Source organism: Lepisosteus platostomus, chromosome 24 (genome assembly GCF_059453375.1).
Source record: "Lepisosteus platostomus isolate fLepPlt1 chromosome 24, fLepPlt1.hap1, whole genome shotgun sequence".
NCBI lineage: Eukaryota > Metazoa > Chordata > Actinopteri > Semionotiformes > Lepisosteidae > Lepisosteus > Lepisosteus platostomus.
In genome coordinates this window covers 7729713-7960311 of record NC_142634.1, presented here as the reverse complement: position 1 = coordinate 7960311, position 230599 = coordinate 7729713, and the positions used below count along the sequence as shown (strand labels likewise).

The following is a 230599-nucleotide window of genomic DNA, read 5'->3' as shown; positions in this document are numbered from 1 at the left end:
TTTTTTGTTCATAAATACACAGCTGAAGTTCATTTTACAACTGAGAGCATTGAGATATGGGTGAAAGGCTGTATTTATGAAAACAGGGAGTGTAGGGTGAAAAAGAGAAAGAAGGAAGAAATGTAGAGATGGCAAACATTACACGCAGCAGTCTTATTACAAAGACTGTTTTACAAAATTTAAAATGTTAGTCATTTCACTGTCATCACCTCCTTCTCGTGCTTTTTCTTCAGGTTTTCCATTGTCAGTGTTTAAGGAGTTATTTTTTTTATTCGGTGAACAAAAATATGATGTTCATAGTTTATTATTTTGCAATTCTTGGAAAATCCCTAGAAAAAGCCTATATTATTCTACAGGGAATTAAATAGCACCACCATGGACAAAAACTGTGATTTTCTTTCAATTGACCCTCATGTGGAAAGGTCACCTTATAACCTCAACAAATGACATTCCCTTCTGCAAGCTTGTGCAATGGGGAGAGGGAGGGGGCATTACATTTAAATAACAGAAAGAAGAGCATTGCTTAGTTTGAAAAGCCTGAAGTACTAGTACTGTATGTACATTATGAGTGCAAATACTTTACTTTTCCATTGTTACATACAGGTAATTTAGAATAACACCAAATGCTCTATCTGGAAGAGCATGAGTGACCTGTGTTTAATGTCTGATCAAAAGTCTTGGGTTTATTTAATCTGGAGTGCAAAATGTACACTTCAGTAGTCTGGTCAAATTCTAATTATGGCAGAATGAGCTGAAAAATGTAATAGGATAGGATACTTAATACTTTGGTGTTAATTTGCTTGGCTAAGGAAATGCTAGTGCCGACTTAAGATCAGTGCTCACCCCTTCACTTACGAGGAATGAGCCAGGGAGGCAGTACGAAGGGTGCAGCTGAGGTGGAGGGAGGGGTGCTAGAAAAGATGTGTGCAGAGTTGTGGGCGGCCAGAGTAGGAGTACATAGGAGTATGTACTGTATGAGAGCGGAAGTGAAAAACTGTAGTTTGACTTTTCTTGTCCGTGTAGTGAGCTTGCATTATATTTCTCTCTAGGCCTTTAAAAAAGTCCAGCATGAATTCTTGAATAATATTCTGTTTCTCTCCGTTTTGCAATGCTACATTAGTGTTTTCCAAGGGTGTTTTTCTTAATTCAAGGAAACATTCATTATTGTAAATATTGTATCTTTGATGTGTGCTTCTAAGAAGTGTGCATTGTTTGGGGAGGGTTCCACAGAGGAAAACTGCCTCCACCTGCTTCCACGACATAACCTTCTGCTCCGTGCCTACGTCCTTCCTCAGTTAGTTTTAAAACTTTCATTGGTTATTTCTGCACAGCCTGAGCAGCATATTTAATCAACTATAGATCACCAGCTCCATTAACATACTGTATATGGCAAAGCAGAGATGCACAGAAGTAATTGAAGATTTTAAACAAGTGCAATATTTGTATTTGTGTCTGTACCAGGTAAAAAGTAGATGTGGAGTTATGTGTGGGTCTGTTTGAGACATTAACTGCACTGATGCTTGCACTTCGAGTGCAAAAGCCTTTTGTCCACTAAAAGCCTGAGGAAATAATTCCAGATGATGTATTTTACTGTATCAGTCATGGACAGCCTGCTGTTGTTGAGTTTTAACAGCATGCTAAATAACATGCCAATAAACCTCAATTTTCAATCATATCTTTTGTGCCCTACCATGTCGAAGATTTTGAATATATTATGTCTTTAATATATTTACATAATAGAAAGATTGAGATATCAAACTTTTGACTATAAAGCATCAATACAGTAACCAAGATGAATTTTGCTCATCCAAAGTCATCCAAATTTTAGAAAAACACTATTTGAATGACTGCTGTTTAACATTATTTACTGCAGTTATAAAGTACTGAAAAGATAATAAGACTGAAACATAATACAGTATAACCAATTAATGGTTATCATATTGCAAATCAGTGTATTGCGTAAACCAAAGGAACAGACATAATATGAAAGTCTCCCCAAATTTTGAATTAGTATACACCAGATTGTTTATAAATAGAAACTAAAGGTAAAAATCCTGGAGGTTATGATACTAAATTATGCATTTTTTCAATCATATTATGAATAGAGATTAACACGTTTTTGATACTGTTCATTGCGTAGACACTGAAAAAATGCTCTGGTTATGCACATAAGTCTCATATTTGGAAAAGAATAGGCTAAATTATTCTTATAGGAGATGACAGGGAAGTGGAACCAATTTTTCAAATGAGATCAATTTCTAGGCTTGATGTAGATGTATGAGCACTGTCAAATATAGTGGCCAGGAAAATCTTATTTGCAAAGGGACTTATTTAGTTTTAGCAAATAATGATGTAGGCTTCATTGCTACTTCCAAGGGAAACATACAGACTTTGATGGACTGCAGAAGCCCTGAATTATCCCAGAGCCCCATCCAGAAGAGCAGAGTCTTATGAATACACACTCCAGTCAGTTGCCAGGACAGAAACCCTAAAGCGAAATTAAGATTTTTGAAAAGAATTTAGGGAAGCTTAATGTTAAAACACCAAAATACATCTATCATATCTCATAATCAATGTGATTTCATTTTCATGCTCATTGTTGTAGCACTATCTGAAAAGCAATTATATCTTAAGATAAAGGGGATGCTTTTTGTCTAATCATGCTTATTTTGCTCCGTATTCTTCATTATTTGTTTATCACAATCTCATTTATGACTTCCTGCATACAAGTATGAGATTACATACAGTCTAGTCTAGCTATTTCTTCACTCAGTCACAGCAAATACTCTATCCAGTCAACAGGTTTTCTGCATTTTTCAATCTGCCTTCTTTCTTGTACTGTAGGTGACCCACCTGGTCCTTTGGTAAAGATTTTCATTTACAGACAAGCATAATCCTTGACTTCAGGTGGAAGTGTGATACTGTATACTTTTTACATTACTGTAATACTGCCTTGAATTTATCTAAGAGGGGGGAGAGGTGTAAATAATTAAATATACACTGAAAAAGATTAAAAAAAATAAATTAATGATGGTACCATTTTATAGCTGACAATGTGAATTTTTCAATCCAAATTGGCATTACAGTTTATACAGTATTTCAGTTTTAAATACTACACAGATTCACAAATGTGCTTAAATAATTCTAGGGGCAGTAAGAGTTAACAGGAAATTCACAAATGTATATGTATATCCATTAAAGAGTGATGGCTTAATAACATACCAGCCATTTGTGATTCTTTAAAGACGTGAATTGTAAGGAGTATTGCATTTACAAGGGACAAGTTATTGATTTGATTACGATTTTTATTGATCATATACAGCAAAGCAGATTTAAGATTTATCATCTAAAAAAGGTGCATCCTAAGTTGTTGAAAAGTGTTCAACGGGAGTTAATTCTAAAGACATCAAGGACTGCTAATCATCCCTTGCAAATATTACTTTCAAACATTAGTGTACCTTATTACTCCTGGGGCATACTGCAAAGTACCTTATAAAATGGAACTGGCTTCTTTGACAAATCACAGAAAAACCCATTAGCAACAGCAAATTTAGGGATAGAAAAAGGTTAACTTAGAGTCCACAAGCAGATGATCTGTTAGTTATTTGCCTTTTATGGCAGATAAGTGATTTTCAGTAGTGTTTTTCATTTGCAAGTTCAGCAGGAAACTCATTCTGTGACAGATTATTGGAGATGAGAGTATACTTTCATCATGTTGAGATCCTTCATATAAAGCATGTTTAATTCTTCTAGCAATGAGGGGAAGCAATTTGTCTTTGCAGTTCCATAGCTGTTTTTTTCATTAAAACAAAAAAAAAGTAAATAGACTTTTTACAGATCTTAATTTCTTACCTCCCAGAATATAAAGTCAGAAACCACAAAACAACAGAACGTTACAACACATATTCCATAATGTATGAAGAAAGTATACTGTAAAGAATCTAATATTAATTGCTCTAGTCATCTACAATTAATTGCTCTAGTCATCTACAAATACCTGGAGAGAAAAGAGGCTTTAATTACAGATGTTTATGAATATTCCTCATCATCTAATATTCTGACACTGTCAGCACTGCAGCGTAATTGTTCAAGCATGCGTCAGTAGAATGCAAGAAAGTTATTTTTTACACGCAGTAGGTGTGAATTAATGCCTTTGTCATTGGAAATCAAAAGAGACAGAGCTGAGAGTTCCCTGCAAGTTTACTTTACAGTACATGTGTGCCTGCCATCCTGATAGTGCTCGACTCTTAATGTTCTGGTCAATCAGGCACTAAATACACACCACTTACTGTAGCTGCTTACTGTAGGTATCAATTTAATTTAGCACTTCGAATTTGATATCAGGTTTCTATAGCAACCTTTAATTACATGTACTTAACATACATGTGCACTGGCCTGCCACATAAGTGAAGATTATTTACATCTGCAAAACAGATCTTTGCTGTTGTGGTGCTTAATTAACCTGGCAATGGAATAAGGCCTACTTATTCAAGTACAATTGTCAGTGCAAAATTGATTTTGTTTATGAAAGAAGATAAAAATAGAGTTTTCTTCCTAATGGCATACCTTTTGAGCTTTACAAACAGCTCATTGTGGTAATAACAATATTCACCTACCCTTTTCACTCTCTTCACATTCTGTGTCCTACATAATTATTAACTTTATTTGACATTTTGTGCACTGAAAGTAGGTATTTCATTAATTATTTTTGATTTATTTGAATGTCTTAAAATTCTACCTCTGAACTGTTTATACCACATAATATAAACTTTTATTGGTGACTGTCCAGAGTTCACATATCTAGATATTATTTCAAAATGTATGTTTTGGTTAAATTTATTATTACAAACAGCAATCATTTTCAGTCTCCAACTCCAAACATCAGGCATACAAGGAAGATGGAATTAATTTTAGGGACTTTAGGGATATTTTTGCACACCACAATCAACAATACTCCTAATATTGGAAAGGATATTTGGGAGAATCTGTGATAAGGTCTGTGACAACACTGGTTATTGGATCAATTATGTGATTAAGCTATGAAATGGCAAAATGCTATTCAAGGTTCTTAAAAAAAACCCAGAGCAGCTACTGAGCGATGTAAATGAATGTTTTAAATAAAATTAAAAACATGAATCCATACAAGCACTCACAGTAGCTGGCTGCCTTCTCACAAATTGAAGGCTTGTGTTCTCATTTGTATGATGGTACCGGACTGGAATGCTGGCAGGTTTAAGTGCTTCTTGTTTATTTTTTTTATATGGCATGGGCTTCAATTTAGAAGTTTGCTGCTTGATGTTCTTCATGCATATAAATAACTGATTCAAATCATAAACAAGTTCACTCACAGGAAAATCAAACCATGTGAAGTGCCTTTAAGTGGGAACAAAAATAAAAGACAGAAGCAAATTTAAAGAAACTGACAAGTGTTTACATGGGTTTCTGGTAGGTCTTTGTTTTGCAGTGTACTATATGTATTATGTATATTATAGTACCTTGTCATTGCAGTGTCTTATTGATTATGTATTAAGGCTTTTTAAAATTAACTAAAGCACAATGGTAAATATTCTTCTAAATATTTCCTATTCCTAAGGCACAACAGAACTGTTAACAATACTGCTGAACTTTAATCTAAATATATTTTATTTTTTAAGTGTCTTTCAGGAACAAAGTTATTATGACATAAAGTATAAGTTCTTGTTTTTTTTCCTGTAGCATATGTCTTTATGACACTTAGCTTTTATACTTTTTGCAGTTATATTAAAAATATACTTACATATCATACCCCGTAAAAACTACATTTTATAAAACTCTGAGGTGAGCATTCTTAATCGAAACCAGCTTTTAAAGTTTGCTGGCAAGGAATGCTAAGTGATATATCCTTAAATCAACACTGCATTATTTTGGACAGCCCAAGGAAAATGTACTGAGAACATGGGATTTCCAAATAACTATTATATTTGATTAGCAGCTGACAGTCCACTTTTCCTCACATCAAATTAAAGCCTTTTTCTGTGACATTTTGACAAAGAATCATTGGAAATGATCAGAAGGGGACAGAGAAGGTGGGGTGTCTCGTGAGAAAACACAGTAACAAATAAAACAGTGACTGCGGATAGTATATTAAGAAAACAGGGTGAGAAAATCCATTTACGCCTGCCTCCTTCCTTGCTCTCAAACACTTTCACTTCAGCTGCTTTAAGGCTTTATTTTGATGTGGCTTTACTTACACAGTGCTCATGCTGAGCTCAAGTTATCATTTGTCCTAACCTCAGAAGGCCACTACCAAGAAATCACAGAGTTAAAAGGTTCTAAAGAATAAGTGAGACTTAGGAACAGCTTAAAAGTTTGCACGTCTGTGCTGAGGTGCTGTACTAACCTTAGTGGGCTCCTGAGAGTCTCAGCTAGTAAAGGTCCTGGGTCACTTTGAAGTAATATATTTCAGATAGAGTCAGGTCTATTTCTCTAGGTGACAATGACTAAAGTTCCCCAAGTAGCAGCACACAATTGGCTGCCCTTTGCTGGAGCTGGATGAGCTACTGTTGGTGGGATTATCTTTAGCTGGCTACTCTACAACCACCCCTGGGTGTTGCCAGGCACCACGGAGCTTGCAGTGCTGTGAATTGCAAACTACAGCCCCGTCTATGTGAGAGTTCTGCCTCACACCGGCACAGCATCAATAAAGGTGAAATGACTGTGCTCTGATAAGGGTGTGTTTCAGATGAAAGATTGCACAATCCCCGTGAACCAACACTCCCCCTGGTCTTCAGATGTACAGCTGAGTTGACCACATTAAAAAAAGAGGTACTCACAGCTACTCATACAGAAAACCTTCAATAACTACTGTAGACGAATGAAGATGAACTTGCACAAAATAGTTTTGGTTTCATATACAGTAGGTTTTGCCCTTTGCTAGAATGCTAAGTTGCATCACATTAGAAGAGCATTAATCTTAAACCAGAAGGCATACATGTGTGCCATTATAAGTCGGCCTCCATTCTCTTCGTTTCTTTGGAACAGGCAGATAAATACTGCACGGAATATGATTCCAGCACAGCCATCATCACCCCTGCGGGTAACTCCTATGTGGATATGAAACAGAAGACACCGAGTGACAGATAACGTTCAAAATGCTAAAAGTTATATAAGGTCACACTACAGATATCTTTTGTTCCACAAAAAAACATCAAAAAACATTCTAATCAGCTTGTGTGGTTTTAAACATTCAATCCAATTGACTTTGGGCAGCATATTAGCATGCTGAATTTGGCATACAGTGCGATAGAAAATAAAATCATTGCATGTGTAAAGTGTACACTTCAGAGGTTTGCTGTGTCAAACTGCTTTGTGAAACATTTCCTTTATATCTTCTCATTCTCCGTCAGAATGCAAGAATAAGTCCCCACTGACCAATAATAATTTCATTTCAGTAATCAGCCAAATCCTAATGAATATAAAGTCGAAGCATGATTTGGATTAGTTGCTTTATTGGCTTAACTCTCTTGGCTGAGGGAAAGGCAACATGACTATAAGGACGAAGATGACAGACTCCCCCTCCTTCCGCAAGGAATGAGCCAGAGAGCTGCTGCAAGGGTGATGATGGTGTGGAGGCAGGGCTAGAGGCTGTGTGAGTGGGAGCTCTGGAAGTAAGATTTTTATATGCAGGAGGCTGGAAGTGGGTGAGATTAGGGTTTGACCTTCTTTGTGTAAAACTGGATTAACCAAAGCTATATTTGAAGAGGCCCTGACTTCTGGTTTCATTGTCCATTGAGGTTTTGCAAATGAAAGTTGCAGTTGCATACTGTAGCATTACAAAATTGGAAATTATCGCCCTGCATCTTTGCTCTGCTCTGTCCCAAAACTTAAAAGTTTGCCAAAGGTTTCTCTGGCCTCATGCCCCACAACAATAATTGGTTAAGATGAATTTTAGCATGATTACCAAAATAAAAAGAATGGAATAAATGCATGACGCATTCCTCTCCCTGATATTAAAAAAGATCAGTACACAAATGTTTTCATCATGGAATTAATTTTAACAATCTTTCAGGGAGACGGGTGAATGCACTAGCTTGCATAATAGAATCACCAGTCTGAAGAGTGGGCATTATCAGAGACTTAAAAAAAGATGTGTACAAACTCCAGAATATGTCAGAAGGACACATTTTTACATGCTATATTTAAACGGTATTGACCATTATCAATTTTCTAGTCATTTTAATTTTATAAGCCGGGGTGCTCTGAGCAATGAGGTAAGGAACGAAGCAATATAAATAACAATATAAAACCCTTTAATGGGCAAGTACCAAAAAACTTAACTGAAAATTTTTTACTTTTTTTTTTCTAGTGCGTTTTGTCTCAGATAACACAATGACATAAGTTTTTTCAAAACTGTGTGTTTATTTTTCATTTTACAAACTGTATCCCACAGGATACAGTGCCCTTTTGGGGTATACATCCGAACTGTTTTTGGCAACTGCTCACATAGTCAAAAGAACCGTAAATAAATAACAATGTAATGTAATATAAATAAGCAATATAAATAACAATGGGAAATGTATACACCACAAACAATGGTTCAACATCATTGTATCAGAAAAGGGCACATCATTCATAGTTGGTTGCACCGATAAGGCTGATCTTTAATCATAGCACGATATTAAGTGATAAGTTTTGCTGCTAGAAATGTGTAGTGTTTCTGAGAGTGGGTGGATGGTAAGTGAGGCCTCCTGCAGTGTCAGAAGCTGTAACAAATTGCAACACCCCATTGAATCAGTAACTTCCAGTGTTACAGGAATGAGATTATGGAAGGCTGTTACCACATGAATTTAAGGACCAAGGTTCAAACGGTCCTTAAGGGAAAATGGCGCACCCCAAAGTGAATGAAAAGAATGCACCACAGGGAGAATAAAGCACCTGACACGTCTCTAGGGCCTTCAACGTATTGCATTTTCTTGCTTTCTAAACTTTAAAAATATTAAGTAGGTGGATGGTGAGTGAGGCCTCCTGTAGTGTCAGAAGCTGTAACAAATTGCAACTCCCCATTGAAACAGAAATTTCCAGTGTTACAGGAATGAGATTATGGAAGGCTGTTACCACATGAATTTAAGGACCAAGGTTCAAACGGTCCTTAAGGGAAAATGGCGCACCCCAAAGTGAATGAAAAGAATGCACCACAGGGAGAATAAAGCACCTGACATGTCTCTAGGGCCTTCAACGTATTGCATTTTCTTGCTTTCTAAACTTTAAAAATATTGGATTCTAAACTATAAACTGCAACTCTACATCCTGGCATTTTTAAAACATTATCTAAACATTATTAGCACCTGAAGTCTGGTAAATGAGAACACTGTAGAAAAATAATAAGATACAATGCCATTTGTTTTTATATATACAAAAAATACAGTATTCTGCAGTCCAGGTTATTTGGGAATGAAAAATTAATTCACTTTAGATTATTGTATTGGTATATATATATCTCTAATCATATGCTGAGAAAATGTGAAGTTTGTTCTAAAATCATATCTTTATATGATACCATATCTTTATATCATATGCTGTCTTTTCCAAGAGGGTGTGTTTATGATCACTAATAGAATTTTAACTCTTAGAGGTCTGTCATAATCATAATACAAATTAAAACAGTCATGAAACATTCCATTATCTACTGTAGCCCTTCAAAAAAGAGAGATTTAGAACAGAGATTCTGTTATCATGAAGTCGGAGGTGTGTCTGTGGATTTCAAGCTTTTTGCATTTTACAGTAGTGACTAGTATGATGAACTGCACACTGTTTAAATTACAAGACTGTAATTTCCCAAAACTACGAGCACTGTGCTCTACTTATCTGCAGTTCTCAAGTAGGCTGACTTGTGGGGTCATCAGCTGCTGGGGTTGAAATAAAAGCCAAATGTGATGCAGGCACCTCTTAGAAAATGTGTGGGTTCCATTGTGTTGATGAGCATCTGGGAAGAGCATGGGTTTTCCTCTCCAGTACAAAGTTACAAGGCCTTTCAACATGGGTTCCTCTTAAGACAAGCAGGCTACGTAATATGGAGTGCTCTAGTTTTGTTTATCATGATGCATTTATTACAAATAATTACCTGTATTCAAAATGTCAGTCTGAGTTGAAAACTAAAAATGAAGATCATATTTTATTGCACATGTCTGCTATACATCAAAATACTTTGAACACATTTTACCATCTCCACAGGGGATTTCTTATAATGTTTTTTTTATTATCCTATTATTTTGTGAACAATATCGTATTGTATGTTTTGGTTGTGTACGTATAAAAGCTTAAAAATGCAAATCTGCCTTGTTTGGATTCTGCCTTTACAAAGAAGAAAGAACATGTTTCTCTTGAGTTAATCTGGTTGCTGAGCATTCGTTGTTTAAGTCACTTGTATTTTATTAACATTTTTTGTACATAGCTTCCACCCATACATCTCCTCTGCTTCCAGTAACCTATAGCTGGATCCTATACCACCAGGCCATTTGCTTGATTCCAACATTAACATACGTTTCTTATAAAACGTGTTATGTTCTAACCTTCTTTCAGAAAATCCTTTCAGATTCTGCCAAATAATTTCACCTAGGTGGAGGAGGGGGGGGGGCTTATTTAGTAGATACTTTATATGTTTCTTGCTTGGGCATTTGTTGTTCGTAGGACAGAACAACAATTTATTCCAAATTATTCATACAGTAGTTTGCTTTTTAATAAAGTCGAAATTATGGACTTTTAATCTAAAGTCAAACAAAGTGTGAAATTCTTCAACACTATATCTATGCAGTTTTAATTATTTTGCACTTAATAACAGGCCAACATGTCTTCTTTTTTAATAGGTTATTGTTTTTTCTAATTGCAAAAGGTTTATTTCAGGCATAAGCCATTAAAATTGCTGAAGAACTTAAAAAGGCTTAGAATTTGACTACTCAAAAGGTAATTACTCTAACAGCATGTTTTAAAATCCCTCTTACAAAGTTAAATGACAGACAACCACTTTGGGTTTGAGCAATGTAGTGAAAAAACAGGAATAATTTTCTTTTCTTGTGAAAGGTCAGACCTGTCTGAACTGTGAGAGCTATATTGTGCTAGAAGTTCCCAGAAAGTAAAGGCTAATCACACTGAAGCTGAAAACCAGTGAAACCACTGAAAGAGAAATGTTCAAGGGCCAAGTCTGTGATGATCTATCAGCCAAGGTGAGAAGTTCATGTTATTCTTTCTGGGACATTAATTCTGAAATATATTTGTATTCACATGAGAAACATTTCATGCAGGCAAACTAATGTCAAAGAACATTGTTTTTCATCATACATTGTCCAATTATGTTTAATTTAAGAAAGTTACTGCCACCACTAATGGCTTTGTGGAAATTAATTCTGGTTTTCTATGTAAATTTCAAAGGAGTACTGACAGCACAAGACATATAAACCCCCTAAAAATACCCCATACATTTACCACTATTTGTTTAGACTTAGGACAACTGCAATGCAAAAGTAAATCTTCAAGGAAAAGCCTGGCCATCAGTTTCTATATAAGCAAACAAATAGAAAAATTAAAAAACTGCACATTGACCTAATAATGATAAATAGATACTGGGGAATTAGAGCAATATCTAGCAGATGTTAGGTCATGGAGGTAAAATAATCTGCTGTAGATAATGAGTTGCTTCTAAGCATTAAGGTAGCATTAAATTTCCATCCAACCATTTTCTAACCACTTTATCCAATATACAGTGTAGGTTTGCAGGGGGGCTGGAGCCTATCCTGGCAAGCAATATTCAAGGTAGGGTACACTCTGGATGGGACGACAGTCCATTGCAGAGCACACACAGGGGCAATTTTCCTAGAAACCAATTAACCTACCAGTATGTCTTTGGACTGTGAGAGGAAACCTGAGTACCCTGAGGAAACCCACAAGAACATGGGGAGAACATATATACTGATGGAAAAAAGAAACACAACATTTTCTGGAATGAGAATACTATAGTTATAGCTTATGTACTTTCACAAAAAGTTGTCCATTTGTCTTAACCCCTCTGACCAGCAATACAGCTTGTGCAGTGAGACATTGCAACTTGCCAATCACACAAAAGCTCGTTAGGTGCACTTTTACCCAACGAGGTCCAGGTGGAACAATGCCTGATCAGGTCACCTTTAAAAAGGCCTTAATTCAAAGCTTAGGTCACTGCAAGAAAAAGGCCACACTTAGTCAGTTTTCTGTGCATTCCATAATGTCTCAAATGTCACCAGAAGCAAAGGAGAGGGCCATTGGCATGCTGCAGGCAGGCATGTCATGTTCCAGCTTTGTCAGGCACTATGTAGTAAGCTACTCCACTGTGAACCAACTGCAGAGAAGGTTTCAGCAGACCGGCAGGACAGATGACCGTCCAAGATTCGGTTGTCCTCGAGAGACCACACCAGAGCAGGACCAACACATCAGACTGGTCTATCTGAGAGATCGTTTCAGATCGGCCACCCGTACTGCTGCTGAAGCTGCTGGCAGACACAATGCCCGCATCAGTGACAGGACAGTGAGGCTCCATGCTGCTGGCCTTAGAGCAAGGCGACCTGTTAGCAGACGTCACACCTGGCTCGTCAGCAGTGGCATCAGGTCCTCTTCACGGGTGAGTCACTCTCCAGCTTGTTCCACGCAGACGGGAGGGCCAGAGTCTGGAGGAGGATGTGATGCGTTTCTTTTTTCCATCAGTATAATTCCATGCAGATACCCAGTAATTGAGCCTAGAGCCCCAGCACTGCAAGGCAGCAATGCTAACACCTGCAGCACCATGCCAATAAGCATTAAGCTTCCAGGAAACAGAAATATATTAATTTTATACAGTACAGCGTGTACAGTATATGGAATACCATTGCAAACAAAATTTATCTTTCATTTTTTTGTAAACAAGAGGCTGCCAAAAAAAAACCCCAAAAAGACAATTAGATTTCACTGCGTGTCACTTATTTTTTGGTAAAATATAGTACTCTTCACTGTCCAATTCCCATCAGGATTAAAGGAAACAGATTTTTGTCATCAGGTTTCCACAGTGACCATACTGCAGGAGTTCCATTTTAGAATATGAGCTTTGAATTATACTGTATAATGAGAGGTAAGAAGCTTGTAGTGGGTTAATTTATGCCAAGATTTTAGGCAGCCAGTCAGAGAACATATTTTTAAAAAAGATGTGAATTATGTAAATTGCCCTATTATTGGGGCCACAAGTTCAATTAGAATATAATTCCTATTAAATAAAATACTACCAGAGGAACAATTTCTCATGCGAATTGCTGCCCTTGTTTGCTTTGATTCAACACAGTATTTCCTTTCACAGTAATAACTCCAGAATTCGTGAATCACGGTTTTCAACTCAGTGTGCTTTTAATTTATATTGTAACCGCGCCATATAACGCTTGCAGCCGCATAACTTATATATGTTGTTCTTTTTCCAAACATTTAAAAAAAATCAGCATTAAAAAGCAGCATATTGAGTACTATTTTAAATTAAAAAAGGATCATTTAACCATATTCTAAAGAATTTGCTGAAAAAAGATTAGGCCAATTACAAAAATAGGGTCTCAGTCGTGTTATGTATTGTTCTGTATTCAAGCACCTAACATATTTAAACATTTTAGACTTGTAAAGTTTAAATATGTCAGTTTGAACAGGCATTAATAAATTCCAGCCCTAAACCCCTAATGTTGCTACCGTTTAACATGGCAATAATCAAGAAAAGGGCAATGTTGTTAGTGTATCTTGAATGGTATGTATATTAGAAAGCCACAATGTGCAAACATGTAATTATTGTGTATAAGGCTCCCAACAAATGAATGCACCAAAGATGTTATTGAATTAAACCTTTTAGTGTAGATTTAATTCACGTCATATTGCTCTACATTTGTACAAATGCAAAGGGATAAACAGCAAAATAAAAAGATCAAATTGTATATTTGCTTATTATGAGATAATCACCTTAAAAGCTTTTGTTTTTGTCATTTTTTTTATTTTGGAATAAGAAACACTTTATAAACGTAAGCTTTAGATGAGAAACTGTCTACTAAAAAGCATCAAAAACATATCGATTTAATTACCTAGCATGATTCATGCACAAACTGCTACTTTCTAAAGAACAGGTGTGACCCTTAAATCTCTTCTGAACACTTTGCATAAATATGTAAGGGGAGTTCAACTTGGTAGGGGGCCGTTAAAAACAGGATTTAAAGCTGTAACCCCTTCACAACTACGCCAATTTCACTAACTGTATATATAAATGCAATGATTCAGTCTTCCCTACACTTTCTGCTGAAGAACTCTTTTCATGTGTTGTGAAGCAATACACTTAATCAAAGACTTCTTTGCTGATTGGTTTGTTATTGTGCTGTGCCAGACACCACACATATTCTTTACAATACCTCCTGGAGACCCTGCTTTTACATCTTTTCTTACCTTGAACCCTGAATTAAGAATACTCGAATACCTTGGAGACCTTCTGTACTATTCTTCACAATACTGAATTGCTGCTGTAGCCTTTGGAAGGACTTTCTCAAGCTCAGCTTTCTTGAGATTTAACTCAGGATTAATTTACTCTTCTAAATGTGTGAAAAATAAAAAAAAACTTTAAACTTTCACACAGTTGTTAGATAAGAACCACCACATTACATGTTTTGTATGTTTATACTTGTCACGATCGTAAGCCCCTCCTCTTAATGGGCGCTCCGGGTTTTTCCATTTTAGTTGATTTTGTGCGCCTGCCTGTTATCCAGCCCCTCCCTATATAAGCCAGTCGCTTCTACCATTTGGCACTCAGCTTTGGTAGATGGACGCCCAGAAGCTCGTCTACCATCAGGTCTCTCCTGGAGGCTTACCACGGCGTCCTGACCGTCTGAGTCCGGGGCTTGGAGCGGCTGGCTATGTAACCCTTTTATTCCCCGTCCCTGTGCCGGATCCCACTCCGGTTTTTAAACTTTGTCTTGTCTGTCCTGGATGGATTGCCCGGCTCTGGACTCTTGCTTTACACCCTTTGGACTCCCTTGGACTTGTTCGCCTGGACCAAGCCCCCCCGAACACCAGCGCACCATCGTCACGCCCCCCTGTTCGTCTACCAGTCCAGTTCCTAGTCGTCTCCTCCCCGTGTCTGTTTCAGTCCCTTCCGGACTCTGCCGTCTGTATAGGGTCCTGATTTACGCTTCTTGACACTACTGGTTTCTCAGGAATTTGGTTCTGATTAGCAAATGTTGATATTCTTTGCAATAACTATACTCTACTAAAAACTGTTGATCACAGACATACCATAAGAAACAATTTACATTTTCCATTAACTGGCTTTGTATCACTTTAAGTCCCCTGTCAACAGTCTGTATAACCAGTTGAGGTTAAATAAATCACATCAAGGTCTGGTTTAAGTCAAATTCTCAACACACAAATTACAAGCCCAACATTTAATAAAGACAGGGAATTTCTTTCTAAGATAAAGCCAGCATCAAGCACCAGACTTCTAATTTTCAATTAGGCAGTAGTTTTCTTCAGTCTAAGCCTTTGTATACAGAGCTACTGCTGTAAGACTATACAGCTTAGAGTTTGAATCATGAACTCTGCTGCACAACAAAATCAGGGTTACGTAAGTATATCACAGAAGCCAGAAGAATGCCATTAAAGACTCGATAATTGACTTCCATCAGAATTACTGTAAATTCAAACTAGCAAAATAGACCATGATTCATGACACAAACAGGGCTACTGTAAGTTAAATCAATTTCATAAGGAATAGTGATTTTTCTGTCAAGAGTCTGTTTAATTTTGCTCTTTGCACCCACATCCTCATTGCCATTACAATTTAAAATTTTAGATACCAAACATTTTACTTCAGTCTCACTCACTGTCAAAATAGTGAAGATCGTAGTTAACAATATCCAGGCATGATCTAGTTTAAAGAGCCATTAAAATGTTCCCAGTACTTTTAGAGTGTTAATGGTAATTAGTAAAATAAAGAAAATATAGCAGTCCAATGTTATTCAAAAAGGTATTATTGAAAATTATCTCTAAAATGATTAAATGTGCTTTAGATCTATATTCAAATAAGTTATGTGGCATTAGAGACCTAACATACTAAAAAATATATAAAGATAAAGAATTCAAAGCTAAAATAAAAAAAACAATTGCAAACTGACCCATTGTTTTTTGACAGTGCAATTGCTGATAAAAATCTGTTGGTGATGTTTCATAAGAGGTATTCTGCTAAATATGCACCAGTCATGTCACTGATTTCTTTGAAAAAGATGGCAGTGTAATGCAACAGGTCTCAAATTCTTTATTGGCATAAATAAGTTTTGACATCATTACCCCACCAAACGCTGCACAAAACACAAAAAGGTAACAGCATCTGCAGTTTAAAGAGCTGACATTCATTAGATTAGCTGAAATTATAAATAATTTTTAAAGTGTAGAAAACTTTATAAATGTTACTGTACAAATTTACAAGAGTAGACCCATCATATAGTATGTCTGCACCAGAAACAAGTGCTCTTTCAAACTAATTTACAATAAGTAATAGTCCCAGCTCATTCTGCAACAGTCATCAACAGGAACACTGAAAATACACAATGACCTATCAAGCTCTTTGTATTATACAGGCTAAGAGTATAAAATGTAATATTGTAGTTTACAGAGGTTGCCTTTTGCATTTGACAAAGCTTTCAATGTCACTATTCACACAAAAAAAACATGCTACAGTACTTTACTGACACCTGTGACTTAAAACAGTGACTCGCAAAGCAAATCAAAGCCAATGGCATTTCTTCAAAAAGTAATGGACACAACGAAGGGAACATTGATCAATACATTATTGTTGTTTTTTTTGCTGGAATTAAGATCCATCAGAGGAAGTGAAAAGTTACATGATTGGTCATAGGAGTCAAACTATTACTATGCATGATGCTGGTTTTCATTAAGAAAATGACATCAGTGGGTTGTAGTATTCCAATTTCCAAATATTGGAAAGTGGTACTGATTTAATGCGTTTTGAGGACAAGTTACAATGATTCCAGAACACATGTAAGAAAATTACCACGATGGAATATTTTATGCGTTGAGGCCTGCAGATGTCTGAATTGTGAGTGTGTACCTACTGCATTTCCATTGTTTTCCAAGAAGTATTTTAGCACTCAATAAATTCACTATGTGTTCATTACAGGTGTAGTGGGAGGTTTACACTGTATACTGTCCTTCCTTCAATAAGCTGTTCATTAACAAGCAGACGTTTTTCAAAAAGAGAGAAAAGAAGTGTCTCCCATTTCTGAATCTATTCAAGTCCCAAAATGGTGCAGCAATGTGTATTATTGGAAAACAACGGTGCCTTAGATCCAAATTAGCATATAAAATTACACCTCTGTGTTTCTTCGCATTTTCTATCGCATTACAGTTTGTGACTAGTAAACAGAATTCATTTTACAAACCCTCTGTATATGCATTTAGCAAATCTAAGGAGCTGTAAACATTTCCTGATAACATTTCTGCCAATTTGCTAGAAAGAAAACAATCTGCTTTTGAAGTCCTGTCACTGGTAAAGTCATTATGCCGCGTGCTTCCCTCAGTGAAAAGACAGAATTAGCAAACACAGTATCTCGGGTTGTGCATACTTTTATATGCTGTTTTCTAAATTGACAACACTGAGTTAGTAATGTGCACATGGGAAGCAGAGGGACAAAGCCTGAAACAACAAGTCTGATAAGCCTCAGGTCACAGCCCACGCTCACTCTCGGTATCAAGAATGCAGCCACAGAAAACAGAAAACATGTTTTCAACACAGCTGATGAACCTAGAGCTTTTTGGTATGAAAGGGTGCATAGAAAAGTTCTGGTTGGGATTGGGCAAAGACCATTTTATAATGAAAAATTCTCACAAAAACTTAAAATTCTGTTAATAAAAAACTAAATACTTTTGGAATTTCTTGTTTCTTGATATATATAGAATGATCAGAAAAGCAGCACCACAACAGGGATTTCTGATTAGCTCAGTCATGTGTTTGATAAGATCACCTATCTTGCCTTATTTTAATCTTTCTGACATGGGTCAGTGCGACCTAATTTGTGCAAGGGGAGATAGTTTTAACCCTTCAAAATGCTAATGCTCAAGCACATTCTCACAGCTGTACTTTGTTTAATTTGCTTTGGAACTTCTTCAATGTAATATTAAAGTGAGTCTTTCACAGTAAATTCTCAAAATTGTAAGACAAAATAAGTTAGTGAGATTTAAAAAAACCAATCCAGTATCCCTATTTAGAATGGTCCATTAAAGTATTAGAAACTTTGCCTTGACAAAAAGGTTACTTTCAGTAACTGTTGTACTATAAAACTAAAAACCATATATTTTAGGCCGTAACCTAAAATAATGGTAACTTAAATATTGACTAATAATATAATTTTTTTGATCTTCCTTACTTTTTGGAATTACTCTAAGATCAAGCAAATAACAAGGTAGGTCTAAACTTTTACAATCTCTCAAATCCTGTGATTTTAAGAAATTTGGTTAAAAATGATTGTGTCACACTGAACATCAATGTGACTAAGAAAGCATTCAATGTGGCCTTTCTAGTAAATGCGTTTGTCAGACTCCACAGCATGTGAAGCACAGCTCACAATGTTATAATTAGGTTGGAATATTTGTTACTATTTTAGTTTTCTTTGATCAAATTGTAAGTATACGGATTTATTGTACTGTGACTTTATTTCTCTTGTTCTTGAGCAGCCAAACCAGTAAATGTAGATTTGGGAGGAATCTGAGTCTCAATTGTTGCTTCTGAGCGGTCATTAGCTGACTGGTTCAACAGGTGGGAGACGCAAAACTGACAGCATGGAAAATGACCGACATTCCTCCATGTTCCTCCTGTGCGAGGTCTATATTAGTCAAACCAAGCTGATTAACAGCATCTGATTTCAAATTTTCGGGGGTGTAACAGGAATTAATGGCAATTCCAGCCTTGGAAAAATTGACTCAACCAGGAAACCAGCCATGGCTTGAGTGGAAAACCGGGCAGGATGATATGGTAGCATGGTGATCCAATCTGACTAAAATCTTGACCTCTCACACTTCTCATGAAGTTATCTCATGAGTGAGTGAGTGTTTGTACATACATAGTGTGAGAGGACAGTCATTTCAGCTAAGACAAAGGATCAAAAAGTAGCCCTGCAACAATAGATTTATAAGAGGAATCTGTTTTCCCTTTCATTACGAAACCAGTAAATTGTTTGAACAATTGTTATAAAGAGCAAAAGCAGTATTAGATAATTAATTGTTTTCTTTATGGAGTTCACTCCAGAATAAAAACGCACAAGTGAAGTCCTTCAGTAACCTGCAGAAGTACTGTGCAGGCTTCTTTAAGGATTTTTGGTTTCTAGAGGGATGAAAACAAATGGACCTCCAACACCACCATATGAAATACAAATCCTGAAAAATACTTTGCTTGATGTTTGGTCTGCCCATTTTAATGTATTATTTTGAAATGAATACATGGGTAACAAGTTCCTACTAATAACGCACTTCACATGCAAGGGACTGCTAATGGTTTGCACACACTTATGTGTAATTAACTGCCACTCATACTTCACTTTCTCAAGCATTTTATACGTGCGCTTCTCATTTGATGTGTAATGAATCCAAAAATCCCACCAGCTCAAATTATATCTTAAAACCAACATTACTAAATACATCTGAAGTGCAAGTGGTGAATATTAATCAACCCACTTTTTATATGAAAACAAAGAAAGAAATTAAGATGTAACTGAATGTCTTTGGGCCTTTATAGCTTTTTTTATTGTATGTTTGCTATTCTAAATTAAAGTGAAGTTACTGCACTTGCTTTCAGTTGAAGAATGTGTATTTTGTTAGTTATGTGAAAGTAAAACACATTAATTCTTTAGGATGATGCAAGTGCTATACCTTCAACACCAGCAAATAGGATTTTGTGACAGACTCCTTTAGCTTATATTGAGATGCCTCTTCTCCTTTGTAAGATATATAAGATGAATCATGTGCTCTACTTTACTCTTTCAATTCAGGGTGACTTGATACATTCAGATTGGTCTTAATTATTTAATCAAGCAGTTCAATAAGTGCACTGATGCTAACGAGAAAATAAGCAGTTTTATGGCTCTAGCGTCATTTTCTTTGTCTTTTAATGAGAGGAATTTTAACTTTACTGTTTTTCAACTGTAACACGAGCCTGTAGCAGATGAAGTCCATTTTGTGTTCATTATCATGCAGAAAATCAATTTTTTAATGCCAATTATTTTATATAATTTCTGAAAACCTAACGGAGCCTTACCAACGCGTCAAAATAATTAAAATATAAAAATCTGTCTCCTTAAATGTAGAGATTTATTTTAATCTCAAAGTATAAAAGTTACTATCCCTTGTTTTGCAAATGAAGCCATACATCGAAGAAAAGACGCACAGTTGTGTTCAAAACCACTTAAGAAGACACACAGGCTGTCACACTAAGACTCACATGAAATACAGTATGAAAAACAAATTGAAAAAATATGCAAAATTAAAATTAACACACATTGGCAAAAAAATAAACAGAACAAATCCCTGAAATGAGAGAAAACATTCCTTTCATATATTACTGTGCTTTAATGTCACTGAAACAGTAATATCGATCTCATTCACAGTGAAGGTGCTGATGATGTTCACGAAGTTCTGAATAGTAGTGCAATGTTCATGCCATTGTAGGCACACAGGCATGCAGAGAGAACTAAGACACAGGAGAATGGAGTTAAAACAGTTCAGTAGCCACAGCTTCCTAATGAATACTAACGGAGTAGCAAAGGAATAAACTCTGATGATCTTAAATAATTCCACTGCATTCTACAGTATTCGCTTTTAAATCTGTTTAAATCTGCCCTCTGTTGGTACTTCATGGAGGAGAAAATGTCACAAAGATAGACCTGAATTCAACATGAAAGCATGCAGAATTCAGAGGAATTACATTATGTTATTCCTCTGCTATTAAGTTGGAACTGTAGAAATTTCTAGCCATGATTTAAAGTGTCACCTGACTAATAAGCACTTATTTTCATTTAGAAAAAAAAAGACTAGTAAAAATAAAGCATGAGGGAAAAATAGATATGTCTATAATTATATTTAATTAGCAACAGACAGGATAAAACTGACATGGTGTAAGAAACCAAACATTTTAGGCAGAGAGGAAAGGCTTCTCTGTGCTGGAATCCGCCTATGGCACCCTTAGGTTTGAGTAAGGTGCTAGTTCACCACTTCCAGGCTCCATGCCAGATGGGGAGAGAGTAAAGTAGAAGAAGGGAGGGGGAGGGCGGGGCCTCACGCAAAAAAGGCACAGTCCCATCACTCCATCTGTCACAGCCTACAGCAAGAGAAACAAACAACATCCCATCAATAAGTGCCTTCACACTCCAGCTTCTCTGCAGACAACAGCAGCCAAGGGAAGACCAGGCAAACTAGTACCAGAAAAACGAATTGTGGGAAGAAATAAAAAATGAATAAATTAAATAAAAGATTGCCCTCAAGTTGAAGGATGATCGGGCATTTGGGTTTGAAAAAGTGTCCTTGTTATACACTGGTTGAATATTATTTAATGTATTTTTTAACCCACCCTTACTATAATCCCCTGAGAGTGCAGAGACTTGTGAACGAGGGACAGAGTGCATTGGTTGTGCACAAACACTTTTCCGACTGACAGATGGGCAGTGATAGGCAATGCTGTAGGGCAGGCAGGGTCAACATATAATTAACTTTATCTTTCCGGATGAGTGTGTCTGCCTGATGCTTGTCAAAGGCTGTTCTGTGACTCTTTAGAGGTTCACTCAGTGAGATCAATTGGATGTACTACAAAAACATGCCCATGCACAGTTTGAAAAAACAGAATCAATTAAAAATTAAAGGCCAAATTGAAATGGTACTGAAAAGAACATGGGAGAAAAATGACTGATTCAGCACCCATGTCATCAGCAATCGTGTTTTGTCTTAGGTAACGCTGGGTGACTGATGGAAGATGGCAGCTGTTCTTGTTTTCCTACAATCATATGGAGCTCTACTAGGTGGGTTGCCTGCAGGATAACTAAGAGATATCCAAGGAGAGAGCTAGCCAGTGTTTGGTTCAGAACACCTCCAGCCTTCCGGCAAACCCCTTCTTCTCTGTCTTTTAGGTCGGAAGTCAAATCTAATATAAATTTGACTTTCTCTTGTTTGATGTCTAACAAGACTGACCTCTGGTGAAGTGCACGTGAATTCGTGTTTGAATAAAGAAATCCACACAGCTGTAGCAAGATAGCTACTTCTTTCCCAGAACTAGAACATGGGGCTCATAAAGGGCACAGAATCAGCCAGGTTTTAGTTCTCCCAAATTTATACATTTTCTTGACAGTGGGACCACATCTTATTTCTTTCTCAGCCAAAATAGTATGTCTGATTCCGATATCTCTCAACTTGATCCAGCATTATAAAAGACGTGACACTTCAACATTTTTCTTTAAGAACCTCAATTCATTGTTAAGGCAAGACTTAATATAATCCTGTGGGCCAGTTCTGATAGCAAGAATCAAGTGCTTGATCATTCAAGGGCTATTCTCAGAAGCGCCCATGTTATTTAGAAAGTATCGCTCTTATTGGGCAGGCAGCTGTCCCACTATGGTTTTAGTTGGTGGTGCCAGGGTGTTAGTGAAAGGTGAATGAGAGCCCATCCTGTGGTTAAACCAGAACACGCATCACTCTAATTATAACACTGGTTGTGATGTGTTTGTTTTTCACATTTTATGTGATGTGCATTTCACCTTGCAGGTCCCCTCTAGGACTCTAAGACTCCCTCTCAGCACAAAGCAGGTCCCCTCTAGGACTCTAAGACCCCCTCTCAGCACAAAGGGCACCTTTTTCTTCCTTGGTTTCACTCAATTGCACTAACAATTCAAACAAGAGCTTATTGTTCACAGTTAAAATAACTTCCTTATTAAATCTGTTTACATTTCTGAAGCAGGAGGCACCAAAACTGGATATTCACCAAGAATCACTGACTCAAAGACACCAGAGCACTAAATTCAGATGAACTGTTAATATCCAGTTACCAACCTTCACTTTCAATAACTCCCTCTTCACTAAGCACTATATCTTAGTTATAAATCTCACTCCGGCTGCTCCTATTTGGCAGGTGACACTGCTCTTTACATCAAAGCCTTCACCCCTGACCCCACCCACATTCTTTTTCCCCCTCTCTCACACATTTCAAGGCCACCCACTTATTTGCTAATAGCAAGAAAAGGATATTCCAGATTCATTCGGGCTCACCAAACCTCCCCTTCTCTCTATTTGAGGAGAGTATACACCTCCAGCTACTATACTAACAACTCCTACACTGACTGACTGACTGACTGACTGACTGACTGACTGACTGACTGACTGACTGACTGACTGACTGACTGACTGACTGACTGACTGACTGACTGACTGACTGACTGACTGACTGACTGACTGACTGACTGACTGACTGACTGACTGACTGACTGACTGACTGACTGGAGTCTAAACAAAGGCTGAAACCCTTTGCCTGGGAACTGTTCTTAAAATCCTCTCATTTTGACCAGAGGCGTGCCCAATTATACACAGAGCCAATCTTGTCAACTCCTTTTCCCCATGTGGAATTTAGCCCTTGAGTGCAAATTATACAATCAGATCAGGTGTGCCGCATTCCACAGGTTTTTTTTCCATTAACTGGTGGGTCTCTCTACCTACCTTACAGGTGTGCTTGAGCAGCCTGACCTATGCAGGGAATTGAGTGACCAGCCTCTCAAGAGAAATCAGCATGCCAGCAGCTGTTAAGGGTGGGACAGCTGCCTTAATACATTATGCGCTTGGAGACTACAGAAACATTATTCTAGCAATACCAATGCAATAAATCTAGATGTTAAATATTGCATTATGGAAGTCTGGAATGTCATGTTTAATGTTCTTCAAAGAACTCTGGGATCATTTCCATTGTTTGCATCTACTGTATATTCAGCACCAGAACAAATCAAGGCTAATTCCATGCTAAAAAATAGAAAGAAGAAACACAATATTTCAGTCTCTAAGGGTTCTTCAGGTGTGAAGAATAAAGGTTAAATGTTACTTATTTTTTCTACTTTCCAGTGTGGAATTAACCTTTATTTGTTCCTTTGAAACCAATGCACCCTGATGCAGCTCTGCACTCATCAGTATTTAATAGGGTTCTATTTTGCATGGAATTCCCTGGTTGCCATGAGACTTTGGTTTATAGATTGTATTTGTAAGATTGAGATCCTCCTCAACTTAAAAAAAATCAAGTTTCATTTCTATATTTTAAGAATTTTTAATTAGTTAGTTTAATTTGTTAGTTGAATGCTAGTGCCTGTTACAAATATATATATATATAAATGCCAATACATAAAAATTTAATCTCAGAACCAAAATTTACCATAGTGTTAATCTTATCACAACAGAGACAAATTTCTTAGTTGTTTGTTGGCTTTGATTACAGGTGCATCATCATCATCACAGGTGAATTTCAGGCTGAATTGATGTGATCTGACATCGTAATGACTGGGATTGAAAGTGAAATTTCTTTACCTGGAGGCTTCTTTCTCTCTGCTCAGCTCAATCAGTGTGATAAATTCATTATGAATGACAAATTATACAGAAAAGAAAGAGAAAACTTGCAAAACATGGAAGGATAAAAGGGTTTCAACAAAAGTTCAAGTGAACACATCAGGAAAACCAAAGAAATATGGGGAACTTACATAGTATAAGGATAATCTTTTTTTTATTTTTTTAATTCAACAGTCTGAAAATACAGTACAAAATTATATCGAGTGATACCTAATTATGTATGTAAAGTCTGTAGTAATTGTTGTACTTACAGTATCATCTATAAAGTACTATATCTGAAACGATGTAGTTCAATGCAAATTTAATGGTACTGTAACCTTCATCACTATTTTTGAAAATTAGCTCTGTGCCAATTAATATTGACATTCATTTAAAACTGTTCAGCATTTAAAAAAAAACACCTATCATAAAAACTTTATAAATAATTAATGTCATATATGTGTGAATAAGAACTTCTTCATACTGATGAATGCTGCAGTGAGAAATTCAATTTTCTCACCAGGCTCATAATTTGGCCTTTGTCGCTGGCAGATATACAATAGTGGTGGTCGAAAACACACTCTCATTATTATGTAAAATTGTTAGCGCTGCAAGTGTGAAGAAAAGACCTTTGTCATATATATGGTTGATAATTGTCAGAAAAAATTATGAACTTCTGAAGCTGTATTTTGTTTTGCAAAAATAGGATGTAAAAACACTTTTGTTAACTGGTTGCTTTCCCTCAAGAGGGATCTGATATAAATCTATATTCACTTCAGACAAGGATTATATTGGTTTTCTAGTAAAGAGAAACCATGAAGTGATTGGCGTTAATGGACAGAGATATCAGAACATCTTTAGGGGACTGGTGGTCACTTCTCCGGAAGATGTTTTGTTTACAAGACTTAATTTCTTTTGGCATTGCTAAGGAGGGTCTTCAGGGACCTACTTGTGTTTGCAGGCCACTCCAATTCAATGGAGACGAATTAGGAAATGATTTGCTTCTGTTCTGTGAAAAGAAATGTCAACTGCTAATTAGTAACCATTTACAGAGACATTTAAGTTAACTCTGAAGTTAGAAGCAGAGAATCCAATTAGAAAACTCTCAATGACAACACGAGACGCAAAATGACAGGTGCTGGCATTTTGCATCTTCTGTGCCTGGTAAATTTACAAATGTCGTCATCTAGTTGGGATCATCTGTCTTCATTTTCACAACACTTATGTACAGTACTGCACTGAGGTGTATTACAGCCTGGATTTACTCTTACTTATCTTATTTGCACATTACCAGGTCATCAAGTGTAGGAATCCATTTTATCTTGATGTTGACCCCCGTTTTTGGAAGAGCATGGATGGAGTGCTTCCCTTTTTTAATCTCAACACATTTTATAGCAGTTCTTTTATAATGGGCAACATTCTAAAAGGTTAATTGCATTGCTTTGTGGCATGTTCCATAAAAACAACAGCAGTATAAAGCCTAAATCTGAAATAAATTGTTGTTGCTGCATTTAGGCTTCAATGTAGAGCTCACGAATGTAATTACCCTCAGTCACATGTGTGGTTTGGTGTTTAAGGTCAAAAGAGTGGGAGCATGAAACCATTGGTCTTAGTCCTCTCTCAACCATCTTCTTATTCATTGTTTGACCTTGTACTAATCACTTGAGCAGGGCTCAAGCACAGTAATAAGGAAGTGATGTGACTGAAAGCAAAACATCATTTTAAGTGAAAAGGTTACTTCAAAACAAAAATAAGTTACAGTAGCAGAACCTGTTATGTGAGTCTTGGTTTTTAGACCAAGTTTGTTACGTCGCTACCTTATTGATTTGAGGAGTTTCCTGCTTATTGTTACCCATGGGAGTTAACTACTGGTATGAATAGCAAACAGAACACAAAAGAGAAATAAGTCCCAAGCTGCAAAGTCTGGTGTCCACAGAACCCTGCATGCGAAGCAGTTTTCAATGAATCAGGAAATACTGAAAATGTTTGGCGCCAAATAATGGTGTGTTCGAAAACACAGATAATAATTTCAGATTCTTCTGAAAACTTTAACATGTAATTTCTCTGATGTTTTAATCGTATCCTAGCAATTGAAAAGGCTAGGTAAACATTGAAGTCACCAACACTTGTGCAGTGTTTGGGAGGCAGAACTGACAGGAGCAAGGCTTGGAGGATGATTTTATCTGAGGGAAGTTGATATTTGCTCTTGAACAAATTCATTGCAAGAAACCAAACAACCCAAAACAAACTTTTCAAAGTGCAAGCACCAAATAGGCAAGAAATATGCATAACCTAATAGGTACAGTATTTTAGGTGAAATGTGTGTCTGTTGCTTCAAGGTTGAACTGGTTGTTGCTGATGGGGAAGGCTCTGTGGCAGGGTTTGAGAGTAAAATGGAGAGTATGTTCCTGTATACAGATTAAACAAAAGAAATAAAGCCATCCTCATTAGTTGTACGTGACAGTTATTTAACTCGTACAAACTGATAACGTGACATAACATACTGAGCATACTGTATGTCCCAAAAGGACATAACATTTTTTCAGATTTTTTCTTGCGATAGAATCTTAAAAAGATCTGTGTTGTACATTTACAGTAGGTGGGTTACATTGCAACACCATCTATTTCATTTTTCTTTTTTTCTGAGACTGCTCTGTCAGTTCTTTCCTTTTCTAAACAAAAGCAAAGTGCTCTATCGATAAAGTATAACACTTTGTTTTTTTAAAACCCATATCTTTGGGTCTTCAGCCAGATCTTGTCCACCTACCTGCGTGTCAACTGCCAACACAAAAATCAAGGCTGTGTCAACTGAACCTTATAACAATAAAGCAGGAAGACTCCTACTAGAAAATAACTTAAAGAAAATCATTTAGTTAAATATCTACCTTAAGCCAGATTTATTCAAAGCTTTAACCGAACTGTCTACTGCAAAGTTCAAATAGTGGCAAGGGCTTTTTCTGTTGAATAGAAGAAAACGTCTGCAAACAAGGACCAGCCATCAGATACTAGCTTATAATACAGAGAAGGCAGGTAGAGCAAAGATGTGGTTTAATCACCTATGAAATGAACACGATTTTGAATAAGAGGAAATCAAGGATAGTAACATGTGGGTTTTCTCCTTGTTAATATGCAAAATTGGTTTGCTATGTGATTCCTGAATAAATTAAGAACCTACATTTGTTTGTCATGCACAAATGTTAGTTAAATAGGAAATACAAGAACATGTATAGTACTGTTGAGCTGTTGTGCAGGGGGAAAAGTTTGAAAAGACTAATGAGAAAACTCAGTAGACTATGACAGCGAATATCCAAGGATCATTTTTAAATGTTAATATACAGAATGTACAGCATTTATGCAATAAAACTAAAACCTAGGGAGGTGGTTTTTGGACCACTCCAGAAACGCTGAGCCTGAAAGTAGAAAGTTAGGCCGATGCCCTAACAGCAATTAAAGCAATGTGTTAGTCTTTTTCCAGCTTTCAACTCAAAATTAAAAAAACAAAATGGAAAGGGTACATAAAATGGACAACTTAAATAAAACAAAAATGGGCAAAAAAGACCTTTAGTCAAAAATGAAAACATTTTATTGTCATTCACAGGAAGAAGATGAGTGCAAATAAATAGCTCATGATCAATCCATCTGTGTCACTAAGCCACATACCATACGGCAGCTGTAATTACAGGCTGTTACCACTATGCTCTATAATACATGATTGAATTACAAGCCTGGGAATTGAACAAAACAACAACAAAGAAATGTGTAAGAATCTCAACACATTCTAACGAAAAATAAGACAGAAAACGACACAATTCAAACATTGAGGAAAAAAAACAGCAATCCTGTATATCAACACAAATTGACATGGAATGCTGAACAAACCCACTAAATGTTTTTAATAGTTGGCACTAAGGTAGATGTAGATGTTTCAATCATATTGTTACATGACCAGGTTTTTCCACCCAATATGTGGTCACCTTGCCCAGAATGAATGCAGTTTTATGAAGCTTTATATTATGATATAGTACAAATACAGCATTACAGTAATTATTTTACACAGTCTGTTTTTTGTCTTGATTTACAAAGCTTGCTGTAGCAGTACAACAAATTGTATGATGGCTCTATGACTACAGTGGTGGTCAAGTTCTCAGAAAATACTCAAGTACAGAAACATTCTTTTTTTCACATACTTTTAAATTAATTAATTAATCCTTTTTGCTTTTTGTGGAATACCATTGATGGATTTTTAACTGCAAGGAAACACGGTCTCATGCACTTAAAATTGTAAACATCAGAGTGGACACACTGACAAATATATATATATATGATCCACTTACAATATTTGAATTTAAATGATTTGTGAGTTGTGTTCCAGTACAGACTGAAATACCCTAAAAAGCAGCAAAATATTTCTTTATGCATGTATACTGTATATGTATAATAGAAACAGCTTTATACATGAATGGATTGTCAGATTTGACTGCTAATGGCACTGCATTTACAGATATCAAAAAAGACTAAATACAAAGCAGTTAAATAAGCATGACTGTGTCATTCAGAAAGCCTCTTGTTTTACTCTTGTTTTCCCTTCTTTTAAAGAGTCTTTCATTCTGTCATTTGAGGCTGAAATTTCTGAATAGAATATTGTAATGTGAGTGAGAATTTATTCTTAAAAAAATACAGGACCCATAATCACAGGCAGGCCATAATTTTAAACTTTCGACACAACATTTATTAGCATGCAATAATCTGCCCTTCAGCGATTTTGGATATGTTTATTTCTAATCATAGTTGTCAAATGTAAGGCCCAGGGTCTTAAACACCATCATTATTCTGATATGATCACATGTTGTTGTTTTTTTACACTGTATTCATACTTATAAGTTTAATTCATAAAAATGTTAACTCTCTATATTGTAGAAAACAAGATCTCTCTATTAAACTGTGAATGTAGGACTGACATCTTTTTCCTCATATGCTCTGTATCAATGTTTAATTAAACTTATTTATGTCACAGTTATTATATTTCATTACAAGTGCCGAAGTGATATCACATTCATTAACTTCCATCTACCTGAAGAGCAGCTTCAGCTTTTTAGTACTGTAGCTAAATTCTGTTACTTTCAGAAAGGTTTGAAGGCATTTTGGTCAGTTATAGAATACTGAAATTATTCCTTAAATTCCAAAACCTTCCCCTCCAGTGTGCAGGTAAATGCGTTTCATATGTGTGTTCATAACATCTCTGCAGGTGGATAGCCTCATGATTACAATGTATGGGACACACATACATCCACACACATGGTCAACATAAATAAAACAGTCAAAAAGACCACAGTGAAAAATAGGACAGATGGTAAAAATAAATACATTGCAGAATTCGGAACATAATTACATTGATCTGTTGATAACTAAAACTACATTTTTGTAAACAAAACAAAACACTCAACTTTGCATTTAAAAATGCATTTAAAAAGATATAATGTAGTGATTTGTAACAGTAAAGAAACAATAGAATTGGCATAAACAAAAACACAAAAATGATGAAAACCAGTCAAGTAAAGAAAACCAATGTCCCAGGTGTAGCTAAACATTAGTCCATAACATTGGGCCGTTTGGGATTTTAACTTTTGGACATTGATTATCTAATGCATATCATACACACAATCCAGGGCTAGGCAGTTCAGCCATTGGCTGCTTGTCTGTGCTTTCAAAGGGTTTGTTCCTAACTCATTTGACATACTCAGCTGACTTCCAGAAGTGTCCAGGGTGGGAAAGGCGACGGTTCCGTTTTGGCAGTTTTTCCAGCATCTCCACAAGCTTAGAGAAGCTTGGTCTCTCCTCCTGCTCATATGCCCAGCAGAAAAGCAGGATGTCCTGGGTAACAAGTAAAATACATTATATTCAAGAACAAGACATCACACAAGTAGCTCAGGTGGGGAGCTGCGTCAGCATGCGTAGGCTGCAAAGGAACAAGTAATAGGTTTATTCCCTGCTGAAAAGAGAAGAAAGACAACACAACGTTTCGGCCGTGGAGCCTTCTTCAGGTGTGAGGGGTGTGTTCCACGGCCGAAACGTTGTGTTTTCTTTCTTCTCTTTTCAACATGGAATAAACCTATTACTTGTTCCTTTGCATCATACAAGTTGTACAATTATCTCAACAGAGTCCGCTTGCGGCGTAGTCCCTGTAACACATCTGTAAAGGCTAGAAATTAATTCAGTCTATCTGCTGCGGGGCTGTTTTTCAATTTTATACCAACAGCTAAAAGTAGGATTTGCGTGCTTTATCAATCGTTTCTTTTTTTGTGAAAGGTAATTCCCATTTTAAGGGACACAATTCCAGAGCTAAAGGGCTGCAATTCAACAGGTCTTCTTATACCTTCAAGCTTCAACTTAGACCTCCAAGGGTATCCGAGAGCTATGCTGAAGTGACTGTTTGCATTCTAAAACTGGCTTATTCCAGAACTGGAGCTGTGAAAATTCCTGGTCAGAGTGCAAACGACAATGGAAATGTGGACTCTCCCTGCCCTAGGAGAAAATCAGCTTGAACAGAAGCAGCATGACAGGCGTGTTTGGAGTACTCACAGAAATCTCTTTCCCCATGCCTATCTGAGTAAGATTTGGCTTCATTCCACTTCCAACTTGCCAAACAATTGCCTCTGCTGGTTGATTTTTGAAAGGCCACTCCCGCGCATGTAACTCATACCATATAGTTCTGAAAAAAAAAACATATCCCCATGTGACAAACCATGCATGCTAAAGGTCAAGAGAATCCCAACTCTAGCTTTTAGCTCCTTGACAGTAAACCTGTTTAATTTTACCTGTACTAACCTACAGCATCTATACGTCCACATTGGTCAACATATCACTTCTTAAATTAATAGAACTGATGTGAAAGAACAGAGAAACACATGCCTTTCATTTTTCCTCTGGATAGACAGGAAAGCCCATGATCAAAGGTAAAAGCCTCAACCCTGAAATTAGTCCACTCCTTTAAAGTTGATGAAAAAATCATTTTTTCTAAACAAAATCACTTTAAGACTAATTTATATGATGGCTATATTAAATGTTTATAAATATAAACATTTACAGTATGAATACTTTACAAAATATACATATTATTAATTAACTTAGCATTAGTGAAATGCTCAAATTATAAATTGTAGAAACAATGGTTAAAATTATATTTCTATAGCACTAATACCTTAATATTGTCATTTGCTATTAAAATGCAATCAAATGTACATGGTACAGGCAACAATCGATTATTTTTCAATAAAAAAACTGCACATTTTACTACCATATAATACAAATTAGGGCACTTAAAAGATCATGTGAAAACTATCTATTATTTAAAAAAAGCACGGACGTGAATCCAGAACTTCAAAGACACTGGAATAACGTGCCCAAAAAACATCTCTTCCATGTAAACACAGCTAATGAATAACATAAAAATCTGTCACCAGGTGCCCAAAGGGTTTACCTCAAGGTAAGACAGCCGTGAACAGAAATACTTGAACAGAATGTGAGTTCACTGACTCATCCAATTAGAGTGTCATTCAGACTCACAAACCTCCATATGTGGTGACATCTGAAAATGTAATTGTGTTAGAAGTCAACAGACCAGTGTATCAGTGCACACTGCCTGGTAAGCTTCTTTTCCCTGCAGTCAAAGTGGCATTTCAATGCACTTGGTGTGCAGTGCGTTCAAGCCCACTCAACACTACCATAATTTGCTAAGAGTCAAGCCATGAAATCAAAGCTCTGAGGAAAGTTGAAAAGAACAAAATCTAAAACATCAGAAGTCTGAACACCAACCCGAATGCAAACACGTCAGACTGTTTAGAGAACGGAAGTTTGTCCTCTTCTGTGTCGGGTGAAAGCTGTCGAATGATTTCCGGAGCCAGATGACACAACCACCCATTGGGGATTCGTATCTTGTCTTCCCTCCTGCTGGGGAAGCGAGAAGCCACAGAAAGAACATTTTGAAAATATCATCTCAAAGTGCAGAGCTGTGTGACTTTGGAGCGAACAGGGTCCTGTTTGGACTCACGGCTGTTGATTTAAAATGTGTAATTGAAATGATTCTCAGATTCCTTCAAATGGATACATTTATTTTGTTAATTGCTTTAAACAAGCAAACACAGAACTGAACAGAGGAAAAAAACAAAACAAAATACCACTAAACTGTTCAGGTGTACCACCCTGGCGCCTGTGAAGTTGTAAAGAGCACAATGCTTTGACTCAAAGACAAAACAACATTTTTCAATTGACCTCAGAAACATGGGTTCAGGCAATTACTAACATCAAATATAATGCCAACGTCTTTTTCTTAAAGTCAACGTTAAATGCAATTTACTGTATATTTCGAGACAAAATCAAAATATCTAAACGTATGTTAATATGTCTTCACTCTTGAGGGAACAGGCACATGAACCTTTGTACATGTACAGTAACTGTCCATCAATTTTGCTTCTAATCTACCCTCCAAAATGGCTTGACATGCCATTTTTTAATTGACATGTTTCACATTTTCTAGTGTGTATCCTATCAATCAAATAAGTGCAGTATGAGATACTGTACGAAACACTAGAAGAGTTTGTTGTTAAGCATAAAACAAATCTTCCATTGCCTTAACCTGGCTTTTAGTGGGAGTATAACCATCTATCTAAAAGAAGGATGAGTCAGTAAGAAATATCTGGTGTCGTGACTCATGTTAAATAAATTGGAAACTTTAAATTTTTTAAACAATTACAGAGTACTAATGTATTTATTGCCTCTTCTGTAATGTAATTGTGGATTCCAGAACCAGAAAAAAAAATACAATGGATTTACCTGACAATGTGCACTAGCTGTAGGTACATGGTGTTGCTTCAGTTACAGTACAGTATCTAGCTGTCATAAACATTTTATTAAAATACAAGGTTTCAATTTCTACGTAACTAGAAGTGCTGTTTCAAATTCCCACATAGCTTCTGTCTGGGAAAATGAAAAAATGGTACAGTAAAAAAAACAAAGCTGTCAGGAAGTAGCATTTACCCATGTTTGACACAACTGACTCCTGCTGCCAGTTGTTTATGATTGTGTGAGATCTGTTCACTTTCAGCTCGTAACTTACAATTGTGCTAAAACTCTTTTTGCTGTGCTCGCCAGAACAAACAGTGATTTCAAACGACTAATCAAAGCGAATACTCTCACCTGTTGCATTTAAACTGTTTTGATGAATGATAACTTCATTCTTCTTTCCTAATCGACAATATATACTTTATAAAACCACACAGATCTTTTGGCATACAAGAATAGAAAGTATGAATTTTATCTGTTTTATCTTTGTTTTTGCTGTTCTGGACATTCAGAAGTCAGGTCTTCTCACTGTTAGTCCTGATGTGTCAAGACCTGTTTCTTCAGTATTAACAATTTAATCAAAATGATCTGAATCTATTGGCCTTTTATATATCCTTACTTCTCACGTACCCATGTAAAGAGTTATAGCTAGGGAGAAATGAGTGCCTAATTGAGCTAGTCCTTACCCCACTGCTTACCTGCAGGGAAAACATTTGTGAGGTGTACATTGTTTTTTTACTGTGAGAGACCACACTATTTGGTAAAGTAAATCGTTAAAATCTGATTTATTTAGTGGACACAACAGAAAGAAATGAGAGGGGGAAGAAGTGCTCTATACCTTCTACACATCATAACTCTATTCATACTGCCACATTACACCCTCTCAAGCCTGAATTTAAATCCCACAGTGACAGGAAACAAGCTCTAGATGGAGAAGAGACTCAGAAATGTCAGGATTTTCAAGAAGGCAATTCTTAATTCTGAGTGGAGTCTTACAATACTTTTAGAATCGCTCCAGTTCTCCTTGCTGTTTTTAATCTAGTCCTGTGTTCAGAACAACAATTACTTATGGGATACTTATCACTTATAATAAAAAGGAAAAATATTTTAGCGAGACTGAATTAATGAATATTGCATTTTGGTTTAACCAAGTTATACTTTCATTGAGTATCTGAGTTGGTTATAGATTGTGGTAACTCCATTTGCTTAGATCCTATAGAAGCTCATTAAACATGATTAAGTATCTGTACATACTGTATGTAATTAATATACCATAACACTTCTCATATGAGTAAAGAACCTTTGTACATGCAAAATTCCAGGCTCTCTGACAATCGATTCAGCAGTTGCCTAGGAGAAGCCTGTACCTCGTCTTAAAGGAATTTACAATTCTCCCTGAATGCATCATTATTCATCACCCCAGAAATTCAAGTGGGATTGAACATTTCCAATTACTAAGGCCTTGAGACTTTTTAACTGAATTAAAGGATGAAAATCACTATATCTTCTTTTTTGCTGGTTCCTTCTTAACCACTCTGTCTCTATATATAATATGTAAGAGTGTATATAACATTAATGCAATGATATAAAACACTTGCTTTATATATTCAAACAATTTATAAACCCAGATACAGTATGTATATATAAATGTAATGCACTTTTAGTGTTTTTCGGCCCTAGTTTTTTTTAATTAAGCCAGTTTACCCTTACACCATAAGTAGCTATTGTGTTAGCTACATTGCCCCCATCACAATAAAGGTTAGCTTCTTGTTTTCAGTGTTATATTTTATTATCTTTCACTTCTCCTAACAAAGTGACTCATCCCCACTTGCTAGAACAAATCACCTTTTAACTGATCTCTTCATTGCTGAGTCGCAGATCAGTCAGAATGAGCAGAAAGCTCAAATCATTCAACGGCACTCCAACCTCAGCACATGCCTCTGTGTTAAACCCACCTGTAAAATTCAGCACTGGCACCTGAGCTCCCTGCAGCAGAGAGATCCCTATCACCATCCCCTTCATTACACAGTCTGAAATACTGCACTCGAAATAAGAGTGTTATAATGGAGCTTGAGAACACTACCACAGTAGCATCAGCTTCAGAACACCCTATTCACTCTATTCTGCCAAAGGCTATCAGCATTGTAATGCAAAGAACTTCTTTTATAGATTAACTCAGGCATCATTTAACATAAAAACCATTTTTAATCCCTGGGAAGAATGTATAAGGGGTAAAGGATATTCAGTTTTGTGTATGTCTTTTTTCTCCAGTGTCCTACAGTGTAGATAGCATTTAACACAAAACAGAATGTGCCTGTTGAGGTCTGATGCAACTGTCCTACAGTCACAGTTTATCTGACTGTACTGTAGATTGTACTATGTACAATCAAGTTGATAATAATAAGGTTTGCAGTTCTTATTCCCCATACACTGTAGTGCAAGTTATAAATCACAGTTATCACCCCTCTTTCAAAAAGAAATGTACATACAGTACTGTACATCTGTTGCTCTCGTGGTATTAAACCTAAATGCATTTGCATAACAAAACATTCCTGTCTTTAACATATAACAGTATCATTATGGTAAATACTAAAAGTTTAGAAAAGCTTATCACACGACAAGTGCTATTGCTATTGATAGACTATAATATTTCATTTGCTGAAACTTGAAAACAATCACAACATTAAAGAGGATCACTGGCAAAGCCTACAGTATTTGTGTTATATTGTAAATGTACATATATAGATTTCAAGAGCATTTGATTCCAGTGTTTCGAATCATGCTAACTCTAACTCCCCTACCAATTAGGAAACCATCTGGATTAACATTCATATGATTACCCTTTATACCAATCACAATTGTGGGATTTGTCTTCCAAATTCATACAGGAGTACGTGCCAGCAGTCAAACACTCATGCCAAGAAAACCAATTGTTACAATTAGTAATTACTTAATAATTCAAAACAAAATCACTGGAAATGTCAAATAAAAGAGAACTCTTCACTGCATGCAGTTTTTTTTATTTATCTAATAGAAAAATAGCTTAAAAGTGAATGTATTTTCATTTTTAACAAAGATTAACCCACATACAGTACAGTAATGTCCTCCAGTATTCTACAGTATGTTGTGTTGGTTGTGATAAATCTATAGCCTTGTAATAAACCTGAGGAGAACAGCAGAAGATTAAGGACTTGAAATATGTGTTATAAAATAAGTTGTATATTATGTGATTATGTGTAGATATTGTAGAAATACTATATTTTTAATGCAGCTATTGAAGTATATTATGGTGGTCACATTAGTTATGGGCACTTTAAATATATAGTACATATGAGATAGACGAAATGTTCACAGTGCACCCTGAAAGTTTCATATTTCAGAATACATAAGAATTTTTCAAAAGGCTTACACAATTTCAAAACTCAGATACATCTTTCTATTGAAAATTACATAAACTATGTACATGTATATGCTAATGGATAAGACACATGCACAGTATAGGACAATAGTCTTGGAGCACTCATAACTGAGCCTTGCATAAATATCAAATCATATTGAAATCTTTTCAAAAGTAGGCAGCTTCTTTATATTAGAATACATTTCAAAATGAATGTCATTGTAAACCACTATCAGAGATACAAACTACTCTGGACATCTGGACAAGGAATTGTTACATATGCGGACATACAACAGATATACCCAGTCAACTGAAATACAACAATCCACAAATAAAGACTGAAATTAAATTATATCAAACTGATCTACACAAGTTTTGTAGGTAGGTCCCTTTTCAGGCCCATCGGGAATGGGGGGCATTTCCCCCAGTACTCATTTGGAAAGCAGGCTGAGTGGACCTGGTAGCTGTCTGGGAGGAATTAGCGCTAGCTATATCACTTGCCCCTACCTGGGATTGAACCTGGGACCTTCCGGTCAGAAGCTAGACACCCTTGCCATCTGAGCTGCCACAGCTCCACACAAGTTTAGTAACAATATTAAATTCTAAAGGCTATTAAATTAGTGTCTCACTATAATTTATGCTATTTAAAGAAGTGCTCTGGTATACAGGTCTACAGCTCTTGTAGTTTGCTCTTAATTTCAAATTTATAACCAAAAAAATTCTGCTTTTTTAATCAATTTAACAACTAAGTTGTTCCAATACGTCAGAAATGGCCAGCTTTAATTTCTGTTGAAAAAATTGCAAATGACCTCAATTAAAAGCAAATATTATTTATTCCATGTCTTTGACATCTGATGATTTTTAGGTGGTAAAATTACAGATTCTTCTTTTTTTATTTAGAAGTAATGAATCCTACTTTTTATACACACGATCAGCTGCCTTGTACTGCTGGTCAGGTCTGGCACTGCAGCTGATTTAGTTTATTGCCTTTGCTTTTAAATTGTATTATGCTGTTTTAAAATGTTTAATAATTTGCGACCGCATATATGTTTTAGTTTTTTGGCATGTCGTTACGTAAAGAATAGCCAGGTGCCCAACACACCATCAACCTGAGCTGGAAACAAGCACAACAAGGTGTGATAATGTATTGTATTATTGTAATATTGTAATACCTGTATGTCACCATTAAGAAACCGGTTCTATAAGAATTACATAAATGAAGGAAGCTAAAATGAAAATTATGATGAATTAAAACGTTCACTGGCACTAAAGATGTGAAACTCCAAGTGACTAATTATGATAAATCACATTTATTGTTACATAAATAGCCTTCAGCTTCTATTAATATACTGTATCAGGGAATTCCGGCAGCACTTACGTTTTTAGTCCATTTGACAAAAAGAAAATGCCAAATAAAGTTTTGTTAAGAAACACATTTGAGAAAAAGGCTTTTTTTGCTAGTTCTTTGAAGATTAATTCTTGAAATGTTAAGTTCAGAACTCTACGTCTTTAGGCAAACCAGACCAAAGCTAAAACACTTTTGCAATTGAATAAAAAGATGCCCTTTAGAACAAAAAAGTACTAAAGAGATACTGCTATCTCTCTTACCCACAATGTTTGCTTGCTATGGCTATGAACAGCATCCAATCTGTTGAAGAAAGCTTGGAGCATATTAGGAGATTTCTAAATCCTAAACTCCCACTCTGTGTTTATACTGTAGCTGTGGGACTTTTTTGTTTTACACAGTTTAGTTGCAAAAGGAGAGATTTTTTTAGTAAGCTTTTAGATTTTTTTCTAAGCCCCCAAATAATGAGCTGCTCCATGAACTGAAATCAAAATTAAATTTGCATCAGAGGAAAAAATGTTAATACAGTATTTTTTAATGGCTTTACCAGAAAAAAGATTAAATCCTCAATTCAATTAGGTATTTAGTCATTATGCCATGAATCACTGTGATTTAATGCTCAGATATTACATTCATTATGAATCAATTAGGTTTGTGAACGCCCCTCAGGCTACATTTCATGATATAAATTAATTACAAAGTAATGCATTCAGAACACAAAAAACAAAGACCAGAGGGGCTGTAAATACCTCATTGTTCTGGTTTATATGTCTCAAAGCACATTTATGTTTTATGTTTTTCTTAGGAATTATTCTTCCTCATATAAAGTATTTTTAGTCAACTCAGCTTTGCTCCTATGATGCTACCACTTTTTTATTCTCACCTCAACCCTCACAAATCTGCCAGAAGTCTGTGGAGATTGGAGGAGAATATGCTGTTGTCATAAGCACTACAGATCAGAGGCACCCTGACAAGTCACTGGGGTTACTGACATCTTTCTCCGTCTTCCAAAAGCTTGGTGATAGTATTAAGCCTGTTTCACAGACTACATCACTTGAGAGCCCGGTTTCTGACGTTTGGAAAGAGCTTACCTACCAGATTTGCCTGTTTCCTTAATTTTGCATTGCAGAAGCATATCTCAGAAAACTTTGGATGTGTCTGATTTACTTTTTTTCAATATTACATATTGCTCTCTTTCAACATAAGGGGTACCAGATAAACCCAGCTGTAAAAATTAAAAATTATATTCAATTTCTAAAACTGAAACAATGTTGTTTAGCTGTAAATAGTAGAGATGTTTAAGCCTCACACTGCATTGTATGACATTAAAAGTTACAGACAACGCATACAGTATATACATCATTAAACAGTTCTAATAATTTTAGAAAAAAATAAATTAATCAGTCTCTTCTATTGTTTGTAAATCACTCATAAAAACAGTTGCTGTTTAATAAAAAATATTTTTTTTTATCACATCCTTCAATAATGTGGGAAGCCCATGGAGCATAGTTTTCATTGAGGGAAAGCTATAGGCACTGGGCCCATCTCCACGTACTATAATGTGAGCATTTTGCCAATAGGGGAATAAGCAGCTCTATTTAAGGGAAGATGCTGTTAAGAAAGGACAAAGTGAAAGCCATTTCAGATAATCATATATTACTTTTGACAAGTGAATCCATATAAAAGAATACAGTGGTATTGTCCTTCAAATATTTTGATAGTTAAAGAGCAAAACTCGGATCAATTTACTTTGTTGTTGAGTTGTCGGCAGGATATGGGTATTACTTTCTGCTGTTGAGGAAACAGCAAAATGACAACATGTATTATCTGAGAGCACCCAAACCTTTAGGCAAAACCACACACTTCTCAACAAGGGGAGAAAATGATGATTGTGAATCCCGGAAAGAAATTCCAGGCACCTGAACCACCTTTCCAGACCGATAGTCACAGTATCGATCTTGCTCAAGCAAGTGGAAGACCTTTCTAGTGAGCAATTTTTGTTGTTTTACTGTCCTATTGAAGACTATGCCAAACTGTATTATTCAAGCTCAATTCCAGTGCTACCATGTTTCTACTGTATTAACACTTAGACAGCTACTTACACTTTTTTAAATTGTACATTGACTTATGTTACGTATTTGGTGTGTTTTTTGTAACTACCTCCCTGAAACACTCTTAGAATTTATGGCAGATTAAGTGTATCATATTATCTGAATAGTTCACAGAAAAAATGGTGGAATTATTTAATGAATGAAAAGGCAATGTGTTGAACTTAATACTCTTCAGTCATACTAAAGTTATCTATATATATTGAAAGTTATCTATATATTTTAAACATACCTGCCCGCCTGTAAAACTCCAGATATAGTGAAGAGACCAAAATCAGTGATGACCACTTTGCCGTTATCGTAAAATACATTTTTAGACTTCATGTCTTTGTGAAGAATTCCTTTAGCATGGAGGTAACCCATCCCCTAAATAAATGGGAAAAAAAGAAAATTAAGTGGAACTTTATAAAATCCTCATTTGGATATTGAATCAAAATTAGGAGAACACTGTATATTAAGAGCACAATGTCCATTTAAGAATTCATTAATTTCTTCTGTAGATAGTTACAAACCAATGTTTACATTACCTTGACCATTTCCTGTGCTATCTGCCTGGTTTTGTTGACATCAAGGACAACTTTGGCATCTCTCACAACTGAGTAAAGGGTCCTTCCTTTACATAAGCTGAAACAATAAATATGGATAAATTAATATACACAGTAATCTAATTAGATATAAAAACAATTGAATAGGTGTTATATTGTGCAAAGTAACCTTGACAAAATATGTTTGGATCCTTTACCCATTTATGATGACTGTGTAAAGTACATTATTCAAAACAAAATAACTTGATTTACTATATACCCAATAGTACACACCATATTTGTTCAACAGTATAGAGTTTCAAAGGCTTGATTACAGCAACAGTCAAAACACTTAGAATTGTCCTAGAAATTGAATGACTTGTGACTAGGAATGAATTATAAGAATTGATAAAAGAAATAATTACATTCTAAGAATAGAATTACTTTGAACTTCATAAAAAAGCACAGAATATTTGCCATATCTGTTTGAAATCGGCAAATAATCTTTTGTGATCCTTGTGAATACATTATTGAAAGCAATAGGCATGATACACATGACATCATACACAAGACAATTTGTATGGTTGTCCCGAAACTCAATGGTGAAATTTTCAAGGTGTGTTCAAACAAAACTTGTTTTTGTTTTGGACAGTAAAGGACACCACTGACATGTAATGAAGAATGGAATAAATAATAATAAAGGCTAATAACATCATTATCTTATGCTGCTTAATCCACAGAGAGACATTTTACAGTACATAATCTGTAGCCCTATGAAAGCCAGCACTATTTTTTAATTTGCAGAATAACCTTCACAGGGATTAATTAAGTTCTTTACAAATGTAGTTCAATGACAGCTTCTGGAAACCTGACTGCTCAGTTTTGTGACAGGTGACTGAAGCATACTGCTGAAATCTCAAAATGACCTCAGGATAGATTGACATAGACACAAAGAATATTCATATACAGCTGAGAAACTGTAGACTTTGGAGTACGCAGAGCTTTAGAAATATCAAAGAATCTGGTAGAAGTACAAGAAAAACACGAGCCCACTCGAAATTTGATATTTTGAAAATGCTCAACAGGATAGGAAAGATGGACAAGCAAAAATAAAAAAAACTGCAAGGGAATGTGTATAAGTTCTATACTCCTTTGGTAATAAGTGAGTATGTATCAGGAAGAAAGCCTATAGTAAGTCATACAGTAGCTCCAAAATCAGTACTTGGCAGTGGTTTAAAATATTATAAAAAATGTTAATACACTGCTGTTGTAGTTATGTCTACCTTTCCACTTCTTTGATAGCACCACTTTCAGAAAGACATCACCACTCCCCAAGGGGAGTAACTCTTAACCTCCTTGACTCTTGTCTTGATTTTTTGTTTTTGAAATGAATCAAAGAGATAAAAAAAGTTGAGTCCCATTGCAGCACATCATGCATTTCAGTGCACAAAGCAAGACCCCAGAGCTTCAGTAGTCATTATTGCGATCATTTGTTTTAGGATTTCTAAATATTCAGTTCTGTTCACAGTGTTTGAGTTCTGACATTAATTAGCAGTGAATAGACAGGTGTTATATAACTTTGAGAAGAGAAAAATTACTTGACTTGAACTGCTTAAAAAATATATTATTATAATAGCTCCACGTATTCGGTCCCAGAAATGTTCATATTTTATTTTCCTTAGAGTGAGTCAAAAAGCAAATGATTTTCCATGCTGTGAAAATACATGTAATACAGCCAAATGCACAGCAAACTACTATAAACAGAATGTCTGAAATCAATAAATCTCAATTCGGATATCTCAAATGCAACCTTCTGACGCATGAAAATGCAAGTTCAATTTTGCATGTTTGTTCAGACCCGTTTCAGGATAAATAACTTGAATTGAATGACTAGGATTTTAATCCCACACAAATAATGCAAGGAAGGCATTCTAATAAACATTACCTTCACCTTCTATGCTAACATCCATTATGCTTTTCGTTCCTTACACTCAAGAATAAAAGCCACCAACAAGCTTGAGGGCAGGTACTTCATCTCCCAGAAATCAAGTTCAATTTGCTTGATGAAAAGCAGGGGAAGCTTGCCCATTCCAACAGCCATCTAACAAGACACACCCCTAAATTGTCTTGTTTATGTAAGTGCTGTACCTGCTCTGGAGTAATTGTATTGCACCATAAAGCTTTGAATGCACCCTAGACAAAACTATGCTTTTCATTCTACTGTACCTGTGTATTCTGTTTGTCCCCACAGAAGGTTATGCATCTGCACTAACTGCAAAGATTGATTTGCCATTTTTTACTAGAAGTAAAGATAAAATGGAGGAGAGATCAGCTAAATTACAGGCCGGGGCATCTGTGTCAACAATTTAATGGGACAGGAAAGCATCACGTCACGTTTCACAGTTAGTTTGGAACTAATCATTAACTGGTAGTGGGCCATACAGATGCAGCTATTAAAAATACATTCAAACAACAAATAATTAAAAACACTGATGTTATGATTGCTTGCAGAGGAAATGAAACCAAACAGACCCAAAGTCCATTTCATTTAGAAGTGTTTCCAAATGAAGCGATACAGATAAAAAAACTGCTCGAAATTACTGAGAAATGCTCTGAAAAACAGCATATTATAAATCAAAGGCATTTTGTCATAAATATTGTGGTGTTGCTGTGGCCAAGGTGTGGTTTCCTTAAAAACCCTTTTATATATTGCTTTTATTAAAATAAGATTGTCTGACAACCATACAGTAAGCAGCTGCAGTACTTTAAGGATTTACTACACCACCTGGCAGTTTTACAGAGCAGTGCATTCTGCATCAGATTATTTGAAAAAACAAAAATGCTATGATGCAGTACTGTAGTTCATTATGCTGCTGCACTTGTTGTGGTATGCTGTCTGACACTTTTTTTATTAAATGGCTGCATGTGTAAATCACCTTGTACAGTCTGTATACTGTAGCATTGCCTGCACTGGGCAGAGTGTGTGTGACTGTTGGTCCATGTCAGAGGAAAAACAAGTTAGAGAAAAATTGACTCCAGTGATGGGTTTTTACGGAAGGAAGAAATAACTGCAGAGGACATCTGCTCACAGTGAATTCTGACATCACCAGTCATGCAATGGCTGACCCTGCGCTCTGACCCCAAACTTCTCTCCCTGTGTGTCTGTGTCTCATGGAGAGCAAGCTGGGGTATGCGAAAAGACGAATTCCTAATGCAAGAAATTGTATATGGCTAATAAATAGATCTTATCTTATCTCATCTAATTGTACGATAACCGGTATGCTCAATATCTATTGGGATATTTTCTCTTTAAAAAAGGCAAGATTCAGTCATGCACTTGAGAAAATGATTCATCCATGTCCTGCTGACTCACTTTTCCAATAAATATAAAAAGAAATAAACAAGAGCCTCTCAGTTTAGGAAAAACAGAATTATGTAGAGGTCTCTGAGCTCTGAGCATGTCCACAATTTTTTGAAGTTTCAACAATATTTTCTAAACAAGTATACAAATTCAAGTTTAATGCAAACCATAACTATTTCAAGCAAATCTGTGCTTTCAGGTCTACATGAAAAGTGTAGATAAAGAATATATGGGACAGTTTGTTTCTTGTAGCTGTGCATTCTATACCTGTCCTCGTTAACCCAGTCTATGCTGCATGGCACCTCAAGCTCAGTCAGGCTCAATTATACTAAATGACAGATGACTTAGAGCTCCATCAGCAGGCTCTGCTGTAATGAATAAATGGACTCTTCGGCTCCTGATGTGAAGTGACTGGGAGGAAAGCTGCCCACCACAGTGAGACAAAATAATGATCAGCACAGGGAAATTTAATTTTGCTATTTCGCAACTGCAAATTGGATCCAACTGAATAAAAAGCTCCTTCCTCTAATAATGTGCTGTGTGTGTTGCTTCCCACAGATTGATAAGACTTGCGTTACAATACTGTACATATGATTTGATATGCGTAGAATGTGCATTTGCTTGGTCATGCTCTTTTAAAGTGTAAAACTGACCTGGCCAAAAGGGGTGAACTTGCGAATCATTAACTCAGACATTAAAATTTGTGAATAGCAAAGCAATCCAATTTTTCCTAGCATATGCAACATTCTGTTTCTAAATTACATACAATAACTCTTTCTTCTCAACATGACGAATGAAGCAGAAAATGCAAATCGCGGAGATACTTTTTTTGCAGTGCAATCTCAGAAGACGCATGCAATTTCAACCACCACAGATCTGCGTGGCCTGAAAGAAATGCTCCTGGGACAACTTACCAGCTCATATTTGAATTTGAATCAAAGATAGCTGAAATTAAAACGTGATTTTTAAAGAAAGAATCGTACAGCTCTCAAGATAGCTTATTCGAGACTGTTTAGACAATTTTACTAGCATTGCTTGACAGAGAGAGCAAAGGCTTTTACATCCTATCATGTATTCTGAGCACTGCTGGAAACATAGCCTAGTCTGACAGTCATTACTCTATATGGTCCATATCTTTCTGGAGCATGAATACTTGATTTTAGCCTATCCTATTTGGTTCCTTGACAGTAGCTACTGACACAATCATAAGACCGCAGTGACAGCAGGCACAGTTATAAGACCAGTTATATGACAATAAGCTTCAGTCAGTAATTCATAGGAAGGGCATTTCCTCAATCCTCTTCAGCTCTGAGGACTCTGACATTTTCATAGTTAACATGAAATCATTAGAACACACTCCCCCTTCCCACAAACAGACCTCAATCACACTGAAGATCTCATTAACTGGTTCTCTGTAACTCTCTTTTAGTCATCAATTAACATTTGATGGTACATGTCAATTATGTAGCTTTACATTCTCTCTTGACAAACAGATACGATGCTGTGATTTAGAACTTTGCTTTCGGAAACTGCAGCTGCATCCGTGTGTACATGACTGATAAGATTAAAACATCTCAACAAAACTTTTTTTTTAAATTGTACAATAGCTCTTTGAAATATGACATGATACAGGCAAAACGTTATGTCTGTAACATGTAATAACGTAAAAGATTATGTACATAGATATTTAACCTCTTAATATTATCTTAATTGTGACAACATAATGTGGTTTGGGACTTTAATCGTGTTAAATAAATAAATAAAAATAACTGTTAATGTTTCAATAATTGTGTAGGTAATGATGCCACATACTATTTACAGGATGATAACAAAATAGTGGACATACAGAATACCTAAAATCAGATTTATTTAGTTCTACAGATCCATAGCCTTTGACACTAGAGGGTAAATATTGGACAGTTTTTTAAATGCAATGCCTATTAAAGTCATCATTTTTTGACAAAATGACTGTTATGTGCATCTAATTTCTTTTCCTGTCAGCCATCTCCCACTAGAACACAGATTTAATGATTCTAGTCCTTAGGGTAGAGTCAACCTTTTGCCCTGGGTACCTGCTGTGAATTCATATTGTCTCTTTAGTATTTCTCTGTTTTTGTTCAGCTAATAAAGTATTAGTTAATAGTTACTTAAATGGTGATTTGTTTAAAAATTTGTTAGCCCAATGAAAATTATACTCTGTAAATTTCAAGTACATCAAATAAATAGTGAACCAAACAGAACACATGAACATAGAGAACGGTGTTAATTTTGCTATGTTTGCAACCATGTCCATCCATCCAATTTCTAAACCTATTTATCCCATATAGAGCTGCAAGGGAAGGCAGAGACTAACCAAACAAGCAAAGCTATAGCAGAATACACCCTAGTCAGGATGCCATTTCATCGCAGGGCACACATAGACCCAAACAAAAACACACTCACCCCAGAGCCAATGAACCTCCCTGTACTGTATGTCTTTAAACTGCGGGAGACAACTGGAGCATCTGGAGGAACCCCGAGGAGAACAGGGAGGTAGCGGGGACAACATACAAACTCTAGGCAGACAGCACCCCAGGATTGGAAACGAGGGACCCAGAGCTGTAAGGCAGCAATGCTAACAAGTTTGTCACCATGCTGTCTGTGCCTTAATATGAATTTGGGAAATGCTTAATATGTCATTGAACAGTTTCATTCTGTCGCATCACCAAAGGCAACCACATGCTGAAAAATAAATGCCCGCACGTTCAGAAGGTAGCGAAGAAATGACAGCAGAAGCATGACCATAATGAAACAGCAGCCACTGCTCTCTTACCTAGTAATAATAGCTAAATGAGGAGGGCTCATGCAGGCACCCATAAAAAGCACAACATTCTCGTGTCTGGTGTTGCGGTAGGCCATGACCTCTCTCTTGAAGGCTTTGAGCTGGTCCTCATTGTCTCTCTCGATGTCTATTAGGCGAATGGCTACCTCACCATGCCAGCGCCCATGGAAAACTTGACCAAAGCGTCCCTTTCCAATGAGCTCCCCGATCTCCAGCTGCTCAAAGGGGATGTCCCATTCCTGGAGGAAAATGCTAGTTTGACTGGCCTTGCGGGGAAAGTTGCGAGCAGAGAGGAGAGAGAGGTTCATCTCCTCGAATTCATCCTCCGAGTCCTCTGCCTCATCGTTCCCTTCCTCATTCTGCCAAAGGGGAAAAAAAACAAGGCAACTGCTAAGGAAAACTTCAATTCTTTTCCAAAAGTTGTTTATTTCAGTCAAAATAAAAGAAGAATCAGTGTGTCGTCCCATAAAAATTGAGTGCTGTTTTCTAACACAGAGCTTCCAAAAATGATATAAGATTATTTTTGTTTTTATTTTCAGCAATTAAATAGGAAACAAATATGTTATACAATGAACTGATATAAGTAATGATGCGAACAACAGCCTATACTTTTGCAAGGATGAAAATCAGCCTGGAAATATTAATAAAAATCAATTTAATAATACCCAGCACTTTGTAAATGAAGGCATATGGGAATATTTTTGGTATTGGCTCCAGACAGCCTTACTCTATTGCAAATAAAAAGGAGAGCTAAAAAACGTACTCACCTCTGATGTAGGCTCAACTTCAATTTGTAGTAAGGGGTTCCCTTCTTTACTATAAATAAATAAAATTAATTAATGTACTACTGTACAGGTAAACAGTGAACATATGTAAATTGTATGATTAACAAAATGCACTTTCAAAAATCTTTCAAAGTCAATTTGAATTGCAGGCCCTATACAGTAAATAGCTGTATAAATTAATAGGAATTTTAACAAAATGATCTTGCAACCTATCATCCAAATGAGCAAAATTCAACCTGTATTTTTCCACTAATATTGATGGGGAAGGATTTTCTACAATTATGTGTGATTTATGTCACGAAAGTATGTCAAAAAATGTGATGCTTCCCCAGTAGAAGTGCTACACAGATTTGCTCTTTCAACTTATCAAGAACTAAAGTCAGTCAGGTCCTGAAATGAGCATTCATTAACCTATAGAACACATCATTTTGGTGGTGTAATCTTGAATCTGTCACTTTGGTCTGGTTAGTGTTATCACTAGAATTTAGTTTAATATTACTGTAGCAATACTATAGTCTCACAGTATTTTCATATGTATAAAGCTAGTGGCAGAAAACTGAGTGGAATAAATACAGCATATGATGCAGCCCCTCTTCAACATTAAGGTTTTAGATGATGCACAAAATGCCAGTCTTCTATCTATTGAGTACTGTAAATAGCGAAAGGAGCACCTAGAAACTTACAATCTGTGCTTATTTAGCTAAAAATGCATCTTAAAAGTACTGAGACACCCCTTTGAACTATGGTAATAGGGTCTCACTCCTGATTAATTAAAATAAATAAAATAATTTAAGGCCATGGTAGTTTTAGAAATAAAACTATTTAATATAAAAATAAATTATAAATTATCACTTTGAACAGAAAAGCTTATCATTCCATTGGCCACATAGAAAGTGCTATTAACAGGTGTCAAAGCTATCTTAAAACAACGAATGTCTCATCATTGTATTTTGTGAACAATACAAAAAGTAAAACCTCAAAAGGAGCAAGCTTATCTATGAGAGAATTCTTTAGTCAGACATGATTTAAAATGTTAAAACATCAAAATGTTACCAGCCATTATAATTCCGCTGTGAACAGACACGTCTCAAACCCTAGCAGCAATACGATACTCTAAGGGTTTTTAAATGTCACCTCTGCTAACAGGGGCTATACATGGAATTGACTATATAAGAAAAAGGACTGTATGAAGCCTTTGTATCCTTAATAACCCAAAGACCTATTAGTTACTAGAGGGTATCATTATCCTGCAAAAATTCAGCAAAACAGGCTTTTTACTCAGAACTTTGAGCTAAATGGTAACATTTAATCCATCTTAAATTAAGTCATTTGTAAGGAAGTGTTAAATATGCAACAGTGCGTGTGGGATACCGGGTGGATGTGTAATGAGAAAATGTACAAAAAATAGCTTTTCAACTTTTGGAACTTTTTCTGGTTGGGGGGGGTGGGGGGTGGGATTCAGGTTGTTCCAGGTGTATCCAGCACTGGTTTTACTTCCTGTTTCTAATTTCCTTGCAATCTATTGCTTTTTTGTTAATAAATCCCATATGGAACATATTGAAGCTCTCCATTCCATATGCTACGTTTTATTACACAAAACATGCCACAGCTGCACCAGTTCAAGTACCGCATCAGCAAGTACGAAATCACATTGCTGATTTCCCTTTTGCTATGCATCCCACGACATAAAGGCACTGTCATATGTTTTTGAGAAGAAAGGCTGATGAAATCGACTAAACTGAAGAAAAAGCACAGACAAAGAGGCTCAAGCCCAAGAAACCGTATTGCTAATTCACCTCATAATCTCAGTTCATCCGATGACTCATCCTGGTAGAGAAAGTGTTTCCATCAAAGAATGCTTCTCTTCACAAGCATCACATCCTCCTTGTGTACTATTGCGCACACACTTCCAACACCCTTCTCGAGCTCTTTTGTCACGTTTTCTTCCAGTTTTTTTTAAACGGCTTTCATCGGCTCATTGAAAGATTATTTTCAAATCCGTGTCTTAATGTCCAGAGTGCAGGCCTCTGGTTTCGCCATTTAATGAAAGGCATCTTCACAGCCATTTAAACACGAGCTCCAAAAGAAGTTCTCCACAGCCAGACCTAAATTAGAAGGAGAATACTCCCACCTCCCCTGTCTCACCACCCAGTGAGCAAACACATATTTCTTCTTCTATCTATGTGGGGGTCTCACCACTTGACCTCCATCCTGTTTTTTTTTACCCTTCTTCCTGCTGACATTAGTCTTGACAGACGGCTAAAGTACAGAAGATCTAAAACAAAAAGTTTTGGAGCTTTTAGATTTAAAATAAGTCTCTATGTCAGCAGTCACTATCTTTTTGGGAAAATATTTTCTACATCCCCGCATTCACAGGTAAACGTGCGTACGAGCAGACAAGCAAGCGAAACATGAATTCTAGCTCTAAAGGGATACATATTGCAATGGGTGTTTCAATGGATTTGCTGGAATATTTTGAAACATCAATCATGACCAACCTTTAGCATATTCCAGGAAACTCCTGACTGGCAAAACCCTCCAAAAAAGTGTTCCTTTAGTATTCTGAGCTCAGGAATCAATAGTGAATCTTGGTGAACTATAAACTGTTTGAAATTATATCACCCTTCTGTCATTTGACAGCCTAGCCTAGACCCATGCTTGGCAAGAACTGTGATTACTAGCTCTTTGAAATAAACCCCAGAAAATACAGAAGAATGTGAATCTTACGCTGAATCAGAGTTGACTGGGTGCAGAATAACTTGTGGTGCACGACTTGGTGCTTCTGGTGTAACATCTGGAGGCAGGGAAAGAGAAAAGGAGAGCTGACACTTACTGTACGTCACAGTCAGGGAATTAAAAGGTAATCATGAATTCTACATCAAATGGTAAACATGAACTCTCTCAGGGGTCCTCAAAGGAGGAACATGCCACTTATTTAACAAGAATCCTTAATCCTCAGGAAATTAAACCGAAAGTGTATGAATTTATTCATATCCTCTCTAGTCAAATATTTATCAAAGAGATGTCTGTTAAGCTACAGAAGGGACAAAGAAAGTCACGCAACTTGCTTCATTATCACTGCAAAGTCCCAAATGTCAATAATTAAGGAACAAAAAAACACTGACTTAAGAAAATGCTGGGACTTTGAATGTGGCTAGGAGTAGGTAACATCAAAAGAATTAGCTCTTGCTTGCTTGTGGTGCATTATGGGAAGTATTAATGGCCAATTACAGCTCACTTACCTGGAAATATGAACTGCTGCTTGTATTTGAAATAATGAGAAGCTAGAAAGAGAGAGGACACAGCTGTAACCTGAGCTATCAGCCCAAGGGGTACACCACAATCTATCAGTAATCTCCTTGTATCTAAGGTACATTTAATTTGGACTTCAATTATGATTTCAATTTTTTTTTAAAAAAATTGCTAGTTTCAGGAAAATACATTTTTCTCATGTGGTTTGACCATATCATTATTTTTATAAATCCCAATTAATACCTCGAGATTACTTTCTGACACATATATCAAATCGAAAATTAATACTGAGTTTTCTAAACATTCCTCTGGTTTTTTTTCTATGGATTCAGAATAATAGTAAGTGAAGTCTATTTTAAAAGTTTGACTCCACAGCTAGTGAAAAAGGAACATTTAGAAGGACAATGTTTTATTGAGATGCTCTCTCAAACTAGCCCCCCAAACCATAGCCATTCTAGAGTTTATTTTACATGGCACTCAGATCAAAGAACGTGACAGAGCTTAAACAGCGCTGCCTGGAAGCATTTATTTCCAGAAGTTAACTATTGAACTACAGCAGTAAAATCACTGGCACAGACAAGAATTAGTATCTTCTCTCATGCTACGAATTTAAATAAAAAAATGTACACGCATAATATACAGTACACACGCATATATTCCTGTCTAAAGCTACATCATGTGTTGGTAAGAATTCTTTGAGGCGTACAAGCACATGGGGATGACATACTTGTTAAGTTAAATTGTTTCTGCTGGCGGGCACACTGTGGGGAGGGGTGGAGGGGAGAGGGGGGTGTAGCACTTGGAGGAAGGGGGGGCGCTGGGGATGAGGGCGTGGAGGAAGTGGTTGAAGAGGGGTTGCTGCTGGAATCTGGTTGATACGGAACCGGAATGTGGTCCTGCGAAAACAAGTGTAAAGAAAGAAAAATGTTACACAGAAAAAGATAAAATGGCAATTTTTTTTTTTAATTCGTGGACTGGTTAACGTTTTAATAAAGATGGTAAAATATCTATTTATTTACAGAAAACTTTCATTAACAATTATAATTTACTCCCCGGCACTAAATCTTACACTGGCCTCTGTGTCTATCCTGATTTGTCTTATTCATCAAATGTATTTTGCTCAGAGACTTCCAATTCATTAGGTCTCATGCACTCAGAAAGATGTAGGTAATATATTCCCTTTTAAGGCTCATTTGCAATATTTTCTCTCCAAATGCAAAGGAACAACAGTCCTTCCATGTTCTGTAATTATTTTCTGAGCATATTCAGTAAAAGAAAAAAATAAAATAAGAAAAAACAACCCTCTCATTCAAAGGCCTTTTATTATCATACACTTCTAGCCTCCCACTAGAGTTACCACAGCCTCATTACTCAGATTTTTTTTTTTGCTTTTTGCTCTTTTCCTTCTTCATTATGAAACATAAAATGCTTGATGTCTAATGGCAAGCTTCTCCTGAGAATGGAGTATTAAAGACACCATGTTCCATCCAGCTTTCATTATGATGCTTGTTTTTCTATTTTCTGTTTTTTTCACTCTTCCAACTCTATAAACGAAGTAAAAACTTGTAGAAATTGCTCCTAATTAGTTAAACTAACACTAATTTCCCTGAGAAGTTTTTCTAAAAGTTGGATACCAGTTCACAGTATTTTAATTCAACCGACAGCTACATAATATGCAAGTTAACTGAATGTTATTACTGTACATGAAGTATCACACAAGACCCAATGAGTTGATTTAGTGAACTTCACAACAAAATTAACAATTTCTAACCTGGACCATACATGAACAATATAGCTTTAATATATTTTGAAGTATGGAACAACAAACTTTCAAATTTGTTGATAAAAAGATACAAAGAACTATCTTGTTAATTTCTTTATGAAAAATTGAAAGATTCACCTTATTAATTTTGTTAGTTTTTGGGAGTGTTTGGCTGACATGCAGGTCCGAATATCTGGGTGGTCTCCTGAGAGGGTTATTTATGTCACATGGCACAGATTCAGTCCGAACAAGACGAGCTGCGAACAGTCAAACAGAGGAGACATACTCAGTGTACAAATGTAACACAACATCCCTGAGATCTCTTTATAAACATTCAGTGATAGACTTATTAGTATTATTTTTTCAATCTGTACAAACTGGAAACAAAACATTTTACTGGGTAAATAGGTATTTTCACTGTGTAAAAAATCTAGATTAAATACAAATACTTGATTTACAAAAAATAATTATGTCAGTTCTGATCAATGATCACTCTGAAGTATATTATTTTATTTCCTGCAAGTGCAATGTGCATAAGCATTCTCTTATATGAATTTATTGCATTACCTTGGGTTGTTCCTTGGTGATCTTTCGAGCCAAATGAAAAAGAAAGGATTAAAGAATGCACTTCAGAGGACGGAAAGTCTGCTTAATGTAATTAATATAACTGTGACACAGGTATGACCTAGCTTGTCAGAAAGCATTAGCCACAGCATACTCTTTACTTTGTTGCATTATACAAAAAAAAGAGATTTATTTTACTTTACATTCTGGAGAAAGCTTGGGCACAACTAAAAAATGTATGGATTACAGAAATATGCGCTCAGCTGTAACAGGCTAATGACATGCTCACAATTAAAACGATGTCAGACAAAATAAAACAAAACTGACATTTAGCATGACATTTTAAATTTCATTGACATTCAGCATGACTTTTAAATATAGCATTGTATCAGTGTTTGAAAAAAGCTGTGAAAAGAGGTCAATTTCCTTGAAAGTCAAATTGACATCATATACAGCATTGTAAAGGCACAACACATACAGTAGGTGATCAAGCATTATGGTTTCCAAGTGTAAGCATCAGTTTAATGCTAGCTTCTGATAGCCAAGCGGATGAGGAATGCAGGTGCGTCTGAATGTAATTTTCAATAATTGTTTTTCCACCCACTTGACCGTTTTTACTTGCACTTATGCTTTTGGCACATAACTGCATCTGTTGGTTAAAGCTGATTTTGAAATGTGGCATAAAGTACTAGACACAAGAGACAATAAGTCCCAACAACACCAAACAAACCAACGCTTACTCTTTTACCAGCGGTTATCAGGCCGTATGCTATAACATCAGAATTCATGACGCACATCCATTCCTTATGTCACTGTTCACACATGACTGTACGGATTAGTACAGCGCACACATTGCAAGATTAATTTTGTGTACAATGTGCTTTTACGTACTAGCAATAAAAAGTCATGTCATGCTTATGTGGTTTCTCCATTGAAAGACCTGTCTTAAAAAGCTCAATATTGGCAAAACTAAGATCAGGCTCAGTCCACAGGGGTTACAAAGCAAGACTAATTAGTTCCAATTAGATATCATAGTGTGTTATTCACGTTTGGTATCTGACACTTTAGATCCGCTGTTTACTAAACAAGGCAGGAGTTACAGTTCACTGTAATTGATTTGGAGGAAGAGATTTTAAGAGGAATTCCCTGTCAGACCCCTAACAGTTTGTTATCACATCAGTCACTCTCTCTCCTGATGAGAAAAACACTTGAAAGGGCGGTGAGCTGAATGTTTCTTTTCAACCCTAAAGCCAGAAACCCGCGGTGCTTATTTGTGCTGTATTTTAACAACCCCTCATACCTCCACGATGAATAATAAGTAAATGACAAGGTGGAGCTTCTTTGGTGCATTTGTTGTGGCACTTCAACCTAAAAAACAAAATTAAAATATTACTCATTTCATAACTAAGCAAATAAACATTTAGAAAGAATTGTGGTTTCTCAAAGGTTATTAGTGGTAAAGGTACAACTGTTTTTTTTACAGTTTTTGCTATAGCAACAAAATATAACTTAACAGTTATGTGTCTGAATGACAGAGCTTAGGAAACAAGTATAATTACTATACAGTAAGAAGTAAGAAGATAGCATAATGGTTACAAAACTAAAAAAGAATTAAAATTAGGCTAATCAACAAACATAAAACTAAAGATGATTTTCCAAATATGGATTATAAAAATACTGATGCTGACAGAAATGTTTGCCTTTATAACACTGTGCAGTGAAGTAGGAACATGTTCAATCTGTTTGAAAATGTGACTGTGCCTTAAGCCAAAAGCTGTTGCTCATTAGGTAAGAATTATGAAAAGCTTTCTTGCTCTGCAAGATAAATAAACACAACAGACCCAATAATACCTTTACTTGGAAATTAGTATTACCAATTTAGACGGATGTAACTATAATATAATATCTCTTGTTAAAGTAATGACAAAATCATTTCCAGATTGTAATTAGCATGCTAGCAATATTTATAGACTCTAGAGGGCAATACCAACTATAATTCTAATAAATATATGACTCCTCAAACACCTAACCTGCTTTATTAAAACAGGATTTGAGAAACGTCTCCTTTGTAACGGCTAATTGAATTAATTACATTTTCTATTATTGAAAAGATATGACTCTATTTTTCCACTGATTGAAGATCCAGCAAACTGTATTATTAACCATGGCCTATATCTAAAAACAGATCCATGACATCTTTTCATAATTTGTTTCAAAGTTTTTATTGTATTGTAAGATAAAATTGCTTTAGAAGAGTTTTAGCTCTTGCTGAAAAACATATTAAACCCAAGATGACGCTGGTTTAATGTAACACACACAAAAGGGAATACAGAAACTATTAGCTTTTGCTTTTCAGGGGATGGGTCATTTATTCAGTTAATTTGTTTTAAATTGTGTAGATAAATACGGTGAATCAGAAACGCTTTGAAAGTTTACTGCATCGAATATTTCCATGTTACTTTTTGAAATTCCAAGTCAACAGTGACATACTAAAAAGCCATTATGCTTCTTCTTTACTCTGTTAGACCAAAACAGGCCTATGTCCCTACTTATTTAACGGTACTTATTCCACTGCCAACAAGACAAAAAGAAACATCAGTAACATCACAGCTGGCTCATCTACACTTGTGAGAGCACAGCACCGATAGGGAACACACTCCACAGATTTTGCATGGGAAAAGAGGTGCTCAACCAGTTCAGGAGGTTGTGTTGGGACCTGCCTACATTACGATATGCCCATGGGCATGTCACAAATTATAATGTGGAGGAGGTCACTGGAAAGGTTGTGCTGCTACACTATAAACCAAAAGAACACAACTTCTGATGCTTCACCTTAAAACTAGAATATCTTAACAGTTGATCAAAGTTCTTCACCCATCTAAAAACAAAAAGCTCTCATCTGGTTTTTTATTCCATCGGACCTTTGACCTATCAACTTTTTTTTTTCTTTCCAGATTTTTTGCAGTCTAAAACTCATGTTGGAAAGTGCTCGTGAGAAAGAATGTGATAAAACCGGATGAAATGCGACACTCGACGGAGCTCGAGGCTCTATGCCCTACAACATCACTCATATCAACTCAAGAAGAGCTTGAGGGCTGCTATCCTTCATGGAAACTGTAAGGCCCTGCTTTGCATCCTTTAACATAAGAATAAAGGCAGCCAAGACAGTGGGAAACTAGATCCAAGCATGAATGTCACCTCTGCACCTAGGAATACATGAAACAGGAAACATTTATGCCATCTAGTTGGCTTTAGTATCATTGCATGCCATGAGACTACTCGTGCAGGCGATGCTAATGAATGCCTTCCTTCAGCTGCCACCACAGCTTAGAGAGCAGAGCTAAGACGGAGGATGAGAATATGACAGGCCATGCATGCATGGATTCTCTTCAAAATGATGGTGAATGACCCTCAATAGCCTATCAGTTAGGGAAGAAAAGAACCCTTCATCTTTGTGTTAACCTGCACTTCCAAACTTCAGAGTTTGTATCCATCAAGGGCATTTTTACAATTCTATAATCTCTCATGCATGTCATTACTGAGATACCTTAAGGTATCACTTCAATTCCTTCAGTAAATTTTTATGTGTAAAATGTCTCGACACAAATGGAAACATACATAAAGTTCTGAAAGGAGTGAATGCCCAACATTTTTGTCTTTTTATTAACTTGCAACAACTTTCATAAGACAAAAAAACACATATTTGACATTTGAAAACAGCCTAAGAGAATGTCTGCCTAATAAAACAAATCTTTTCTGCTGAATTATAGCTTTCCATTCAAGACAGGAAAGAAATCAGGGACATACTTGCAGTTTTTACATTTTAGTCCAAACAACATTCCTTTTCCACATACTGTGCATGTCTGAGACATCCAGTATTTGGTGGAAAATCTGCAAGAAAAAGAGAAACAAGAGAAACATCCAATCAAGAGAAATACAGCTCTGCTGAAGAAGTGTGTTAATCAAATTCAGGAATATATCATCAGATGTATTTCTCTTCCAGAGGATCACCAAAATACCAAACTACTGTATCATGTGCAGTTGTGTCCTCTTTCATTGACATCTTTCCTAATCCCACTACATCAGGTAGAAAATTATTTCTGCAATTTGACAAAGAGTGACCCAGAGTGAAGCATGTTTTAGCATTTTACAAAACATTATTTTCCAGTACATGGGCAGAAGATGATGTAAAAGTCAAAGATATAAAGTCAAAGAAAAAGAGATACCGAGCTGCGATTATATAAAACATAATGCAAATGTTAATAATTGTTATTAATATGTAAAATACAGCAGATGGGAGAAATAAAGAAACATAAAGCCATAGCTTTAGTATTATCCTCAGCAGATATCCTTTTTAAATATTTAACTCACTTGCTTTCAGCATGATAGTTCATATCTGGTTTACTATGTAATTTAATTCCAGTTTTATCCTTAAACAGCATGAACAGTCCAATCAAAGATATCTTATCATAATTTTGGAACAATCAGAAAGGCCAACTGCACAGGTTAACAAACAAAAGTAACAGTCTTTCAAAAGTATTTACCATCCACGTACAAACTCCATTACAAACACATTTAAACTGTGCTCAGCTATAAACAACATTCAGCACCTCAGTTCAAGAATGCCTGAGTGACAGCACAAGACTCTAGTGTATTTACCATCAGTCACCTAAATGCTATTAAAGGCCAGCAGGTAATAGAGAATGACAAATGTTGTTTGACAGAACAAAGTATCTTCATTAGACCCTCCATTTCACCTCATCGCAGTTATAACAAAATTTAATAGTCTTTATTTTTTTCCTCGGAAATGATATTAAAACAGATGACATGACAAAACTAAAGTGAACCAGACCACTTTTTCAACTTGCGCTTATTATTCTTCCCTGCTAGTCTGGTTTTTTATTCAGTACAATTTCATCCCAAAATGAAAAAGATATGTTTCTTTTGTAACAGCAAATGCAGTATGATGTGTGCAATGCAATCCATTAAACTTGTTCAACTTAAATGTCAATGGATTCCAAAAAGATTCAATAGCACTTGGGTGTAGTGACGTCATTATCATGGGGGTGCAATACAATAACATTATAAATGGACCCAAATTATCTGTGAACCATACTTATAAATTCTATTTTACCTAAGAATGAAGAGAAACATACAAGTATATAATTGTACCTCCCCTGGAAAACAGAATTTTCCCCAAATAAAGAAAAAATTGAACATAAGTACTATTAAAAGTACTGTACATATTCTATTTTATTTATTTGGTATAGTAGATTCGATACAGGGTCCACTGTCCTTTAACCTCACAGGCCTTCACCCCAGACACCCTCTTCATGTCCTCAGTCACCCCATCATGTGATCCCTCCTACTCCTACTCCATCTTCCCCTGCCCTCCTCGGCCTATCCATCACAGCTGACCAGGTCAGAAGGGTGTTGAGGAGACTCCATGCAGGGAAGGCAGCGGGTCCTGACGGTGTCAGCTCCAGGGTGCTAAAGATCTGTGCGGACCAACTGGGTTCAGTGCTGCAGTACATCTTCAACCTCAGCCTGAGATTAGAAAAGGTTCCAATGCTCTGGAAGACACTTTGCCTGGTGCCAGTACCCAAAAAGGGCACCCTAAAGTCTTGAATGACTACAGACCAGTGGCACTTACATCACACCTAATGAAAACTCTGGAAAGGCTTGTACTGGACAACCTCAGAACCCTGGTGAGTACAGCACTGGACCCCCTGCAGTTTGCCTACCGGTCACACCTGGGAGTGGAGGATGCAGTCATCTATCTGCTACACAGAGCTAACTCTCACCTGGAGAAGACGGGGAGCATTGTGAGAGTTATGTTCTTTGACTTCTCCAGTGCCTTTAACACCATCCATCCACCTTTACTGAGAGATAAGCTAAGGGCGGCGCAGGTGGACACTCCCCTGGTGTCCTGGATTATAGACTATCTGACCTGCAGGCCACAGTATGTATGGCTACAGAGCTGTGTGTCCGAACAGGTTGTTAGCAGTACTGGGGCTCCACAGGGGACTGTCCTTGCTCCATTCCTGTTCACCTTTTACACCTCTGACTTCAGGTACAACTCTGAGACATGTCATCTGCAGAAGTTTTCAGATGACTCTGCAATTGTGGGGTGTATTAGAGAGGGGAGGGAGGAGGAATATAGGAGCTTGATTACCAATTTTGTGGAGTGGTGTCATCTTAACCATCTTCAGCTTAACACCAGCAAGACCAAAGAAATGATCTTTGACTTTCGAAGGAATAAGTCTCCGCTGAACCCTGTTTCCATCCAGGGTGAGGACATAGAGGGCGTACATTCCTACAAGTACTTAGGGGTACACCTGGATGATAAGATGGAGTGGTCTGGTAACACTGATGCCCTGTACAAGAAAGGTCAGAGCCAACTCTATTTTCTTAGGAGACTCAGGTCCTTTGGTGTGTGTGGAACACTGCTACACATTTTTTATGAATCAGTGGTGGCGGCGGCCATCTTCTACGCTGTGGTGTGCTGGGGCAGCAGCATCATGACAAAAGATGCAAATAGGCTCAATAAACTCATCAAGAAGGCTGGCACTGTGCTGGGGATGAGCCTTGACCCCATGGAGGTGGTGGCTGAGAGGAGAATGCTGACCAAGCTCACAGCCATCATGAACAACACCTCTCATCCCCTTCATGGGACTGTTACTGGGCAGCGGAGCACATTTAACAACAGACTGCTCCAGCTACGGTGTTCAAGGGAACGTTTCCGCAGGTCTTTCCTCCCGGCGGCTGTCAGGGTGTATAACGTTGCCCTAGGCTAGGACTTTTAGCCCTTCATTTGCTCCTCTATGGACAGCATGTTTACTCCATTGTACTTTTTGGACAATCAGTCTGTATAAACCTATAAACATTTTGCACATATTTTATTGTTTTTACAGTGACTATGATCAGCACATTTTGCACACACCTATGTATGTATTTATTTTTATTTATCTTGTTTGTCTTTTGTTTTATAACTATTCTGATGTCTGTTTTGCTTGTCTTGGGCTGGACTGCTGTAACACATCAATTTCCCTACGGGGTTAATAAAGTATTATCTATCTATCTAGTATTCCTCACATTCATGATCTAACTTTTAAAATTTAATTTATCTATTGAAATATTTACTAGAGCACCATAGCATTTAAACTAATTGTAACAATATTACACTATAAATAAAATTTTATTCAACTGATCAATTAATCAATTTTTAATTTTAATCATAAACAGCATTGATCTGGAAAAATATACTATGAAAAATGCTGTACTCAATATTACTATTATAAGTATCCACACTCTTCATTTACTTTATCTTACTGAAGAAACAGTTAAACAGAGCATATATTTTATTTTCAGGGTAAAGATAAGACAATCTAAATGGACATCAAGCTAATAGAACAGCATTTTATATTTTCCAAAGAAAGAACAAAAATGTCCTTTTTGTCACCCTCAAGTCTGACCACAAACTGTTCCCTGAATTCTACAAAGGATGTAAGTGTTACAATTTAATGGGAATTACACATGTGATTATTAATACTGGCCAACAACTGAGGCAGCAGAACAGCCTCAATCCTCTACTTTCTGAACTGGATATCTGTGGGTGTAGGATGAAAGACTGTCAGCAGGCAACACACCTAAAGGGAAATTTACATATAGCATATTAGTGGAAAAAGAACCACGCTCTTTTCTCCACTGTAAAATACTTCAAAACTGTTCAAGTCCATTAAAGTCATTTGGAGTCACTGAACTGAGAATAGAGAAAAACAATGAACCCAAATTGTTAGCATTTAAATTTGCTGACATTCTGTGTGAGGAGAGCTCGTATTAGGTTGACTTTTACCTGTGTTTTATTGAATTTCCCAGATCTCTGCGGGGTATCTGTGGGGACCATCGAGGCACTGAAAGTGTGTCTGCAGAAAAGATAGTAAGGAAATCGTTAGATCAGAGAGAGGGAAGAGATTCTTTACCTATTTGAAGAAAATTACATGTCTTATTTTGAAATGCATTAGAAAAATTATTAGATTAGGCTCCAAATCATTCATACCCTGTCAGAAAAAGACTGATTTAGCAAATCATTATCAGGCATACATCCTTAATACATTAATGCCTGGATGATAAAATATATTTGTAAGTAAACAATGTTTAAATTGTGTTCATACTTTGTATGCTTTAAATAAATGCTGTAAATGTATTCGAATTGTTTACCAATCTTTACATGCTTTCCTCATTGTACTCCATTAATAATAATAATAATTCCTTAAACACTCCATTCAAAGTGCTTTACAGGTAATGGGGACTCCTCTCCACCATCACCAAAGTGCAGCATCCACCTGGATGATGTGATGGCAGCCATAGTGCGCCTGAACGCTCACCACACACCAGTTATCAGTAGGGAGGAGAACAGAGTGATGAAGCCAATTCATAAATAGTGATTATTAGGAGGCCATGATTGATTGGTAAAGGCCAGGGGGAAATTTGGCCAGGTCATCGGGTTAACACCCCTGCTCTTTTCTAGAGTTAATGACTGTTAATGACCACAGAGAGTCAGGACCTCGGCTTTATGTTTCATCCAAAGGACGGCACCTTTTTTTCACAGTGTAGTGTCCCGTTCTAGACCGGGTCATCAGTACCCACACAGACTGCAGGGTGAGCGCTCCTTACTGCCACCTCTAATACCCCTTCCAGCAGCAACCTTAGTTTTTTCCCAGGAGGTCTCCCGTCCAGGTACTGACCGGGCTCACACCTGCATAGCTTCAGAGGGCTGCCAGTTATGAGCTGCAGGATGATATGGCTGCTGGCATTATGCAACTCAGGCTATACCATTACCTCAGGCTCACTACTTTCTCCATTTTGCCATATGTATCCCACTCACAACCTTGTCCTTGCCTACCGCTGTCCTACCCAGCTTCAGTCCCTTCCACTAGATTTCCCATACCCCCTCACACCCTCTCCTTCCTCCTTCCTCCACAGAAATCGGTTTTACTCACTCTCTTACCACCTCTAGGGGCCTGCTCAAGACTGAGGAAGAACTGCTCAGAAAGAAGCTTCAACCAGTCCAATTATATTTAGTCTTCAATTACAGCTCAGCTCACAGTATGTGCTTGACTCTCAGGCTGGAGGTGTGATTTGCTTTTTGCTCCTGTTCCCCCTGGGCCTGGAATACATGCTACCTGACTCATGTCTTCATTGACTGTTAAATCGCCCTATTTCAATTGCTAACAGTCGCACCTGCATTGTGCTCCCAGCTTGTGCTAGCCTTAATTTTCAAAGCCTGCACTAAGCTCAATGTGCCAATGTGGTTAAAAGAAAGCACAAAAATCAATGTTCTTGACATGTAATCACAGAACATTTAAGGTATGAACTGAAGGAAGCAGATCACAAGTACAGACCTGGTGATATGGGGGACCTGAAGAGGTGCTGTATACAAGATACAGGATACACTTCTCAAGGTTATCAAAGCTGAAAGAGGTTTGACAAGTAACCTACTGTATAACTGGCATGCATCAGAACATCCAGTATTTCTCAAACATATATATATTTTGATAGGTATTCTGTTTATGTATACAATACAGATATTCTATTTATACTGTACATACAATATTGTAAGTAACACAAATCTTAAATTTAATTTATTGTTTTGATTACAAAAATAAGAAATACTGAACATACAGTACAACTGGCGTTTGATGAGCTTTAGTTGATTTTTAGTTGATAAATGAATTTAAGTTGATTTGCAATAGTACTGTAATTTACATTACATTCTCACGATATAATACCGTAGATCCTGACATATCCAAATGTATTAAATTATTAGATTTCTCCTAGGTTTTAGGCACAGTCAAAACTGAAATTGGTGTACTAAATCTCTCATACAGAAGCTGTTTTCAAGCAGCCACAAAATACTAAATTCCTGCTTTTCAGTTATAAAATATATATTCTTTTTGATATCTTACATTCAAGAAAAGAAGGGTCAGATGGTGATCAAAACCACTGCACAAGAATATTGCAGCTTCTTTAAATTACACCAGTATTAATGCTTATGACTGAATAGCAACAGACACAAAATCACATTAATATAAATGACGTGTGCCAATATAAGCAGAGTACACTTTGCATTACACATAATGGAACTCTCAGTGCTGTTCTGAAAAACAAACACTATTAGGAGTTCACCTTTCTCAGTGAAAATATTGTCAGTCAAGAGGGTTTACCACAAATAAAGACAGAAACATACTACGAGCATTTCAAAAGCATTTTTCTTTTTTTTAGATAAAGACTTTTGTTACACAGATGTGAAAAGGGTAGGCCAGAGTTTGATAGCCAGGGTGCAAGGACAAAGACCCCATGCAAAACATTACACTAGCCTCGGAGATGGAGGCTTGCACAAAGACCAAAATCAGTGCCCTGTACACCGAAATCAGGTGTTTGTGTGAAACCAGTAATCGCAGAGTGGGAGGTGATACACTAACTTCACAAACAACAGCCACTTTATGAAGCCAGTTAGTTGTTGGGCATTCATCACTCATGAATGAGGGGGAAAAATGCTGGTAGCCCAATGTTTCGGAGTCCTGAAGCAATATTGAGGAAATTTTGATAGTACAGCATTAATCTCAAGTGAAAGGAATCATTCAGTTCACAAGAGCCTGAGCTGTAGCAGTGGGAGGAAGCTAAGAAAATAGATATACATGACACACCACATTGCTCTCACAGCAAGTCAATATTTCATCATATCCTTATTAATACACACCTTTTTTACTTCAGTTGTAATATTTGTATGATTGTTTTGTTGTGCATGAGCATTCATTTCAAATACAAATAACAAATAATATTACATTGAACAACAATAATAATACATGTAAGTTTGTGTCTTCACTAGATATCCTTATCCATTGAATATAAATCATTACAAACACTTCATCACGCATTAAAATATAATTAGAGGTTGCAGTGAATGATTCATGTTGAAATTGTCTTATTACATACACAGAAACAATATTATACTAATAGTATGCACATTAACAGAATGAATTATTTAGTATTAACATAAAGGTAATGAATCTGAAACAGTGCTTATACCTTCAAATTAATGTCATTAATTGCAATAGAGAGTCTAGGGAAACCAGGATTTTAATGAAACTCCTCCCTGGTTAGGATATGCTCTTGCAGTTTTTAAATATTGTCCCAAGCTCTTGACCACTGGCTGCTAGTGCTGATGCTGAAATACTGTGCAACGTATGATTCCCAAATTTTATGCGTGATTATTGGGCACTAATATGTTTGGCACTGAATGCCACCAGACTTCCTGACTCTCCATTAGTTACTGGTAATAAAATTTGATAAAACCTTAAAAGGGCCTTGCTGAACACTAGCCCCATTATAATTATAATCTACTGTACAATTAATTGTTAAAGGCCTAGAATACAGCAGCAAAGGGATTTCTTGCAGTAGTTATTAAAGCTTGCTGGGTGTTGAGTGTGAATGGGGATCTCTTTAACCTTTGTTGACAAGATTATTTTAAATTAGATCGCAAGTGATTCCCCTAAAATTCTTTAGAATGGTCCTTTATTTTGTGTAGGTAGTGGCTATAAATCACATTTTGTAATAGCTGGGCTCTAATGGGATTTGACTCACTGTTTATGCAGAGCCATGATGTTACCTTGAAAATAGCTCCTCTTATGCACGATCTTCAAATGCACCACCACAAACTCTCACCAATATACATGATGCGACACCTTAAATTATTCATGTGGTTTATCACATCTATTAGTTTACCTCCCTTTAGAGCTCCATAGGTAAAGAAAACACTTGGAGGTTAATAGACCAAACAAACAAATTTTCACAGGCCTTTGTGTGTGTGTGTGTGGGGGGGTGCAACACAGAGCTCTCTGTATATTTACAGAGCAGATGCATAAAAGCTTTCTCTGAAGACATTTGTTCTCTGAATTTCCTTCTATCCATTTTCTAGCTGCTTTATCCAAGTTTAGGGTCGCAGGGGAGCCAGAGCCCAGGAATATACCCTGAATGGGACACAGGACACAAACTCCAGGCAGACAGTACCTCAGGTCTGAAACTGAACCCAGGGCCCAAGCACTGTGAGGCAGCAATGCTGATCACTGTGTTGTCTTCCCTGTCTTTCCACTTTGTTGGACTAAACTTACTCTGTGGTATGATTCCAGGTGACAACACATATTTTGTATGAGAAGGAGAATTTCTACATGAAATTAAATGAATAAAGTTGATTGACATTTCAGAAAACAGTAAAAACATACCTGTTTTGTCTGACAGATAATTTACAAGGTTCGGTCCAATTATAAGCAATGTTGTCCATAGGGAGACTGTATCACATGGCTACTTAACAAATAATGTTTTTTTAAAATAAATTGTAGTAAGTTATTTGAAACTACAGGGTGGAGTAAGGGATTTCATTATTCTCTTCCAATCCTCCACAAAATCGCATATTTCTTTTACACCATGCAATGCTCTCAAAAAAGAATAGCATGACTGACTGTTAATTGCTTTAATTAAGAAAAGAGATTGAAAGAAATTAGCAATACTTTTTAGCTGACAGACAAAAAGAATGTTCAAGCCCTATTAAGTTATTTTGTTTTCTCGCTAATTGAACCTATGACTAAGACCTCTGTTGTCCATTAGAGTATTTTGAATTTTAGACGAAGGTGGGTTGTTATCATCTTTTTGAGAGCACTTGAGCTGAGGAACAGTCCTTTGAGAAACCACACTTCCCATCTGCATTGTTTTCCTTTCTTGAGATATGCTCAATGACATTTTTAAATTCATACTCACAAAGCCATATCAGGTGACGTAACCAGTAGTGCATGATTTACTATTTATTTTCCCACAACCTTGCATTATTATTATGTGACACATAGCACCTAGCCTAACCCAAGCCCTCCAGTTTGTAGAGTTTCTATGGAAACGCACAGAATTCAGTCAGTCCCATCACTTTCTGCCTCTCATGAATCTTCAATGTGAGCAATTCGGTTACATCCAGTGCATGAACTATAATCATCCTGCAAATTAGATATTAGAAATATATAATCATGATAAAACAGAGAAAGAAGCATATAGTACTTCTGCCATGAATAGTGCGTATCTACAGCCTTGGCGAACCATTGCCCTTGTATAGGTACTTAATTGAGCATTATACTGTATTTGCAAGTACAAATTGTGTTTGTCTATGAAGACATTACTGGACACTCAATATACTATAAATGCTCTTTTGCTATTTCTAAGCATTTGTTGTCTGGCACTGAATGCGTTATTTTCTAGGATTATTCTTTTTATTTTGCTTAATTTTCTTAACTCATTTATTTTGCTAAATGAATTAAATTAATTCACAATATAAATAAAGCTACCATGCAAAAACATTGTTTGAACTGTAAGTGTAATCTCTAAAGAATTTTGAGTGTTTTCTAATATTTAGAACCCTCTTTCACAATAACATGACACTTTAAAAGTTAACACACTTAATGAATGCAACAGTCTGTTTGCTCAGAGTTCTTTGAAAATAGACACACTGTGCTTTTAACACGCCCAAACATAGAGGAATTCCAGGAGGATTTCCATATAAATAAAAAAATCATTTTGCATGATGTTTTCTAAAGCAATCCACCTTCCATTTTATTCAGGTTGGTAAATTTCAATATTACAGGCAAATCAAATTTTCTTGTCCCTGCATTCCAAGAGGAAAGGTTTTTTAAACCTTGAAGATTCAATCACATGTTGCTCAATATGACAGCACATTATATGGTTTGTGTATGTTTTCGCAACCATGAGGGAGCAAAAGCCAAATTATTTGCACAATCACAGTTATTACAGCGATGCATACGCAACTCAACTGGCAACACATCCTAATCAGCAAACCTATCATCAAGAGGCTTCTTTCTGCATAATGCCAAATTATCAGAAATAAATCTTTTAGCTAAAAGCCTGCTCTGACTGAATTCCACCTCCTGCTAACTTAAGACTATATCATGGCTGAATAGACCAGATTCAAAATTAACATATGGTAGCTGCAGCAAAAAATGAAGACAAAAGAGCATTTCTGCTAAAAGCAAGTTCAGTAGTTTGGTTAGATCCTAATAAATGAGATAGAGACAAAATATGTAGAGAGTATTTGGAGTGACTTGCCTAGCTGAGAGAATGGCAGCCTAGCTGTGAGGATAAGGATGTCCAAACCCTCCCTCACTATTGCGAGGAATAGTGATAGATTTCGTTTTAGTAATGTGCATGACTTCTGTGAAAAAGTCATGACCCACAACCCTATCTTCAAGCACGAAGACAAAAATCCTGACATAGCCTATAAATGTCTTTGAATTCTCCAGATCATGACTATGTTGGCATATTAAAATAAGACTGATGAACTAAAAGAAACCTACAGTAATCACAAACTTACAGTTTAGTCATCAGCAAAAATAAGCAACACTAATCCACTCTCTGCATCCAGTGGCTGCCGGTTCTTTCTCTCTCTGCCTTCCTTGCTCCATGATTAACACACCCCACTTGAAAGGGGCAAACAAACTTTCCGTGCGCCGGTGAAGTCGTCTCCTGCCTGCCGTTCGCTGAGCTGACGACAGAGATCCTAGTCTGTTGCACCGTTAATTTCAAAGCTACAGTTAACAACCTTCAGCTCGGTTTTGTACCACTCTCCTTTTCTTCCACACCAGAGCCCGTTGGATAGACCAATTTGCAAATAAACAAGTTTGTGAATGTTAAATTTGCCGAAGTCCCGACCCTGCTCTACTGACAATGGGCACAGAATGTGTTCCCCAGCGATGGCACTTGAAGACAATGCAGGTATCATTATTTGTCTATCATTCCAAACCTTTTTTCTCTTCTTCACCACGGGCAAATGACAGCTGAGGTCATTTGTCAACTTTCCTGACAACTTTCAACAATTAAACTTTAGTTCAGGATACACAACATAGACTGAAAACTCATTGCAATGTGAAACATACAGTAGGTAAAAAAACAATAAAAAGATACACTGAGCTCCAGAATACTGAAGATGCTTAAAGGTTAGAAGAGGAAAATCACAAAAGTTCCATCAATGTCTTTAATAAGACCAAATAACAATACAAGATGCTCCTGGCAACGCTGTTCACAAACAAATTAATTATGAAACTCAAAAAGGCAAACTAAAGAGGCTAAATAAGCTGTCCTTATTGTCTTTTACCCTTTTATTAACCAAGACTAAATACAAATTCACAGATTGATCAGATTTCATTTCTGTCTCCAAGTACACATGCTCTTTTAGATGGCACAGTATGATAGTTGCAAAGGAACAAGTAATAGGTTTATTCCATGCTGAAAAAAAGAAGAAAGAGAACACAACGTTTCGGCCGTGGAGCCTTCTTCAGGTGTGCAGTATGATAGTTTACGGCTTACACAGAAGTACTCAGTCTGGAAGAAAGGCCCATATATTCCCGAGGAATATCTAAGATGGATATTATGAATGTCATCTTATGTATCAAACTGTTCTTTTAACTATTACAAGAACTTCATGGGCGATTCTTCTGATAAAGGAGCTTCAGCAGGTTCTGTCACTATGGTAACCATACACCATAGGGTTTTTAATCTTTCTGAAATACAGAGACAAGTAATTTTGAAAAATCAGTAATCTTTGACACAAGAAATTAAACTGACTAGAATTTAAAGCACATAAGTATTTGTTTTCTGACTCGCCTCTCATAAAAAATAAACATCTGCTTTGGCCTTTACAAATGATCAATTTAATCACAATTTGAGTAAATGCCACATTACAGTGGTGGCTGGCACTGCCTGTCTCACAGTTTATGTGTTCTAGTTTTGATTCTGGATTGGGACCAGAACCTTCCTGTGTGCTTGTTTGTAGCAGTGTGTTTGTAAGTACTCTGCCGTGGGCATTCTGACCAGTATGTAGTCCTGCCTTGCATCCCATACTTCTGAGATGTAATCATGAGAATCTGCAGGCATAAATCCATATTTTATGAAACAAAGATTCCTTTGTTGTGATACTTTCTACTGTTGAATTTGGTTGATTTAACATCTAAGATGCTTAGTAGTTTCCTACTTTACACAAAAAGCCTTTTATAAGATTTACTGTTACAAATGAATCTTTCTGTCGACTAAGTACTGAAACATACACAATATTTTTGTGATAACACATTATTATTTATGTGAAGAGAGAGAATGTTATAAAAAAGCAGTCTCTTAAAAAACTGCGTAATAATGAAGTTAATCAATGTCCACTTATTAAAGAATATGAGATCAAAGGTCACAAAGATGTATTATGATAGCCAAGGAAAATTCCCAGGTTAATCATTTTCAATTTGTCTCAAATGCAGTTGTGTGTTTATTAAGACCTTTGGAATCTATATATTGGATCAAATCTCAATAACACGTATAAAATATAAGGCTTGGGTCAATAGTTGGGGGAGGTTTTCCAAACAATGAAACCTGTTTCTCAAAATTGCATTTCTGCAATGATTTTAACTCAAACATGTTTGCAAAAGCAATATATTTGTCCTAACTCACTTTTCGACTGCAAACAGTTGTTGGACTGTTTTCTATTAATACTTGCGCTAGATAAATCAGAAGCAGATTTTCTCCCTCACCACAAAACATTACTATAGTTTAGTGAGAGATGAAGATGCACCTCTACAATCCACTTAGTTGAAGTAAGACTTTACATGTGCACAAACCTTTTACTTTTTAAAGAAAAATAACATTAATGTTTGTTCAACATTTTTCTACATGCATAAAATGTCTTGCTCCTTTGGCAGTCTACTAGTCCTTGGAAGCAAAAAGAAAAAAAAAAATATTTAGACAAAATAGTTCAGAAAACCTTGATAATGCAGTCAGGTATCTTACTTGTTGTTTGATCTGACAGCTACACACAAAATGCAACAGGTGTTCTTCTGTCCTGAGGCTATCCAGCCACAACAGGTGCTCCAGTGTCTAAATCACAAAAGCAGGTATTTCTCATTGTCAGTGAAAATTTAGATTTAAACTATTCAAGGCCACCTGTACCGTGTTTCTGTCTCCCACTGCTGTGACTGAATTCAGTTTTGAAGTCAATCCCATCTAAACACAGAACTAAAAGATTGTGTTTAGTGGCAACAGACAAAAGGAAGTGCACTCGTTAGAAGATCAAGGGTGTTCTTCTGTGATATTAACAATGTATATTAATTGTAACGAATGTAAACAATGTAAATGAATCTCTAAAATAAATTAAGCCCAGACCAAATTAAGTGTTACCTTCAAATGAAAGAAATGTTAGATCTTGATGGCAAGAAGCTTTCTTCTTTCCAAAGGAAATCTATCAAATTGCAAATTATGATGGGGTTTGTAATTTGTAAGTGTAAAGATGGTATGGGGCTTAAATTACAAATATTAAAGGAAACTAAACACTTGGAAGGAATATTTCTAATACATAATGTAGTGTATGTTGGCTGAAATAAATACATAGGTAGGTGGAATCTATACATTTAATTGCATGTTGAATTACATAAAATACATACATAAAGTGTATATAAATACATATATGCACGTGAAATATATACATGAAATCTTTAAACAAATGATTCTACCAATACTAAATACTAAATGTTGTCTGTGTTATTACAAAATGTTGAGAGTAATGTTGTTTAAACACATCTGTTGCTTGATTTCAAACTTAGCCCAGGCAATCATCTTTAAAGAATGATGCGCGGTCCCCCTTTTGCACATTTTCACCCCGTTCATACTGACAGAGAGGTGCCAGATGAATACAATTTTTGAAAATGGGATTGTGAATGAAGTTAATCATAATCCCATGGCTTCAATGCATGTTAATCATGCGCTCGTTAAGCATCGTAGGCAGGGTAATGCAAATCAGAATCGATTCCAGACAGACATTTAAAATTGTTTATTGGGCCAAAAGGTTTAGTAGATTAAGGGTGTTGATGCCTTCCATGAACAGTCCAAGCAGAGACAAATTATACGCTTTGATGGGACAAACAGGGCTGGTAAATGCTGTTGTGAATCTGACTGGTACCCAAGAGAAAACTCCTGCAGTTCGGTAATGTTATTTAGAGTACTTACACTGCTGAATGAAATTATTCTGCTGCTGGTCTCTGTATCAACAAGAATTCATCTTAATCTCTATCTTCATAGTTTTCAACAGAAGGCTTTTCAACCACAGCATGTAAAAGTGCTCCTAAATGTAAAACAGTAACTACTAATACAACTCGGTAAGTAACATAAGTTACTAACGTAAACTCTTCCTTCACCCTAAAATGCATACGGGGGGGTTGCAGACTGGGGTAACACTTGACTTACAGGAGGATGTGTTTTACAGGCATTTCACAATACATAATTCTTCTCACTTTTAGGAAGAAGGTCTTTCACAAAGTTCGTGATTAGGTCACACCTACTTCTGCTTATAAATATCACCCTTCTTGTTTACTCGCTTGTGTTTGCTTTTTCATGTCCACCCTTAGAGAGTGGCTCGTCTCTCATTAAAGGGACCTGGGGGGTCAAAGAGCCTGATCCTAATGGTGGGTTGTCATTCGCCTCAGCCAAGTGAGTTACCCGGAAAAAACTCAATATGTGAATCATATTACAGTTATTTGCATTTAGGTGCTAATAGATGTGGGAATTGTATATGATTTATTAGGTCACCATGGAGGTGACTTAACATATAGGGAGTCTGATATTCCTTTGTTTAACATTCAGAAATATTTTTTTACATTGAGGGGCAATTTTCCATATTATGGATTGTACAATGCTTTGATAGTCTTACAGAGAGCTTTGCAGGAATTTCATTGACATCGCTAAATATATTCAGTGATGATTTCTTAATAAAGAAAGCTCAGACAGGCTTACTGCATGTAAATTAATATCAGTCTGCAAGGCTGGAATGTATCCTATTAAAAAGATGAAAATCAAGAAATAAATGGATTGACACAAGTTAATCAGCAAAGCCTCTTCTCAACAGAGATGGTTAAAAATTAGATTTTGCAAGTGCATTTCCACTCTCTTGTGCTTTTTTTCCCCGTATGCTTTTGCAAGTGTTATTGCTATCAAAACTTGGCTGCTTTCAATAAACAGCATCATTACCAACACACTCACATCCACGTGCGCGGTTCTGCTTCTTGTCTTGTGAAAGATTAATTGCAGAAGTCGCTCCCTGGTTTGATGGGGGGGACGTGTAGGGGAGAGGGGGGGAAGGGAGGAGGTTGGTGCATCCAAAACTGGAGTCATCACATGAATCCAGATGGTGAGATAAAAATACTGAGTCATTTAGAGTGTATTACTCCAGGTCTATGACATTCCACTGTTACTGAAGAATCAGTGACAGTATTTTAGTTTTGATACTGTCTCTATCATTCAGAGCCGGCTCACATCGCCTGCCATAGGAGCCTTGTTTTGTGAGAGGAAGATATGTTATTGTTTTCCGTAGTGTAGTAATAAGCTTATGCCAGACTAGCAGGTTGGACGCAGTGGCATGCTGCCACAGAAAATGATTAGAAATGCAAATGTGTACAAGTTTTCGCATACATCACAGCAAGTCATTCAGAAGAGTGAAGCATACATTCGGGAAACATGGTCCTATTTTTCCATTCACGTCAGTAGTCCACAAGGTCCAAGATAACATCTAACGTGTAACTTTGTGTTTTGACCTTTGCCCTTATTGAGACTGATGTACCCTTCAGAGCAGTGGTCTAAAACATACGGTTAGAAAACTTTAAAAATTCCTTCATCAGGGACTGTTTCCCAATAAAATTAACCCCCATGCTTGATATATACTGTTTTCCTAAAATTATTAGTTTTTTATTTTTAGTTTCCAGGGAAGAAAGCAGCACATTTAGCCTAAAAGAGTTAGAGAATTACAGTTTGAAGAGTGAAATCATTTTTTTATATGAATACCATTCATCCAAAGGTCTACTGGACAAGAATACAAAGAGAAAAGAGAAGACAGGACTTCAACGGGGACTTACTTGCAGAGAATGTGGTTTCGGTGTGAACAGGGGGAGTGGAGGGAAGGAAGGATGGGTAGCCAACGAAGAAAGAGCGCAGGGAGCGCTCAGAGAGCAGAGGAGAGCGCTGAGACGGGATGTTCTCACAGCTTCCAACAGTGTTGTGAATCTTGAGGTTCAGGGGCTTGTTCTTTTTCTTCGCTCTAAACAGAAAATTAAACAACGTATCAACCACATGACTAGATAGAACCACATGAAATATCGCATGTTCTTTTTCAAAAGCTACATGAACATCACAGAACTGAATGCAGGAATAAAGCAAGATTGGGGTACAGCAGCTATAAGGCATATAAGGTTGTGCAGTCGTTTTTGTAAGTAAACAATCTGCTTGAAAACCCAAAAGCTACAGAGTTAAGCAATTCACTATCTGAGTAACAATTGGTAAAGATGTAATTTCATGTTTCAGGTGGTTAAGAGCTGTTTTTTCATATCACCATGACTCATTCCAATGTGAAACACAACAATGCTGAAAGCTTAATTAGCACATGGCCTGCGAGAACAGTTTAACCTGACTGGAGACGGTTCAGTCAGACTGTCCTTGGCCATATTTACAATGCCCTGGCCCCGTATCACTGCTTGCTTTTGATTAGCACTCACAATCTTTGCTGACCTTAACATTGTTCTTTTACAAAAGACCGTCAAGACCTTAGAAATTTCCACTGTTAGGAAATATTTTATTGCCAAATTGTACAAATCCATAGTAAAAAAAAAATTACCAGCCCATTTTCCACAGCTCTTGTAAGATAATTATTTTTCTCAGCATTGTAGGAGATGAATTTGCAAGACCAGGTTTTACTACTATTACGAAGAACTAGTATTACTATTAGTATTAGTATTAGTATTAGCTCAGCAGGTGTGAGCCTGGTCAGTACCTGGATGGGAGACCTCCTGGGAAAAACTAAGGTTGCTGCTGGAAGAGGTGTTAGTGGGGCCAGTAGGGGGTGCTCACCCTGCGGTCTGTGTGGGTCCTGATGCCCCAGTATAGTGATGGGGACACTACACTGTAAACAGGCGCCGTCCTTCGGATGAGACGTAAAACCGAGGTCTTTTATTATTATTATTATTATTATTATTATTATTATTATTATTATTATTATTATTATTATTATTATTACTATAACTATAACTATTATTATTATTATTATTATTATTATTATTATTATTGTTATTATTATTATTACTATAACTATTACAATGAAGCAATGCATTGCTTAATTAAAGTACATCAATTAGATACAAGTATCCGTTTTCAAATACACTACAAGCACTTATAATAACCCCAAAAAGAAGATGTATACGGATGAAAATATAAAAGCCTGTATATCTCGTACATTACAGTACAGGGTACCATGACCCAGTCTCACTGTATAATTATGGAGCAAGTACGAAGAGTTTCTGTCACAGTATGGTTTGGAGGTGCATCAAAAAGTGATGTTGGTTTTGGAAATTTACAGTATATAAAACCACTGCTTTGATCTACAATACTATCTCTTGCCACTCTATCTTGTCATCTCGTTCCAGTATATAAACAACCACTATTGGGGTTTCTTTTATACGAGTAGTAGCAATTCCTACCTGTTTACTCAAAGAACGAGCAGATTTTCACTCTTACCAGCTCTCATAAAGCACTGCCAAGATTAATTTTTTCTCTCATCTTTTCAGGTGTTGAGTTTAGATTTTTTTTGTTTCAAGAAATATGAGGTATTTATTTTTTATTACATTACTACTTTATTGTAAAAAAGGTTTGTGTGCTTTAAGTGTATATAGTTCAGGATAGTACCTAATGTTCTAATGACTACAATAACGTAACTATTGTACCACAAATGAGCTGGAGTGTTGTTGCTTTTCTACCTTTTGTTTATGCATTGGTAACCTTAAGCATGTTACTTGATTGATTAATCAGGAATGTGCTGTTTTCATACTCAGGTACTAGATACCGTGCTACTGTATATTAACATAGGGTTTGGGTGTTGGAGTTCTGGAACTAATCAGAGATTATTACAAGAGAAGTAATGGGAATTTAATTTCTGTTATACAGGTTTTCACCTAAACTGCAGTTTTTGAGGAACATATTAAGCTCATATAACAAAGAATTACTGTATAATTGACAAGCCAGGGAACCTAAGTTTACTGTTGATGATCAGTCTCTCCCAGCCTGTTTGAGCTTCTCCCATCTGGAAGACTGTACAGGCCTATTACTAGCTGTTTCAGGAATAGTTAGTATCCTTCAGCCATGCAATGTTCGTCTTGCAGACGTTTACATAATCATGTTTGTAACAGTCTGCAAGTATGTGTAATATGCTTGTATGTTGTAAAGCAGTGGTTGTGTAAGAATCCTAATAGTGAGATGAAAGGCTGATTGCAGCATCAAAACAAATTTCTTGTGCATTCTGTCACTTGGCAAATAAAGTATGTTTTTCTGTAGATACCGAAATTATACTGTATTATTGTACCATATACTGTATTTGTATTAACAAATATTTTACTTTCTCTCCAACAGTAGTTCATACCTTGGTCTGTCTTGCACCTTATGTCTGGCATATCATAAAACTAGAGAAAGCACTGTTTGTCTTTTGAATTTAACAAAGCATATTCACATTATTTGAAAAATACTTCCTCACTTATGTTCCTCACATAAGAACATTTGTTTGTTAGTAGTTAAGTGATCAAAAGTTCTGAGTTAGCTGTTTCTTGAAATAAGATAGGGGAACAGCTTTAAGAACATGACTGGGTAGAGACTGTTTGAGACACCAACAACTCATTGTATAGAAAAGTACCTCTTGTTCTCAATGTTTTTGCCTTTATATTTTCTATATGTGTCTATATGGTTTCTATATGTGTCTTCCAGATTGTAATTCAACGTCAGCAGCCATATCACTTCAAGCCAGATTGTATTTCAATTCCAGCAGCCATATCACTCTGCAACTCACAACTAGCAACCCACCGAAGCTAGCAGGTGTGAGCCTGGTCAGTACCTGGATGGAAGAGACCTGGGAAAAACTAGGGTTGCTGCTGGAAGAGGTGTTAGTGGGGCCAGCTGGGGGCCCTCACCCTGCGGTCCATGTGGGTCCTAATGCCCCAGTATAGTGACGGGGACACTATACTGTAAACAGGCGCCGTCCTTCGGATGAGAAGTAAAACCAAGGTCTTGACTCTCTGTGGTCATTAAAAATCCCAGGCGTGTCTCGAAAAGAGTAGGGGTGTAACCCCGGAGTCTTACCAATCATGGCCTCCTAATAATCCCCATCTTGAATTGGCTTCATTACTCTGCTCTCCTCCCCACTGATAGCTGATGTGTGGTGAGCATTCTGGCGCACTATGGCTGCCATCGCATCATCCACGTGGGGCTGCACACTGGTGGTGGAGGGGAGTCCCCATTACCTGTAAAAGCGCTTGAGTGGAGTGTCCAGAAAAGCGCTATATAAGTGTAAGCAACTATTATTATTATTATATACAGGTATAGTTCAAGTTTTTGCAACCTGCAAAGAGACAATGCTCTGTAGTTGTAAAATTTCCGTTGCCCTACAGTTGCCCAGTATATTGAATTGCTATTCCCTTCAAATTCAACTTAAAAATATACGGGTGATGCTTACTACCTTTAGTAGAGTGGAAAAACTAGAAAAGGGAGCTTTTAGAATACAGACAGGAACTAAAATGCCTTGCCTTTAGTTGCATTTTTCATATGTGTAGTCTACAAAGATAATGAAGTCATTTCCTCATTTACTCTTTAGCATTTTTAACTTTTAAGGGTTAAGGTTAACATTTTTTCTACATCCTATATTCCCTTAAATAACAAATTCTTAGATAAGCAGGCTTGTTTATTTGATCCTGATCAAGATTTGAGGTTTAGCTCATCCTAGACAGCTCATTTAGGAATCCAGCATATTAAGTCTTTGTTAGTTTTATGCCTCTGGGTTGTTTCTTCAACTTTATTCATGCAATTATACTTTGTAAGTAGCAGACTCATTTTAAAAACTAAGACAATAAGGAAGCAGGCTGAGGGTATCAGTTTATTTGCTAAATTGTTTTGACTACAATTCAGATAAAACTGCATTACGTAAATTTTTAAATCTAATTTTGCCCATTTATCTTTCTCCATCTTTCTTACTACTGCAAGTGATGGATAAGTACCCTGATAGAAAAAGATAGCATGATGGACAAATTTATTTCATTGTTTGCCACCATAAGAGAAAATATCTCTCCCTTACCGGAACAAAACTGTCCTGTCAGATTTAAACAAATGAAACCCCAGTATCTGGAGACCATTTCCTTGACTGACTGTGAGTGTCAGGAAGCATTGAGTTCAGATACTTAAGAACCCGGCCAGCAGAATCAAACAAACCTCAATAACGTGATCTGATCAGGAAGGTAATGTATTGTTATGTTTGGATATAACCCACTTATTTGGGGCTACGATTACCTGATCATCCTCTGAATGAGAATGTGAGAGTCAGACCCCCCAACTCTAAACCAATGGATTTCTGCATAATGTGGATGATAGTAGAGTGTTAGCTTGATGCATTCTGAGAAATGCTGGTCTGCGTGCCTAAATTTACACACTAGGGTGGAGTCTGTGATTGGAGTGAATTGGGGTCTGTCCTTGACCCGATCTTTAGTTAAGAATTTCAAACAAAGAAATCACAAAGTCTTAGAAGTATCTATAAACAGTGAAGACTAAGCCTGGTCACTGTATGCTCAGTTAACAAGTAATAATTGTATTAAGTGGATGTACAGATACCTACATAATTGATAGATTTTAAACCCATCTGTCCCAACACAGTCTGTGGTTTAAAAACGTCTAGCACCTGTATAATAACTATGTTTGTCTTTTAATTATATTTTCCTACCGTAAATTTACCATCTTGAAGGCTTTCATAAACACCTCGCAACACTTTAATTCTCAAATTAAAGAAATGGATAACAAAATAAGGACATACAATGGTTTCAGAATTCTTTGTTGACATGTGGTATAAATGATTCACAGCAATTTCTGAAAACTGAAAAAAATCAATCCCACAATATCTATGATCCCAAAAATAGGAAGCCCATTTGGTTTGGATATCTACTGTACCTAAAATTCCAGATATCTTAACAGAATTTCAAATACTGCTGATATTGCAATATTAATATAAAAGGCACCATGTTTAACAAAAGAAATTTCCATCAAAACAAAACTTGTGATTTTGAACATAATTCTGCCACACTCTCTAAAAACTGTGCTTTCCTCTTATATATTCAGGGAAAACCTTTTTAATGAGGAGCCTGACCTCTGTAGTTAAACAATGTGTTGAAGTACAGTATTATCTAATGGTACTGGACAAAATAAACAGTTCAATAGGACATTTTTGTCCCTTATTTTACTATGTTGTATGCTGTAGCTAAGGTTAAGACATTTGTATTAATTGTTCAACTCCACTATGTAAAAAACATTCAGAAGTCACTAGCATTGCAAATGCCATTACTACAGAAGTACCTGGGCCATCTACTGTATCTGAACATGGGGCCTCTCATCCTGGGAGGACTTGACAAAAAAAAGCAATGAAGTGGACATAGACCACCAAGAGATAAAGGCAAACCCAGGTGGGCAAAAACTTGTTTGGTGAGTGAAATGTATCAGAGACAGGTAACTAACATATCACAGAAAATGATGTGTTCCCGCCAAGCTCTAAAGATTGCCAAAACTGAAAAATTCAAAATCCAATTTTTTCACTGCGGATGCTTAACGATAATGATTCATCCCAGCAAAAGTTATGTCACGTCTGAGACGTCACAGCACTCACTTGGAATTGCAAGTTATTTCACATAAAAACCAAGAGCTTTGCTCTAATGTTCTAAAGTCACTTACACTGCCATGGGTACAAAGACAAAAACATTCCAATACTGGTTTTCAATGTTGGAGTGGTAATACTGTTAAATCTGTCTAGGCACCTAAAAATTGTAAATCTACTGTAGTTGGCTAAAAGCAGTGCACTATCCACTAGGGTGTTCAATATAAAAGGAAAGCAAAATGTATTTCAATGCTGTAATAGTAATGTCAGCTTGAATTTTAAATTACAATCTGTAGAATTTTAACTTCTTTCATAAAAATAATGTTTTCTTTTTGTACCACTGACGTTACAGCACAGTACAGTACCTGTTTCTGCCTTACTGGTGTTTGAATGCCATTGCTTTAGGTGTCATGCAGGGTTCAGTCTCTATTTGCCTCCATAAATGCATTTGTCAAACTTCATGAAGTACTCTTAAGGGAAAGCTAATGGGATTTTGAAGTCTTAGACAGGAATACTTAGCAGAAACCCTGGGCATGCATGCATTCAGGCTCCACTTGAACTCACCACTCCTTAACATGATTCTTAAAAATCAGCATTCTAAACAACTGAAGACAATTTAAGCCCCAAATCAAGACTATAATGAAAATAAAGGTATTGGTCACAAGCATTGATTTATATTTTTATCTTACTGCACAAGACTCTTTATTGTCTTCTTTAAAACCTTTTTAATCTACAATTAAATTTCATGTAATTGCACCTTTGGTTGAGGCTTTAAGAAACTGTTCACAAAAAATATCTGTATTGCATTTTGTATCCTTTCATCTCATGCCATTTTCAGCTTTAATTGCACCTACTGTGAAGTTTTTTTAACACTTTGATATAGCTTCTTTAAATACTGTACTGTATGTAAAACATGTTTCTTTTAAATAACACTGCAGAGTAGCAAATAACAATTAGGGGTGAATGTTACAGTGTTGAATTCGCTTTTACTCTTCCACTTAAGTGTTATATCTCCATAGAAAGCTATTGACATTCAAACATTGAAGAAAGAAAAAACATTTTATGGATGGGGGGAATCATACATTTTAAAAACCAAATCTCATAATACCATATTTATATGAAAGGCCAATGAGGGGGTTGCAATTGACTTGGAATCATCAACTCACCAAAATAGTGTCCATTAGCTTTGATCAAAGGTTCACAGAAATGTGAAATTTCATTTCAATCAAGTGAGTCATCTTGCATGCCTAAAAAAGCCTACAGTAAATGCTATGAATTAGCTTCCTGTTTATTCATGTTACATTGCATTACACTTTCATTTCAAATAATTCCCTTGTTAAGCTCAAAGACCTAAAAATAACAACAGACTGTAGTTACTGACACTGACCAAAAGTGAGTGAAAATAATCATTTGTAGCCTTGAGTGAAGGAATTACATTCCTGGCAGAAACTACTCCAAACAGAATAACTATAACCTTATATAATATCATAATGCATCATTCCAAAATAATACAATTATTTTTAAAATATCTAAATGTTAACCTACTTTTCCAATACATTCCACAACATTTTTAACGTGTCCCACAGTTACTTTAGTAGTATTTCTGTGCTCAAAAACACAGTCATTCAAGTCCCAGTACACATTCTTCAGCTACTGGTCAATTATCATCAGTGATTATCTGATATCCATACTTTACTTTTGCAATTTAGACTAAATTAATTAAAAACATAAATTGAGGAAATAAAGGAGAATATGTTTTTCTGAAAAAAGTCACTTCAATTCCTTCATGCCGATTGCAAATGGAGAATGTCCAGTTGTAGAATCTTACAATTCTCTGCTGGGTATAATCTGTGGTAATGACCAATTGAAGAACTATGGAAATTATTGAATCATTTTTTCTATCTTTATTTTTTTTTAAATGACTGGCACCGTTTGTTTTTTTTGTAAAAACACACTTCCCATGGGATCTCTTCCAATGTCAAAACTGTCAGAGAAAAGGGCATTTTACAAAGCTTTCAGTTCTGCTTCTGAATGTATTTAAAGCTAAACATCTTTGAAAGATGACAGAAACCGCTGCCACAGGAGGTTGGCTGAGTGCTGGGTTAGTGCTTCATGATATGATGCATTACAGTTACAAGGGTGGCTTATACTCTTCTAGTGGCTCAGTAAGGGGTCAGTTTATTAAATATTTCAGCCACGGTTAAAGAGAGGGAAGCAATTCAAGGGAGGAAAACATTTTTTTATTCACATACATTCACATTTATATTCATATAGGCATAAGTTACTAAAACCTTTCAATAGGAATAATCTCTTCTGGACATTGTTTCTATTAGGCCTTAACATGATGTATTTATAACCCAACAATAACTCTGTGGGTCTTCAGATTAACTATCCTAATTTTTTATCTATCCATTTGGCTATTTAGACATGCTGTCTTGGGTATACTTTGTCTTGCACATAAAGATTTCTCATGTAGTAAAGAGGAACATGAGCTTGGGTGATGTTTGAAGTTTGATGCCCATAATTGGCTCTTTGTAGCTGAGTGCTTGTGTAGTTATTTTTCAGAAGGTTCATTTTGAAATTCTGTCACATCTGAATGAGCTGTGCTGCCGTCAGAAGTGAGTTTTTTCACAGATCCCTGCTCATCACTTCGTTACAGCTGAGGGACTCAACATTGAAATTTAAACATCGGGATTACATGAGCTAGAATACAGAAGCTGCTTTTAGATTTTTGTACTTTTCATGATGCTATGGTGACAACTTTTTTATATTTTGGATTTTTTTCAATAAAGTTGCCAGCCAGTAACCAATTTACGTCCTGTTCCACAATACATTAATATATCAATATGAAGTACAGCTTACACCTGAAGAAGGCTCCACAGCCGAAATGTTGTGTTTTCTTTCTTCCCTTTTCAGCATGGATTAAACCTATTATTTGTTCCTATGTAGTATATAGTATATGGTACAATGGCGTGTAACAAGATGAAATAAACAACACAAAAAGGAGGATTAGCAAACTGTGAAAGCTGCACAGGAAATATAAAAAGACTCAGACCAAATTCAAGACTGGGCAAACACCTGGCAGGACACATCTGATGTAGATAAGTGTACAAGTACATTCCATGCAAACTATAAAAACAAAGTGGGACAGCAGTGTGATTGAAGAGGCTATTTATGAAGAAGGCATACGTATTTATAATTTATTTTCTAAAGCAATAAAATGCAAGACAGATTGTATAAATAGAAGTATTTTTACTGTAAATGTGTTAAATCAAAGGATATTACTGAATGTCAAAACTGCACAGTGGTACAATGCAATACGAGTAAAACCTTATTTAGAATAATGTATACAATTTTGACCACCATGTCACAAAAAACATATTGCTGTTCTGACATCTGTCTAGAGAAGTGTATATTTGCAGTATGTACCTAGGCTTAAAAGAATGTCCTACACTGATAGTCTGAAAGAACATAACCGTTTTAATCTTGAACACAGAAGATTAGGAGGGGACATGGTACAAGTCCTCTAAATCCTCAAAGGCATTGACGAAGTTACTCAATTAACTTCTTTAGAACCAGCAGTGTCATGTGAATCAAAGGGCACACATGGAGACCACAGGGAGATGCATTTCAAACTCAGAAGAGGAGTTTAACAAAAGGTCTAAGAGTCTGGCTCCAGTTACCCAGCCATATTTTTCCATTTTCTGTCTTCTTTCATTAAACACCTGAATGTTCTACAGACCTATTACCTACTACCAAGCAACAGGCTAGATCAGTCAAATGCCATCCTCGCTTTTGTGCCCGTTCTTATGATTTTAAGCTAAACCTCTTGAGCTACAGTACATTAAAGTAAAGGATGTTTGGATGGAGATTTGCAGTGATACAATTTTTTTAGTCTGTCTACAAATTCTCAACATGCTAGAAATTAACATGATGTTTTATTTTTTTAATTGCATGGGGTTTATTGATTTTGCCTCAGTATCATAGCCACTTAAACTTTGACTAATTGTATGCATAAGCAGCATCATGTATTCATTAAGCCAAAAAACAGAAGTATATTCAGGGAAAATGTGGCAGGTGCTCTTCAAATCTGGGTTCACCAGGGAGCACTGTAATAATTTAGATGAGTAAATGCTATGCTGACATTTTTCATTTCTGAATATATGAGGATTCAGGTAAATGAAGCTCATATTTTCAGCACACCACAACACTCTTTAATATAAGCAATAGGAACACTGCATATTGTGCAGAGAGAAAATGGCTTTTCAGTGGAGTGTCAAATGAGTTTTTTATTATTTTAAAATATGATTACTTTCATTGGGTCTTAAGGCACAGTAAATGTGTGCTTTCAGTGTGCATGCTGGAAATCAGTAAGTTATGAAAATGTGTCTGAGAAGCAACTACAACTTTTTAAATATTGAGAAAATGTTAAAATGTAAGAAAAGAGCGGCATGAGCAGTAAGAGTTAAAATGTCAGAAAAGAGGTAAAAATATTTTTGTGGTAAATCTTTATCTTTCCCAACTACAGCCAAGTGAACAAAAACGTCCGAAATACGGACATGTACGGAACTACAGATGTATGCAAGTGGTACGGATGACAGGGGCTTTGACAACATTGGGGTAACTAAGGAGTAGCTATTGGGTTTGCAGAAAAATGGGGGGGGGGGATGGTAGAAAAAATAGAACAATACTAATTTTTATTTAAATTCTCAAGTTGCCCATCCAAAGCTATGGATGACTTCACTGTACCCACTTCAGTCCCTCTGGTTGCATATTTAACAACACATCTGTCATTTCCACAGGCATTGGGGCTTAATATATCAATTACGCACAGGCAACAAAAGAATTCCAGACACTGAAATTGCAGACACCTAAACACTCATATAAATTCATAATCATGCCTTCAATTTTGTAACCGTGCTGAGGAGCATTGCTTTTCATTAAAGGGAATAGAGTGTGTTAGGCATTAGGTTCTTTTTAGCACATGTTAACACCCCTTTACCCTGCCTTATTATTAAAGACTGAATGCCAATGCAGTAATTAACATTGATGCGATTCCTTAGGAGCATCAAACACGACCAAGTGACTCTAACTGGTATGAAGTGTCATGTTGCTGCAGACTGCGTGCACTCACATCATTCTGCTAAATGGCTCTCCCTTCCAAAAATGTAACTATTTTTTATGACCTGTCTGACAGCCTGCATCTATTCCTGTAATTCCCCCAGAAGGAGGAAACGAATATGTCAGGTTAAAGAATCCGAATCCTTCAGTAAAAACTGTCATGTGTCACTCTGTTGTGGATTTTGCAGGGAAAATAAGGTCTGTATTAGCCCCCAGGAGGCATCCTGGTGTGTCTGAACATACGCTTGTCTGCTGCTTTTAATCTTAGTAAAGCCAAAGTTTAGAAAGTTGATGATGAACACACAATTGAAGCAAGGATAACATTTTTAAAAATCTATTCTGTAAATCAAACTCAACAGGGGGAGATCTATTTGCATCTTTCCACTGCATTTTGTCTTTTTTAAGTTTATCCAGTCTTATTAGCATGAGTGGATGTTTTATTCAGCTTTGTCTCAGCAATTATTAAGGCACATGAGACAATGTGTGTGAAATGAACCAAAGCCCATTTTAAATTTAAGATTTAGCCCATCCACCAGTCATAAACTGTGAGACCAGTTCACAACGGTATCTCCCCAGTGGGTTAAATAGGAAATAAAAAGTCACCATCATATACAAAATCGGTGATTAGCAACAGAAAGGTAGGTCAAATTTATTTACTCCAAGCCAAAGGCAGATCTACATTTAAAGTGCTTTCAGTACCCTTGAAATACAGTAAATATGGGAACATTTTTCAAGATTCTTGTATTCCACAAAATTCACACCTGAAGATATATAAAGTACAAATCATACTATAATCAAGATTATATACAGCAGCTATGAATTGCTTGTAGGAACCTGGATCAAAAAGTAAATCTATTAAAGCTACCTTAATCTCTTCCCACACTGCTTTGAGATGGAACTGAGAAGCTGAGAAACTACCCAGGAGGACTGTGACTTCATTCATATCACCTCGTAGGCACTTTAAGGAAAATGTGATCTGAGACCAAGGGAAAGATGTGTAAGATGTGACCATTTGTTTAACTCAGTTAGGGAAGATTATGCTACACTATAGTTCGCCGAACCTAATGTGCTGTAAAAGGTTTTCCATGTTTCTTGAAGAGCATTAAAAATTGTGAGACTTGTGTGAACTTTTATTTTCTATGAGCAAAATAGGTATTTTTCTGAGAAAGATCAGTATTTTGTGAAATCACTAACAGTGGCTTTTATATACAGTATATGTATATTATTTTTCTCTGGAAGTATTGGTTGAAGTAATTCAAAAGATCAGTGTTTGTTTTTTCAATTAATACCAGCTATTTCCTGCTTTTTAGCGCTTCTTTGTTGAAAATCTTATTAGCAGTAGTTGATAGCTACTTTGTAGTTTCCCTGAAGCTGAATTCAACAGATGTTAATATGACTGTTCCACAAAATTTAATTTTATATATCTTGCAGAGAACCTTTGAAGCTGAATGTAGAACATACAGAATCCACAATCCTTTACAAATTTTGTCTGAGAGCAAATTCATGATGAAATATCACTGCAAATCAAAAAGGAATATTTAGAAAGTATTTTAAAGACACAGAAAATTATATATCGTAACCAAATAAAAAAATGGAAGTGTATATAAATGGAGTTGTCATTCCTACAAGTGATATAGGATAGCCTGTAACACTGGAGATGTAAGAATTTCATACAAGAGTAATATGATGCTCAGATTAGCATTTATTGCTTTAATAGCGTGATTAATTTGTATTTTTTCATTTTTCTTTTAATCATTCAAAAAATTATATTTTAGAGATCATTGAAAGCATCCATAAGTTTTTGTTTTCTCTGCACTGTCTAAAACGTATCGGAAGTCAAAGCAAAGAACTGCTGTCTTTACTTTTTTAACAGTTAAAGAACACAAACTGCCTATTTGGGCACAATAAATCAGACAGTTTTACTTGTTCTTTTTCTTCACCCTATGTTTACCCTATGGTAAAAAAGGAACTTGCAAAGATTTGGCTGAAACACAAAATTCGGTTGTTTAACCTGAACCTACACACAACTGTTTGACTGTCCAGCGGCAATACAGAATCCCTCAGTGTTATTCTGTTACAGATTATAAGAATTTCTAAATTTTTTTAATATTCACTCTTGATCTATTCCTTTACATAACAAAAGGATCATTAACACTATAATGACATGCATTAGGTGGTGTCTTTAGCCTTTACCATGAAATGTAAAAAATGTTCATCCTCATTTGCGTACCAATTGAGCTTAATTAATATGCACTTACTGTATCTTGAGGAAAGCACTAGGATTACAAGAGCAGATAGAGTACAACAAAATAATTAAATGAATGCAAGACACTCCACTTTTATTTGTTTCAAAACTTTAAGTGGTTGTGGGTTACACACTTGCCTACGTCTCTGTCTGCTAATGAATTCTTAACACAGGAATATCCAAGCTTGAACAACAGTTGGAAGGCAGTTTGTTTTACCATAGCATTGTATAAACTGTGCACAGTTAAAACTCCACACAGTGCTCTTGATATCTGTATTTCCAAAGCACTGGGATAAACGTTTTGTAACGCATGTTGCTGTCACACGAGTATAAGTAATATTTACAAACTGACATACAAGAACGGAGACAGAAAATATATAATGTGTACCTGATTAACCCAGGCCATTCCAAATGAGTTTCACTGGGAACAATGACACCCAAGAATTAGATGCATTTGAGGATGTATATCTAGGTATTTGTCCAAAGAACCAGGGGGATGCAACCCCTTGCAGAGAGAGGAGGTAGGAGATGGAGTGGAAAAGGGGTGAACCAGACAAAATGTGAAAAAGAGGAATTTGCGTATGATATAAGTAACAAGTAATAGGTTTATTCCATGGTGAAAAGAGAAGAAAGAAAACACAACGTTTTGGCCGTGGAGCCTTCTTCAGGTGTGAGAAAGACAGGCCAGTAAGCAAAGGTTATGTAGCAGAACAGAAGCCGGGAGTGGAGGGGCGAGAGGCGGGAGCAGGGGACAGACGGAGTGACCAATCAGGTAGTGTGAAGTCAGGAGAGGTGAAGAGAGGTGTGAAATGAATCCTACAATGAATAGAGAGAATTTAGAAGAAAATGACTCTGTCGTCGAGGGAAAGGGAAAGGGGTGATCCTAGCTGCAGGATCATTTTAGTTTCTGTAGTCTAAATATAAGTATATGATATAAGTATTTATATGATATGATATATGATATGTCTATGATATAAGTTTATATACTAAGAAATTATTTAGAACAGCTGGGGTGAAAGTGGATTGATTGTCGTCATCCCTCCCAAACTTCACTTAAAAACGTCCATTTAGTGTACACTCCACATATAACTCAGGAAATTAAGAGAATACTAACGTAGTCTATAGTAAGCCGCAGTTGGGATTCTGTATATTGGTTTTACATACTGTGATTCATGGGGCCCCTAACCCTATAAATATTTTAATAGCTTTGACAGAATGTTATTTAAACAGATGCATTCTAGGATTTTTAGGGATGTATAAACAATTCTAAAAATGACCAAACCTTACCAAAGGATTCTGAGGATTCAGTTTCCTGCCTAAAGACATGCACAGTTGTAAAGAAATAAAGCAACTATGGTTTTAAAAGTGCTATGTTATGCGAAGGTCTACAGTATTTCTTAATCAACAGGACCTTGTTGTGAAAGGTGCTATATACATATAAATTGAATCGAATTGAATTTAATTGACTTGAACAATTCTTTCTGGGCATCATATACAGAAAAGCTTTAAATCCTCATATAATGCAAGGAGAAATTAAACAAAAGTTGCCTCTCAGATTTATATAAAAGCAGTACCCCTAATAAACTACAGCTCCCTTCATTTTGAAATGACTAAAAAACACAGAAATCTCAATTTTTTAATGAATCATAATGTTACAGGTTAGGTGTAGCTATGAAATGTATTTCATTCCGATAGGTCTCTCTCTCCTTTGAAGAGGAGTAAAAAGAAAACTAATGAGTAAAATTCCTATTTCATTAGGCATTGCAGGTTCCCATTTTCCTGTAGGCAGAAAACCAGATAAAGGCCTTTGTCATCAGTGAGCAAAGAAAAATTTCCCAAATAAGCAATGTTCTGCTCCAAGAATGCTGCTGCTGCTAAAAGAGTAATTGTGAAAGAATTTACAAAAACGGGCTATTCCTTTTTCTCAGGTATTGCACATTAGAAACTAATTCCTTTTCATGTAAATTGTTTTTGATTTTACATTAAACGCAGTTTAACTGCAGTTAAGCATAAGATGTTTCATTCCTTGAAAGAAGAAAATTAATTCAACTGATAGAATGCAGTGCACTGATCTCATATTTTTCTGGTGATTTTCTTACATTGTCACCATGACCGATACTGAAATAACTCTAAAAAATCACCATGCAGGATGACATTTCACTTCAGTGATGGCTGAGGAGAGCAAGAGAGAATATTATACCTTAAATTCTTATAAAAAAATCCACAACCCCTTTAAGAACAGCAAATAAGGCGGTGGAAAAGAATGCAGTCTGTGTTATTTGAACACATGAATTTTTGAGATTTAATACTATGGTTAAGTAAATATTACATAAATATTTGTTAAGTTTCCAAAATCTGTTGAAATATTCTCATTTAGAATGGGAATGTCATAGACCTGAGTCTATCTTAGGGTTTATTGTTCTTGATAGAAAGTCAGAGAATGTGAACACTCCTATTAATTTAAAGAGTCACAAAGTTGAGTTTTGAATGTTTTACTTCCTGTAAAAAATGCTGATGTAGCACATTTTAAAGGAGTTCTGTATACGTACATTTATCAAGTTAAATAAACAGGTATACGAAAGTATGTTATTTATATTTACAATGTTTATCTGGACTGGAAGCTGTTTTATTTTGTGTTTAATGTTGCATTCAAAGTAACTAGAAAATAAAACGCCCCATTTATACTAATATTCTGTGTGCTTTTATTGTAATAAGAGACCTCATTATAAAGAAATGTAGATGCCAAAGGTTGACAAAGGCTAAGGGAGACTTGCACATTAGTCTCATTAATTAAGAGACGAATGGAGAGCTAGAAATAAATGCGGCTTTGTTCTGATGCTACACATGAGCATCTATTCCAAGAATGCGAAGATTCAGGCAAAGAATATAAAGAACAGTATGTATTGTTGGGAGAAATCGGGTTACACAAGCACAAAGTGACTCCTGGAAAAAATTGAACTAATTACAGCATGAACATAATTAAAGAAAACATTGGCTTTTCTGAATCTGTGCCAAAATTTTAGTTAATATGAATCTTTTCTGCTATACTGTATAAAAGTAATTTACTCCTGGACTCAAAACGTTGCTTCGTTTCAAGTTTAATTTGTTAAACCTTCAAAGGAAAGTAAAAAGTTTTATTTTTCTTTAAATTTAATTTTTAGCAATGTATGCGAACGAATTACAGCAATTCTTTCCCCTGGAGTAGAAATGCATTAATCCACATTAGCAATGTTTTCCGCAGTTACACATTATTGCTATTAAAAATATATGCTTTGTGGGTACACTGTGAAAATTATATTAACTGAAACCTACAGTATCACGAATGAAAGACAAAGCTAAGCGTGAAAATGATGGGGCTCTTTAATGATATGTAACTTTTTCACATAATGTCTAAAGGGCTACCTGTCTAGCCTCAGTGAAAAATCAACCTGTAGCAATGCATACCAAGAGCTTGTCAGAGGCAGGGAAATAGTTTTTTGTACACTGTACTATCGAACCAACAAAATTAATGTTGAATAAGTAAAAACATATATTTTTGTATTTTCTTATCACACTTCAAGAACCCAAAACATTTTCAAAAACACACAGGAGGAAATCTAAAGAACTAACAGATACCTTTCAGAGGAAAATTGTCAGCAGATTCAAGAATTCAACATTATGTGCTGAACTTGAGTACAAATACGTTAATTTAACAGAGGGGAAATTATTAAATTATTGTTCATACATTTTAAATAAATAATGGGAAAAAATTATCAAAACTGTAAAAACTGTCCAGTCTTTTGTGATTAATTAGATTTTTTTAAATGGTTTGGATTGAAAAGAGTAAGTAAATATTCACATGGGGGTTTGTGTGTTTGCTGTGTATTGGTAGTATATTGGTATATACTGGTGCTTAGAATTTGGTAAACAATAGAGCAGGGAACTCTCTTTGGGTGGGTAGCCACTATTATTATAAATGTCCATAGTACAGGCAGAGGTCAAAGAGAGCTGTGATTTTATTTATTTTTTATTTCATCTGGAAAGCTGGGGAAATGGCAAAGAAACTCATAATCACAAATCATCCTGGAACACTGATCACATCCATGTCAAGAGTTTATGCACCAAACTCCCTGAAGCAGTACCACAAGAGTGGATCATCCACTATACTTACCAGACAAGGACTTTTCTGCTTTGCTCACCTAAGCAAGGATACTTGTAACTTTTAAGTTCTCTTATAAGAAAGGAAACAAAATGTAGAGCTTCTGTAAGAAATCACTCTGTTTCGATCAATCTTTCACTGTTTTGAGGCACATAACCTATATATAACCACATATATTTTTTATATAACCATATAAAAAATTATATGTTGTCAACTGACTTTCGTCTCATTTGTAATGTGAAGAATATATCTTCAAAGTGTCGTCTGTTAAGTCACATATGACTGTGCAGAAACGTTTGTCTGTAGTGTCTTAAGGCACCGGGACTGGTAATCAATTTTTATGCTGCCTGAGTTGTCCCAGTGCATCTCTTCAGGACTATGAATGGCAGCACTGAAAAAAAACAGATGGCTGCAACAAGGGATGCCTTGTTTCATGTGGGCAATCTTAGGGCAATGTCACTAATGACATGATAAAAATGGCTTCCATTCCTCCAGGGCCTGTTCTCTTCACCTGCGTATCTCACTCAGCTCCCACTCTGGCCTCTGGCACATACATTAAAACAAATTCTAGAACACTTGTAGTTCAATCACAGACAACAGCACTTCGGAAACCAGGAGCTGGTTACTGCATTAAGTCCTTTTTTTCCATTCGTTTTCACACCGCCTTTTTAAAATGTAATTTCTCCCATTTTGAAAGAGGAATATGTACAGTATCTACATAGTCCTCTTCTGAAATGAGAGAAATTACTTTTATAATGATATGTATTGATATTGATTTTTCAAATATACATTTAGTATATTGATGTCTGCTAGTTTTGGATGACCTAGTATTGTATAAAGGTTTTAAAGTGAAAATACAAGCAGAATGACGGCAAAAAATTATTAAAGGTTAAAAACCATGAACATGCCACTCTTTAAAGGGGAACTGCAACGCTTTTATATTTATATACAGTATATATATATATAAAACCTCCAATTTAAATCACAAAATAGACCAAATTTCTAGGTATGCGCAGTGCCTTATTGCAAGCAGGCTTGTGAATACATCTCTTTTAATCCAATAAAAATACTGCTCTTAACTTTGAGACAGTTTTGCAGACAAAAACGTACTTGTTAACTGTGTGTTGGAACATTTTTTGCAGTGAAATGCCTGCTGCACAACCTTTACTTATTTGCTCGTACATCACATCATATTAGTCATTACAGGGACTAGTGAGCAGGGAGGGCTACGTCTCATCATAATTCGCACAAACTCTTGAGGAAACCGGCGGTTCGCGACAACATGGTGACTTCCACTACCTTCACAAAGTTCACGATTTTGTGTTTAGTTCATAATTTGTCAAATTTTTGCGAAATTGGTTGCGGTTCCCCTAGATGTTCGAGATGCCCGTGCCTGTGTGCAACTGCCTCAGTAGCGTGCATTGGTGAAATGCAGATGGGCGCAGATGGGACGGAGCAGACGGGGCTGCCTTACTTTGGGGTCTGTGCATCATCCACCTGGTTCCCGAGCTGGAACTCGTGGGATTTGCTGCGGTGCAGAGCCGTGAACCCTGGGAGCAGGTGGATCAGCTTGCGGGAGGCAGGAGGCGGGGTCCCCGGGGCCTTCATTTTGTTCCTTCTCCTGACGGGCGGCGTGCCTGGGGGCGTCATCGTCGTCACAACGGGGGGGGTTCTCGGGGGGGGGTGGGCAAAGTGTCTCTGCCGAGGTGAGGGGGGCAAAGAGCGATGCCCTGCCTCCAGGGGTGCGAAGAGTCCAAGGTGGGCCTCGACTGTGAGCCGGTCTACGTGCGTGTACGAGGTCGCCAGCGTCTGAGGGCTGTGGCAGTACTGCTGGTTGTACTTGGACTGGACCTTAGGGCTCTGGGAAAGGTGAAAGCGAATCCACTGGCTGGGCTCAGGCTGGCACACAGGGTTGTTCTCTTTTCCCATTTCAGATGCTGGCCACTGGATGATCCAGTCCTGCTTGGAGTGGCTACTTCCTGTGAATGCAACGGCATAAAATCTGTTCACTCCTGAGCGAACAACTGTCGCTCCAAATTCACACCACATGCAATTGCAAATGGAAAATGACAGAACTGCTGGACTTTGTGTCAAATGTGTCAAATAAGATACAGATAATAATGAGGCTGTGTGACGTTGAGAACAACAACCATCCAACAATCTCGATGAATAAATGAACAGGTAATGGGAGATTGAAAATGGGATTGCCGACAAGAAACGTTACAATCCCGATGGGAAAATGCCAAAATAGCACAAAAAAAAAACATGAAAATCATCAAAAAAAATGTACATCACCTCCGTTTTTGTGCAATTTGTCATCCTCAAGTTGTTCTCGAAAAAAATGAAAAATACATTTTTAATATTTTGAATTTACTTTGATGTACTCAGGTAAAAACATAAAAAGAAAAAGTAAACAAATAACCAAAAGGGAAACATTGAGTTCAATACCAAGATTCGAAATCTGGTACAGTGTAAACATCATGGGCCAAGATAAATTCTAGATATAACGCATTCATGGTTTGACACTAGGAGAGGAACATAAAAGTTCTAACACAAGTAAGAGGGTTTCATTCTTTTCCATGAAAACATCAAATTCTAATTTCTTTTAAAATATGTTTAATTCCGTCTGTATGTTAAGCCTGAATGACAAAATTAATCTACTTAACTCTGTCATAAAGCTAAGGAAAATATTATGATTCTGCAAAAAAAAAACATGTGTGATCGTTGTAGGAATTGGAGGGAAAAATAAAATCATATTTTTATGTTTCAATCATCAGGATAATTTCAAAATGATCAAAATAAATCCTATTAATGTTTTGATTCATATTCTATATGACAACAATTATAGCTCTCTGTGTTAATGTGAAATTGGAACACACGTAAATCAATGTAAAGTAGGCAGATGATTAACACAAATCACATAGAACTAATCTTCTTCAGCAACTGCCTTGTAAAACATCTCATGTCATTAGTATTTACTGATACAATTCTGTGAGGTATTCATTTACAACAGACTTCACTATAATTTTACAGTAAGCTACTGATTAACATAAAGCATCCATGTCGAACCATTTAACAAAGCATTATTCTATGTTACAGGAAAAGTTTGTTGAATAAAAAAAAACGCGTGAACCTGTTCTTAATCCCCAGATTCTCAGGTGGGCCCCTTGCAAAATTACTCTTCAAACATTGAAGAATTTGCTTGAAGCGAGTTACCCTCCAGAGACAATCTTAATGTCATCTCGGCCAGGAAGATGCACAATTCAAATAATAGGCCTACCTAGCGCAATCAACAGTGAAGATGACACTGACAGCTGAGATCCCCAACAGCACTGGATTTTGATCTTGGCAAGCTTTTACAAGAGGAACCCAGTCTACATTGACTCTCATTGGAAAACAAGCTCTGTGATACTATATAAGGTGAGCTGATACTTGCACTCAGGGACTAGGTAATTCTACCAATTTTGTCGTATATTATTATATTGTGGACTAGGTTGTACTTTATACACTATTAGGGTGAGAGCTCTACTGTCTGTAGTAAGACTGTAGTAGTACTGTAATAAGACAATTCTTTTTTCAGGAACCATGTTTGAAAAAGGCAAAAGAAAAAACATTCTTTCTGTGTCAGAGGACACATGTTCTTCATTAATTCATGAGTACACCAGGCCAGCTGAAGTTATAATTGTTCACCTTAGGATTACCACTTAGTTTACGCTAATTGTGAGGGATATATTTTAAAAGGCTTGTCAGCACTGATAAATAGAATAAAATATTTTATCTAGCCTGCTCCCATTACAAAGGATTTCTTACTGCAGTCTTCAAGAATATACTGATCCTGATGTTTCTTTAAAGACTGTGGGCACTTCTCTGGTGCTGAAGGAGTGTCTCTTTGAAGAACAAGTTAGCAGGCCGCAGATGGAGAATTGATATGCGTCCTCACGAGGTGTGGTGATCCTTATGTGCCTGGCCATCACCGTACTGGTGACAATTCATCGGCTGACTCTCCCCTGTGAAGCACTGGTGTGAGGTGACACCTGTGACCTTTCCTCAGGCTCCATTTTCGCAGGGCCTACTCCAAATCCTGCATAAAATCACGGCGACTCTCTTGTGGCTTCTCATTCCGGCGGTCTCCAGGTGTACACCTTTCCCTCCGCTCCACGTTGATTAATAAGCTGTACGAGGACATCACTGTTTAGGTCTCCTGAATAAAACATTTTTGAGGGGGTGACTCATGTTGAACTGCAGAGGGAATTTTGTGGGTACCATTAGGCCCTAATGAAGCACTCTCGAGAAATGAGTTGTGTTTACCACTAGGGCAGTGACATTCCCTCGAAGCAACACTCTTGCAGAAGACGGCTTTTTCTCCCACCCGCGCTGAAATAAATAAACTCAAGTGCCTGATGTCTTGCCCGTGCAGAGCAGCTGGAGAAGAGGCCCCAGACATGCTCCTAACTGGTTGACTGTTCATAATTGATGATGCTTATCTGAGCATTTTAATTAGCAGCAGTGAAAAAACAGAATACTTGAAATCCAAGTTGTTTTTTCTCCTTTAATGACAAAGTATGTCACCCTTCCTCTCTCCCTCTACTCACCCCACTACTTTCAGTTCACATTTTTCTGACCCCATCATGACTTTAAAAGAAAAGATTGAGAATTCTTCACATTCTCAACATTTCATGTAGAGGTACAGTATAATTAGCAAGTGTCCAGAACTAATTTGGCAATCACCCTTGATATATTGCCACAAAACTTTGAAAACTATTTGTTGAACAGAGAAATTTGCTGTGAGAAGTAACACTGCCTTCTGTTCTTGAATTGTTTATTTTTTATTATTTTCCTTATGATATTATAGCACAACTCTTTTGAAGTCTTCACATATATGCATGAAGATGCTGCTCCACCTCATTGCACGCAGTTTATTGTTTTTCAATACACTTAAATGACAAATGGCAAGATGGTGAATGATATTGCAATACCCAGTCTTACAATGACTGCAATCAGAATAAATGTTGCTTCCAGGCACCCATAAGTAAGGACTGTGGAGTTCTAGATTACAGTTGGCAACTCAAAATATTCTAGCCCCTTATCTGTTTTTTTAATCTATAAGATCACTTCAAATTTTATTAAAGCATTTGACAAGTTAACTGCCCATTCACACAGCCCTGGAATAATGTGCAGGCTTGAGGGTTTAATGATGAAGAAATTTAAGTGTCTGAGCCATATCATTTTAAGAAGTTTGAGAGATAAAGCAATAAACAGACATAACATGCAAAGTGCCTCATTTTTTCCTCAAGACAAAAGATGTCAAGGAGAGAGGCCATTTAAGCTAAGCCAGTTTAAACCAAGAGTTTTGAGCAATAGAAATGTGATCAAATTACATAATCAAACTATTCTGAGTAGAACATCAGATACTTCCAAAGAAGCTTTGGAGGAGTCAGACTGCAAGATCTTGTTTGGAGACCTGTTTTATAAATACACACAAATAATTTATTTAAAACAATTACACTGTGTCCATGATTTCATTAATTAGAGGTGTACTTTGTTTCATACACAGTAGATCCTTATTTCACTACAAAATACAAACAATATCTCTACAGTCTGTCTTCTGTTGTTCAGGTTTGTTAGCTGATCGTTATTACAGAAATTAGCAGTGTAAGTATAGCAGTATATAAGAAGTGGTATAAAAAGATCATAAGGACTTGTCTTGATTTAGAAGGATCATCATAAAAAAGTGAAAAGTGAGCTTTTATTTTATGGTCCAAAGCATGGCCCACAAGAGTGCTTGGTATTATTCATTACACTGCTATAAACCGAAACCCACCGGTTAAGTGTAAAGTTATAAGCTAAGTCTGAATTTAACAATAATGTAGTCAAAAAGATTTATGGTTACACATTTATAGAATGATTTATGTTAATTGCTACCAGGTACACTAGATGCTAATTAGTGATAAACTATAAATACAAGAAAAAGCCCAAAAGAACAGCTTTGCAACAATGATGACACTTAATTACTCTACAGCCGACGCCATTGTTCCTTTATCGGCAGTGAAATGTCTTGGGCCTTTATCTGGTTTAATTACTGACGTGATAAACAAGGATTACAGAAAAGGTTAAAATGCGACCACTTTGAAGTAATCAATTTAAAAGCTGTCATTTTAATGGGCTTGCCCTTCACCTCGCAAAAATGCAAGCTTTTACAACTCATAGGACAAAAATCATTCCAATATGTATTCACCAATTCACAAATGAAAAGGTGTTTCTGTTTGTAAACTTTGCCATTATGTGGTGAAAATGAACAGAATCAACAGAGAGCTTGATCTTGTTATTGACTTTTCTGAAGTAAAAACTGGTTTCTTTGAAAATAACAAAGATTGTAATTACCAAAGGTAGAATCTACACAGGCGGACTGATTTCTTTATAGAAGTAGGTTAGAAAATATAAATATTATTAAACTACAGCACAACACGAACCAAAATTCACTAAAGGTTATGTCTAGTATGATTTGTGACTGATGGAGTGTGAAACTAACTATCCAACTTTTTCAAGGAAAGGCTGGATAAAGATCATTTTTCATTTGATCATTTATTTACTGTGTTCCAAACGTACTAGATGGGCTTCATTTGTAACCTTTCTTATGGTCTTAATTTAGTTTTATTACTGGTTTCATTCATCAGTTTCTTAAGCTTTTCTTTTTTCTCCCATTGTGTATTACATGAATGCTATTGTACTATTGCACTTTTGAGTTTCTTGATAAGCACTTATAAATGAAATTCTAATATTGCTATTATTATGGTTATTATCACCCAGCCATATCACCCTGAAACTCCCAACTGGCAACCCACTGGAGCTCAGCAGGTGTGAGTCTGGTCAGTACCTGGAGGGCAGACCTCCTGGGAAAAACTAAGGTTGCTGCTGGAAGAGGTGTTAGTGGGGCCAGCAGGGGGCGCTCACCCTGCGGTCTGTGTGGGTCCTAATGCTCCAGTACAGTAACGGGGACACTTTACTGTAAAAGATGCTGTCCTTTGGATGAGACATAAAAACAAGGTCCTGAGTCTCTGTGGTCATTAACAATCCCGGGGCTTTTCTCGAAAGGAGTAGGGGTATAACCCAGTTGTCCTGGCCAAATTTCCCCATCATGGGAAATTACTATTCATGGCCTCCTAATAATCCCCATCTATGAACTTGCTTCATCACTTTGCTCTCCACCCCGCTAATAGCTGTTGTGTGGTGAGTGTTTTTGGCGCACTATGGCTGCCGTCGCATCATCCAGGTGGGGCTGCACACTGGTGGTGGTGGGGATCCCCATTACCTGTAAAGCGCTTTGAGTGGTGTCCAGAAAAGCACTATATAAGTGTAAGCAATTGGAGGATTATTATTATTATTATTAGCGGCAGAAGAGGTGTCACCTTGCAGGCATATAAATATAATCAGCAGTCAAGTTGCTTTTGTAGGTAGTGTTGGGGGATCAGTAGGTGACACTCTTTGCTCTGGACAAGACACTATGCTTTATGAGGGTCATGAAAAAAGCCACTTTTTTTTGAAAGGGTGTTAAAAGTTTCCTCTTAATCGAACTGGTGAAACAATTTCTCACCTGATCTCTACCTAATGTGCTGTTTAGTGGAGCAGCTGGCACATAATGACCCAGGTACTGGCTGCTCTTCCATACAGGATATTTAAAGCACTTTGAGGTTCTTGAGAATGAAAATGCTATATATGAATATAGAGAATTATTATTACCACTACATAACAGTAGAGACTGCAAGATTGAAAATTGACAAAATCTAGATTGTAGAGTATTATATCTACACTGTTATCACTGTAGAGCATGCTTTAAAAAGACTGTAAGAATCTTACATTGCAGAAGATTATGTCAAATTTCAGAATGCTGCTTTTTCAAAACTGCATGGCTTTCAGAGCAGATATAATAAGAGAATGAAGAATTTGATTTGACGCAGTTCTCCATTTTAAATTCTAAAACATTTCATTGTGTTTGTTAGTATTGTTAGGGATCACGTACAATTAGTTCTTTTGGTTAGTACTGAAGTGTCTGGGATGTTAAAGCTTTGAAATATGAGCAAGTCTGACATTCACTAATCCCTCATTAAACCAAATTACTTGGCTATGCATTAGATGAATGTTTTTTTTTACCTAATTACATTCAGATCTTCAGGAAAGGGGGGGAAAGATGAGGCACATTAGTACTGACCGACTCCACAAAGTCTATAAAGTTGAATCACAAGGCAAATACACTACAATGTCATTAGTGCAGATGGCAGGATCTCTGCTGTGAACACCTTCAACACTGGTTCAAATAAAGCTCAAATATTTGCTCATCTGAAATTAGGCCTAGCAGCTGTAGAGATTTATATTTCCACTCTCCACTAACAGCATGGCTTAAATCCAGCCCTTCCATCGACCTCATACACAAATTCCCCACTGAGGGTAAACCCATTATAGATGGTCATTTTTGTCAATTAGTTTTAAAATTAAAATGTTTGGGGGGATGTTAAAGGATGTTCTGGGCTTCATGAGGAATTTTAAAGACCAGAAAATTAGATGAGAGCATTCTTTGGAGGAATATGACATTCTCCTTCAATTTACTACAGCAAAAAGAAAGACTAATAATTATGGCACTAAAGCACAGCGTTTTGCAAGGAAGGTAAAAAAAGACCATAAGAGGTGGTGTAAATGTCATGGGTGCTGTTTGTGTCTACAATAAGGGGACATTATTTGCTGCAGAGCAATAACTGATTTGTAGGTAGCATCGTAAAGGTGGAAAGACACATAAAGGCTACACAAACGTATTTCACACACTCCAAGCTACATTTACTGGAAAATGTTTTTTCCATCCATCCACTTGCAACCCACTTCATCAAATTCAGGGTCGTGGGAAGCCGGAGCCCATCCTGGCAATAATGGGGAAAAGACCCCCTGGATGGGATGCCAGTCCATTGTCGCAATTCTTTTTTTCCCCAAACAAACACAGGGTCACAAAAATACAGACAGCAAAGCCTGGAACATACATCCACTTATTCTGAAAAATGCAAAGCACGAGTAGGATTTATTCACAGGGGTACCTTACTGAAGCACATGGGCTGTGGCCCAGTTTTGTAAAAAAAAATATTGCAACTGCTGGCCGAGACTTCAAAACTCTCCCAGAGCGTGTCTACATCAATGATCATCGTCTCCAAGCAGGGCACATCTTTATCAAAGATGGTGCCCCAACTGTCACATTTATTCTCCAACATGCCAGTCTTCTAAGGAACTTGGAATTAAGGTGAGGATTTTTAAATACCCCCTTTATTCTTAGCATCTTATATTGCCATAAAATACCAAGACCTTCATTGCAAGCTTGACATTTATTTGTTTGCAAAATTGAACCAGTGAGGAAATACAGCTTAGACTTTAGTTAGAAAAGTAAATTGGTAAAAAGTACATTATCTGTTTCAATTTTATTAATTTCTATTAATTAATAAAATCAAAAAATTATTATTTTTAATTCACATACTGCATTAAAAAAGGCCACGTATAAATATTTAAAATGTATTCAGTTGAGCTGAAGTCATTTTGCAAGACTGTTTTCAATATTTTTCTACGGATTATTCTTACTACAATGAACCAATAAGATTTCTTTATTTTTCTCCCTCTGTTATTAAAAAAAACAGTCTGTGGTGCAGTAATAATGAAATATGGTTTATTATTCAAACACACATAACTGGATTAATATATTATATTATTGCGAGAATATTATGTGGACTTTAACTTTAAGCATTATAACATGTACAGTACTTGTTAAATTCACAAGAATACGGTGTGCATTTAAGGCATAATGACAAAATATGTTTGAACTAGGACAAGCTGTTGGTAGCCAACTTGTATTAGTTGTTGTGAAGACAACATGATGCACAATTTCCCCTCTCATGTCCAATGTTTAGTTTTTCTACATTACTTATTCAGACTGTTGCCATTATTAACAACACCACCTTCGCAGTGCTGTGTAAAATAAACCTTTAAATCACCTACCTCAATCATGTTAGCATCAAAATTTGCTGATTATAATAAGCAAAGCAGTAAAAAGACAAGAGATTTAATATAATTCACAATGAGATATAAAAGAACATGTTATGAGAAGCAGACTGCAGTGATCTTAAAGCATGCAGCTGTCCAATTATATTTCTAAAAAATAATACACTTACATTCTCTTTTTTCAATGAATACACTATAAACAATAAATGATCAAATTGAGTGGTGATTTGCGATCACAAATAAGGTTAAATAATGCGTAATTCTTTTTCTGAGACCATGTAAATAAAGCATTTTTTATATTTAAAAGGTTACCCTTCCATCTGCTGGCAGTATAGGGGTATTGCATCTGAATTATAGTTGTGTCTATTTCAAAATACAGTACTAAACGGCCTTCTAGTGATACAGTTGCCGCTTCTGCCCTCTGCTGTTATGAAGTATAAATACAAGTGATGATTCCAAGTACTGGTACTGAAGTGAACCTCTCTACATTTACGTTTTAATCCCAATTAACCTCTTGCTCGACTAAGCTTATTGAAGCTTTAATTGAAACTATTTATTTGTTTTCTGCAATCAGGATATAGTCTCACAATCTCTTTATGCGGGACGTTTTCAAGCAATATAGTGAGTAAACCTGTTTCAACTTGATATCATTCCTACTTTTTAAAGAGCTCTTATTGTTTATTAAATAAAAATGTATAGACATAGGTGGGAAAGACACTGTTAAACACTCACATAATAAGTGTTCTTAGGGCTAAATAAGCCCATTAGTTAAATTCAACGAAGTCACTGAAATTGAACATACACTGCACAGTGAGAGAAGCAGCTATAGCATATCACTGTAACTCACATCTGGCATCCCACTGAAGGAAAGCAGGTGTGAGTAGGACCTAGGAGAGCTAAGGTTACTGCTGGAAGAGGTGTAAGTGGGGCCAGTAGGGGGTGCTCACCCTGCAGTCTGTGTGGGTCCTAATGCCCCAGTATAGTGATGGGGACACTATACTGTAAAAAGGCGCTGTCTTTCAGATGAGATGTAAAACCCAGGTCATGACTTTCTGTGGTCATTAAATATCCCAGGGTGTTTCTCAAAAAGAGTAAGGGTGTTAACCCCAGCGTCTTGGCCAAATGTTCTGCTGGTCTGCAACAAACACGGCCTCCTCATACCAATTAAAATAATGATTAAAATAAATCATATTTTTCTCAAAAACATTGATTAAATGTGTACTGTATGCACTATGGCTGCCGTCGCATCAACCAAGTGGGGAGGTGGAGGGGATCCCCATTACCTGTAAGGCGCCTTGAGTGGAGTGTCCAGAAAAGTGCTATATAAGTGTAATATATATGTATAAGTGGAATTAATTGTTCTTATTCAGTTCGTCTTATTATAAAGAACTGAAAAAAAATAAAATTACAAGTAAACAGTTCTATTTAAGTGCTTGCTGAATGGTAAGAATATGTACCAGGACAAGTTTCAACATGTAAGCCATGTAAACAAAAAACATTTTAGCCAGGAACAAATCGATAATCCTTTTAAACTAGTCATGCAATGTTTTGACAAAAGACACAAAAATGCAAAACTTGAATATATATATATATTATACCTGCGTGCACATGCACAAGATTAACAGGAGATAATTTGAAATTATCCCCATAATTTGAAAACAGTGCAAGAAAGGGCCATGGATGGGCTCCAATGAACCTCCGACAGCATCTTCATGTTCATCTTCAGCACTCCTCATGTTGAATCTTCTGTCCTTAATAATAATAATAATTAATAATTGCTTACACTTATATAGCGCTTTTCTGGACACTCCACTCAAAGCGCTTTACAGGTAATGGGGACTCCCCTCCACCACCACTTAAGCCCTTACAGTAGTTCTCCAGCCCAAACATTCACAACTGACTCGTGAACACACAGTGGCAAAATATTTCTTACCTGATTTATGGACGTTCCGTAGGCAGGAGAGGGACGCATTGAGCCGAGCGCACTCTTCAGGGTTTGCGCCATATTTCTTTACCGTCTCACACACCTGCTCGTCGCTCATCTCCAGCAGAGCTTCCAACGTCAGCTGGCCAGGGGTGATCTCCTGCAGCCGCACAGAGGAGAGGCAGTGGACAGAGCCCGTCATTCACGCTGGCCCCCAAACTCAGCCTTAGTGTCCAACAGGTAAATGTCAGAAAAGCTGTGGTGCTGTTATTCCAACAGGACAATTTTGTTGAACCCTTTAAGAATCAATGGAAATGTATGTAATGTTCTCAAACTTGCAGACATTTACATCTGACCATTAAGCCAACACCACAGTCTTGGTTATCCTTGGAAAATTCTACAAATAAGTGGAAGGTTTTGTTTTGAATGACGGAAATTCCCAGGAACACATAATCTTTCGTCAAGAGTTCTGGTATGTATCATTTATATCTTTTATTGTAATTCCTCTTTTGTGAGTGTTGTGTTTCTTTAAATTAAGAGGCTTAACCGAAAGGAGTCAAACAGGGATTCCCCCAGACAGAACAACATGGGAAGTCCCAAACTGAAGGGGCTTTACTCTCCTCACAGTGTAAGGGAGGGCAGAGAGAAGACCTTTTCATGCAACATGGTGAACACAGGAAAGCGTGTAAATGATTATAGTGGACATCCATCCTGTACAGATATACAGTGGATATCAAAAGTCTACACACCATTATTGACATTTCAGCTTTTGCTGATGTAAAGGCTGAAATCAAGACAAATCATGTCAGACCTTTTTTCACCTTTAACAAGATCTTGTAACCAACAAGATTTCAGTGAAAAACAAATGATTGTAAAAAATGGTAAAATCCAGGTGGGCTAAGTTACTAGAGACCTATCCAAACAGACTTACTGCTGTAATCAAAGCAAAAAGGTGCTTCCACAAAGTATTGGCTAAAGGGTGTGCACACTTATGCAACCAAGGCATTGGAGGTTTTATTTTATCTTAAATCATTATTCTTAAAAGCGATCCATTTGTTTTTCACTTAAATATTGTTGGTTACAAGATCTTATGAAAGGTGAAAAAAGGTTTGACGTGATTTGTCTAGATTTCAGCCTTTACAACACAAAAGCTGAAATTCCAATAAGGGTGTGTAGACTTTTGATATCCACTGAATATGAGTGAGAACCTGTTCAGCTTATTCAAATGTAAAGGGCGCAGCTCTTTGAATACCAAAGCTGTAGATCGCCCTCTACAGCTAATAAATGGGACATCCTTGGCTCTCATGATAATAATAATAATAATAATTGCTTACACTTATATAGCGCTTTTCTGGACACTCCACTCAAAGCGCTTTACAGGTAATGGGGACTCCCCTCTACCACCACCAATGTGCAGCATCCACCTGGATGATGCGACGGCAGCCATAGTGCGCCAGAACGCTCACCACACATCAGCTATCAGTGGGGAGGAGAGCAGAGTAATGTAGCCAATTCATAGAGGGGGGATTATTAGGAGGCCATGATTAGTAAAGGCCAATTGGAAATTTGGCCAGGACACCGGGGTTACACCCCTACTCTTTTCGAGAAGCGCCCTGGGATTTTTAATGACCACAGGGAGTCAGGACCTCGGTTTTACGTCTCATCCGAAGGACGGCGCCTGTTTACAGTATAGTGTCCCCATCACCATACTGGGGCATTAGGACCCACATGAGCCGCAGGGTGAGCGCCCCCCGCTGGCCCCACTAACACCTCTTCCATGATGAGTGAAACAGCTCTAGAACGAGACAGCTGCAATGTGCAGGTGTGTAAAAGCTGGTTTTTGTCAAGAAAATGGAGCAAATCTGCACAGCAAGCTGGGTGATTGCTGCTCCATTACCTCCATGACCTCCTTCCGCATGTCCACAATGCGGAACCAGTGCAGGAGGTGAGGAAACCCCTCCAGCTCAGCACTGCGCTCCTGTGCGGCCACCTTGCGCTTGCAGGAGAGCTGTCGGCTGAAGTACTTCACCAGCTTGCCCTGAAATACACAGAAATTAAGTGTGGGACAAACTCACTGATGCAACACAGCAGCAATATTGCTGCAACATACGTCAGCTCTGCATTTCCAGGCTGTGTTGTGTTCTCCCATTTCAATTCCCAGAACATATACTCTATGTGCTCTGGTTTAGGATTCATCAGCTTTTTATGTTTTCAGCTGTTGTGATAAGCACTTCCTTTCAACACTGCTCGTAAAGCATTTGGGGGAAAATACTCTTGTAGCAGGTCAAATTAAAAAAAGCATTTTGGTAAGTGAAAATCAAAATATTTTAAGATTCAAGCCTTTAAAAAAATTGCATGCAACATCTTGGTTTGGGTTTTTATGGCTGTTGGTAAAGAATCAGAAAGCACTTGTCATATTGTAACCAACTTTGCGTGAAGTCAAAACTGTATGGAAGATTTCCAACCACTAGAGGGAGCCAGAAACCCTAAAAGAATACAAGTTAATTCTTTCCCTAAAACAGTATCAAGCCTACCACCAACACACTGGCACACACAATATACACAGTATGAACTACAGTACTGTACTTTATAAAAATATCTAGTGAAATTAATTTATCAGTAGCAAAAGTGATTAATTATAACATACCAGTTATATTACAGGTTTCAACCCTGTACAATAATATGAAGTTTTCTAAGAAATGATCTAAAAAATCAACTACTTAAACAAAAATGGTCAATTTACCATTCTAATCACATTCTTACCATTCCACTCAGTTAGTTTGTTTTTCTTTTTATCCTGTTTTTAAACATAAATTTTGTCAAAAAATGAAAACATCCAGACAACAGCAAACTAGTCTGTAGTAAGGTAACCGATACACAGGAGGTGAGTTTTTCTTGGATTCACTATGTAATACCAGTCTTTAGCCAGAAATTCAATGATGAATTACTAGTTTATGTCAAAAGGGGTTTCTTTCTCTTTCTAATGATTTAACCCACAAACAATTTACAAAAATAGACAATTAAAGACAGAGATCGAAAACAAAAGACTGAAATGGCAAAGTTACTTTTCACTGGAACCGAACATTGGTCACTACAACTTGGACTTTCCAGACTACAACTTCTCACATTAAGCTCTTGAGCATTAAGACATGTACTAACTGATATGGTGTTTAGCTTTGCACAATGGAATTAATATACAAAAGAGGAATATATTATTTATTAAAAAAGTAAGCTTTATTTTAGAATATACCTGGTTGTTGTGCTGGTATCGAATCTTGAAAAAAGGAGAGTTAAGCTATAAAAAGAGCAGCCGAAACCTCAGAGACTGTCTTTCTGCCATCTGGATATCAGTGGATCTGATATTGTGTAAATGAGTGAAACACAAAGTACTCTACTGCTTATATTCTACAGTCTCAATATTTTTGTCAGGAAGGTAAGGTTTCAAATGTAATTTGCTGTAAATGCTTAGAGTCAGGACTAATTTTACTTTCCACTGCAGTAAATCCATGGCATTTCATACACAGAATACAAAAAAGGACAATAAATCCATTTCTGAATTTGAAAAAAAACAATTGTGGCAATAATAAACTCACATGAGTCAGAGGGCAATGCAATTTGATGACTAAATATTTTTCATTTTGTTCTATTTTTCCTAACAGATGACAGCTGGTCTCTTAGTGCTGCAGTCCTTTATAAAACCTGTGTGGATCTGCTGAGCTTAGGTTACAGACCATAATACTCTTGACATTGTTCTTTAAAAACTTTTGAATTGTCTAGCATGAGTGAAAGCACAATAGTTCTAAAGTAAAAAAATACAAAAAAACATGTTTTGCCTTTTTATCAGCATCACATAACAAAAGTAAATCAAAAATATTAATTAATTTGCTTACAAATCATCATCTGTTCCTATTAAATAAGTCACAATCCAATAGAGGATAGCAGAATTACTTTTAATTTTAAAAGTAATATATCCTAATTAGATTTACAGAATGTCTGTAATTTTGGTATCGAGGAGTCACAAACCCCCCAGATCATTTAATAATTTGCCAAAAATGTAGTTCCAGTATTAGGCACCGAAGACAAAAACCCTTTCTTCAAAGCTTTGCTGAACTATAACAATTGAAATGTATTGTAAAAATGGATCACTTACCCCAGTATTATATGTGCAGGTATGTCACAGACAATAAAATGATGCAATAAGCCACAGCTGTTTTATTTTTTTTAAATCCGTACTAGAATATTTAAGTACAAAATAATGAATATAGCTTTTATTTGATTTTTACTGTGCATGATTTCTTGCATGTTCCATACATGATATGGATCTGTCCCAGGGTCCTGTGTTCATTTCTAGGCTGGGGGAATGAGGTCATTGAATTTATTTCGTACTTTGGGGGGCATGTGATCCTAGCAACAACCTGCAATAGCAGTAAGACAAGAGAAGCAGACCCAGGTGAGCTTAATGGCCAAATATCCTGTTGTCATCTGTGGCCTTTCTGATATTCTGAAGAAAACAGCTGTGTGAGATCTGTACAGTACTAGAGGGGACAGTGCCTTCACACACTTTGCTGCAGTCAGCTGTGAGAATGTTTTGAAGAAACAATTCATGCTGGGACAGTTCTGTACTTTTTCGACATTTTTGGTGACATTCAAAGCAGACAGAAAACAAACACCCCAGACAGAACCAGCATAAGAAATGCATGTCATTTTACACATTTACCTGGCATGGGCTACAACATATTTCTATGAAAGGACTCCTAGAAACAAGATACTTAGACTACTAGGTGCCGAAAGCAGTTTTTTCTACATTTCACACAAATGTATTTTTCAAATAGGCACAAACGGGGGAAAAACAAGTAAACAAGTTTGTCTTCTAAGTTCACATTTAGTTCCTAAGTACTATGGATAAAGAATACACCTCCCCTTTAACCTTCTTCACTTTAATAAATACAGTACTAGAAAAAGAGAAAGTGAGGTTTCACAATCAAAGGTACAGTAGCAGACTGAATAAGAGCCCTTTGGTCAGAGTGTAGTCCCAGCATCTAGGGGGAAATGCACCTACTGTATTACTAAAAACTAATCTTTCCTTGTTCATATTTTATTTTCTACATTCATTTTTGTTTTTTGCTTAACTGCTTTAGAGCACATTAAAATTTAATTAGAATGACACATGAAAGATTAATAAGCTTCAAGCAAAAGGGAATTTACCTGTAAGGCTGTTGACTTTTTCCCCGAAGATATAGATAATTCGTGACTGCAGAGCTTGTACAGTACATGCAAAGGGAACAGTACTTACTAAAGTACTTTTTTTACCATCATTAGTACTTCAAGATTGACCATGAGGCCATATCTTGTAGTACAAATGTTTATAGAAAACATGTAAGTTGGTATATCACTCAATACTACAAGTCCAAAGATTCAGAAAACTTTTCCACTGCACACTTCAGTAACGGTCCTCAACTTATTCCCAAAACACTATTTATTTCAAGCCTGTAAAATTTTTTCTTCATGCACAATGAACAAGAAAAAGTCAGTACGCTTAAAGAATTTATAGCGCCGTTCAGTTGCAGTTTGCTCTTTTATGTGTATTGCATTTCCAAAATACAACATGGTGCTCTGAACTAAATTGACTATCAAGAACTAAATAAATTAATAATGTGGAAAGACTGGAGCATTCAGATTCTGACATTAATAAATACTCTCTATATTGTTAAATACCACCGATATTGTTTTGAAACTTCCAAAAGAGGCAATCCTTTTTCTTTAAAAGCACGCAGGGAACAAAAGGTTGTTGTTTTTTGCTGTTGACATTTCATTAATATTAATTTTAATTAGAATATTCAGGCCCCTCGTTCTCTGCGTAGTAAACAAAGTTATTTTTACCTTGAGTATTCAGATCCAGTAAATCCATTATACTAGTTTGAGACCTCTGAAGGACTTGTATAACACAAAATGCAAACTCAATCTAGTAAACTGCCTAGAGTCGGAGATTAAAACAATATTTATAAAAACAGGAACTTTTATTAACAGTTATCATGTTGAATACACATGCCGGATTTGAATAAATACACTATATACAGTACATACGCTATATACAGCAGTAATGTTTTTTTCTGTTTTATCCTCCTAGCATTAGAGTAAGGAAAATGTATAAAGGCCATGGCAGTTGTATCTGACCAACCTGAGGCTTAATTTGGAGTTGAAAAAGCAAATGTAAATCTTAAAGGTGATGGGACCAATCATTGTACTTTATATTATATTAGTCAATTCCTTAGTCAATGTCTCTCAACAGCTAGAATATACAACATCTTAAATTAACAATACACCCGAGCACACTGGTAACTTGAGCGTCGGTGGTGTCTTTCTGGCCTAAATGTACATTATCAGGCCTGGAAAGGTTACTTGTCTGAATATCAGGATACGATAGAGTCTGCTAGATCCACCTACTTCTCTCACATCATTGAAAATAACCATAACAACCCTAGACACCTTTTCTCCACCATCAACAGTTTGCTAAAGCCTTACTGCCCCATCACATTACCTGCCTCATCCCAACTTTGCAACACATTCTTAGATTTCTTTAGCTCCAAGATCGACAACATCCGGCATCACATTCTTTCCAAAATGCATATCATTTCCATACCTTCTCCCTGCTTGTCCAACTTTTCTGGTTAACTCCTCTCCAACTTCTCTCATCTTGACTCTGCGTCCCTCACTGAACTGGTTTCACATATGAAATCCACCACCTCTATATTAGATCCCATTCCTACCATTTTATTTCAGCCCTGTTTCAGTTCTCTCTGCCCTATTGTCCACAATATAATACATGAATACTTGAGCACTGGTGTTATACCAACGGTCCTCAAAACTGCTGCCATTACCCCCATGCCAAAAAGCCTAAAATGGCTCTGGACAATCTAAAAAAATTTGCCCCACCTCCAGCTTCCCCTTTCTTGCAAAAATTCTAGAACGGGCTGTCACATTTCAGTTACATAACCACCTCATTGCAAATAACTGTTTCGAACCCCTCCGATCTATTTTCTGACAACTTCACAGCATAGAAACTGCCCTGGTCAAAGTCACTAACGATCTTCTAATAGCTTCTGATTCTTGTTCTCTTTCTATTCTCATTCTTCTTGATATCAGTGCTGCTTCAACACTGTTAACCATGATATCTTACTTTCTCATCTTGAGACTGTTTGGTGGATTTAGGTCTGAAATTGGTCTCGTTAAGTCTGGTGTTCCTCAGGGTTCAATACTGGGCAACCTACTTTTCAGCATTTACAAGTTTCCACTTGGTTAGCTTTTAAGATCACATGGCCTACCAACTATCATTTCTATCCTGATGATACTCAAATATACAGTATATGCATACCAAACCTGACACTAATGTGGCTGTCTCTATTCTTTCTAATTGCATCTCTGACATAAAAATTGGATGACTCAAAATTTCCTTCATCTTAACTGTGACAAGACTTAAGTCAGGTTTATTGGCACCCTCCATTAACTTTGTAAAGCCAATCCCGTAACCCTATCTGTAGATGGTTCTGTACTTGAGCTTCAGTATAAATTGAAAAACCTTGGGGTGATATTTGATTCAGGCTTGACATACAATCCACCATGTGCAGCATATTGTCAATACATCTTTCTTTCACCTCAGGAATATGGCTAGACTACGCCCTATGTTATCACTAACTGTGGCTGAAAAGTGGCTGAAAAATGTGATCAACACATTTGTGTTCTCCCGAATCGACTACTGTAATGCTCTACTCGCTGGGGTGTCTAAATCCACATTGAACAAACTCCGGTATGTCCAAAACTTGGCAGCCAGAATCCTGACCAGGTCTAGTGCAAGTGATCAAATTACTCCTGTCCTGGAGTCCTTGCACTGGCTTCCTGTCAAGTTTTGTGTCGACTTCAAAATCCTCTTTCTCACCTATAAGGCTCTGCATAGCTTGGCACCTCAGTACCTGTCTGAGCTATTATCCCCCTACTCCCCACCTTGGAACCTTCAATCTTCTAATTCTGGTTTCCTGTCTTTCCCCCAAGCCCATCTACACTCTATGGGTGACAAGCCCTTTCCCTGTAATGCCCCAAGCTCTAGAACTCTCTCCCCAAGGATATCAGAGAGTCACTTTCTCTAAACTCCTTCAAACCCAGACTTAAAACCTTCTTCTTTAGACGAGCCCTTACTTAACTGGGTCCATTCTTTACCCCCTCTGCTCCTACTGTATTTACAGTAGTACCACACATCCTCATCGTGTTTATCTTGTGTATTTGTTTATTGTTGCTGTTTTTTTCATCGTTGTTGTTGCTGTTGTTTTTCTGTAAAGCGCTTTGAGGAGCCACCTTTAAAGGCACTATATAAAATAAAGTTTATTATTATTAATTATTATTATCATTATTATTACCATTACCTGAGCTTCTACTCTGGACTTGGGCCTGGGCTTTTGCAACTAATATCATTGGACATAGTTGCAATAAACATATTTATGGCATCTCTGTAAGGAGTGTACTTTTTATTACATCTGTATTTTTTAGGAATGTACAGTACACCTGGATGTTAGGAGATACATACATAGTACTGTATACAGTTTGTTCTGATTAATAAAATAACATAGTAAAGTAAATATAAAATTGCTCAGCTCATTTATCCACAAAGACAGTCACACTGAGTAGCAAAGCACCAATCTCCATGACTCTCTCACACACACAAACTTCTCAGCTGGTTACAGGTGGAACAGTCCCAAAGGGAGTTCAACTCTCAGAACATTAAACTTTTAAGCTAAAAAAGCTTTTCTTACCAATTTCCTGTACAAGATTTATTTTGACAAAAACAAACAAAACTGAAAACAAGGCAGTGATTTCACAATTAAAATGTGTTTGAACTCACAAACACACAGACATTGTTTTATAATAATGAATAAGAGGTAAAACAATGAACATGGGAGAGTCTGCTTGATTTAAATCTCTTTTGAGTCCTAATTAAAGATGAATTTGGATGAATGCTCAGATGGTATCTTTATCTGCAAGTGAAAGACAACCAGGCAGAAGCTAATTCAGTAAGTAAGTGCACTGTCTGATGTCTCTGGACATTGTGCTTACATTTATAGTCCCAGAAACAGATAGCTCAATAAAATGCCTTTTAATCTATTCCCCTTTCATAATTTACTGGAAGAGGAACATCCTTCAATTTAAAAATATTGCTATATACAGCTGCACAACTGCCAGGGGTCATCAAATGCCTTTTTATTGAAATAGTATTGTACATTTGTGGTTTGTGTTTACAGGGTAAAGAGCACGCATTCATCCACAAACTGCCAGTAAGAAAAGACAAAATCCGAGATTCCCTGGATCTGTCTAGACACAGTAAAAAAACAATTGCAAAGGACACTTAAAGTTAAAAATGAGTTATGCATACATTTTTGTATGCTGTCCTTTTACTTGATATACTTATATGTTTAAATTGAACAAAGTGTTCAAGACAGGGCGGCACCGCTAAATGATAATAAACATTCTATTTTTTTTAAAATGTTACACGTATACAAATTCAGTCCACATTTTAAATATTACATGAATTAATATAAATAAACACAGTCTCCAGCTACAAATTCTGCAAAACAGACTTAGAAAACTACTATCAGCAAACAGTGGGAAATATACAACAAACGTTTTTTAGAACTTCGCTACACAAATTAAAACTGCCAGCATACGTTTTCTGACATCAGAGACATTGTGCTGCTGGGATCATATTGAAAAACTTAAAACCTTTGAACAGTAAAAAACAATTCAAAGACATTGTTGTACTTGCTGCAAACCAAAATAGTTCTCCCTAACCTTTGAGCTTATTTGCTATTGTTTAATAGTGAAACATAAATATTTAAAAATATTTATTTCCTAGAAATAATTAAAGAAACCTTGTATAACAAAGGAAGCATCCTTCCTGAAAAGTCAATGAGTTTATTCATTTTCAGTAACATCCAATGCTAGAGACTGGTAGTGAGACAGTAGGGGCAAGTGGGGACAAGGTGTGACTATTTCCTAGACAGAGTGACTGTCCACTTCAGAGCACCTAGATGCAAATATAGATAGTAGAATTTTTTTTTTTACAAAAGTCTTCACTGGCATTATATTTGTATTGTCTTAGAGTATGAGCAGGACCAAGGGTCACAGCTACCGAGGGCGGATTCTAACAGTATATTGCTTTTGATTAAAACATTTGAATTACAATAAAATATATAAATTACAGCTCAGGTCTCTATTTAAACACAAAATACAAGGTTAAGTTACTGAGCACATGAATAGGAAGAAACACGTCCAAAAATGATGTATTCAAACCAAAATTAAATTTTGCACAAATTTGCAGGTTTCAATCTCAACATGTTGATTTTACTAGGTGGTCAGCAAAGAAGGCAGGAGCGCATGCTTTATAAAACACAAACATTCTGGTTACTTCTCATAAGCATTTCATAACATAAGTTATCTCTCTCATAAGCATTTCAGGCTTCAGAGTGCTCATGTCTTTTTATCGGCAGCATATGTAAAGCATATAAGCAAGTCTACACTTACGTAGAACTCTCCAAAGACTTTTAACGAGTCAATTAAAAAAAATATATATATAATTTTTAGTGTCATCTAAGTACATCCTTCCATTGTTTAATATTTCAGGAAATACTGCCATCAGAAGCACGTACTCCTTGCCAGGATTTTAAAAAAGAATATGTGCTGTGCAAATTGGATTGCTTTTCTCCCTTGATGATGATGTCATGATGGTGTCATGATGAATTTCATTATAAAGTTAGCTGCCACCAATCCCGCTTGTTTAACTTTAAAGACGTGAACTAGCACCAATCAAATCAGATTGAGATTCTCTCTATAACCCGTGCTGCTTAAGTGTCTGCATAAAATGAATGTAATTTATTCCTTGTAAGGGTTACAACAAGCACGTCTACCCAGAGGCCACATAGTGGCCACTTCAAACAAACACACACACACACACACACCGACAGACAGAAAATTAAGACTCACTAATTAACCAAGCCAACATGTCTTAGAAGTTGACTGGAAACCAGAATGCCATAAGAAAAACCACATGGAAAATAAGTAAACTCCACACAGAAGATGCCTCAGCCTTATTTCAGACTCAGACTCAAGTACTGTGTAGTAGCAGCCCTAACGGCTTGCCATTGTGCCACCCTGTGTAGAACAGAACTAGTTCTGAAAAATATCAAATTCTACCACTGTTTCACGGTACATTAGGGCTATGTTTTCCACTTTCTACTTTATAATAGTTACAAGCTGATAACTAATGAAAAAAAAACAGTTGCTTAATCATGGGACGATTGCTCATAAGACCACAGATACCTTATAATCTGTTATACAGTTTCCTAAGCACATGCATGCCTGGGTCACATAATGTAAGCTTTCAATCACAGCAGTGCGGAGAAAGGTGATGCTGCTAGTCTCAGAACTGGAAGATTGTAGATTTAAATCCTGGATAGGGACACTGTTGTTGTACATTGTTGTGTTTAACTCAGATTACTTGCCTAATAATCCCATTTGTACAAATGGGCATAAATTAAAGGCAGATTTGGTATGAAGAAGGCTGACGAAGACAGGCCAGTATGAAACGTGCACCTTTGATATCTGCAACTGCTTGAAATTAGGAGACTTTTAAAATAAATAATAAAATGATTAAAAATGAGAAAGGTCAATTCATGATTAACATCTTCACCCGGGTTCTATGATTTTTTTACTGCGTTTCATTACAGATAGTTGACAGTAACATCATTCTATGCAACTGTTTAGTTTAACTCTCTACTTCTGAAGAGAAACTACAAAACCTTCCAGCTTTGAGCTGCTGCAGCATTTTGAAGGTAGATCAGAAGTTCAACAGACAGCAAAACACCCTCATCTTACTTGACCACTGTCTGCAGCTTTGATCTTCTTCCCCCTTTATATTAAAAGGTCTGCTGCCTGACAGCACACACAGTGTTGGGCCTGAGAGCATTGCAGGGTCTCAACCAGAAAACACAACCAGACAAGACTTTTCTTTTTATCTCTTAACAATTTAAAGACTCAGAACAGAAGCTTAAAGTGAAATCATACACATAGGAAACCACCAGCCAACCAAAGTTGCGGTGTCTGCTCATCATTTCACAAATGTAACCAAGCATATCTCCAGTCATCCGCAAAGAGAAAACAGCAAGCTTGATTTCCTATAAAATACATTTACAGTAGTTACGTTTCAATAGGAAATGCCTGTACAGTTGCATGACCAACCTTGTCAAGATTGTGCTCAGAGATAATTACACGTTGATGCCTCCCTTTACAGTTCTGCATACACCACAGCTTAATTGAAGTAAGTACAATTCGTTTAAACCATTTTCTTTGGCCATTAAAAGCTCTACCAGTAAGGTCCATAAACAGCTCAAAAGCACCTTTCCATTTGTGAGAACGGCAGTAGAGATAGGACCATTACAACAATGCCATCTCACAGATAACACATTCAAACTCACAAAAAAATAAAAACGCCACAAAGATGAGAGGGCAGACAGGGCTCCCAGTCATACCTTCCTGACATCCTGCCTTATAAACACTTAATTACGCAAACTACAACTTGATTTTATGTGACTTGCAGGATGATGTCTGCAGAGGACTCAATTTTCCAGTTTCACTGACCATGTCAGAGAGGTTTGCACAGGAATAAAACGGAGGCTCATAGACCCATCTTGCACCTCCATTGTGGGACCATGTTTGGACAGTTTTGTCTTTTCGAGGGAGAAATTCCTGAAGGAGGCTTGTTGCAGTTACTGGCAATCATTAGATCATTGGTGCAAGCTGGATGACATATGCAGAGTACCCTGGACCTCAGGACAAACACAAATGTCTTGGAACTGGGGCAGTGCCAGATCTGTTTGGCTCTTGGGCTAACTTGGCTCATCTTTTCTCACATAAGCATTTTTAAATTATTAAAAAAGTTCGTATGTAGCAACCAATTAAAATTTTTCTCCATTTAAAATCTAAGCTGAGAGAAGTTGAGCACATGCTTTGGTATGACAAGTGTGATCTAGGTCCGCAGTCCATCTGTTTATTGTACTTTACACTAATCGTTTGGTTCATAGATTTAGATGTATAATTATAACAGAATGCAACAGAAAGCACAGATCAATTCTTCGTGTGTATTTTTAGACTCAGGGATGCAATCTTCTTTTTTTCCCTTGACACCCGCTTGACACAGGTCTGCCCCCTAACTCAAATCACCATCCTACTGCTTCTCCAAAATGAAAACTCAACAGTGGCTCTGTTACAGTATGTATAAGAAATAAAATGGGAATAAAACATAGGATCGTCTAAAGAGTTCTGCTCCCCCAAATGTTTGTTGTGAGTAATCATACTTTAGGCATATCAACTGGTGACGCTGGTAGGCAGGGTACACCCTGGACAGGACACCAGTCCATCTCTGGACAAATCACAGTCTCTCACACCTAGGGCCAATCTTCCCAGAAGCCATTTAACCTACTAGTATGTTTAAGGACTGTGAAAGGAAACACAAGAAAGCCTTGATGGACTGATGATGAGAAATCCTAAATTCAACACCACTTTGAATCACGGGAAAGTAAGTAGAAGCTTTATACCTTCACTGAAAATATATATTTTCTTGTACGTTTTAACTTTGGTAGCACAAGTTATGGCTTCAATAAAGTCTACATATACATGGTCAAGACCCTATAGCTGAACAATTGTTTGCCAACAATCACTACAACAGGCTGAAGTCTAAAAGCTCTATAATAATAAATGTGTTTTCTTCTACTGTGAAAAGTATATCTTAAACTATATCTCATGGGCAGGGGACTCTAAAAGGCTTGTGCCATTCAGCAGTATTCATTATTCCTCCCTACATTGTCAACAGCAGTGTGGTTTAGTGGCCGGCACCTTAGATGTGTAACCTAGGAGACTGTGGGTTCGAATCCTAGCTGGGGCACTGCTAATATACACTTCAGTATTCTCATTTACAATATGCAAACTGGAAGACATAGGTGGAAACTACAGGGCTGTGTATTTTGAAACTGTGCACGTGAGGTACTGTACTTTTTTACACAAAGGGGGGATCTGCAATAAGCTAGCCAGCTTTGTTCTTGAAGTCAAGACCCTGGCTTCTTTCAAGAAACAGCTGAATGAGGTCTTCAGATTGATTAGCTTCTAGGAACCAAATGGACTCCTCTCACTTGTAACCATTCTTAAATTGACATTATAGCACACACAATTTAACACCAGCAATTTAGAAGGAACCATTGTCATGATGTCCCGGCACCATCTTTATCGCTGTAGCACAATGAATCCTGCCTTTCATGTAACAACCTGATTCTCCACAGTGTAAGTTTCAAAAGGCTGGTTTCACTTCAACACAAACACACAGAAAAATAGAAATCCGCATCCTGTTTCAAAACAATTAAGATACCTTTTATCGTATAGTAGCTTAAGAAATACAACATATTGCTTTATGCTTTCACTAACATTGTGTTGGACCTTTGGGTGCCCAATCCAGGTTCTGTAGAGTCACGAGGACAGTTGGACTTTCCTAAGAAAAATGAACAGTTTAAGACAAGTGGATGGGGGTCAAAGTGTGCGAATTTCTTTGTTATCTGGAACAATGTAACCCTTTTCCTCAGTTCGGAAGTTAAGTTTTTTTAAAATTAAGAGACCATTAAAACCCTTCTTAAATGTGGATATCAGGGCCCAGATTTGTGACTCTGTGACTAATATAGATTTTGTCATGTTCATATTTTGAACATTGAGCTACCTGTTTTGTGAACAGTTCTAAACTTTCTTGAATTTTTTAGTTCTCATTTGTTGCTTTGTTAGCCTCAATCCTTCCCTTAGCTTTTCAGTTTCTAATACTGCTATTGTTGCTACTATAAAAATATAGTCAAAGGCTCTTTTCTTTTAATGTTTCTACAAGAAATAATCATCAGCTACAGTGAAAAAAAGCTCTTATAATATCTGTGCAAACTACAAACTATTGTTATATACTAAGCATTCTGTGCAAACTACACAAAGCAGTAGAGTTTAGTGTGATTAACTATAAGGTATTAACTAAAATAAAGGTGTTACATAACTAAAGCACAAAGCAATACAGTGAACAACCTCACTGTGCAACTTAAACACTAAAACATGTACATGTACCAGGAGAAAACTCACAAACAGGTAACTTCTGCCATCTGAAATCAGCATGAAGAAAAAAGCAAGCAAGAAAGGACACAAACTGTAAAATTCCAGTGATTTCACTTTCCTTTATACCATCTTCCTCCCCTTTGTTTCATAATTCCCATAATAACAACATCTTAAAAGTACATTAATAAGCTGTAAACAAGGAAAAAACACCCTGGAAACGTATACCTTCACTGAATATATTCTTATACGTTTTATCTTTGATAACACAAACACAGTAACAGTGGATGTTGCGTAAACTACAAATAATTAGTGCATACCGTGAGGAGTATTGGTTAGGACTCTGTATTTGACACTGGAACATTGTGGGTTCAAATCCCAGGCCGGGCACTATGGTTGTAGCCTTGATCAAGGTACTGCACCCAGACTGAGTAATAAATACCTGCTGTAGATGTAGATGTGAAAATGGGTGGAAATGCAGCCAAATAAGTTAATGGCATGTGCGCAACTGCAAACTTTGAGAATCACAATCCAGCTGTTGAAGTTGAACTTCTTCCACAGATGAATATCCTTGATAAATCGGTACAGTTAAGGTGATAACTACTGTACTTAAATTAATACCCCAAAGCTGGACCACAACCAGAGTGAGTCTGTACCATTACTTTAGAACTGTATTCTGACTACATTAGCAAACACTCTGTCCAATGAAGCGTTTTTTTTTTAATAATTCGGGGAAAATCATAAAAAGAGATGAGTTTATACGCTTCATAACTTACTTAGTATTACTTCAGAAACGTATTTGTGTAAACCAAGTCAGCCATGTAGTTTACAACATGAATACGAATCCTACTGAATGTCACATTTTGGCCAAGTATCATTTATGATGAACATGAGCTGAAAAGTTCGGAGTGTGCATGAAAATAAGTTATTTAAAGTTATTTACATTTCCAGGGCATTGATTAAACGGGGCCTGTGGGAGGGTACTCCCCTCTGCTACATCTGAAAACGGCAAAACCTGTATCTTGCGTACAAGAGAACAAGAGGGGGTCGGTAAAAAAACTAAAAACATTAAGAAATATTTCACATTGTATTGATCATTAAAATATCTGTTGCGTTTTTAAAAAATACAAGAATGTTTTTTTTCCTCATTTTTGTCCAGCTGTGGTAAAACAAATGCACTCCAAGTACAGAGACACACGACCCCGCTTCAATCCTGTGAATGTTTTAAAATTCCCCGCCTACAGACGTGGCCATTAGGGAATCGCAGGTTTAAATAACAGACAAGAACATGTGTAATATGAATGCATCACTCCTTTAATATTTACAAAGCTTTCACGAAACACACAGCTTCAAAATTATAAACACACACGACCAGTAGCCACATCTATTACGCAACGCTGGGTTTTTGTTAGGATTCCCTCTCATTTGCTACAAATGGGTCAACGACCATTTAAAAAAAAATCAAACCTTTCAAAAGAATTACAAATGAAAAAAAAAAGCGTCGCTGTACTGGGATCGCTGCCACAGATCGTACTGTACAGCCGAGGTAATGCGGTCGACTGTGTTGCAAAATGCTTAGAAACAATTCAGGCCTCAGCGTTTTGCAGAGAAAATCTGCTTAGAAATAAAACGCTCGATCCACCTTTCTCCACCACCTGCAGAATGCGCAAGCTCATATCGGCTGACTGCAGCTTCTTAATTTATTACACTGCACGCCAACCCAGATAAATAAACAAATATCGGCACAAAAGGGCGAAAACCGGGATTTTAAAAGCCATCCACTGAACTATTTTACTGGGAAAAACAGCAAATGAAGAAATGAATAAGCAGAAGCACCTCCTGTCTTCAATGCGCACGAATTTGGTTGCAATAATAATGAAAACACGAGTTAATTTCAAGCTTACCTCCAGGGTTCTTATTTCTTTTTGTGTCAAGTCGTTGGATGTGGCACATTTGGTCCTCAGCCCCTCCAAACTGGAGATGCTGATGTCTATCATATTTTGCACCAGTTCGCACTGCTGCAAGGCTTTTTGCAAACTCAAATGATGCTCTTCGCTTTTTGTCATATTTTCCTCATCCATAGTTTGCGAGCACGGATCCCCTTGTCTAACTCTGGTTTTATTTTGTCTGAATTACAAAAGAATCGGATGGGAGAAAAAAAATCCCACCAATGATTAAAAAATGCAGTAAGAACTCCCAAATAAATTAAATCCGAAATAAATTAAATTCAACTAATTTTATTAATCAAAATGGTTTTTTGTTGTTGCTGTTGTTTAAAAAGATATTATTTTGACGGCGACTCCATTGTAGTCTTCCTTTTTTATCTCCTGCCGAAGTGGAACTGCTTGGTTTCATCAGAGCAGTTCAGGTAGGCAGCGGTACTGATGTTGAGGGCTCAGTCAGACACAATATAACAGAAATTCAGGAGAAATACATTTAAAACAGAGCGTCTGCTTCAGCTGGCTCCATGGAGTATTTGGACGCTTAAATAAGTAAGAGTAAGTATTTAGCTCAGCATTGCACAATGGACAGAGACGAGACGGCGTTTTAATATTATTGGTGTAAGCACTGTGTGCAGGTGCTCTCTGTCTCTCGTGCCAACAGCTGCATCCCGGCTCTCTGCTTCCACACCGACATGTTGCCTGTCAATCAAATCCACAGCAATAGCAGCAAAGGCGACAGAGGCAGCAGCACCGAGCGAGCTTGGAGAGGAGCGGGGTTCTCGCGAGATATAAGGCTTCCCTCATCGCAGTGAGCTCACTGTTTCAACTCTCCAACCTTTGAGCTAAATTTACTGTAGTTGTCAAGTGATTTTTTTTGTGGACAAGAATAGTTTTATTGGCACATACTTCTGTCTCCGAGGAGAGACGTCAAGTTCATTTGCACGCAACCTTATTAATGTAATCAATCCGGTGTTTTTTTTTTAATCCTGCTTTTCCACCTACTGTATATCCAGTGAAGTTTCTTGTTTTAAAATATTGTTTGCTCGCTTTTAGATGTTTTGACATAACACATCCTGCTGAATACCTACGGTGATATATTTGAAATGTTAGTGTGGAAGTTATATCGATTTGCCATTAAGAATTTAAATATATTGTGGCGGCTTAATACATACTGTAGCAACATATTTAGCTAGATAGTCTAGATCAAAATTAATTTGGACGCATTTACAAAGCGTGAAGTGGCATCTCTCCACGCTGTCATTACGTCTTGGAAAATAATAGTAATTAAACATCACTTCATACTACAGTGGTAATTGATATTGACCTCATTATGGCTACAGAACTGATTGGACTTGAGTTTTTGTTCTGTGAATGTGGTTCTGTTGATTAGATTGAAAAACTAGGTGTCACGTTTATTTTGATGAACTTCAAAATGATTCACTTCTATATGTACATGAAATGTTATGAGAGTGAAACAAATACTGGTAAAACTACAGGGAAAATAGAGAATGTGATACAAGTATTGGCTACAAAGACAAAATCGTATATAAACAGTGTTAACCCTAGGAAAATGTCTTATTTTAAGAAAACAAATAAGCATAGAGTATGTAATGTTGTGTGTTGGCATTCCATTGTGCAGCAGTGAGGAGTAGTGTTTAGGATTCATAACTGGAGTCTTGTAGGTTCATATCCCAGGAGTATTTCCATTGCACCTTTGAGTTACGTATTTCTGCTGCATACTGGCACAGTGCAGTGCTAGGGCCCTGGGTTCGTGTGGGTTTCCTCCTACTGTCCAAAAACATACTGGTAGGTTAATTGGCTTTTTGGAAAACTGGTGTCCTGTCCAGTGCTTGTCATCCCTCACGATCCTGAATTGGAAGGAGTGGTTAGAAAATGGATTGGGGAGAAGCTTCAGTAAAATGTCTACCTGTACAAATGCAAGTTGTTCTGGATAAATGAATAAAAATGATACATTGTTTTTTTCACCCAAAATGAGCCTGCTTTTGTCATTCCCAGCTGTGTTAAGATTATTCTCCCCTCCTCCTTACTATCAGTGTTTTATGTTAATAGATCATTTGTGTTTTTTTGTAGAACAGATGCCAAACTTGTGTGATTGAGGCTACAGAACACAGTTTAGGACAGGTGCAGTATTATTCTCTTTTCAGTGGACACAGTGCGACAGTTCGTATTTGAAAGATAGGAGGAATAAACATTTTGGGACACAAAATAAACATGTCACTCCAAATGAGGGAGCTTTATTCCTGCTATAAATTCTTTTGACATTTTATCACTGTCACCTGCAGAGTGAGGCGAAACCACACTTATTATGAATGTACAACTGAGACAATCCCCCCTCAGAAAAAGATAAAGTAGAATAGCTCATCTCAGAACCTAAGAACCTTTTTGTGAGGCATTGTCTTACAAAGCAGCAAGGTACTTAATCTCTTTTTTTATTATTATTCAGTGGTTAATATAAAATACAATTTTAAAATAAAAAATAGATAAAATATTGTATTAACATTTTAATCTGAAGCCGTGTATTAAATTAAACAAAGCACTATGTAGTCAAGGTCATTAAGCAAAGCCACTGTAAAATTCTAACTATATTCAGTTATGTTGCACTGAGGAATAAGTGGAGAAATTAACTACAGGGGCGGGTTGGGTTTAGGGGAGGGGGTTGTGTCAAAAGCCTTTACTTACTCTTTAGAAACAAAGAGATGTGGAAAAGGGATCAAAAATACGATTTTATTATTATCGGTGGGGGATTTGCCTCGCACGAGTTTTCTGTAATTAATCTGGTAGGACGGATTTTGACTTCTTCTGAGGATATTGTTGGTTTTATGATTAAATCCTTTCTGCTTAACGCATGCACGTTAACGCTTCCATAACAAGCTGTGCTATTTATTTTTATTTTATAATCACCCATTTTTGGATGCACAACATTTCTAGGATGATTTGTCATTTTTATAACTAGACAATGTAATGTTGCAAAAATAAAGAGTGTTCTTTAAACAATTTAAAGAAATATCTTTATAGTACTCTGGAAGAGCAACAGACAGAAAAAAACCTTAGTACGACGCTGTCGTCTAACTCGGCGCCGACAACCATTTTACGTTACAATTGCTAGGTTACCAACACTTTCCATTAGAGTGAGCGCCGCCTCTTCGTCTCAAAGTCCGGATCTGACTGGACAATGTATTGCCGTAAAGCACTTTGTCCAGCAGCCAGAAAGGCGTGTATAAACAAATTTACGTAGTAAAGCGCGCCAACTGCAGGGAATGTATGAAATATAGGGTTAATGTGTTCAGTATTAGTTATATAACATTTATTTTAAAATATGGCTTCAACCAGTAAGACGCCGTTACAGTCAAGAAACTTACCATGGTAAGTCCACCTAGTTGAGCTAATTTACCTTGCCTGATCATTGTGTTCGTTACTGGTTCTGTGTTTAAAAAAATGCTGAACACATATAGCGATCACAATCCAAAAATGTACGATTGTCAGTCACATCAGATAATTTGGAGAATCCCTTCTTTTGAGTGTACGAAGTCGAGAACTGCACTTTTGGTACTTAATCACGGCATTGTATCGCACCAATTACTCATGCCCTACTGTGAAATCAGATAATTATACAGATTCATTATTCTTTCTTCTTGCTTTCCATGCCTGGTTTCGATGGAGAATAAAGACCTAATTAAAATAGCGACGATGCAGTGTAAAATTAGTGTAGACATAACTTCCAATTGTGCGTTACATCACATGCTATAGTCGACACTGCATATTGCCGGTCAGCTGTCAGGTCAGTTTTAATGGGAAGTCTAGTGTTCGAGTTCCTGACACACAGTACAGCCATGCCGGCCACATACCGTTGATGCCGATCCGCAAGTCTGTGTTTGTTACTAGAAGGTAAAAATTCAACGGAAGGTAAAAATGTTTCTGTTGATGTGCAGGTTGCTATTGCAGGGCTCACGATTGTTGTCTTTCAGGGTTGAGAAATACAGGCCACAGACCCTAGACGATCTGATATCCCATCAGGACATCCTCAGTACAAGTATGTGTGTTTTTGCTCCCCTTATCATCAACGCTGTGATTTGAATTACCGTTTTATAACGTTTTATTCTACACTTCCAGATATCTGCATCCTTCAGCTGGTGTTGAACTTCATGAGCTATTTCTGTTGTGGTTTGTGTTGACAAATAGGCACTGCGACAGGTCATCTGCCTCCTAACTTTTCATATTTTTTCCCATGTTGAGCTCAGGTTTTTGAAAAGCCTCACCTTTAGGTATAGCATACTATTTATTCCCTACTGCTGTACTGGATGTAAATGTTGACAACCTGTGGGTTCAGTGGCCTCTTCATTTCACCTATTAAATTCATGACATTGATAGAAACTACAGTTAGGTATTAAGTAAACCATTAGAGAGATGGTTTTAGAAATTTCAGTGTTTTACGGTTTCTGTTTTTCTAAGGCATTTGCTCCAGGTTATCTTTTTTTTTTTTTAGTCCAGAAATTTATTAGTGAAGATCGGCTGCCACATCTCCTCTTCTACGGCCCTCCAGGGACAGGAAAGACCTCCACCATCCTGGCCTGTGCCAAACAGCTCTATAAGGATAAAGAATTCAGTTCCATGGTCTTAGAGGTACTTGAGCCACTCACTGCACAAAACATTGGACAGTCAAACCTAGCAGTCTCTATGCAGAACATGGTATCTGAAAGTCAGTGTTCATTGGCTGTAGCTGTCTCATTGTTGCAATTATTGCTTAAACATACCTTGTCTATTTAACCAGACCTATATGCTCTAGAGCTGTGGTGTCCATCATGCTGATTGTCCCGTAGAGTCTTCTGATTTTTGTGTTTTTGTTAGCTGAGCTCTGAATGACTTAAGTGGAGCAACCATGTGCTCTGCTCATTGATAATTTATGGCTGCCTCTAAGACCTGCAGAACCTTTAGTTCGAACCACCGCTACAAATGAATGAGCAGTACAATATCAGATTGGTAGTATCAATGTGTTATAACATATAGTATATAAAGGAATGCTTTGTGTGATTATATGGTGTTACAAACCTAGTGTCGGAAGCCATGAACTTACAAGTTTCCTTATTTTTGTTTAGCTGAATGCTTCTGATGACAGAGGCATTGATGTTGTCCGAGGACCCATTCTGAGTTTTTCCAGCACTAGAACCATCTTTAAGTGAGAAGCCTGTTATTTATTTTGTCAGTTACATGTAGTGTGTTTCATTAATTATTAATAGTGTACGACAAAAGTGAGTGCACAATCCCATTTCTGAAAAGAAGAGCATTTGTACAGGTCAGATTTGTTTTGAAGTTTTACCATTGTCTAACACTGTAAAATGCTATCATTGTTTTGTATAGGCCTTTGAAAACCACAGGAATGTTCTCATTCCAGCTGACATACAACTCATAGGCAGGATTTGGGATGGTGCTTCAAATTTTGAAGATGCTTGAAGTGACAAGGCATATGTTCTGAATAGATACAATTGCTCTGCCTTAAAATTGTTTTATAATATGGGAAAGTAAGAATGTGATAGTATTTGGCATCAGCCTGTGCACTATATATGGGTACCTATTGTAGCAGTATAAACAGTGCAACTAAACATACTGTTCAGTTACAGTCTTTTGTCACATTCAGAACTGTAGTAAACCTCTTGTATGAAAGAAAAACATCTCTAAATGTCTGTTCTGTGTTATCACTTTTTAGGAAAGGGTTTAAGTTGGTTATTTTGGATGAAGCAGACGCTATGACCCAGGATGCCCAGAACGCTTTGAGAAGAGGTAGCCATCTGTTTTGCTATCCTTCACACTGTGCGCCAAATGTCCAAGGACTTGGAGTAATTTCTGCAGTCTATGGTACCAGCCAACAGCATAACAAATAATGATCTCACTTCCAAAGATAGCCTTACCTTGTCATGAGAAAACAATGCTGGCATATTCTAAGTGTATTGTGAGTTTTGTTTTGTTAAGCTGCAGGTCAATTCTTTTCTTTCTTTCTGTCTGTCTGTCCCCTGGCAGTGATTGAGAAGTTCACGGAAAACACGCGGTTTTGTTTGATTTGTAATTACTTGTCCAAGATCATCCCTGCTCTGCAGTCTCGATGCACCCGGTTCCGTTTCGGCCCACTTTCTCAGGAGCAGATGGTCCCCAGACTGGAGTATGTCATCCAGCAGGAGAAGTGAGTACAATAGCGGAGCATGCTTGTGTTCACCACGTGCCCTTTTACAACACTGAGCTCATCTTGTGGGAAATATTTTTGTGAGACTTCAGGCCAGCCATCTTCTGTGGAGTTAATGGTGTAAATAAGTCCATAATTCCATGTCATGCCCTTATTAATCCTCCTTAGCAGCCTAAAGCAGTGATGTTTTTTAATCATGTTCATTTCAGAGTTGACATAACACCCGATGGACTGAAAGCTATTGTGACGTTATCTACAGGAGACATGAGGCGATCTTTAAACATCTTACAGGTTGAGTATTCAAGTCTGTTGTCAAAAGGCACACATTTGTGTTTATTACTCTTTTTGCTAAAGACCTTTTCTGAATGTGTTTTCAAACAGAGCACCAGTATGGCCTATCCGAAGGTAACTGAAGAAACAGTCTACACCTGTACTGGTCACCCGCTGAAGTCAGACATTGCCAACATCCTAGACTGGTCCCTCAATAAGGACTTTACCACAGCGTACAAACGTATCTTTTCACTTCTTGTTCTAGAGCACTTTCTGCAGTATGAGAGACGTGTGCTAGCTGATAGATGCATAACTTTACTCTTGTGTTATAGCAACATATTGCATAGAACTTTGTTTCTAAATACAGTACTTTATTGTCAGAGAGCCAGATTAAATCAGGTCACAAATTCCAAACTTGGTATTTGTGGTGGTTTCGTTTTGGCCAGAGGCTCCTTGATTTAAGTATTAGGTTTGGAATTTGTAGTTGGCATGTGGATCAGAGTTTTGACTTAATCCAGTCCTGAATGTTTTCTGGGAGGATAATAACATCTATTTTTCTAACTTCGTGACCCACAGAGGGGGTGTCTGTCTCGGTAAAGTGCAGTGTTAGTCCCTCACTGGGCTTCAAAATCAAGCAAGTAGCGAGCCCCTGGTAGTTCACAATGGCTATACCTTTGAATTTAAATGGCACATCATGTATGCCATGAGGAAGTGCTGATGTCTTGCTTTTTAGAGTTGAGTTCATGCGTAGAGGTTTAATGCCTTCCTGATATTGTGTGTACATTTACAGTAATTGTTTAAGTGAAGGTACCAGTATTAGCATATCTTAGCAGTTTGCACTGTATATAATGACAGTATACATAAATTAACATCTAACATTAAGAATATTTTCTTTTTTTGCCTTGTATTAGTTTGTGTATATTCTAAAATGACAGTTATGTTCCTTATCTGCGGATCAAAGAGATCATGGGCCTTAAAACACTCAAGGGGTTGGCCCTGCATGATATCCTGACAGAGATCCACCTTTTGATACATAGAGGTAAGTCAGATCTTGGTAGATGTTCATAATTCAGACTTCATGGCTGTCAGTCTTCCTACTATACATTACACTTTCCTCACTCAATGACGTGAATTATGGAAGCTCCTGAAAAGTGAATTATAGAAAAATGTGTTTGATTAAAACTGGCCAACTATAACTAACTATAGCTTTTTCCAGTGGAACGGAACCATATGGGGTTATTTTCAGCTGTAATGCCATGGTGCTTGATGCAATATTTCCACATTTTGCAGGCCTTTAGGTTCCTGGCTATATTTTTACCTTGTTTTTGACATGGACTGAGGTTAACAAAATAATGTTGTTAGGGGTTTTATTCAGTGGGTTTAAGAAAAAACCCTGCAGTAACATAGGATTATTCTTTTGCTCCCACTAAAACAGCTGTATTTGTTTCAAACTGTATACAGTATATTTAAGAAATATTTAAATGTTGTTCTTGCTCTTCCTTAACCAAAGCCTACAGGGCAGCAAGATATTTAAGTAAAAAAAAATCAAGCCTCCAGGGTACATTCAGCACAATGCAGCTGATAGTTGTGTTAAAGCAGACCGCAGTGTAATACCCAGTTGAGACCTAGGCCTGAATTTGACACCATCTGCATGGTGATGCTGGATGTTTTCTTGCACTGGTTTCCCTGGAGACTCTTTGCGGTTTCCATGACAACAGGATGTTCCTATTGTAGGAGGAGCCATTTAGAAGCTTTAGAGAGCATAGCATTTCCACTGAACAGCTGAGTTGGGGAAAAAGGATTTGTTTGGGAATCTTTATCATGTTGTAGATAGTTACAGTGTCGTATTTTTATGTGATCTTTTTTATATCTCGGCTAGTACCTTGTAAGATTTTGTTTTGTAGATAGTTTAAGAAGTGTTTTTCTTTGGGTTTTTCCAGGACTTTAAACACACATAATGCTTAAAGCCATGTCTGCAATAATTATGAAATGTTTCTTTTATCCTTTTACTTTTATGTCTCCCTTAATTTTTTAATTTCCAACTGGTTAGGCACTTGTTGTTTCAGGTGGCCGTTAGAAAATTTAATAAGGCAAAAGATCTTTGTACCTGCAGCTAGATTACTTTTTTTTTAAATCCACCACCATTAAAAAGTAAACCACAAGGATAAAATAGTGGAAAAAATTAAAAGTCTTAGCAATAGGCAAAATAAAATGAACTATTAATGGCATAAATGTTTTGACCACTTCCAAGCAGGGTCTTTTGTAATGAAGTACTGTGCAGTAAACCAGTGGGTGAAATTATGTTGCAGTAATGAGGTTAGTAGTGAAAAAAGAATTGTGACAATCAACATGGAAGTCATGATACACCAACAAATGTCCTTCCTATGAAATACTGCAGTAAATCAATAGGCAGTTTGGTGTCTATATTAGTCACCTGTCTAGTGCCTAGGATGGTACTTGCTAATTTTGAGTATCACACATTTACACTGTATTTGACCATGAGCAGTCTAAAGATTAAGTTTACAGTATCACAAAAAAAAGTGTAATGGCAATCCGGCAGCCATATTTGTTAATATAGGACTATTGCATGATATTTTAAGTCCATTTAAGCAGTATTTGAAATCCATCCTGTGCCTTGATCAGTTCTAACCAGTGGCTCATGATTCGTCAGGTAAACATAAAAAAAATATTGCAGCAGCTTGAGAGGTGCATATTTGAAGGGGAGCTGGTCATTGTTGACATGTGGAAAAACTGGTTCTAACGAGACGGAGGCAGTTTGAATTCGGAAAAGAAACCGGTGGTCAGTCAGCCATCTTGGTTCATCTTGGTTCAGGCTGGAGACCTGTGTTGCAGTTTTTGTCCTTGGGCGGTCACGGATATGGTCCGCCCACCACATCTGAACGTGCAGTAACTTTGTTAACCAGTTTACAAACAGCAGCCATTTGTCATCTGCAGAGAACAGACACCAGATTAGTAAATAAAGGGGTGGTATCTGCTGGCCATTCTGGTCCATTCAGAATCACCTTTCTCTAATTTAAATTGCATTGCTGGGCCGTGTTGCACCAAGCAGTTGATTACCCAGTGTGGGTGTAAAAATAAGTGAGGCGCAAATCTGTAACCGCTCTGGTTGTTGATCTGCCAAGTTTCAATATAGCTTGGAAACCTAATTAGCACGGAGTCTAGCAGTGAAACACTTTGCACAGAGAAGCAGCTGTATGCTTTGTAACTACCAGATGTGGAAAATATGTTGTGTTTGGGATTGTTTGTAATTTTCTGCACTTTCTTAACCAGTGTACTGTAAGGATATATTATTAATATTCTTGCATTATATTAGTTTGCATTACAATTACGAAACGTGAAAAGGGGAATTAAGCTAGGATATAACTAGTTTTATTTTGGCTATGTTTCCTGCGGACAGTTAAGACTCCTCCTTAATAAAAAAGATTAAGGACCACCCTGATGGCTTGAACCTATGGGAAGCCTGATGTCACCTTTCACTGAAAGACACAAGCACCACTTTACTGTTTGGTCTAATTATGACCACAGTGTTCTTTACTTGGTACAATCACACAAGGTTTTGGAGAAATGTATTTGTTGCATATTAAACTAATCCTGTTGCGCTCTTAATTCAAAGTACCATTGCTATGGTGTTTAAAAATGTAGAAGAAATGTAATTGGCATGAAAGTAGTTAATTCTTCTCAAGTTCAGTTACTAGACCTGGCCAGGCACAGTGAGGAGTACAAACCAAAAACGATTTCTTCAGTGATTAACAAGAACACCTAACAAAGTGGGTATAAGCGGCGAGAAAAAAACACAAAAAGGTACTCCTGTGACTTTCGAGTCTCCAGAGAGCTGTTCCTATTTAAAATACATTGTGAGACTGACTTGCAACTTCTTAAAATGTCGCCTAAATTAAACTTTCCAGTTTGAAGCCAAAGAAAAAAAGATTTCACATGCTACCATAGGTATGCAAGCTATTTTGTGCTGTGTCTTGTCGTAGAACACCTGTGGTCTACCTCAGTGTAAAAAGTGCTTGATGAATCTCTGCGTTCTCTCTGTGATGGGAAGTGTCCTCTGACTGGGGACACTGATAGAGCTCCAACACAAGAGAAGATACGCAGAGTGCCAAAGCACAGCCCACTGGAGAACTTGGTACAGCTGATGAATCACGATCAAGAGCTGTGTTCAGGATTAAAAAAATAATAATAATTTATCATATACCTACACAAGTTGTGTTAAATGTCAGCTCATAGTTAACAACTACTGTACTCATGGAGCGAAGAGGGGACCTGTAGACACATCCGTCTAACATGCCCAGTTGTCTGGGCCATTCAGTTTTTGTCACTGCAAGTACAGCAGTGCCTGAGAGTTGATGTTGAATGAGTGGAGGCCCTGTGTGTCAGTCAGCAGGCCCTGAGTGATGTCCACTCTCCCGTAATCGTGTTCTGCTACCTGCAGAATTCTGGGCTCAGCTGGCCGGTGACATGACCCATGCTCAGAGCAGTGAACATCCGAACCGTACGGCTCCAAATGTGCTTAGTGTAAGCATCTTTACTGGTAGAATTACACAGGGACCCTATATTTAGATTTATCCATACACAAAGCAAGAAGAGATTTGAGATAGGACTAGTAAAATATCATCTGGGAAGACATGGAAGCATTTTGTAACCTACAGAGATTCCCATTAGACAAAAGATAACACCTGTAGTGGTCTGTCTCTGAGCTCTTATCAACCTAATTCAGTTTAACTCCTCATTTTAGCAGCTGGGTGCACTTACAACTGCACAGGAAAAACAGCTTGCAGATAATATCCTGAGGTTTCCTGTTTAGAGCGTTTGAAGCAGACATTTAAGAGAGCTGTCTTGACCGCTTTTTGGAAGGTGTTTAAGGTTTGGAATGACTTTTAATGCACCTCCTGTTGAAAGTACCTACCAGACCTTACCGAACGTCTGTTTTAAAAAATGCTCCTAATTGGTATTGTTATCACAGGCTCCATGGAACCCCTTTGGTAAACTTATTTTTATTTTTTTCTCTTTCTCTTCCAAATGTAGCAGGCTCTTGGTAAACAACAGGTGCACTGGAGGTTCTTTTCAATGGACAAACCCCAAACCATTATTTTACAGTAATAAGCACGTACTGGAATTTTGTTTTGTTTATTACAGATATTTGTTTCATGGTGTTGTAAATTGGTGAAATAAATATTAGCTTTCTTGTTTTTACTTCTAATGAACTAACAGTATTCATATCTTTGTTTTCCCCCTAGTTGACTTTCCTCCCAACATTAGAATGGGCTTGCTCATCAAATTAGCAGATATCGAGTAAGTGCAGTTTTTTTATCTACATGTTTAAAGTAAATTTTAAGTGGGGAAAACTACATGTGGTATTTTTTTTAAAGACTTATTTACTGGTTCCATTTCTACAACTGTACAGTATAGACATATTAAGGCTGAAATTCCATGTCTGTGTAGTATGCATATTTAAAGATGAATACACATGTATGCAGGATTTTTTTCTAAAATTGTATTAATTTAAATGAATAAAACCATTAATTAAAGCTCAATTTAAACCTCTCTGGTAATGCAAGTTGGGTTACACTGTTATATATTCTTTTTATTTGAAGTTCGAAATTAGGAGAAAGGTCTACCAGAAGTGTGCTTTCGTTAACCCTGTCAGATTGTCATTTCGCATTTAAACAGAAACGGAAAAAAATGATTTTGGAAAGAACAAGGTCTATGTTACAATAAAAGATCACCAGATGGCTATTGGAGATAATCCTTCTGTAAGCATTCGTCTCCCACTTTGTTGTGAAACTGGCCGCTTTTTAAGTAACCTTTCAGGACAGGATAAAGGAAGTAGTCAGACGTAGGTGCAGTGCAAGACTAGTGATAATCTCTTGTTGGAGAGTAAATTTCCTGACATTAAACAGTTGACGTACTTTTGAGATGGTTTTTTTCTTAAACGGAAAGAGTCCCTAGTTCCATTAGTTCCAGCATTATGTGCTAATAAGTTTTTCAGTTGCTGTATCTGATGCATTGCCGGGCTGGCTGGTCCTGGAGTGCAGGTGTATCTGTGAGTTTTATCATTCCAAGTCCACTCCTTACGTGATAAACCTGCTGGTTACTGGCTTAACTGGACCGACTGGACCAGCTTCTCAAGGTTCTACAGTCACGACTGGTTTAAGACTTTGACTGCTGCACATACAGTGGCCCTGGGACCCTCCAGGAGACCTCTGGTACATTGGAAATGGGATTTGGGTTTGTGCAGGAGGGAAGGCACCTTTATCACATGGAGAATTAAACCCGTGACAGTAGCAGGAGGGTTTTTTGACCTTGTACTTATGTAAAGAAGGCAACCTGCCTCAATTTTTCATGTTACATGGAATAGAAATGTAACTGAATGTAACCCATTTAGTAGTGACTGTTAAGGGTGATGTTTCTTATTTGAGCAGGCTGTATTTTTCACAGCACAAAATCTTAAGATAAAAGAGTACTGGTGATCTGCTGGGGGCAGACAGCAATTTCCTGTTATAGTAATTCAGTACTTAAGGTTTTTTTTTAGTCACATTAATCCACGGAAACAACTGTTTTGTAACAGAGTGCATAGTAAATTTTAAGCAAGGCACTCCACATTGTCAAACTGCTCTTAAAGGAATAAATGGTTATACTCAATTTTTAATGGGTTGTGAAAACCAAATTCAGTTTGGCTACAGCATGGCTATTTGTAATGCAGTAATTAAAAATATTTTTTGTGAGCCTATTTATTACACTGTTGTTGCCTTCTTTCATTTGTAGCCACTAAGTAAATAGACCTAGTCTCATTTACTTTTATTTTGATCTCATCCAGTTGGCAATCATCAGTCATTCTATGGAGAGATTCTCTACATTTTTCTCTACAAAATCGAATGTCCTTAAATGTAATATAGACTTGTGTAGGATAGAATAGAATAATGTTGGACAACTACAGGAAATTAATACTGTCAGTGACTATGAGGCACATAACAGCATTTAAAGTAAAGGGCTTTGAGTTATGCTGATATGTCCCAGAGGTTTTCTCTGTCCCCTTCCAACAAACCTAGTAACCTTTTCTTTTACGAAATTCCTCTATCAAATGTTAATATTTCTCTCTTCCTGTCAGAGGCGTGTTTAAATACTGTATAAGTTGTCACAGCAGGGCAGTAATTCAGCTAGAAGAAAACTCAGTATTGGTATTGAGGGAAATGCAAACAGGGTTGTGGAGATGTGCTTTTTAGTTGCAGCTTGAAATGGTATGGTACAGTGCAGCTACTTTTTCAGATTTCTTCTAAATGGGTCATTCTTTGTATCCCGTAACACGGTTTAGCACATAGTATTTTTGAATGCAAGCTTTTACCTAGTTTCACTCTTAATTACGATTTTGTGGTCAGACGTCTTCGGTTTTTTTACAACCCCATCACAGAACTTGGCCACCTCCGTGTTTTTTTTCCTCGCGGTTCAAGGTTTTGTTCTGACTTTTCAAGTGTCGGCTTTCTGCTGGCTGCTAACCACGGGCATGTAAAACTCTCAATGGGCGTCCCCTTCGAGCTGAGTGTTCGATGAGCCTCAGAGAGGTTTACAGAGTTCAAGGCTTGGCTTCTGCTAGGGGGAGAGAGGGTGGGCTTCAGCATGCGTCGCTTTGTTTTTGTTGAGTCCAATTGAGCGGCGCTCTTAACAGTAAATTCTTAACGTACACTCTGGTGGGTTCTGCTGTGAACGATCTGTTTCTTCGGCAGCTGTCTTAATTCTTAGCACAGAACTGCTTGGGTCTCGAAGAAGGGATTGAAACAATGTCCATCATGGTTTATGTTAGTTGTGTGTTCGTGTCTGTTTCAGGTACAGGGTGGCTTCCGGGACAAATGAGAAGATTCAGCTGAGCTCTATGATCGCGGCTTTCCAAGCAGCCCGAGATCTTGTGGTTAGTGATGCCTGACACCCCTTCCCGTGCCTTTTCCCTTTTTAATGAAGTGCAAGTAAAAGATAAGGAGTAATGGGGGAACAAGAGATGTCAAGGAATAAAGTCTTCCATGCCAATTTTATGCAGGAAAAAGTGTTTGGAGCCATGACCTTATTTTACCCAGGTGTTACATGGAGGAAATTTGAAGATGGAACTATTGAATAAGATATTACTTTAAAGCAGCTTAATATGGGGGTTGTCTAAATGATTAATCCTGAAAGTCAGATTTTTTCTTTACAGAGAAAGTTCTTAAATAATCCTGTATCTTTAACCCAAATAGAATTCTGTTTTGTTCAGTGCTAAATGTAGAAAAATACTTCAGAAACATGAAATGTTTTCACTGTGTAAGCAAAATGTTTTTGTAATAAAATGACTTCATTCTATGTTTACTTAATGTTTTTACTAGACTCAGAAATACAGAATACATGACTGATGCTGTGTTCTGTATTCTTGGGCTTCTAAAATGTAAGTAATTTGGGATTTGACAAAACCTAATAGACATTTGACATCATGTTGTTTTTCAGGTTATTTTAGTTTTTCTGAATAGACTTATTTCTATTTTATTCTATTACTCTTTTAGACCAAAAGCCCTTGTACAGGAGACAATTAGAGTGTAGTACTCCAAACCACATAAAATACAAAGTTATTCTTAAATGGGGGAAACCTTTAATTTTAGTCACCATTAAAAGTATAGTTTTAAACATCTACAATAAATCTTGATACTGTAAAAAAAAACAATAATTACAACTGACTGAAGAAAAGATACATTTACTACAAGAGACAGCATTATATTTGCACATTAAGAGTCTTCCTAGTCACAGATGTGCAAAAACAAGTATGCTTGACTTTAGAAATGTAAACTCACACATTAAGAATTATTAGTTTAAATCTAAGCACTACAGAATGAAAGTAGAGCAATTGAGATATATACATTTATAAAATCATATACATATGAATACCATAAATTACAAAAAAAATAAAGTATCACAACCTTTGAAAATAAAGGCTTGAAAACAACCCTGTTTTATTATTCTAGAACTGACTTTAATGTCTGACTGAATAACATTGAGCAAATCCCAAATTTAAATAGTGTTTTCTGTTTTCAGCTTAGGTTACTCATATCAAAGGCATAAATGTTTTATGCAAGTTCAGATATTAACCAATTAAGCACTTTTAGCATATAAAGATTTGTGTTAAATTACTCAATTAAAACCAGTGTTTGTTCGCTTTTAATGCTTATCACTTATGCCTTTCCAGTGGATTTAGATGGTCTTGGCCTCAAAAACAATTTTTGAGATGCCTATCTGGAGTATTGCCCAACCCATCAGAACTTTCTTCTGAAAGAAAATCTCCTGATTGACCAAGAAAAATGAAAATTTGATTTGGCATATATTAGTTCATACAAAAATAATGTAAAGTTAAATTAATAAATCTCTCAAAATATAATCTAAAATTACATAATCGACTGGACGTTGGAAATATCTAAATTTTTAAATTTAAAAGAAACCCAGTCCCGTTAATTCAAGGATACAACATCCTGCAAGTGATGCAGTTCACTACTTTCAAGGCACCTTGCCAGGGTTCTGTACGTGAGGAAGTCCTTCATTTTGTTGGGAATGGGAAGAGCCATCACCTGGTACGTGGACACAGAATGCCGAAGGGATACGCGACTCAGGTGGCGAAGGCTTGGCACAATCCTTGGTGTGCTCCAGAACTGAACATAACCATCTCTTGTCCTGCAAACAGAACACATTGGTCAAGCGCCCCTGCTCAGCCTGTCAGCTGTATTTAGAGGACAGGTTATTACATGTCCCAATACCCATCAGACTCGCTAGTGACACTCATGAGTTGTATGATTTACCCTGTTGCGACAACGCCACCTTGTGGGTGGAATGCGCAGCACAGCCCATTGGAAACATGGACGCCAGTGTAACAGTTTTCCATTACTGGACTGTCAATTCCCAGAGCCCAGATCCGCACAGCCCTGGAAGACAATTAAAACACCCAAATTGCTAGTGTGTAGGTCACAAATAAGGAAACTGTCGTATTAACCATGACGCCAGTGTTGAAAAGCAACTGCAGTTTTCAAATAAAAAAAACTTTGAAATTAATTACTTTAAGTAATTAAATGAAGTAATTGTTTACTTTAAGTAAATACGATTTAAGGATCTTACTTCCTATTTACAGTGTTACCAGCATCTGACACTTCACAGTTTTAGACATTTGGGAGAAAATTCCAATGGATATACCATAAATGAATTTAACTGGGAAAAAACAACATGGAATGGTCATGAGTCATGTTTTGGAAATATAGGGAGGTCCACCAGAAGCTGCTATTTTAGTTCAGGGTTTGGTTTCCATCATGGAATGCTTTTCTGCCAAATGCCATTACAGCACTACCAATATTTTCAGTAGCTCTTTGGCAAATGTGGTTAGACTTTAATTACTTTCAATTACTTTTCAATTGTTTTGTTTCTGGACTGAATTTACCTCAGACACTTAATTCCTCACCTGTCCTCAGCAACTGAGGCAAAGTACAAGCCTTCAGGTGAGAAGCGCACAGCTCTCATCGATACGTCAGGAGGAGCAGGAAAATACTCCGGAGAGAAGCAATGACTGCAAAAAAAAATGACAACAATGCTGCTTCCATTTCTTTACTTATTTTCCCTCCATGTTCACAAACTGGATTAAGCTTTTTTTCTTCTTTTACCCTTTGGTTATCTAACAATGTCAAGTGTTTAATTAAGACTGAGACACATATAGGGAAGATGGAAGTGTTTTGGGTAGCTTGAAAAACTCTTCCACTTTCAACTTGCTTAGTGTTGCCTTTAGTTTTTCTTGAAGCTGAATTAAAGGACTCATGTACAGACATTCACATACATTTTGTTTGAAAATCATCAAACAACAAAGCACTATGGTATTACCAACACTTTCAAGTCAGATGGGAAAGAAGAGGCTGAGCTTATTGAGCAAGCAAATGAAGATAAGTATTACGTAAAATAATATACACACACAATTCAAAGGTCTCTGATGTCTCTGCTTTATGCAGAAGCAAGTCCATGGCCATCTATTAGTGAAAAAAATTATTTTAAGCTAACAGTTGGTCCTGAAAGACCTGCATATTTATAATAAAGTTATAAAAAAGGTTAAATGAGGCTTGGTTACATTTTTTTATATTCATTTAATATGTACTACAGTATATCCCCTATTTGCAGTCTTTTGCACTGCAACATATATACATTTACAGTATTACATCCACTTTTGACACAGTAAATAAAGGAAATAAAATACATTAGTGGAAGTACTGCCCACCTCTCATGTTTTAAACAATTAACAATGATTTTCCTATTTAAAAACAGAATGTTTCATATTTAAGAGACATTTAAAGAAAAGTCCTTAGCTGAAATAGGAGTTTTTACCTCAGCTTCCTCAGTGCCTCCCCAGTGTAGGGATCCCACAGTATTAACTCCTTGGAGAAGGCGGCTGTAATCAGCAGAGCTCCGTCTGGTGAGAAGTCACATGAAATGAGACAGTGCTTGCCCTCCAGGTATCGGATGAAGGTGTATGATCGCAGGCTCCATAAGTATACCTTGTGGGAAAAGCCAGAACAGGCTTTTATTAATTCAGGAAGCAAAACCTTAAAGTCTAAAAGGTTAACATAGATGAAATAAGACACCATTAAAGAAAACTAACCATGCCCTGAAAATAAATATTTTTTGCTGATTGTTGTAGAAAACGTTTGTCAAAAATGCAATTTCCAAGAATCTTTGGGAATTTTTTTTAAATTATATCTTTGAATAAAAACTTTCAAAAAGGATGGGAATCACTCACTTGGTTGTGTCCACAAACAGAAGCAATTATACTGCAGTCAGGTGAGATGCAACAGCTATACACCCAATTTCCATGGCCAGTCAGCACATGTGCCTTTTTACCTGTAGGAAGGGAGGCAACTGTGAAAACTGACATTTCCCAGATGCTCTAAACTCCAAATCAATCAATCGCATACGGTAGATTATAATATGTATTAAACCAGCTGACACGTTTTTCTTAAAAGGGTAAAAATTTGATCCCATTTATGCACCTGAGCAATATACTGAATAAATCTGAGTGCAGTACTCTCGCAAGGATAGCCCTAACTAATCACTCCCCAGGTAAAATCAATGCGTTTCCTCTAGTGCCCAATTGGATATCATGTTGCTCTAACTTTTCAAGCGGAGCAATTAGCACTTGTTTTGGAGTAGATGTAAAAATTCCACTCTAGCACCTGATTTACAATATTTTGGGTGCTAAGTAGCTTAGATGAAGTGCATGGAAGAAATGCCTCTCTCTCTCTGGCTGTGAACGAGAAATTTTTCTCAAGCCACATGATTTAACTGAAACGAGCTGTGCTACCGACAGAAACCAAATCCCCTCTCGTTGTTTAAGGGTTTCAAAGCTTAAAGAAGGCTTAGAACAAAGCAATGCTACAAAATTAACATTGTTGGGCGTCGGCGTTGCGACTCTGAAAATCCCATGTATAGAACAGTCTGAGACAAATATTCCATTAGTGAATGAAGACATATTGACATACGGTCTTTGGTTAAGTCCCAGATGCGCAGTGTCTTATCTCGTGAACCAGAAACAAGAATCAGCCCTCCATTGGGAGCAAAGGTCAAATCTCTCACCACATCCCGGTGTTCAGTTAGGTTAAAAAGAAGGTGACCTTGATAAAAAACAGTATAATTACGAACAGCATAAATCACACTGCATTTGTAACAGCTGGTTGTGTATATAGGTAGAAGTCACCAAACTATCACCAAACCAAGAGAGTGGAGCTATGAAATTTAGCACACAAATGGACCACTGGAATACATTCCTGTTGACATACAAGGGGTTGCTATCCTTGTTCCAATGAGGCTGGCCTTGCAGTCTTTAGTGGACATGGAGATTTCTTTCAAGGAAAATGGTGTAGCATGATCCATTGCTCCATGGTGCACAGTTTTCACAATACTTTTTTACAATGCAGTTTTCAAAATTTGCTGAACAATACAGCACATTTTATAAGCTTCTCCAGGACTGGATAAGAATGACATCAATCTAAAAAATGTTTTCATGCTGTTGCACTGAACTGTTTTACATTATCAGACACCATACTATAACAGTTCAGGTGGGTAGCTGGTGACACCTGAAGAAGGCTCCACGGCCGTAATATTGAAACATATAATAGACGGCCCTGTATAATTCATTTTTGATGGAGAAATGCAACATTGGCTCTATGGTATTTTCAATGTAATGTAGAATTTATTTTTTCCCCAGCATGGAACAAATCTATTACTTGTTCCTTAACATACTATAACTGTCCTGATTCATTGATAAACTATGTTAATCTTTACATCGGTTTCACGGGATGGGCCTTAACTGAGATTCTGTACTAAGAATCACTTCACCTGATTGTCAGATTTACTCATGCACTTTTCAGGGGCTTAGATGCGAGACCTAAGATGTTTTCACATTAATTGTCTTTAGGGTCTAATATGATTCTTGTTGCGTTACCTGTTTTAACCTCCCAGACCTTAATAATTCCATTATTAAGACCTGTGGCAAGGAGCAAGCTTGATGACAGACCACTAGATGGTCCAGCCTTCGCATCATCTCTCTGATTTTCTGCTTGTTTCGATAAGCGCGGTCCAAATGCCAAACTCCACACAGTCTGTCCACAGTCTAAAGTCTTCTCTTTCTTAACATGGCTCTTCCTGGCTGCATTACAGATGTGGTTTTTGCAAGCTGTACTCCTCTGAAGCCTGTGTTGTTAAAAGGGGGGGGGGGGGATACAACAATCCAATTATTAGCTCTTGGAAAATTCTGAAGAGGTTTCAAACTTTAAAACTACTTCTAGACAAGAATGCGTCCCCATTTAAAAACTTGGAAACCTAATACTTTTTTAAATTCATCCCAGTTGTTGTGGCAACAGCAGGCACAGAGGTGCAGTGGTTACTATTGCTACCTAGCAGTGCTGGGACGTCTGGTTCAATTTCGGACCTGGTGTCCTTCTGCATGGAGTATGCATGTTCTCTCTGCTTTGGTTTCCTCCCACAATCCAAAGACATAGTATAGTTTACCTGGCCCTGGTGTGAGTGTGTCTGTGTCCGTGTGTGCCCTGTAATGGACAGGACAGGAATCTCATCCAAGGTGTTGAAACCTTACAGCTGTTGCCTGTCGGGATAGGCTTTTGGCTTCCCTGGGACCTTGTTTTGGAATGAGCAGCTAGAAAATGGCTGGATGTTGTCACAGTACTTTACAAGCACATACCCCACATCAGAGATCTGTTCTATTGGCCAGAGAAGAAGCTTCACGATTCCATGACCCAGTGACCAAGCAAAGTAAGAGCCATCTGGGGAGAATTCCACACTCCAGGTCTCACAACCTGCTCTTCCATCCAGGAGTTGAGGGTGAACTGGTTTCAGTTCACCAATCAACGTGGCAGTCTCTATTGAGAGGAACAGGATTGCACCAGTACAGAAATAAGTTCATTATAAAAGACACTGGTTTTCTCACCTTTGGTAGGTTTGTTCCACCACCACTGTCAAGAAAGTGTGCTACATATCTATAATACAGCAGCTTCACATCTGGCTGCATATGTATTATAAATACATACAGGACGCTGCCTTTGATGTGGAGCGTGTGTAAGCTCGTCTGGACCTGTTAAGCTGGTTCCATTTAGCTAACAAAGATCAAATGAAAACTCCATACTACGCATATTCAGACTTCCAATGCAATATTTGTGCAATTTCTTCTATTTTTTTTCTATTATATTTATTTTTTTTATATAACACCTACACAGGATTAAGGGTGGAACAATGCGTTAGGTAATTAGCAACTGATACAGATGCTCTACCTTATTATTGAAAGCTTTATTTCAGATTTACAGATTTATTTTAGTTTGAAAACACCGACTCATGTTAAAGAAAATATGCATTTATATAGCATAGTTATTGCGTCGGTAGAATAGTTCAGTTTGCGTAGTAAACGGCCAGTTTGAGAATTACTATCTTAAAATTATACTCTGTAAAAGCAGCATATTTGTATAACTGTCAGGTATTCGGTATACTTCACCTCAGTGTCTAAAATGTTCAAACACAAAGAAGTTAAGATCTAACTGTATTTTTTAACAAGCAAGAAGTCGGCATATTGTGCAATATAGCCGGTATTCTGCGAAATAGTGGCAGCACCAATTGTCATTTTGAGAACGAAAAGGTTCTTAATCCAGCAAAAGTAAGCTTTTCCGTGGATCAAAAACCCGACAGATGGTATTTACTTAAAAGATAACTTTAAAGATAGAGTCGGTATTTGGTGTGGTCCTTCCGTGCGTTTGAAAAGTAAAAGAAGACGTGCTCAATCGACAAGAAATACCTTCGTTATTATACCAATAACTGGGATTCTTTTGGAGGGCCGATATTAACCCATCTAACAGAAAAAGTGTGACCAACAGTGAGATTCTTCATTCTTCTCCCCAATTAGCCCGTCATACGGTTTTAGATTCTTTATAGGTTCTGATAAAATGTCTACTTTACACCGAATAAGCCAAATCCTAGCATGACGAATATACTGATACATATTAAAATTCGGAAACGCTCATTCACATTATTAACTATAATACTGTCATCGACAAAAATCATCACATGTTTTAAAATTCAGCACACGAAATAGGCCATCTTATTTCTAGAGAATCTCAAGAAGACGTTACCTAGTGAAGTACTTCGTTTAAGACACAAATTAATGCTTGAATAGTATTTTAGCACGTATCCACAAAATAATAAATCTATTTGCACGGAAAAGTCGTACAAAAGACAATCGAAGGAATTTGCTTTTCGTCGATTTAATTTTAATATGTACATGACTTACAGGTTAGACGTCTTACCTCCCTTCGGTTTTAAATCAGATGGGTTGAGTTCCATTTGCTCTGTTTCTTTTATGACTGATCAGCGCGTCTTTAACCTCTGCTAATAAATCAGCAAGAATCAAATTCTCTTCATTTACAAATCACCTGCGTCCTCGACTTTCACAATCAGTCATAGGCTATGCTAGCTTTCACTTCCTAGTTATTTTTTTTATGCTCCATGGAGGTTTGGGGCAGGCAGCCCTGGTTTTTTAAGATTCCTGCGATTTACGTGACGAAAAACATCTTCAAAAACACAAACAGGATTTCGTTAGATCGTTCAACTCAGCCCCCATTCATATACTGTCCCCTATGTCTTCTCCTTCCCCCAAAGTATTATTCATAAGGATTTCGAGATGAAAACCAACTATTTCCTGTTTAATCACCTGACCTGCACACGTGTTCTCGCCTTTTATTAACTGTAGTCATAGAGACCACGCCGACCATAAAGGATACTGAATTATTTGTGTATGTGTTAACACTGGATTTTGTGACTTGAAATTTTATGGTTGTACTCTTTAAAAAAAAAAATAGATCCGTACATTAGTTACATTTAAACTAGGTTCGTTTTTTGAGCAAATTTATATGTGCTCGGACTAACAGCCAGTATTCCACCCTTTTAATCAAATAGGTTGGCAATTCATTAGGTCAAATGCACTACATGATATTGCATATGAGTTGCACTTATAGAATGTACTGTTTCGATGTGGCGTGGAAAAAAAAACTCACGCATTTTACAATAAATGAAGATATTGTAAATGTTGACTGTCTCTAAAGTGTTACTCTTTCTCGTGCTTTTATCATTTTTCCTTAGATTTCAAAGATCCACATTATCAACCACGTAAACCTCCTTGTGTGCACCTTTAAATAATGGAACTAAAAAAAATATTATTCTGATTTTATATGTATATATTGTTTATTGTAATGTGTGCCCGGATAAAATATCAAAGAGTCAAAACTAATTGCAATGTTTTAAAAAAATGAAAACACGAATTTTTATTTCACCTTCACGATAACTGTAAACCCACAAAAACATGACAGGTTACACAATGGATTAAAAACCTGGACAAACCATTTCCCACAAAAATAGTCTTAATACAAATGCTTACTGTTTTACCGCATATACTGTATAACGTTTTTTCATCTAGAGGCGTAACGTTTTTTTAAAAAGGTTCTCTTAATTTCTAAGGCATTTGGTGCAGATACAGGTCAAAAGATAAAAAGGTGTTTGTATTTTTCCACATTCACAAAAATATTTTTACAGTAAAAAAACATGGAAACAATTATTAAAAAGTCCATTTGTATTTAGAAGTCTTAACCATAAGTATTTCTATTGAAATAATACATACATATTTATACATTTATACATAATGTTGTTTAAAAGTTTGTGTTATTCCTTTATAAATTCACTTTAGACCGCTGAGATAGCACTGCCACAGAGATTTAATTCAATTGAGGACACATAGGACTTTGTAGATCAGAAAAAGATTTCAATCAACCCAACAGCCTTCTGATATGTGGTATAAAATATCTTAATTGTAATAATTGTAATGAAAATTACATTTTCAAATGAAACAAAAGCTTTTAAAACTATTTCAATTTCTTGCAAAGCCAACAGAATTTGTGGAGACACAAAACTAAAAGGTAGACTTACAGTATGAAGTGCTGAACAAAAGCACCGTGTTCCACTTACTAGTCGAATATAGCAGCCTGTTCATGACAAGTAAAACATATTTAACATAGTGGGCTAAGATGACATGAACAATAATACAAATTTTCATGATCAATGATAATTTCCTGCTGAATGACCCAGAAATTTACTACAGTATGTGGTTATTTATACACACGTTTGTTTTTTTCAGAAAATATTATATTTGTACATTATGTTGAGTATGAATGGAGTCATCTCTGAGATTTTTCTGACATTTCAAGAAGGTAGTGAAAACCAGGTATACAACTGGCTGATTCTATAAGGAAACAACAACCATAAAAACATCTCTTTCTCTCCGTGCCCCGAAAGCTATAATGTCGCCTGTCCTTCCTCAGATGTGGGTGTGTTCTCTTCTCCTCTCTCTGAGTCAGTGCTCTTGAGGTCTTCTATGTCACCTGAAAATGCAAGTTTCAGGAGTTTTCATGATGTACTGCAGCAGAACAAATGAAGCATAAAATGTCTGAAACAGCATACTGTATATGTGAGACCACTTCTTAGGATTTCACCTTCAACCTAATAAAACCTTCCACAGACAGTGTCAATGCAGCAATCAACAAGACGTACCGGGAGAGTTATGATGGATTTGCACTAGTGACGTGGCATGTCCATTAGCCACTGCTGTGATCCTTGTGGCAGGGTCATTGAAGAGCTCTTCCTCATCCGAGTCCACCAGATTTAACACATCACTCCTCTCCTCATTCCTGCAATCGTGAACATCAAGCTGCATGGGTTACACAAGCCCGGGACAAGTTACCCAGCCATGCAATTGAAGCCGGTACCATGGTTTCTTTCAGAAAATGGCTGGATGAGATACTTGAATCAATTTGCTAGTAACTACCAAACAAGCTAGATGGACCAAACACCTTCCTCTACTTTGTAATCACCCGTTCGTGATAAGTATAGCCAGGCACTATCAGTGATGGATTACCAGACATAGAAGGCCTCTTTCATTGTGTTGTCAAAGTTCTGCTTTTTATTTTTAAAAAGAAAACCTTTGTATCTGCATCTAAGCTGATTAAGTTAACACTTTTGAGGAAATACAAAAGGGTAAAAATCAACATCAATAGGAACATTGATAACAATTATCAAAACGTTTATTAAAAAAAACATTTTTGTAATTTACATGCACACAACAAGATACATCAGGTCTCTGTAGGTGTTTTTTAATGTAGCCACAAATATTAAAAATAAGTTTAATTTATAAGCAGTTAAAACTTTCCCTGTTGCTTATACTATTACCCAACAGTAATCTTTGCCAAGGGAAATCCCCATATCAAGAATGATGGGAAATTCCCAATTAAACACTCACATTGTTGGATCAACAGTTCCACATGACATAGAAGGTTTAGCTATTCAATTTGGAAATTCAATACTTACCCAAAGCTGTGTCCTACAAAATAAAGAAAGGAGATCAATATGAATGTTACTTATATCGTCACCAATTTACATTTTTAATCTGAGAAGGAAAACATAAAGTTAAAAGTATGTTTTCTACAAAAATCCTAAACTAAAATAACTTAAATATTAACCATGCCCTCTTGTAAATTTATTTTCTATATTTTTTTTCTATTAACTATTATATACTGTACTGTATATTGTAAATACATTTAATAATTTTCTGAAAACTAAAAAAACATTTTGAAGAAGTTACTCAGTTTGAGGTAGTATGTTTTTTATAATAATGTATGATTTTTTTATACTACAAATCTTAGCACTGGACTGGACTATTTTTAATGAGTAATATTTTCACTTGAATCAGTTGCATACTCAACACTAGTTTATCTGAGACCTTTCATCAGAGGCCACTTACTGAACTTTCAAAAAGATTATTAACCTCTAATGATTAATCTAAGTGGAACTTTATAGTGTAGAGTGGAAGAACAAAAGGAGGACATGATAAAGCAACATACTGTACAGTAAACCCTAAATTAAGGCTAACAATTACAATTACAGCAAAATGCAAATACAAATTGTCTTACCAAGGCATATTCTGTCCCGATTAGAATATGCTATAACACCAGCAACAATCCCTGCTGCAACAATTAGGATGGCAATAAATGTACCAATCACCCCACCAACATTTGATGCAGAAGCTGGAAAACAAAAAGCCACTGCATCAGATGCAGTGTGGCAAGCTTCCTAAATCAATTCTTCAGCTAACCTAGAGAAGAAGGGGGAAGCTTTAAACCCACAAGTCCCCTGAACATGTGCTCTAACTTGCAGATCAAGATAAAATCACTTTATTGGCCAAAATTTCTTGTGTTAGGAATTTGTCTTTTCGCATACCCCAACTGGCTTTCCATGAGACACACAGACAGGAAGAGAAGCTTGGGCTTAGAGTGCAGGGTCAGCCAGTTATAAGGTGTCCCTGGAGTTGTTGGGGGCTCGAGGCCCAACAGAGTAGGATTCCTCTGCCGGCCACGGGATACGAACAGGCAACCTTCCAGCCAGAGGCGCAGATCCTTAACCACAGAGCCACCACACCACCCCAGTTTGTATGCTAGCAAACTACTAGTAGTTTGTATACTAGTTTGTATAGTTATTACAGTTTGGGTCCATGCCATACAGCAAGTCCTATGCAAGTTTATAAGACTGTTATTAAATTAAGCCCAACTGTTTTTAAACTGCGTACACACATATTTCCCAACTTTTCTGACAAGTTGCTTGGCTTGTTAAGCAAAATTAACTATAAGGGAGACTGCTGCATTTCTTAAGGAGTTCAAGTAGGAGTCTCTAGTCCTGGTCTTGGAGAACTCCAATTTCATAGACTTTATGGGCAGAAAATTAAATCTAAAAAAAAAAAAGTATCTAAAGACAACCAACCTGAGATCCATTAAACAGGCAATTTGTTCAATAATTTAGAAATCATTTCAAATAAACAACACAATGTCCCTTTGTCCTAAAAGACCAGAGTTTTCTCAGATAAATGAGTATATTATCAATAACTTGCAAATATTCCTAATCTTTAATTCAGGAGATTTAAGATCTGTAAAACTGTTACTCTCCAGGACCCGAGAGGAACTGTTGAGTTAGGTGGCAAGGATTTAGGTGATAATCTACAAAGTATAGCACTCTACAGAGATTTTCATGACTTGGAAGAGAGAAAACTGGTTCCACACCATTTTAGTAAAGGTTCATCTACATGTATCTCCACTGTTTTTAAGTATCAGTCTTTGTCAGTATCACTGCAACATTCTTAAAACATCTTTCAAAGGTGCTTGTTATGAATCGGGGTGGATCAATGTCTTACCCTTCTGAATTAAGGGTTTACTAGAAATGTTTGGTGACTAATTGTGAAATTAAACACCTTTTTTTTTTTACCAATGATGAATAATAATCAGAAAAGGCCATTTTCTGTACATGAGGTCAGGAATAAGACCATTCATTTGAAAAAAAAAAGAAGACAAGCAACACAAATTCAACTCACACTTTATGGTTAGGTACACTTCTAATTCCTGAACGCTGACGGGGTTCTCACTCCTGCAAAAGTAAACACCTTCATCCTCCTCTTTGGAACAGTTAACGATAGTGAGGGTAAAAACAGGCCCATCTTGAGAAATTATGTACTTGGAGTTTGGGATTATTTTTTCTTGTCTGATTGTCTTGAGCCATGTGGTGTTAGCAGGTGGTATAGATTCGGTTTCTGTGCATTTGAACGTCACATTCTTCCCAGCAAAAGCAGTGACGAGTGGGTCCCCTTGTGGATATGGAGCTTCTGAAAAGCACACATGGAAGAGCTTTGTTGAAAAAACTTCCTTTTCACATAAGAGGATATTCCTTGAAAGCAATATGGCACATTTTTTTTCAGTTTCTACACTGAATTTAATACATAAAATATCAGCAGATCTGCTGAGACCTCATATACACATTAAAAAGTGTGTGTTACTGGCTGCATAATCTACCCTCAATCTACCCTTGTGTACCATCAAACCGCAGATGGAGAACACACACAAACATCTGTTCCATCGTGTTTCACAAACTGGTAGTGATTTTGTGCCTCTCACGTAGACTTTTATGCATTACTGGACATTAATGGGTAAGGGAAATAGGCTTACTTAGTGTCACAGAGCAGGATCTATAGTCGTTGGGCTCCAGCGCTGGGTGATGCCCAGTGCATCTGAGCTCTTGACCATCATGTAGCTGTGATCTGTTAAGCGTCACCTCCAGGCTTTCTCCTGTTTGGGAGACATTGAGAACAGGCTCGCGGTCTCCCAGACTCCTTGACTCCTCTGTCCAGTGCAGTGTGGGAAGAGGGTACACTCCAATCCAAATACAGCGCAGAAGGAGCTGCATGGAAACATTTCCCATCTGAGAAAGGCACTCAGGGTGCTTAACGGGAGCACCTAAATACAAAAGTACAAAGCATGTTACCTTGTGATGCAAAAAACTACTGAAGCAGTTTTTAAAGTGTCTTCAACCCAGTGTGCTATAAAAATACATCTTTATCTGTTCTCATGTAAAGCTTTTGATTTTTGTTACATAAAACAAAAAATATCAAATGATCCTGAAAGAAAAACTCCTGTATTTGATGACAGTGAACAGGTTTATGACCCTCCTAATATCCTCTGAACATCAACACCCCAATTATATTAAATAAAGTGCCTTAAGAAAACCAGCAGTGGTATAGGGTCACTGACATCCCAGAAACTGGATTTCCTGGCTAATTAGCTGTTGTTGCTCTGTTATAATCCAGAAATATGGAACATTTCTAACAACACTGAAGTCCCACTCCCTGAGGCGAGGGCATTATTTCTTGATACCGAATCATCTAAAATCCAGGTCCGATCTCAGATTGGGAAGGACTGGCCTGAACTGATAAAGGGATGGTAGAGTTGCTCTTGATAAGGACTGTTGCATTGGGAATGTTGGTGACACATTTGCTCTTCTAGTTCATATTCTGGACCACCTGCAACAACACAAGACAAGCCTGGGCTTGTTCTCTCATTCACTGGGGACTAGCCTGACACCACACAAATCCTTGCCTTTTGTGATCTCATCTAGTTTTTTTTTTTAATACAGGCTGTTGGGAAGAATTTGAATGTTTGAGAAGTAGTAGATGGCTGAGATGACACTCTTTGACTTTGACACTCAGATGACCACAGCGCAGCTACTGTACCTCTGTTTACACAGACCAAAGGTAACTGTTCTGGCTAACTAAATAGATTGATTTAATGTGAAATTCATGTTAAAAGAATGTTTTTTCCACTGCACCCAAAGAAAATAATATTCTTTGTTAATAAAAAAAACTGTTGTCTCATTAAACATACTACTTTCTAAATAAAATGTACACATTCCACACCTATATTGACAATGGCTGATGTTGTTCCATATCTTATTATATCATTTAAGTCTGCAGCACAATTAACAGGATAACACAAATCAGTGTCTTTTCAGTCTAGAAGAAAGGAGATTGACAAGAGACTTGGGTCAGGTATACAAATTCCTAAGGGGTACAGACAGGGACAACACATATACGTATTTCCGACTCCATAGCAAAACAAGGGGTCACACTTGGAAACTATAAAAAGAATTAATTTACACGGCTGAACAGGGTATACTACTTTACACAATAAGCTGTGGGTGTCTGGAACAGCTCCTTTTAATACCTTAACTCTTAGATAAATGGCTGGACACAATTTTAGATTCACTTTCCTAAACAAATGGACAAGCAATATGGGCAAAATGGTTGTCATATTTTCTTTCTAAGGGCGTTTTCACACACAGAAGCAGGATTTCTATTTGAAACCAAAATCATAATAACAATTAAGAGGTTCAGAAAAGTGTTTACAGATTATATTAACAAACTAGAAGGCTAAACATATCTTACCAAAAATCAGCAGTTTAATGTGCGTTTGATTCTCCTCCGCGGAAGTAGATGGTGTAATATTACAGAAGTAGTTTCCTCCATCTGACACAGTCAAGCCTCTGATCTGTAGGCTACTGTTATTTAATATGGAAAAGTGGATAGCGGACCTTTGAACATATGAGGAATTTGAGTCTGCAATAATTGTTCCATCCTTGACCCACTGTGTGATAAACAATGTTCTATTCGGTGCAGTGTCAATACAAGGAAGGACTACAGTTTCTCCTAGTGTTTCTTTTCTTTCCTCTATATTAACTGCATCAGTCACAACTGTAAAAAAACAAACAAACATGAAGATAAATCCATTAGCAGGCGCAGTACTGGACAGTTAACTGTAAACAAAAATCCTGAAAGTAAAGTGACTCTTATGCAATTTAGATTCAAAGAGCTTTATGGGCATGACCAATGAATTAGTGTTGCCAAAGCAGATACAATTAACACAACATTCATTGACATTTAGAGTACAACCATACTATTAGATCTTTGCAGACATCACGTAAAATGTTACTGGGAGACTGTTCCTCAGGCTGTGACAGGGGAACACACACTGGACTGCAAGCTCTGTTGAGTTACCTCCCCCTGTAGAATCGGAAACTAATCTAATTCTGGCAGGAGGCGGAATTCTGGGATTAGATTAGTTATTTTAGAGAAGAATGTCTGATCCCAGAGTATTTCTCGCGGCACAAAGTGCATCTCTGTCTCTATTTCTCCCTATTGGCGGCGGGAGCACAGCCGGACACAATATTTGTAAACGTTTCGTGCCACTGGCACCCCCGGACTCTTCGTGCGACACACCAGCTTTTGGTAACCGCTGGCATGCATTTCCAAACGTCAAAACATAACGACTATACTGTACATCTATGGTATAACCAACCGCACGGTAAAGGAAGGAATATTTGCACGACGAGTGAAAATAGAAAATTTGGTTTAAAAACATGGCTTGCGCTCCAAAGGATAGGACCCCCTTGCGATGGCACATTGACACTGCATACGAAGAAAAGCGAAACCTGTCTGGTTCGTCAGTGTCTGGTTCACACCTGTTCGCGCACCGATGTTTTTGCAGTCAACTACGCGATGCATGTCCCTGCTTTCACAGTCCATGAGACTATGACTAGGTCCAGAGGAACCTCCTCCTACTCTTATTGTCGCGTCCTGCGGACTGGGGCTTTCTCCGGCTCCCACCTGTTTTTTTTAGCCGTCACGTACTTGTACACCTGGTTCATATCTTAGGTGTGTCCGTTCACGACTCCCTCTCTCAACGTCCACTACATTGCAAAAAACCCCGTAACATTTGATTAAAATACTAATACCAACTACGTGTGGAATAATTCGGAGGTTAACGTTAATGCGACTATAAAAGGTACCCTCTAACACAACAGAATAAAATACAGAAACGAAAACAAAACAAATGGGCAAATATATAAATCACAGATTTGAAATAAAATTCCTAAATCGAGCTCACCTGTTGTGCATATCAACAGAACACCGAAAATACCCGCGGAGGCTAGCTCGCCCATGCTTGCCACCTGTTTCAGCAAGTTTTATTTCCTTGTAGATCCCACCCTGGCCCGCAGTCAGCGATCAACAATAGGACAGCAGTAATCCGCAAGTTCAACACCTGTAAACAACCTGCTAGGCGTGAGCAGCTTGATAAAAACATATTACTTTGTCAGCGGCCCCAGCATAATTCCAATTACACCTCCCCAGTTACCTCAAACTTAGTTGCAGGTTTTACTACAAACCTGCAACTTCAGTGGTCAGCAGGTGAACTTTTCCGGATACAGGTCTCTCCCTTACCTTTTTGGGGCTTGCCATCCCATTTTTCCGGATACAGTAGTTTTTTTTGAAGCCACACCCCGTCGGTTTTAAATTAAAGGCACAGACACGCGTGGGGAACTGTCACGGCTGCGCTACCTGGTCCTGGAAGAAGGACGTCGTCACAGGAAACGAAGAGCCCAGCGTGAAATCAAAGCACCGCACCTGTTCTTTTGTGTGTTTTTTTAAATATGTTTTTATTGTAACAATGTGTTATTGTGCATTTCACTTTGTTTTCAATACACCGGGACTCGGTGCTTAACACGTGTGTCACTGAAGCCACATTCTGCCTTCTGTAATAGTAAGCAAACCCTCAGATGGCGTGAAGCCTTATTTTTCATATTGTTCGATACGATTATACTTTCATAGGAATTCGCGTAATTCTGAAACACCCCCGCCTGACTTAAAACGTTGTGCCGTTGCAAACATGACATCATCCGGGAGGAGGCTGTGATCTGCGCTTGTGACATCGCTCATTTGGTGTTCCGCTCAAGTAAAATGTCTCTCTAATCACTCGCCGTCGCTGCTTTCCGCTGTTGGCACCCCGGGGTTTCTGCAGACATTTCTAGACCGAAAGGGGGGCACGCCATGCAAACGTGCAAGCGCTGGGGACTGGCCGCCGGGCTCTGCCGGATTGACGTGCGCTTTGCCCTACCGCGACCGGCACCACATGGGGCTGAGCGCTCGGCAATTGGCTCAGTGGGCCGTCAGTTGAAAAATATATGCGCTCATCAAAATTGAAGAGAGGCAGCGTTAGTTCAGAAGCTGGGTGTTTCGCATATTGCGGTATTGTCTGCCTTATTGCATAAGGTCTGGTTTGCTAAGACGATGCCCGTGGATCTAGGTGCGTGGAACGGACCGCTGGCTCTCACCGAGGTGGAAGAGAAGCCCGCCGTCCCTCTGGCCGTCAAATATGGGCCTCTTGAAATTGATGAACTGGGCAAAGTGCTCACACCCACCCAGGTACAGTACGAGTACAAGACGCTTCTCTGCTCAGGCCTCGGCTGCACCACATGGCCGTTTTAAGACTAAATCTCTAAAGCGTACATCAATTTCATAATGTCGACAGATAAACGAGGAGTGATATTGACGACGGGAGACGTTTCTTCTGCTTTAATTTGTATGTCCGTTGAAATAATGCGGAGGGTGACGCGCTATAATTTGCTGGTCCATATTAACATTAAAACCTTTTAAGGAAACTTCACATTTTTGGAACGAACGCAATGGTTTCATGCTTGTCTGAATAACATGGAGCTAAAAACACATCGAATTGTTTATGCGCAGGATTGTTAAGTGTATTCAGTGTGCGAGACGCCGTTTGTTTGCGTGTTTCCAGGTGCAAAACGCGCCTACAAGCATTGACTGGTCAGGCTGCGACCCTGGCAAACTATACACTCTAGTCCTGACCGATCCAGACGCGCCGAGCAGAAAGGACCCTAAATTCAGGTGAGCCTTATTATAAGATTATTATAAGGCCTCTATAATAAACAATGAAATCAGATCACAAAACTGAGCGTTATAGGAATACGATGCGGGACACGCCTAATGAGCGCAATATTTAAAGAGGTTCTAACATACGATTATAAACATACATTTTTAAATAGAATTAAATGAAGTTAAGAGTGGGAGGATGCTTTAAGACATCAAGACAGAAGTGCTAGAACTTTTAATGTAAAATGTGAATTTAATATGGTAAATAACTGCTGAATCATCTGAGGTGCATTTGATAAAAGACCTGTTCAAATCTGTTGCCTATATGATCTGGTGCCTGTCTTCGTGACTACACTCACCTTTTTGCTAAGAAACTTTTTTTTTTGGTTAATGCAAGGGAGTGGCATCACTTTTTGGTTGTGAACATGAAAGGAAACGATGTTGGCACTGGATGTGTGATGTCCGATTATGTTGGATCTGGCCCTCCAAAAGGAACTGGTAAGATTTAAAAACAAATTAGACCCCCCCTTAAGGCAGGTATATAATGAGGTTTTTGTACAGCAGCATTACAAGGGAGTACGTTTTTTTTTACAACTACATTTTACATTTACATCTTCCAAATGGTTGTATTAAAAAATAACATTCAATTGAGTCCTACTAAGAGGTCGTTGTTGCTGTGATGTGCTGTGCCAGAAACCTTTTGAAATTCATGGACTGCACTGACTGTACTAGGTCAGGTTTCATTGCGGATTCTTCTTCCCCTGTGGCACAGCCCCAGGCTGTTTTAAATGGATTTTAAATTCCCATATTCAATTAAGCTCAAATTAAACTCAAATGTGCTTTTCAGGGAAAGAGAAAGATTTCAGCCCTTTACAAGTGCCTGGGGCTGTCCTTTAATTTCTCAGACTTCTGAAAGCCTGTTAAAGGTGTCGAGTGCAAACAGCCTTCACTTCAGACCTGCGTTGTCTGGTGAACTCCGAAAGTTCTGCATGGAGCAAGAGTGCAGAATGAGCTGCCCGATTCTCAAACGGTGATGCAATTGATGGTCATTTGCAAACTGGTTGAATCGGGGTATTTACACTTCTTTTCTGCAGTTGCCACTTGGATCCCATTAGTTTTCAAATCTGTCATGGGTCATGGAATATAAGAGCACATGCAGAAACGGACACAAAAGGATTAATTGGGGGGGGGAGTCCACAGCATTTTGGCATAAAGGCATAACAGCTTTTCTGCATGATGTGTCCTCCAGGTCTCCATCGGTATGTGTGGCTGGTGTATGAACAGCCCGGACCCTTGTCATGCAATGAGTCTGTTCTCAGCAATCGATCTGGAGACCACCGTGGAAAATTCAAAGTGGAAGCCTTCCGCAAGAAGTACAAGCTGGGAGCCCCAGTAGCTGGCACCTGCTACCAAGCTGAATGGGATGATTATGTGCCGAAGCTGTATCAACAGCTGTCCGGCAAATGAAAGCCTCAGTAACCAATGGAACTGACTACCGGCTAATTATGTTATGCATCTCCTGCGTTGCAGATCTGCTATTTTTTGTGTTAATTATAAAGTTCTCATTTCGTTGACCTTAATTGCACAGTTCTGCAGTATTTCACTGCCGTAAGAATTGTAATTTGCACTAGATTGCAATAAAATAAGCTAGATACAAGAATAAGAGATTTTTTGTTTTTTTTTTGTCCTGGTTTTTAAAAGGAAACCCCAACACACACTTGCTCTTTAAAATAGGGTGTTGCCCTTGGATATGTTAAAAGCACTCGAAATATTAGGTAACAGGAAAATGGTTGCAGGCCACCTTTATCTTCATCAATTGAAGTTTAATTTCAGAGCAACATTCTCATGTCTATAGAAAGTGAAGAACAAATGAAGGTGGTGATGAGATGTACCTAACCACTTGTAAGTCCTATGTGATTAATGCACAAATCTGCATTCAGCCATGCTTCAGTGCAGTGCTCTTTAAACGTGGTATAAAATACATGGATAAAGTAACTGAGAATGAAAAGTTAACTAATGTGAAGAACAATTATTAAACCAAACATGTGGTGAGCACTTTTATTTACAAATATAATTAAAAGCTCTGACAGATTCATGCTTTTCTTAATAACCTGAAAAATTTTAAAGTGCATGCAATAATAAAGCATTTTACTGATTTGATTTATTGTAAGAAAATACACAGCTTGAAAGTGTGGATAAAGCAATATAATGATCTAGATGGAAAATTCCAATAGAAGATCCCATTGACAGATTAAACTCCAAATACTGAACAAAAAAATCATCTTAAAAAATTGATCTGAGGACCAGTTAAAATACAATATGAAAATAAGTAAAAGCTCTCCATAAATCCTTCTATACACAAAATACATGAACATCCCATGCCCTATGTGCTACCTGGGTTTTGGGATTCATGTATGGTATTCACATCATCTGCTACAGCAGAAAATGATTATGATACAGTTAAATGCTGGGCTGAGTTACGTTATCCAGCATTTGTTAATCACAATTTCCCCAGAAATAACGTGTGTAACTACCAATATGTACAATATGAGTTCATATTTAAACATATCAAATTGCTCAATCTTAATAAAATTTCCTGATGAATAAATACCAAAAGTGAGAAGCAGCGTATAAGATAAGGCTGCAGGAGAATGTCTTTTTTTTCTTTTTTCTTTTTTTTTTTGCACAGACTGACAAATCATTTCTAATGCATGATCATTAAGCAACGTACATCCACTTTTTTCAGTTTCACCAAAAGTTATCATTGCACATGAACATCAATACTGTGACATTTGTTAAAAGACAACCAAAAGTTATCCAGCATTTACTTGTAACATTACAAGGGGCCCTGATTATTGAGGACACTAGGCACAGGCACTAGTCCGGAGGTGATGTCAGTAGCAAAGAGCCCAGCTTTAATGAGAAGTGGACAGGGTATGATGGCAAATCTTTTTCATCTATAGTCCTCCTTAGGATAGTCTAATGTACCCAGGTTTGCAAACCCTTGTCGGGTGCTCTCCATGTCAAAGCTCTCGATCTCCCTTTCCTGTCGTTCCAGCAGGTGTTTGATTCTTTCAGTGCGTTCCTTCTGAAGTGAAGCCAGCTCCTCTTCAATCTGTAATCAAGAACAGCAGATCACTTACATCGCCTGTGAACAAAATGCTAAACTGCTGTAAGAGAATAAAAATATAAATCTAAAGTGAGCTTTGGTAGGGGAAAATCCAAATGTGGAGGACTGAATAAACCCTGACAGCTAGCGTCTTTCTAAGATCAGGGTTTCTAAAATGTCCTGGAATAAAGGAATCCCTGTTGAGGTGCCGTCCATATAAATGTCCACTTCTCATTAAAGCTGGGCTGAGCAGTGGCACTATGGCTAAGGATCTGTGCCTGTGGCTGGAAGGTTCATATCCCACGGCCGGCAGAGGAATCCTACTCCGTTGGGCCCCTGAGCAAGGCCCTTAACCCCAACTGCTCGAGGAGCACCGTATAAATGGCTGACCCTGCGCCCTGATCCCAAGCTTCTCTCTCCATCTCTGTGTGTCTCACGGAGAGCAAGCTGGGGTCTGCTGAAAGAAAAATTCCTAATGCAACAAATTGTATATGGCCAATAAAGTGATCTTATCTGACCTTAAATATACAGTACCCATAGGATCACTCCCACAGTGCTTAGCAGAGAGTATTTCATATTTAAATCCCCAAATTATATTTCAGTAAAAAACAGTTTGTGTTCAATACCTATATTGTTTCTAGGTGGAATGCATCTTCATGCTGGTGCAAATATTTTCATCAAGTTACCAGCAAATTTAGCTCTGGAGATTCGAACAGTTTGTATTCTCTAACTTATATTTTCAGTGTGACTTGTAGTACTTTTCACCCTTGCTCCTGTATAATTGCTATTTTAGTAAAAGGTCTCTTACCAGGCCACAGCACTTAAAATATTATTTTAAGCGCTGGAACAAAATGTGCATCTCTAGTGCCAAGAAAATTACCTGTGTATGCTTGTCAGTTCTGGGGGTGATATCTGGAGAGAATATTTCACTCAGCCTGTACTTGTAAGAGTACAATGTAACAGCTGTAATGGTTTCCAGAATTGCCACATTTATAGTTTTAGAATCCTTTAAACCTTACTTATATCGTATGTTCATTCAGTCTAGGAAACAGAAATTAATTTGAAAGATTTTCTCTTGCAATACATGAAAGTATAGTAAGTATAATTCAGGCAATAATACTTGCACAATTCTAATCTGTAGTTCTACAATGAAAGCAACAGATGGCGCTAGAAGCCCACACGTTTGTCTAGGCTTTATGCACATACTGTAGATTTCTATTACCAGCCAGCACCAATCAAAATGACCCTGGTTTAGGACATGACTCCAGGGGAACGCTCGAGTTAACAATCAAAAGATAATGACCACATAGCTCCTGGGGCAAGGTGAGTGCTAGAATATTATTGCCTCTTCTCCCAAGAAACAAACACAAACAATAATGCATCTGATATGACAGCAAGCACATGTACATGACTGTACAATGCAACACTGGGCAGGGTACCCCCCTCCAACACAGCTGTTTTAAAACCTATTTCTGTTCTGAACGCACCTTTTGTTCAAGATGGGCTCTGCGCAAGGAGACCTTTTGCTCCAGCTTCTGCAGCTCTCTCTCATGCTGTGCTTCTGTTTGCATTTTAATTTTGCTCTGGTAGGCATTGAGTAGCTCCATTTCCTGCTGGAGCTGGTGTTTCAAGGCTTGGCATTCGGCTTCTTGGGCCTCATCCAGTCGCAACTGCAAACAGAAAGAAAAGCACTGTAATGCACTCAACAGTCCAAGGCAACAGATGGGAGAAGACAGTCTGACAACCACATCTGTATTTTTGGGGATTGGGTCTCCACTGTGTTGTCTCTGCATGAATAGACAATCAGAATTACAAGTAGTTCAACCAAAGTTTTATTCACAGTTGAAAATTAACATGGTGACAGGGAAAATGGCCCGATAACAGAGAAGATCAGCACGATTTGTATAATTAAATAATGAAAAACATCTGCATTCACTACGGGTTTATATACAGTAGGAATACAACAATAGCATTTAAGGACTTCAGTATTATTTCCATGTTAACAAATGTGAGAGCCTGTTCACATCAATACTATCTAATTAACATGCTGCAAGTGATCTAGCAATGCACAAACCGTTCGTGCTGTGCCTTATATGGGGTATGGAAATGGGGTCAGCATCACTATGCATTTAACTGATTTAAGAGCACTTAAAAAGCATGTGTACATGACTGTTATGCCAAGACCTACATGCTTAACTACAGGAATGCGGCGGTTTAATTATTTTCTGTTCAGAAACATTTAAACTCACTGAAAAGACCATTTTTACGATACAAAGCTTCTGTTACTTCCTTCTGACAACTTACCGCCTGCGAGGCCATCATCTCGTTTATACTTTGTTCATACTGCTCCGCCAGAATGGCAAGTTTGCGTGTCTGCTCATCTTTCAGTGCTTTCAGTATAGTCTTGTGTTCGTTCTTCGGAGTGACCTCTAACTGGTGGTTTCTCAGTGCCTTATACTGCTTTGTCTGCACCTTACATGTATCCTGGAACTGCTTTTTAATTTGCATCTCCATGGCCTGCAATGGAAAAAAAAGCAGCAATGTACGATCAAAAGGAATGAAAGCAATAAAAAAGTGCCTCCACTGCATGTTTGATCTTTTCTAAAACAAAAAAGATATGCAACTGGGTAGATAGTTAAGAATCATTAAAATGCAACATGAGGAACCTCTCAGTACGTACGTTGTGCGTGTTTGTTTGGTCAAGTGCCCTACTAATTATACAGTACTAAGCACACCCTTCATATAGCTGTGAAACACACAAACAAAACTTCTGAATAATAAATTATGCCTTAATGTGGATCACAGTACATCCCTTTTTTAGTTTTAACAGCAAAGGGAATAAATAAGAAAAACTGATAATAGAAGGTTGAAGACACAATTCAAAGGCTAAATGAAGGCGAAAGAATAATGCTAAGGGTCATTAACTAGTGCTGTGCTGAGAATGCAATCTGATCATACAGTGACATCTGGGGGTTATAATTCTCTTGTGTTGCCCAGTTTCATCATGGTTTAATGGTTACATTGCCTATATAAAGCTAGCTTCATGACACCATTAAATAGATCACTGAGGTATAAAAAAGAAAACTTGAATATTTGTAACATTTTACAACGTTAGGTCACTGAAAATCAATGCTATCAGTCCATTATGTTAATCCCTAACATGCTCTGGTGAGTAACTATTCCCTTCAGTTAATAGCACATATAGTACACTACATTTTGTTAGTGATGAAGCACTGTAGTAACAGTCTTAAAATATTCCCTCTACAATAGCCAGGAAGCCTTAACTTGCAAAAAAAAAAAAACTTCTGTTCGCCATGTCAAATTTAAAATCAGTGAAATCCCTATATTAGTGATTTCACACACTTAAAGATTATAGTCCCAGCAAGTTACCCTTAGTAAAGCCAAATCAATAAAAGCAATATCTATTTGGTGGAAAAAGATCAGACTAACACTGACAATGACAAAGATCTTTTCTGATATGGAGAAATAAATCTGCATGCTTTATTACATCTCATATCTTTAACAAGTTGAGTGGGTTCTACAGATATACTAATACCGCATGGTGAGACACAATGTTGGCCATAACCTTTCCCAGTGTTCATTGTAACCCGCGCAATGGCCTTTCAACAGGCTTGAGAGCAAGGCGGATGCTGGAGTAGGAATACCTTTAGATTCTTGGGCTGCTGTCGGAGCTCCATGACGTGTTTCCTGTGCAGCTCCCTCTCCCGCCGGCTGTTGTACTCGATTTGGTTCTCCAGCTCCGTCTGGTGCTGCAGCCGGATCAGGTCCATGCGCAGCTTCTGCAGCATCTTCAGCTGCCGGTACTCCAGCTCCTGCGTCGACTCGTCGTGCCTGATCAGCATCGCGTGCTCCATCTCCTTCTGCGTCTTCTTTTTGTTCAGCTCCTGCGATGGAGCATAAGCAAGTTACAGCTCTCTCCCGGTGTCAATTTATAATAGTTTATTATAGTTTAAAATAAAACAAGATGGGGCCAGGGAAATTGTTTTGCTTTCACGTTATGCTTGGTAAATTAGAACTAATTACTAATTTGTTCACAAAGAAACAGTGTAAAACAGCGTGCTGGCAGTTTTGGATTTTGTATGTAATTTATCTCGTCAAATTATATTTTTGCAAAAAGTAAACGCCGTCTCCTATGTTATGCTTATAGATGTAAAAACAGGTCAAATCAGTTAATATACCTTCTGGTGTGCTTTCACACCAGTGGAAGTTTAGTTAAACAGCCACGCTTGATTCCTGTGTGAAGTTACAAATTAACACTTCCTACTTCTGCTGCATAAATGATTTAGCTCACAGTTTTTAGATTTGAACATAGTTTCATTTCTTATACTTTGTAATCTGCTTCCCAGGCAAAAAAAAACTACAGAAGAGAAAAATTAATCCATCTCTGCTCAAGCCCACTAAACTGCAGGCACTTCCCACCAAACCTTTTTTTTTAATTGTTGGTGATGCTACAAATCCATGCTGAAAAACAAAAATCTTTTAAAACAATTTATGCCCCCATGTCAGAGCAGGAAAACACAAATACAGATACACAAACAACCTAATATCTATTACTATAAAAAGATATGAAGGCACTTAAAAAGATTGCACAGAATGTTTCCCATTTCATTCCTACAGGACCAGTAGTAAATCACCAATGTTGTAAAAAAAAGACTTAAAATTTTGTTTGCCATTTGCTCGGCTGTCATACTTTTATTTACGGGACAGTGCATATTTTTTCAACACCTGGAAACTTCATGGCGCAAGTAAAAAAAAAGTCTCACCTCTCGTATTTGCTCCTGTTCAAACTCGTGCCTCTTGGTCATTATCTTGCGTTTGAAGGCACGACAGTTTCGCTCGTAGAACACCCTCTGCTGACTGAGGAGCTGTGCCTCCTCCTCAGCTTGTGTGTGCTGCATGTTCTCCTTGTGTTTGGACAGGCGCTCCTGCTTCTCTTTCTTGGGGGTGCTGTGATCTTCATTCATCTCCTGTTTAACACAGTGAAGGAAAGACAAAGATCAGGGGCTGCCAGGACTTGAACCTCTACAGCCGACATTAAAAGCAGGGCTGTTTCTCCTGGGGTGACAGACCCAATGATTCACATCACACCTCTGAAAACCTGCCTGTGGATTCTGGCTTCATTCCTTGGATGGCTTCACCAAGACCTTCTGAAGTAACAAAGGACGCCCTACAATTTGTCACTGTGTCAAGAAGAGACCAAGGATGGTGTGGGTTCTCAAATAGTGCTACTTTCCCTGAAGAGACTCATTGCAGACTGCAAAGGAACAAGTAATAGGTTTATTCCATGCTGAAAAGAGAAGAAGAAAACGTTTCAGCTGTGGAGCCTTCTCCGGGTGTAACCCTAACCCTTGTACCCAAAGAAGGCTCCACATCTGAAACGTTGTTTTCTTTCTTCTTATTTCAGCATGGAATAAACCTATTACTTGTTCCTTTGCAGCCTATGCATGCTGACGCAGCTACCCACCTGAACTCAATGGAGACTAGTCTTTTTTAAGTGACTCTAATCTAGTGTCACTGACAGTACTTGACAATACCTTCTTTACCGTGTTTTGATTAAAGTGAGAAATCCCTGCCACATTAGTAGCACAACTGACACAAGGCAGAGCAAGAATTAAATTAAATATTTTTTACTCATATACATGGAATAAAATGGTATCAATGATCACTTGGCAGTATGCATTTAAACTGTCCTGTGTACTTTGACACAAAGGGATCTTTAAAGTCTTCAAAGGCCTTTTTAGTAAAACATCATTAATTTACAATTCACAAGCCCAAAATGCAGAGTGTAATACATGACTGCTGCATGCCACTGTTCTATCACCGTAGTACACATCTCTCATCTTGGAAACGGCTCTTGCCTCTTTAATCTTCTCCTTGCAGAGCTTGTACTGTTTCTTCTGGTTATCTAAAAAGTTGGTCAGCTCCTTCTTCTGCTGTGCCGAGATCTGCTGCTGGAACTTCTTCTCATCTGCCGCTGCGGTCTTCGTCTGCACAGAGAGAAGACTGCAGCTAAACGTGGTGTGTTGGGATCACCCCGTGAAAACAGCGTGATGAACCCGGGTCACATGTCAAACAGAACAGAAGTATGAAAAACCAAGATATCAACTTCAACACCTATCCACCGTACGTAATGTAAGGCACCTTGGATAAGTGTATCTGCAATAAATTAATAATAATAATAATAATAATAATAATAATAATAATAATAAGATGCAAAACTCAACACTACAGGTTGAAAGAGGAAATTGTAGTGCATCAAAATGAATGTAGGACTCACTAACTAATTTCATTCTAAAGCAATACCGATGAAGCTGTTTTATTAACATTGCTGTACTATTGTAAAACATGCTGTCCGGGTACTTTTTTTCCTTTTTTTTTTCTTTCACAGAGACAACAAGCTACGAGAAGTGTTTGATTTTTATTCTTCAGTAATTTACACTCTGTCATTACCCTTTCTAGCCAGATATTTTGACATTTTAATGGAATTTGTTTGAAAATCGGAAAACAGCTGTATTACACCACACACAAATAATATGCTTCTATGAGAAAAGAAGAAAAAACTCACATCATCTACAGCAAACTCAGTATTACAGGAATATACAAAAACAAATGTGGCACTCTTTCCTTTCTCAATTTATATCTAGACCTAAACTCGATAAAAGTAAGATCGAACAATATAAATCCATTAAACGGATTCAGTTCAACAACGTCATTGACTGGTGTGCTTGCATACTGGTAAAGCTCAGAACATCCACATGTCAAATAAGAAATGCAGGACTTGTAGGTTTTGGTGACTTCCTTGTTCATGCACCAGAATCTCAAAGAAAGTATGTTCCCATCACCTACGATAGATTTACCTGCTCTCTTACCAACTCTCCATTTCTTTGGGATGAGCCAATTCATCTATACTGTCTCTTTCAGAAGAAGATAAAACAGGCATTAAAACTCACTATTCAAAGGGACCACTCAGCCTTATGTGTCCTAATCCAATTTAAAATAAAAATGGCTGAATGATCATTTTCCTTACAGTAGTATTGGGTTTAACATTAGATTTTACTTTCTAGGTACTGTTAAATTTTAAATACACATTTGTTGCCTATATACTTTGAAGAAAATTCCCCAATCATCAGCCTGGGCACCACCACAGTCATTACTGTTCAACTTTATCTTCAGAAACTCAATTAGTGCAAAAAAGTTTAAATCGCAAAAAACGATCTGTGTTGGATAATCTCTTTTTCCAAAACTACGTTCATTTGCAAAAGTAAGAGCAGCAGTAGTATTTGGCTTAAAGGCAGTGATACTATAACACTCACCTCTTTCTCCGTGTGAATTGCATGCTTCTTGGCCAGTTTCTCAAGTTCGATGGATGCATTGTTGGCTTGAGTCTCCACCTCTTTCTGCAGCTTGAGGCGGTGCTCGTCCATCTCAGCCTTCAGCTTGTTTTCCAGAGCGATCAGCTGCTTCTGGTGCTGCCGCCGCATCCGCTTGTATCCTGACATCTGTTCCCGCAGCTCGTTCTCCTGCTCATGCTCATGGATCTGCCTTGTAACCTTGTAGCAGAAGAGCACCAGGGAATCAGGAAATGGGGAGGAGTGGGGGTTCCCCAAAGAGATCAGGGGGTAAAAAGAACCAGTCCCAACTCTGGAAATGTCAGTGCTTTTCTTGTATAATGTCATAAAACACACAAAATCATCAAGGATGCCACTGACTCGGAGACAGAAACCCACAGTAATTACAAAACAGCCAACCTTGCCATTTCTGACCTAGCTAACCATCACACTGTTCAGCATCATAAAATAAGACATTTTTCCCCCTACCCAAGCTTCACTCACCCTGTACCATTTCCTGTCTTGCTTGCAGAGATTTAGAAACAAACCTGGTTTGGAGAAAAAGAGTTATCCGCACCAACGCAGTTGTGGAGTTTTTCATAACTTCCCGGAGCAACTCGGAAGCCCAGCATGTTGACAAAGTTGACTGAAAGAGCATTCCATTAGAGCACATCCTCGCCTGACAAATCGGGCTAGCAACATGCAGAGGTCTTCTGGGCAACGTCTGCAGCCATCAGTGAGCAGTAAACGTCTTTGGGCTAAGCATTATTAGCAGGTAGGTCACATGAGTTGGGCACTTTATAAGCTGCTTTTATCAATACTTCCACTGTAACACTGAATCCAAGTCACTTGTTTTGAGCCAGATTCTTAAACCGAAGAAAGAGCATGTGACTCAACAAAAAAAGTATGTAAAGGAGAAAGGAGAATGTCCTGGTCAAATGCACTGTAACCAACACTTATTTCTATTTGCATTCACAAAATAGATATAGTTTGATACTAAATATATACTGGTTGAGTCTAGGTCTTAACCTGAAATATTTACAGTAGTAATTAATAAGAACTTATACATACAGCCAACAGCAAGACAAAGACCATACTTGAGAGTAGATGGATTTTCTTCGAGCTACTTCCTTCTACTGAGACTACTTCCCCTAGATCTTTCAGTCTATTCTCCAAGTAGTTAGGTTACATCACAGGTGTGAAAATAGTTTGTGTCTAGGCAAGATGAAAAAGCAACTCAAAAGCGTTCTTAGGAAAGATTCGTATTTACCACCTAGTAGAAATTCCTCATTAATATAACCAAACAGCAATATAGGCCTAATAATAATAGTATAATTAGAATTTAAAATTGTATAAATTCAGCAAAAGAGCCTTATCAAGAGTTTCAAAGGAAATTGAGTAAAGTCTTCACAGACCTGGTACATAGGTTCTAAGGATGTAGCTGGAAGGGAGGCCTGAACAAAGTTTGGATTAAGCAGGATGGTCATCCGGGGTACTGACGAGCTAGCCACCAGAAACACCCTCCATGCATCTACTCCACTGCCATTAAACAGGCGACCTCAGCACCCTGTTCTGTCACTCCAGTTCCTCTGCAAGGACTATCTTCATTACAGACGTGCTCGTGAGAAATAAGATTTTGCTTTACTGTCCTTCTTTGCATCAGAACCCCACCCAGGCTGCATGCACTGGATCCATCTCTGCTGTGAGAGCATACTACAATAACTTACTGTGCATGTCAGGCTTTGCATCATTTATTGACTCCTTCACGTATATGTTTACACAGGGAAGTAGCTTACTCATTTAATATGTAATACCTTCTCAGCCGTCAGAAAGCAATGCCAGTTTAGCCATGGCTATTTTGAACTTAAGCCCAATAGGCACAGTGCCAGAGCTTGTCAGTCAGCACCTTAACACTCTGTCGTACCTGCCTGAACTACAATCCTTATCATTTTAAAAATTGTATTCTAATGCAGAGATCGGATTAATCTCGACAAACCACTAATGAGACCTTAGTTTGTAACTGGGCACCCTAGTTCCTATTATGTAAAGGTACTGCCAAGAATCAATTACTTATTGCATAAGAAATACAATAGGATGATAGCACAAAACCTACTCGTATATACAAAATAAATCACACACTTAATAACTTATAGCACCTACTACGCAAACAGCAAACTATACACATTCTTTTACAAGAAGCAATCATTTTGTTCACCTTTGAATTATTGCAAAAGGGCTAACAATCCTGACTATGATATCAGCTATGCAGCTACAATGCCAAGCCCTCTTTACCTGACCAGAACAGAAGCACAGCTGACATTCCCCATCTCAATCTCAATATCCATTTCTACATGCACAGAACTTCCTGATGGCAAAAGTGAAACAATTCCCCCTGACACTAAACTCCCCCCTACCCCCACCTCTCTGATCCTCCCTTCCACAATGAAGATCGCATGCCTGTTTATATTAATGTACACAAGCGCAGCTTAGATCACTAGGGAATGCACTCAGATCCCCCCAAAATCATTTGCATGCATATTGTTCAGGTGGCATCACTATTTTAATGATTACCCTACCATAAGGGATGCAGGGCTTTTGCAGACTGAGATCTTCTCTCAGGTCTATTTTGTTAAATGATGTTATTAAATGACTGCACATGCATTTAAATGCTTAAAGGTGTGCACAATCTTGACGTTTAAAGAATGATCAGAAAAGGCTGTGAATGGACACCACCCATTCTAGCTAAATAGAATTAATCACTCATCCTTCAGATGTTCATCAGCTCAAAAGACAAGCACTTAAACATTTATTTTAGATGACTTGATAGACAGAATGCCCTGGGAATTGACACAAATCTTGTCCTTGAAAACAGAACAAAAGCAGCGACCGGTATTATTTCTGCATGTGTTCACACACTACCCTCTCTGAATCGGCAGCATTGCAGAAACACGATTATGCTTAAACAAGCAGGGCCTCAAAATAAAACCAGGGCTGCGACCACAGCTAGACGTAAAGGAACAGCAAACCATACACTGCAGGATAAAGAATAAATAAAATATGTAATTTAAAAAAAACAATGGCCTTCATCTCTTAAAGACAACTGTTCCAAAATCTAAAAAGAAAAAGTGCTTATTAACAGGATCCTGTTGCTATGACAACACATGTTAAAAGCAAGCCCCTTCTTGAAGGGCTCAAGGAGGCTTACCAAAGATGCTGATTTGATTGTGGCAAAGCGCTCTCGGTTCCTGTAGTTGTGAGCCTGGCTCTTGTCAGACGAAGTAGGCCGCAGCTCAGGCCTTGGATCCCTGTGGACAGCTTCATCCCTTATGAATACATGATCCTGCAGAAATGGATAAAAACAAGGAGAAAGTCCAGATGTGCTCTTTCCTCTCTCGCTGCCTCTCGTTCACCCCTCTTTCTGCACAGGCACTGTTTGAAATGCATAGTTTAGCTCCCTGCTATTCCCTGCAGCTCCACGGTAAAATGAATAAGCAACACATTGCAGCCTTGCTAACAGTCAGCTGATCACTAGTGGGAAGCTGCCCGAGTCTCTGGCAGGCTTTCCACAGTGGAAAGAAAATAAAACATATAGGGAGGATTTCGCGGCACTCACTCTGCAAATGATTAAAAATGTTTTAAAAATACTAAGTCCTTGAACACCAATGTTCCTGTCCTAGAACAAAATTATTATGAACAGGCTGATTCTTCTCCATTAACTCAACATCAATGGGGCTGTCTTGTTTGATTTTTGAATTTAATATTCTGGAGGGTTCTTATTTCTGTGAACATGGCACAGAGGTAATGAGATCATCCTTTTAAATCTCTCTAATGATTTATCAGTCACACTAAAGCCATGCTTTCTGGTCATAAAGGCTTAGTTTCTAGTGCTTTCTTTTCCTGCCCGTCTCTCTCTCTCCCTCACGCTGAGTTTTTTTTTTTAAAGACACAGTACACAATTTAAAATGAGTGTCACCTTCCTTTAACACATCATATTATATAGGGTTAGCATTCTCAACATGTTCTAATAACACCACAGGACATTTTTGTGCCTTCTGCATTCAATACAATTTTTTTGAATTAATTCATCGTAGGTTTCATTTAAGACCAACAGTAGTGATAAATGTTTTTTTTTCATGATTTCCCAAGAATAAGGCTTGTAAATAAAAACAGAAAACTAATGTGAAGTAATGGCTGCTGGTGGCCAAAAACTGTTTGTTTTTTTTCCGTAAAAGAAGACTGTTTCACACCACATATATCATAATCTTAATTAAATGTTTCTATACAATATCCCATTAAGCAAAAGGTAGGCTGGATATATTATGACAGTTATGTCAGAAAGACGAATAAAACTTATAAAACCATGTAAATCTCATATTACTGATGCATTCAAAATTCAGACTGTTCATTCTTTTTATCGAAATGTAAACAGAATATATTTCAGGCTAGCTCTGGGAGAAAAGACATTTAAATTCCACAAAAAATATTTTGTGGAATTTATTCATTTCAACCCAAAAATATGAACTTTGTAATTAACATATTGTCACAATTAACACACAAAAAATGTGTAGCATCTACAACATAATGCAATTAAGAGGACCTGAAACAAATAAGTACAAATTATTTAAATTAAAATTATTCTACGTTTGGCAATTATAATTAAAAGAAGGGAAAACATTAACCTGTGACAATGTCTTAAGACCAACTTAATCTCCTCTATTAAATATATATTCATGAAAACTGTATATACCTTTATATATTGAAAGAACTGTATCTGTTATTCCAGGAAATCACAATTAATGCGAAAGGACACCTGCATCATTTTGACATTTATCCCAATATTAACTTTTGTACTCCCAAAACTAATACTATCTTCAGCAACAATTCTTCATCCTCTTTGATAAAGATCATTTGATTTGTTCCATTAACATGTTTTCATGATCAAAATATATTTAATGGACTGAAAATATCCTTTTAATTTCCAGAGCACAAAATGAGATGACAAGAATGGAAACTATTCTGACCACTTTTAGTTATACAATATAGAACACGTCTTTGACTTCCAGCATCAACAGTGTTCAGTAGTGTTCTAACCAGTTTATATCAGATTTCCTTGAGGACAGAGCAACTAGTACAACTTAATTACAAGGCTAAAACCCATACTGTACATACTGCTCATTTTCAATTCTGAAGATATCAGTTTTCCACTATTTAATTTGGAGATGCTTGACTATTTTCTTTAGATTTAATGAATATATGACTTAAAGGCTTTTATGGAGTAACAATTATCTGGCTGCCCAGCATAGAATCTAGTTTGCAGTTGTGATCAGTTAAGTGGAGTCTTAATTTAAAATAAAACCATAATAATAAATCGGCAATTTTTTTTCTTTCCCTGCAACTTCAAACACTGTATTAGTAGTTTTAATAGCAAAAAATATTACACCTAAACAGCTCAACATTGTAAAAAAAACAAAACAAAAGTTGAATAATGCAAATTTTCCTGACTTTAGAGTGTGCAGTAGAGAACCTGGAACCAACCTTTTTCGGGGCAGATGAGCTCTCCGACTCTAACGTGCTATCGTAATCATTCATCATGGCTATATCAGAGCTGCTCTCGTCCATCACTTCCTGCATGCTGTTGATGCTGCTGCTCTGACTTCCTGTGCTGATGGAGGTACTGGGGATGGAGTGGTTACTGCCAAGGCTGTTCGTCTTGCCACTGGCCTGTTCACTGTCCTGCAAGAACAATCACAAGCAAACACTCTATACCTGGGTTTTCCTAATGACTGCGCGACCGGCTTTCACAGTGTAAGCCAAGAAACAAACAACAGGAAATCATTTGGAAAAACTGCTCATCAATAAGAGTTGCACATCAACAAAGACACTCATAGGCAGAGCTGGTTTGCTTCGAAGCAAGATTAAACACTGCATGTTCATTTTACACACTCTTGATCTGGGGGGCGAGTTACTCTTTGGTGAGCAGCTCTCTGCGGATCTCTGGTTGAAAACCACTTCACTTGTCCATAGTCCCAAACACCTAATTTTGCAAGGAACACCCAAATGAATGAAAACATACTCATCATCACAGGATTATGCCATAGGAAATGGACTATTAGATATTATAAACATCTTTAAAGGAGACCTTTCAAAATACTGGGGAAGAGGGTCAAATATGCTACCATTATTTTCCTTTTATTTTTTAAAGTTTACTTTGGATGAAGTATACACTAAGAATGTTATTAAGAAGGCATTCATGAATTAAGAACATAAACATGTATAAAATGTGCAGTTTAACAATGTTTTGTGTACATTGCCCTATACATTAATGAATCATATATAGGTATGAATTTGTCTCATCACAGTCACGTCAAGAGTAATCCATATGTTCATTAGTGGCGTCTTAAGTTGATTCATGATGCAATGTATTAGTCAGAGTGAGGTGTGCTTTTCTTAGCTTTACATAGTCTGCATGATGGCATCTAGACTAATAAGATTGTGAGGAGACAACTGTTGAGTGGTGGAACAGAGAATAAAGTGGCACTTATGTCATTACAAATTGCAACACCTGAAACTATTGGGAAGGGTTGTGGACATCAGGGCTAATATTACAAGTGGGTATCCCAAAATCCGATTGGAGGTGGAGGTGATCGATTCTTTATCAGAATCTCTCTCATTTTAGGAAAAGATGGCAGCAATCCTAGAATCCCAGAGTTGTCATGTGGGTGGTAGGAATGCTACAGCACACAGACTGACATCATCTAAGGTTGAACTTGTGTCACGGGAGGCATTCTGGTTAGTTGCCAGGGCTGTTGGGGTTTTGTCAACTGTAGTGCCTACTGGTGTCATGCAGTTTTGTGCTCCGCTGACATTGTTAAATCTCACCTCCTCTTCTTCTTGGGACTCTGTTAAGGGCCCATTGTGCTTTTCTTGATACAGGATTTTTTTCATTTTCCTATATTGCAGGTTGTCAAGCTCCCGGACGGCATCTTTCGTTCTCTGGATGAGGTCGATCAGCACACTGGGAGGCCGATCTCGCCGAACAAAGTCATGCTTGAAGAGATCAAAGTAAATCTATCAGTGACTAAATATCTTAAGCACCCAAAAAAAATACAGCTCTCAAACAAGGAAATTATGCCTGACATAATTACAGATTCTAAGGAGGTAGATTCTCCCTGCCCTTTTCTCCCTTTACAAATCTCCTTACGTGCTAGAATGAAAAAACAAGCACTATTTCAAATGCATACAGAAGAAAGACATCAGCAATCAGACCCCAAAATTTAATTAGCTTCTATACTTACTACTACTGTGCACCCTTGGTTTAGGACAGTTGTCTTCTGAAGCAGATTCTCTTTAGAAATCAATTTAATTAATCTGGAGAGTAAATCTTTTGTATCGGGCTTTAAGCATTCTTATTTCTACTGGGATATTACTGGTCCTACTATGTATCCCGCTGTGTTGCCCACAACCATAGATTATCATTATAAACTCATTTCATTCATAGCTTGAATTCTCCTTTCAATAGCTAAGTGGGTCTTATTTTTAGCATTCATCATACTGTAGCTTTAGTTGGGAAGAGAGAAGACTGGTCTCCTAGTTACATGAGTAAGCTTCTAAATACCCAAAAATACCCATGGAAGAAAGTTCCATTTTAACCTGAAGTCAATAAATTCTTCCATCCTTTGCAAAAACCTATTTGTAGGGGCATGCTAATCTACTAGGTCCAACATTTTACTTTAACACTGCAAGGGTTTAATGTCTAAATGCATGAGTTTAGTGTCTTAAAAACTGCACCATGTGCTACCACTACAAAAACAAACTACGAACTACAGGCTTAGTAAAATACACCTACTTTTAGATTGTCTCTTAAAATTATGCCCTTGTCTTCTAAACTCAAGACTCAAAATTCTCATATATTAAATAGCCAGACTATTTTAAATGCTTTTTTTTCTATTAAGTATAAAATGAATATAAACTTTTACAAAAAAGTGAGGACAACAAACAACAAAAACCATCAACCACCTATGCAAAAATGAAAAGAGTTTCTAAAAAAATATATAAATTGGGACATAGCTATGAAATTTGGTTGCAAAAGCCTGTTGCACTTTCTGCAAATTATGCACTACAACTGTGCTCTTCCTGTTTGGGATCCCAGGGCACTGTACAATATTAACTCGTAAAAAAGATTAAAAGAAGATAAAGATAAGATCGGAGCCGTGGTAGATCAGAGAGCAAGGGCGTCTAGCTTCTGACCGGAAGGTCCCGGGATCAATCCCAGGTAGGGGCAAGAGATGTAGCTTGCTCTAACTCCTCCCAGACGGCTCCCAGGTCCAATCAGCCTGCTTTCCAAATGAGTACCTTCCGGGGGGCAATAGGCCATCCAGAGCGTGATGCTGACCACATCACCTCCACCTCCGGTGTCAGATGGTTGAGAAAAAGGGTGGCCCTTGCCTCCCATTCCCCCAAGGGCCTTTATGGCCTGAAAAAGGGATCTAATCTAAAGATAAGATCAAGCTGAAGAATATGCTAAAGAAAATTACTTTTGAAGTGCAGAATTTAAAAAGATTTCTTCTGCTAACATTCTGACCCTGAAATGTTTAGGTTGGAATGGTAAAACAGATGGGTCAGCCCATGATAAGGAATGATAAGAAGCCCCTACTCCCTCTGGGGAGCCAACAGGCATTTGGGCACAGCCCAGGGGCTGTACTTTGAAGTATAAGGGCTCTCAACATAAGCCAGTAAGCAAAAAAGTTTTTTTTTTCTGCTATTGCAGTTTTCTGCCATGCTTTATTGTGGTTGTATTTTGAACCAGTTAATTCCAATTTAATTTTGACACATGAAGGTCAGCAAACAAAGCACTACAATAAAGGTGTAATAGAAAGGACAGATAACAGATTTAAAAGAAAAAAAGCAGTCTGGTAATGTTCCTTAAATGTTAAGGGCCCTTTACACACATGCCATAAACTAATAGATTCATTTGAATTTCCACAAGGTGGCGCTTATGGCCTAGTTCTGAATGCAACTTGAGAAAATGTAATAATTACAGTAAATAATTTGGATTATATACAGCAACAATAAAGAGGGAATTAAAATAAAAGCCTTGAAGTGGCCTTGAGCACTATAGTTTAATTTTGAGGAAGGCAGGATGAATTGCCAGCAGATCCCACAACAGCCAAGAAGAGAACAAAAACAAAGCCTCCAATACAAAAACCGGTTTAGCAACCCAGTTTTAGAAACGCCTCTTGACCTGACATTGTGTTTGCTTGCCCATCAGAGGGGAATCAGTGGTAAATCCAACATCCTCCAGGATCAAACCCTTCCCTCCCCGTTACATTACTGCACATTAGTAGATGAATTCCATGGCCTGACTGTAGCATGACACTAGGAAGCTCGTGTTGACCAATACAGTGTGAACATAAAACTATTAAAGGTGATTAGGATTACCTGCCAGGTTCAAAACAAAAAGCTCAACTAACCACTGCATGTGCACAACAGACAGAGAGATTAGCAATGCTGAGAGTTTAAGTGGTCAAATTTGGTGCTAGTTTTGCGTTTCCCTCATTTGCAGATGACAGAGACAAGTTGGGATACAAGGCACAGGTATGCCATAAGGAAGACTGCATTACCACTATCTGTACAGCTGCAGGAAACCGACTTCAGGAATCGAACCTGCAAAATCTATACGCCCTTTTTACATTCCTCAAACAAAATCTGTTTTAGCCCCTAAACAGGAACATATAAATCAGAGACAGGGTGGACAAGCAAATGAAAAGTCAGGCCATACCTGTTTATTTTGCCCTACAGAGAATAGCATTTTAAAGGCTTTTTTTTAGTACATGACTAAAAAGTTTTTCAAAGAAAACAGCTTTGGCAATATTAAAGATTTTGGTTAATCCAGTGATTTATGCAATCTCAGAAACTAATATCGGGACCGTACTGCAACACAAATTCTAAAAGCTGTATGAAACAAGTTTACTATGTACTGTATCCTGCATCACTTTGGCATAAACAGTCACTCTTCACAGAAGTTACTGCTTTCAAGATTAAAAAGCCTTACCTGTAGTAACTCAGCAGATGACGGTCTGTCCTGAGGGATTTTCAGTAGGCAGTAATCCACAAAACTTCTAAAGGGATCCGACCTTGGAATGAAAAACATTTAATGTAAGGGACATGAAATCAGATGGCTAAGGAAAAACCTGAAAACCACTGTTACAATGTGGTTAAAACATCCATATTTTAGAGATATTATATGCAAACTCTTTAAAGCTTTTTTCAGACAAAAACCATGTTAAAATTGGTCAACATTGTGAATTTGTTTTCATATCTGATGGAAACAAAAGATACCAAAATAATTCAAAACTTTCACATATGTAACAGCTATTCCAGGAATTATAAAAGAAATTTAAATCCTTTAACTGAAATCTTACTAGGCACTTCAGATTCAAATGCAGAGAACTTACCATTCAGTGGACTGCAGTGTTGGGGAATCATTCTGGGCTATGTGATATAAGGCACTCATGGCATTCATGTTGAAGAGTGGAGGCTTGCGCTCAGCTAGAGAAGAAAGAAAGGAGATTTTCACCTCAGTCTATAAGGTTAACTAATCTCTTGTGTCATTGCTTAATTAGCCAGACAATAATGTCATCATAACACAATATCCAATTATCAAAATCTCCTCTATAATCCATGCGTGTCATTTACTACCCAGTTACGTGTTGACTTGCTTTTTGACGTCAACACTATTAAAAATTATCTGCTTTTAACTGCTCTGTGAAATTTGGGAAAACTAACAATCCAAAAAAAGAAGACAATTCTTGACCTGTTATTCAGGGATTAATGAATTCATGTGCATCACTTTTAGCCAAATGCGAGTTTTAGCCTTGTACTCTTCCAGGTCTTCCGCTATTGTTGATGCCAACAGACTGGAGTGTTAGAAACTCAAACTGTCTTATCCGGGGCATCAGAAAACACTGTAATGAAAGGAGTGTCTGCATCTTTTTCCCCCCCAAAGAGTAAAATGCCCATTTTTCTAAAAAAGGGGATCCTCTTCACACTATTGTTTTTAGGGTTCTGGGAATGGGACGGTGTAGACAGAAGCTTAACACATAACCATAGAATTACAATGGGACCCCTCCCACAAGTTCTAAGGCCATGTGCAAGCTGCTTTGTGACTACATCTTAAATCAATGGTCCAATAAGTGATACTTACCCAGCTCTATACAGGTGATTCCAAGGGACCACACATCCACCTTTCCCTCATACTGCCCCTCATCCATGGCAAGGATTACTTCTGGGGCCATCCTGTCATACAAACAACGCTTTCAACACTGTCTGCAAGGCAAACGTGTCAGGAAAATCCTCTTCCGACTTCTCAATTTTAAACAAAAAACACATCTGAACAGCATGGGTCAGGCTTCCGAGAATGTAACCAGCCCATCGAAGAAATTCAATTTGATACCGCAGGTGAAAAACACTTTTTTAGGTGGCTCCTTGTTTCTTTCAAATCAAAACATCTACAATACACTAAAACATTTCAAAAGGTTTTCCTTGAAATCTTTATCATTCAAACATGAGTCACCATTTTATTTTTTAAGGAACAAAGAATAGTGAACGTTATTTAATGTGGAGGCGGCCGTCATCTAACATCTCGGAAACGTTTTGAAGTCTAATTGAAAGAACATGTGTTTCAGCGAACGTTTATCTCCTTTTTCGGATCTCTTCCTGAGGCATTTTCACTGGGAAAGGCTGTGTGTGCTCACCAGTAAGGTGTTCCCACAAAGGAATTGGCAGGGGAAGCTACTGAAGCAGACCCGAAGTCTGCCAGTTTGACCTGACCAGGCTCTGTCAGTAGAATATTTCCAGCTTTAACATCCCTAAGGAAACAAAAATAAATCCAGATATATATTCTGCTTCATCAATTGTTAACTACTCATGTTTTGTTCATGAAAAAGTCCTGACTGGATGATTTAGGGAAGTAATGCAACTTACTCAGAAACTAAATAATACGTTTTTTTTAACCAAGTCATTGGCACCTTTTTGAAATGACATTTTTCTAAAGCAGGAAATAAAACAACACGAGTGTGTAAAACGAAAAAGTACATGCTGTTGTTTTGCATACTGCATTCGTTACCCAGTGATTACCGGGATGGCACCGAATTCAAGGATTGCATTGAAAGGCTACTTTGTGCTCCATTTTGTAAAAAAAGGGAAGAAAATTCCCTTAAAGCAATCACTTCTTTAAAAATTATGAGTAATTCAGTGCGTTTCCAATCTGTGCAATGCGTTAAGGGAACTAATGAGACATCTGCAAGGCTCCAGCTCACCTGTGAATCATGTTATGGGAATGTAGGTAAGCCAGTCCTTGCAAGGCACCGTGGGTAATGGCAGCAATTTCAACTTCTTGAAGTGGCTTCTTGTGAACTATTTCACAAAAGAAAAAAAAATCACTTATTTTTTGAATCAGAGATCAATGAATTCATTCATATGAAAGCCTTCAGATGCATCAGTATATACAGAATTAACTGTATATTGTAATGAAATACAAAAGGTGGAACTGTTGTCTGTAGTATCAAGATAAGGCTATGGGATCGTATGTACCACATAACTTGGCTTGAGTGAGAAAGGAAGCTCATATCAGGAATTGAAGACATTCTGTCTAGAGAACTTTAAAAAAGTGTTAGTTATTTGCGTACAACAATTATTGTAACACGAAACACTGAAAAACAAAAAAAATAGGTGCTGCGTTTTCAAGGTCAAGGTCATTTATGTTTAAGAAAAAAAATCAGAGAAGTTCCTTTAGGCATGAATTTCATGTTATGACAGTCCAGCCCTGCAAGTACTGCATACATAGTCTAAGGCCACTGCTTACTTTTAATAGTACTTAATTTCTAAAAATACTTACCTTCTAACAAGTCTGAAGCTGAACCTAGGCAGTACTCCATGACCAGCTAAAAGAAACAAAGATGACAAGATAAAAAACAGCTGAATAATCAAATCATGGTTTCCTTTTTAAGGGTTTGGATCAGAGGGCATTTAATCAAAACAAAGATGAAAAGATCCTTCCAACTTAAAACAAAGAAGTACATTTTATGAAATTCAAAGTATCTTAAAACTATTTTGAAGAATTAAGGGTTAGAATGACGAGAGCATCCTGTCTCATCTTTCTGACAAAATGCAGGTTGTACCTTATTTAGTAAAGAAACACTGTTTCACTAGATAAAATTCGCCAAGGCAGAATGAGCAAATGAAATGAAAAGGAAGTTCTTATGATGTGTAGAGATTTGTTTATATTAACATCCCACATTTTTGCTTTACGAAGTAGCATGCAAAATACACAGTAAAAACCCTTTTTATATATCCCTCCCTGGATTTCTGAATGTTGACACCCTGATAAAGGTATTACACCTGCACTCCATTGCTAGAGGTGAAAATCACAGTCTACAAACCCAGGCAGTGTTGTCTTTCAGGTAGCAGCCTTTGTATTCAATGGTGTTGGGATGTCGCAGCTGTTGTAAAAACTTGACTTCTTTGATGATGTCCTGCCATTTCTAAAAGTGAAAAGACATTTGTGAGATGGCCTTCTCATTATACAAGTTAGAAGACATTTTAGTATGAGAGCAGTATAGAGAAAGAAGACTTATCTGTTTAAAAACAAAACAGAAAACAGACTAGAAATGCCAACAGAAAAGAGGGATGATGTGCATATGTGAAATACAGTACTAGATATTTGACAAAATCTGGATGAAGTAAAATACTTAAATTCTACCACGATTCAAAAATCCACAGCAGAAAGCAGTCACTTACGTTATCAATATGTAAAGACTTAAAACACACATGATTTAATTGGTTTAATGAAGTTAGGAACAGCCACGTGGTTAGTGGTCCTTCAGAGCACCAAGGTGCTGGCAATTTGAAATGATATGTAAACTATTTAATCATAGTTTAACTTGTCAAACCAAAATTATTCCAAGCGTGTTTAATCTTTTAAGGTTATCTACTTTCATGTTTTGGGTACCTGCTGTTATAATCACATTTCATTTAACAAAAGCGTCTTACAGATACAAGGTCACTCAATGAAAGTTTAACATGTCAGCTTACCTCTGTTGTTTGTTTCCCATTATAGGACATCTTTTTGATTGCGACAACCTCATTTGAGCGAGAATTTCTGGCCTGTAACAACATTGGCAGTGTTTAGCATCACAGTAAGATCAAGAGATCTCTTGCAGACATGTCTGTAACAATGTACATTACTTGGATGTGTTTTCAAACACACCCCACAAATTCAGTCTTGCTCTCGCCAGCTGTCTCAGTAAAGACTACATACAGCTGTTTTATCAAAAAAGCATTTTTTTCTGACCCACACATCTGGAGAGTCAAAACAACCTGTGCCAAGTGATTCTAGCTTTACTACTGATTTATATCATTGGTTAGCAAAGGATTCACAAGCTTTGTATGTTCGCTTAAAGATGAAGAAATAGCACAAGTTTAAAATTAAGAAGAAATGAAGTGTTGGAGAAAAAGCTGACAAGAACCTTAAGTCACATTTTGCTAGATTGATCCAAATTGTACAATGTATTCCCTGTTAAGGAGAATGCACTCACAGAAGAACATAATTGTTACTAACAAGATGAGGACATTCAGCCCATGCCACTCATTTGTTTTTGTTTTTTCACCAGCTAATCTTATCCAACCGTTTCTTGAGAGAAGCCAGGTTATCAGCTTTGACAGCATGACTGGGTAGCTAATTCCAGACTCCCATAACCTCGTGTGTAAATTGTGCCTGATCGCAGTTTTAAATGGGGTTTCCACTTGTGTCTTATGGCTCATGTAGATGTACATTAATAATAATATTCAAACACTATTTCCAGGGCTTTGTAGAGAAAGCCTCATGTATTAAAAGAAGAACGGCAGCTATAAATCAGCTCACCAACAGTTTAGAATAATGTTACAGTATGCAATAAAATGTAAATGAAGACAGTGGGTATAAAGTGGCACTACACTCTAATTACATCATTACGTGATAGCAAATAATGACAGGTGCTAAACACGGGAGCAAAGAAATAGGATGAGAAACAGACATCCTGTTCTCCAGCAAGATGTTAGTAAAATGGAAAGACAGCTGACTAGCAAGACAAACTATGTGATGGCAGAGAAAGCTGGTGAAAGAGAAATACTGAAAGTCTTTGTACAGCTCATCATACAATGTGAACACTGCTGTCAAAAACTGCAATGGGAAGGGAGCAAAAAAAAACATCCAACATAACATTCTCACCAAAGTAAACGCCCTGGGAGTAACCATGTGTGCAATGGGTTATTTAAAACGTGGTATGACATCCAAAGGCATCGAGGTAAATCTTTAATTAGATACTAATTGTAATATACTTCTAATTGACCTAAACACAGAACAGTTTCTGTCTTGTCAATCTAATTTTAATGTGGCTATAGCTTTGTCTCTTGTTCCATAGTCTAGCTGGTGAGATTTTCTTTACATAAATCCTTAGCACATTCATCCTAAAAATGGATGCAATGATTTACTTACAAATGGTACTTTCTAGAAAAACTCCCAAACATTTACGAGCATCTTAAAGTATTGAGGCATGAGGTCCAATTACGTTTTAAATCTATTTAGTTTTTTTGTATATACATTTTCCAAATTAAAGAGAAATAGTTTGCACTTACATACTATCATCGGTCTCTAACTAGGAAAATTGGCTTTGTGTTTTGTTTGAAATTTTACTTGATGACTTTCTAAAGATTTCCATTTACAAAAAAAGGTCTCACAGTTAAGGGTACATGGATGTTGTGTTCAGGCTGTACAATAATAAACTTAAGGTGATAATGATTTTAAAGATAAGATTTTTTTTACTTCTACACAAACAGCATTTCCTTCAATTTTCAAAATGCATTTCCAAAACACAATACACAATCTTGCCAGCATTCCATAATTATTCATTTAAAGTGAATGGTTTCTATACTCACAAAGTAAACTGCCCCAAAACTTCCATGGCCAATTTCATGCAAATCACAGAAAAGCTCCTCAGGGTCTTCTTTAAAAAAAAGTTCAGCAAACTCTGGGTCCTTTATTACGCCTTTTCGTGTCGACGATGGCATTATGACCAAAACACTACCTCTGATTTCCAATCACTTTTTTCCTTCATCGACAAAAACTGGCATTGACAATCAGTACCTGAAAAAAAATATTAAAAGCATGAAAAAGCGGGACAAAACATTCACAAGGCAACACACCGTTACAAAAGCTAATTAACAACTACCAAATATTCATAAGCTGACTGTTCCTGATGGGTGCAGACATCTAATAACCACATAAAGCACCATGCAAACTTACTCAAAAGTCCTAAATCACTTCATTGTTCTTGGAGGAAACCTATACTTCCATTATGTTTCTTCCTAAATGCACTTAGATTAGCATTAAGGCACAAAATCAGTTAATAATAACCTTCCTTATTTCCCAACTGTTCTCCTAATTTTCCATGCACTTTTCTAGAAATGCACTGAAATGATATTATACAACTCCCCAATTAAGGGTCACTGAAGTGAAGGATGTTTAAAGTGAAACGTTTTTGCTACTGTAATCAGAAAAATATATCATTAGTTGTTTTTTTTTGCATGACCACAATGACAAAGGAGGTCATAAGACACAAGCTCATTGTCTAGCAGTGTTTGCTCATCAATATAACTCACAAGAGCTGACATGGTGTGTAATACAGCAACTGGTTCCTGACTGATGAGATATCCTCCATCTGTCACTGCACCCAGTGCAGTTGCCCAAATAGAGACTTAAGTGGTTCCTATCCGTACAAAGACCAGACTAATCTCACATTGTAAGAACTTGGAAGCAACTGAATTCCATCCAAAAAGTTACGAGTGTAATTAAAATGGACCGTATTTGAATATCAACAAATATATGATCTTCTCTCAAGGCCTCATACTAACAGTAACAGCAGTAGTTTACATTTGTTGGAATATTCAACTTCTTAATTTGGCAGTCCAATTATATTCATTGCAAGTTTCCTCAAAAATTAAAATTCTTTACCATTGACTGACTCAAAGAGAAAGCTTCCAACTATTTTAAAGATATCCTTCCATTATTTCAAACTAAAAATGTAGAAAAATATTAATCAGAATTCTAGCACAAAACAAGAGCAGATTAGATTTCTCTCAGAACCTTAAAGACAATGGCAGAAACCTGTAAGAATTTACATAGTACAGTAAAAGAAACAGTCTATTAAGACTTATTTATCTCATTCTTAAATCAGAATGTTTAAAATCTTTGACTCTATTCCAGCTGATGCTTTTCAAAAATAGTGTGTAATACCAAATGTTTTCTTCTAAAAAAAATCTACATGTAACTTTAATTGCAACAAATACTGCTGTTAAGTAACTGATTTCACTGAACAGCAAAAAGTTGCATATTAACATCCAGGATCTCCTTGTTGTAAGCTTATACATATATAAATAATTCTATGGAAGCCATATTCAGGTGTGTGAAAGCTCCACAGGGCTCCACAGCCGAAACGCAATGTCTCTTTTCATTTCAGCATGGAATGAGCCTTTACCTGTTCCTTTGTAGCCTATGCATGCTGACGCAGCTCCCTACTTGAACTTAAATAATTCTATACCATACCTGGCGGGTTGTGACACCATTACCTTATAACTTCAATACATCACCGCAAACAGGCTGCAACATAACCTTCTTATGCATGTCTTTACTAGCAATTTTGTTACTTCAGAGCCGAAGAATCAGTATGGCTTGATATTGCATCATTCTCATTTTTGCAACCATTTTAACTACAGTACAACATGACAAACGAGCTTGCTCAAACTCATATGTTTCCCCCTGGATGAAAGGATGGAAGTGCTACATTTTAACACTGAAGGAGAGATTTCACAGTAAAAATAACTAAGGATTAAAAAAGGGGGTCAAGCTGAAATGTAGTGCTTAAGAAAATGCTCAATAAGTCACATGTGGACACAGGGGAATCTTCATCTTTTTTGCTCTTCAGAATCAATTAAATGATGCAATAAAGTCCATTTTTGGTGTAACAACAAGGCTGCTAAAAATTTAATTTCAGCCATGTTATTTTCAGATCAAAATTACATGCATACCAATCCTTAAATGTGCAATTCTAAAGAAAAGGCATACATTTTTCTTGATTTAAAAGTATTAGATAAGAACATTAGGTTAATTTAAATACAAGGAGTGAACAAACTAGCTAATTAATGCCCTCTGACCAATCTTTGCACGTTGCTGAACTACTAAGCTGTAAAGTACCCAAAACAAATTATCCTCCCATAGCTAATTTATTTTCCAATATGTTTATATGAAAAAGCCTACCACAGATCTATATTAAGCATTATATACACACTGAGGTCTATGGTTATGGAAGTCTTTACAGGGCTCATTTACACAGGAGCGTCTCATACACATCTCAATTAAAGTTGTCTTGTAGTTAAAGTGTGACAATTAAAGTACAGCTCAAGAAATCAAACATAAGGTAGAAGAAACTATATTGTAGTTCCTCTTCACAATATCTGTTCACTTCCTTAAAGCCCACTCCGATTTAAAAAAAAAGAATGTGTTAAAGCCTCAGATGGAGACCATGAATCAGAACATACTACTCAAATTATTTGCAAGAATAAGATTTAACAGCTGTCAAACTAATTAATATATGTTAGTCTAAAAAAGGTTTTGGATTATAAACTCTTTGACATTCTTTGAATTTTAAATTTCAACCAAGCCTTTAACACAATACACTTAATTTGGAGAAAAATAAACAGAAAACAATATCAAACAGAAACTGGATAGCATATTGTATAGCATTTTTAGTACAAAGTATAGTATAGCTTTAAATATAAATTATTCAAATAATGGTGCCCTCTTAATGCCTTGTGAAATACATAAACTTTGCTTAGAAACTTAATAGGCATCTAGTGACTCAGCATCCTACATTGCTCATAGCAACATTTTCCAAAGAACTCCAACATGCTGCAACAGGAAAAATCACAACCTTTCTGTCCCTATTTTAATTGATAAAAATCTGTTTCACAAAATACTTTCAATTTGTATATTAAAGAGTACAGTATGTGTTGTTTAAGTACAAGTAAAAGAACGTTAAAACTATGCCTTTACATTTTATCTTTTTAAAACTAAACTAGAAAGGATTTAAAGATGTAGATGGTGATATACAACCATTTGTAATAGCAAGAAGCATTTCAGACTAAAAATAAATAGTACAATCTGCTGGGATATAAAATTATAAAAAATAAGGGTTAAAATCAATTGGTATACCTTTTAAAATGTGCATCAGATATTTCTTTCCAGGTCTACTTGGTATTCACAGTTGTTAAGATCTTCATAGCTGATGTTTAGCGCTGCTAAAATACCTGTTAAAACAAGGGAGCACATTAAGAAAAAGAAACCTCTGATCCACACTGAAAAGTGAAAAGATTAGTGATAAATAATATTACAATAATAGCCAGTTTTCTTCAACAAGAAATACACGAATGCATTGAAATTTGTCTTCAATTGGGAAATTAATAATGCTCATAGTTATCAGCATACAGACTGATCAAATCTTACTACAGCATGGTGCAGCTGAGAACATATGAACCAGATTCTTAGATTCAGATAATAATGGCCTTGTATTTTATACACTCGAATCGAAGTGTATGATAGTATTTAATTAATACTAAGCTGTATAGTGTACATATGTGAATGTTCTAGCCAGAAAAGACAAACAAACTTCTAAACATTTTAGATGACAATGCAATTTAGTCTTCTCCTGTGTGATCCTTCTCTGTCACAACAATCTATAATTCTTTTATTTTCATCCCACAAGGCCTACAAATCCAGAAGTAAAAATAATTGTAATAATAAAAGATGGCTGACAACATTTATTGAGATTGAGTATTGCAATATTTATTAACGTTATGACAAGGATTTTGAAAATTCCATTCCATGTACTAATGACATCTTTATATTTTTATATTTGCATCCAGCATAAGAGAAAAGCTATTCAAGTTCAGAAGACATGTTGAGTGAAGATCAAAACAAAGTAGCATAATTTCTGAAAAATCTCACTCTCTTTGTTATATATTTGAAATACAATTCACTGCTACAAGCTCCAAAGAGACCTTCATTTACTGAGAAATGAACAAGATTAATTTAAGACAGCAAGGTCAAAACGTGATCAAAGACAAGTGGCAAGGAAGCAAAAAGCCTTTGGTGGCAGTTATCCACTGGATAAATTATTCAGGTTTTGATAATATTAAACAGATTTTTCTTCTGAACAAAATAATTGGAATAGAAGATGGGCAGTTTAAATGACACTACTGTACATCCAGATAAGGCTAATTCACTGAAGGAGGCTGAAAAATTCGCAGTTCCCACTAAAATACATAATTTCAGATTATGCTTTAAGAATTATGATCTATGTTTTTATTTGCCTAGTATCAAAATCAGTGCAGTACTGCTAAGGGGTTTTTCTGAATAACTTCTTTTTATTTTCTAAAGGACAGAACTAATGAATTGGTTGTAAAAACAAACACTTTTTAGTAGACATTGCTAAATTAATATGGATGAAAGCCCAAGATCAACTGCAGTTCTGTACAATATATATAGGAATGGCATCATTTCACTTGATGCTCCCTAATAACGAAACCTCAGCCCTTACATTTGGAGTATGGCAAGATATGACTGGCTGGGAGATTCCAGGAAGCAAGCACCACCGGAGTTGAGCGATCAGGTGTGGGGTCAAAATCAAAGGTTGATTAATGCACTGTTTAATATGTTACAGCCATAAGAAATTTGTGGTTATACAAAGAAGAAAAAGGAAATTTAGAGCTTTTGCAATGGAGACATCAGATGCATTGGGCTCACCACATGAGAACGCTATGAGAAAACTTAAGTGCCAGAAAGAAAATGCAGATGATGGAATGTGGAAACAATGGGCTTTAGATTCTGATGCTACAAATCTGAAAAGCACTTATGCCTGGCTCATTGTGTGGTCTACCTGACAACCGTCGCTGCTTCTAGGTCAAATGTGTTTTTAAATATAATGCATTTCACATGAGAAGCACAACAGCCTCATAAAATAAATCTCCACAGAGATCCATGGAATAGAGTCACAGTTTTATTAATTCTCTCAAGGCTGACATACTGTATGCTGGCCTCAGTGTTCACATAACATGAAAGAGCAGTTCCACTGCACAATGAGACACTTGCTGCAAAATCTAAGGTAGAAAATGTATTTTTGCCTATTCTAAGTTTAGTTGACATAATATAGAGGAATAGAAAATGAAACATAAATCAAATAAAGCTCAGAGCAGCTAAGCATTTAAAGACTTATTTGGAGGGTGTTCCTATTCCAAAATTAGCCTTTGCACAAGGGAAAACGGACAGGCAGCAAATTAATATATACAAACGGCGCACAGGGCAGAAATTCACATGAAGTAAAAATCTGTATGATGGCACACAGGTGAAACAGTTCAGCTAGGGGGACTTTAGGTATGTGCAACTGAGCAACACAGTATAACTGTGTGTAACCACAGACCTCAAGAAAGCAACACGGTCCATTTTGTCTCTTTCTACATTTCAGCATGAAATGAATATCTGCTTGTTCCTTTGCAGATCGCACATTGATGTAGCTCCTTACTCACATCAATTTTAGTGCCCGTTATGATATTGTGAGGCAGGCATCCACAATCAAGGCTATGAAGTCCAGCTGCTGAGTCCAATGACTTCCTGAGAGAGGTGTTTGTGCTGCTCTGTACCTCTGGCAGGAATGTCTTATACTAGTGTTGTAAATGCTCTGTGACACCACATGATTACCTATCTAACAGGAATGAGGCAAAGACATATTTGATAGTTTCTTTAAGGATGGTTGAAATCCTTAGGTTAAATTAGTTTCCTACCCCCCTCACACGAGTGACACCTAAAGATGTGAAGATTTCAATGAAAAATAATGAAAACCTGTTAAATATCATACCTTTATGCACCACTCTTGTAATGTACGTGAAACGAGATCACAAGAAACAGCAGAAATGTTAAATCGGGAAAACAGTTTGTTCCCAAGTATCAGTAAAGAATTTGAATAGATGACCCACAACAGCCATGAAACAAACAAAAGCCCAGAAAAACTCAGGAATTGTGTTCGACCTTCAAAAGAGTACAATTTCTGTTATTAAATTCTTGTCGCCCATCTTAAGAGGGTGTTATGCACTGTCTACAAAAAAAACATAGCTTTGAAACCTATATCATTTGCAGTTACTGTATTTTTATTTGTCCAGTTATATAACTATTTCTCTCCGAATGCTAATAAAAAAAGGCTACTACAGTCTTTTCCAGAACATTCAATCAATCAGTGTTTTCAGCACTCCACAAAACATTTTAGTCATTTTCCCCGAAGAGAATAAAATTAGTGCTCTCCACCTCAGGGCCAAAGCTAACCTAGATTTCATTTTTCTAACTTAGTATACAATATGATTAACATAAGCCTTACATAATTTCAAAAACAATACATACAAGATTTGCTATGTAGCTCATTATAGCTTAACACAATAGTATACACTTTGTAAAATGGTATTACAACGGGTACTAATGTTATTGACTGAGCTGGAATGACAATAAAAGACTACCAGAATGTCTCCTCACATTCACAAACAGCCAGAATATTGTAAACAGCCAGCAAATATGTTGTAAATCTATTCAAATGATTCATCGAACTTTTATGCTCTCAAGTTCCTGAAAGGTGGTTCTTCAACCTCAGTCTTCAAAACAGTTTTGCTTTAATGAAAGGTGAATTACCTATGGCATGACTACGTCCTCAACTGAATCTGTGTGTCTCTTTCTGTACACTTCAAACTAGGATTGCAGACAGAATGAATGTGGCATTTTTATGTACTTATTAGTACTGCATCATGAAGTCCCACAAAAAAGTCATCTTCACAGTAGTTCAGTCTGCAGCTGAAATGTTCCCAGGGTTGTAGTTGTCCACATAGAGGCAAGCCAGACTCATAAAACAGATTCATACCATTGAAATCACTAGATACATTTACATCCAGGGGAAGAAAAAAATATTTAATTCCTGGCATGTGCACCATTCCATTCAATTGTTCAGCTGTTCTGCTCAAATGCGATTAAATGTGCATTACAGTAGAAGTGAGTCATTAGTGATGTTAAATTACTTTGTAATACAACCATACAGCGACAAATAATATCAAGATAAAACATTCAGTACTGTATAAATAAATAAATTTAAATCACAAATTTACAATGTAATTTAAGGTTACAGTTCCAATAATGCATTTGTGGTCTTACAATGTGAAGCTGTTCTAGTTTTCTTATGTTTGCAGAAATGTAGTTTTTTAAAACAAAAATAGGTCTGCTATGGACATAATCAGATAGACTCCATAAGAATGATCCCTAAATTATTCCAGTTTAAATCTGCATTCTTAATCACATGCCTACTCCTGAACGTGATAGCAGAGATTATCCTGGATCTTGCCTAACAGCAGGCACAGCCTTGGTGGCAAACATTTACAATGATAAGTTACAGCCTTTATTTTCCTTCTTAGAAAAAAAAGCACTGCCGGTGTGCTAACGGAAAGGAAATAAAACTCATGGTACAGCACACAGTGCATCCCTCAACACAATGCAGTTGTTTTCATTTCCCTATCACTGTGCACTGAACATTCACTGACTCTTTACAGTATAAGATCAAGAACACCAGCCTGTCTCCCTTGACTAATCAGTAACCCAGGCATGGTTATTACACTGTTGATTCATAATCAATTTTATAATTCCACACATCTCTGCCACTTAACATCAGGTTTCAAAAGGAGAAATACAGCATTAGATAAAAACAATATGCTGTGCTGCAGTGCTCTGCTTTAGTTTAATATTGTGAGTGTGCTGAACCATTAAGTGCGTTTGCGGTGTGTCGTTTTTGCCATCCGTGGCTTTTGATGCATAAATAAAAGAAGTATAGTGCAATAAATCTTCCCATTCGGGATGTAATAAAAAATGATGAGGTCAACAGCAACAATGATGAGAGGTTACAGCACTTCTACACAAGCAATGACTCACACAGATGCTGTGGTTTGTGCAGGTTTCCACTTTAAAATGTAAATGTATGGAAATACTTTCTACATTGCCCCTTCACCAGTACACACATCACTGCACTCTAGATACAGACTAAAACTGAAAGTCAAGGCCACAGTAGATTGAACTGGATTTACAATTAAGGCAGAAGAGAGATTAATGAAAGCTTGCCTGCTTTAAACAGCTACAAAAAAACAGACCCCAACACACGACAAATGCCAGCAAGGCTCTGCAACATTAAATGTTAAATAGTGCGAATTAAAATATATCAAAGTCTTATTAATTCTGCATCAACTGTCAGTGAACACACAGTAGTTTCTGCAAAATAATAGATTGTAATTGTGCCTTATTTATACAAATAAATTGGAACAAAAGCAAGGATATCAATGTTGTACTGCTATCATTAATATGAATCCCACATTTTAATGAAAAGAGAAAAAATGATACATCATGCTTGATTATATCTAAAATATTGCTACTGCAATTGTCATCAAATGCACTTTTTAATAAAAGTACGCACTGGATTAAGTTTTGTTTATTCTTTTTTCGGTCTCATGAATTACCATGTATTATTTACACCTCCACAATATCTGGATATGAACTCGATCAAAAGCTTGATGAATCCATCAAACATGGACATCTTTCAGCAGCAATACTTTGTCAGTTACTCTATATACCAGAAAATATTAGAATTACAATTACAATTTTAACTGTCAATTTACAACGGTATCTCTTCTATTTTACAGGCGAAACGTGCTTTATGCAGAAAAGCTCAACAACTTTACACCTACAGTATTTTTTCATGAGTTTGAAAATATTATACAAAAGCCTTGCAAAACTAACCCTTCTTTTTCTGTTAAGTACCTTATTTGTATACTACACTTACTGAAGCTTGTAATATGTTGCTTTTTTTCATTGACTTTTACAAAAAACAGTATTTTTCTTAACACAGTGGCTCAGTGTTTAGGATTGCTGCTTCACACTGGGTCCAGCTCCCAACCTAGAGTGCTGTCTGTGTGGAGCTTGTATGTTCTGCCTGTGTTTGCATGGCTTTTGTCTGAGTGCTCCGGTTATCTCTCTGTCCCAAAACATATCGGTAAGGTAACTGTTTTTTTAAGAAAACTGGCCTGGTATGAACGCGGGTCTGTGTTTTTGTCTGCCCTGTGAAGGACTGGTGTCTCATCCAGAGTGTATCCTCCCTCGTGCCGAGATAGCCACCGCAACCCTAAATTGGATGGATGAATATGATCTTTAAAATAATTTATTTAATTTCTGTGGTTTAAAAAAAAAAAGAAAGAGCTCTTAGGTTTAAGTCCAGGATTTCAGCATTTACCCAAGTAAAAGATCAGCAAGCTAATTAACCAACAAAAACTGTTTGGAATTCAGGTTCCAGATTCAAGTGCAGATATAAGGTTTGGAATTTCACTCCAACAAAAGATGTCATTAACTGAGAAAGTGAATAAAATAACTGTTGTCATCTTTAGTTCCATTGCAATGTTAACAAATGCTTGAATGTCTGCTTCCAATTCCAACACTGTTTTTCACAAATCACCATTAAAAAAGGCTATTAAAAAAACAGCTCACCTTCATAAGTCTTTGAATATTTGTTATTTCACATAACTACTGCATAAGCTGAAGTCTTGGAATTGTTACAATTATGGGTATTTATACTAGCATATATTATTTTCAACATAAAACATGTTTCTCATTTCCATGTAAAACAGACTGTTTCTGCCAGGTAAAACTCAAGACAAGACAGACAAAAGCTGACATTTGCAGCAAACTCTGGAACAATATTCCGCACTGTACTGTCAGTCCATGCCTTGACACCTTGTCACTTTTGCTCTGCGTGTTTATCTTAGAGCAGAAATTGTCATTTCCATCAGCCATACTCTGCTGCAGTACAGTTACCTCTGGCAACTCAAGTCAGCCCACAGCAGCAATTAAGAAACTGGCTGGATGTAACTGTCAGCATAGATACATTACTCACAATATCTTCTTCAGACTTGTAACATTTTTGTGTGGCTAATTTCATATTGCATTCTTCGGGACCGTTTCTGTAATCTCCCAAGATCCTCTGGTGATCAGTTCATGGTGAGAGATCAGGACAACTTCTCTGTTAGGTACATAGCACAGCTCAAAGGATTAACTTATTTTTTTAATGGGCATTCACAATGTGTTGGCTATAAACATTCGAATTTTGGTTGTCTAATAATGTAAGCAATGCAAAAGTCTGCTAAGGACAACTTTTAAAATCAAACAATGGCACAGCAGACCTCAATCAATAATGATCGCTGCAAGAATATTTGGTATCTTACTTAAATGGCAATTTGGCAAACAGACTACATTATTGGATTAAACCCATAAAAAGGTACATAGACCATCTCAGAAGGGAAGACCCTTCTCAATGGGACTGTTTCACCAGGAAACTATTATTGCAGAGTCAGGTTAAAAGTCCTCCATAGAGCCATGGTAAATGGGATAAATGGGTTTGTGCAGTGGGAGAGCACATCTGTCTCAGTACACTGAATGATGGTCTGTCACTGAGAGGCAGCGGCATACAGTTTTCAACAGGCCAGTTTTAATTGTCTCATTGTGACATCTCATCTCCGGCACTTAAAATTCTTAAAGCACACATACAAAAGATCGGCAATTTAAGGCCTTTTCAGTAGAGGATGACAGAAATGTTCCTTGGGAATTTCCTGTCACTTTTTGCACTTGTTCTTCATTTTGTAAGCGCTGCATCCCCTTTCAGAAAGAAACTGTAACAGACTAAACATAATAAAAGGACAGATCAAGCCTAAGTACAAAAGAAGGGCCAAAATCAGATCAGGCAAACTGGTCTGACAGGATGAACCTACAAAAAGCATGATGCACTTTTCATTATTTTTGGCTGTAGGGACTGCAGACCACAAATATAAAGAAGGAATAAAGAGGACTTCACAGTGTGAATTAGCGCTAAACTTCCTTGGAATAACATTTAAAGAGGGAAGTAGGACAAATATATCACAGTGACTGAAAAACTACAATCCAGCTGTTTCACAAAGGGATTTAATTATCTGTTTATTCATTAATGTTGATGTTGTTCAAGAACTCTGAAAACCATGGAAGATACCATGCACAGAAGGGAGTTTCTGCATACTCAAGTTTACTGACAAGACAAAAAATACTTTTTATGACCTAGCAGTTGGAAAAAACCCACAAGATGATCAAGTAAACCTAAACAGTACAATACAAGAAGTATCATCCATTTTTTTGATGCAACAATTTATACTATTCCAGAATATGTGGTGGATTTTCTTAAGAAGCAGCAGAGGAATAAAATCTTTGCATGTATATAGTGCTTTTCAATACAAAGATATTTACATAGAGGAGAACACCCACTTCTTTCAAAATCGGGGCAATCTGCAAACAATACAAAGGGTCATTTCCAGGCTAAAAAGTAAACACGTCCACCATCAGAGTCAACACAGCTGAGAGAACAGAACTTAAAACACAATTTTCATCAGCATGATTTTCCAGTTTCTTAATATATGATTAAGTGAATATCCCAGTGAGGAGACTGTCCTTTCCTAACTAAAATAACAAGATACTTCCAACCAATTTGTTAGGAGGATAGGAAATCTCCAGTTATTTCCCAATACTGTACTATATACTTTACGACAGACTTATCACAGGCATTCAATATTATATCACTGCACTTTGTTCTCAGCAGGAAAAACACACAGGGTCATTAAAAATGCATGTGTGCCAATTATAATCACACTACTCAAGGTACCACTAATGCTGTGTAGATTACTAAAAAGAATTGTTGCAGACCTTACAAGAAAAATACATTGGCCTTTTTTTATGACCTTATTTTTGTATTTCAGCAAAGTGTGTCAATCTTATTAGTAAGCAAACTGATACAGATGCATTTTAGCCATGCTATTATTTTTTTCCCCATGACATGGTAATCGCCTCTGAATATATAGTACATACTGGTGTTGCTGTATTGTTTTAAACACAACCATGACTTAGGACAAGCTTCCTTCATGGGTACGTTCTGTCAGCAGCGAGAATCAGCTGCTCAAGACAGGTTGCCAATTCCATTAAACCGATACGCAGCTTTCCTCCAAACAGGCAGACAAATGCAAGGAGGAAAGCAACTGAAGGCTGCTGTAGCATGAAAAGAATCTTGTATTCACAGCTGCATTTTAACCAGAAAATCCAAAGCAGATCATATGCCGTAATTAAGTTCTTTACATTGCAGCCCACACCCATTGAGGTCAACACTCGAAGAATGCAGCTGAAGACTACAACTTTCTGCTGATCCGTGTTCTTGGAGCGATTTTGTCACAATACCATCCGCAAAAAGCTAACAGAAATTGATGTTTGCACATCAATATGCAACCACTAAAAAAATTTATTTTTCTAGGCAGCCATTTCTACAATATTTTAGACCCTGCCTTTTACCCGATTGCTACACCGGAAGTGTTTGAACAAGGGATGTTTTGTAAATTTAAAAGTTTTGATATTTTCATAAAGATTGTTACAAAATTGCGATACTAGTGAGATGAAAACCAAAAGTTCTTAAGATGGTATTTCAAGACTCACGTGCCTATATTCCTGTCAGTCCTCCGCAAAGCCATGTGTACACTTCAGCTTGTTAAAGTACCCAGAGAGGACAAAATGGCATAACCTGAAAGTATTAAACTGACCAAAACAGCATACTTTAGAGGACGTTTAAAAAATATACTGAATTAATAATACATTAAATTACATGTGGAGAGGTTTTCAAAAGATATTAAAAATCATCATTTGTATTCCTGTATGTAGGTGTAAATTATAATTTTCAGAATTTTGACCCAAAGAAAATGCAACCTTAGCAAGGTCATACTGGGTGTGTATACTATCCAGGGTTGTGAGTTAATTTCAGTTCACTGTAAAATGTCATTAATGTCATTTGGCAAATAAATGTGTCATTTTGCCATTGTGCACATTCATTTAAGAAATTTAAATTTTGCACTCCCTGTTTTGAGTTTCCTGCATTGAAACATGGACAAACACAGCTTTGCAGAAAGAAAGAGTTTGAGGTCTGGATAACTTCTTTTAAATGAACACAATATTGTTTAAAAAAAATCAGCTGTGAAAGAAAAGTTCACAATCTGTTTAAAAAACATCACAGTGAAGACTGTGCCAGCAGGTTTTCGACTTTGTCTAAAGATCCATGGTGTTACAGAATATCTGTGTAAGTTAGTAACTCTACTATAGGAAATGCAATAAAGTATCTTAATAGGCAGGCTAATTTAAACTGTTTTCTCTTCCTACTGCTCACATGAAGCTAACAGCAGGACCACATCTTCTCCATACTCAGTTTTTACATTTCGTCTCCTGACACACCTCTGCTGTTTGGCTGATGAGTAATTCTCAAAACAGCTCGATCACAGGCAGAATGTCAGACTACTTTGCTCAGCAACCTTTCTATGGTAACCCACATGATGCTTGGTTTTAGATTTCACATTACTGTAACTTTTCTTTTAATTTACCATTTTGTAAGGCTTTATGAACACTGCCTAAACTGGTGACACACATATATAAATTTCTCTGTAATAAAGATCACCAATATACAGCATACTGACTGTAGATGTTAAGTTCTTTACAAAATCATCAAAACATCTTTCAAGTAAGCAATATGCATTTTAACAGTAAGAAAACAAAGGCAAAATAATATTCTTGTAGACATTTAAGAGGGTATTCTTATTGCAATTATGTCATTACTGCATCATTCCTAATGTACTGAACTCCCTATCACTTCATTGCTTTTGCAATTAACTGCAATGTTAAAGAGAAAGCCGACATAAATGAAGGTGTATAGGGATGGTCAAATGTGAAAATGTTACACAATCCCCACTTTGAAACTCTTAGATAGCATTCATAGATAACACAATGCTATAAACGACACTGATCAAAGATCAACTAAAGGCTTGTCAGAGAAATATTTCTAATACTCCGCGACTCTAAATAAAGAAACACCATGCTGAGATGAAGGGGTTTCCTGCTCATATGTGCATATGCCTTTTAATTTTAGCAAACCCTCATGTAGTACATACAGTAACACAAATCGGTCACTACAACAAAATGAGAACTAACAGTCTACAAATGTAGCTGCCAAATCAGCAAATGCCCGATTTAGCATCTGCAAAACTGGGGTACAACATAAAAGAAACATTTGTTTTTAATGCCCCCGATACTGAAATTTGGGTGGGACAGTTCCTTTTAGGAGATGGTTTAACTCAGTTGTGGAGGCTCAAATAGACTATTCTCAGGTATACAGATTAAAAAAAAAAACCAATATTAAACCAAATCCTGCACAGCATAAGGTTAACAGGTTAAAGAACACGTGGACAGAGTAGCCACAAATATAAGTGGTATTCTGCATCCACCACTATACAGCAGGTCACCTAAAATTTGAGAAAATAATCCCCCCCGCACCCCCCATTCACAATTGTACTGTACATTTCAGATGCCATTTCTCCAAAATATTCTTATCCATTCTCTTTTTCAAAAGGTCGTTATTTACGAACGGCAGAATACAATTCATTGCTAAAAGAAAACGACACATTTTGTCTACCCTGAAAGGCTGTAAAATGTTTTTTTTTCCCCAGACACGTTGGGGAGAAAAGTGGAACGTCACTCTGTTTGAAGAGAAATCCTTTGTAAATCATCTACGATTCTTCTCTTAGCACTCTGAAAAAAGTCTGTTCCCAGCGCTGAGAATCCTTCTCCTGGAGATTTGAAACTTCATTCACACCAAGATTATACAAAGCCCTTTACAGAGCAGTTTCTGTGCAGTGATTAAGTCTGTTGCCAAGCTTTATAGCTCTGCTCTGTTCTGTTCTATGGCCTGTCTGACTTGGCAGAAGCTGTTTTGCAGTGGCTGGAGACTGGGCTAGAACTAAAACGGTAACTAGCCAGGCACTGCTTCCTAACAAAAGAGTTGCTGCCGTTAGTCATTATTCAACTCACCTACTCGATCTGGTGTGCCAAATTAACTACATGAATTAACCAGTGGCCTCTTTCTGAGATTCTATTAGAGGTGCAATGTCCCATGCTATAGGATTTATAAAATGTTTACTTATTCAAGGTTTTTCAACATTGGGGTGCACGCTGAGAATCTTAGTTTAGGCTACACACAATACTTAAAAAGAGCTACCTTTAAGAAAAACGAACATCTCTGTTTCCACGTATCGGCAATACATCCATTTTCCTCTGACTGCTCTTACATTTCCTGTCCTGCAACACAGAACCTGGTAAAACTAATCTACATGTATTTGTTGCTTCTGAGCCTGGTAAAAGTAATCTATATGTATCCGTGGGTATCAGAGGAAAACTTAGCTCTACCTTAAAGGAAACCACGTGGAACAGAATTATAGACATTGGACATTTATGGTATTTGTTTTATCTATGTTTTTTTTTAATAAAAATTAAATCTCATACTGTATGCATGGGAGGAGGACAACAGAGTTGTGGGGAAGTTTCAGGTCTCATAGTTGGTGGGTTGTCTCTGCAGACACTGCTACTGTACGCAGGTGCTCCAGTCCACCCAGCTGTATTTCCAGGGCTAATCCCTGCAGTGGACTGGAGTGCTGTAAAAGGGGGGCAGGGAGTCACGTGCTCTCTCGTCTGCTTAACGCCAAGGAAACCAGGATAAGCTGCAGCCCAATGATCCGCTGTGGCTCGGTTGTGGACAAGATCTACTGCATCTATGGCACATTCATGGATACTGGACAGCCTAGTCTGATTCCACTGCACATCTGACAACACAACATTTTCACATAATCGCTTTTGGCGTTGCTTAGCAGAGAGCCCATGAACCGACTGCGAAAAGAGCTGAACTGCCTGTTCACCTAATCGCCCTTCAAAAGCACAACAGAATCTAAGACTGATTAAAAATGAAGTCTAAATCATAAAACAATAACTTTTAATTGTCATTCCGGGCTTTAAAACTGAAGCCTCTCTGTTTATTCAATATGCACTCAATCTCCTATGTAGGAATCCATGTTAAAAAAAACTTCCAAGGAGAAAAAAAACTGTCACAGTAAGATCTCAAGGCTGTAACATTAGCACATTATAGTAAGAGTACTATTTTTACTTGGAATAATTTAATAAGGTACATATCTAGGATAGTTAAATAACAGCATTATAAATTACACAGAATGAGATTAAAAGTACAATAGGTTACCATTTAACTTCCAATTTATGACTGTTCAAGGAGCAATGTCCCTTAATAACCACACATTAGCCACTGATTCACTGACTAATAAAAGAAATTACTCTGCATTAGTAACATCACTGATGGAAAAAGACAACCCCTTTAGACAATGCATTTCGGATATGGGCCTCCGTAGAAAAAAGCTGGTTAAATCGTCATGTTATGCTTACAATTTACTTTGTACCGTATTTTTTGTTTAAATTCTGAACTAAGATACAAAAGGAATAATTTCCGTTTCCACGGGCAAACGAAATAGTAGCAATTTAACAATTGTAAGCCATTTCAAGTAAGTCCTTATAAAGACTGAGTGCTTAAATATTGCTGCTATGCTGTCATGAATACTGTACTCCTAAAGAGACCGTGCTTCTGTGAACACAGAATAGCTCGTTCCCGTGCAAAGCAGACATGTTTTGAAAATACCGTACTAGGTCATACAAACATTGCCAATATTCAACATGTTGTCTGGTAACATTGTTGCTCCATGGACAGACAAATTACCCAGCACGTTGCTGGAACATGAAAACAATTTATGGTATACAGTTTAAAGAACATTTTTCCCCCCTTAAGAATAGTCATTCTAAGAACCAAGAAGCCAAAGAGCTGAAAAACCAGTCTCTTCCCTATTTTCTTACGCGATATCACTTCCTTATGCCTCTACAATTCTTTAAAAACAGAGCTTTGAGGAGAGGTGTACTCACTGCTGAAAATGTCAACACATACCACCCTGAAGCACAACATTAAACGTGCTTTTCATTTTTTTCGTGCTAAACCTTCTTTTCATTACAACAAATATAATTGCTGGTTTGAACGTTAATGATAATTTATTTCGAGCTGTAGCAGGACCGATGTATCACTACAAGTCCTATTTTTTATAAACGGGTCATTCACATTTAATTGTCTAGAGATAGTGCTGTTATGAATCCTATAGGGATACTGATGCTATATGAACCACTCTGTACCGGTACTCAAAACGAGTGTAACAAAAACCGACAATAAACAGCAACATCGTCTCAAACAACGCAAAATCGCGTTTAGGGCTTGAACTACTGCGAATCAAATAAAATGAAGCGAATGTGTAATGCGCGATGCCATCTCGTTTTTGATACGGCAAGAGGATAGATCTCCGTGAAGAAATAAATAAAAGTGCGAGGTAAGGTGATGAAGTCAGTCGCCATACGTTATCTAGAACAGCACTCGCTCGTAAATAGGCGTATGCTACCGAAATCGTTCAAATACAAAGTTGTGGTTTTGCGTTTAATAAATCTTATTACATTCTGAATGTTTCAAGAGACCGTCGTCTGAAGAAGTTCATCTGTGTATTATTTTGGATACTAATATCACATCTTGTTAATAATAGCGTCTTGGTCGAAAAGGTACATTTTTGCTGGGTTAGTATTAAGACCTGGGTTGAACAGACACAGGATTTTTTTTTAAATAAAAAAAATGCTAATTAGGCCTAGTTATACTGTCGAACCTAGGACGGAAAAAACAAGTACTGTACCTCTATTTATTCCTCGCTATCATCTTTAGCCACTGCGTTTCTTACAACAAGTACACCACGTTCGTCAAATTAAAAATAATCATAATCATGCAGGTCGGGTAGTAAATTACAGAGAAGTAACACAGCCTGTGCTTCACCGTCAAGTTTATCGTTCTGAATAGTACTAAGCACGTACAAAAACACGAATTTCAAAATAAGTTACATAATTACCACGGCTCGACGTTACTTCACATCAAGTGCTGTACCCAGTCGAGAGATTAGCAGCTTTAAGAAATAAAACCCGTTCACTGCTAGTTTCTTTTCAGCGTGCACGATAATAAGGAAATATGCGAGACTGGGCAGTACGCACGTATCTGTATGATTACACCGAAACCGTAACTAAATTACTTACGTGGTATACATTTAGGATGCTTTTCCTAGACTTCCCCACTTGGCCTCTTAGCCTTTTGCCGAGAGGTTCAGAAAATTAACAGAACCTTATAATAAAAAGGATATTCACATCTAAGCTCCGGGCAGGTGTAGCAGTTCCTGTACTTATCAACCCCCTGAGTTCAAGTTCAACTCGGCGTGTAGAAGTTACACCACGTCATTGCGTTCACCACTTGCTCTTTAAAAACTTGTATTAACTCCTTTCTGCAGAAGCAAACAAACAACAACAACAAAAACAAAAACGCGCTGCCAAATAATTTCATCTACTGACCGTCGAGCGTCTCCTCCAGAAAAAAAATCCAACTTTGATCAAAATCATGAAGTCCGCCTTCGGGGGTTTTTTTTTGTCAACTGGAGTTTCGATCTCTTTTTTTAAAAATGCAGCTTGACTTCCTGAATGAAGACTCGTCTTCGCCAGGCCCGGCAACGTCGTGACAGCAGCAATATAGTCACTATCCACAAGCGGAAATAAGAGTTAAAACAAGATTTTTTTTTTAAAAGAAGAAAACCCTCGTTTCTCCGTCGCCTCGAAACCCAAGTCACGCAAGTCTTTCGCAGCTGTGCCGTTAAAGTGCGGTAAAGAGAGCGGCGGTACTCACTTTTGGTGTTGTCAGTCTATTTCGTCTTGCAACATGATAAATACAGATTGGGATATTTCTTCTCTATTTTCTCTCGCCCTGGACTCTGAGGTGCGGTTCTGTGTTCAGGATGCACCAATCGAGCGCAGAGCGCATCAGCGGGCGGACAAGACCTTCGCACACGAAGGAGGAATATCGGTTATCGATGATTTCTCTTGCGCAATTCTTAACCCTCGGTGCTGGAGGGCAGAAGGTTTGACCCGAATAGGACTTGCTTCGGACCCAAACGTTTAATCTCTTTCACCTTTGAGTAAAGGCAATTTAAAAAAAACAACAACGTACTAAGGTTTCTTGTCGGTCCAATACTTAGCCCAAAAATGGAAATAATGCAAAAAATAAAAATAAGGAATCGCATAATTGATTTTAAAAAATGTACTAACAGGCAGCTGATGCGGTTGGACATATTTTGTTAATTAGAAACACCACTAAAGGGGCCTTTACAGCTAATATTTAAATTGAACATTGGACAGTTCTCAGTTCTAGGTATTCCCGTGGAACGTGTTACGGGAAATTGCATTTTGTTCATCTGAAGAAACACGCGTTCAAAGGCATTTTCATACTCAAGTCAACACGACATTTGTCCTCAATGTACTCTGTACTCAAGTTACTTATCTATACAATTTGGCCTGCCTAACACAACCCTAAAATAGCAAACGAACAGCGTGTCAAAAAATACTTGTTTGAGGAAATAAGGAGATATGATGAAATAATATATATATATAATATTGCTCATAAAAGTTCTGATGTGAGATATCAAACAGCTGCTTTAGGGCTCGGTCACTCGAGAGCTGTCTATCCCAATGCGTGGAAGGGATCTGAATTTAGTATTTTGACAGGGGTTCTGCATTGGGTACAGTATGTTAAGGGTAATGGTAAGGCAATGAAAACATTAAGTGATTGCTGGGCAAAATCTAACCAGATGAGACCGAAATAAGACACGTTTCAGGTCAAAGGCAGCAGCCTTATAGGAAAATGCACATTGACAGAATCAGTAAATGTTCGTTACAGATCGACAAGTGTAGATATTTACCTCCAGGGTGAACAGCTGAATTTAAATTATGAAAATCGATACTGTATACATTTCCTACTCTGATTTTACTAAACTTTTTTTACTAATGGTTTTCAGACGAGGTAAAAATCACGGATTACGGCTCCATCTACTGTTGACAACGAGAAAGAAATGGTACTTGGAAACAGTTTTGGCATTGCTTTTAACATTGTTGCAACATTAATAAGCAATTATGCGATATGGGGAAAAATGCACACTATGCTTTATTAGCCACAAATATATTTCATAAACGGCCTAATAATTAAAAACAGCCATGCCATAACATGGATTTAAAAATAGGATTGTATAGATAGCAAATCTTAATTCGATACATTGCTAATAAAAAGGAGCGACTCATTCTAGTAATCATGAAAACATATTCTTATTTCTACGTTTTGCAAAATTTGAAAATGTAGTTGTTATTCGCTGCACTGCTCTGTAACGAATAATTAAAAACTACATTTCCCATAAACCACCGTGTTCGCGCCGTATATATAAGAAGGACAGATGCGTACGATTATTGTTTTTAAATGGCATGCAAAATATACAAAGTCGAATATTTTCAAAGACAGATAACAATTTCACGCTTCGTTGTAAGAAATAAAGTAAATACCAGTTAGAGAGAGCTGAATAATGATAATTTTCAACAGAGCGCTCATTAATGAAGCTGTCTTTTACATTGCCTGGCGGAAATGGAAGGTATGCCTCATAATAAATGTAACTTCATAAGATTTATTTCAATTTAAAAAATATATATTCTCATATTTCATTCTAAAACCTAAGATATTTCCAGAAAAAATAGTCACCGATACACGAATGTATAATTTCATAGCAGGCATAACATGGGTCTTCTCGAAAATCGAGGGGTCTTAGCCATCTCGGGTGCTGTTGTGTTTTAGAGCTGCATATGTGTATCGATATAGAAACGTTAGTAAAGATTTTTTTAATTATATTTTCTTCTGAATACATAAAATGACTTCGGCGTTGTTATCGCCAGTTGTGGATTATTACAACGACGACGAAGAATTGGACAGCGTAGATGAGGACGACGATCGGAGTTTCAGAGGGAGAGATTCAGAGGAAGGTACTGACACGAACGACTGCAAAATGTGGAGTTTTACTGTTCAGTCGGGTTGTTTTCCTTGTTTTCAGTGCAGCATCATACGAGGTTTGTAGCAGGTACCGCTTGCAGGACATTTGAATGGAATTGTATTAGGAGTGTCTGCTAAAGTAGTCGAAACCTAGTGATATACCGTACTTTTAATTTGTTGTCTCCGGAAGATCAAACCGGGAAGAACGTTCGCCTTGATGCATGTGTACCTCATGCAGATGGGGAGGGACGTACGAAATAAACAAATGTAAAGCACGTTCAGTTCATGTGCATGTTTTGTCCGGAAATACAGTTTCTTGACGTTTTGCACAAAGCACTGGACGTGCGAAACATGTACCTATATTGAGCAAACAATATCAACACAATCTCATAGGGTAATCAAGGGAAGATTAAGGCAAATAAAATATAAATCATGTTATGGGTATGGAATATTTTACTTAGGTGAAGTATCCAATGTAATTTGTTGTTTAGTGAATGGAAAGGAAACTCAGAACTTCACTGCCCACAATCAGTTGATTGACAGATGACAGAGATTGAGAATGAGGATGTAATTGGTTTTGCGGTAGCGGAAGCTTTTACCGGATTGGACGGAGGCAGTGTCATTTAAAGTGCACGAACAGTTGTGTTGAAGCAGGACACGAAAAGAGAAAGCTGTACTCGTTTCGCTTACGACCTTAACGTTTCTCTCGCCTTTGAAGCCATGGCAACGTATTAAAGGACTGCGATCAGTGGGCCTGTATTTCATTTAAATCTAAGTATAGATTATCGTACAGATGTATTGGATGTAATGTAAGAAACTGCAAAAGATACCTGCTGTACTTTTAGTTTTTATTCTACCAGACTGCATAAACCTGTCCTGTAAGCATTCAGTTTACTACGGCTGGATTCAGTTTCTGAATTGCATGCGATATGGTAAAAATAGGGCGATATGGGTGTGATAGTATAGCGAATCATTTGCTACATAACTACGCATAGAAGGCAAGTCTGGTTTGAGTTTTATCTGGAGCAAAACTAGAGACTGAGTTACTATCGAGGCTATTGTAACGTCGGGGCCCGAAATGAGGGGACATTTTAACTCGGTTACCTTTGGGGAAAGGCGAGGATCGTTAATTGTCTTAAATCGTTTCTGATTGCACCAACAACTATAGCTGTAGATCTAGAAATTTCGTGCTGTAGTTTAGATTGTGGAAATATTCTGGAGTAATGTTGCATAGTGGCCGCGAGTCGATACGATGTTTCCGAATCGAGTAACAGAGAGACTAAGGTGCCTTGTGATTCTGAGGTTTACGTTAAATGGTGTGTGAGGGGAATTCTGTATTTGTAAACTGTGAAACGGTAAATGTTAAAGTGCTACAAACGGCGTCCTCCTTGCCGCTCTCCACGAAAATGTTATGTTAAAAACTACTTTGTGTGCAAAAAAAAAACTGTTACAAGCAACCCATATTTCTGCAGTCTCTTAAGTGACGTCACCTTGCTGTACAGAATGTCCACTGTGCTGTAAGAGGACAGCAGCTGAATGGCTGGTAACGCGCACGTGCTTATTGCAAACGAAGGTAAATGGCATTCTTAATGTGGTGTAAAGCTGGACAGAATGCTTGCTTTGTTGTGTTGCTGCAGATATGTGCAGCATCTTGAAGTATGACTTGCATATACTGTCAGAGAACGAATTACGCTGCTGGGCTACAATACTACAAATGTAACGACTGGCTGGATGTAAAAGCAACGTGCCTACACACAGTATCTATTTTGTGAGATGCAATAGAAAGCACTCCGTATTGTCAGCAGTTATTCAGTTCTTTGTGTTAAAAATCTGTAAAAATTAAAAAGACGAATGCCAAATGAAACTTGGAAAGGACAAAGAAAGGCAATTTGAACCTTTTAAGTAACAGTGAAACAAACGTTTAAGTTGTATTACTATCACACCAATTAGTTTAAATTTGTTCATGTTTAACAAAAAAAAAGGGACATTTGTAGGATGCCTGTTTTAAGGCAGGCTCCAGTCTTCTGAAGGCCAATTTTGCTAAATCAGTTTTTCTTGATATTTCAGAAATTGTGCCCAAAGCATGGGAAATCTAAAGAAAAGAGTTTTTGCAGACAGTTTTGAACGGTTTATGCAATTCTGACAAGGCCATGACTGTATTAAACTTAACTACTTTATTGAAGTTGGTAAAAATTAAAATTCTGACTGAAGCGCATTGTATCAAACCATTTTGCCCAGAGATATACTCCTGTTGTTAACTTTAATTTTAAAATATAAATGTTATTTTTTTTTACCACATTTATAAATTAAAGTACTGTATAATACTGTATGTTAATGGTGGGCAGTGTCCACCAGTACAGGGTGTTTTAGAGGTCTGACATGTCAACCTTTGAAAGTCTTTTTAAACAGACAGATGACACTTAATAGGAGGTAGTATTTAACTCATCGATAACATGCTAATTGCAAAACAAGATTTTCCACATTGCCTTTTATTGAAGTGCATTTATTGATTTCAGTAAAAGACTAATAATTGATTTTGTAAAATGCAATTTCTTTAAAAAAGCTGGCATTTAGAAATGGAAAATCTTAAGTAAGATAAATGCTGATTAACACAAATAAGAGGTGATATGGATCAAACTGCTTATACTGAAGGGAATTCAAATCCTCTACACAAGGAATACTGTCATCTGTTTCGTAGGACAGCTGACAATTTGTAATGCTTCTCATGTTTTGCCTTCAGGACTCCTCTGTACAAAATTAATCTCCTTTACAAATGTCAACCATCAAAAGAAGCTTAGCATTCTGTTTATGCATGTCATTTTTTAGAAAATTAAAGTATGTTGGGCATTGATTAAATGTTTTTAGCATCTTTTTGATCCCTCCTGACTAGTCATGATGGACTCAATTGGCTTTCTTGCATAAGCACTCAATAAAGTCATTAGTGAGAGAGTGGACTGGGCAGAGGTGTTCATGTCATTTAACATGTCAAATATGAGAACCTAGTGAATCTCATGGAAATCAGTATTGCCCTGTTTACCGAGAGCACAATATCTTTCATGCCAAATCGCCTTGCATGAACTCACCAGCAGGGCAGCCAGACTTTTTGTAGTGATGAATCAAAGTGTTATATAGACTATTCCTGATGGAGTCTGCAAGTGTGGTGCAGAGGAGTAGAACAAGATGCTAATTGTCGCATAATAACAGACCCGTAGGTTTGGAAGCCCAGGAGTGATAGCCTGGCAAGGGGTGTCTAGTTGCTACAGTCCTCCACTTTTTTGATGGTGAGTTGACAGTATATTGCTGAAGTCCTGGGATGTTATTCGCTGCCCTTCTTGCAAGCTCATCCTGACCCGGCAGCATTCCAGGCTTATTCACAGCCCACGTCTTCATGCACCCCGTGTAAGGAGGGCTTTCTTGCATGATGAGAATGTGACGGTTGTGCTACTGATGGCCTGCCTGGCCAACATGAACCCCATTGAACTTTTGTGTGCAAAGCTGGACCAACATGTGGCATATAGGGATCAGAGACCAGTGAACAAGAGCCATGCTTGTCTAGGTTTTATTAGTAGAATTGGACAGAGTCGTACAAGACTGTACCTGCAACATGGTGCAGAGTCACAGATGTACAACTACCAATGCTTTTCCATGGTGGCTACATAGGGTAGTAGCCTCTGACCTTCACTGCTGACCAGGCCTGATGATGACAAATATTAATCAGCATCATGAATTTACCTATGTTGTGTCAGTTCAAGAAAAAATAAATAAACCTGAGACAGATTGTTCTGAATGTTTTTTTTTTGTTCATTTTTTTCAGACACAGAAGATGCCAGTGAAACAGACCTGGCGAAGCAGGATGATGATGACTACGTAGAAATTAAAGAACAGTGAGTGTTACAGCAGAACATTTTTCAGAACATCTGGAGCTCCTGGGCTTTATGTTATGGATTGGAAGACAGCACATTTATTTTAAGATGACGAATGTCTTTAGACAAGACAATAACAGAAACTGTAGATTCTTAGAGGTCAGGCTTTACATAGGCAAACAGAAATTATTACTGCCCTCCAGTGTCAGTCATTAGTTATACCATGTAACCGCTTTTTCTTTGTTTTTGGTATTATGTAAAATAGTATAATCTTTCTTAAACTTGGGTTCTTCAAGATCAGTCTCGTTTATATTTCAATGTTGCGGCCTTGTATTACTTTGCATTCACAGCACAGTTTGCTGTAATGATAGAATGAAGAGAACAGTGTTTCTTTTCAAGAATCCGCATCTTTTATCACTTTCAGGAGACTTTTTCCCTCTCGCCTTACTTGCATTTCTGTTTTATAGAATGTACCAGGACAAATTGGCCTCCTTAAAACGACAGCTGCAACAACTACAAGAAGGTAGGAGATCTTTCCCTTTCACAGAATTGTGCAGTCTTCCTCTATTCATTTTCCTCACTATAAGGAAACGTCTCCGTCGCAGATGAAAATGGATAAGAATAATCTGAGGTGGCAGTATTGCATCTGTTTTTTATTTCTGTTCGATGCTTTCAGATTTATTGCACATTCAAAACAAAGTATTTGAGTGAAGCAGCATTTTCTTTTGTGTCTCTATAAAACAAAATCCAAAAACAGGACACAAGATTGCTCAGATGTGGCTGTGTTTTGGGAAGGGTATCCTCAAGTCAGCTATTTTGAGGGGAAAATGTCCCCTTGTTCTGCTGTTTTTTTTTGCTTAAATACAGCTGCTCACTACATTTACCTGTGTGGGAACAAGTAATAGGTTTATTCCATGCTGAAAAGAGTAGAATGGAAACAAAATGTTTCTTCTTGTCAACAAAACGTTGTGTTTCCATTCCTCTAAAAATAAACCTATTACCCGTTACTTTGCAGCCTACAAATTCTGACGCAGCTACCCACCTGAACTACTGTACATTTACCTGTGTGGCAGAGGTAGATTCTGCTGGTTAGTTCTACTGCTGCTAGCAAGATGGCTGCCTCTGCATTTCGTTTCTGGTGTCAGGGGTCTTTTCTTGATGTCTTGTGTATGGAGCTGTCCTTTCCTTGGGTTCACTGGGCCAAGGAAGGGTTTGGCCAAGGAAGGGGGTACAGCAGCAAACCCCATGAATGCCTTGTTGACCCCACGCCTTAATCCTGCTGTGTGAGAATTACTGGGGTCTTCTGGAGTTGGGCTGGGAGAGAGTGGCCATCAGGAAAGAGATGAGACTGAGAGATAGGAGAGCATATGTGTTATTACATGTGGATTATGTTTATTATCTTCTTATTTATTGTTGTCGTCTTCTTATTTATGGTTATTGTCATCCTGTAAAGCGCTTTGAGAAGCCACCTTTAAAGGCGCTATATAAAATAAAGTTTTTTTTATTATTATTATTTTGCTCTTCCCAAAAAATACGGAAACAGGCTGCCTGTAGGCAACAATCGGCATAGCATATCTAACACCCTGAGAGAAAGCCATCAGTAAGAAACAAGTGTCAAGTAGGAATTGATTGTAACCATCTGTGGACTGCAAAACAGTTTTTCAGTTGTCGGCAAAGACAAGAAATCAATTTTGTGGAAGAAACTAACATTCTTTTTTATATTAAAAAGGTGGGTAAATAGTGTTTTTCATGTAGTTGAATAATTGACGTATTGTTTGTATTTTGCTTAACCTGAAAGTGGTTTGATGGTGGAAAAACATTTTTTTTTCCTGTTCTCATCTGGGTCTCCAGTGAAAATGTTTGAGGAACCCAGCTAAGTAACAGACTGGAAAGGACTATGTCACACAGTGCCTGGACTGATGCTTTTTAAGTGACTGATAATTTCTTCTTTACTACTTGAACCCTTTGGGTAATTTGCTGTTAAATCACCTTAGAATTCTTAAGAAAAGCATATGTGTTATACACACAGGTACTCTGCAAGAATATCAGAAAAGAATGAAAAAACTTGACCAGCAATATAAAGAGAGACTCCGAAATGCAGGTGATGTATTCTCCATGATTTGTAAACCATATTAAATGCCTATAATCAGATGGTTGTAATCCTGATTATCAGAATAAAACTAGATCCTTTAAAATATGTCACATCTATACATGTAATCCATCTTTCATAAATAAGTTTTGATGATCATAACCTGTTGTAATACAGTGTTTAGTTATGTTATAGCATAACATTGAGGATAACTTTTGAAATACTGTGCTTGTATTCTGTGTGATTTCATTATTTTGGCAGTGGTTATGTGAAAAAGATTTCTTACAGCGCTCTGTTTTCCTTTCAGATCTTTTCCTGCAGCTTGAGGTAATTTTAATGTTATATCCATTTGTTTCCCAAAATGATCAGTGTTCGTGTTCATTGCTGTCAAAGTGAGGACAAGATTACACTGATGTAATCCTGATGAGAACATTACTCGCACATTGTGGGGACAAAAGCATTAATGGTGACAATTATGTTTTTTTTGTAATAGATCATCCTTACCCTTTTTGCTTACTGTGTTTTCTTCTATTTTTCTTCATATTTTTATGTTATTGTCTTTGGCTGACGTGCAATCTTTCAAGCGCAGTGCTTTTTCCTGTCACCAGAGCTGTCCTGTGTAATACTCGGAGCTGTATAGTTCAGTTTTATTTTAAAATTCCGCACCTCTGCAGACAGGTGACGAAATACGCTTTGGACCACATGGTTGTCTGTGTGCCCTTGTCATGTTTTTTTTTGGTGGGGGGGCTGGCAGATAATTTAAAGATTCCGTGTTTTGGGTTTTCTTTTTGTTACAGACGGAGCAGGTAGAAAGGAACTACATCAAAGAAAAGAAAGCCGCAGTGAAGGAATTTGATGATAAGAAGGTCGAGCTGAAGGAAAACCTAATAGCAGAGCTGGAGGAGAAGAAAAAGATGATAGAGAATGAGAAATTAACAATGGAACTGACAGGCGGTGTGTGGAAAAAATTAATCAGATAGCAAATCGCACTTATAAAAGGATGAAAAGACGTCTCAAATAGCTGTACAAGAACTTTTTGGCTGGCAACTAAGGTGTAATTTATTTTTCTTCTGGAACATTTCCTTCGAAACCAATAAAAAAAAAATCCTGATTTCAAAGTTTAGTTTAACATGACCCCTTTTAAATTAAGCACGAACTGTACTGTATCTCATTTTATAAAATACATATTGAAGACGTCTTTCCAAAGGGGATTTTTGCCTACATCGAGGCTTAGCTTAAACATTTCTAAAACAAAAAGGGCTTTAATTCTTGTCATTCTTGCTTGAAAGGAATTTTGTATCCTTTTGATGAATGACTGAATCTTGAAAGGTTGTGCATTATTATAGTCATTGGTTTGCGAACTGAGCCGCTTGTTTTTCTTCATGTAGATTCCATGGAAGTCAAACCTATTATGACACGGAAACTGAGAAGGCGACCCAACGATCCTGTCCCCATACCAGATAAAAGGCGGAAACCTGCTCCTGATATCCTTGTCAATCCATCCATCCGTTTTCTAAGCACTTCTTCCTGGTCAGGGTCATGGGGATCTGGAGCTTCTCTCCACCAGCAGCAGGCACAAAGGAGGGTATACCCTGGACTGGATGCCAGGCCATCACAGGGCAAACACACATACAGACATGCACACACCTCCGCCAGGGCTAGTTTTTCCAGAAGCCAGTTAACCTACCAGTATACTTTTGGACTGCGCTAGGAAACCCCTGTTCACGTGGGGAGACCATAAAAACTCCATGCAGATAGAAGCCCCGGTCCAGAATTAAACCCAGGGCCCCAGAGTTCTGAGGCAGCAATGGTAACCACTGCAGCACCATAATCCCCGTCTATGTGATGTTAAATAACCCTCTGTCTGTTCAGTCATAGCAAACGAAACAAGCACAATTATTCAGCTGTGGCGTTTTGGCCAGCACTTTTGTGGAACTGTTTTCCCAGTGGAGGATACTACAATACTACAGACGTTTTCTTTAACTCCTGTTACCCCAGCTAAACTATTTACTTACAGATGATCAGATAATGGAAGACTTACGGACACTGAACAAGGTCAGTATAGTTGTCTTATTCATTTCCCGATAAGGACATTTTGGTCTGTATAGATAATATGCATTGGTTTTGCATTTGCATAAATATATTATGTAAATTAAATACAGCAAAAGCATACAATGTATTTCTCATGATTTAAAGTTTAACACTCCAAATCCAAATAGAAGCCAGGGAGAAAACATGGTAAACATTTCCTTCTATGTATAAGTCTTGCATCACTTTCCTGCTCATGATGATGGCCATATGCTGAAATTACTTTGTATTTTAGTTATATCCATTAATAGAATCATTACTACTTACTGAATTTTTCAGAAACTTTATAGTTTATATAGTTCTATCTAAAATGACTAGTAAGTGGGTTATTTCTTCATTATGAGGTGAATATGAATAAAAAAAGCATTCTATGCAATGTTTCTTTTTCTTTTTTTCCACAGCTAAAGTCACCCAAACGTCCAGGTAGGAAAGTTTTTTGCTCTTGAATGGATCTTATGAAATCTAATAAATCATGTGCTGAAATTCAGGGGGTTTTCACAGACCTTGAATACCTATTTCTAGGGGGTGGTTTATTCACACAAGATTTTTCAATGTCGATCCCAGTTCACTGGCTTGTTAATATCAACAAATGCTCTTGTTTTGAAAAATTGCAGAATTATTTAAAAAAACTTTAAAAAAAAAACATACTCAAGTTCCTTTGGTTTTAAGGTCCAGAAGGCCTCCCGATTACAGTATTTAATTATCCCATTTTCCTCTGGTTATAGACCTTGCCTGCTTTTAAATAAGCAAAGCAAAAATACAAAGACGTGTTTTATTTTACTTCTGATGTCAATCAAAGGTTTAGAAGGAATGGCTTCAGGCAAGTAGAGTTTCAGAGTGGTATTAAATATATATAAAATAGGTTCTACTGTTCTGTATTGGCACTGTAATGTGAAATTGAAAAGTTCTTTCTGGAATCCAGTATTAGCTTCCTTGTTTATTAAATGTTAATGAACCAGTACCAAATCCCAGTGGTGATTGGAAAATGCAGTACTCTGCGCTAGCATGCTTATATTTGTTAGGCTGAAGTGATGTGAAAATTTCTTAGTTAGGGACAATTTTATATATCTGCTTAGCAGATTTACTTTTCTGGAGCAATTTACATAGTGTAAGGTTAAGGCTTAATTCTTTAATTCTTTTTTGCTTCTTGTTTAGCTTCACCATCCTCCCCTGAACACTTACCAACCACGCCTACAGAGTCCCCCGTCCAGCGCTATGATGCCCGGATAGAAGAAGGAAAGCTATACTACGATAAAAGATGGCAAGTTTTCCTTAAGAATTCGTATGGTGAAATCCAAAAACTGCTGTTACTGCTGGAACTGCTAGGGGGCGATATTGCATAGTTAACTTTCGAGATGTTTTGCTTAATTTTTAAAAAGGGACGAGATCAGTAAGCTTGTGCTACATCGTGTTTGTATTGAAAGAATAAAACGCTTATTTATTATCAGATTGCTTACTAAAAAGTTATTTTGCCTTCCCTCCAAAATAAGCAGTAATTTGACAAATGTTTAGCATGTTGCTATGCTGAAGATAAAAATTAAAATCTTAAGTCAGTTGGAGCTCTCAAATCCTTTAAAACCTTTTAAAAGTCCAGATTTTATTTTTGTTCAATTTGTTGTGTATTGTGAAATGTGTGTTCTTGTATTCGTTTTTTTTTGGGGGGGGGGGGGGTTTGCTTCATTTTAATATAAAGGGCCTTCAGATAATGACAGGAAGGGATACATGTGACATTAAAATTGGTGCTTTACGGCATTCTAACAGGAGGTGGTGCTGTAATACATCTTTTTGTAGTATGTCTGCAGAAGACTCAAAAGCCACTCCTTTTTGAATGAAGACTGGTAGATACAGAATTCAGAGCATCTTCCAGTTGTATAACAATTGTTAAAGTCTACTGGTCCAGCTTTTCAGGGCATGTAATCAGGCTTGGTGATAGTGGTTGCATCACTTTCCATTTTGGACAGAAAAAAAACCTCAGTTACAGCTGAAACTAAGAACTAAAAGAATATTCTCTCTAGTATGCCGAACGATCTTATTTAATGCGTTTAATGTATCTTGCATTCATGAAAATGTGGTGTGATGGTGAAGCATAGGGCTTATAGAAGTACATAAGCTGAAATAAAGTAAAAGAAAACCCCTGAGATAAACTCTTAACATCAATGTGACACCTGCTCCTGCATGTTTGGGTGCCTTTTAAAGCTCATTGGCATTGGAAATGAAATAATGTCAATTGTTAAGCCATTTCTGGTTTTTTTTCCAACTGCTTTTGAGTAGCACACTCTTGTTTCATAGAACGTCGGTCTATGAGAGGCTGTGGGTGGGACACTTCTAGAGTTGCCCCAGGCTTGGTGAGGTGTGTGCTGCCCCAAAGGAAGAATTACTCCCAACCTTGCCATACACAGTCAACCTCCAGCCTTCTCTGCTGGATATTAAAAATATTCAGCCCAGGTTCCCTTAACTTTGCTGGGACTAACTTGCAACCCTCAAAAGATGAAGATTAATAATAAGTATCAACCCGACGGAGATAATTTACTGTCTGAGCAATGATAATTTACATTATTTATGAGCATGATTGCTCAGAAAGACAGAAACGGCATTATAATTAATGCTAGTTACTCTTGTTGATCTCATTGATCTTTTTCCTTTGCTCAGTTGCTGACACCTCTCTGCAGGCTGTGGGGTGGTTAGCGCTGTTGACTCACAGCTCAAGGGTCCCATGTTGCTCTTTGGCCTTGACTGACCGACCGTGTGGCTCTTATCTGTGTTTTTGTGCTTGTGCGGGTATTGTTCCACAAGTTTATACTGTAAATGAGAGGGGGCTGTGCAGCTCAAGTTGGATAGATTTTCATGGATAGAGACGTGGACAGTATGTTTGACCTATTGGTTAGGTTAACCTTACTTATTTAGGAGTGCTGTAGAAGCAGGGGGCAGCACTGGGGCCTGGGGTTCAATTCCTGTGTATATGTGGGGTTCCTCCAGGTGCTCCGGTTTCCTCCCACAGTCCAAAACCAAACTGGTGGGTTAGCTGACTTTTGGAAAAATTGACCCTGGTCCTGTCTGTGTTTTTTTTCTGTGTGTGTCCAGCGATAGACTGGCGTCCCATCCAGGGTGTACCCTGCCTTGTGCCCGTTGCTTGCTGGGATAGGCTCCAACTTCCCCACAAGTCTGAATTGGAAGAAGCAGTGAGAAAATGTGATTAGAACTGAGATGCGTTGTGCTTCAGGGCCGTTTGAAAGAATTCTCTCTGGTTATTAATGACACTTGCGCACAGCCAATACAAGATTAGTCACTGCCTAGGGATTTGTTTACATTTGATAGAATATGATCAATATTGTTCACCAGCAAACTTTGAAAGTTTAATATTGAGTAAAAACACAATAACACCTTGGCACTACTGGGGAAAAAAAAACATACTACACATATACATTTGTATATAGTGATGAATAAATGCATTTTTGTGGATGTTGGTTTCATAACAATTTACTTTTGTAGTCCTGTTTAGAGGTGAGTATATCGGGCATGCTCAGTCGATTTTCCTTTTTAACTCTGGGACTGCTTCTTTCAGGGCCTGATGGTTTTTGTACCCTGTGCAACATAGAAAGTGGAAAAATTGCATTTGTCTTGTGGATTATGAAGCTTGTATTTCAATGCAAAGCAGACTAAAAACCGAGATATGTTGTTTTTCACACAGGTACCATAAAAGTCAAGCTATCTATCTGGAGTCTAAGGAGAATACAAGGATCAGCTGTGTGATTAGCTCAGTGGGAACAAATGAGGTTAGTTTTTTTGTTTGTCCCAACTGCCTCAAGTTAATTAGTGAAAATGTAACATTAAAGGATTCTTCTGCACTCCTAGGAAGTCAAAGGGAGCATAAGGTCCCTGAGTATTTCTTTGACTCCATTATGTTTTTATTATTAAGTTTCAGTTATGGTCTCCATGCTTTCAGATTTTTGTTTTTAGTAATGCTTATCTGGATTTTTCACAGTAGGAAACAGGTCTCATGGTGTGTAGACAGCTGCATCCTTAATAAACTGTTTTTAAATGCTAAGCTTTGTAAATAATGAAATTGTGCTCCTGTGTGTGAATTCTTTGTCTCCATGTCTTTTTGAAATTGTTGTTAGAGTTTATCGATAACACGATGGGCGAAGGATCAGCTTCCCTCACTTGCAAAATGCGAATCTTTTTGAGGAGTCGAGTAAATGAGGCATAAAGCCATTATAATACCAGCAAGTTCTAGATGTCATTTTTTATTAAAATATAAGCATCCATAATAATCCCAGGACATTGTGTTTATTTTAATGGCAGATTTGGGTGAGAAAGACCAGCGACAGCACCAAGATGAGGATTTATTTAGGACAGCTACAGAGAGGGGTGTTTGTGATCCGTCGACGCTCGGCTGCATAGACTCTCATCTTCGGGCCCCCATATTCTCAGCCTTCAGTGCCCCCACAGGACAGCTCTTTTAATCTTGCATTATCCAAATCATTGCCTCACTGCCTCAGGAGTTCTCCTTGGACTGAAAAACTGCTGTCAGAACATGTCAAGAAGAAAAGGAGCAAAAATGTACGCAACACCGCGGCTGTTTTTTCTTCCTTGTCAAGTTTTGCGGATGCAGGTGATAGATGTAGAGACCTTTCTTTCTGCTTTGATTGCTATGTTTTGAGTTTCTTGGCACAGTGTCTGGTGTGTAGGTCTTCAGGAGCCACAGTTCAGCTGAGAGTTTCGGTCATTTTAAGTCACGGGTAAAAACTCATAAATAAGGGATAATTATTTAGCCTTATCTAAACTTATTTTGCCTGTTTCCTGTGGTCTTAAGGCTGCTGCCATTTAGGAAGACCTGTATGACCTGCTGGATTGCACAAAACAAATTGCTTCATTAACGTCAGGTGTCCTCCATGGGCCATATTCTGAGAGCAGGGTGTAACTCAATACTACATTTTAGTTACGAGTGTTATATGACTCCTGCAGCTCTCAGCTGATGTTATGTTTGTCAGGAATCTTCCTGCTATGTTTTTTGAATGGACAGTACGTGAACAGAGCCTTTACCGAAGGGGAGAAAAGTTAGCTTCTCTCAGCTCTATGCTTTTTTTTGTATTTTTACCTTTATTTGTATTGGTTTACTATTGTGATCACTAATTCTACTTCTCTTCAGATGTGAAAAGCATAAAAACCTGGCATTGGACTTCTTAAAGTTTAAATATTCAACATAATGTTATAAATTACTGTGGAATTCAAGAGCAAAAAGTGATTGAGAAACAGAACAGCTCTCAAATGGTGCACATGAATTAAGATAACTCCTTAATGGCTGTGATTTGTACATTTAATGCTTTGTCTCATCTCTATAAATATTTTTCATCCTTTTCATAGTTACATTGTCATGCTTTTCTTCAAGGAATTTAAAGTTCTTTGGTTTCCTTGTAGCATAGTGAAAAATGCAATTGCTTTACTGTATGTACCTAAAATACTTTTTACTGGGACGTTGCCCGTTTTCCTTGGAGACAAATCCATTTAGTGTCAATCCTTTTAATGTCAAACTGATTATTTGCCCTAAATTGAAATTAAACCTCTGATATCACTGCAGTTGTTAAACATTTTAAATGTTAGTCGAATTTGTCTGCCATGTCACTAATTTCCATCCCACTTAATATTGCTGCAGTAATTTTTATTGTATATTGATTGCATATCTGTACCCTTTGGTTAATATATATTAAAATGAAAGTCTCAAATCTAAACATCGTAACCAGTCATAATGTTTCCGTAATGTCTTTAGCTGAAATAAATAAAAAAGTTTGTTCTTAAAGGAAAACTGCAGTCCCAATTTCTAAGACCGGTTATTAAATCTGAGTAACAAAATAGATCAATTGACGGTATCACACAATTTCACAAATTACAAATTAAGCACAAAATTGTGACCTTTCTGAAAGGACTAGATAGTCACCGTGTTGTCACAAACTGCAGGTCTTACCGCGGGCGAGAGTGAGAGTTTGCACAAATTGCCCTTTCTGCTCGGAAGTCACTGTAATGACTAATGTAAGGCGAAGTACAAGCAAATTTGTACAAGTTGTGCAGCAGAAATTTCGGTAATTGCAACTGTTGAGCATTTTCACGTCTCGGCTCATGACTACAAACCCCTTGACCGCACACGGACCAGAACGAGGAAGTGAATCCCACCACGTTCAAGCAGGTCGTTTAATTAAAAGGGGACAGGCAGCACAGCTCCATGCCAGAGGTTCAGTGCTCTGCGGGGGAGAAGCATGTCCTTAACGGAATGGCCCGTGAGCCTGCCCGTGCCTGGGATGGCCTTCTGACCATTCCAGCTCTATCCTCGGCAGCAATCGGCCGCTCGGCCACTGCTTTGGGAATTCCAGTAACCGTTGGCCAGTGACGTAACGCATGCTCAACCCCACAACATTTGGATCAAAGATCGGTTTGGGTGAGTGCTGTTGTCAGTTAAGCCGCTCGGGAGGCCTCATTCTAATATGCTGTGTGTGATAAATTGTCTTCCAAGACTGCTTGTTCAACAAGTCTAAACTCTAACTCATTGATTTAAAAAAAATATTTATCTTAATATTTTAGATTTATCTGAATTCTTATTTAATAAGAATAATACCAGACTACCTTGGGGAAGTTATCCACTCAAACTGTTTTACAGGTAATGGGGACTCCCCTCCACCACCACCCATGTGCAGCCCCACGTGGATGATGCGACAGCAGCCATAGTGCACTCCCCACACACCAGCTCTCAGTGGGGAGGAGAAGAGAGTGATGAAGCCAATTCATAAATGGGGATTATTAGGAGGCCATGATTGGTTAAGGCCAGGGTGAAATTTGGCTTGGACACTAGGGTAACACCCCTTCTGTTTTTGAGAAACGCCCTGGAATCTTTAATGACCACAGAGAGTCAAGACCTCGATTTTTACATCTCATCCGAAGGATGACGCCTTTTTACAGTATAGTGTCCCTGTCACTACCCTGGGGCATTAGAACTCACAAAGACCTTAGAATGAGCGCCCCCTACTGGCCCCACTGACATCACTTCCTGCAGCAACCTTTTCCCAGGAAGTCTCCAATCCAGGTACTGACCAGGCTCACACCTGCTTAGCTTCAGTGGGCTGCCAGTTGTAAGTTGCAGGGTTAAATAGCTGCTGGCTTATGATTAAAACTTACTGTATATTAAACATGCCTGAGTTGTATTAACTTATTAAACAGAGTGCTGTTGAGAATGTTGCCTGAAGTTGAACCTGAAGTTGTGTTGGAAGAAGAGGCCACAGTCTACGTGACCCATACACAGGTTAAGCAGGTGTTGTCTTGGGAGATATCTTGTCGTAAACGGCACAGTTTCATTTCCTTATACACTTTTTTTCTTCAATTATATTGTCCTGTGCATAGCTGGAGCTTGCAACTGGGTGGATTTTAATTTTTTAGAAGGTCAGGTGTTAAGTCCTATCTTCTCGCACGTCTCAGTATGTTGACAAATGTCTGGAGATCAATTTCTATTAGGGCACATGCTGTAGCATTTTCAGCATAATGCAGTCAGGGCTGTTTTAGTTTTGGACTGGAGTCTTTGAAGATTAAATAATTTATTGTCCATTCGTTAAATCGGCCGCACTCTAGCAGCAGAAACTTGTCTTTTATCCAAAAGAGCACGGCACTTAGAAATATTAAAATAGAATTGGGGAGATAATACAGCCTTTTTGTGACTCCTGTCGGACTTCAAAGCACTCTGTAATGGATCCATTAGTGAGGATTACAGCATATCATAATGAAGCAGGAGAAGGATGCTGACAAATATTCAAGGACATCCATACTTCAGGAGGATATTCCAGAGTGCCTCACTCTGAGTCACATGCGTTTGGCAAGTTAAAGAATGTCAAATACAGTGGTTGGTGTTTTTGTTTTTAACTGGCAAACTATAAAATTATTGTTCTTCTTGATCTGAATCTACACTATGATTCTGGGAGAGGTTTTTCAGCCAGAGTAGTGAGAATTCCTGTAATGATTTTGCTCACGGTGGACAGTGATCAATTTGTTATTTCTAATTTTGTATTTGTCCTTTTTCTTTTTGGTTATCACAGTCATGGCATTCTTGCAATCATTTGGAATTTCCTCTTCATTCCATATCTGTATGAGCTGGCAGTGTTGTGTCAATCATGCTTAAAAATGTCAGCAGGAATTTAGTCACTTCCATTGGGTGCTAAAGTAGAATCTTGTCTACAGAGCTAATAAAATGCTCCTTCAAATGGAAACTGAATACCTCCCTTTTCTTGATCAGATCTCCCCTTTCCTTAGGTTTCAAAGAGACTTACAGTAAAAAGACAATAAGATCATTGATCACCTGCTCATTTTCATCAACAAATCCTGAATTGCAATGTTTGTCTCAAGGTCTTCCCAAGTTTTTCAAAACACTTTTCTGCTATTCCTGGAGAACCCACTAGTCTATAATAAGTGTAATCATACTTAATAATTGTGTGTTTCACAGCTTCACAGAACTTTACTCTAAGGGTTATCTTGCCCTTCAATTTTCTCGACGTTATTATGCATCATTTCTGTTACTCAGTAATTCAAATAGTGCAGATTTCTGTATGTTAATGCCTTAGAGTGCAAAATAATAGATTTTTTTTTCAGTCCAAACTTAATGATGATAGGGAACTGTGCTGTTTCGTTCAGAGGGCACTACACAAACACTTTTCTTTAGGTATGAATCAAGCTTCTGATTTTGATATTAAGCTTGTGGCAAAATCAAGTCTCAAAACATGTTGTTTTAATGTAGTTATTTATAAGGTTGCAGGTCTCAAGTATATTTCAACTTAAGTATAAAGCTATCCTCAGTAGAACATATGATGGAGAATCCCATTTTACATCTCTGAATTCTCAGTGACCTTTTGATGGGAGGCTATCAAACAACAGTGATGCAAATAATTGATTGTTGTTTTTACTAATGCATTTTAAGGAAATTATGGTGCTACATTTTGCACACTGGCCTAAGGCAGGGTCATCAGTGTTAGAACAAGTCTTATTCTTTTTCCCTCTTTTAACCCACTGAATTTTTAAAAGCAGTAGGGATACATGGTGAATCGGACTCAAGTACAAGGTGGTATTCACTGACCCTGTATAAAATAAATAAAAACTTTCCTTAAATGTTGCTTTTGGCTATTTCAAGCAGTCTTCTTTGTGGACTTGTGAAAACGAAGCCCACTTGATGGTTCCATTTGTATGTTTTCAAGAAATAAGAAAAATAAGAATTTCCATTTCATATTTGAAAATAAAATCACTGAAAGATTATTGCACAGGCTTGCAAACTTAAGTTATTAAATGTCTTTGTTACTAGGCATGCATGTTTCATGGACAATGAAGGGCATGTATTTTAAAATCCAACAGAGTTATGTGACATTGTGGTGTTTCCAATGAACTTTGGGCAGAGTATTCAGTATAATTGCAGCTCTGTTCCTTATCCTTATCCAGGTCATGTATCTTAGTTTCCTCTTTCTCTGTTTTCCCAACATTTGGTTTCCCATTATTTTAGATGGACATGCAGTTTTCTATATACATGTAATGTTTTCTTCCCCTGATGATGAGTACCTCAGACATTGTTGGCACGGCTGTCGCATCTAGTAGTTGTTTTTGCAGAACAAAATTTAATGCTTCATTCTCGTAGGCACTCGTGATACTTGATTGCTCAATTTCTTTGAGCGTGAAGTAAGCAACTAACAAATGGTTTCGCACATCACAGAATTAGGCAATAGAATGAGACAGTAATACAAATTGCTTTTTGTATTACGTCTAAAACAATACAGCTCGTTTGGACACTCCACATTTTTCAGAAAGGTTCATATTTAGTTGGTATTCTTAATAAGAAATGCATTTCTGTGCAGTGCTGGATTCTTATTGATCCGAAATTACTTATTGTCCTTGCGAGATTTGTTATACATCTGAACTGAAATGCACTGAGTGATCAAATCTTTTTTTTGAAATAAAAAAACACTTGTTGGCCAAATTGCAAACCCCTGTCACTTTTAAAATGCTAAGCGGCAAAATTGATTGTTTCATCTTTCAATAACATTTAAAAACAAGCATTCTGGGATTTGTAAAAAATAATTTTTGCATTCCAGGCAACTAACCTACCCCCCCCATCCCCCACCCCCAGCATCGGATGCAGGGAGACCAAGCACATGATTTTTGCTTATTTGTTCAATGTTTGTGTAATGAGTACCTGGAGGTTTAATAGTTATAAATTGTTTATTCATAAGAACTTTATTCCGCAGGTTTAACAGCCATAGTTTTTGTCTTTGCAGACATGTATTCCATACAGATTTATACTTTTTATACAATGTTAGCTTCTCGTATTAGTTGTGTATTTCATGATTCTGCCATTTCAACAATCACTTTCTCGTTATTTTCTTATCAGTAAACACTGCAAAAGAAACTGGCCTTCAAGATTCCTGTCCATGCCTGGGACTTAATTTCTACTACAGAGCCTTGGTACAATATTGTGATGATTTGTAATGATAGGTAGTAATTTAGGGGTCGTGTCTGGTCACAGGCCAGGTGGTGATGCCCTAAAATACCCCTTTGACTAGATTGACTATTGATTTGACTAGACTGATTATTGAATATTGTCCACATGATATGTGAACACATCGCTGCTTTATTTAAGGAAAAGGGTGGGAGCTCGAAATATTAATGTGCTTGCATTAAAGGACACATTATTTTTTATCATCAGCAGTATTTTATTTTATGCAGGGCATTTTCTATTGAAGAATAATAGGGATTAATCACGGTTTAGATAGGTATCCCAGGGCAGCTTTTGTGCTGAAATTGTTTTGGCACTTTGCAATTCTTTTGAACAGTCTGTAATGTATTTCCTTGACAAAAATGGTCATTTCATGTGACAGCTTCCCCTCTTCGCAAATGACCTGATATGACTGTGTCTCAGTTTATGCATTTCTTAATGGCCTTTGACTGTAAAGCACTTCTTGTTGTGGAACATTTCATCGCTTTTCCCTCATCAGGAGTTAAGCGGATGGCAATGATGTTTCCAAAACACAGGTAAAAGCTTTTAGCTGCGTAGGAACAAGGAGAGGGCAAAAAGCTTCTGAATTTCTCTCTTTCTCTCCATTTTGACAGCTACTCGTGACACTTTAGCATCAATCCTTTAACAGGAGAGCTCTCAAGCTGCTCAGGGAATTCAGGGCACTGCCACTGTAGATGTGTGCTATTTATCATGTCATCATTGGTACCCCACTACATCACAGCATTCCCTATAGTTCAGCTTTAACTCCTTACTTTGCATTTGTTATTCCTAAGTTATAATTAAACGATTATTTTATTTTGAAATGAAATTCTTACTGTCATTTGTTGTTTTTCTTTCTGGATGGTTTGGTTGCTTATAAAGGCTGACCATTTGCACAGGATGTTTCAGTATGTGGACAGACAAAGGTACATTTCCCTATTATGATAGCAAGAACCCCGAAAGGACTCATTTGTAACAGAAACTCTGGCAATGTCAGGGAACTGAGTGCCGTAGGAAGAGATTTTAGATCTTCACTCAGTTGAACATAAAAATGCAGGAAACCTTGATGGCTCCCAGAGCATTCTCCTACTTTCATTGAATCTTTTTGATCAGTGTTTGGGAATAAAATCAGATGTTCTCTAATGCCTTAATATTGTGTTTGGTGTGCAATGCCAGTGACTTGATATACAGTAAGTACCAAATGTACCATGTGAGACCAGGATACAACACTTAAGACCATAGTTTATTGACTAAAGAGGGCAGGAGCAAACTTTGGGACTCTACAGTAGGTCAGGCAATCAAGCCCAACCAGCAGGTTTTTGGGAGGTGGGAGGAAGCTGGAGAAAAAGCCACATAGACACTGGAAGGACCGGCAAACTGGTTTCAGTTCCAGCTCAGAAGCAAACTTAGTATGTGTGGGCGTTTATGACAACAGCATCAGTGGAAGCACTGAAGAAAAATCAGTGGCTAGTGTCTGATGCGAATGTCATGTACCAGAAAGATAAGGCATACGGGTCACATCCTGAAACAGTGACTTGATGGGGCACTTTTCTTTTTCAGCCATAACCTGTTGTGCACCCGACCTTCACAAAGTAACATTTCCTTCTTTGGATTGCATGCTGTGAATTATAAAGAAATAAAAATGCGCGTTTAAAAATGTGTTTGGAATTCAATGAACACAACCCCAGCTGACAGGTAAATGTTTTTGCACTGATGCCGAGTATACAAGGAACTGATGTGCAGATGACAACTGTACTTTCACAGTACTTCACAGACTTCACAGTAAATTCTTCCGTGTGAAAATTCACAAAAACATTGAAGTCCCCATATTCAGAAGTTATATGGTCTGTCAATATTGTATGTATGTTCAACATATTTTCAAATGAACTTTGAAAAATAAAAGAACTGTGGGGATCTAAGGCAATTCATTTTCTATTTGTTTCATAGCTTTAGCCTTGAAGACTGATTAGCTCTGAGAAACCATTATATAATCAAGGCCATTTGTACCAGTATGATTTCCATTCTCTGGTAGTTTTTATTTTAAGTAATTGTCTTGAATTCTTTATTCTTTTATTACTTTCTTATTCTTTATTATTTAGGTGAAGGTTTACTGACTACACAGAAGTTCCAAATGTGTTAAATGTGCCCTAATATTTTTGAATAGTATAGTAATATTATACTATACTGAATAAAATGAATTTTCAGTGTTCATTATAGTACTTGATATATACAAAAGTGATTTATAAACTTTTATGAAAGTATTTCTAAATGTAGATGAATCCAGTGTCAAGTGCTAATAATATTTGTTGATGAGGTAAACAAACCTGCTACGTATTAGAATAAAGACCCTATGACTCTAATGGTAGTCTTCTTTGTGGTCAACAGAAATACATTTCTTACAGGAAATGAGGGGTAGAGAGGTCATGTCTGTAATATTAAAAAAAATCAAATTGTATTTTCTATCAGAGCTCTTTATAATGCGTTGGATAAATTTAGCAGAGGTTGGTGATCTGTAAAAATGCATTAAGTCTGCCAGAGATGAAATTTATAATTTATTTTTCTGTAAAGTCCATGTGGAATACCAAAAAGAGTCCTTATAGCATTTCTGCATTTGTGACTAAAGCCTTAAAGATTTTATTTGGGCAAAGTGATACAGTTCTTTAAATATCTGCATTTTGTTTCAGGCTATGTACTGTATGTACTAGAATCTATGTTCATATATTACCATTGTTCTGAGTAAAATAGAATTTGACATGGAAGAATTTAACTTAGGAGGCACTGGATATAACATCTGAACTTGCACAAATGACTGAAAAATTAGAGCACCTTCAGTACAGTGAAGCAGAAGTGGAAGAAGCACAGTATTACACTCTACAAACTGGCAAGCAAACTTACAGTAAATTGTAGACTTTTCTCTGTGCCATCTGTTAATCAACAGCTAATAACTGTAAAATTGGTCTGAGCTTCTTCAAAGGGTTCTTTTATTTACGTTGTAAGCATCCCACTACAGTGCAAGTAAATATTAATAATTCCAATTTATGAGCTTAAACAACTTAATGAAAAGTCATTTACTGTTACATGCTGATTAAAATACAATCTAACAGTTGCAGTTTTTTTCAAAGAATGATAGTTAAAATATTGAAATTAATCAAATTATAGTGAATCTAACTAAAGCAAAGCACCCTTGCTGACATGCTAACTTAACATATTTAAGACCTCTACATTTTGTGGTAAAAAGCCTGTTTTGGGACTGTATATTGCACTATAATGACTCTAAAAAGTCTTTAGAGCTTCAGACTTCAGCTCATGAAAAGACAGGTTCATCGTGGCTTGTAACTGTCCAGATCAGGGCTCTTCAGTCCGTGTCCTGGAGGGCAGTGTGTCTTCCATGGTCTCTTTAAAGCAGCAGCCCCAGACAAGTTCTGAGAAACTGTTAAACTGGTCCTGTTAAGTCAATAATGAGCTGTTTGAGATTAAGAGCCCAGCTGGAGTGAATGCCTGGTCTAGTTCATGGTACAGTAGAGATGCCTAGTAACAAACACAAGATTTTGAGCACTATCTCCCTTTAAAATGACTGGCCCCTTTCAAAGATCAAGCCATTGACACAAGGTGCAGAACCTCAGTTTAAGCAGGATTTTAGATCCACAGCAGGCTGCCTATCAATACCACTTTTTTCACCAAAGTGGCTGAGGGCAATAATGCAAATACACTGTAGACTGCCCTCTTTGAATGTGACCAATCCATGACTCATTAAGAAACAGAAAAACTAGATGATCATGATTCATTTTCCCATTGATTTATGAGTATTTATGTATTAGGCAGTAATTTTTTAAATTTTGCCAGTGCAGATTCCCTGACATGCACAGTGACCCAATTTAGTATGTGATCGGCATGCATGCTTTGTCACCGTGAGTGACTTTACTTCTCAAATATGTGTTAAGGTAAACGGGTCAAATGCACTGACATTGACATTTCATTGTTTAATGTCAGGAACTGTCAGGTTAACAGCTGAAGTTAAGGCGAGTGTGATTCTTCAGTTTTCCGGCGTACATTAGCCACATTAGTTATTGATTAGTAAAACCACATGCATACTTATTTCCTATTCACCTCCACAGTCACACTTTTCCATTTATTGTGTGACTCTCAGCCCGTGGCTAAACAACAATGTTAACAGTGATACTCCACTCCCTTTTACATCTTGCTTAGGCACAAGATAAAATCATCTAATTCCCTCCTAGCAATGACTGTGGGAAGCTGCCCCAGTAACTTAGGACCAGTGTTTGTTGTTAAAATCCCTTCTAGGTCTTCTTCAGGCATTCTTCTGAAGAGTACAGAGCCATGGTACCTCTGTTTATCTTCCGACAGGCTGACGTACCTTAAAAGGAGGACTTTTTGTGTATCATGCGCTATGGGTCCTCAGTCTCCTTTGGTTAGAATTAGAGTCCTGGTGTTAGTATTATCTTTTTTTTAAATTGAGAAATGTCCCTGAGTCCAGTATCATTGGTGAAGTTGCAGTCTCCCAAATCATCACGGATGGGTCTCTAGTAAACAGACTCGTCTAGTTAAACAAGGAACATTTAGTGGTGAGTTCCATCTTGAAAAATAAAAAAAACCCACAACATCTTATTTTCTTTAGTTGAGCATAGGAAAGAGATTGCACTAATCCAGGAAAAGTCAGTCTTCTTTTTGGTTTGGAGAAAGTGTTTCTCTACAGTTGTTTATAAACGATTTGCCTACCTGGCTACAAATAACACCCAATCATCTTGATCTTCAGCACACAAAAGCATCAAATGGCTAAGATGTGTCACTTGAGCTCCAGATTTAATCACTAACAACTGACAAACTGTCCCACTTGTACACAAAAGGCACAAACATCATAAAAGTTCAAAGAGTATAATTTTGCTGGTGTACGCTGAGAATAACAATTTCAACAACAATAATAACACTTGCTTTGCCATATGGGAACAAATTAATTTCCCCTAAAACTTCTCTCACCTGCCCTGTAGCTCCCACTCTGCCTTTTATTGCTTAATTTTAACTCAAAATGCAGCATTTGCTACACTGTAAGAGTATGCTTATGCAAGTATTGTCTGTTTATGCTAACAGATGGCCACAAACATGCATCATAAAGTCAAAGATGAGACGTGGAACAACAAGGTAAGACTTTTGTTTTTTGTCTATGAAGATCATTGTTTGATTTGGCTTGCTTTCAGAAATTCTTTTATCGTATACTGTACAAACAATGGTAATACCAGGAGTTATGATTGTGTCTGGGAAAAGAGCATAAGAGAACAAACTGCAACAAACTAAGAACTAACACAGAAAAATATATTAATATCACATTAATATCACTGTAATAATGAAAGCTTCCGCTAGTAAACTGATTTTTCTTATACCATTTAAACCATATCAGATTAAAACAGATCATAGGTTTTGTCTTATAGGAAATTACTAACTGGCCAGGCAAGTTGATTTTTCCTAACAAATTCACAAGTGAAAAAAATATTACTTTGGTCTCCAAAGTGCACATATCCAAAGTTCAAAAGTCATAGTCATATGCATATTAAACAAACAAGGAGTACTTTAATCAAAGATGTTTAAAAGGTGTGCTAATATATATAGATACATGGACATGTGCTGTTCTACTGTAAGTGAAACATAATGTGATTTGCTATACATTAGCCAATGTATTACACTACTGAACAATTTTTCCATTTTGCTAGTTTTTATTGTGATACATCATATTAGAAAGCAAGGTTTCTCCCACATTACAAACTGTTACTTGGTGCTTACCAGCCAGCTAACATTAAATTGACATCTTGCGGTAAGGTTTAAAGATGTTCTGCTGAAATCGAAATTAAAATAATGTATCAAATGTATGCAGAATGTTTGATCAACTAATGGGCTTTTATGGTAATGAGACATAGCAACATTTCGAGTTTTGCGATTTTGCAGCATAACTGCCGTAATTAAAAAAAGAAAGTTGCAGACAATTATTTACATGGCCTCTGCGATTGTATATCCAGAGGCAGTCTGTTTCATACTTTTGCAGGTGCATGCTGTTTTAATAAGCAGCTGTATTCTGTGCCTGCCGGTAACAGGATGATTTCATGCCTATTTTGGCATCAGCTATCAGCGGGTTTGCTGCCACTCAGATTGCCAGAGCAGGCTGGAGCTTTTTGATGTTGGGTGCAGTATGCATTCAGCAGTAAAACACTGTTCAGGCAGCATAAGCTTTGATATCCAACACGCACAAAGGGGAGAAAGAAAAGATGAACGAAAGGAAGGAAATATTGAATTCTGTCCACAGCTGTTGCGTAAACCTGCAGTTCTTCTCAGATGGAAAAAAAGTAGGAGATAAAAAAAAAATATATTTCAGAGATGGGAATATATCACCTGTGGCTATGTTTGTGTAAACATCAGTCTGCCATTCATTGTCTGCAGATTCCTTTGAGAACTGATGCTAGCCGACTGTGAGCTGATGATCTTAAGACTCTCCTTTTAGCTGTGGTGTTGGGAGAAAAGTAGAAATGGTTTTGGGCGCAACTACTTGAATCTGTAAATAAACATAATGAGACAACGCTTAAGGCCTGAATAGTTCAATAGAGCTGAATAGTTAAATAGTTCAATAAAAGAATAAATTTAGCCAAAAGGAGAATTCACACTTCACTGCTTGTCAGCAGGGATGACTGATGATAGCTACATATTTTAACATAAAGTATAAATATTGAATAATCAAAGGGAAACAAAGTCGAATGAGGGGCCTTTTCTTCAGGCACACCATCATTTAAGAAACAATTTGGGGTGTGTCAAGTTCTCATATTTTGAGGGAAAAAATTAACCTGTGTTTCATGGTAGCAAGCTTTGTGAACTGTTTTTTGTTGAAAAGACCGATAATGAACAGTATGTGCTATCAACTGCTTCTCCAATAGAAATGTATTGTTATCAGCTTTTTATGGGTTCATGCTATATATTACATAACCTTAAAAATGCTGGGAATAAAAGAAAGCCATTTAACCCATCTATTCGATTAGTGCTGCACCATTGTTTTCTAGGGCTTTTTATAAAGAAGAAATGAAATGATAGCATAGGCATGGTTTCTCAGTCTTTTCTGGGTATTCTAGTCTTTTAAAATTCCACATTCAAAGAGTTGTCAATCCACACACAAGTGTTATGAATTATTGCCTTATTAACATTCTGAAGACGCATTGCTCTCACTATGTTGCCCATAGTCTCAAAGCACATCAACCATTGTAATTTGTGAACAGATTGCAGCTTTCCAGCAGTTTAGGTTCAGTATTGTAACTAATTCTTATGTTTCAGAAACTGTTTGCCTTCATTTACACCTTTTGGATTAAGATTTGTTCCAGATTTTTGTTATTAATTTGACTTGGTGTAATCGATGACATTTTATAATTAAATCTGTTATAGAATCTAGGCAATTGAATCTATGACTAGAAACAGGTACTTTACTTCTTCAACATCTAAAATACCCTTAAATCTTTCTTTGTGAGATAATTGAATCTGAACTGATATTTTTAATGAACAGGAAGGTCACCATGAGCATGATTCAGATTCATCTTGAAATGTTCTCCTCCTCTTCCCCATATTTTGGAGATTTCTATTCACTATTTCATCTTGTGTTGTTAGGAGACTCTGCTGTCACTTAATTGTTGGCTGGTTTTTGCTACTGCTGAAACATTTTCTCTGTAGAGAAGGTCTAAGCATGCCCTAGGCAAAAATAGTGTAATCTTGTATTTTGCTAACTTTTGACTATATTCTTTATCTCCTTGACATAAAAATCAATGATCTGTATGGAGAGACCCATATTTTAGAATTGTCTTTAAAAAAGCGGCTTTTCACCTTTTTCAATAAATCACTTACAAAACTCATAATGTTTTTTTAAATCTCATGGCATTCCACTTTGCACAAGACATGTTTGAGACATACAAAAAGTCTCTCAAATGGGCTTTAAAACTATCCCTTCCTGAAAAATTATTTTCTCCTTTTTGAAAGGTCACTGCGTTCGAGACAAAAAATGCCAGTACATGAGAATAAGCTTTAGGCTAGCCTTCCTAACTCCCAGCTTCATGTCAAAATGATTTTTTTCCCCTTTTGTTAAAGGAAATATTAAAAAAATAAAAAGATCCATATTTTCATAAATGAAGCATGATTGTTAGCTTCTGGGGTTCGAGGCCAAGCAAGTACAGGTAATTTAAATTCAGATTCACAAATGTATACTGTATATAAATTGTATTCTGGCAGATAGTCCGATGTGGTTCCATGTAAACAAAATTTATGCAAGGTATGAGCGTGTTTGTTTGCAGCGAATATCATAACCCCTGTGACTAGGAAAGTGAGAAATTGTTTTATTAAGTACCCTGTGGAGATAAAAACTACGATATGGGATGGTTGTTTGTTTTTTATTGCTACTATAATGTTATGCACTATCACCTATAGCAATAAGAACTGAATTAAACTAGGTGGCTCGACAGAATGGACAGAAGACATTTATAATTCCCCTTCTTACCTGTTTTGAAATGTTAAATAAATTTTCTTTTGTCAGTGTTCTCTTTGGCTCTCTTCTATCTCTAATTGAGCAAAAAAAAAGGAAAACCACAAAACAAAAACAACAAATACTGTATTGCCCAGCCGAATCAGCAGACATGTCATAATTGCCCTTTGAACATTTCAGCTTATCTTGAAGGATGCCATGTCAGAAACGACAATTTCTCCTTTCTCAGTACCGTTAAAACTTGGACTGGCATGTGACTAGTCTACTTCTCATGTCTTTTAACAACAACGACGACGACGACGACGACGACGACGACGACGACAACAACAACAGGCTCACCTGGGAAGGAAAATAGCCTAAATAAGATAAGATTTGGCCACATATATTTCAGATATTAGGAATTTGTCTTTTCACATACCCCAACTTGCTCTCCATGTGAGACACAGACAGGGAGAGAAGCTTGGGGTCAGAGCACAGGGTCAGCCATTTATACTGCACCCCTGGAGCAGTTGGGGTTAAGGGCCTTGCTCAGGGGCCCTACAGAGTAGGATTCCTCTCCTGGTTACGGGATACGAACCGGCAACCTTCTAGCCACAGACACAGATCCTTAGCCTTAGTGCTACCTCACCGCCCACTGCCATCCTCGCCTCCAGGACACCAGGGTTACACCCCTGCTCTGTATGAGAAGTGCCTGGGATTTTTAATGACTGTAGACAGTCAGGACCTCAGTTTGGCTTCACATCTGAAGGACAGCACCTTTTCACAGTATAGAGAGTTCCTATCACTTTAATGGGGGAGTAGGACCCATGCAAACTGGAATGTTAAGTGCTAAAAACACCTTAATGTAAGTTAGCAACATATCCAGAAATGCTTTAGAACGGCAACACAAAGTTTCATCCATATTTTTAAATTCTGCTGTGCTAACTAATTTACCTTTTTAGGTGTGTTATTTTGAGAGAGAGGCTGTGGTATGCTTAGAGGACACTAGTGTATAGCCTTTTTTCACACTTTCATGACATGTGCACTTGTGAGTTTGTACGTGCAAAGTCGGCATTTGCAAGCACACAGTGCATACAAGTTTGCTGTTTTAATGCCACTTTTTGAAAAGACTTGCCTCTAGGAATTACTGAACACCACTGAACTCCAAACAACAAAGTGAGGGTTTAGATGCTGTTTTATATAATGCACAAAGGCACCCTGTCTTTCTTTTCTGGATTCATATTTTATTTAGAAGCCTATAGAGCCTTTTTGTCTGATGCTGGACATGAAGATCCCGAAGCAGTTTCACTCAGATTACAAGATCTTTTTTGTTTCTCCTCTGATACAGACATGTTTCACAGAAGTGGTAATGGCATCAGAAGACTGACAGTCTTGTCTAGTTGAAGCAGTGAGTCTCCAGAGGTACTAGGAGGTGAAGATGCACTTCAGTTGAAACTGAAGACAGTTTGTTATTAGGCAACGGGATGTTTGTGACAAAACACAACTAGTGAGAGATACTTGAGACAACAGATGCTCAAAAATATAAATATTTTACAATTTTATATAACATATAAATAAATAACGAATTAAAGTGGATTGACGCACTTATGCCCAGATTTAAGAGTTTTTATTATTTTTAGGATAAATAGTACATATGAAATTGATCACACATTGCTTTGTGTACTGTATACACTATGTGTGGATTGAAGTTATATATCCAAATCCAAACACCTATACTGTATATACAGTATTTCTAAATCTCTACCTCCTCACACACCCCTTGTAACTTCAATTGTGTTAATCCTTAATTGGCTTGTCAGGTAGGACTTGGCTGTGATCGACTGGAGTGTCCAGCTTTTGCTGGTCCTTCTGTTTTATGTCACTGGAACATAATCTCAAATGAGTGAAATCGAACAAGATCATATGCTTGGGCCCAGATTCTTAGCTTGTGCTCCTGTGTTTTGTTTTTTTGTTATTCAGAATTGTTTCGCTACAACTTGGGGCATACTGGTTTTCAGCAATACAAGAGCTGTGATTAGAAATCTTGTCACTGGCTCTTACAATGTCACTATGAGAAATGTCATCACTGCACAAAATCAATACTGTGAATAGCGTTGCTATATCAATAAATAGAACCCTTTGGTTTATTATGTTTAATGTTCTTTTATGGATTTGTTGTATTTGACCTCTAGAATACATATCTCTAATCAGTGTTCAGCCTCTTCAAGGTGAAGGCCATGAAAATGCATTTAAAGAAACATGGATCACATAGATTGGGGAAATGAAACCATATATTGACATTTAACAAATATCCCTTAAAGGTAGGGTATATTGAGTGAGCTACACCATATCTAATTCTTCCCAGACACCTTTTTAAATCAGGTTTGGCTCTGGTCCCCATCAATCATCCAGATAGGGCACAAACTGCACTGTGTTTTGTGGGGAGTTGTGAAAAAGGGAGTCTTAGCCCTTATAATGATTCACAGTATTAAAAAGCAATTGTCAGATGAAGAGGCAGGAGAGTGAAAGCAAAACGTGGCAGTTATTTTATTCATTTCTCTGGCACAGTGATTGAAAAATCCTATTTAGATCAGTCACAGGTGTGTACATCAAAGAGGTGCAGCTCTTCAGAAGCTGTCACACAAAATTCAAAGGGAAAAAGATATACTGTATTTTTAAAAAATGTAGAAAATTGTATAGAAACAGAAGGTCTTTCAAGAAAATAAATGGACAATTGTAGACCTCAATCATGCACTTTAATAAACCAGAGTAATTGTTAATATACATTGCCACACTTATGCTATTAGCATGCAAAAAAATTCTATCTTCTGTCAATCTTTAGTTTTGTTAGTATTAGCTGTCATATAGGTGTTTGATTAGGTAGTATATTTAATATTAAAAAGATAAAGGGGGCTAATGTACCGTACCATATTATATTTATTATTTGAGTGCTATAGCCTATTTCAGTATTGTACATTAGTGTCACTTATTTTGGATTTATCTTCAGTAAAACAAAACAGATCAGCTTTTCGTTCCCCCATCTTCACTGCTGTTTGCAGAAGATTTAATTTAATTACTGTCATTCGAGGGTAGCAGGGTAGCGCAGTGGTTAG

The 230599-nt window shown here is 37.2% G+C and overlaps 7 protein-coding genes and 1 long non-coding RNA gene across 25 annotated transcripts; 3 read left to right on the top strand and 5 right to left on the bottom strand.

The window, feature by feature from the left end:
* Positions 1 to 20605: 20605 nt before the first annotated feature.
* On the bottom strand, positions 20606 to 120511 carry ksr2 (kinase suppressor of ras 2). 5 transcript variants are annotated; one of them, XM_088618482.1, is made up of 22 exons: positions 119706 to 120511; positions 104531 to 104671; positions 102643 to 102793; positions 92979 to 93014; positions 92158 to 92662; positions 73373 to 73554; positions 61234 to 61303; positions 57186 to 57269; positions 54679 to 54746; positions 53382 to 53402; positions 52953 to 53071; positions 51780 to 51948; positions 51043 to 51084; positions 50528 to 50594; positions 47783 to 47831; positions 47007 to 47374; positions 40837 to 40933; positions 40542 to 40675; positions 32434 to 32568; positions 31201 to 31330; positions 30359 to 30492; positions 20606 to 21373 (listed from the first exon to the last, which is right to left on the bottom strand). In XM_088618482.1, exons 1-22 carry the CDS (start codon positions 119880 to 119882, stop codon positions 21367 to 21369), a joined length of 2886 nt encoding a protein of 961 aa, XP_088474608.1. In that variant the 5' UTR covers positions 119883 to 120511; the 3' UTR covers positions 20606 to 21366. The 5 variants fall into 5 exon arrangements, with proteins under 5 accessions (XP_088474608.1, XP_088474607.1, XP_088474609.1 ...); XM_088618481.1 differs by lacking the exon at positions 20606 to 21373 and having other exon boundaries at positions 28182 to 30492; positions 119706 to 120510; XM_088618483.1 differs by lacking the exons at positions 20606 to 21373; positions 53382 to 53402 and having other exon boundaries at positions 28182 to 30492.
* A 2432-nt stretch (positions 120512 to 122943) lies between these two features.
* On the top strand, positions 122944 to 134559 carry rfc5 (replication factor C (activator 1) 5). The gene is made up of 11 exons (XM_088617840.1): positions 122944 to 123128; positions 123731 to 123795; positions 124249 to 124385; positions 124859 to 124938; positions 125467 to 125540; positions 125778 to 125937; positions 126147 to 126228; positions 126319 to 126448; positions 127169 to 127246; positions 131472 to 131526; positions 134056 to 134559. The coding sequence occupies exons 1-11, from the start codon at positions 123082 to 123084 to the stop codon at positions 134150 to 134152; spliced, it is 1005 nt and encodes a 334-aa protein (XP_088473966.1). The 5' UTR covers positions 122944 to 123081; the 3' UTR covers positions 134153 to 134559.
* Positions 134560 to 134819: 260 nt separating this feature from the next.
* Positions 134820 to 142487, bottom strand: wsb2 (WD repeat and SOCS box containing 2). Of its 3 annotated transcripts, XM_088617837.1 has the most exons (9): positions 142074 to 142487; positions 140465 to 140642; positions 139709 to 139956; positions 138747 to 138878; positions 138008 to 138108; positions 137596 to 137765; positions 136688 to 136792; positions 136038 to 136160; positions 134820 to 135912 (listed from the first exon to the last, which is right to left on the bottom strand). In XM_088617837.1, exons 1-9 carry the CDS (start codon positions 142108 to 142110, stop codon positions 135693 to 135695), a joined length of 1314 nt encoding a protein of 437 aa, XP_088473963.1. In that variant the 5' UTR covers positions 142111 to 142487; the 3' UTR covers positions 134820 to 135692. The 3 variants fall into 3 exon arrangements, with proteins under 3 accessions (XP_088473963.1, XP_088473965.1, XP_088473964.1); XM_088617839.1 differs by lacking the exon at positions 140465 to 140642 and having other exon boundaries at positions 142058 to 142487; XM_088617838.1 differs by lacking the exon at positions 142074 to 142487 and having other exon boundaries at positions 140275 to 140486.
* Positions 142488 to 143061: 574 nt separating this feature from the next.
* vsig10 (V-set and immunoglobulin domain containing 10) lies at positions 143062 to 151456 on the bottom strand. Its single transcript, XM_088618353.1, has 8 exons — positions 151128 to 151456; positions 149630 to 149935; positions 147858 to 148145; positions 147230 to 147517; positions 145782 to 145895; positions 145180 to 145192; positions 144367 to 144503; positions 143062 to 144197 (listed from the first exon to the last, which is right to left on the bottom strand). The coding sequence occupies exons 1-8, from the start codon at positions 151180 to 151182 to the stop codon at positions 144112 to 144114; spliced, it is 1287 nt and encodes a 428-aa protein (XP_088474479.1). The 5' UTR covers positions 151183 to 151456; the 3' UTR covers positions 143062 to 144111.
* Positions 151457 to 152186: 730 nt separating this feature from the next.
* On the top strand, positions 152187 to 154576 carry pebp1 (phosphatidylethanolamine binding protein 1). Its single transcript, XM_088618366.1, has 4 exons — positions 152187 to 152443; positions 152817 to 152926; positions 153309 to 153409; positions 154161 to 154576. Exons 1-4 carry the CDS (start codon positions 152309 to 152311, stop codon positions 154376 to 154378), a joined length of 564 nt encoding a protein of 187 aa, XP_088474492.1. The 5' UTR covers positions 152187 to 152308; the 3' UTR covers positions 154379 to 154576.
* LOC148641508 (uncharacterized) lies at positions 153505 to 154066 on the bottom strand. Its single transcript, XR_015929840.1, has 2 exons — positions 153869 to 154066; positions 153505 to 153828 (listed from the first exon to the last, which is right to left on the bottom strand). It is a non-coding gene; the product is annotated as an uncharacterized LOC148641508 (long non-coding RNA).
* A 379-nt stretch (positions 154577 to 154955) lies between the features above and the next one.
* Positions 154956 to 198072, bottom strand: LOC148641506 (serine/threonine-protein kinase TAO3). 3 transcript variants are annotated; one of them, XM_088618350.1, is made up of 21 exons: positions 197940 to 198072; positions 182673 to 182767; positions 179342 to 179549; positions 177461 to 177532; positions 176809 to 176910; positions 176265 to 176310; positions 175687 to 175783; positions 175123 to 175236; positions 174573 to 174664; positions 173824 to 173917; positions 173421 to 173502; positions 170249 to 170416; positions 168905 to 169102; positions 166575 to 166709; positions 163355 to 163591; positions 161900 to 162028; positions 160805 to 161008; positions 159686 to 159925; positions 158325 to 158537; positions 157508 to 157690; positions 154956 to 156026 (listed from the first exon to the last, which is right to left on the bottom strand). In XM_088618350.1, exons 3-21 carry the CDS (start codon positions 179471 to 179473, stop codon positions 155865 to 155867), a joined length of 2700 nt encoding a protein of 899 aa, XP_088474476.1. In that variant the 5' UTR covers positions 179474 to 179549; positions 182673 to 182767; positions 197940 to 198072; the 3' UTR covers positions 154956 to 155864. The 3 variants fall into 3 exon arrangements, with proteins under 3 accessions (XP_088474476.1, XP_088474477.1, XP_088474478.1); XM_088618351.1 differs by lacking the exon at positions 197940 to 198072 and adding an exon at positions 197631 to 197780; XM_088618352.1 differs by lacking the exon at positions 197940 to 198072 and adding an exon at positions 197450 to 197540.
* On the top strand, positions 196741 to 213844 carry suds3 (SDS3 homolog, SIN3A corepressor complex component). Of its 10 annotated transcripts, none has more exons than XM_088618363.1 (13): positions 196741 to 196888; positions 200352 to 200438; positions 204260 to 204329; positions 204776 to 204831; positions 206338 to 206409; positions 206705 to 206724; positions 207195 to 207351; positions 207786 to 207881; positions 208391 to 208452; positions 208887 to 208908; positions 209641 to 209746; positions 212174 to 212258; positions 212788 to 213844. In XM_088618363.1, the coding sequence occupies exons 4-13, from the start codon at positions 204777 to 204779 to the stop codon at positions 212884 to 212886; spliced, it is 774 nt and encodes a 257-aa protein (XP_088474489.1). In that variant the 5' UTR covers positions 196741 to 196888; positions 200352 to 200438; positions 204260 to 204329; position 204776; the 3' UTR covers positions 212887 to 213844. The 10 variants fall into 10 exon arrangements, with proteins under 10 accessions (XP_088474489.1, XP_088474481.1, XP_088474490.1 ...); XM_088618355.1 differs by lacking the exon at positions 196741 to 196888 and adding an exon at positions 198301 to 198499; XM_088618364.1 differs by lacking the exon at positions 196741 to 196888 and adding an exon at positions 199036 to 199489.
* Positions 213845 to 230599: the final 16755 nt, after the last annotated feature.

Coding starts and splice junctions, on each gene's coding strand:
- suds3 (XM_088618355.1), top strand. CDS start 198,301: ATGATAAATACAGATTGGGATATTTCTTCTCTATTTTCTCTCGCCCTG. Junction 198,500..200,351: donor TCGGTGCTGGAGGGCAGAAG/GTTTGACCCGAA, acceptor TGTTATCGCCAG/TTGTGGATTATTACAACGAC. Junction 208,909..209,640: donor AAAGTCACCCAAACGTCCAG/GTAGGAAAGTTT, acceptor CTTCTTGTTTAG/CTTCACCATCCTCCCCTGAA.
- pebp1 (XM_088618366.1), top strand. CDS start 152,309: ATGCCCGTGGATCTAGGTGCGTGGAACGGACCGCTGGCTCTCACCGAG. Junction 152,444..152,816: donor AAGTGCTCACACCCACCCAG/GTACAGTACGAG, acceptor GCGTGTTTCCAG/GTGCAAAACGCGCCTACAAG. Junction 152,927..153,308: donor AGAAAGGACCCTAAATTCAG/GTGAGCCTTATT, acceptor GGTTAATGCAAG/GGAGTGGCATCACTTTTTGG.
- ksr2 (XM_088618481.1), bottom strand. CDS start 119,882: ATGGATGAGGAAAATATGACAAAAAGCGAAGAGCATCATTTGAGTTTG. Junction 51,085..51,779: donor GAAACAATTTAACTTAACAA/GTATGTCATCCC, acceptor CTCTCTTTCTAG/CTTCTCATTATTTCAAATAC. Junction 40,934..47,006: donor CATTTAGCTATTATTACTAG/GTAAGAGAGCAG, acceptor TTATTGTTTCAG/CTTATGTAAAGGAAGGACCC.
- rfc5 (XM_088617840.1), top strand. CDS start 123,082: ATGGCTTCAACCAGTAAGACGCCGTTACAGTCAAGAAACTTACCATG. Junction 124,939..125,466: donor AGCACTAGAACCATCTTTAA/GTGAGAAGCCTG, acceptor ATCACTTTTTAG/GAAAGGGTTTAAGTTGGTTA. Junction 125,541..125,777: donor CCAGAACGCTTTGAGAAGAG/GTAGCCATCTGT, acceptor GTCCCCTGGCAG/TGATTGAGAAGTTCACGGAA.
- LOC148641506 (XM_088618350.1), bottom strand. CDS start 179,473: ATGCCATCGTCGACACGAAAAGGCGTAATAAAGGACCCAGAGTTTGCT. Junction 166,710..168,904: donor GCTCATCTGCCCCGAAAAAG/GTTGGTTCCAGG, acceptor CCATTTCTGCAG/GATCATGTATTCATAAGGGA. Junction 161,009..161,899: donor GCAAGGAGAAGATTAAAGAG/GCAAGAGCCGTT, acceptor TGTGTTAAACAG/GAGATGAATGAAGATCACAG.
- wsb2 (XM_088617837.1), bottom strand. CDS start 142,110: ATGGAACTCAACCCATCTGATTTAAAACCGAAGGGAG. Junction 138,879..139,708: donor GGTCTGGGAGGTTAAAACAG/GTAACGCAACAA, acceptor TTTTTTATCAAG/GTCACCTTCTTTTTAACCTA. Junction 137,766..138,007: donor CTGTTTGTGGACACAACCAA/GTGAGTGATTCC, acceptor TTTTCCCACAAG/GTATACTTATGGAGCCTGCG.
- vsig10 (XM_088618353.1), bottom strand. CDS start 151,182: ATGGGCGAGCTAGCCTCCGCGGGTATTTTCGGTGTTCTGTTGATATGC. Junction 147,518..147,857: donor ATCCTGCTCTGTGACACTAA/GTAAGCCTATTT, acceptor TGTGCTTTTCAG/AAGCTCCATATCCACAAGGG. Junction 145,896..147,229: donor AGTGTACCTAACCATAAAGT/GTGAGTTGAATT, acceptor TTTGTTTTCCAG/CTTCTGCATCAAATGTTGGT.